Source organism: Carassius auratus, chromosome 24, assembly GCF_003368295.1.
Source record: "Carassius auratus strain Wakin chromosome 24, ASM336829v1, whole genome shotgun sequence".
Lineage (NCBI taxonomy): Eukaryota > Metazoa > Chordata > Actinopteri > Cypriniformes > Cyprinidae > Carassius > Carassius auratus.
Genome location: NC_039266.1, coordinates 689,421 through 975,952, shown reverse-complemented (window position 1 = coordinate 975,952; position 286,532 = coordinate 689,421). Strand labels below are relative to the sequence as shown.

The 286,532-nt window shown below is 37.5% G+C and overlaps 21 protein-coding genes, 1 long non-coding RNA gene and 1 pseudogene across 40 annotated transcripts in view; 14 read left to right on the top strand and 9 right to left on the bottom strand.

Annotated features, from left to right (window-relative positions):
* The window catches only part of LOC113041939 (spermatogenesis-associated protein 13-like), a 12,060-nt gene extending 7,917 nt beyond the window's left edge, over nt 1–4,143 (top strand). Inside the window, exons 8-13 of the mRNA XM_026200527.1 lie at nt 10–189; nt 272–504; nt 906–1,035; nt 2,053–2,425; nt 2,525–2,599; nt 3,513–4,143. Of these exons, the coding sequence (XP_026056312.1) occupies nt 10–189; nt 272–504; nt 906–1,035; nt 2,053–2,425; nt 2,525–2,599; nt 3,513–3,694 (1,173 nt within the window). The 3' untranslated portion in view covers nt 3,695–4,143. The remainder of the gene's footprint in view (nt 1–9; nt 190–271; nt 505–905; nt 1,036–2,052; nt 2,426–2,524; nt 2,600–3,512) is intronic.
* A 144-nt stretch (nt 4,144–4,287) lies between these two features.
* Nucleotides 4,288–14,639, top strand: LOC113041940 (transmembrane protease serine 7-like). Its single transcript, XM_026200528.1, has 18 exons — nt 4,288–4,500; nt 6,399–6,600; nt 7,591–7,721; nt 7,808–7,875; nt 8,082–8,275; nt 8,393–8,428; nt 9,157–9,385; nt 9,596–9,720; nt 9,801–9,913; nt 9,999–10,105; nt 10,553–10,689; nt 10,866–10,973; nt 11,081–11,188; nt 11,269–11,385; nt 12,688–12,886; nt 13,011–13,279; nt 13,985–14,121; nt 14,278–14,639. Exons 1-18 carry the CDS (start codon nt 4,432–4,434, stop codon nt 14,443–14,445), a joined length of 2,517 nt encoding a protein of 838 aa, XP_026056313.1. The 5' UTR covers nt 4,288–4,431; the 3' UTR covers nt 14,446–14,639.
* A 3,545-nt stretch (nt 14,640–18,184) lies between these two features.
* LOC113041937 (suppressor of tumorigenicity 14 protein-like) lies at nt 18,185–28,964 on the top strand. Of its 3 annotated transcripts, none has more exons than XR_003275487.1 (17): nt 18,185–18,289; nt 19,399–19,573; nt 20,468–20,595; nt 21,769–21,836; nt 23,295–23,485; nt 23,566–23,688; nt 24,053–24,272; nt 25,085–25,227; nt 25,317–25,414; nt 25,581–25,690; nt 25,820–25,953; nt 26,314–26,418; nt 26,503–26,601; nt 26,703–26,722; nt 27,017–27,130; nt 27,361–27,480; nt 27,605–27,743. XR_003275487.1 is itself a non-coding variant. In XM_026200525.1 (17 exons), exons 1-17 carry the CDS (start codon nt 18,203–18,205, stop codon nt 28,322–28,324), a joined length of 2,427 nt encoding a protein of 808 aa, XP_026056310.1. In that variant the 5' UTR covers nt 18,185–18,202; the 3' UTR covers nt 28,325–28,964. The 3 variants fall into 3 exon arrangements, 2 of the variants coding, with proteins under 2 accessions (XP_026056310.1, XP_026056311.1); XM_026200525.1 differs by lacking the exon at nt 26,703–26,722 and adding an exon at nt 27,997–28,964 and having other exon boundaries at nt 27,605–27,788; XM_026200526.1 differs by lacking the exon at nt 26,703–26,722 and adding an exon at nt 27,997–28,126 and having other exon boundaries at nt 27,605–27,825.
* Nucleotides 28,965–29,219: 255 nt separating this feature from the next.
* LOC113041936 (vascular endothelial growth factor receptor 1-like) lies at nt 29,220–68,735 on the top strand. 4 transcript variants are annotated; one of them, XM_026200521.1, is made up of 31 exons: nt 29,220–29,530; nt 30,873–31,359; nt 34,489–34,585; nt 35,243–35,454; nt 37,439–37,578; nt 42,751–42,913; nt 43,013–43,149; nt 44,406–44,577; nt 44,717–44,834; nt 44,961–45,130; nt 46,160–46,307; nt 57,856–57,976; nt 58,742–58,850; nt 59,493–59,798; nt 61,979–62,125; nt 62,213–62,344; nt 63,314–63,420; nt 63,501–63,636; nt 63,718–63,822; nt 63,940–64,053; nt 64,721–64,809; nt 65,333–65,462; nt 66,178–66,275; nt 66,367–66,489; nt 66,564–66,675; nt 66,877–66,976; nt 67,077–67,182; nt 67,280–67,389; nt 67,588–67,654; nt 67,737–67,828; nt 68,126–68,735. In XM_026200521.1, exons 2-31 carry the CDS (start codon nt 31,302–31,304, stop codon nt 68,280–68,282), a joined length of 3,876 nt encoding a protein of 1,291 aa, XP_026056306.1. In that variant the 5' UTR covers nt 29,220–29,530; nt 30,873–31,301; the 3' UTR covers nt 68,283–68,735. The 4 variants fall into 4 exon arrangements, with proteins under 4 accessions (XP_026056306.1, XP_026056308.1, XP_026056309.1 ...); XM_026200522.1 differs by lacking the exons at nt 29,220–29,530; nt 30,873–31,359; nt 34,489–34,585 and having other exon boundaries at nt 35,448–35,468; XM_026200523.1 differs by lacking the exons at nt 57,856–57,976; nt 58,742–58,850; nt 59,493–59,798; ... (15 more) ...; nt 67,737–67,828; nt 68,126–68,735 and adding an exon at nt 55,591–57,032 and having other exon boundaries at nt 29,225–29,530.
* LOC113041935 (uncharacterized) lies at nt 47,877–54,946 on the top strand. 3 transcript variants are annotated; one of them, XM_026200518.1, is made up of 4 exons: nt 47,877–48,109; nt 48,232–48,367; nt 48,425–54,758; nt 54,881–54,946. In XM_026200518.1, the coding sequence occupies exons 2-3, from the start codon at nt 48,255–48,257 to the stop codon at nt 54,435–54,437; spliced, it is 6,126 nt and encodes a 2,041-aa protein (XP_026056303.1). In that variant the 5' UTR covers nt 47,877–48,109; nt 48,232–48,254; the 3' UTR covers nt 54,438–54,758; nt 54,881–54,946. The 3 variants fall into 3 exon arrangements, with proteins under 3 accessions (XP_026056303.1, XP_026056305.1, XP_026056304.1); XM_026200520.1 differs by having other exon boundaries at nt 48,232–54,758; XM_026200519.1 differs by having other exon boundaries at nt 47,877–48,367.
* A 1,165-nt stretch (nt 68,736–69,900) lies between the features above and the next one.
* LOC113041934 (PAN2-PAN3 deadenylation complex subunit pan3-like) lies at nt 69,901–90,644 on the bottom strand. The gene is made up of 18 exons (XM_026200517.1): nt 90,293–90,644; nt 81,178–81,299; nt 80,961–81,033; nt 80,797–80,867; nt 79,977–80,121; nt 79,561–79,790; nt 79,365–79,469; nt 79,214–79,271; nt 78,707–78,868; nt 77,149–77,265; nt 76,547–76,648; nt 75,816–75,981; nt 75,326–75,413; nt 74,510–74,649; nt 74,182–74,311; nt 72,826–72,890; nt 72,590–72,728; nt 69,901–71,719 (listed from the first exon to the last, which is right to left on the bottom strand). Exons 1-18 carry the CDS (start codon nt 90,642–90,644, stop codon nt 71,579–71,581), a joined length of 2,406 nt encoding a protein of 801 aa, XP_026056302.1. The 3' UTR covers nt 69,901–71,578.
* A 2,385-nt stretch (nt 90,645–93,029) lies between these two features.
* On the top strand, nt 93,030–102,882 carry LOC113041933 (receptor-type tyrosine-protein kinase FLT3-like). The gene is given in 24 exon segments (XM_026200515.1): nt 93,030–93,357; nt 93,588–93,676; nt 94,426–94,565; nt 94,719–94,825; nt 94,927–95,044; nt 95,179–95,321; nt 96,405–96,535; nt 96,641–96,779; nt 96,971–97,148; nt 97,229–97,326; nt 97,407–97,518; nt 97,604–97,788; nt 98,673–98,764; nt 98,860–98,992; nt 99,076–99,183; nt 99,297–99,407; nt 100,020–100,176; nt 100,373–100,485; nt 100,730–100,848; nt 101,076–101,198; nt 101,287–101,398; nt 101,487–101,586; nt 101,663–101,768; nt 101,849–102,882. Coding segments are annotated over 24 exon segments (2,943 nt in total). The 5' UTR covers nt 93,030–93,284; the 3' UTR covers nt 102,005–102,882.
* A 1,628-nt stretch (nt 102,883–104,510) lies between these two features.
* Nucleotides 104,511–105,897, top strand: urad (ureidoimidazoline (2-oxo-4-hydroxy-4-carboxy-5-) decarboxylase). The gene is made up of 2 exons (XM_026200514.1): nt 104,511–104,768; nt 104,866–105,897. Exons 1-2 carry the CDS (start codon nt 104,594–104,596, stop codon nt 105,219–105,221), a joined length of 531 nt encoding a protein of 176 aa, XP_026056299.1. The 5' UTR covers nt 104,511–104,593; the 3' UTR covers nt 105,222–105,897.
* On the bottom strand, nt 105,724–108,383 carry pdx1 (pancreatic and duodenal homeobox 1). Its single transcript, XM_026200513.1, has 2 exons — nt 107,810–108,383; nt 105,724–106,475 (listed from the first exon to the last, which is right to left on the bottom strand). Exons 1-2 carry the CDS (start codon nt 108,195–108,197, stop codon nt 106,111–106,113), a joined length of 753 nt encoding a protein of 250 aa, XP_026056298.1. The 5' UTR covers nt 108,198–108,383; the 3' UTR covers nt 105,724–106,110.
* A 2,447-nt stretch (nt 108,384–110,830) lies between these two features.
* si:ch211-140b10.6 (protein POLR1D) lies at nt 110,831–112,454 on the bottom strand. Its single transcript, XM_026200512.1, has 3 exons — nt 112,321–112,454; nt 111,819–111,893; nt 110,831–111,680 (listed from the first exon to the last, which is right to left on the bottom strand). Exons 1-3 carry the CDS (start codon nt 112,341–112,343, stop codon nt 111,302–111,304), a joined length of 477 nt encoding a protein of 158 aa, XP_026056297.1. The 5' UTR covers nt 112,344–112,454; the 3' UTR covers nt 110,831–111,301.
* A 1,010-nt stretch (nt 112,455–113,464) lies between these two features.
* Nucleotides 113,465–130,438, top strand: LOC113041928 (ligand of Numb protein X 2-like). 3 transcript variants are annotated; one of them, XM_026200509.1, is made up of 11 exons: nt 113,475–113,721; nt 117,462–117,978; nt 121,430–121,653; nt 122,800–122,937; nt 123,354–123,553; nt 125,345–125,713; nt 127,086–127,265; nt 127,594–127,771; nt 127,961–128,186; nt 128,917–129,075; nt 129,627–130,438. In XM_026200509.1, exons 2-11 carry the CDS (start codon nt 117,575–117,577, stop codon nt 129,760–129,762), a joined length of 2,214 nt encoding a protein of 737 aa, XP_026056294.1. In that variant the 5' UTR covers nt 113,475–113,721; nt 117,462–117,574; the 3' UTR covers nt 129,763–130,438. The 3 variants fall into 3 exon arrangements, with proteins under 3 accessions (XP_026056295.1, XP_026056294.1, XP_026056296.1); XM_026200510.1 differs by lacking the exons at nt 128,917–129,075; nt 129,627–130,438 and adding an exon at nt 128,528–128,896 and having other exon boundaries at nt 113,465–113,721; XM_026200511.1 differs by lacking the exons at nt 113,475–113,721; nt 117,462–117,978 and adding an exon at nt 120,182–120,335.
* Nucleotides 130,439–130,649: 211 nt separating this feature from the next.
* On the bottom strand, nt 130,650–133,454 carry gtf3ab (general transcription factor IIIA, b). Of its 2 annotated transcripts, none has more exons than XM_026201744.1 (9): nt 133,236–133,454; nt 133,037–133,128; nt 132,433–132,529; nt 132,260–132,348; nt 132,105–132,178; nt 131,917–132,000; nt 131,610–131,842; nt 131,474–131,527; nt 130,650–131,391 (listed from the first exon to the last, which is right to left on the bottom strand). In XM_026201744.1, exons 1-9 carry the CDS (start codon nt 133,350–133,352, stop codon nt 131,260–131,262), a joined length of 972 nt encoding a protein of 323 aa, XP_026057529.1. In that variant the 5' UTR covers nt 133,353–133,454; the 3' UTR covers nt 130,650–131,259. The 2 variants fall into 2 exon arrangements, with proteins under 2 accessions (XP_026057529.1, XP_026057528.1); XM_026201743.1 differs by having other exon boundaries at nt 130,663–131,391; nt 133,037–133,131; nt 133,236–133,451.
* A 5,675-nt stretch (nt 133,455–139,129) lies between these two features.
* On the bottom strand, nt 139,130–141,318 carry LOC113041927 (60S ribosomal protein L21). Its single transcript, XM_026200508.1, has 6 exons — nt 141,187–141,318; nt 140,449–140,527; nt 140,295–140,356; nt 140,101–140,213; nt 139,482–139,632; nt 139,130–139,254 (listed from the first exon to the last, which is right to left on the bottom strand). Exons 2-6 carry the CDS (start codon nt 140,513–140,515, stop codon nt 139,165–139,167), a joined length of 483 nt encoding a protein of 160 aa, XP_026056293.1. The 5' UTR covers nt 140,516–140,527; nt 141,187–141,318; the 3' UTR covers nt 139,130–139,164.
* Nucleotides 141,319–141,829: 511 nt separating this feature from the next.
* Nucleotides 141,830–148,515, top strand: usp12a (ubiquitin specific peptidase 12a). Its single transcript, XM_026200507.1, has 9 exons — nt 141,830–141,989; nt 143,018–143,098; nt 143,206–143,419; nt 145,109–145,341; nt 145,458–145,534; nt 145,754–145,837; nt 145,926–146,123; nt 146,858–146,936; nt 147,703–148,515. Exons 1-9 carry the CDS (start codon nt 141,942–141,944, stop codon nt 147,802–147,804), a joined length of 1,116 nt encoding a protein of 371 aa, XP_026056292.1. The 5' UTR covers nt 141,830–141,941; the 3' UTR covers nt 147,805–148,515.
* Nucleotides 148,516–152,034: 3,519 nt separating this feature from the next.
* Nucleotides 152,035–156,484, top strand: gpr12 (G protein-coupled receptor 12). The gene is made up of 2 exons (XM_026200506.1): nt 152,035–152,315; nt 153,417–156,484. Exon 2 carries the CDS (start codon nt 153,429–153,431, stop codon nt 154,452–154,454), a length of 1,026 nt encoding a protein of 341 aa, XP_026056291.1. The 5' UTR covers nt 152,035–152,315; nt 153,417–153,428; the 3' UTR covers nt 154,455–156,484.
* A 3,213-nt stretch (nt 156,485–159,697) lies between these two features.
* Nucleotides 159,698–175,284, bottom strand: wasf3b (WASP family member 3b). Of its 2 annotated transcripts, none has more exons than XM_026200504.1 (9): nt 175,179–175,284; nt 168,399–168,567; nt 165,207–165,341; nt 164,752–164,905; nt 163,670–163,787; nt 162,605–162,786; nt 162,273–162,527; nt 160,789–161,099; nt 159,698–160,251 (listed from the first exon to the last, which is right to left on the bottom strand). In XM_026200504.1, exons 2-9 carry the CDS (start codon nt 168,529–168,531, stop codon nt 160,094–160,096), a joined length of 1,446 nt encoding a protein of 481 aa, XP_026056289.1. In that variant the 5' UTR covers nt 168,532–168,567; nt 175,179–175,284; the 3' UTR covers nt 159,698–160,093. The 2 variants fall into 2 exon arrangements, with proteins under 2 accessions (XP_026056289.1, XP_026056290.1); XM_026200505.1 differs by having other exon boundaries at nt 168,399–168,563; nt 175,179–175,271.
* A 988-nt stretch (nt 175,285–176,272) lies between these two features.
* cdk8 (cyclin dependent kinase 8) lies at nt 176,273–188,372 on the bottom strand. Of its 2 annotated transcripts, none has more exons than XM_026200503.1 (13): nt 187,915–188,372; nt 185,441–185,516; nt 183,826–183,936; nt 183,589–183,729; nt 182,437–182,494; nt 182,190–182,321; nt 181,961–182,104; nt 181,640–181,709; nt 181,465–181,537; nt 181,288–181,385; nt 181,043–181,121; nt 180,662–180,823; nt 176,273–177,359 (listed from the first exon to the last, which is right to left on the bottom strand). In XM_026200503.1, the coding sequence occupies exons 1-13, from the start codon at nt 188,040–188,042 to the stop codon at nt 177,234–177,236; spliced, it is 1,398 nt and encodes a 465-aa protein (XP_026056288.1). In that variant the 5' UTR covers nt 188,043–188,372; the 3' UTR covers nt 176,273–177,233. The 2 variants fall into 2 exon arrangements, with proteins under 2 accessions (XP_026056288.1, XP_026056287.1); XM_026200502.1 differs by having other exon boundaries at nt 181,034–181,121; nt 187,915–188,371.
* Nucleotides 188,373–189,194: 822 nt separating this feature from the next.
* Nucleotides 189,195–195,407, top strand: rnf6 (ring finger protein (C3H2C3 type) 6). The gene is made up of 4 exons (XM_026200501.1): nt 189,195–189,310; nt 190,618–190,773; nt 190,954–191,067; nt 191,518–195,407. The coding sequence occupies exons 2-4, from the start codon at nt 190,632–190,634 to the stop codon at nt 193,359–193,361; spliced, it is 2,100 nt and encodes a 699-aa protein (XP_026056286.1). The 5' UTR covers nt 189,195–189,310; nt 190,618–190,631; the 3' UTR covers nt 193,362–195,407.
* Nucleotides 195,408–196,080: 673 nt separating this feature from the next.
* On the top strand, nt 196,081–252,151 carry atp8a2 (ATPase phospholipid transporting 8A2). 7 transcript variants are annotated; one of them, XM_026200494.1, is made up of 38 exons: nt 196,081–196,376; nt 199,507–199,607; nt 210,237–210,381; nt 213,416–213,515; nt 214,352–214,450; nt 214,601–214,646; nt 215,473–215,513; nt 215,797–215,870; nt 216,062–216,131; nt 216,221–216,348; nt 216,469–216,580; nt 217,129–217,297; nt 217,490–217,617; nt 217,749–217,826; nt 217,915–218,003; nt 218,154–218,198; nt 218,324–218,399; nt 218,509–218,614; nt 219,372–219,454; nt 219,539–219,588; nt 219,667–219,736; nt 219,963–220,047; nt 220,144–220,283; nt 225,010–225,148; nt 226,417–226,481; nt 234,096–234,268; nt 238,007–238,190; nt 238,392–238,502; nt 240,045–240,119; nt 241,145–241,267; nt 241,769–241,847; nt 241,955–242,016; nt 243,818–243,874; nt 244,946–245,053; nt 247,591–247,679; nt 247,818–247,922; nt 250,587–250,678; nt 250,971–252,151. In XM_026200494.1, the coding sequence occupies exons 2-38, from the start codon at nt 199,562–199,564 to the stop codon at nt 251,063–251,065; spliced, it is 3,537 nt and encodes a 1,178-aa protein (XP_026056279.1). In that variant the 5' UTR covers nt 196,081–196,376; nt 199,507–199,561; the 3' UTR covers nt 251,066–252,151. The 7 variants fall into 7 exon arrangements, with proteins under 7 accessions (XP_026056279.1, XP_026056280.1, XP_026056282.1 ...); XM_026200495.1 differs by lacking the exon at nt 199,507–199,607; XM_026200497.1 differs by lacking the exons at nt 196,081–196,376; nt 199,507–199,607 and adding an exon at nt 208,876–208,989.
* Nucleotides 252,152–256,957: 4,806 nt separating this feature from the next.
* Nucleotides 256,958–264,266, bottom strand: LOC113041919 (protein shisa-2-like). The gene is made up of 2 exons (XM_026200493.1): nt 263,198–264,266; nt 256,958–258,791 (listed from the first exon to the last, which is right to left on the bottom strand). The coding sequence occupies exons 1-2, from the start codon at nt 263,499–263,501 to the stop codon at nt 258,220–258,222; spliced, it is 876 nt and encodes a 291-aa protein (XP_026056278.1). The 5' UTR covers nt 263,502–264,266; the 3' UTR covers nt 256,958–258,219.
* A 1,500-nt stretch (nt 264,267–265,766) lies between these two features.
* On the top strand, nt 265,767–271,366 carry LOC113041916 (spindle and centriole-associated protein 1-like; annotated as a pseudogene).
* Nucleotides 271,367–271,745: 379 nt separating this feature from the next.
* On the bottom strand, nt 271,746–277,511 carry LOC113041915 (uncharacterized). Its single transcript, XM_026200492.1, has 7 exons — nt 276,450–277,511; nt 275,956–276,249; nt 275,828–275,866; nt 275,498–275,749; nt 274,876–274,977; nt 274,492–274,728; nt 271,746–273,687 (listed from the first exon to the last, which is right to left on the bottom strand). Exons 1-7 carry the CDS (start codon nt 276,535–276,537, stop codon nt 272,339–272,341), a joined length of 2,361 nt encoding a protein of 786 aa, XP_026056277.1. The 5' UTR covers nt 276,538–277,511; the 3' UTR covers nt 271,746–272,338.
* Nucleotides 275,690–282,917, top strand: LOC113041917 (uncharacterized). The gene is made up of 3 exons (XR_003275484.1): nt 275,690–275,770; nt 281,398–281,473; nt 281,895–282,917. It is a non-coding gene; the product is annotated as an uncharacterized LOC113041917 (long non-coding RNA).
* The last annotated feature ends 3,615 nt before the right edge of the window (nt 282,918–286,532 follow it).

Below are 286,532 nucleotides of genomic sequence, written 5' to 3'. Positions count from 1 at the left end.
TTGTTGTAGGGATATATCCGTCAGTGTAGGAAGCACCCTGGCATGTTTACTGATGCACAGCTAAAGACAATCTTCAGCAACATCGAGGACATCTACAGGTTCCAGAGAAAGTTTCTGAAGGACCTAGAAAAGAAATACAATCCCCAGAACCCTCATCTCAGTGAGATTGGCTCCTGCTTCCTACAGCAGGTACTTTAGAAAAGAACCAGTGAAATGAATGTTTTCCTCACAGTTTGCTCATATTCCCCATTATATCTATTCTCCCTGTCAGGAGGACGGTTTCTCCATATACTCTGAATACTGTAACACACATCCAGTGGCATGTGCTGAATTACAACGGTTGATGAAACAAGGCAGATATAAACACTTCTTCGAAGCCTGCCGTCTCTTACAGCAGATGATCGACATCTCCATTGCTGGCTTTCTACTCACACCTGTACAGAAGATTTGTAAATACCCTCTTCAGCTGGGAGAGCTTTTGAAGTACACACCCAAAGACCACAGGTAGCTTATTTTCTTACATACATTATTCAAAAGTTTCGAGTTGGTACAATTCCGGGTTTTTCCTGCATAGAGAATTGAGGCGGCTGACACCGTCGAACTTTGTGCTTCCTTTGGCGTGGCTGTCGACAAACTCGCTACAACATGCAAGCTTCACTAAATAACATAAATCAGTGCTTATAGTCAAATGTGTGCATATTTGGAAAAACACTGATATCTTTACATATTCTTGCTTTGTTTCTTTAGACAGAATCATCATTTCTATTCTTTATCCACTGAATCCTGTTCAGTTATGTACACAACAATCCCAGAGAAACATTTCTACAAACAAAATATGAAGCTAATAAATGAACGATTACAATTGTATACGATTTACAATTGATTACAATTGTTTTTCTTCTCAGTGACCACGCAGGGGTGTGTGCCGCACATCAAGCAATGAAGAATGTGGCAAGTCTGATAAATGAAAGGAAAAGACGACTTGAGAGCATCGACACCATCGCTCACTGGCAGGTGGCCATCCTCCACTGGGCGGTCAGTGATATCTCCACTGCTTTCAGCATTAAACATGTGTTCAGAAAAATTCAGGAAACAGCCACAGCCTCTCTGAAGTTTTCGTATCAAGAAATGTGATTAATTCGCAGTTGTGTAAAGAAATTAATTGGATACTAGGGCAATATTTTATTTTTCTGCGATATATATTGCGATATGAAATCTAATCTAATTTTTTCTTACAAACAAAAATGGGGTGAGCACACTTACATTCTCATTTTAAATGATTTAAACATCGACACCATCGTGTCAATTGATTAATATGCGCGAGGGAGAGAGAGCAAGACAGCGCTTCTTGTTGTTTGAAGACTGAGCGTGCGGCCGGGGCTCGCTCGCTCTGTCTCTCACTCTCTCTCTCTCTCTCTCCCTCTGTCTCTCTCCCTCTGTCTCTCTCTCTCTATCTCACGCGCTCTCTCACGCTCTCTTCTCTCTCTCTCTCTCTCTCTCTCTCTCTCTCCCTCTGTCTCTCTCTCTATCTCACGCGCTCTCTCATGCTCTCTTCTCTCTCTCTCTCTCTCTCTCTCTCTGCCCTGTTAAACTGACAGGACTTAAAAACACATGCAAATAAACTTTCACTCTATGATGTGCAATTAATCTGCGAATCACATTGGTCAAGGGCCGGGGAGCAGCTGGCCCTTACAGTTAATGAATAACGGATCAACTACGACAGCCTACATCGCACATCCTGCGATGTGACTATCGTGCATTCGTACATGGCAATATCGATGCTTAAACACATCATGCAGCCCTATTGGATACCATGTTGATCAGTTTATTAGACTATTTATTTGTTAATGTGCTGGGTCATTCACAGGGCTAGATGAGGCTTTGTGCACTTCATAACAATTTCACGTTTCTAATTCTTCAGAAATTATGAATATATATATATTTATATATATATATATATATTTATATATATATATATATATATATATATATATATATATATATATATATATATATATATATATAAAATGTATGTGTGTGTATTTCCTGTAGGGTGAGGATGTGTTAACACGAAGCTCCGAGCTCATTCACTCCGGCGAGTTAACGCGGATAGTGCGGCCCGGTAAGACGCAACAACGCAGCTACTTCCTGTTTGACCACCAGCTGGTGTTCTGTAAGAAAGACGTCCTGCGGAGAGACCTGCTACACTACCGTGGTCGCATGGACACTGACCTACTTGAGCCAGTCGACCTGCCTGATGGACGGCACGCTGAGCTGGGCGTCCTGAAGAACGCGTTTCTCCTGCGTCACGCAGAGAACCTGAATGTGCTGTGTGTGCTGTGCTGCAGAAAGAGCCAGGACAAGCAGCGATGGCTGCAAGCGTTTGCTCGAGAGCGCAGACGCGTACAGGAAGACCAAGAGATGGGTCAGTCACACAGCTGAAGGAATACGTATTCACTTCTTGAATGAAATGTTCATGCCATGAATTCAAAGAATGATGTTCATTATTTTCATCACTTTTCAGGGATGGAGATTACCGAGGCCCAGAGAAAGCAAGCAGTTCACAACGCCAGGAAAACTAAACAAGGAAATATGAAGAGTATGTTTTTTGTTGTCTTGTTGGAACTGGAGGTCAAAGCAGAGTTATAATACATTTTAATTACAATTTTAATGTAGTATTTATTTTTATTATTATTTTTCATGTTATTTTCATTTTATTTCAGTTCTACAGCATCAATTTATTTGAGTTCTTATTCTGTCATTGTTAGTCTTGTTTCATTTAGGTTTTTATTTGAGATTTATAAGATTTACTTAAAAATGTTTATCTAGAGATATTGTCTGGTTCAATACAGATAAGATAATTTAATTTTTGGACAATTTTTATTTAGTCGGTTTTGGATTCATGAAAATTTAGTTAAATTTCAGTTTTTCATAAGTATTTTTATTTTATTTTTATATTTTTTAATAATGACAGAGTCAGGGTATCTTTGGTGGTACTTTCTTTTCTTATCTTTGGTGGTACTTTCTTTTCTTTTTTTATTGTATTTTTATTTTCATTTGTCTTATCAATTTAGTTTAGTTATTGTTAGTATTTCATTTTATTTATTCATTTATTTATTTATTTTGGTTAGATTTCTTTTATATTTTAGTTTAGTTTTAATATTTAGGGTTTCCAAAAAAAAAAAATGATATAACTTAAAAATGTTCAGTGTTAATGTTAAATATTATTTTCTGTGTTAAATTAAAATTAGAAAGCTGTTAAGTATAATTGATTTCTAAAATCTTTATTACAGGCTGGTCATACCTAATACAGGTTTCAGATTTATAATGCACTATATATTAAAATTTGTGAACATTTTTTATTTCATTTCAGTTGGTTGTCACAAAAAATATTTTCATTTACTTTTTGTTCATTCAGTGACCATCGTGTCCATGGCCCCAGGCAGCTATTCTTAATTCAGACAATACGTATACATTGGAAATTTAAGGATTTTGTGTCTGTTTGCTTCCAGAAATGAATTATTCTGATCATCCTGTGCCTCCTCACCATCAGCCGCTACATCCTCTCCATCAGCGGCATGTGACTGTGCCAACCAGCATCCCCCAGCAGCAAGTCTTCTCTTTAGCAGAGCCAAAGAAGAAGCCCTCTCACCTGTTGTACTCACTTGCACGCAGTGCCCTCTTCAGGAAATGACAAAAAGAGACACCTTTAGACAACATTTAGTGTTTTTACATTATGCTGATGAGATCCATAAATGATGAAATATAACAGGACTACACCTATGTTTTTGTCATATTCAAATGCACACACATGGAATTGTATATTTATATTCATATGTGTGTAAAATGACGTGTGCCTCATTATTTAGCCTTAAGTCAGTGTGTTAGTTTGGAAAGTGTTCTTTTTTTTTTTTCTTCTTCATGTCATTTTACTGATATGGTCAAAAACGCTGCTTCCCATTGGGTTTCTCCCATCTCTCACTTCACCTAAATGTGTGTCTTTTATGACAAAGAGTTGTATTCTGCGTTTTAGCTACATGTCTATATAATTTTATTGCTTTACCCGAGGCTGGAGCCTTCTGAAATGTAAAGACAGCAAACACTAACACCTTTCATTCTGTAAATAAACTTGAACCAAATGTACAGTGTCTGCAAGTGCTCAAATATAGTTTAAGTTACGGTCGTCCCTGAGGTACAAGGGAGCTGAATGCATCTATAGGATAAGAGAACACAATGCTCACTGTGTGCACACCCGCCTGGATACAGTTACACTGTCAGGTGGAACCGAAGAGCCTCGTGTTGTTCGCCTTCATTCCGCTGCTCGCGTTCACCTTGAGAGTGCAGACGGGTATTTTGGGGAAAACTGTTTTAACAATGCCGGACTGGATCCGAACTTTTAAGATTGCTGGTCCAAATGAATGACTGTACGCCATGGAGACCGCGCGAGAAGAAAGCGCGCGGGGGAGCGATGATGATGCGGCCCAAGAAGACACCACAAGTGTGAGTAATTCATGCTGCTGGACCCCTTCAAAATCACTATGATAACCATAGCTTCCGACAAAATAACACGAGTCTCTTTAGTTTATGTTATTAATGCCAAATCACAATTTAGAATAGTGTGGGATATTCTACAAATAGCCTAAAGAAGAAAAGTATAAATATTGTATCATGCTTTTGGATTTCACATTGATTTTTTTTTTTATTATTATATTTTCAGTATAATAAAAGTAACCGTATCTACGTTATTTTATCGTAAACTGCAGATACCGTGGTACTTTCTGTGAGGGGTAAAGCATTTGATCTCTGCTGAAATTATGAATTTAGAGACGTCGGCTATAAAGTTTGATATTTATTAGACTTAAAAAAATTATTTGCTTATTAGAATAAATAATTGCATACAAGTTAGTTTATCTAACGTTATCCTCTCATATCATTATAATATATTTTATAACATATTCCTCACTATACCTCCTAGGCGAAAGATAGGGACCGTATGTAAAGTGACTTAGATAAATGTTCAATGACTCTGTCATTTAAAGTGTACACAAAGGTACACAAAGAAAAGCACCAAAATGCATGAAACATAAATATTTGTTTGTATTTGTGCACATCTTAACTTTTCTCTTCATAATTAAGGGAGACAGATCCATTACACGTTTTTCTGCCCTTATCGTTTGGCCTATATTTCGTAGACGGTCCCTATGTAACTTAACATTTTTGAGTCATTTAACATTTAAAATTTAGGGAGGCAAACGTGAAATTTACTTGATGTCAAATAAAACACATTTTGCGGTTGTCTGAAAAATATCAAGTATTGGAAAGACTTTTAACCCACGTTATCTCATTGTAAATTAAATACAGCGAACGAGATGGGATGACATCGCGTAAATAATGTATGACTGGACAACCACAACGAATGCAACACTCATGGTGATGGTCTCAAAACACAACTGACCAGTGCAGACTGTAGACTCTTGTCCTTTTGTTACACTCTAACTGACCCTTCAGAAATGTTTGTTCATCTCTAATTAAATTTAGCCTAAAAATACCCTGGTGTTACCATGCAAAAAAACCTTTACATTTGAACTTTAAATTTGAATATGGGATAATTTGATTGTATAAAAAAGGATGACCCCATAAAATAATGAAAATATGGTAGTAAACATTTGAAGTTTATCAAAAAAGTTAATCATAGTTGTCCTAAGGCAAAAACGCATTTTGGATTTAGATTTTAGGACAAGTTTTATGAAAGGTCAGGTCAGGAAAGGTCATAAAGTTAATCATGATCCACTTAAAATATAGACTAGTGTAGTTTAGACATGAAATGTTCATATTGTATTCCAGAAAACCCTGGCCTAAATGCATCTATCAGGCTGCATAGAGATTGCAGAAATTGGTTTTATTTTATTTTTTGTTTGGGAAATGACTGAAGCAGTTGCCTTTAGGTCATTGTGAGCTCAGAGTGAGGTGGATTTTGTAACCCAGTTGGATCTCTCTCAGAATTACTGAGTGACTTTACCATGTAACTCTAACCACTCATTGCAATAATATCTGTTTGTGATAAGGCCACAGCACACACCCTATATCCAAAAACTGAAGCCACTAATTTCCCCCTTATTTTTCTTTTGAACCCTTAAAAATACATCAACATAGATGTCTTACTCAAGAAAAGTGAAAGACGTTGAGTCCTGAAATGACAACAGTGCTTTGGCGGCGTAATGTTTGATATCTTCATGACTTTTTCGTTGTGTAATAAAACTATCAGAGAGTTATAACAATACTCATGCAAATCACCATAATCCAGATCATCACACTGTTGGTTCTCCATTAACAGCAGATGGCTTTTTTTGTGCCAGTGTTACCTCAGATCAGAATGTGATACATACCTGTGGTTTCAGGTAGCTGATGTGTCCGTGGAAGTGGCTACGGTGGACGCAACTCTTAATAAACTATGCAGAAGATACAACGGACGCAGGAGAAGAGCAAAAAAGATAAAGAAGAAAAATCCGATACTGGATCTACAGAATCTGGCCATTCTCATCACAGTGGTGGTGTTTGTCATTGTGGTGATAATGTGGTCGCTTCTGTGGGTTTTTATATGTAAGCTAAACACAAACACGAATATACTGTTCATACCCTTGTGAAAAAGAAGTGTGCTTAATTGTGCTGAATGTGCACTTGTAGTGTGCTTCAACGTTTGTAAGTTTATATTTTAAACTAAACTACTTGATAATATCATATTTAAGAAGTAGAAGGCCACTTAAGTGTTCTTAAAGAAACTTTCATGACTGTTACTTAAAACCGTTTTTAAAAAGTGTGCTTTGTAAGGATGTCAAAATAAGGGTTTTAATTTATAAAGCATGTTTCCAGTCATTATGTATTAATAATTATATGTCATGTATTAAATAAGTACACTTATTTTAATGTTGACGTAATTATAATTTTAACTGTTGATTATTTTAATAATTATAATATGTATCATTACTGATAAGCATTTAAATTAATATATATTTTAAATGTATTCATTTCAAATTCATCATTACCATCCATCATATACATGACATGGAAGTTTCAGTAGAAATAACATTAAAGCATACCGTATTTTTCGGACTATAAGTCGCACCTGAGTATAAGTCGCGTCAGTCCAAAAAAAAAGTCATGACGAGGAAAAAAACATATCGTCATAAACATAAGTTGCACTGGACTATGAGACGCATTTATTTAGAACCAGGAACCAAGAGAAAACATTACCGTCTATAGCCGCGAGTGGTAATGTTTTCTCTTGGTTAATTTCTTTCGGATCATGTCAAATTAATTTTGATAAATAAGTCGCACATTACTATAAGTCGCAGGACCAGCCAAACTATGAAAAAAAGTGCGACTTATAGTCCGGAAAATACGGTATTTTAATTTAGCATTGCTTGTTGTCCGTACATTTTTCTGATCATTTTTCAAACAAATAAAATTTGGTTTAAAGTATTGTTTTCCTGCAATAAGCACTCTGTTTAAAAGTGTATTTTCACTAGGGTATTCAAAATAATATCCACAGTTTAACCGTCATTTAACCGAAATGCACACTATGTTTTGTAGTCCGGAGAGAGAGCAACAGTGGTGTGTATTTTGCTGGTATGTTCCGTGTTGCCAACGTGGAGTTTATACCAGAGTACCGGCACGCTGACTCCAGTGAGTTTGTGTCCATGGCAAACCGCATTCAACATGTGGTGAGTGAAACCGCATTAATATATCATAAGAATAAATGACCTTAAAAATCATTAAAACCCTCACCTTAATATTTGAATCCAAAAAGATAACCAGCGTATACCGAACATCTTCAGTGTCCAGACTCTACAAACAAACCGTCATCTCTGATCTGAGGTACAGTCACTCCAGTATTACTCTGCTAGGTTATATTTCCAGTAAAGTATCCATTGAAAGAATGCACTACTTGATTTGCTATTTTGACATTTTTCCTTTGGAAGTTCACTTTTAATGTAAACATGAAGTCACTAATTATTTTTAGTAATAATGTTTAAATATTATTTCAGTAAATGATGCTATAATCTCTGACCTCGCGTCTACAGTAATAACAATCAAGGTGGTGTACTGGTGCATTTCTGGATGATCTTCGTGGTGCCGCATCTGAAGACTCCATCAGTGTGTGAGGACTGTGTGAGTGCCATCCTCAAAGACTCTGTGCACATGAGTCTGCAGAACCGCTCTTCAGTGGGCTTCCTGCAGGGCCTTCCTGTGGACATCGACTCCATTCTTGTTAATGGTAACCCTTATTTACATGGTTATATTTTGTGCATATATTCCTTGTTAATTTTTTTGTGAATAATTTTAGCTTCAAAAAATATTGAAATTTTCAGTTTCTTTTTCCTTGTTTTCCCAGTTGCTTTGCGCTCAGATTACTCATCAACAGCTGTGGGTGAGTCAGTCACAACTGATAAATACATAAACATGACAAACCTAGGTTGTGCACAATTCAGAACTGCTTTTTAAATTCTAGTTTATTCCAGAACTTGACTTGGATTTGCATTTAAGGTAGCAGAAAGAATGCAAAATGGCAGTTTGAATAAAAAAAAAATGGAACGTACACTATCGTTGAAGTTAGGAGTCGGTCAGTATATTTGTATATATCAATCAGTATAGTTTTTGATAGAAGCCTATTGTGTTAAAAGCAGTTATATTTGATGAACAGAATTTATTTGAAATATTTTGTAACAGTGTAAATGTTCTAAACTGTAACTCAATTTTATGAGTCCTTTTTTACTGAAGAAACGTATTGAAACAAAAACAAAAAAAATCGTACATGGTTCATGTACATATTTTTTTTTTTTTATTAAATGTCATTTAATTTTTAGAATGCTAATTTATCCAAGTCTTTAAAATGGCATCTTGGATGTCGAAATTTATTTTTTAATTAAAAAAATAATAATTTATATATAAAGTTAAATAGATGTAATAATTTAATTTAATTTAATTTAATTTTATTTAATTATTTGAATGTTTAGAAATTGAAATTTTTATTCTTAACTTCTAAATCAATATCAAGCAAAGCCTTTGTGAATGTCTATTTTTATTAACAGAACCTGGTACTGTGTTATTGCAGTGCTGTGTATGATGGGTGCTTTTATCATCTCTCTGTGTGTCCAGGCTCTCAGTGTGTGGATAAGCTGTACGCAGGGGTCCCTGACGTGAGTATTCCCCTCAATGTGTTCTCTTCATGGGGAGGCTTGAGCTGCTACATCAAACTGACAAGTGCTCCAGGCTCTGTCATCCGTCTCACTGTGAAGAGCTTTCGTATTGACCCTAGTGACTGCGTCTATGATGCCCTCACCGTGTATGACTCTCTGCTTCCCATGAGAGGCATGATTCTTTACAGGTAGAGTAGAATGCTTTATTATTATATGCCTATGGATATATACCTTTTAAGATTTTTTTTTTTGTGGATTTTGGGGGAAGTCATTCCGGAACATCTTCATGTAGATGTTTTGCAACACATTCAAATGCTCCAGAACAGAAAAACAGGAAGACAAATTATTTGACAAAAAACACTGAGATGATCAGTTTCATTTGATGCATCTTTTTAAAGGGTTTGTGAATCAGTGTCAGCCCCGATCTCATTGGTCTCCACCTCCAATGTCATGCTGCTCTCCTTCAGACTCACCCAAGGCAATAAGATCTTCCGAGGACACTTCCAGGCTCTCATGGAAGAGCGTGAGTCCCTTGACTAAAGTATCTGTATGATTGTATGGCTGATTGTGATCCTGAGGCCCTCTCATCTTTCCCATACACAGAGTGTATGAATACGATAGCATTACCCGCTGGCCCAGGTGATGCTGGAGTAATAACCAGTCCGTTCTTCCCCAGCCTGTTGCCCCGTCAGTGCTCCTGCACCTGGATGTTTCAGGTACTGCACCCAATCAAAAGCTTTTTTTAATGTGCAGCAATATTATCCACAGCATCCATGTGACAAATGGGTGTTTATGTGTCAGATGCCCAGCGGTGCTCTTGGTGTGGCTCTCAGGTTCCAGAACTACATGCTAAAACTAAAAGACTTGCAAAACTGTGAACACGGCTGGTGGAAAATCAATGAGATTATGTAAGTGATATTTCCGAGGAAATAATCTTTAGATTTTTTTTTTGTTAAAGTACATTTCATTTATGTAGTTATACCATATATTTTTTAGAATAGTTCACACACACATTCACACTGCCTATTGCTTATTATCATTATTTACTCACCCATTTTACTTTTTACTGTGAAAGCAAAAAAAAATATCTTTTAAACATCTCTTTTCCATACAACAATAGTTTACACTGGGCAAACACCAAAAAAGACCCATAAAAATGTTCCATACAACCCAAATGTTTTGCCACAGAAGATGGTCAAACAGATTTGGAAACAACATTATGGTGGGTAAATAGTGACAGATGTTGCATTTGGCGATATGTTCCTTTAATGTTGATAGTAAATCCTATTTATCAGGTTATAGACTGATTCTAAACATTTTATGCTGGTATAGAAATAAATGCAACTGATTTACAGATACTGTGGAAATTACATTGACTATTCAACCGTCTTCCGTATTCCTGCGCAAAACCCTGAAGTGGTTTTCCGCTGCAGCTCACGAAGTGCTGACCAGTCCTTCAATGCCACTTACAGCAGCTACAACACCAGCCAACGTAAGAACAATGCTGCCAAAACAGAGGAAATGCAGAACAATTTCAATTGTCATTTTTCATCAGTAGTACATTCTCACTTACGAGCAGAGGAATAATATGTTATGAGTCACTAAAATGACTCATGGCACCGAATGTTCTAACTCTGGACTTGTTTTTTTGTTGTTGTTTTTTTCAAGCATGTCCAGAGGGTCACTTCCTGTGCTCCACAGGTCTGTGTGTGGAGAAGTTCAGGCGCTGTGATGGACTGGATGACTGTCAGGATGAAAGCGATGAGATGTTTTGTTGTAGGTTTAACCACCAGATCACGTAAACCCAGTAGTTCTACAATGGTAAAACTATCCAAATTTTGTCAAAATTCACCATTTTATTAGCAGTTATCTTTATTCAACAGCGAAACCTCCTAAAATCTGTGGAGGTTTATCCCCTTTGCACCCATTATACATCTGTAATGGAGAGACGGACTGTTCCAGTGGTAAAGATGAGATCAACTGTACTCAGGGTAATGTGAGAACTATTTAAAAAGTCTCACTTTGAGATGTGTTAATTGTATGTACAGTGATTAATGTGTTGGCTGTGCAGAGACTAGCTGTTCTGGAGTCAGTTACCAATGTGGCAATGGAGCCTGCATTCTTAAGAAAAACGCTAAATGTGACGGCTTACATGACTGCTATGACCGCAGTGATGAGAAGGACTGTGGTGAGTTTTACTATGGTAACATCCGTAAACATTGTGTTACTCATCAAATTGGTTTGTAGATCTATAAAGAGACAGAACTGATTTTTCATAGTTTAAACACCATTCATGTCTGTTTTAGGGAATTGCAGTCATATTCTTGAATTCCACTATCATTATTAAAATCTCGTATGAGCTAAACAATTAACAGTATGGTAACTTCAAATTTCAAGATTTAAAATAATCAAAATTAATTATAAAACTAAACACAAGAAAATGTACAGAAAAAAATCAGAAAATAAAAAAACATGCAAAATCATCTGAATTGCAATCAAAATTAAAGCGTTAAGGGGCCCTCGCAATTTGAATTTTAAGTGGTAAATATAGGAGGAATATGTCATTTATTTGTGCCAAACTTCCTGCTGCCAGCTGGTGCCACTATGACTATAAAGGGGCGGTCACACTGCACTTTTTGTTCCATTGACTTCCATTCATACTCATGCGAATGCGTCAGACCTGAAACGCAGGCTCATGCGCATTTCGCTGCGTTCGAAAGTTCAAGTTTGGTGAACTCTGACCTGCGAATTCGCATCACGTGAAGTCGTGTGACCAGTAGATGATCGATACTGCGTGACCTCTCTGTACAGAAATAAAAAAATGAAGGAAGTGCCAATTTTAGCCGTAGCGCAGCATCGTATTTTATATAACGTTAATACATATTTAAAAGATAATAAAAAGAAGCCGCATGGTTCGCAGTGTCAATGGAAACAGGAACAGATGGTACATTTGAATGAGGACATGTTCTATAATTTTTTATTGTTAAGTGTGTATATATTTATAGAGAGAGAGAGAGAGACAGAGAGTACAATATAATAAGACGCTTTCGACACCGTCGCAAAAGACAGTACAAGCACAGATTAATCCATGTTGTGATAACTGAGGGGAAACCGTTATATCTTGCTCCCGCCCATATTCGCAGCGGCATCCGAAATAATTTTGCACGTTCAAAGGTTAGTGTGACCGCACCTTAACTGAATATTGGCATGTAGATGTCTTCAAGCCAGGACTTTGGTCAAAAAATATGAAGTTCGGTGCAGATTGAACATGGTATGTTTGAGTTATGCTGGGTAAACACTGAAAGATTTTTTAAATCTTATAAGACCACAAACATGAGGACAAAAAAATCCTAGATTTAACCATTTTGCTCCTAAACTGTGTGTTGTGCCACAATGTTCCCCCCACACATCGTAAATATTCAACATTCATTGTCCACACAATGCAAATTACATAATCTTCTTGTGTCTGATGTTTCAATATAATTTGCAGCCTGTGGCAATCCCACCGCTTCAAAGCGTGTTTCTGACAGTGCCGCCACACAGCAGCGTATTGTGGGCGGGATCAATGCGATGGAGGGGGAGTGGCCATGGCAGGTCAGCATGCATTTTTCTGGTCAGATGTACTGCGGAGCATCTGTCCTATCTGATGAGTGGCTTCTTTCAGCAGCGCACTGTTTCAGCAAAGAAAGGTGAGAGATGTCAGGTAGACCTACAGTATAAATTACTGAATATCAATGTTTAATACCTTTTTTGTTAGCAGCAATGAGCTGGACTTAATGCAGTTTGAGCATGTGTGATTTTTGACGCTTTCAGGTTGGCAGATCCACGTATGTGGATGGCTCATCTAGGCATGCTAAACCAGGGCAGTGCCAAGCATGTGGCCGAGATCCGTCGATTCGTTGTGCATGAATACTACAATGCGAGAAATTTTGACTATGACATCGCCCTTGTGCAGTTGAAGAAGGCCTGGCCCAGCAGTTTGGAAAAATATATCCAGCCTATCTGTCTGCCGGCCCCTTCACAGACATTCACTGAGGGACACCGCTGTTGGGTCACCGGCTGGGGCTACCGTTCTGAGCAGGGTAAAGAGCTAAAAAACACTGACAAATGATGGAACAGTAACATTTTATGTTTTGGGGTCAGTAAGATTATTTTATGTTTTTGAAAGTAGTTTCTTATGCTTACCAAGGCTGAATTTATCTGATCAAAAGTACAGTAATATTGTGAAGAATTATTACCATTTAAAAAAAAAAAATATATATATATATATATATATATATATATATATTTTTTTTTTTTTTTTTTTTGTTATATATATATATTTTAATTTGTAATTTATTCCTGAGATGATAAAGACAAATTTTCAGCAATTACTCCAGTCTTCAGTGTCACATGATCCTTCAGAAATCATTCTAATATGCTGATTTGTTGCTCACGAGACTTATTGTCAATGTTTTCATAACAGCTGTCCAACTTAATATTTTTGTGAAAACTATTATATATATTTTTGATGAGTATAAAGTTCAAACGCACTTGTTTGGATTTAGAATTTTTGTAAATTTCTAAAAGGCTTTACTCTGTTTTGATTTGTCCTTGCTGAATAAATGTATTAATTTTTTAAAAATATATAAAAATAAATAAAAACCACTTACAGAACCCCAACTTTTAAACAGTACTCAAACTAGAAAGAGAGTCGGTTTCTTGTTTATATGTCTCTTAGTGTCTTTTTTTTTTTTTTTTTTTACAATATATGGCATAGAAATATATTTTTCCCTCTGTTTATACAGATAAGATTCTACCCACTGTATTGCAGAAGGCAGAAGTTAGCATTATAAGCCAGAGTGAATGCAAGAGAAGCTATGGCGCTGTATCACCCCGCATGCTGTGTGCTGGTGTGCCCTCAGGAGAGCAGGATGCCTGCCGGGTGAGGGAAGATAACAACCGTTGGACTGGTTCCTGCTTTATGAACCGAACATAAGCTTAGTGTCTCATTTCAGAGCATTATTAAAGGACTAGCCTTTCTCTGTGATGAAAGTGAGCTGTCTCTTTGGATTTTTACATAACCAATTTTTGATTTCAGGGAGACTCAGGTGGTCCTCTGTCCTGTCAAGCCCACTCAGGCGGCCGCTGGTTTCTGACAGGTGTTGTGAGCTGGGGTTCCGGCTGTGGCAGACCCAACTTTCCCGGAGTTTACACAAGAGTGGCCAAGTTCGTCGACTGGATCCAAAGACATATTCAAAACTTGTGAAATGCACAGCCAATAAATCCACCTTACAATGAATTATGTATTTCATACACTCGAAACAAGCCATTGTCATCTCAACTGTTCCACAGCAAATAGGCTATGTGTTACTTAATGGTCTGTCAATCATGTAACACCATTATAATACATTTGTCTTGAATAATACATTACTTGTAGTCTTTTTTTCAGCAATTACAAATAATTCCTGCCAAATAAAAAACAAGTTATCATTTATACTAGCCTATATAGTATGTACATATTAAACATTTTTAAATTATATAAATGATTAAAAATGGCATATATTAGCTGGTCTTACAGCCTGGTCATAGTTGGTTTGCAGGCTGGTTTTAGAGGGATTTTGACCACTTTTTATTATTATTTTATTTTTTTAGCTGGCCATCTTGACCATAGCCAGGTTGGGAGGCCAACTATAACCATCTACTTTCAGCTTAAACCAACTAAGACCAGCCAACCTTCTTATGTTAGTTTTAGCGATCTCAGCATGGTTAATATAATAATAAATAATAACTATTATTAATAACAGTTTCATTGCATGAATTTATGGAACACTTATCTCAGATAGGTCAGTTGCAGCAGCTTATGTGGGTTAAAATATTTTGTATAATACCAAAGTCCCTATAAGGCAAGTCATGTCACTCGGCGGCCATCTTTGAGTGCAGCTCCTTTCACTTTGTATGGGGAAACATTAAATTCTCCCAAACTGTTCACTAAGATTACCATAAAATTTCATATTTGAAATAACCATTGAAATCTAACAACAACTGTGTCATAAATGTAGTTTCTTTTCTCAAATAACTCAAATAAGCTTATTTTTTCAGGCAAATTTGACTAGACATGTTACTTTGTAGCTAAATATGCTAATTGTTTATCCAATATTAATAAATATTATACAAGTTTGAGCTTAAACCCTATTTATTAATCATTATTAACAATAGTGTAAGTAAGTTAATGCTTTAAAGGGGGGGTGAAATGCTTGTTTTCACTCAATATCCTGTTAATCTTGAGTACATATAGAGTAGTACTGCATCCTTCATAAATCCAAAAAGTCTTTAGTTTTAGTATATTCATAAGAGAAAGATAGTCTCTACCGATTTTTCCCGGAAAAACACGACCGGCTGGAGGCGTGACGTGTGGGTGGAGCTAAAGAATCACGAGCGCGAATAGGCTTTTGCGTTGAGAGGATGCGGAAGCTGTGACATTACTGTGAGGGAAAACCCATCATCCAAAACAAACCATGGCTTACAGTCAGATTCAGCCGTTTATTTATGATCCAGAATCAGATCCAGAGGCTGAAATTGAACGAAAGCAGCAGCAGGAACGACTCGAGTCTCTGGCATAGGAGGCGAACGCACTAACAAGGAGGCAGAGATATTTGAAGCAGTTTTACTCACCGCCTGCGGTTCCAACACACGATCGTGACCCTTTTTCGTTGGGATTGCATCATCCTTAAGAAATAAACGATACGCAAATCCGTCGTCAAACTGGGCCTTGTGAACAAGCATCTTCGAAATGCAGGGAACAAACAAAAACACTTGCACAACTCCGTTGATGCTCTGTTAAAATAAACTCCATCCACTGGTCCCTTAATGCTGTTTTTTTTTTTGGTAATCTGTGCATGGTTGTCTTGCCCTGGCAACCAAAAACACACTTCTTTTGTGACTTTTCGCGATGCTCTCGCTCTGATCAGTGAAATGTCTGTGCTGCTCAGCCTCGCTATACGGGAGCGCGCGCTCTTCTGGGAGAAGTGCCCTTAAGACCCATATAAGGAAATTCCCCTCCATCTAACGTCACACAGAGCCATACTCGAAAAAAACTTTCCGAAACTTGTGACAAACCGGAAGGAGTATTTTGGGAACAAAAATACTCCTTCAAACATACAACTTAATTTTTTTAACTTTGTCCATGTTTAGCATGGGAATCCAACTCTTTAACAGTGTAAAAAACTCAGTATGCATGAAATAGCATTTCACCCCCCCTTTAATATTGTTTTTTCAGTTTTCGTTTTGTTTGTAAAAGTAACTTGTTAGCCTATTTCAGTCCAATTGTCCTGTTCATTAAATGGTTAGTTCACCCAAAAATCAAAATTATGTCATTAATGACTCACCTCTATGTCGTTCCAAACCTCCGTTCATCTTTGGAACACAGTTGAAGATATTTAAGATTTAGTCCGAGAGCTCTCAGTCCCTCCATTGAAACTGTGTGTACGGGTATACTGTTCATTTCCAGAAAGGTAAGAAAAACATCAAAGTAGTCCATGTGACATAAGTTAGAATTCAAGGACCGTTTCTGTCAGAAGTGTCCGATTTGCGAACCGAGGAGCTGATGATACTGCACATGTGTGATTCAGCGTGAAGCACAGTATCATCAGCTCCTCGGTTCGCGAATTGGACACGTCTGACAGAAACGGTTCTTGACTCGAGAACGAGTCAATCTTTTATTTGTTATGTGGTTCGGCTCGGCGTTCATCTTTAGTTCTCTCTTCACAGCAGTTCAGTTAGTGTACCGTTTGAGTAAATTAATTACTCCGGGAAATTGGTTCGTTTTAACTCAGAGCCACATTAAAAAAGTTAGCAGCTTAAGTCATTTGTGGATTAATGCTAATTGGAGACGTGAGCCCTTTCAAATGATTCAGTTCGATTAGTTGAACTGGTTCAAGAAGATCCGGTTACATCAAATGATTCGTTCGCGAACCGGATATCACTAAACTGCAGTGTTTTGAATGGTCTCACAAGAGACCCGAAAGAGAAGACAATGCTAAATAAAGTCGTAGTTTTTGCTATTTTTTGAACCAAAATGTATTTTCGATGCTTCAAAAAATTCTAATTTACCCTCTGATGTCACTACTTTGATGATGTTTTTCTTACCTTTCTGGACATGGACAGTAAACCGTACAAACAGTTTCAATGGAGGGACTGAAAGCTCTCGGACTAAATCTAAAATATCTTAAACTGTTTTCCGAAGATGAACGGAGGTCTCACGGGTTTGGAACAATATAAGGGTCATTACTGACATCATTTAGATTTTTGGGTGAACTAACCCTTTAATTATGTTAGTTCACTCATTTTTTTTCAAATAGCACACACGGTTCGTTTATATGCACAAGAACATGGCCATAATAATATTGAGATTTTAAAATAAAAGCACCCCCATCCACATTCAGAATGACAACACACTCTCATAAGAAAGAAAATGTCCCAGTTTGGCTCAGGACTCGAATCGTTAGTAATCAATACAGTGTGCAGCACACTCTCAGGCTGCACGCCTCGCTGGCTCGTAACGAGAGACACGGGGGGAACAACAGGGACATATTTCATCCACACCGACTCCTCTTAAACTAATATTTTAGCTATGCGCTGATGTTTTTCATCCCCAGAAGAGACTTATCCGCTGAATTCTTCTCCGCGATTAATTGAATGCCGCTCTAATCATGTAACATCAGACTACCCACCGTGGCCCATCATGGCACACGCACACCACGGGAGAAGTTTGCCCACAATATCTGTCCTGTCGCACTGATGGCTATGTGGATTGTACCTGCCCTGCCCATAGTGCTCCCTTTGTACCGCGGTGCATGCTGGGTGCCGTGCAGCCCCTGTTCACGGAGGGACACGGAGAGTGAATGCTCGCAGCGCCAGACCCGCTCAGGTCGGGTTTCTCCGGGATCGCACTACGTCTGCGGGGTGATTTCTCTGCCCGAGGTATTGCTCTGTATCGCTGCATCGGAACCATACAAGAGCGGGCCATGAGGACTTCTCCCAAAAACAGAAGCTGCGAAGTTTACAGCGTCTCTGGTTTGGGAGCCTGCGCCCCCGCCGGTGCACCTGCACAGGTAAGAGACCCTCCATCAGAGAATTCAACACACACTGTCATGATGCTTCTGGGCACTTTTGGCATCTTGTTTTCATTAAAATGGAACAAAATGGATTTATTCTTACATATAAAATACGATTCGTTCTGTTGTGTGAAAATAGACGATAGAAATACATTTAGAAATGCACAAATCATATCTTATTGTAAGTTAGTCATAGCTGTTGCAAATGCAGGTCTATAAATTCTGTGCAAATCTTTGTGAGTGCAATACAAGTACAAGTTTATTCGTTTTTGTTTTTTAAGACAAGCTTGCATGGATGTTACAAAATCAAACTATACTTAGATTATATATGAAATTATACTTTTTCAAAATTGACTTGTTCTTTCAAAGGTCTTTCAAACTGCTGTCACATGGTGATCATATGCATCTGTGGTTCCATGCAGAACATTTAACCATTTCTACTGACGCTTTCCATTCTTTCAAAAGGTTCTTTAAAGTGGAAGTTTCTTTAGATGTTCTTTAAACTAAGAAAAAATGTTTCCCACTAAAAAAAAAAAAAAAAAAAGCTATTCACTGAAATGTTATATGGTTAGCCTAAAATGGTTCTTCAATGGAATCACTGTAAAAAAAAAATAATAATAATAATAACCTTTTGGAATCTTTATTTTTGAGTTTCCCATTTCCAATTGGTTAAACTGACGTGTTACAACACTCTCTTCTGTACAAATTTACAATAGGTATTTTAAGCTAATTTCAGCTGTGTTAATGAACTGAACCCTTTTATTTTGACCACCGGGTCACCTGTGTCTAAACATTGGTCTTGATAGTCTCATGAATGTGCTTGTCAAAGATGGAGTGCTGACACCGCTGAGAGGGGCCGTGGGAAAGCAGACCCTTAAATGACACTTTGTGCGACTCCACAGGGGAATCCCACCAGGATATCCTAGTTCCACGACCCCTTCCTACTAATGAAAAGATGTTTAGAATGATGCGGCAGGAAGCCAATTAAATACGACACATAGGGTGTTCTAGGGTGACAGAAAGGTTGCGATAGTGATCATGTAAGAGTAGTAGGTCAATGCTGTCTCAAAAAGTGATGTAAGGCAAATTTCTCCACTTGTGTTTAGGAGGACTTTGTGACGAAACCCACCCAGATGTCAAGTCCATCTAGCAGCGAGTCTGACATCAAGAGCCCGATGGGCAAGAGAGTGAATTGCAGGGTATGGAGTAAGTGGGCATTGAGAGCCTCCCCCCTCCTCCCTCTCTCGGCTGCCATTGCAATGACTCTCCATTTCCTTGCATGTAAGTTAAGACCCTGTGCTGTAGAGGAATGCTGAGATTATGATCTGGTATGTTCCAGTATAGCTAGTCAAGCCTCTCATCCTTGGCTGTCCAAGGAGATTCTTCAAGAGGAGCTTGAATACTTTTTTTTTTTTTTTGATAGACTACACATAAACACTGAGCTGCTGGATATGTTTTTAAATACATATGATATATGTGATCCCCCAAAATCCAGTGAAAACAGTAATATTGTGAAATATTAGTACAAATTAAATGAACTGTTTTCTACTGAAATATATTTTAAACTGTAATTTATTCTTGTGATGGCAATACTGAATTTTTAGCCATTCTCCAGACTTGACTTTATTGTTACATGATCCTTCAGAAATCATTATAGTATTCTGATTATTTTTTTAGTTTTTATTACCGTTATCAGTGTTGAAATAATTTGTGCTGCTTAATAGTTTATATAAAAGTTTGTGTTTACATAATATATTTGGGTGTACTGTGTGTATTTATTTATATATAAATACACACACATGCATGTTATGCATGTACACATTTAAGAAAATGTGTTTTGCTTTTTTCTATGTTTTATATATATATATATATACGCATTATTATTTTAAAAATATATGTACATGTATGTGTGTGTATTTATATATAGTATACATAATAAATATATACAGTATACACACATATATATTATGTAAAAACAAACTTTTATTTTGGACGTGATGAATCATGATTAATCACTTGGCAGCCTATTTTAGTTTTTCACAACTTTTTTGTGAAATATTTAGCTTGAAAAGTATCTGTATGCTTATGACTTTAAGTGTAATATTTAGTAAAGTAAATTTTTTTTTTTTGCTTTAAGTAAATATCTTCTTCTTATAAGTGTTCTTGTTCCCACAGCCTCTCCATCGCTCTCAGTGTTCTATCTTGGAGGAAGCATCGAGTTCTCCAACCTCAGCTTCTCTCCAGACCTGGCAGACCCGTCGTCTACACAGTTCCGCCTCCAGTCTCAGGCGCTAAGCCATTATGTAAGCATAAACATACATAAGAGTCTCTCTGTGCCGCCCTCGGCAACAAAGCCGGTTTCTCCGTGATCTCTCCGGAATGCGGCCGCTCTCCAGAGACCACTCAAGGAACGATGCTCGGCCCTGGCACTTTCAAACGCAAAGTCCGCCAGAGCTGCAGGTCCAGTGGTGCGCTCGTCCCTCATTGTCATCCTTTTAAATGTAAAGCAGGCTCTGCTGAGCCTTCGGCCACTCTGTGGCCCTCTTAAATGTAAAGCCAGCTGTAACCAGAGCCAGGCTCGGTGTGAGGTGGTGCGGTGAGACCGACTCCCAGAGGACTGCAGCTTTTCAGGGCCGAGGACAAGAACGGTGTTTGTGAGAGGGACAGGGCCCAGGCAGACTGAGTGAGAGGAAGATCAGTCCTTCAATAAAACATTGTCTGTGGGCTTCCTCTCACACAATCAGATGCACTGTACCTCTTTGCTGAGAGGCTGCAGCCAGCGGAGAAAAGAAAGGTAGACCAGGGGACAGAGTAGACCAGGAGAGAGAGAGAAAGTAAGGATTTAGGGCACCGAAAGAGAGCACAGGAAAGTCAGTATCATGGGAAGGGTTGGCATTTGTGTCTGCATTAGGCATGAGATTAATGGAGGCCAATGAGGAACCCGGCCAAGTGTGGCTTTCTCGTCTGGGCGCGATGCTCTAATTAGCCTAAATGTAGCCAATGTAATCCCATTTAATAGTGAGCGAATCCGATTGTGAGAACTGATGGCCTGCAAGTGTGCACTCTTGCTCTTAAAACTAGTTCTAAACCCGCCGCCCGCCCCTTCCATCCAGCACTTCGGGATGACATTGAGCTCCAGACAATGGCGCTGTTGTTGCCCAAAGCTCTTGTTGCTCAAAGCCAATCGCACAAGAACAGTGCTTTTGTGCCAAGGCTGCAGGTCTAGCCTGGGCCACTGATGTCTCACCTTCTTCAATGATGTCACGCCTTCCGTAGTTCTGATGTCACTGAGACGTCTCAAAATACTGTTGATACCCGGCGGGAACTTCATGACCTTGGTAGATGTTATCAGGGGTTTGTTTACAGCTTTCAGAAATAGTTTGAGAATGGAAAGAGAATGGCGGCTGTTTTTTCTCATGGTAATTTTTCTTTATCATCTCTTTCCTTCCTTTCCGTTGATGTGCCGTGGATCTAAGTTCTCAGACTTGTATGATTCTTCACCATGGAGCACATATTACCAGCACTCAGGAATTATTGCATTTAGGTGAGTCTGTACATGAACACAAATATCACAGTATGTTTATAATCTACATTAAATTTAGCCTTTTTTTTAATCCATTTCATTTGTGCAAGCACACAAAATAATTTCTGATTGGCTAAAAAGTGCCCACATCTCTATTTTCTTTTTAATTTATTGCTGTTTAATTTTGCACTGACAGTTGGGATTTCTCAGGACATCTGCTCTGTTGCAGTAATATCAGTCCGATAGCAAGAAAATTGTATGCCCTTTTTTTAATAAATGTCACTTACAGAACTTCTAATCAATGATCAAAAAGGAATAATAGAAAAACATAACAATTAAAAAACTATGACACCATTTTGAACATTCACCACAATAGTCAAGTGTTATTTTAGTGGTATTTCTGTTTATTTTTAAGGTGTCCTTGTTACATTGTAATTATACATTGAAGTAGTCAGTAATATTGATTAATTAAATGTACTTACTATATGGTTAGAGTTAGGTTTAGGGTTTGGCTCAGGGTAACTTGCATGTAATTAATGCATTAATGTTTGAAATTAGCATTTAGTAGTTTAGTAGGCAACCCGGTATCAATTAGCATTTAGCCAAAGCAACATTTAAATTTTTCTTCTAATGTGTACCAACTAACAGAAACTAGTTTTAGTTACCAACAATACTAAAATTGTCTTGCAGTATGTTCAGCACTTTATCTTATAGTCACAGCTGTTGCTCAAGTAGTAAATGTAATGTGTTTTACATTTCTTAACTGCCAGTCCTGCTCTAATGTGGTCACTCGAGGTCGTCTGCTGTACTCAGTGCACTGGTTTCTCTGTAGTCTTTCAGTGATGGCACAGCATACAAATAGCCTTTATTCTCTGCTCCGGTGCCATTCAATGCTATATGAAATGTGAAGAATACTACTAAGTGTGTGTTTTTTCTTGTAGCTTTGAATGCAGGTGTTGTTCGGATGACCTGATCAGGCATTATTCCACCTGATCCGGCATTATTCCACCTGATCCTGTTCAAAAGTGCACTTAATAAGCTTCCATGTACAAAATTTGGGATCAGTAATAAAAAAAAAATAAAAAAAAGAAGAATACATTTATTCATGTTACAAAAATTTTGCTTTTGTTAAATTAGGCTATATTTTAAAATACATCATATAAACAGTTATTATATTTCAGAATATTACTGTTTTACTGTATTTTAGCATCTAAATGTAAATAAATGCTTCTTTGGTGAGCATGAGAGACTTCTTTGAAAAACATTTAAAAACATTACCAACCCCAAACTTTTGAACAGTAGTGTAAGTGTAATGCCTCATTGCAACTGCACAAACTTAGTAATCATTTACACAGCATTTATTATTTGTGGGTTTCTATCTCATGCATTTGGAACCTGTTAATATATGCATTCCCTCAATTGATCTCAATTCAAAGCCTATAAACCCATCTTGTTAAAAGTCATGTGTCCTGATGACAGTGAAGGAGTGGAAGGTCTTTGTGTCTACTACTGGAGTAAATTCTCTGCTCCTCCCGCTATTGCTGAGGAACTCCGGAGAGTGAACCCATCCCGGTTGCAACGGCGTCTACCTGGAACCAACAAGGTCCTTTTTAGCAGAAACGAGGAGCGCTACTACATGGAGAGGGACGAGGACACACTGCGTCTGCTGGGTTAAGAGCGTTTTGATCCCTCTGTTTATGTCTTTTCCAAAGTAAGGAAAAGATCTTAACGTATATTCCTGTGTGTGCAGGTTTGAATGCAGATAACGGTGGTGATTCTGAGGATGACGACGATGAAGATTCTGATGACAAAGCGGACAAAATAAAGAACCCAAACTCTTTACAGAGTGGCAAGTGGCAGTTGGGGCTGCAGGGTACAACCATAATACACTGTAAAGCCTGTTGAGTTTACTCACATGATTTATGAACACTGACTCACTTGAGTTGCCAAACGTTGGTTAAACTAAGCTCTTCTGTATCCTCCATGATACATCGTACCACAAGTGAAGAAACACACAAGTAAGCCATGTGTAGGTAAGGCAATTCAAATGCAACCATGTCCCATTAATCCTCTGAGTAAACTCTGCATGCAAGTCCTTCCACCAGGCAGGTTTTACAGTGTACTATCACTATTATATTATCATTCTGTCATGACAATTCCTATACAGTCAGTATATTGGTTGTATTCTTGATTTATTCACTTATTTTGACCATGTCTTACTCTCATATGCCTAACAGCCATGTCTTTTGACCTGTACGCTAAGTATGGAAACAATCGCACACTCAGTCTTGTCAGTCCGAAGAAGCCGTATTACCAGTGGAGGCTTCGGGTGCCGTCCGGTCACGTCGTGCGACTTGTCATTCTCACACTTCAAGGGGCGACACCAGGAAGCTGCTCTGCCAACAAGCTGTCTGCTTATGATTTCCTACTGCCGCTTCAGAACAAGATCATCGCCAGGTAGATGGGACAGCAGAGAAAATCCGTTTTTGTCCATTTGCATCTTTCTACGTTTCGGGGTTATTGATTGAATTACAATACTTGGAGGGTTAGTTCACCCAAAAATGAAACATTCTGTCATTTACTGTCAAAGCAAAGCTATTTGTGATCTTGGATCACAAAGAAAGATATTTTGTAGAATCTCCAATACTTTTTTAATGATGGACACAATTAAAGTTCTAAACGTGGCAAAAAAAAGCTCCCTAAAAGTGGTCCTTTTGTTTTATTTTTATTTATTTATATATATTTTATTTAAATTGTTTTCTATTTGAATATATTTTAAAATGACATTTATTTCTGTGTCAAATTACACTTCAGAAATCACTTTAATATGTTTGAATCATTTCTTACGATTATCGAATTTAAGTTGATCTGCTTAATACTTTTGTGGAAACCTTGATAAATTTTTTTACAGGTATCTTTGTTAAATAGAAAGATTTCTTGAAATAAAATCCTACTGACCTCAAACTTTTGTACATTATTGTATATTTCAAGTCTTCTGAATTCATATGTTTGTAGCTCTCAAATACGGTATCGTTTAAATTCAAATATGCCGCATCATGACGTTGCACAACAGGTTTGATGTCAGTGGCCAGACATGTGAGCGTGATACATGGTGTGATTTAAAATCAAATACCATCAGAAATCCAATTTAAGCATACACATAAAATAATCTTTACTCAATGCATAAATGCCGTTTTATTTTTGTTTTTGGACTCTCATTGTCAGAGTAAATTTGGCTAAACATCAAACAACATCTCTCTTCTTCCCAGATGGTGTGGTCTGCCAATATCAGGAACCTCTCCTGTGATGAAACTGACATCTTCTGGAAACGTCATGCTTGTCACATTTTCTTTCAATCGTCAGAGGCAAGGAGCCATCTTCAAAGCTTATTTCCAAGCTATACCCAAAACCGGTGAGTGAATTAGCAGTCAGCATGAGATGCTATAATGTTAGCCATTATTCTGTTCAGGAATCTTCGGTTCTATGTCACTGTTTCTGCAGAGTGTGGTGGTTTCCTCACTGCGTGGAACGGCACGGTGACGTCCCCTTACTACCCTGCCTACTACCCTCCAAATGTGGACTGTAACTGGAAAATCAGGGTGAGCTAAGGCTAAAGGCTTTCCTAGGTATCCCATGAGCCTCCTCCCAAGTGCCCTGTGAACCCCATTCAGAGGCCTGGGATGCTCCCTCTTTGAGATGAGGAGCACAGGGTGGCTGCTGCTTTGTGTAAGAGTGTGTCCGTTGAGAGTCTGCTTTCTCTTTTAGGCTCCTTTGCCGGGATACCTTCTCTCCGTGACCATTGTGATGCTAGACATTCAGGATTCACCGGCCTCAAGCACCTGCGAAAAAGATTGGTTGGAAATAGGCGGCGTAAAGTGAGTGTCGTGTTATTCATATATTCATGACTAGAAAACAGACTTAAACTTTCCTATACGGGCATGTCAGATGTTTTTACTGAACTGCTGGCATATTTGTGTGCATGAGTTTTTCTTACGCTTTCACAGACTTTGTAACCCAGTTGGGGACAGCAGCAGGAAGAGGATCTACTCTTCACCCGTCCTGCTGCATTTTCACTCGGATGAGTCTTTGACCCATAAAGGTTTTTACCTGATCTACAGGGCCTTCTCTCCTGAAAGCGGTGAGACCTTTATGATGTTTCTTGAAAAGGCATATTCAAGTTTTTTTCCCCCGTTAATTTGTAAAGTAACTTGATTAAAATTTTTGTTTTGTTTCGACTGTTTCAAAAGGATTCTAGTTTCAATATGAAATGTGTGTAACCACTTTAAAATTGCGGTCAAACAAAAAGTAAAAAAGAAATGAATCATACAAAGATATCATAATTTTGACAATCTAATAAACTGACTAACTGCAGTGAAATATTTTCTAAAAAATAAAATTCTTAATCTTTCATGGTATTATTTTATAAAGATTATAAAGAGTTAATTGAATCAAAACACAAATGTACACTTCACTAATTCTGCTTTTTCTCCCATATTAGCATGTCCGAGGCAGTTCCGCTGTGGAGATGGCAAGTGTATTCCTCTGAGAAAAGTGTGTGATGGAGAGAAAGACTGTTCTGATGGACGAGATGAGGCCAAATGCAGTAAGTGCATGAGTTCGGTTTTCCATACATTCTTTTCAGCCAAGCATTGTTGTCTTATTTATCCCTGTTCTACTTTGCCATTAGACACGTGTAAACCAGGAGAAGTGTATTGTATGGGTCAGTGCAGACCAAACAGCCAGTGTAACACTGCATGTGATGACAGCAGTGAAGAGAACAACTGTGGTAAGAGTGTCTTTTAATTAATCCTTAAGAAGACTTAATACTTCAGCATGCACAATTCTGCATTCACTGATACTCAGAGATGTCTATTTTAATTGCTACAGACGTGTGGAGAGAGTTTGTGGTAAGACCTGCCTACGTTTCAGTGTGTTTGTGTGTGTGTGTGTGTGTGTGCGTGCATGTGCATGTGCACACATAAGTCACTTTTAAATTAAGCAGCTTTCTGTTGTTCAGTGATGCAAAGTTGCTTGACTAACTTGAACATGAGCGAAATCTGCGTGGGGAACTTTTAACTCAGAACTCCCATTTGCAGATTCCTTTTGAAATTTCACCAAGCAATGGTAATTATGACCAACAACTTATTTGTTCGTCCAACTCATTTCTTTTTCATTTCGTGTTCAATTTGCCCACTTTTTAGGAGGTAAATGCTTCCATATGTGCCCAAACAAAATCTGCCTCCCCAAAGCCTCAGTGTGTGACGGGATTGTGGACTGCAAAGACCGCAGTGATGAACTCAACTGCACAAGAGCATGTGAGTAAAACCCACTTTACCTACAATTCTGCTATATTTTGTCATTATTCCTTGCTTAATGGACCAAAAATGCATTTGGACAATCAAATCATATGGATTTCAGTATGAACACATTCATAAAAAAAGCAAATGGCACAATCAGACAGAAAACTGTGTGAAATCTTTTTATGGTCCTATGTCCTCTAGTTCTTTCATTTGATCAGCGATGCTGAATATTCTGTCTCTTGCAGTTTCTAAAGGATGCTCTCCTTCCTCTTTTAAATGTGCCAGTGGAAAGTGCTTGAGTAAGATCAATCCGGAGTGTGACGGCATTAAAGACTGCAAAGATGGTTCAGATGAGTTGCGCTGTAGTGAGCATTCTCATAGAATTACATATTCACATCAAATTTATTATTAGAGGCAGTTACATTTTTCTTGCAAGTAAGATTCTTGGCTTGCATAACAAATCCTACAAATGTCATGCTGTGCATGTAGGTTGTGGCACGAGGCCAAGGAAGAGGGCAAAGATTGTGGGTGGAACGGATGCCCAGGCAGGCTCATGGCCATGGCAGGTCAGCCTTCAGATGGAGCGTTATGGTCATGTGTGCGGGGCATCTCTGGTGGCCAGCCGCTGGCTTGTCTCTGCAGCTCATTGCTTTCAGGACTCGGATGCAATCAAGTGAGGTTTTATTCAGGCACATGCACTACTGTTTGGGGTCAGTATTCATTTTTGGAAGATTTGACTTTTACTCAGCAAGGATACATTGAATGTATCAAAAGTCATAGTAAAGGCATTTATAATGTTACAAAAGATAAATACTGTTCTTTTTAACTTTTTATTCATTAAAGAATACTGAAAAAAAATAATTGAAAAAATGTTTTGGCAGGTATTCTGATGCGCGATCATGGAGGGCCTACATGGGCATGCGGGTTATGAACTCAGTCAGCAACGCAGCGGCCACCAGACAAATCCGTCGCATCGTATTGCATTCACAATACGACCAATTCACCTCCGACTATGACATCGCTCTTCTAGAACTAAGCGCCCCTGTCTTTTTCAATGAGTTGGTACAGCCCATCTGCATTCCTGCCTCCTCTCACGCCTTCACCTCGGGAACCAGCTGCTTTGTCACTGGATGGGGGGTTCTGTCAGAAGAAGGTATGACACGTTGTAGAAACTCATTCAGAACAAACAATTACTTCTTGTTGAGCTGAAGCAAGACAACGTTAGCAACACTGTCTTGAAACACATGATTCATACGATGACTAAAGGTGAGAAAAACGCATTCTAAAGAAATCATCTTTGATCACACCCACTGAAAAATCCCCCAGGATCCCCATTGAAACGGCAAAGATTTCCTTCACATTTCCATGGTTCACAGAAGCGGAGGTCATCATAGTTGGGTTTAATGCCATGGTTATATAACACAAAGATAGTGTTATAGATGTACTTTAAATAAAAGAAAATGTAATTTTTTTTTTTTATATATCCATACAAATTTCATTGGTACTTATATATTTGCTATAGAGATCTTATTTCAAATGATTTTAAAACTCATGCCTGACTAGTAAGAAATACGTTTATTTTTATATTTGAAATATTTTTTATGTCTGTAAACTTTAACGAGCAGAAGGGTTTCAGAAGTAAATCAGATTAAAGAAGCCTAAACACCATTTAATGTCATAACATGCAATGTTTCCATCTAAAAACTTTTGATTTCAGGTGAATTGGCCACATTGCTGCAAGAGGCCACCGTTAACATCATCAATCACAACACTTGTAATAAAATGTATGACGATGCGGTCACTCCCAGAATGCTTTGCGCCGGAAACATTCAGGGAGGAGTGGATGCTTGTCAGGTTAGTGTGTGCTTTTGTGCTCGCTGCTTGTCGATGTTCACCGTTCATATATTCACATCTATGTTCGCACAGGGAGACTCTGGGGGACCTTTAGTGTGTCTGGAACGTGGCCGGAGGTGGTTTCTAGCAGGCATCGTGAGCTGGGGTGAGGGCTGTGCCCGACAGAACCGGCCTGGAGTTTACACACGTGTCATTAAGTTCACAGACTGGATTCACCAGCAGACGAAAGGCCAGGTGTGACTTACACACACACACATATATTTACACCAGAGAATGGGTGATTGGCCCAAACTCAGTTGCTTGTGATCGAGGTGCCCAGCTCTCATGGTGCCCAGACACACAGCAAACATCAACACCTCTGCATCGGAAGCAATTTCCCACCAATTCCTGTTGCTCAGCGTTTGAAACCTCTACCCACGGTCTTCCAGAAGCTTCACTCCCTTCTTCATGCCCCAAACTCATAAGAACCACCTACAAACCAACTGTATTCTGTAAAGCCTCGACAGTGGACTAATAGTGTAGAGACTGAGGGGATTATTTGCAGTGGAAAGAGTTCTCTTGGTAAGATTTGTGTTATTTGCATACAGTGGCTTAATATTAGTTTTCATTCATTTATTCATGTTAAAGGATTTTTTTTTTTCATTGTTTAAGAAGGATATAAACCCTCCACTTCATGTTCCTTATCAAATATGTTCAACTGTGAAACTGATTGCATGTCAGAAATAATGACCAACATGAATTTTAGTCATTATTGTTACTGTTTTGTATGTTTTTGTAGGGTTTTTTTGTTATCACAAAAATGATTGGCTTCTCCCTTATTGGGCGAGAGCAGCAGCAGCCCTTCAGACTCTCTGCTGGTCATGATTTGACATTACATCTTACTCAGTACTTCCTTAGTTACACACACAATATTATCTGTATCCCTGAAAAAACAGATGCAAATGTCAAAACTGAGCTAATGTTGATACTTTTTATTAGATATATGAAAAAAATAGAATTATATTAAAAAGAGGTGCTACATTACTTCCACTCTGTGATCTGTTCCTATATTGAAGTGTGAAGTGTGTGAAGTGACATTCAGCCAAGTATGGTGACCCATACTCAGAATTTGTGCTCTGCATTTAACCCATCCGAAATGCACACACACAGAGCAGTGAACACAAACACACACACTGTGAGCACACACCCGGAGCAGTGGGCAGCCATTAATGCTGCGGCGCCCGGGGAGCAGTGGGGGGTTCAGTGCCTTGCTCAAGGGCACCTAAGTCGTGGTATTGAAGGTGGAGAGAGAACTGTACATGCACTCCCCCCACCCACAATTCCGTCCGGCCCGAGACTAGAACCCACAACCCTTCGATTGGGAGTCCAACCCTCTAACCATTAGGCCACGACTTCCCCTTGCATGTTTCAATGAAGTGTAAATCATCCCTAAAGTGTTTCTTTCTTATTTAATGTGAATATAATCATGGTTAATGTATATAATATATTTTAGATGTATGAAAACACAAACGAGTCAGTTGTTTATCCTAGACAGCAATAAGATTAAATGTTCAAATTGAGTTTTCTCTCCCAAGACCAATTATGTGAACAATTGTCTCATTTGTATCCGTTTTATTTCACCTGAGGAATTTTAGGAGAAAAATATGAGACAAAGGTGATACTTTAAAGCAATATAATGGAGGATACAACATAAAGAGCAGTATTTTAAAGCAAATGTCCTTGGTTTTATATTAATTACTCTTCTGTTCGTTAGTATTAACTTCCTGTTTTACTATATTAATGTGCAAGCAGCATAAACAAAATTTTCGTTGATGTTCACGAGTATCTATTTTTCCTCACTCCTAGTCTCTCTGAAAAAAACCCTCAGTTGTTTCCCCTCATGGATTTATTCTCCTCTTTTAAGGATTGCAAGGGTGGGATAACTTCACACAGCGTTGGATTTACCGCAATAAATTAGTTTATTTGTGATTTGATTGATGAAGTGGAGGAAAGACACAGGAGCTGTGCTGTACATCGGGCTGTAGGTCACGTCGGTCGCGCGGGATGGGTGTGTCGATGAGCGTCACGGAAGCCCCGGTGGCAGTGGGAAATGAATAAATCCCAGCCCGCGGTCATAATGGGCAAGAGTTTAACTGGAATTCATGCGTGGTCCTCCGGCTTCAAGAGTTCATATACTCCGGACGATACCGAAGTTGATTGTAGTCCATGTGAAAGCAGGGGTTGAGGAGTTTGGTGTTTGTAAAGGTGCAGTGATTCTCTGGAGTACTGGATCTGCAGTGTTTCTTCATAGGTGTTCATATCCAAGCAAAGGACCTCAAGGAAGACCAAGAGAATGTTCGATATATTATTTGTGATGATATTTGGATTGTCAGGGCGTGTTCTGACAAAAGGTATGTGGAATGAAATGTACTTTTATCGTAGACTATCAGTTTTCATTCTTATTCATATTAAACATCATACAATTATTTTTCAAATACGCATGGTACTCCATTAATGCTAAAGGATGAAATAACATTTTGGGAATGCTTGAGGATGTGAGTGTGGCATTCCTTACAACAGCGCATCATTTGAGGAGACTTCCCTTCAATTTGGATAAACATACAAACTTGTTAGCATTTTCTTTTTTATTATTATTCATGCCCAGTTGTTAATAATGCGTGCTGCAAATACAAAATTATGCGCTGAACGAACGTAAATTGGCGCTGAATCAGATGTGTCACAATTAGTTTTTCCAATGCTATGGCAAGCTTGTTTAACATTTACATTTATAATTTAATCGAACTAGTATTTTTGTTACTAGGAGTATTTTCATTTTTATTAATATAACTGAATTCAATCTATACAATTAGTCACAATTGTCCAAACAACTTGTCTGAAAAGAATAGTTGATAGCTGAAACTGATATCCTTATACAATTTGATTTCTAAAATCACACATTGTTAGAGAAAAATGTAGTTAATTGTAACTATTTTTATTGGAATGCTATAATCCAACCATCTGGTTATATTATTGAATGAACAAGTGAAATGGAAATCAGAATAATTAATGAAAAATGCATATATAAAAAATAACAACAAACAAGATATGTGCAGAAATAGACAAAACTCATGTGAAAGAAACAATTATACAGATAGGATAATTAAAAAATATAATTGCTTATTAATAGTTAAAAATAAGTAGGCTACTAATATAAAAACATACGTTAGTTATAAGAAATAAATGCTAAATCGGCCTGCCATAGTAGGACAAGTTGTTTTGATAGTAAAGACCTCTCTGCTCTTACTTGGCTTCCTTTAATGTTTGGCCACGGTTGAATCAGAGAGGGCGTTATTTTTCCTGAGTGAAATGGAAGTTCTAATATAAATGACTTCGGGGTCATGACCACCGTGAGGCAGGAACCAGCGCTAATCAGGGTGTTATAGCTAAAACAGACCCAAGGGGAGGAAGCCAGGGGTGAAGCGATGTACTGTCTGCACTGCGTGATTATTAGTGCTTTATTGGTCAACAATTCACCACTTGCATCACAGGATGGAAAAATGAAATTGATTAATGGCCAAACATGTGTTTTAAGCATATGTACCATGCATGCTTGCTCAAAAGCATACAGTTATGCAGGGGAAATAATTTTGTAAAGTTAATCAGGACAATGCATTTTAGAAAGATTGCTAAAAAAGTGCTACAAACAAAATGCACTAATAAATCAATTTCAACTGAACAAAAATAATACACTATTTAAAAAAAAATGTAGTAAAGCAAATGAAATAATTATAATAATAATTGCATTTCCGTTTAGCGTATTCTTGTTAAAATTAAAGTTCTAGTTTGCAACAAAGAACCTTCTTATCAAGAAACGTTTTCCTTTTACAGTTCTTGAACTGGCTTTTTTTTGTGGTCAATAAAGTTAAGCAAAGAATAAAATTCCTTTATAGAACTTAAAAATGTTTCCTTGCCTTTAACCATTTTTTAAAAAATCATAATCTATTTAAATAACGAAAAATTTCAGTAGCCTATTTAATAGCTACTAATAATTTTTTGAATCAGTCTTCATAGATATGATGCATTTTTCTTCTTGTGATATTTAAGTTGTCACACAAGTAAAGACTGAAGAATTTAAGTTAATAAACACAAAAATGACGTAAATGCGTAGCGTTTCCGACACATTTATAACTCAAATTAAAATAATGCTTAAGTGCATGCAACATCCATATAATGTTTTTAAGTTCTGTATTTTTGTTCGTGTAACTGACCTTTCCTACGTGCTTCAGCCTTATTTGCTCTGGTTCATTAGCTTTTATTCAGATATGACGTGTAAGGTTTGTTGAATTTGGCAGGTTTTCGTGCCCTCATTAGTGGCAGGCGCTCCTGTTGGGGTTTCTGTAAGGGAACCTCAGCGTGTGGACCGGCTGATAACGAGCCTGTTTGAATCCCATGCGTGACTCAGGGTGGGAAAAAGTGCTTGACTCCTGCTTCCTTTTTTTTTTTTTGGACATTGTTCTAACTACAATACAATTTTAATATATAGACGGCACATGGCCTGCGCATAGCGTGTGAATAATGGCAAGGAAATTATGCTGGTTCGTGTTGTAGTGAGACGAGATGTTTAAAATCATATTGAATTATGTGACACCTTACTCACAGTTAAGTGTTTTTTTTTCTTAATTACAAAAAGAGATGAAAGCTGGAGTATGCGATGCGACCACTATTTTTGATTAATGTATTTGTGCTCACCATACATGTGATTCTGCATATGAAATAGGCCATTAATGTCACAGCATAACGAGGATATGGTAAATCATTTTTATAAGCCTGTTATTCAGTTCAAAATACTACGTCGTTACGTTCGATTTATGTTCCATTAGGGATCAGATGAATACAATTAAATGTATGCATGAATTTGTGTAGGCTACATATATTACAAGAAGATAACAAGAAAATATCTATATGCAAAGTTGAAAAATACGTTAGTATAATTATTCTAGACTAATAGATACAGAATTGTGTCACAAACTAAAGAAGAACAATTATTTTGATGATATTTCGAACTTAGTCTACAGCTGAGATTTTACGTTTATTTTATTTATGTACTTATTCACGGTAAAAAAATGAAAATATAAAATAATTGGTTGTGTTTCTTTTTATCATTATTTTTTATTAACATTATTATAAAAAAAAATTTAAAAACCACATTAATGTGATGTTTTCTGATGATTTATTAAATCTCTTTCACTTAATAAACATTGCCTTGTAAAGGATCTCAAGTATCTCTGAACAATACTCAACTGACCTTTAATAACAACCATGAAAAAGTTGTGCTGTGCTCAGAAGCAACTAAAATATAACTGTCAGTATTAGCAGGAGCTGGTATGTTTCTATAGCTTTAAATGGCTTAGTCCTATTTTATGTAAGTTCTACATGGACTCTTATCATCTAAATGTAAAATGTGGTAAATGTCACTCTGTAAAGCTTCACTGTATTTTATTCAGCAAACTCTAACATGCCTTTCTGTTTTCTATCTGAAGATACAGACACAAAAGGGAGGTTCAATTCTCCAGTGTTGGATGTTACTGAAAAGCAGCTTATTATAGAGAGAAATCAGACACTTCAGCTAAACTGCAGGTGAGTGATTTGTCATGGTTAAAGGAGGAAGAAATGGTTAAAATTGGATCCTGATTTTTTTGGATGAATGGGTTTATGATTAACAGAGGTGATACTGATTTTAGTAAGGAGGAATGTAGAACGATTGACGTTTAGATTGTAAAATGCAACTATTAAAGATAAAAAAAATTGAGTGGGGTCAAAATCTTAAGAGCACACTGGAGATCTGGCATATGTCATTTGATTTAAATCTTGAAATAAACAGAACACTTTGGGGCTTTAAATGTCTAAAGTATTTCAAAAGGTAATGGTCAATCAAATTTTTTAACATTACCTCCTTTGTACAAAAGGTCAAAAAGGTCAAAAGTGAATATACACAACAGTCTCTCAAATCATCCTGGAGAACTTGATCATCAGATTTTATCATCATCATCAATGCATTTGATGCTGTCATTAAAGCAAAACTAAATACAAAACAAACAAAAAAACCAACAAATCATAAGTCAATCATAAATCACGTTGACTGAGCTGGTAGTTTAGTAAAATGCAAAATAGAATCATTTTCATAAGTGGTCCCAAACTTTTTGGCTCCATTATATATTGATTACTGATAGTGACATGATGTACTTGGACCATTAGGTATAAAGTGCATTGTATAATCCAAACTTGATGTTTCAGGGGTCGGTGGGAGCTCCAATGGGTTTTGCCATCAGGCGTCCCGAAAGTCTACCACGGCACCCAGATAGAAAAGACTGTATGCGGGAAGAAAAATAACCAGTACTGCAGCCGCCTGACGCTCAGTCCTGCTTTAGCTCAACACACTGGCTCTTACCGCTGCAGGTACCGCCAAAAGCAGCACAAACAGGCCTCTGTGTACGTCTACATCAGAGGTAAGACGCTTCAGGTGAACGCTGGAACCCTTAAACCCTTTCTTTTCAGTGTATTTCCTTGAAATCATGTCTGCATTAAGTCTTAAACTATCATTTAATAGGTATACCAATTAAAACAAAGGATATTAATTTAAAATATGTATATAACTGCTTATCCAAAGCAAAAAAGATCATCCTAGGAGTCAGCACTATTTTGAATATAAAATGTCAGGTTTATTTGACAACTAAATTAGGAAGCAAACTAGAGAAGACAAAAAAATAATAAATAGTAATAGTGAATATTGAACTGAAATATCTCATTTAGCATGTTTTTACGTTTAAAGGCTGGAGATGAACACATGTAAAATGCATGGTGCACAAGCTAAGATATTGGGCGAATCTGTATGCTATGCTAATATCTCAGCTAACTATGACGGTAACTATAATGATAAAATTAATTATAAAGTTTTAATTATCACATTATTTTATAATGGTAATGACATAGAAACAATGTTGTTGGAATCACTTTCAAAATGTTTGATGTTCTAGCTGTTAAACGATAAAAACATTGGCAGCCAATCAAAATTCACTTGACTTTAAAATGCTTGAGCATTTAAAGTGGAACGTTAAATAATGTAACGTTATCGTCTACTGATTTTGACACTATAGTTGCGTTGTAGTTAGCATTAGGGGTGCTCTGATCACGAACGGCCGATCGTTAATGCGCATCTCATCAGTAAAGCCGGTTCTCTAATCAGCGGTTAATTCCATGAGGTGCGGATTTCACATAGAGCAGCTGTTACTACACAGAGCCGTTGTTAACTGAGAAGATGCACCAAAAAACGCTGAAAATGAAGTGGATTTGCACATAATCGGCCGATCGTGATCGGAGCACCCCTAATTAGCATTATAGTCATCGTTATTGGTGTAATCCGACCTTAAATAATTTTAAACAACATGTGATAAACAGGAATTGTAATGAGGTGCTAACGAGAGTACCCAATAAACGCTGGGATTACTTGTGGTCCTAGCAGAGACCCGATTTCCAAAGAGGACCAAATTTGTCACGACACTGGCCTCCGTTTAATAGCTTGGCCATCTCACTGACCATTTCTGTTGCTTAAGGCTAAACAGGAAACCTCAAGAAGCAAATAATACCTAAACACCATTTTTCTCTCGAGGCAACACATCCGACTAAGTGAGCGTCTGGCACGGATTCACACTGGCATTTAATGTGTTTTTCTCACACCGTAGACTGTCCTCTCTCACTTTTGACTAAATTGAAACGATAACTTTCATTTACGTGCTACCTCGAGGGGACAGAAATAGCCCCAGCTGTTGAAAGGCTCAGCTCTTGGGCAGCCTTTCCCAGGGTACCCAGCCTTATCTATCTCCCTCAGCCCGGCTGTCCGTATCCTGTGCTGCTCCGGGGGAGGGACAACTTGGAGACGAGGATAGAGGATGCGATGTCTCCTTGTGTATGTTTGTTGGGATGCGTGTCTGTACATGGGAGTGGGCACCTTAAGGGCATGCTGGGGCAGAAGAAACTCAGATCCTGCCTGGTCAGGCATTAAGGAAGGCTAAGAGGTGCCCCAGGTCACTAGGTGTGGCCCCCGCTTAGCCAACAAGGCCCCTGAGGACCATCAATCGCTCTTGCGACCATGTCTATTTAGCCTCACCCTGCATCCTTTATATTGAATCAAAGCACGACAAGGAAACATCCAACAGTCCTTTGGGTACTTTTGTTAAAATGTTCAGAGATTTTTTTCTGTTCCTTTAATAACACCAGAGCTTCGAACAATGGGGCGAGCAACACCCAAAGCCTTTCATTGCCACAAGAATATTGCAACTGGGGCGAAAGTGCAACAGAGAAAACAACAGAGAGAGAGCGTTTGATAACAAGCATGCATTCTCTCTGGATTTGTTGCTGACTCTAGATTGTTGTCAGCATCTACTGTTTGTATGCAGTGTCTGTTTTTTCCTGACCTCAGCATTGGTGTTTCAGATAGCCAGCAGCCGTTTGTAAAGATGCACTCGGAGATCCCAGATGTGGTGTACATGAAGGAGGGAGAGCCGTTGGTGTTCCCCTGCAGAGTCACAAACCCGGATGCCAAAGTCTTGTTGGTCAAGGAGAGTGTCTCAGCTGTGAGTCAAACAAATCATTTCATAAGACACATCAGCTTTCCCTCTTTCCAGGAACAAGAAATCTGTTTCTCAGCACTGAACAAAACATGTATGATGTGAGAGATCTAGATCTATTATTATGAAAGGGGTATTCATGACTTGTTGCTTTATGATGCTCTGTCTGATTGTTTTGGGACAAACTCATGTCTAAAGATTTTTTAATTATAACTGTTCGAGTGTTCAACAGACAATTTTTAACATCTCTCTGTCGTAAAAATAGAAAAAACAGCTCTATACTAACATTTCAAACCCAAAGAAAATCTTTTCTTCATTTAATTCTGAGCGTATGTGCATCCCAATTTCTGTATTTATGCACTATTTTGTGCCATTCTAGTGCAAGTAGTGTGGTCACAAAATTGCACTTTAAATACCCAAAAGATGCATTTAATAACAAAAAAAATAATGTATTGTGGAATGTTGGACACTTAATGCACTCAACCATCGAAGCTTTAATTATGTAGAGGGGGGGGGTGTTATCTAACTACGATTATGAATGAAAAAATATCCTTATGTAGTTCATACACTACACAGTTGAGTACACAGTGCATAAATACGTAGTGCGTAGGGTATCATTTGTGACACAGCTCGTGTGCGCTGCTTTTTTCATGTTCTTTACTTACATCACATTTGTAATGCCGTTAAAATCGCTATTTAACAAGAGCTTCTCTAAAGACCTTGTGTTCTATTATATTCAGCTCCGTTTGGCTCTATGAAAGGAAGAATGCACATCTACAGTGTATGTGTGTGTGTGTGTGCGCGCATTCTCTGTGTGAATGTGCGCAGCCACTACAGTAAACACATTGCAGTGTGCGCGCTTTCTAAGGACTTTGCTGCACTGGACTGAAAAAAAAGTGAAAGTGACGTGACATTCAGCCAAGTATGGTGACCCATACTCAGAATTTGTGCTCTGCATTTAACCCATCCGAAGTGCACACACACAGAGCAGTGAACACACACACACACTGTGAACACACACCCGGAGCTGTGGGCAGCCATTTATGCTGTGGCGCCCGGGGAGCAGTTGGGGGTTCAATGCCTTGCTCAAGGGCACCTAAGTCATGAAGGTGGAAGGTGGAGAGAGAACTTTACATGCACTCCCCTAACCACAATTCCTGCCGGCCCGAGACTCGAACTCACAACCCTTCGATTGTGAGTCCGATTCTCTAACCACTAGGCCAGAGCAAATTGGAGCAAATTGACGTGTGATGAATTGTTATTGCAAATAATCAGAAAAAGACAGATCATTAGTGCCAAGTACTTCTGTAGTAGGCTTTTCGTGCCAAATCCCTACTCTTCCACTGTCATACGTGGAGTACATCCTCTCACTCTCATTTACAAACTCTCCCTGTTCTTATCAAACAATCACCCCAGGTTATAAGGGCAAGTGTGCATCTCTTCGTGCCAGTTCGGATGTGTGTGTGTTCATGACGGCATGTGGAGGGGATGTACAGAAGTCTTTTTGGCACGGCATGACATGGATACTTTAAGCCGATGCTCAGAGTGAACGGCGCCCACAGCTTCCTTTTCTTGTTGGCACTGCACAAAGCCAAGGAGATGACGCCGAGACCACCTCACGCAGACTGATGTCTTCCACAGCTGGTGGCACGGACAGAGAGGAATGAAGGAATGAAGCTTAAAAAGATGGCTTGCTGTGTATTTATGTTATGATTAGATACACTACTACATCTCTGGAGACATAGAGTCCAAATATGGCAACAGAAGTCTCAAGAGGGTTTAAAAAAGGACTTAAGCATTTCAGGATGAATTTCAGATGAGAAGAGGAAACGGAAAAGAACAAGTTGACCAGTTCCAATGGCGCTGCCTTTGGCTCCACGCATGCAGGATGGAAACTGTTTTAGGATATGCTAGTGATATGACATCCCTATCCTCCCTCCTTGCTCAAAAAGGCACTACATTTCATTTCTGTTTGCTTTGTTTATGTCCTGCCGACCCTGCGCACAGATATTCAAAAAGTAAACGTGCTATAAATACAAGTTCTCCCCACCCTTCTCAAACTTGGACTGTCACACACTGGTAGAGTGTTTTTTTCCTGAGAGGATTTTGCACTTGGCAGTATATCTTTAATCTTGCACCTTTCGCGTAGGGAACAATACATAGGCTCTCGCCGAAGCTGTGAAAGTAGCCGCAGAGCCCTTCCAGAAGCTGACCTGAGGGCCTAGCCATAATGTCTATATCCTGTAGTAACAGGATGTGAGGAGATGGACTGGAGTCACGTTTCCACATCCTCGCCCTCCCTTCTTACGCATTGACCATAGAGAGGGATGTTGGTTACCTAAGACTTAGGTGGGACTAGTTAGTAAAGGTGAAGGGGGCACAATCTTTTACTTTACAAGTGTTCATAATTAAATCATATGATGTTTGCCCAGTAATCCTATTTTTGCTGAAATTGGTGCTGGATTTTTTTTAGCAGTATAGTTCCAGTGTTATTTGAGTATTTTTATGTACTATTAAGAGTATTTGTTAAGATTTTGAATTTGCATTTGATTACATATTTGTAATTTTTATTTTCGTTTTAGTTTGTTATAGTATGTGCTTTTTTCATACTTAAAATAACTATTTAAAGGGGTCCTATGATGTGATTTCAAATTTTCCTTTCTCTTTGGAATGTTACAAGCTCTTGGTGCATAAGGAAGATCTATAAGGTTCCAAAGACTAAAGTCTCAAATCCAAAGAGATATTCTTTATCAAAGTTAAGACTCTGTCACCCCTCCCCCCAAAACGGCTCATTCAAACACGCCCCCACATGTCTACATCACTATGTGGAAATATTTGCGTAATGACGCCCAAATGTTCACGCAAAGAAAGAAGACGTGGTTTCAGTTACTGCAGTTACTGTTGAAGCAGCCATGTCAGGGGGATACTGTGTGTATCTAGGCGAAAGCAAAAGCAATGTATTTGGCCTTTATTTGAATCTTTAAGATTACTTACAACAGAACAGCAACACATTTTATGGATGCCCGTTTTAGTGCCTAGGAGAGGAGGTAATTCAGAATTTGTTACGACAATCTGAGAGAGGCGGGGCATGTACAGTATTTGAAAAATAATATAATGTTTTTTGAACATTACAGCATGTCAACATATTCTGTTACACCAAATACACAAAATAATAATCTTTTAAAAAGCATCATATGACCCCTTTACATTACATTTTAAAATTGCATTTAGTCATTTAGCTGACGCTTTTATCCAAAGCGACTTGCAGATGAAGACAATCGAAGCAATAAAAATTATCAAAAAGAGCAATGATACTATATGTACTATGACCAGTCTAAGTTAGCTTAACACAGTACACATAGCAAGGGGTTTTAAATAATATAATAAATAAAAAGAAAACAGATAGAATCATAAAAGGATAGAGAAAGCTAGTGTTAGAGGTCTTTTTTTGCTTTTGTTAATTGTATAAGCTTTAGAAAGCTAGTTCATAGAATTAGAATAGAGAGTGCTAGAGTTAGAGCATTGGTCTCGGAGGACCACAGCTCTGCACGGTTTTGCTCCAACCCTAATCAAACACACCTGATCCAGCTAATCAAGGTCTTCAGGATTACAAACAAACTTCCAAGCAGGTGTGATTTGGAGCTGGTTGGAGCTAAACTGTGGCACCCCCTGGAATTGAGTTTGAGACCACTGAGTTAGAGGGTCTAATAAAGATGGAAGAGATGTGTTTATAGCCAAATCTTGAAGATGGCTAAGGACTCAGCTTCTCGGATTGAGTCCCACCAGGAGGGAACATTTAATTTAAAAATCCGTAAAAAGTGACTTTGGGATGGCATAATCAAGCGATGTTCACTTGCAGAACGCAAGCTTCTAGAGGGCATATAAGTCTAAAGTAATTAATTTATGTAAAGGGGTGCACAGCCAGCGGTGGTTTTGTAGGCAAACATCAATGCCTTGAAATTTATGCGAGCAGCTATTGGTGTGACGTGCATCCTTAAAAATGCTCATTAAAAATGTACCTTGCTGCCGCATTATGGATTAATTGAAAAGGTTTGACAGAACTGGCTGGAATCCTAGCATTGCAATAGTCCAGCCTGGAAAGAACAAGAGCTTAAACAAGGAGTTGTCCGGCATGTTCCGAAAGAAAGGGCTTGATCTTGTTGATGTTTAATAAAGCAAATCTTCAGCCTGGACAGTTTTAGCAATGTGGTCTGAGAAAGTCAGCTGATCATCAATCATAAGTCAATTAAAATCACAACTCAAAGAAAACATAATATTTCAGTTAATGAATACAGTTTTTTATATTTTTAAAAATAACACTGGTTTGTTCAGTCCAGTGTCGAATGGTGGTCTTAAAGTCATCTTTTTTTTTTGGCTCAAATTTTGTCAAATTTTGTAAAAAGAAAGTGTGAGAATATTATGTAATTGTGTGTATTTAGGATACAGAGACTGCTAGCTGTGCAGTTAGCCAAAATATTTCAGTGATTTGTTCCAAAATCATTTCCACCACCATCATTTCCGCCACAGAATGCTGTTACACAATCATCATTTGATATGTGGCGGAAATGACAGTGTGGTGGAAATGTTCATAATGCCTTAGAAAAATTACAGAATTGTCATTTGGTCAACTGTTGGTCATTGTTTTTTGGAAAATATGTGTTTAAAGAGAGTTTATTTTAAGTCAACAAGGCCAAAAGTGTCCATACTTAAAGCAATAATCTATAGTTGTTATACTCCTGGGTAAAGGGCTTATCTAAATCCTTAGCTAATGCAGTAGTACTTTCTAGAAACCAGGAGATTTTGAGCAGCTCACACTGGGAGGAAAGCATCCACCTGATCCCCTGAGAAAGGGCAGGACGCTTCCACAGTGTCACATCTAAACCTGTAAACATTTCCTCCACTGAATATGAAAGTAAACAAAATCATAACACCGCTCTCCAAGAATTTCTCAAGGACGGTGCACTGTTGAACCCATTAGAGCCCTTGTGTGCGCTGGCCAAAAGAGATCAAAACTGAAAATGCAAGTTTATGTTTACAATACACACAAATGGAAGTCTTTTAGAGCTTGCAAAGTGTAAGCACAAATCTCTGTTTTACCTAAAAGAAATGCAAAAGCTTGTGGTGTAGCTGTTAATGTTTTTTTTATTTTTATTATTATCCTTTTTGTTACATTTTCAGTTTAATATCCACCGGTTAGCTCCTGATCATAGAAACATCATCTGGAACAGCAGGCAAGGTTTCACTATCCGTACTCCCACATTCTTCTACATCGGGCTATTTTCCTGTGAGACTGTCGTCAATGGAGTCAAATATAGCAACAAGTTCTTGACTCACAGACCAGGTAAGCACTTAAGGTTTCTATGAGAAACTTCTTTTTGTGAACCAAAAATTGGGACCTAAATTTAAGTTTAAAAATTGCATCTGTTTTCTTCTCTTGCAGTGAATGAGATTCTGGATGTGTATTTGAACAGCACGGGTTTGGTCCACACATTACAGGGCCAGATGTTAGCACTGAACTGCACCGTTACAGCTGCATGGAACACCAGGGTTTCCATCAGCTGGACGTACCCACAAAAGGTGAGGTTTACACTGTATACAGTTGTGATTTATGAACTGCTCTTTATAATATCTTTATTCTGCAATTGGTATAATCAGAATCTATGTACATGGATTTTTAAAGGAATAATTCACCCAAAAAAGAAAATTATGTCATTATTTACTCAACCTCATGTTGTTTCAAACCTGTTTAAGTTTTTTTCCCTATGTTGTTCACAAAAAAATAGATATTTTGAAGAATTTTGAAGAACCAATCAGTTGTTGGTCCCCATTGACTTCCAGAGAAGGGAAAGAAATAGCACTATGAAAGTCAGTGGGGACCATCAACTGTTTGATTACCAGAGTATCTTCTTTTATGTTCAACATTAAAAAAAAAACTTATACAGGTTTAGAACAACTTGAGGGTGAGTAAACAATGACAAAATGTTCCCTTTTGAGTGAACTATCCCTTTAAGAAAAATTTAACTCATCTTGATGTATTACTACTAAATTAATTAGTTCCACAACAAACATTTGCTTGTTTAATGTCTTATTGAAAGAACATAGAGACTTTTAAGTCTCCTGCATCACGTTTTTTTCTTCTGAGAAAAAGAATAATGAAATGTGTCCACTCTAGAGTTTCAAACTGTGCATAGATTTGCTAATATATATCAAACTCTACCATCAAAACTCATTAAATCATTCAAAATGATCAGGAAATTAATTTGTGTGTGTGTTTGTGTGTGTGTGTGTGCTCTTGTTTTTGTGACATATCAGGACACAACTCTGTATAATGACATGGGTATGCCACAAGTATTACAAGGAGAGGATGACTTATGAGGACATAACCCATGTCCCCATTTTTCAAAACACTTATAAACCATACAGAATGAGATTTTTGAGAAAGTAAAAATGCAAGTTTCTGTGAGGATTAGGGTTAGGGGTAGGGTTGGTGAAGGGCAATAGAAAATACAATTTGTTCAGTATAAAAATTTTACACCTATGGGATGTCCCCACTTTTCACAAAAACAAACGTGCGTGTGTGTGTGTGTGTGTGTGTGTGTAAATTCATTTCTCAAAATTGCAATTTCATAACTCACTCCATGTAAACTCCTGAGCTATTAAAGAGTAAACTCAAATTTTTATGTTTGGCAACTTAAGAAATTTTAAATGACAGTTTGTGCACTAAGGATTGTTTTAAATGGACAGTTGTCTGGAGACCTGATTTCATCTGAAAGCCGTGTGGTTTATATTCTTTATGTTTGTGACACAATGTGCTTTGCTTGTTTTTACTCCAGGCTAATGGATCTGCCAATATCATCAGACGCATATCAAGGAGCCAAACCAACATGCTCTTCTACAGTCTTCTCACCATCCCTAGACTGAGCAAAGCAGACAGAGGACTTTACAAATGCCATGTAACAAGTGGTCCATCTAAGCGAGAAACAAATACCACAGTTATTGTCTATGGTGAGTTTTAGAATCAGTCACCTTGTCGCTGCTGTTCCACCTCTAATGGATTCTAATTCACTATTTACAGCTTTTCTATCTCTCAGTTGTCCACACATGTGTTTCTGATGGTTTTACTCTCTTGTCTGTTTGTTCCCAGACCAGCCGTTCATTCGACTCAAGCACAGAGATGGCCCTGTGGTTCAGGCTTCTGCAGGACAGAAATCTTTCCGTCTTACTCCAAAACTGAGGGCTTTCCCTGCACCTGAAGTCATCTGGTAGAATTTCCTGTGATTACATAGTTCTGCTGCTAAGTAGTTGATTAAATGATCATTAAATTGAATAGAAACAACATACTTGGCCTAAAGAGGAAATCAATCTCAATGACTGAATCTATTGTTTAGGTTGAAGGATGGGATGATCGCCGCCGAGCGGTGCTCCCGGTACCATGTAGATGGGTTTTCTCTGGTCATTCGGGATGTTGCAGAAGAAGATGCTGGAATCTACACCATCCTTACTGGCATCCAGCAGTATGGACTTTATCAGAACCTCACACTCACGTTGGTGGTAAATGGTGAGAAAGAGTTTTTTTCATTTAATAAGTGTTGAGCAATGATTATTTATATATATATATGTATATGTGTGTACGTGTGTGTGGTTGTACATACACATCCGTAGTTGTTTTTTGGTGTTTGATTAAGTGTTATGTTATGAATCATTATTATACTCTTATTCCTTTTGTTCTTTAATATTTAAAAAAAATTATAAGCTTTATTTTTCATTTAAATGTTAAGTTTTGTTGTGTGCATTTGCCATTTTTATCTAATTTTTTTTATTTTAAAAATGTGTATAGGTAGTATTTATAAAGTTTTAACTTTTAGTTTTGGATCTTTTTTTTTTTGTTTTAATACTACAATAGATTGCTTCTGTTGTCCTCATTTGTTAGTTGCTTTGGATATAAGCGTCTGATAAATGACTAAATAAATAAAAATTTTATAATAAAAATGAATATACCCAGAACACACTTATATTATATTTAACCGTGGACCACGAAACCAGTCTTAGGTTGCGCAGGTATATTTGTAGCAATAGACAAAAAAACATTTTACGGGTCAAAATTAGCGATTTTTTTTTTTTATGGCAAAAATCATTAGGATATTAAGTAAAGATCATGTTCCATTAAGATATTTTGTACATTTCCTACCGCAAATTTATCAAAATGTACCTTTTGATTAGTAATATGCATTTCAAAGGACAACATTTGGACAACTTTAAAGGTTATATATATATAAACAAAAACTTTGATTTTGAATGTGATTAATCATGATTAATTGTTGCCCAGCACTACTTTTAATGTTATATAACTGTTTTATTAAATTCAATCAAACTGTTGGGTAAATTTGATAGTTTAACAATTTATAATTAAAATGTAAAAAAAAGATCCATTTTTGTTTTTCCTCAAACAAAATCACACACACACACACACACACACACACACAATAATGAATTTATTCAATTCAATTCAATTTCATTATTATTTATGATGGAGACTATGACAATATACCCTCATTGCCTTTTCCCTTTCATCGAAATCTGTTGACAGTGAAGCCACAGATTGGAGAAAAGACAGTTTCCTCTCAGCAAGCCGGGACTGTCCAGCGAGGCAGCAGACAAGCCCTTCACTGCACCTCTCACGGTGTCCCACCACCTCAAATACAATGGCTCTGGCATCCATGTCCTCCGAAAGGCCTGTAAGTTCACAATCCACTCAGAAACACACAAATGTGTATCAAATACAAAATAAGACAGTGATGAACGCATATTGAAATGCAGATAAAATACATTATTATCAACCTTATTATTATGAGCCAAAGTAGCCTACTTGCATAACATTTTTAGGAAGGTTATGGTCCCTTTGTTTTATTGAGGCCTCTGCGAGCTCTCTAAAATCTCCGTTTATTTCCCACTCTCATGTTTTAAGAAGTGAAAGCATTACAATGAACTTTCTAAATTTGAAAACATTTCCCAAATGACTGACTAATCGTGTCCTCGTTGCCGTTTAGTCACAGAGGAAAGGGATACGGTGAAGAATACTGGGTCAGGGCCAAAAGTTCAGTCACTTTTAATTTAGTATTTGATCCAGGTGAAAAAACACACGAGAGACAATGCAGTTTTGCTAGGTTTGGATTTCCCACACTAGACTAAGTTAGATATCCTCTCCATCATTGCGTAATGTCCTGAAAATATTTAAGCAGTTCAGTTATTTCACACTGTACCTGGTCACAGTGTTTTTTATGTGTTTTATTTTTAGAATGAATGCACATATGAGTGGAGACGTGTCTATATGCACAAACATACACACATACTTGTGTGTGTGTATGTTTGTGAATAGAGACCTGTTTTGTCTAGTTCAGCATGTGTTCAGACAGGGTTTCCTCTTAGCCTGTAGAACAGATGCTTGAGAAGGCCTTTCATGTGTGTGTCTCTATTCATTTTTGTGTGGATGTAGACGCTCGAGTGTATGTGTTCGTATTTGTGTGAATGTGTGCCTGGTACAGTCACAGAACTGAATTTAACTCCCGAGTTGAAAGTGCAGAAAAAAGCACTTCAAAAGATGTTCCGTGCTTACAAGCACGATTTGTTCGTTTCTAAATTAAACACTATGATTTAATGAACTTCCTGTGCAGAATGCTGGCTGTTTATTATTGTGATTGCTCAGACGCATCCTGCCATGCCTTCTTCAATGTCTGATATACTACATATCCACCGTTCTCATGAGAAAAATTTAGTAAGCATTGCTCATCCCACACAAACACCCTTTCACATACATTCCCAGCCTACTCCCATATAGACTCTCACACACACATCAATATTTTTTTATAATCAAACCCTGAAAGTGTTACACTAAAGTATGACACTGCCATTTCTGCTCAAAATGTGTCCATTTTTAGATCATGCTTCCCCTTATTGTATTGCCTTCATGACACGTTATATTGGTGATTTTTCTTGGCCTATTCTTTGAGTGCTTCCTAAAAGAACTAGAAATGAAAAATCACAAAGAGGAAAAGTCTTTTTGGCTGGAATAATGCAACAAACTCCCTGTATTTGCCAACTGTTCTTCATGCAATCTTAAAGTGAAAGTTCATGCAAAAATGCAATGATTCAATTATTATTAATACTGTTTGGTCCAATATATCAAAGAAGGTCCAACTCCTGCTATTAACACCAGTAACAATGACTTTTGCCTCAATAAATGACTAATTTGCTGCTTATTACTAGTTAGTAAGGTATTTCTAAAGTTTATGTATTGGGTAGTGTAAATAACCATTAGTATATTTTGTTATAGAAAAGTCTTTTATTTTGAAATTTATATAGTGAAATGGTTGACTTCCGGTTTTAAGTTACACGCATTCCCTCTTCCTTTGGAAGCGCGCGCACCCTGGTTAGCGCAGTTTCAGTATACAGCTTGTTAGCCCAAATACGGTAGTAACTTCAACACGGAGCAGTGATGAACATTAAATTCATATTTGCAGCCCCTCCAAAGAGGCAAAAGGTATTTAAATAATATGAGATATGATCATTTTGCTTGATAATGTGTTCGTTTTTGCATCAATGTAAGACAGCAGTATGTGAACAATGTTAGCTAATCGGTCACATGTTTTGTATGCATTTCAGCTCTTACGTTGGTGATATGGTGTATGGTTTATAGTTCAAAAAGAAGGATTAAACATCATAAAACCATCAGTAAAAGTCTCATTCTTCTACGGGGGGCCTGCCACAGTAAGAGCTTCTCCTCAGCGAGCTACATCGAACGGCACGTGCTACGTAAAGAACAACGGTAATTGCACAGTCAGTAAGCTACAACGACACGGAAAATGGACGGTATCGAAGAGCAAACACGTAAGCTACAAACTGAAATCAATGAAATGAGAGTTTTATTACATCAAGGAGATGTAGAGAGCATGTCAAGACAGGAATTGAAGGAAGATATTGAACGTAAAGAAAAACATTTAGCCGAACTTCTTAAAATGGAGGCTGCGACCGAGTTATCGTTACCCAGGCGTTCAGAGCGGCCTAGTGTGCTAACGGAGAAAATGCTAGCCTACCAAAAAGACGAAATGATGAAAAAGGACAGAAAGTTGATGAGTCTCTACGAACAATGGAAAGGGCTAATCAGAACATCCAGAGAAAGCTTAAAAACTGACTTATCAGAGCACGAGTTGTGTGTAATGGCCGATGATATTGAAAAGGGTTTGAATGACATGATGAAGGTGTACAGTGAAATAAGGGAGCGTACTATGCCATCCTCTGAAACAAGACGCAAAATGGACTCTTGTGAAGCAGTAACTAAGGACATTATGAAAATACTTAATGAACGTATAACAGCAATAGACGGTGATTTCGATGTAAGTAGAGAAAGGCAGCGCCTTCATCAGCTACTGTCACATCAGTATGCCCACTCCATCTACGGCACCGCTTCTCAGTCTAGCGTCAGTAAGCAGTCTGACACTTCAAGCATCGCAGTCAAAAGGATTGATGCAGCGGCGGAGTTAGCTGTAAAGGAAGCAGAATATAAGATTGTGCAGGAGGAAATTAAACAAAGAAAAAAAATGAAAGATATAGAATCCGAACTTGAGCGTTTAAAGGCAGAAAAGGAAATGCAAGCTGCTCGCGCAAAACTTGAGATCTACGACAGAGAAATGAACATGGACGTGGACAGTCAGCAAATACAACCAAACAATATTCCTTTCTCTGTTGACCACCAATCTGTTCATGAAGCGCCAGCTCCCTCTAGTGGCTTACCTCCGTTAATGCCACAAAACAATGTGTCTATCCATATGTCAAGTCACACGGTGAACAACCCAAACCCTCAAATTGTAACTCAAACGCCTCTCACAGACATTTCTCAGTTGGCCCAAGCAATTCAAAACAGTATAGCTATAAACAGAATCCCAGTGCCAATGCTTACAGTGTTCAGCGGAGATCCAATTAACTACATTGAATGGAAGGCTTCATTCTCTTCACTTGTCGACTGCAAAGACATCTCACCTGCTGATAAGCTGCACTTGCTTAAAAGGTATGTCACAGGCCCAGCTAAAAATTGTCTTGAGGGCACATTCTTTCGCAGCGATGAAGAGGCATACAAGGACGCATGGCAAAAACTTGACCAACGTTATGGACCGCCCTTTATCGTCCAGAGAGCTTTCAGAGACAAACTGTCAAAATGGCCTAAAATAAGCTCGAAAGACGCTGAAGGATTAAGAACATTTTCAGACTTTTTAAATGCATGTCTCCAAGCCACACCATACGTAAAAGGCCTAGAAATACTAAGTGACTGTGAGGAAAATCAAAAGTTACTACAGAAAGTTCCTGACTGGCTGGCAGCCCGCTGGAATCGACATGTCACAGTTACACTTATGGACGGCAAGGATTTTCCCTCTTTTAAAGACTTTGCACAATTTGTGGCAGTCGAAGCGGAGATCGCATGCAACCCGATCACTTCGTCATATGCTCTACACTCATGCAACGCATCTAACGAGAAAAGGTCCACAAAAGACTCAAAACCAAACAGATCCACACAAGTCTTCACAACGCAAGCCACGGTACAAAACAACAAGGCAAGGACAAGTTATACAAAGGTAAAGGTACCCTGCATGTTTTGCAAAGATGAAACCCATCAGCTGTCAAAATGCTCTAACTTTTTAGATCATCCCTTAGAAGAGAAACGCACATATGTTAAGGACAATAAACTGTGCTATGGATGCTTAAAGGTGGGTCATAATGTCAAAGATTGTCGCCATCGTCACACTTGTGACATTTGCGAAGGAAGGCATCCCACTTGTCTGCACAATGACAATTACAAGGCATATGAAAGGTCTCAAAGCTATGGAAACACCACTCCAAGCACTCCAAATGAGACTGCGGCAGTCACAGCTCTCAACATATCTAAGGTGGGTCAGTCAAGTAGCACATCCATGATTGTTCCTGTGTGGGTGTCTACGGTTCAGAGCCCATCCAAAGAGCAATTAGTTTACGCACTACTAGACACACAGAGTGACAGCACATTTGTCTGTGAAGAATTAAGCAAACAGCTACGAGCGGACACGCACCCCGTAAAGTTAAAGCTAACTACCATGCTGGGTGTTCACTCTATTGTTAAGAGTCACAGAGTAACTGGAATGCGTGTGAGGGGTTATGACTCAGACATTTGCATCGACCTACCCCCCTCATATACCAAAGATTTTATCCCAGTTAACTATGACAACATACCCACTAGTGACACAGCAAAGCAATGGCCCCACCTGACAGAAATTGCTGATAAGATACCACCTCTTCTGAGTTGTGATGTTGGACTCCTTATAGGATTTAACTGTCCCAGAACTTTAGCTCCAAGACAAGTTCTACTAGGAGAAGGTGAGGAGCCATATGCTATCCGCACGGACCTAGGGTGGAGTATCGTTGGAGGCTCCGCACCAGAGCTCAATGAAACTCAGTTAAGTTTGTGTCATCGAATCACAATAAAGGAATTACCCATTGTAACTCCCATGGACGTGATTAATGTGCTAGAGTCAGATTTTAAGGACACAACGGCAAGTGACAACACAGTCTCACAAGAGGATCTCATCTTTTTGGACAAACTCAAGGGAGGAATAAGGAAAAACGAACAAGGACACTATGAGATGCCTCTTCCTTTCAGACAAAGGCCACACTTGCCCAACAACCGAAAGCTTGCTGAAATCCGACTCGAACACTTAAAGCGAAAGTTCAACAAAGATGAAAGTTATAAAAGAGACTATATAGCTTACATGAAAGACATGACCGAAAGGAATGATGTCGAAGAAGTACACAATGAAGGAAAACAAGGTGAGCGATGGTACATTCCCCATCACGGGATTTATCACCCCAAAAAGCCCAATAAACTACGTGTTGTGTTCGATTGTTCAGCCAAACACAATGGTACAAGTCTAAATGATTATCTTCTCCAAGGGCCAGACCTGATTAACAATCTAACCGGCATCCTCCTTCGGTTCAGACAACATCCTGTTGCTTTAATGTGCGATATAGAGAAGATGTTTCACCAGTTTCACGTTCAGAGTTGCGACAGAGATTACCTGAGTTTTCTGTGGTGGAAAAACGGCAACACAGAGACTCAGCCACAGGTATACAGGATGAAGGTACATCTTTTCGGTGCGACATCATCTCCAGGGTGCGCAAATTATGGTTTAAGGTATTTGGCTAAAGAACACTGTCACACACACCCTGCAGGATCTGAGTTCATGGAAAGGGACTTTTATGTGGACGATGGAGTCACAAGCACAGATACAGTTGAAAAGGCAATACAGCTCGCACAAGAGGCCACAGAGATATGCAAGCAAGGAGGGCTCCGTCTACACAAATTTATCTCAAACAGCCCTGCTGTTCTACAAAGCATCCCACCATCTGAACGTGCAATAGAGATAAAAATAAAGGACTTGACATTCAAAGACATGCCACAAGAAAGGGCCTTAGGCATCAAATGGAACGTTGAAAGAGACTGTTTCAGATTTGATAACACTTTAAAGGACCAACCAGCAACACGTCGAGGTATTTTATCTACTGTTGCATCCATCTACGACCCCCTTGGCTTCCTGGCGCCATTCGTGCTTCATGGAAAAAGGATCTTGCAGGAAATGTGTCATCAAGGTATCAACTGGGACGACTCTCTGCCAGAAGCACTGAGGCCAAGGTGGGAGAGCTGGCAACGTGACTTTGCCAACTTAGACAAGGTAAACATAACTCGCTGTTACTTTCCTGCTAGTTTCGGAGAACTTAAAGAAATAGAGTTGCACCACTTTTCTGATGCGAGTACGAGTGGTTATGGACAATGCACCTATTTAAGAGCCAAAAACGTTAAAGAGGAGATCCACTGTTCATTAGTAATAGCCAAAGCCCGTGTTTCTCCTACCAAGCTAACTACAATCCCCAGACTCGAGCTAACTGCAGCTGTAGTTTCAGTCTCAGTTAGTAACATGTTGAGAGATGAACTCTGCTATGCTCAAATCAAAGAGTATTTCTGGACTGATTCAAGAGTAGTTTTGGGATATGTAAACAATGAGGTACGGCGTTTCCACACTTTTGTAGCGAATAGGGTCCAAAAGATTCGCCAAAGTACAAACCCTCAGCAATGGTTTTACGTGCCATCTGAAGAGAATCCAGCCGATAGTGCATCTAGGGGTAAATCCGTCACTGAGCTTCTCTCGTCTAACTGGTTCACAGGCCCCTCCTTTCTCTGGGAGAGAGACCTGCCCACACCACAAAGTTTAGAGCTAGAATTGTCTCTTGGTGATCCAGAAGTCAGAAAAACACAGGCAATGTTAACCAATGTTACAGAGACATACAGCCTTGCAGAACGTTTGTCCAAGTTCTCGTCATGGTCCAAAGCAGTCAAAGCTGTAGCACGTCTCATAAGAAGGGCCAAGAAAGTTAAATCAGATGCGCCGGCTACAGTGAGTGAACAAGAAAGTGCAGTACATGTCATCATTCAGGATGTACAAAAATACACGTATGGAAAGGAGATAAAGCTATTAAACAAAGGCAATCAGCTCCCACACCACAACAAACTGTTCCACTTAGACATTTTCAGGGACACGGATGGTCTCATCAAGGTCGGAGGGAGACTTTCATCTAGCAAAGACTCTTTCAAACACCCTATCGTGATTCCAAAAGAACATCACGTGACTAAACTCATAATAGCTCACTGTCACGACAAAGTAAAACACCAAGGAAAAGGCTTCACCACAAACGAAATCAGATCCAGCGGCTACTGGATCCCCGGGATGAGCAGAACCGTTTCTTCTTTCATCCGCCAGTGTATCATTTGTCGTAGACTTCGCAAGGCTCCGGAGGGTCAGAGAATGAGCGACCTGCCAGCAGAACGCTTGGAGCCCTCTCCACCCTTCACATATTGCGGTATGGACTGTTTCGGCCCTTTTGTAACTACAGAAGGCCGAAAACAACATAAAAGGTATGGACTTTTGTTCACTTGTTTTTGCTCTCGCGCCATTCACATCGAGCTGTTAGAAGACCTATCCACTGACACATTCATTAATGCACTAAGGTGTTTCATTTCTATCAGAGGTGAAATTCGACAAATCCAGTGTGATCAGGGAACAAACTTTGTTGGCGCAAAGAATGAGTTTAAAACTGCCCTAAGTGAACTGGACACTCAAAGACTGAGTACTTATCTGTCCCAAAAGCAGTGCGACTTTGTGATGAACGCACCTCACTCCAGTCACGCAGGTGGAGTGTGGGAACGCCAGATAAGGACTGTCAGAAGTGTTTTGAATACTACTCTGTCACTTGCACATGGTAGATTAAATGATGCTTCACTAAGGACTTTATTTTATGAAGCTATGGCCATAGTAAACAGTCGCCCACTGACTGTAGACAATCTTAACAGCCCTGACAGCTTGGAGCCGCTTACCCCTAACCATCTGCTCCACATGAAATCCAGCACAACACTGCCCCCACCTGGTGTCTTCTCAAAAGAGGACCTCTATGGAGCAAAGAGATGGCGTCGTGTGCAGTTTTTGACTGAGCAGTTCTGGTGCAGATGGAGGCGTGAGTATCTGCAAAACATTATTGCCAGACAGCGCTGGCACTCACCAAAAAGAAATCTAAGAGAAGGTGACATTGTGTTGGACATTGACGAACTGTCACCCAGAGGTGAATGGAGACTCGCCAGAGTCCTGGAGACCATTAGCAGCAAGGACGGACTCGTGCGAAGAGTGAAAATCTCCTTTGGAGACAGGAGACTGAACAACAAAGGTCAACGCAGTAATAAGCTCACTAGTGTAGAGCGTCCTGTGCAAAAGCTAATTCTGATATTAGAATGTTCATGAGATACGAGAAATGGTTATTCCTGTTGAAAATTCTTCGTTGTTGTTATCTTGATATAACAAATCATTCATAATTTTGGTGGGAGTGTAAATAACCATTAGTATATTTTGTTATAGAAAAGTCTTTTATTTTGAAATTTATATAGTGAAATGGTTGACTTCCGGTTTTAAGTTACACGCATTCCCTCTTCCTTTGGAAGCGCGCGCACCCTGGTTAGCGCAGTTTCAGTATACAGCTTGTTAGCCCAAATACGGTAGTAACTTCAACACGGAGCAGTGATGAACATTAAATTCATATTTGCAGCCCCTCCAAAGAGGCAAAAGGTATTTAAATAATATGAGATATGATCATTTTGCTTGATAATGTGTTCGTTTTTGCATCAATGTAAGACAGCAGTATGTGAACAATGTTAGCTAATCGGTCACATGTTTTGTATGCATTTCAGCTCTTACGTTGGTGATATGGTGTATGGTTTATAGTTCAAAAAGAAGGATTAAACATCATAAAACCATCAGTAAAAGTCTCATTCTTCTACGGGGGGCCTGCCACAGGTAGGATTGGGAATATAGAATATGGTCATGCAGAATATGTGCATTATAAGTACTAATAAACAGCCATTATGTTAATAATAGGCATGCTGATAAGAAACTAGTTAAATAGTGATAATTGGTCCCTATACAAAAGTGTTACCTAGATTTTTAATATTTCTAGTTTTATTAAGTTTTAGTAATTTTAGTGCTTCAGTATAAATAAGAAAAAAACATAGAAACGTTGAAAAATAGTACAAGTAAAATAAGTTATTTTTTTATTTTTTTTACTTTGTCACATGATGAATTATTATTATTACTATTATTTTTATTATTTTACTATTATTTAGTTTAACACATATTATCTTGTTTAAATTCTTTCTCTGGGAGCTTATGCTAAAATGGGTGCAGAAAATGCCTGTAGATTCTCTCTATCTGTATATATATATATATATATATATTGATTTTGATAAGATATACGCGTCTTAAATTTCAAAAGGTATATATGATTTAAAAAATAAAAAATGAAAGCACTTTGTAAAGCTTGATCATTGAAAGGTATTGTATGTACATTCTGTTGAGAGGTCTTGACTGGCTGGACCCTGACTCAGGCCCTTATTCTTTATAGCAGCCCGGCGCGGCTGGCCTGACGCTGCAGTGGAGGAGGCCCAGGGAGAGAGCAGTTGTGGGCCGGGCCGGCCTGATAGCGGCTGGATGGGCTTGAGCTCGACCATGGGAACAGCAGCACTCTTATCTCAGCCAGGCAGGAGGCGCAGACGGGCTTCCTGTGCGAAAAATCAGAGCGCTTTTCCTCTCGTTGTTTGGCTTCCTCCCCGACGCGAGACAGCTTCCCAGCAGCGTGATTGTCCCTCCGTCTTCAAACGTGGCACAGTCCGCTTCCTCAGGAGCTTGATCTATTCTTGAGAGTCCCTGATCCCACACAGAAACACACACACCCTCTGCCCCACTTTACCGATCCCCCACAATCCCCCTCACCTGTCCTGCCACACTCACAAATAACCCTACAACAGCCAGTGCCCTTCCTTATCCAGCCACCCCAGAGACATCACTAAAAGCATGCCATCTCACGAGGATCCAGAACAGCTTGGCTCACACAGGACGGAGAGGCTGATATCTCTGCATCCCGGGAACTACATCCTAATTTATTCCTCTTTGTTGTTGTTGTATAGAGACAGTTTTTTCTGCTCTCCCTCTTTCTGAGCATGATCCACATCAATACACTGCCTGGTGCTGCTTTTGCTTTTTGTGTTCTTAAGTGGTACTATAAAGGATGTATGAACCAAGCCTCCAGCTCCAAAACCCAAACCATCAGTTGTAGTTCTAACATCCACAAAAGCTGTGAGTTCAGATTGTACATGATGAAAATATCCTCTATCTACTATCTCTACGTGAGCCAAGGAGGGCAGAGAAAATGAGGGTTTCCTATTTGAATTTCAGGTTTTTTTTTCATACTGGACCTGGCCCAGAATGCCTGCTGTGTAGGAGTTCTGATCGGCCGTAAATAAATGACAAAAGCTCTGTGTCATCCTGTTTGTCATCTTATGTTAAACTCTTCCACTTCACAGTGATGCTGTGTATTACAGTTGCTTTATTCTGTGCTGAAAGAGAATATCCTGCCTGTTTGTATGCCAGTGTTTGTGCGTGTTGCATGAGTATTTGTGTGTTTGTTTCTACTCTACGGGTCTCTCCCAGTGTGATTTGTCCCTTTTTATACAGATTGTCTATGAGTAATATATGATTCTAATATTTAATAATTTTATACAACTAACTTACTTATGGTAAAGCTCAGTAATTACCAAATGTGTAAGAATGCTGATAAAAAAAAATGTATTTTAATATCTAATGTATGTGTTTATATCAAATGTATTTGTTTTTACATTAAATTCGCTTGGTATTATTTGTACAATATGGTCTGTTTGGTTCCAGAAAATGCATATGTGAAGTCCTAGCTGCTGGCAAAGATGTAGCTGAAATATTGGCTGACTTTAATAAACTGTTTCTTGACTGATGCTTTTCTAGACAATAAAACAGACTAGATTTCATAATGACCCACTGAAGTCAGTTCGTAATACTGTACACAGGCACACTGGTTATGGATGAATGTGTGTGAATGCAGAATGAGTGGGGATGTTTGTGGTTAAACAAATGGACGTTTGAAGGCTCTCTTTGTGTAAGTGTGTGTGTGTGTGTGTATGAGAGAACGAGCGAGCGAGCGACTCTTCCCGGAGAGCCGTGGGAGAGTTGACTGTGTGTTTAAGAAGTGCTGTTGTCATTATCAGGGTGGGACATACGAGGACAGAACACTCACTGTCTCAGCCAAATAGGAAGAGCAATCAGAGAGAGTCGTCAAAGCCAGGGAGGGGTAACAGGGCGGTGGGCACACAGTCACGGACAAATACCCATCACCATGGCCCATCAGAACCTTGCTCCAAAGATTAGCGACCTTAAAGAATTGGCATGGATAAGATAATGGGATAAATGCCTCGAAGTTGGTGTGCAAATTGGATTAGAGGTTGGAACTTCGGAAGCTTGGCATTCACATTATTTACAGGCAGGAAAAGGAACACATCCAAGCCCCACACACTGCTAATTACGGAACACTCCAATGAGTGTCGCCATATCCTGACACAAATGACACACACACACTCAGAATGAATTCCTCCAAAAATTCCTAAGAAACAATTCCATAATTTGACTACAGTGAAAAAGGAATTCCCAAGAGACCAGGGAATGGAAGATTCTGGTCTTCCCCTTTCATAACGCAGCTGCGCTACACATCTGTGTCTTGTGACATCATGCTTCGACACTTCTGAACTGAGAGTGCTGTCGTTCTCTCTTCCTCTTTCTCGTCCTCTGTCTTCCTCTCTCTAAGATGCGAGAAGCCTCCTCCTTCGTCCTGGACTGCAGTCAGCGAGAAGACAGAAGTCACGTCCACCCACAATCCCATCCTGACCGTCAGCTACAGACAGGAAGTGTTAGAAGGGAAGAATAAGGTGAGTCTTCAAGTGGGTGGACTGATCATAGGGAACAGATGAAATGAATACACAAAAGGACACACAAGAACGCAAAAGTACTCCCCCGGGATTCACACGAGTGCATCTGCACTCAGTTCTGTGGAATTATGTGTTCCAGACAACAACAACAATCAAGTTCCAATTCTAGTTAGTTCTGTAGGTGGTTAAACAGGTGTACTTCCTCTCTGATTACTGGAACAACATTAAATCATTTATTTCAAGAATACTCCATCTCCATCCCCCATGCATGTACTTGAATCTCTTCTCTTGTTGGTGCTAGAACAACAATAGCAAATAGCAACAAAGAGTCTTAAAATAAGTATGTTTTGGTATCAGTTTGATAAATATTAGAATCTCCTATTATAAGAAACATGGAGAGAATAGAATCTGATGGCGAGCAATCCAGATGTCAAAATCTGTTTCCCCACACCTGTGGAGAGGCATGTTGATTTAGTGGCTTAAAAGTTGTGGATTCTATCCCGAATGAGGATGGGTCTTAACCAGTGTCCGTTTGATCAATTTTAAAACCTACTTATATCAGAAAAGTGGGTAAAAGAATCTAATGGCGAGCAACCCAGGAGTCAGAATCTGTTGATTACAGTATATGCCTTTTGACTATGAACCCTAACCAACCCTAGATCTTAACCAATATCATTTTGATAAATATTAAAACCTCTTTTTATTATAAAACATGGAGTGAGATGCTGATATAGTGTATTGAAATGTGTGTGTGTGTTTCCACAGACTGTAGGAGTTCTGACAGTTGGCGAAGCATTGATATCTGGCATCTATCGCTGTGTTGCATCAAACTTAATGGGCAGAGATGAACTAGACATCAGTTTCTATGTCACAGGTACTTTGTGTATATACATAACTAAATTTTAAAAGATACTTAAACCTCAACATCCAAATATTTTACCTCGTTCTTCATATATTTTTCTCTCATACTCCCTCCCTTTCACTCCTTCCCTTTCTTCCTCTAATCCCGCACTCCTCCGTCCCCTTGTTTTCGAGGGTTTGGTTTCAAGCTGTGCTAATTTCGGCCACAGTGGATGAAGCCCATCCTGGCTGTTGTCATAGCGACAGGGTGGAGGAGTGAACAGGAACCTGTGGCTCTTATCATACTGCATCCTCGTGCGGTGCATTATTTGGAGAACACTGGTGGTGTTTGGGAAAGATAAACATTATCTTCCATCAGGAAACCCTCAAGTGGTTTCCACGGGAAATTTCAAAAAGCTAAAGTAAATAACGCGCCTTTACACTAGCGTCTTATTGCTACTTGTACTGACAATGGCTATTCAACATTGTCATCAAAGGTTACGAAAAATGCTGCTTGGTCAACACTTCCAAAATGGTTTCTCTAGGCTGTTTTTTGTTTGAAAGCCTCAAATAAAACTTGGTTGTTGCCAGGAGGTCTGCATGTATTCTGTCTCACTGTATCGAGGTTTTATGCAGAGGAAGTGGAAACTGAATCTGCTTTTGTCCACCATCACAGATGTCAAAGGAGGCCTAATCGTGTCTTTGGAGGAAGAGCCCAGAGAGGGAGGGGACCTCCATCTGGTCTGTATAGCCAATAGGCACCTCTATTCAGACCTGTCATGGTATAGATTTACGAATCAATCCACCACATCAGAGGGAGCTTCAGATCTCCGCGGGGAGCTCAAAGAGGGGCAGTTCTCTCACACTCTGGAGCTTCTGCTGAAGAATGTGACTGCACAGGATTCGGGAACATACCGCTGTTCAGCCACACACCTGCTTACAGGAGAACATACCCACCTAGATACAACCGTGGAGGTCACAGGTGTGTCTTTAAGAGTCATTGTGATCAACACACACACATTCATGCTCTGTAAAGGGATAGTTTATCAGGACATGAACATTCTGTCATCTTTGACTCACCCTCATGTTGTTCCAGACTTTCTTTGTTGCATAGAGCACAGTATGGATATATATAACGAAAAGTCTTCGCTGCTCTTTTCTATATAATTAAATATTGATGAACCCTAAAAAACTAAATTACCATAATAGGAGTTGATATATAATGTGTAGAATCTATTACTTATCAGCATTTTTTTAATCTATTACTTATCAGCATTAACAAGAAAAGTGTTTTAAAACAAAAAATAAGCAATTTTTTTTTTTATTGAAAGCAGAACTTTTAGCACTTTAAGGGGTACAAAATAGGGTCTGAAATTTAATTTTAAGTAATATTTCTTCCTACACATCTTGAAATATTGTTATTGTTATTATTATTTATTTATTCATTTATTTTAAAATTGCATTTATTATTATTATTATTTTTTTTTAATTGTCCAGAATTTTCCCTGTAATTGCAAACAAAAATCTATATTCTTTTTTATAAATATTACTAAACAATTATACAACAGTTTAAAAATGTCCAATATTAGTAATTAACATTTTCCATTAGGTAATACAAATATTGTAATATTTTTTCTTATGGTATCTTACCGTAACAGGGTTGATTAACCTTTTCAAATTAAGCCAATACTAATAGCCAATACTTACAATACTTATCTTTGACAACAGTATTCTCTAAAAAATGATGTGCATTCCGATCTTGACATCAAAATATATATATTTTTCTTATTCCATGGATTTTACCCATTTACCTCCACTTGTTCCCAGTGTTTTTTTGCAACCGCTATGCGCACGCAGCTGCAAGTGACCTAACTGTGACGTCTACTCTGAATTGGTCTGTATAGTTTACATTTTTTGTAACTGGGAGAAAACACATAGTAAGAGGTTTGTATGCAAAATGTGGGATACATTCCTGGTCATTAAAAATAGTTCAACATGTTTTTTTTATAATAAATAATAGTTTTAAACATATCTGATAAGGCTTTTACGAATGCGGTCAAATCTCTATTACATCAAAAACTAGGTATTTGTGTCTCATACTTAAAAAAGGACACCTCAGTATTCATGGTCATATGCCATATTACTGTATCATCTGTGCATTTACATATGCTAACAAATGCAAACAAATCAGAAATAGCAGGTTATTGCAGGTCACAACACAGTCAGAAGCCATCAGAGCCATCTCTTAGACACTGATTTTAAGTCACGTAAGGATGTGTTTTTGGACACCCACACATTCAGAGACAGAGGCGGAAAGAGAAACGAAAAGAGAAGGAGAAAGACAAAGCAAAAGGGGTCCTTAGGAAGTGGGTCCCAGAGCTTCCTGTAGCCCTTCTCTCCAAGGCTGTGTGAAGCAGAACCTCTTTGGTGTGGGAATGAGTTCTAGTAAGGAGGAAGAGCACACAATGGCACTTCCCACTATGCCACATTTACAGACTGCTTCACATGGCCAAAGAACAATCAGCCAATCAGCCACTGTCACAGAACGAGGAAAGGGACAATAATCAATTGTGTCCAGGGGGAAAATATGAAGCAGACATTTAAACGCATTATTCTCCTCTTTTTCTAGAGTGGTATATGTGACGAACACCTCAGGGAGTTTTGTTGTATGTAAATTAAGTTCCAGACACATTAACCTGCGATGCTCTGTCTTATATTAATCTACATACATTTTAGACTACACTGTAAAACTTTCAACAGCCAAAGCAATAGCAACAGCCAAACCTTGGCCAGCTAACCCGGAAATATCAGTCGAGTCTGTGATATGCTGAATGTGTCATTAAGACAAACAGAGGGATTTCACTGAATGGCACAAATCCCATGGCTGCAATTCAAACATTCCAGGCCTCGATCTGTAATGAAAGAAATACGACTCGCAGTCTATTCACACTTCTGTAACAATAGCAACCCGCGTCACCCTTAAATCACTCAACTGCTTTATAAGGCGGACGTGTAATGCTAAGTGCTTCATGTGATTGCTGTGATATCCGTCAGTCTCCCTAGGGGAGTTTTTGATCATTTTTGATTAAACTGATTCAGTCGACGTGGAACATCATGCGTAATGACCCCTGACCCCGAGCCCTTTTGTCTCACACTATCCAGTTCTGCAGGCACCGGTGCTGCTGCGAAATCTGAGTGATCACAGTGTTAACGTAAGCAAATCAGTCACTCTCCGCTGCCCCTCTCGGGGAATTCCACACCCCCAGATCACATGGTATAAGGACCAGAGAAAGCTGCAACAGGTGTCTGGTGAGACTAGAAAACCTGCTTTTTGAATATTTATGTTAAGTATCCATGTACGTGATTAGATTGCATACGTGTATCTTTTACTGGCAGGTATTATGCTGTTCCCAGAGGAAGGGACTCTTCATATCGACCGAATTACAGTTGAAGACCAGGGACTTTACACCTGTAAGGCCACCAATGAGAGAGGGTCTGTGGAGAGCTCCGCCCACATTTGGGTTCAAAGTAAGCTTCTGCGTTGTCCTTTGTCTCAAAACCTGAGAGTAAATTTACTCATTTTAATTTGTATCATTATAACTTAAAATTTGACATTTTATGGCAAGTGTAAATTTAATAATAATAATAATAATAAATAATAATGCATTTTTAAATAATTGTCTATACACTACTGTTGAAATGGGGGGGGGGGTTCTGCCGCAACACACTTTATTAGATCAAAAGTGTCATTCTGTTTCAAATAAATTCTGCAAAAAAAAAATAAGTATCATAAAAAAATATTAAGCAGCACAACTGTGTTCAACATTGATAATAATAAGAAATGTTTCTTGAGCACCAAATCAGAATATTAGAATGATATCTGGAGAATAATGTGACACTGAAGACTGGAATAATGATGCTGAAAATTCAGTTTTACTGAATAAATTATATTGAAAAGTTTTAAAATAGGAACAGTTATTTTATAATTCACAATAATGCTATTTTTACTGTATTTAAATTTAATTAAATTAATGCAGCCTCAGTGTGCATTAGATGCTCCTTTCAAAAATATAAATATAAATTCTACAGACCCCAGATTTTAAACTTCCTTTAACAGTTTTATGTTGGTATTAGTTAACTTTTTTTGCAGTTTTTTCCCTCACAGCCTTTTTTTTTTTTTCTCACACTCCCTTATTTACTCTTGTCGGATGCTTCTAAACACGGTGCTGAAAGGAGACGTTCACGCTGTTCTCTTCCGATAGACCAGGAAGGAAACTGTCTCCCATTTTCATTTCCCACAGATGGCCTCGGCTTTTCAACCCTTAAACTGTTTACCTATTTTTATGTAGGTTATTTGTTTAGCTGTTTCTATAGGGGCTAATGCATTACTCATGACCTATAGGGAGCTGTCATGCTCATGGGGATGAATGTGATCCCGGTCATGTCCCAGTCTCTTATTTCTTCTCTTTAAACTACACTTGTTTATGTATCCGAAAGGTTCATCTGAATCACTTTCCCTGGAGATCCCGACTCTAGCATGTACATGCGTGGTGGCCACTCTCTTCTGGCTTCTTCTCACACTGCTGATTCGCAAACTCAAACAGGTGAGAGGCAATCAAGGCCAGTTAAAACTTCTTATATTATTCTAACGTAATATATATTATATTCTCATTCTCTTTCTCAGCCGAACTCCACTAATGGCAAAGCAGAGTACCTGCCAATCATCCTGCATCCGGGGGATGAACATCTGGTGGAGAACTGCGACAGATTACAGTATGATCCCGCCCAATGGGAGTTTCCACGTGACCGCCTTCAACTTGGTAAATTGTGTGTGTGCTTTATAAGTCTTATTGATGCTGTTATGCAGTATACTGATATGTGATTATTGTTCTGCTCTCCAGAAAAGCCCCTGGGGCGAGGGGCATTTGGCCGAGTAATGCAGGCCTCAGCTTTTGGCATTTGCAGTTCAGCCAGCTGCACCACAGTGGCCGTCAAAATGCTTAAAGGTATATTCATAAGCATTAAAACTGCTCAGGAATCTTAAAAACACCTGTTGTGTAATAAAAAGCAAATTTAGCAAATATCAATTAGTGTCAGGAGTCATGTCTGTCCTGTTCCTGCAGATGGCGCTACGCCCAGTGAACACAAGGCTCTGATGACAGAACTGAAGATCCTCAATCATATTGGTCATCACCTCAATGTGGTCAATCTTCTTGGTGCATGTACCAAACCAGGAGGTCTGCATGTCCCCGTTTCTCTGTAAACCCTCAAAGATTGTATTTATGCTATAGGGAATCTATAAAAGTGATTTAAGATGTGTTTGGCTTGTGCATGTATATGTAACAGGATACCATTTTAGAGTCAGCATGTTTCTTTTAAAAGAGAGTAATAGTTTTAATTCAGCGAGTGTGCATTCAATTGATCAGAAGTGACAGTAAAGGCATTTATTATGTTAGAAAAGATTTCTATATCAAATAAATACTTCTTTTTTTTTACTTTCTATTCATCAAAAAAAAAAAATCCTCAAAAAAATTGTGAATGTTTATTTTAACTAATTGATAATAATAAGCGATGTTTCTGAACGTTAGCATAAATGTTTCCGCATATTAGAATGATTTCTGAAGGAACATGTGTAATGATGCAGAAAATGGAGCTTTGCATCACAGAATAAATGAAGTTTCATAATATATTAAAGTAGAAAACATAATTTAAATTGTAATAATAATTCACAGTATTACTGTTTTTACTGTATTTTTGATCAAATAGCATGATAGACTTCTTTCAAAACACAAAAAAATTGAATTGACTCCAAACTTTTGAACAACAAATATAACATTTATAGTATATGTTGAGGGAATGGTGTTTTTCGATATGCATTAAATCGATATGTTTTGCTATTTTCAGGGCCTCTGATGATCATAGTTGAATACTGCAAGTTTGGCAACCTGTCTGCGTACCTTAAGAGCAAACGAGAAGTGTTCCTGTTGAACAGGGTTAGTCTGTGTCTGTCTGTCTGAGTAAATTTCACTTCAGCAGTTTTATTTCACTTAATATTTATTAGGCAACTTGATCTCTGAACTACAATCTTTTATTCGTTTTGCAGAACATAACTCAGAAAGTGTTCTGAATGTCACAGTATGTTGAGTGAGGAACTGTCAGTTTGTGGTATTGTGAGGTTTAGTGAGCTCTATATATGTCTGGTGTCATGTTTATAGACTTCTCTTATTTCCTTCTGAAATAAACAGAGCAGTGTTCATCAAGACAACAGAGTCATACTTCCCTCTGTGTGACCATCTCTAAAGCTGCTTACCTCCTTAAATGACCGCTAGAAAAGTTTCACACAAAGAACAGTGTGTTTCAGTGATAGACCTGATCCCAGATCAGTGGGGTCTAGTAAAATATGAGAGAGGTGTGGAGTCCTTGTATTTACCTGACACTGATGTGTTCTGAGCGTTATTCACCAGATGTGTTCCAGCTGAGAAGTTGCTCACTTCATGTGTTGTGTGTCTGATTCAGGTGAGCAGAGAAGAGGAGGGAGGCATGAAGGAGGGATTTAAAGCACGATTAACTAGTGTGTCCAGCAGCCAGAGCAATGCCAGCTCAGGGTTTAGTGAGGAGAAAGGAGAAATCTCAGAGGAGGACAGCGGTGAGCTTTCATCACATGCATGATGTCATTTAGATGATCAATGTGCAATAAACCATAAAACTTGTTGAACAGTACGACAATCTTTCCCCAGTGCAATAACAATTTATTTTGAAGCTAAAAGACCTTCAGTTACCAAAAAAGTTTACATAGTTTACCAAAAAATATATGCTATATTATACTACCATTCAAAAGTTTAGGGTCAGTAAGATTTATGAAAAAAGTAATTATTTTATTCAGCAAGGATTCAGATTTGAGTCCTTAAGTATTGTTACAAAATATTTCTAAATAAATGAATTAAATATTTTTTGCTAAATGTTTAAATAAATGCTATTTTCTTGAACTTTCTATTTATCAAATAATATATAATATATAATAATAAGAAATGTTTCTTGAGCAGCAAATTCACATATTAGAATGATTTCTGGAGGATCATGTGACAGTGAAGACTGGAGTCATGATGCTGAAAATTGACAGAAAACAGTTATTTTAAATGGCAATTGTACTGTTTTTGATGAGATGCAGAAATTTCTTTTTTCTAAAGCATTAAAAGACAAATTTTACAAAAGGTTGAAAACTTCAAATTTCACCTTTTGTGTTACTTGGAAGAACTAAAGTTACATTTGGCATGACGTGATATAAAAACAAATATAATGTTGATCTCAATATTAAAACTAGATCAGTTCATTAAAGGTTTTTTTCTGTTTGTCTTCTGCAGGTTCACTTCCTGAATCCAACAGCCCTCTGCTGCTTGAAGACCTGATCTCTTACAGCTTTCAGGTGGCCAGAGGAATGGAGTTTCTCGCCTCTCGTAAGGTAAAGTGCCTTCCTGTCTGCATCAGGGTATATGAACATGAATATGGACTTGATCTGAATCATGTTTTTTTCTTCTTCTTCATGTTTTCAGTGCATCCATCGTGACCTTGCTGCCAGAAACATCCTGCTGTCCAACAACAACGTGGTGAAGATCTGTGATTTTGGCTTGGCCCGAGACGTATACAAAGACCCAGACTATGTGCGCAAGGGAGATGTGAGTGTAATGCATCAATATAGCAAAGATAAAAAAGGGTCAGATTTGTGTAATGAATGTGTGTTGCCTTGAAGGCACGGTTACCACTGAAATGGATGGCACCTGAATCGATCTTCGACAAAGTCTTCACCGCTCAGAGTGACGTGTGGTCATATGGAGTTCTGCTCTGGGAGATCTTCTCACTTGGTAATGTCAATACTCTTTATGTACATCAGATAATACAAGCATTTGGCAAATGCCACAGTTGATTTTTTTTCATAACATCATTGCTTTGAAATATGGCATGATCGAACAGACATTTGTTGTTCTGCCAGGTCATAGCAAGAGAATGAAAGTGAGGGAAACTGATTAGGAAACTAGACATGTAAGAGTGTTTGTGGTCCACAGGAGCGTCTCCATACCCAGGGCTGAACATTGATGAGGCGTTTTGTCACAGACTGAAGCAGGGGACTCGGATGTGTCCTCCTGAGTACAGCACCCCGGAGATGTCAGTTCTCACTGCTGAATACATCATATTAAACTTGTCCAGTCATTGCCCCATGAACCAATACAGTGCTAATACTCCGCTTGTGGGATTTGTCTGACAGTTACAGCATTATGATGGCATGCTGGGAAAATAACCCTGAGGACAGACCTTCTTTCTCTGCTCTTGTGGAGATACTGGGAGACCTCCTTCAGACCTGTGTCCAACAGGTGCGACATTATTTATGTGTTTGTTTGTATTTGACAGCTCGGAACCTTTCTTTTTCTGTTTTTTTTACACACACACTTTTTTCTTTTTTTTAAACAGGATGGAAAGGATTATATTCCACTGAATGCTTTTATTTCTGGAGAAGGAAATACCGTCACGCCGCACATCGTCCAGAAAGACATAAGCCAGAAATCACTGGGAACTTCAAGGTACAAATGTGATCATATGTGAACATGTTAACTGAATATGTATAATAATTACACGTGAAATACAATTATTTACAATTCAAAAGTGTGTTCAAAAAATACCCTTATAAATATTAAATGAAAATAAGTGGAACTTCTCGAATTAATTATTAAAGGAAATATCATAAATATAAATAATAAAATGTTTTAAATGTATTTTAGCTACAGCAGCTCTGGGAAAATCAAAGCCATCAGCACTTTTGAGGATCTACACAAAGAAATCCCTGATGTAAGTGTTTTAAAATTATACTTCACTTGGGTGAAGTTGTCGAGATTGACAGTTTTTTTTGTTTTTTTTTTACTTACTTTAGGACAACCAGTCTGACAGTGGAATGGTTCTCCCGTCTGAAGAGCTGATTCGGGTGAAGTGGACGGACAGATTTAAAACCCAAAACATCACTAAGTAGGTGTCATGACATTGGCTTCCATGATCTGTTACATAACCATTAAAAAGTTAGTCCTGGGAGTTAGTAAGATCATTTATTTTAGGACTTTTTATATAGCACTTTTATTCAGCAGTGATGCTTTAAATCGATAGTAGAAACATTTATAAGATTAATGCTGTTGTTCTGAACTATTTCAGCTTCGAGATGAAACTTATGTTCCCAAAAATTGTTAAAATAAACGTGTGAAAAAAATGAGCATTATGTTAAATCTTATTAGTTACATAAAATAAGGTCACTGCCTTTTGTTGTTGCAGGTTCTTCTCTAAAGGTGAAAACCAGCACATGAAGCTGCCTTGTATGAATAGCGCCCCCTGTTGTCATCAGAGGGAGGTTCCTCCGGTGTGTTCCTCAGAGAGGTGCTGCTCTCCCCCGCCAGACTATGAAGCTGCTCTCCTCTACCCCTGTTTCTAACACTTGCGTCAGCCAAGCGACCTGTAAACACAAGTCAACATCCGTTACCACCACCACAAAAACACTGCTTATCTCAACTCTTTTGCTTTCAGTACCTTATTATGCAATGTTTGTCCTGTTAAACCAGTGTTTCTGACTGAATCTCTGCACATTCCACCCTCTTTACCCAAGGAACTTCTGTGATTTTCTTAATCAATCATAATTACTGATTAAGGATTTTAAAAAAGAACAATTAGACATTTTTTAGAGATTACACTTAAAGCAATTTTTAGCCAGTTATAACATTAAGAAAAATATGGACATTTCTTTTTAAGGAGTTAATTGGGATTAATCAGGCCTGGGAATTTTCATGTGTTTCTTGACTTTTGTCTGCAGCGTTACTATCTTGTTGGCAACTAGCATTTCAGCGCTTTTGTTTTTAAACTTATCTCATATCTGTATACCTTCTTTGAAGCCACTGGTAATCTGTACCACTTTAGTTGTGTTTTAGTAGTCACAGAGTAGCTATTTTTTATGAAAAGCATTTATTACAATCACTGCTTGTAGGTAGGTACCAAATGTTTAACTGCAGAGCACATTTCATGTGCTGCAAGCCATATGCTGGAAACGTTCACCTTACGCTGGATCTTTTTACATTCAGTACCTTAATAGTAACCTCTGAAAATATTATAGTATATATATATATATATATATATATATATATATATATATATATGTATTTAATGCTGTAAAAGAATGAAATTACAGATTTCAGATCTAGAGCCAAAGCAAAATATTTTTACATGACACTGCCAATGCACAAAGCCTGTAAAACAGGACTTTTTAGTTTTGCTAGAATAAAATACATTTTAATTAGAAATATATATATATATATATATATCTTAGCATTAAATGAAAAAAAAAACACTTTATAATTTTGGGGTCTGTAAAAAAAAAAAAGTACAATTGTGAGATATGACTACTTAAAGTATTTTCTATTTTAATATATTTTAAAATGTAATTTGTTCCAGTGTTAGCAAAACTGAATTTTCAGCAGCCATTACTCCAGTTACAGTGTCACTCGATCCTTCAGAAATAATTCTAATATGCTGATTTGCTGCTCAATAAACATTATTGTCAATGTTGAAAACAGTTGTGCTGCTAAATATGTTTGTGTAAACCATGAGAATATTTTCAGCTTTATTTGAAATTCAAATTCAAAAAATCATTTATATGAAATAGAATCTTTTGCAGCATTAGAAATGTCTTAACAGTCACTTTTGATCCATATAACCGATTAAAAGTAATAAAAAAGAAGAAAAAAACCTTTACTAACACCAAACTTTCTAACAGTAGTTTTAGAAGAAAAAAAAAAAAACACACTTTGCCATCTCAACTCTGATGATAGACAAACATTTCTGCTGTAAAACATTTGCACCATTCATAACCATATCTGAACTGGGTCTTATTTCTGCTTTTTCAGTGCTAGTCATGTAGCATCTATTTTGGAAAGCATCTGATTCTTCTCCTCTGAGCTGATTTTCAGCCAAAAGTTGCAAACAAGTTCCTTTTTGCTGCTGTAGGTCATCATTCTCTACTCAAGCAACAATCATGCCATTTAAGAACAAACAGACGAGTGTTCTCTTTTATTACTCTTTTTTAAAATACTGCTGTACACACAAATATTGCAAAAATGTGACAAACACAAGAAGGGCATAAAACGTACTGGGATGGTGAAGGAGGATTTCATGTATGAGTTCATGTGTATGTGTGTGTCTGGAGTGTTTCTCTAGAAACTGGATTCATGATATGAGATCGGCCTGTAAAAGGTGTATTAATGTGTATGTGTGAGATTCGGTGAGGGATACAGGCTTGGCACCATGTCCACCAAGTATCAGTTGAGTAAAACAAAACAAGACGACGGAAAAAAAAAAGTACATTATTGAACTCCCAGCATCCTCAGCTCTGCCTGCTGTATCCTGCACCCTCTCGGTCCAGTGTGGCACACCCAAATCTGTGCTGCAAACCCGCCTGTTCCTCGACTCACGGATTGGGCAGTCACCAATGACAGGTCAGACACATTCAGTCATTGGCATATTCCTGTCAGGGATATCAACCTGAGCGAATTCCAAACTGTTTTCCGGATGTTGTCACATAATTCATAGATCAAATCATAGTTAAACAAAAACGAAGCCAAGAGAAACCAATACAATCCCAACCGTCCTGCTGGGACTGGTCCACAGTGAGAAACATCCCATCATGCATCTCTGTACAACAACTTGGTGAGGAAAGGGAACGACAGTAACAACACAAGAGAGCTCTATAACCAAAACTAGCATTGAGAGTGGAAAATGAGAACGAATTGGGAAAAAGAATGACGAAATGGACAGAAACTTGGGATGCTCCACAACAGAGGCATAAGAGGACATTCCACAATGAGACTAAACTGGTTTCACTTGCTAGCGTGGTCCAGTTCTTTGGTTCCTATCACAAGAGCCTGACTAAAAAAAACAAACAACAACAAAAATCCATCCTCTCAAAATCCGATTTCAAAAATCATCCGTAAAATGAAAAAGGATGTTGAGAAATTCTGAAATAAATGACAAGTTTATACAGCAAGAGGAGAGAGCACCCCTTTGTCGGCACGCAACCAGTAACTTCCCCTCCCGCCTCCAAGTTGGCCAACTTTTAAATGAGTCGATACAGCAGACGAGGAGTGGCGACACATTACTACTAACGCCACACATTCATAAGTGGTCAGACTCATCAGTTTGCCCAACCCAGGGCTTTGTCCCATTAGAGTCGAGGACACATGACCAGTGGTCTGTCCCAATTGGTAGTACCTCATTAAAAACGCGCACGGATGATGTGGAAAAACCGGCACTCTGTTTTTCTTCAATTTAATGTGTGAGGCCCTCATCGCACCCTGTGGGACACGCACAATCACTTAAAAAGGAACTTAAAATGTTTAGTGCATCCTCCAAAGAAAAAATACAAAATTAAAAATAAAAGCAGAAGTAAAGTCTCTTATTTTTTGGACATTGTTCCCAAGTCTAAAAAAGAAAGAATAAAGAATTCATCATCACAGCTCTCAGTTCAGTTCATAATTCTGCAGCTGCGTTGTTGTTGTGAAAACTAAAAAAATAAGCTTTAGAAAACAACTTTCTCTGGACAGAACAGTGTATCTGACTGGAGGTGAGCAACCAGCTGGCTCCGCCCTGGTCATGAGATCATCATTCTGCACCTATGATTCCAGGCTGTAGTGCAATGTGCTCTGTTTCAGGCAGTTCCAGCCCACTCTCGTGGATGGCTGGGGGTTACAGGGGGCCGTTCGTGGCAGCAAGCAGTTCCTGGAAGGTGCTCTCAAAGCAGCGCTTCAGGTCTGAGTAAGTCACCACGAGCACGCTCTTCTCATCCCGTGACACCAGACTGATCTTCTCCGGTGCTCCAGCATCCAACTGTGATGAGAAATTAAAGGAAGTGATTGACAAAAATACCAAACTGGTTCAACTATAACAGCTGAAGTAATGAATGACAAATAATAGAGTTCCATGACAATGAAAAAGAGGGGAAAAAAAAAAAGGTTACCAATTATATACGTAATTCTACAATTAAGTAATCAGTAATATTATTTAAGAACATGTACTTACTATATGGGTATAGTATGGATTGGGGTTTGGATTAGGGTTAGTTGCTTGTAATTATACATAATTTACTGTTCTTAATATAGTAAATCCATGGAATCAATGTAGTAAACTAAAACAAAATGCTACTGAAAAACTCTGGTTTAAAATATGTTCCATGTTGTATGTTCATATTGGTTTTGAAAAACACACAAAGATAAAACAATTATTTTAATGGTACAAAAAATGTTGTGGCGTAACGGCCAAGAAACATTTACACCATATATATTTCATATATAAAATGAATGAGTTTATAAATTTCACATTATTACAAACTAAACTAATCTTCCCTTGTCATATGTATTGCATTACATATTGTCATATGCAAGTATTCTATTATTTTAGTGAGACTTTTTCTTGACAGTTTTTACTTTACCACCCCTCCAAAAATATTAAGAGTTTAAATTAAAAAATTAAACATTTTAAACTAATTAAACGTTGCATTAATGAAAATAGGTATTACAGTAACTGTATGTATTAGGGTTGTGACGGTGATGATATCACTTTATATAGTACCTATCATTGTAAAGACAAGGTCTGTAAAGCCTGTCCCTCACAGCCTCGTTTTCAATTGCACTGAGTTCATTACGGTCTCTAACCTGACTAAAGTCTATACACAAATGTGCACAAGCTAAACAAGCTCACCTTATTGAGACAGGACACGATGTGGCTGAGGTCGATCCAGGGTGTGCCTGCCTCAGTCACCTGGTGGAACAGGTGATCTCTGAAGAGCTTCAGCAGGTAACGGTCACCAGTCTCAGACCACGTTGGGTCCTTCTGGAACCTACAAGAAATAAATATTATATATTAATGTGAAGTATTCTATTAAAGGTTGCCATTTCAGAAAAGCTTCAGCACTATAGTTGTAATAAAAGACTTACTCTGGTCTCTCGTTAATCGTTCCCAGTTTTGCCAGCAGGCGGAACAATCGCCCATTTTGAACCTCCTGCGAAATGCAGATGCATAAGGAAAACATTGTAATAAAATTGAATAGGATCATTTTTGAATAACAAAAAAATATATATTTTGGGTTTGTGTAAGTGAGACTTTGTAGATTATGAGAAGGGAAGTTAGAGAGGAAACCGGGTCATATTTAAACCTCTTTCTGAGTCACATTTGCTCTCGTATCAGATGCAGCAGTGTCAAACAAACACAGGAGACACACCGTTTAATACAGCAAGTCCACATTCTTAATGGAAAAGGGGTTAAATGCAAAAATGCATGTTTTTGTAGATGTTTATAAAAGGTTGGTACAAAAAACATTCACACATCTGATACCAGTGTTCAAAAAGAGGAAAGAAGAGAGAACAGCTGAAACTATCTGAAATATCTAGTGATCACACCTCCACTCCCTCCAGAGCAAGAGCAGCACACACTAGATAATTGTGTACTGGGTAAATTGGGTAGCTCGGTCTGCTAGGGCGTTTCTTTTTGTTTCCTGAAGAGATATCAAATTTACAGCCTAGTTGTGACTCGGAATGGAAAGTAACAAGATGAAAACACTTGACTTTTTCAACCAAACTTTGCAACAACAACTTTAGGTTCTCTGGCTGTCCGGCTTCAAAAGCAAACACCACAGGCATAACTAGTGTAGTTCGATTCAATATAATAATAATAATAAAGAAAAAAGGAATGATTCATTTGAGCTGGTTCTTTTAATGAATTGCAAATAAAGTCAGTTATTTGTTCCAATTAATCTGAAAAAATTCAGAATCACTGAATCCATCAGGAAAGCTCTGCACATTTATATTTTCAGTGACATCCAGCTCTAAATGAACCAATAAATGTTTGTATGTAGGTTTGTGAAATGTAAGTCAATATCACATTACTGAAATGTTTTTTTTAATACTTTCATAATAAACTAGACTTGAATATTTACAATAAACAGCATCATTCTGTTTGAAACGTTAGTGTATCCACCTTATTTTTTACAATCTGAAGAAAGCTGTTTTCTCTAAATGTGCGAGACTTAAGGTTTGTTAACCTCTACAGGGAAATTAGGAGAAGAATACCAAAAAGCAGGAAACCGTAAAATGGTTTGCACTACAAACCAGTGCGTTTATATTCAAGACAACACATTAAAATAATAAGCTAAAATGAGCTGTTTTGTACATTTAAAAGTAACTGGAAGCGAATGAGACCTGAAGCCGGATATCTGCAAACACTTGCAGCCTTTTACGCTTGCGCAAAAAATAAGGTGAATAGAAAATGTGTATTTTGAAACAAAATTTAAATACCTTGGCTAGGTCCTCCTCAATGACATCATTTCTCATCTGCGAGGCATCAAGTTGAGTGTAAAATCGTGCTCCAATCATGGGCATAATGTCATTGACGCTGCGCAGACGGCTTTGTTCTGAAAGCAGGTACCTGAAGATCGAAACATGACCATAAGATGTGGCACCACATTCAAACTAATGCACAAGCAAGGATGTATGAGGGCATAAACATGTTAACTAGTCTTAACAGGACACAGGCAGAACCACAAACTGTCATATGTCATACTAGAAACACTTTGAGAGTATTTAGGCTATTTAAAAAAAATGTAAGAAAGAGATAGAGGCCCACAGAATGAGGTTCTTGAGGTCAGAAGAGTAGTTGATTGACACCAGCTCCATGGCCTTCTGCAGATTCTCTCTCTTAATGCCAGCTAGAGAGTTACACGCCAGAGCCAACACCACCTTCCCCAGGGAGATGAGATCTGCTTGCTGATGGACACAAAGAGGAACAGCAACTGATGAAACTAAGAGTTCAGACCCAAAGTGTAAAATGACCAACGCTCAAAGTTGAACCACAACAAAGCAGCCTTCAGAACCCATGGCTAGTACAAAGAACTTCATATCCACATTACAGTGGTGTACAGTCACGGTCTTGATATTCTGTCAATTAACTGCTACAAAAATCATTGTGATTAATTATTTTAATTATTAATAAAACACTGTTTACACTAAAGTTTAGGGTCAAATTTAAGACTTATTTTATTATATTTAGGATGGATGCATTCATTTGATCAAAAGTAACTTTTTAGGATGTTTTGAAAGAAAAGCATAGAATTGAAATCTAATATATTAAGCAGCACAATTGTTGAACAGCAAATCAGCATAGTACAATGATTTCTGAAGGATCATGTGACACTGAAGACTGGATTAATAGCTGCTGAAAATTGAATCAGAAATAAATGACATTTTAAAATATAAAAGTTATTTTTAAATGATGAGCATAAGAAACTTCCTTCAACAAAATTAAAATAACCTTCCCAACCCCAAACTTTTGAAAGGTAGTGTAATCAAATTATTTTTGTGATTAAATGATGATGCACAGTCAAATGATGTATGTGATGGGTGTTACACTACTGTGTTTGGGTGGAAATTAGATGTTCAATACCTGGTACTGGGGCATCAGCGCCAGGTGGTTGGTCTGACTACTGTCAAATGTTAAGACATCAAACATTCCTACACAGTTGACTCGTAACCTATGGAGAGAAACAACAAAAATTTAGCAGTGTTTGTATGTTTAGTTATTTGCACAAACGCTGGCGTGAGATGCTGATAAACAGGCCGTACATAATAAAGGAAGAGCAAAAATAATCTAACAGTGAACTTCTCCATTCACTATTTATGGCTAGAAAATAAAGGCCCCACAGAACACTGACCGATCTGTGGTTTGAATGTCCCTCATGTCATAAGTTGGTTAACTACAGCAAACTTTGAAGAAGATTCTGCAGAACTGTGCTTTGTCTTTAGCAGTCACTGTATTGTTTTGCACGGTTAGGGCAATAGTTCAGAAAGAAAGCAAAGCATTACCACCCAGTCTATTAACGTCCTGCAGTAACATGAATGTACTTCTGGGTTTAAATGAGCAAGTGTGGCCATACCGTGTCTTTCCAGTGATGAGGATCTTACTAGGGTCCATGACCCTGCAGGCCAGCCCAGCCGTGTGAATGGTGCGCAGTGCTGAGCTCAGCTGGACAATGTAGGCCCAAATGAGCGACTCTGGTAACAGGCCCGCATGCTGCCGTGGAGGAGGGAGCTCATGCTGCCCTGATAGAAGAAAACTGAAAGTTATTTCTCGAAACCAAAAATTAAACCGGTAAATCAAATTTGTATAAATCTAAATAAATAATATAAAGTTAACTTTGCAACATTGAAGACATTAACCGAATGTCTAAAGCATCTTGTATTACGGTAGCTGATAAATAAACACAGACAACTGAACTTTAACATCAAGGTATTCATTAAAATTGTATATCAATGTAGTATACGAATAAGTGCACTTTCTCAGATTGGTTATTATAATATATTGCTATATTTTAACATATTTAACGAACACACTGGCTGCACTGTGGTTGATTTAGCCGTATGCACAGCAGCTGTTTATAGCTTAACATCATCCCTGGGTTTTGCTTCCTCTGTCTTGAGCTCGCAGGTATTGAACCCACCTGAGGCGGGATCGGTTTCAACCACTCCTTCCTCTTTCCTCGCTGCACATTCACGAAGAGGCAACTGCCACCTAGCACTTGACGTACTCTGTATCTAACGGCTGTATCCTCACACACACACACACACACACACACAAACAGAAACAACAGGGCAAGAAACAACTAACCCCACTTTCTCTTTGTGAAGTAAGAATCTGCTGCCGGATCGTTGAAGTGCCTGCTGAACAAGGTCTCCGCCCCCGCATGGAAGTCATAGGAGAATACCAGTGCTGCAAAGGATAAATGTGATCATGTGGAAAAAAAAGGGTTCAAATGTTCAAAAGGGTCAATTCATGAAAAAAAAAAAAATTCAACACACATTCCAAGTCCTCCTTAGAAAAACATTTGTACTATTTTTAATAGCATTAGTAAAAAAAAAATATATAAATATTAGCATTAACAACAGTTTTTCAAATATTACTAAGAAATGGTAAATTAATAAATTAATGACCATTTTTGCGAAAAAGATTTTTAAAGAAATAGAACTTTTTTTTTTTTACAAAAAGCTCTTTCAATAATTTTTTCTTTAGAAATGAATCCTTTAAAAATAGCATTTGTAAAAATAAATATTTATGGTGCTTGAATAAATTAATAGGAAAAAAAATAAATAAATGAGCTTCACATTTCAAAATCAAAATGTATAATTTCTAAACCTAAAGCTGTGTTGCCCCATAATATGCAAATGGACATGTTTACACGCTTAAAAAAACAGAAACAAACGTATTCATACAGTGGTCTCCGAATGCTTTGGTGGTGAAGACCTCTCTGAGGGTCACAGTATTGGAGTGCTGAATCTTCTTCCACATGTCTACCAGCATCATACACTTGGTGTTGACCAGCCTGAAGCCTTTGAGTGCACACAAGGACACAAGTTACATACACACTTATAGTTTACATTAAAGCCAATATAATTCCCATTATAATCCTTAAATCCATTACATTTTCTATGGTGTTTTGGGAGGGGTTTTTTTGCAGCAGGGAATATTATAATGGTATTACTACTTTAACAGAATTTACTTATTGAATTTCAAAAGGAAAGATAAGTTTGTTTTGTGTAAATAAAGAATTAGTATTAAGAAAAATTAAGAAAAGTATTACTTTATTCAATAAGTAAAGTGAATAGGTTACATAGGCTGATTTATTAACTTTTAAGTATTCGGGATTTTAAGAACAAGTGGAAAATGTGCGTAATGTTTAATTTCACCCAAATGAAATAAGAAAGCAGTTAGACTGAATTTCTAACTTGTTTTAAACGCCGAGCCATGCATGAGTGGACACAGGTTGAGTGCGTGCATCCAGTCTTGTCCATATTGTCAGATGCACTCGTGGACACTTGCGGTGCAGAGCTGCGAAAGTGTAGCCGAACATTACGAGACAGACTGCATGTGTGCAGCAAGTGTTAACGGCTCCTCCGTGAGCCGCGGCAGAGAGGAGCGAGTATGAGAAGCATTCAGAGACACAGACTGTGTGTGCGCTCTTCTGAATTGGAATAGCAAACATGCATTATAAACTTAGAATCTGTTGGGGAGATAAAATGTGCAAGATAGTGTTCATGTTCTAATAAAAACATCTGAAGAATGTATCTTTTATTCTCCAGTGCTGAAAGCAGAACTGATAAGAGAGCTCTTGATACGTGTTGTGACAGATATGTTTTGTTTGGTGTCTCATATTACATAAGTTTTAATTTGTATTCATTTGCCTAACTATCGATTTGACCCTGTAGTTGCCATAAGCACACATTCTCTCTCTCTCCCGCTTTCTCTTGTTTCTTTGTAGCTTGTTTTTTCTTTTCTTTTTTTATGGTGTGCGTTTATGCAGCTGGCTAGAGCAGGGCTGATTGGGGAGAACGGAGGTGGTCAGTAACTACTTTATTAGTTAGCAAGACTGCCACTGAAAGACTGGCAGTCATGCATATGCGCTGGAACAGAGTAATATCGCTTCCACATCGCAGGCTTTGCCATTAGCAAACCACAACATCTCAAAATCGTTGATTCGATTCACAGCCAAAGTATTTAACCAAAAAAAAAACTAAGACACAATGTGTCGACGTGTTGGCAAGATGCAGGACTGTTTATCGTTTAGTTCTTAATATTAGATCATGGTACTTTCATTACCATAAGAACCTTAAAACCATACTGAACTTTAAATTATTTCATTTTTAATTATGTGGTTCGATTGGTTAGCCATAAATACTGCCATTGTAAAGAACAGTGATGTAAAAATGAAATTCAAAACCAATGTCACCACTCTATACAGGATCAGCTGTACATACGGATACTTTGCCTCACCATGTATCCTCCTGAGGCAGTAAGGCAGGTCATCTTTGCTGTTGACTGCCTTGTAACAGGAAGTGATGTAACTGAAGTTGCTGGTTTTCTGAAGACGGTTTGGTGGAGGAAGGGGTTCCAGGGGAAAGAGGCTGTGGTAACTGTCGACCTCAGACGGCACTCCTGTAGGAGAGATGGAACAGAGATTTCAATCATCCAACACACCTTTTCTTACACACATATGCACCAAAATAAACACTTCAATATATAGAAAGTGAGAGAAAGAGAGAGAGATGATAGAGATGACATAGATGACACAATGGTGGATAACTATAAGAAATGCTTTTCATACCAATTAAAATTGCCAAACAGACAAAGGATGTGGTTTTCTACTCAAACAGAAGGTGAAACCATATGCTCTGATCACAAAACAGACTTTATAACTGAACAGTAGCAGTGTTGTCCATTGAAACCAAACACTGTTGACATGTCATGCCAACACAAGACAAACCACATCCTTATCCTTACCAGGGTTCTCAGACTGATCTATCTGTGCCATCGTTATCAAATGCCTGTTAATCAGCTCCTACAAACAAGGACAAATATGTGAACAATGACAATCAACAACCAACTTCTAAACAAAACTGGCTAACAGATGAGGGCAGAAATGGCAGATTACCTGTCGGAGTTCGTCAGCCATAAAGAAGGACGGTGCATTGGCTTTTGGCTGCATGTATGCCACATGAGGTGCTGTTTGCGGATACATGTGATATGTTGGGAACACCTGAAAATGCAAACAGCACATTTTATATTTTAAGTAAACCAGGTAAAAGCAATAATAGTACACAGCAAAGTCTGAATAACATGGATCATACCATTCCGGTCAAGGGAGCAGGGGTGTTGTCAGTATAGAAGTAGGTAGTCCCGCCCACGGTCTCCTTTTGAATCACATGGCCTCCGCCTCCCTGGTCAGACGCAGTGGTGGGCACCATGTAATTGGCTGGATTGGGGTTGGGCGTGTGACTGCGCCGCCGCGGGGCTGGGGACGTGTGAGGGGTGATTTTGGGCGAGTGAAGAGGAGAAGACCCAGCAGAGAGCGACATACCTGTCCCAGAAACCAGATATTCAAGCCTAATTGTACTGTGACCAGATTCACAGTTTAAAAGATCACACACATTAAAAGACTGAATAGAAATGCTAAACATAAGAAAAGAGATCTAGCAAAAAAATAAAAAGGGATGGACAGAATGGCAGAACACCAGGTGGTACTTTCTGGGAGTGAGTCACTGACCAGGTGCAAGAGCAGCTACTGTGGAGCTGCTCAAGCCAGGATGAGGGAAGATGGGGGAGTTGAATGCTGGCACGGTCGTCTGAGACATGGAGGCCATCCGTGGAGCCCCTTTAGGGACAAACTCACTAGCTGTGGGGTTAGGAGCCTGAAAAAGAACCGCAAAAACAAATATTGAACCATAATGATTTCACCCTGACACCTTTAAGAAAGTATCTTTTGGCACTGTCATCTTGGTATTGGTACAACTTTTTCCAAGTTAAGGATGTGCAAAGTAACATTCGGACTACTCCGCTAATGTTTCAGGGAACACTTGCATCATTAGGCAGGTTTCTGATTCACCTGATCCCAATCAAGACTCGATTCTAAGGGCTGGGGTTTTCAAATTGGGGATGGTTTGTTTGTTTGCTTGCTTAAAAAAAATAAAAAAAAATAGAAAAAAGATTACAATAACTAAAATGCATTGAAATAAATGATAATAAAATAAGTTATATTAAAATACATATAACTAGATCAAAATGAATGCGGAGGAAACTAAATATACAGCTTTTTTTTCCTGTGCAAACTCTCTAAAAGTTAAAACACAGCATGATGTCAACACAGTAATTAAAATTCCACTGCTGAAAATATGTATTTTTTTTACTTTCTAATCGACTGGTCATTTGTTGGATGGTTAGTCTTTTCAAAATCTGTCAAGTTGGAAACGTTTTTATTCCATTATGCCTTCTTGAAAGATGTCAGAAATACAAGTGATTCTTTAATCAACAAAAAACCCTGTCAGAGAACAATACAAATAGCATAAACTCACACATTAAACTCTTACCTTTCTCCTTTGTGATATGCTCAAAGCACCAAAATCACTGAAGAGGGATGATGTTGGGGAATTTAATGGATCTAAAAAAGGAGCGGACACATAAAAAAGGATTTCAAATCTTGCCCTTGACCGCTTTAATCCCGAAACAAAATTTTCAAACAATTTTAACTCACCATGTCCACTGTGGCTGAAGCTCTTGGCACCATCATTCAGCAGACTTGGAGAACTGCTACTGCTGGTCATCCTCTAATAACACAAGCAACCATCAACATGAAGTGAAGTGTCCCACTATGAATCACCACTGTGCGCTCCATTTGACAGACCCAGTTGCTAGTATTTTCTATTGGTTTCCTGTTTTTCACCACATGCAGTCACTAATGGTTATTTTACCTGCATCATTGAATATTTGGACTCTGCTGGTCCTCCAAACCCATTGACCCCAATAAAGGTACTGCTGAAGTACGAGTTGGTCAGACTTGCTTCATTCAGGGCACCTCCCTCCATCCCAGTGACTGCAATAAAACAAAAACACATGTAAATCCTTTGTTTACACACAGTATCTTACACCAGGTTTTATGCAAGCCTTTTTTAAAGGGGGGGTGAAACGCTCGTTTTCACTCAATATCCTGTTAATCTTGAGTACCTATAGAGTAGTACAGCATCCTTCACAACTCCAGAAGTCTTTAGTTTTATTATATTCATAATAAAAAGATAGTCTGTACCGATTTTTCCCGGAAAAACACGACCGGCTGGAGGTGTGACGTGTGGGCGGAGCTAAAGAATCACGAGCGCCAGTAGGCTTTTGCTTTGAGAGCGTTTGGAAGCTGACATTACCGTGAGGAAAAAAACATCCAAAACAAACCATGGCTAACAGTCAGATTCAGCCGTTTATTTATGATCCAGAATCAGATCCCGAGGCTGAAACTGAAAGAGAGCAGAAGCAGTCAAGACTCGCTCCGAGCGGGTCTCGAACCCGGGTCTCGAACCCGGGTCTCGGCATGGGAGGCGGACGCACAAACAAGGAGGCAGAGATATTTGAAGCAGTTTTACTCACCGCCTGCAGTTCCAACACACGATCGTGACCCTTTTTCGTTGGGATTGCATCATCCTTAAGAAATAAACGATACGCAAATCCGTCGTCAAACTGGGCCTTGTTTGTAAAACAAGCATCTTCGAAATGCAGGGAACAAACAAAAACACTTGCACAACTCCATCCACCGGTCCCTTAATGCTATTTTTTTTTTTGGTAATCTGTGCAGGGTTGTCTTGCCCTGGCAACCAAAAATACACTTCTTTTGTGACATTTCGCGACGCTCTCGCTCTGATCACTAAATGCCTCTGCTCTCAGTGCTCTGCTATACGGGAGCGCGCGCTCTTCCGGCAGAAGTGCCCTTAGGACCCATATAAGGAAATTCCGCTCCATCTAACGTCACACAGAGCCATACTCGAAAAAAACTTTCCGAAACTTGTGACAAACCGCAAGGAGTATTTTTGGAACAGAAATACTCCTTCAAACGTACAACTTAATTTTTGAAACTTTGTCCATGTTTAGCATGGGAATCCAACTCTTTAACAGTGTAAAAAACTCAGTATGCATGAAATAGCATTTCACCCCCCCCTTTAAACTAAATAAAATAATTCAAATAACGCAGTGAACGGTTCCTTCAGAATATTGTTTTAAAAGATTAATTTGCTCAAAAGCAAGTTCCACAGAATTTGTCCTGAACCCTAAAGAAAATTTTTAAGAGCCACTGGACATAATTTCCAACTTCACTGTGAAAATGCACTCAGACTCTTCTAAACTGTCATAAAAACACTGGCAAACATGATGTCTGCTATTGGGTTAGTTTGATGCTTCAAATCTTGCCTGTGAACTATGGCAGGGCTCTTTCTACGTTAAGTAATTTAAGATTTATCCATTAAAACTAGTATCTATTCCACTGTCACTGTTAAAACATTTTTGACATTTATTTCTCTGGAGATGTGTGTAACTAACACACTTTGGATTAGTATGTATTCCAGTATGGATGAGTATCTTTTTTTTTTATCCTCAACAATTATTATAACTATTAGACTTAAAACTATTAATTCAATACTATAGTATTTATTACTAAGGACATTTAAATTTTTAGTACCCATTTATGAGACAATTATCTCTCCAAGTTGTCACTAATATTTATTATTGCACTTATTTCACCCAACCTCTTTTTTCTACCTGCCAGTAACATTTAAAGGGTTGCATTAGCACCAACAGAAAAAACTAGGTAGTGACATAAGCCGGTCGACAGCGACATAATTTGTGCAAGGCGTTCAACAACGAAAACAAAGAGCAACAACGTTAACAACTTTGGAGGATGGAGGACGCTGTGATCAGAGCTGTGTTTTTGTCGTCACATAGATTTCACAATAATGGACATGGAATGTCGACGACACGTAAAGCGACTGAAAACTGAAAGGAGGACTAAGAATCTCCAACGACAACTGGCAGTGCTACATTTGTTACAAGTACTATTGGCTTTCTCCATAATTGTTAAATAAATTGACAAAATGTTTACAGTATGTTTACACAGCATTTTAAATCATGGTGGGTGAGGGCTTTTTCCTACATATTTGGCCAATCAATATCTACTTATGTAACGGATAGTGCCAGTTGTGCTGGTTAGACCTTGATCCGGAGTAGGAGCTAATTAGGTCCTTGAAAAAGGAAGTCCTGTACTAAAAAAAACAATCGCACCCAGTTCCGGCGGTGTGAAAAATGGCGAAAAATGGGTAGTTCCATAATTAGTTCTGGTACTATGAAAAGGTTCTAGTGGTGCGAAAGACCCTTATATGAGGATCACTAGGGTCACTTGTTCCATTCCACTCTATTGGTAATAACAAAACTTGTGACCAAAGTTGCTTTCGGGCAACGAACCCCAGAACAGCAACTGTAAAATTACCGTATTTTCCGGACTATAAGTCTTTTTTTCATAGTTTGGCTGGTCCTGCGACTTATAGTCAGGTGCGACTTATCAAAATAAATTTGACATGAACTGAGAGAAATTAACCAAGAGAAAACATTACCGTCTATAGCCGCGAGAGGGCGCTCTAATGCTGCTCAGTGCTCCTGTAGTCTATCACTGAGCAGCATAGAGCGCCCTCTCGTGGCTATAAACTGTAATGGTTTCTCTTGATTCTTGGTTCTAAATGAATGCGACTTATAGTCCACTGCAACTTATATATGTTTTTTTCCTCATCATGACGTATTTTTGGACTGATGCGACTTATGCTCAGGTGCGACTTATAGTCCAAAAAATACGGTATATAAAACTATTACTAGAAGGATTAAGAAAAAAATTACTTGAATACAACTGGAATACAATAGTATTTGAATGGCAGGCCTACTACAGTGTAGGAGTGTGCCGTACGAGTATCGGTACCGAATGGTTCACAGGGAAAATTTCAAATGGAAGTGAGCATCCCTATCCGCTATCATACCAGTGAACACATTGGCCCTGTCCCAAATGGCACACTTCATGTGCACTTGCAGACTGTCCGTTAAGCCAATGATACCATAGGGTGTCCCATTTATCATTTTAGCTTTCAAAAGGGTGCTTGTGAGCATCCCCTTTGTGGCCGCTATGTGCCCTTGATGCGCACTTTTGCCAAGCTCCACATAGGGTTGTAACGGTATGAGATTTTCACGGTATGATAAACGTTTCAGAAAATACCGCAGTTATATGGTTTTTTTTTTTTTTGGGGGGGGGGGGTATTGGGATAAAAGTAGGGATGCAAAATATTGATTAATTCCATAATTGATTGTTGTTTAAATTAACAATCAATTTATCTATTAATTGTTAACCATAATGCTGCAAAATGTTATGAATTCATGTCAAATCTGAATGTTAAACTATTATTTAAAATGTAAACTACTTGCACATTTGCACATACACAGAAAAGATGATCCTCTTCATATGAGCAAAAACATCATTGGAACAGCAGAGAGGACCGGTGTACGGTCTATTTAAACTGACCAGTGTAACATTTTAAAAGTTTAGTTGACTGTATTTTATTTTGATAATGAACAGACTGCGATGTAAGTTTGAATCGCCTGAATATACGTGTGCTCCAGGCTCTGACGCGATTGAAACAGCTGAGACAGAGAGAGAGAAAAAAAAACATAGGGTTAGGAAAATGTTAGATGACCATGCCTCTGCCGTTCGAGATATAGCCTTCATTAATGTGGCTTAATTTGTTCTGGTTTACTGGTTTCTTTTATTAAATCTTCTAATTTCGAAGTTTTATTTTAATTATCTTTCACTTTTAATCGCATCTCTTAGGCTACTGTGTGTGGTAAACATGGGAAGGGAAATTAAAGATTTCATGAACTAATAATTCGTTCGATTTATTAATTTGTTCCCTTATTTCAGTTAAATCATGGGTTATTTAGGGAACAAAATTAACCTACAACGAATTAACAAGTTGTAGGAATGAATAGTCTATCTGTCCTATGTCTGGCAGCCCTGCAGAGTGCAGTTATCTGATGAAATGACTACATTTCTATTGCTTTTCATGTTGAATGACTTCTGTGTTCTTTCTATTATAATGTACTTTTAAAGTTTAAAATCACATTAAAACCTAATTAGTACACTGTAAATGAATGATGATACGGTCAATGTAACTCACAGCCGCTCGCACGTGTTCTGTGCATGAGCCGCACCCAGCCCAACATTACATCAGTTAACCTTTTTCAGCCTTAATCGATCAATCTCTTATCGACAATTATTTGAAAGCATGTTTTTATTCAAATTTCATTAATCAAAAACAAGAAAATTTTACCATTGATTATTTGTTAGTTTAATAACTTATATTTATCATTAATAAATAAAATAATAATTAGCTAGCTGTAAATTCATTGTCATGACTGGATTCTGTGCTTCACTCCGCATCACAGAAATCATAATGCATTAACCTTAAATTATAAATGGGACATAGCTGTATCTGCACGGGATTATGATTTTCTGAATAGGTAAACATGTTCGATGCGTTTGCTCATTTTGCAGCCGCTTTCCGACCACAGTTTTTGCAAACTGTGTCTACCTTCAAGGACAAATAAGCATTCGTCTTTTCTATACAAAAAGTATTCCCATAGGCCTACTAGTGCCAATTTTAACTCATATTTTGACGTGGGATCGAGATTAGAGATAAAGGACTCTGTCTATGATGTTGTCTCCGCTGTACGTGTGGGTGAAGCAAGAGAACAGTTAAAAGGCCTTTCACGTATTGCGTCCTTTGCGCACTCGAGTTCGTTATTTCAAATGTAGCAAACCTGCTCTTTTTTTCCAGGTGCCTCTGCACCGCATCAAGTTAAAAACATCTCAACTTTTCATAATGCCGCGAGCGCACCACAGGTCATGTTCTTCACCTTTCCCGTAACAACGTTGAAAGCTCAGCCAAGATGAAGGAACAGCTGATCATAGCTGTATGTGGATTGCCATTTTTAAATAAATCAAGTAGCAGAGCTACTGCAAGCAATTTTTAGTGTTGCAAATTCATTTATCCATGGCTGAAATTTCCATGTCTTCATGGAGAGAGCGGGTCATTGTTGCTTAGCAACGGCCTCAAGAGCGCTAGTGCCAGAAGGCTTTGGGGAAAAATCAGAAAGCAGCTTGTCTAACGTTTTCCACGTGTTTTGGCGCGATATATGAACTGCCCCTTAAGGTGGAACGTTGTTGCCTAGGCGCAGGTGAGATTCTGTGTTTGTTATTTTCTCTCAATATCGTAGATAAGCAAATATGACACACGGTATGATAATCGTACATGTTTATATCGCGGTATATCGTCATACCGGTATATCGTTACAACCCTAGCTCTACAGCAGACTTCTACCAGTCAAAGTGGCTTTACGTCGTAAAAGTGTGGAAGGCCGTGAGGGTTTAGCACGCCATTTGGGACAGGGCCCTTGTTCAATAATCATGCTGTATCGTATACCATCTTTGGTCACAAGATCATGATTATGTCCATCTTTGAATCTCTCTCTGTACTACTGTACATCACGATGTCAATCTTGCATCTGGGAGATCCGAAAATCATGCAGTGTGTTTAGGGCTTTATAAGATAACTGTTCTTTTTACAGTTTTATGTCATGTTACAAACCAACATTAGAGGTGCATTCCACCACCTTCTATACTGGAGTGTGTAAAATCATGGCTTTATTGATCTTATTTTGCATTCTTCTAATAGGAACAGTTTCCTTTCTAAGGGGGGATTTAAACCGGTCTAGTTTTTCGGTTGAATCGACTCAAGTTAATTTTCCCTCTTGATGCGGACCTTTTAGGCAGGTGTGAATATAGCAATTGCACTCAGGTACGGACCAAACAAGCGTACTGAGACTTAGCTGAAGAAGCAGTCTCGGTCCGCTTCCAAATAAACTCTGGTATGGTTTGTTTAAGGTTTGAATATAACCGAACCTCAATCTGACCCAACTGCAGAAAACAAATGTTTTGGATTTGAATTATTTCTTTTTATTTTATTTCATTTAAAGCTTTCTATAGATATATTCATAATTTCTATAAGGAAAATATTTGTTGGTGCATTTTTGAAGTTCTCCTGTTCAAAGATCAAGACGGCAAGCGCATCCTATTTGTTTTCTTTATTTTATAAAAGTGCAATGTTTTCTTGATATTGTGAGAGTACATAAATAAATATAGACCCTTTAAAATTCCAAACAATGCATTATTCTTACCTTCATAAGAATAAATGATGGAGTATTTAATTTCCACTGATGTCCTGAAGTGCATTTCTGCTTCCACTCTCCACATAAATTATTGCATATGTGCTTAATAGCACACATTTATCTAGGTTAAATGTTTAAACTAACATTGTGATTTGATTTAAGTATTTCATATCTATAGATTTTATTTTCGACAAGTCGTAGTTACATCTTATGACATTGTCTCATATGATGATCATACATTTCTTCAAACTGTATTTGAAAACACCAAATCAGTAAAAGAATAAAAACTGCCCTTAGAAAGATCTCCATAATTAGCCTGTTTTTGCACTTCCTGTTTTTCCCTGCTTGAGAATTTTTGTCCAATAAATGGATAATCTTGCACACCTGTAGTTTTGTTTCTGGTTCACTTGCAAAAAAAAGGCAGTGGGAAAGCGAACTACATCCAAAAAATATATAAAAATACAAAAATAAAAATCAACAGTAGGGCCTTTCGCATTCCAGGAACCTTTTTATAGTACCAGAACTAATTGTGGAACTACCCACTTTTGGGCATTTTCGATTTTAGTATCAGACTGCCTTTTTCAAGAAGCAAATCAGCTCCTACTATGGAGCAGGGTCTAACCAGCACAACTGGTACTAAACGTGACGTAAGTTGACATTGCTTGGTCAGACGTGTTTGAAAACGCCCTCACCCGCCATGATTTAAAACACGGTGTAACATATTGTAAATGTAAACATTGTGTCAATTTATTTCACATATATGATAAACAGTGATAAATATAAGGACGCTGAAGTGTATGCACTTCTAGAAAATGTAGCACTACCAGTAGGGATGGGTACCGAAACCCGGTATTAAACTGGCCCCGGGGCTAAATTATGAAAGACCGTAGTATCAGTAAGATCTGACGGTACCGGTTCTGCTTTCGGTACTGGAGGGGAAAAAATTAATGTACTATGTATTTTTGCTTCATAATGTTATCGTGCACATTTTATCTCACCAAACATTTCTAATGTGCGATCATATTAAGACGTTTGTCTGTGAGATCTGCGAGATCTCTCATGCATGCTGCGGAGACTGTCTGTCTGTCAGTCACACACACACACCACAACGAGCGCGGCGCGCACACAGACATAACAGTAGCCTATGAAAACTCCCGCTTAACAATAAAGAGTTATGATGGCGAAGAGATTTGCTTAATAATGTTATCGTGCACATTTAATCTCACCAAACATTTCTGTTGTGCGATCATATTAAGACGTTTGTCTGTGAGATCTAAGAGATATCTCATGCGCGCCGCGGAGGCTGTCTGTCAGTCACACACACACACCAAGAACGAGCGTGGCGCACACACACGCATAAGGGGTCGTTCACATATAGCGTCTTTTGCGCGCTCAAATTATTTCATATGTAGGCACGAGGTATGCGCGCTCATAATGAAAGCGACGCGCATGCGAAAACAGTCACCGCATCGAGTTAAAAACATCTCAACTTTACATAATGCCGCCAGCGCACCGCAGGTCATGTAATTTCCTCACCTTTTCGGTAACAACGTTGAAAGCTCAGGCAGCCAAGATGAAGGACAAGCTGATAGCTGAATGTGGATTTTTTTAAAAATTTAGTAGCAGAGCTACTGGAAGCAGTTTTTAGTGTTGCAAATCCATTCATCCATTGCTGAAATTTCCACATCTTCATGGAGAGAGCAGGTCATGGTTGCTACGCAACGGCAGACTCCTCAGGAGCGCAAGTGCCCGAAGGGGAAAAATCAGAACGCGGATCGCCTAGCGTTTTCCAAGTGTTTTTAGACGCGATATGTGAACGGCCCCTTACAGTATGAAAACTCCTGCTTAATACAAAGAGTGACGATGGCGGAGACAGCAAAACGTTCCAAAGTGTGGTTATACTTCACTAGAGTTGATGGAGACGCTGGTTGTTATAAATGCAACAACACTTTTGCATGTAAGGGCGGAAACACAAGCAATCTGTCAAAGCATCTTTCAAAAGTGCATTATGTGCAGACAGAGAAATGCAAACTTTTCGACTGCCTAACACAACACAAAGTAATACAAAACAAAGTACCGATAAGAATACTGTTAAAGTACCGGACCGTTAAGCAGTATCGGTAAGAGTAGTAATACTGTTAAAACCTTTACGATACCCATCCCTAACTTCCAGTTGTCGTTGGAGATTCGTAATCGTCCTTTCCGTTCTTTCAATCACTTTACGTATACGCCGACATTCCATGCTCGTTATTGTGAAACCCGCGAGACACAACAAAAACACAGCTCCGATCACAGCGTCCTCATTCCTTCTGCTGTTTAAGTTCTGGAACTCAAGTGGTGCGAAAGGCCCTACTGTATTTTGTCTGGACCAAAGCAAGTGAACTAGTTAACTTTCCTGGTGTGAATACACCCGCAGTAGCAAAATTCCTCAGTGCCATAACAACTTCCCTTTGAGAAAGATCTAACATGATAAATGTTAAAATGGCTTGCCATACCTAACAGTTATCAAATACTAATCAACTTATGCATTTGGAAGAACACTTTGAAACCAGCAGAAACCAGTCTGAGTATTAACTAAACGCCTTTGCTTCGGTTGTTCTAGTATTTTCGTCTTTCGTTTAGAAGTGCTTGCGCGCTGTGGAGTAACGTTGATTTCCCGTGTTGTTTTGGTAGCGAGAGGTAGGCCGCTGAATCCACGGCCTCGATTTATACAAAAGTTGCCCTGTAGCCCCATTACCGAACAACAACAACAACCGAGGACAGGATACGTTAGGCCTAGTGCAAACTTACTGGACAACAGATGTCCCTCTGGAGCTGTTCCCGCGGAACCGAGAGAATCGTTCTTTTTGGGAACGTTTACCGGAGCGCCGCTTGCCGCGCTATTTCCGAGCACGTATCCCGCTGTTGTCACTGCTCCTCCGGTGAGAGATAAAGAGACGGGGCTTCCTCCTCTTCCGCCAGCACATGTACCACCACTGTGCAGAGAAAGGCTCGCCATGGACGGGTCCTCGTGCAGAAACTGGCATTCATCTCCGTAAAAGCAAGTCTTGTCTTTCGCATAATAACGGCAGAATTTCACCTTCACACCGGGTATTCCGACACCCCCGAGCGGAGCAGCTGAAGCTGGGAGTCCACTGTTCATGGCACCGCTGCTGCTGCTGCTCCCGCCGGAAGACACTCGCACATAGACTCGAGATATTTAGCAGCAGTATATTTTAAAACACTTGAGAAACAATGAGCACCTTATTGGAAGTTTAGCAATAAATCAACCTTCCTCATCGAGCCAGATGACTAGTCAGCAGGAGCCACACTTTTGTTGCCATGTACTGATACTCGTTATCGGGGTCCATAGTTGGCCTGGTCCATCAGCCTGGCGTTTGGCTGGGATCATGCTGTTGTTGTTGTCTTCTGTCTACACTTCTTCAGCTAAGCGCTAGTAGCTCTGCTGTGCATGCTGGGTACGACCAGGACTGCAGTTCGCATAAGGAGTCCGTAGGGGATTCATATCCAAAACACATATTAAAAATAGTTGATAATAATCTATTGACAATTTTTTTTTTTTTTTTTAATTATAACGTTTTTGTATCTTGAGCTTAAGTTTTAAAAACAGGGAATTTAAGTGTTACAAATTTGTAATTTTACTTTGGACCTTTCATATCGTAACTTTAAAATATTTATTTTTAAATTAATTTGGTATTTATGTGTCAGTATATGGTTTTACTATCCTAAATTACAAATAAATAATTTACATTATAACATGTATTTTATTATTATTATTATTATTATTATCATGTTAACATTTTCCTATTTATAAGTGTCTACAGATGGATAGATAGATAGATGTACACGTGTGTGTGTGTGTGTTTGTGTGTGTGTGTGTGTATATATACATATATATATATATGTATATGTACAGTCGTGGCCAAAAATATCAGCCCCCTTGATAAATATGATAAAAGAAGGCTGTTAAAAAAAATCACCTGCATTGTTAATCCCTTTGTTCTTTAATTACAAAATTCACAAAATGTATCCTTTCATTGGATATTAATAATTTAAAATCGGGGGATATATCATAATGAAATAAATGTTTTTCTCTAATTCACATTGGCCACAATTATTGCCCCCCTTTTATTCAATACTTTTTTAAACCTCCATTTGCCAGTTTAACAGGTTTTAATTTTCTTCTACAATGCCTGACGAGGTTAGAGAACACCTGACAAGAGATCAGAGACCATTCCTTCATCCAGAATCACTCCAGACCCTTCAGATTGCCAGCTCCATGTTGGTGCTTCTCCTTTTCCAGTTAACTCCTCTCATTTTCTATAGGCTTCAGGTCAGAGAACTGGAATGGCTATAGCAAAAGCTTGGTTTTGAGCTCAGAGACCCATTTCTGTGCTGTTTGAGTTTGGGTTATTGTACAGTTGGAAGATCCAAACACGGCCCATTATAAAAATTTTAACAGTGTCAGTCACTGATTTTTTTTCTGTTGGTATTTGATAGAATCCATGATGCATTGTGTCAAAACAAGAAGTCCAGGACCTCCAGCAGAAATATAGGCCTACGACATAAAAATATACAGCAGTATATTTCATTGTACACATGGGGTACTTTTTATCACTGTGTTCACCAAACCCATCTTGAGTGTTTGCTGCTAAAAAGCTCATTTTAGTTTTATCTCACCATATAAGCCAGTCTCATTTGAAGTTCCAGTCAAGTATGATTACTGAATATGCTGGAGTTTGTTTTTGGATGAGCTAGGAGAATTTTTCATGACACTCTCCCGAACAACATGTGTTGATGTAGGTTCTGTTTGACAATTTTTTTTAAGGTTTCCTGAGCCCGAGACTCCATTTTCTGCAGTTCCCCAGCTGTGATCCTTGGAGAGTCTTTACCCACTCAAACTCTCCTTCTCAACATTCATTACCATCTTAATTATTGCCCTGATGGTGGAAATGGGAATTTTCACTGATCTCTCTTTTCTTGAAGCCACTTCACTAGTTTGTGAAGCTCAGTTATCTTTTGCTACACTTCAGAAATATATTATTTCGTTTTTCTAATTGTGATGGATGATTAAGGGAATTTGGGTTTTGTTTTCCCTCCTATTTATATTTCTGTGAAACAGTTAGCCATAGCTGGATAATTTCATGTTTATAATCATGCTGGAGTGCTCAAAATTGTGAATATGAATTGGAATAAACTTAAGAGATATTTTACTCATGGGGGGGGGGGGGGGGCAATAATTGTGTCCAACAAGTATTTGAGAAAATCCTCAAATGCACCCCCCATTAAATTCTTATTATCAAATGAAAGGATCTATTTTTGTGATTTTTTTTTTTATATTACAGATCAAAAGGATTAATAATAGATGCATTTTCACAGCCTTCATTGATCATACTTACCAAGAGGGGCTTATATTTTTGGCAACGACTGTATATGCATTTTAAATGTATGCATTTAGCAGACGCTAATAATAATAATAATAATTATTATTATTATCATTATCATTATCGTTATTATTATTATTATTGAAACATTGTTTGATGTGCCAGAAATAACCCCCAGAAACATAATTAATTCAGGGCAATCTACTTGTCAAAACACAAAGTCTTCTTTTTATTGCTCTCAGACCAATGCCCAACCTGAGGTGCCTAAACGTTAGTAGAAGTGATGTTTTGTGTCATGTGCTGAAGCCACCGTCTTCGTGCCATATTAAGAAGTGATGCTTTGTGTCATGCGCTGAAGTGAAAGTCTTTGCGCCTTTGTTCACTGTCCATCCTATTTCATGATCAGTCAAGGGTCGAGGAAGAAGCTGTTATGCATTCACGCGATGCGTCCAGAAAAAAGGCTTTTAGTGGGTAGGTCGGACAAAACATTTGTTACTTGTAGGCCAGTTGACTGGTGACAAACTGCAGTTCATCTAGCTCATTTAAGCTATTTATGTTATTACGAGCGCATTTTAATGGATTGTATGTGCTTAATTGTGCGGATTTGTAAGTTATATTGTTTAATTTACTGAAATATAGTTGTTTTTCGTTTCATGCTCTTTCTCTAATATTTGTGTTGTTTTTTTATCTTGCACCGAAAGTGTTGCTCGTGCTGCATTGGAGCGCTCGCGCCAGCGGGGAGACGGACGCTTCAACTGAGACTCATCCCCAGTGTGACACTGATGGATCGGTAAAGTCCTGCTTATCAGCCCCTCGCTGGCTTACTACAGCTTTCTGCCTGTAGTTCTCAGGCTAATTTCAAGCAGATATTTACGCTTCACCCACATATGCCACAGGACTGAGGTCAGAGATTCCTGAGGATGAACTATTCAGCAAGATTTGCCTCACCAGCGTTTTAATATTCATTTGAATGTAGCCACTTGAATGCCTTTTTAATTTATAAACGGCCATTTTTAGGCACATTTTTAGTAAGATTTCCAACATTATAAACATTCGTTTCTTACTGTAGAAATAATAGTAATAAGGTTGTTAATTTTATAAAATTATTTAAAAAAGGGATTCGTCCTTAAAGTGTTGATGCTGCTGCTAAAGTAGGCCTATCATCACTGTAACAGGGTTCTCTTGAAGAACAATGAAAAAACACAATCATTGTTATGTAAATGTCGAAAGTGTTCATTCATTCTTAAGGCATTTAAATAATATAATATGTGAATATTAGCCTATATTAAATGCTAAACATATTTAAACACCCTTTTTGTGTTTCTGATTATTAAACAAGATTGTATAAGAAGGGACATGGTCTTTTTCTTACTTTGCATTCAAGGCTTAGCCCTTTGTTTTTAACATTTAAAAATAAGCTAAATTAAAAGCAGAACTGATGATTTTTACAGCAATATGTGTAATAACCACAGAGATTTGTATTTTAGTGTTACTGTCTATTTTGATAATTAACGTCAGTGCACTTGTTCTTTTTTTTAGACTGTAAGATGCACATTGGAACAGACTCATTTGAAGGGTCCTGTCACAATTCAACTGGATTTCACTGAAGGACAAACTGTGGAAATTTACAGTGCATGCCAACAGAAAGGCTCAGATGGGCTTAAATGTCTCTGCCAAAGGTTCATATCTGTTGGAGAGCTGATGATTGTTTAATGAAGGACTCAAATACATCGCTTGATAAGTCATTGATAAATTCTAAGTTTAGATGCTGGTATTTTCAAATGATATCTCTTAATGAATAATTGATTATACTTTTTATATGCTTCCTACAGGATAAATACCTCTGTGCATTCATTACAGCACACTGAGAGATTTGGAAATGAAACGTACACTGTACTCTGTGGCAATCATAGTGTCACGGTTGTTCAGTCACCACAAAGTAAGTCAGACACAAACATAAATCAGAGGAAATATATTTATATTGATACCGATGTCCGAGTTGTTATATTTAACTTAAGTTTTACTTTGTTTTCTCTGTAGCGAGGCCATCAGTTCCAGTTCTCAAAGCTATTGCAAAAGCAGGGTCTACAAATTTAGCTCAGTTAGTGTGTACTTCTGAGGGGAACCCTAAACCAACCATCAAGTGGTATGGTAACAGGTAATATGACATTATATGGCCTGCTACCATTGTAGATACTGCTTCTGAAGAGCTGGTTTCTTGTTGGGATTATTTATTACATAAAATGCTGCTGTAACTGTATGTCTGTGATTCAACTGTTTGTTTTCTTTTAGAAAAAATCCAGTGGAGGGCATGAAAAATAAGTATAAGACAGAGAGCATTTTGACAAGTAACGATGAGCATTATGAAACTCAAAATATTATGTGCTGTGCCAGTAATTCAGTGGGGGAAGAATGTACTCAGCTTCATCATTTCGGTATGTAATGCGTTGATACCATTTTTAATACACTAGTAAACAATATACCGTTCCAAAGTTTGGGGTCTGTACAGTTTTTGCATGTTTGAAAGTTTCTTATGCTCACCAAAGCTGCATTTTTTGATCAAAAATTACATTTGCAGCATCCATTACCAAAATCCTTCAGAAATCAGTCTAATGTGCTAATTTGCTGCTCAATAAACATTTCTTCTTATATTTATGTTAAAAAACATTTGTGTTGCTTAATAGTATTGCAGAAACAATATTAGATTCATCCTGATTCTTTAATGAATGAAATGAGAACATTTATTTGAAATAAAAATCCATTGTAACATAAAAAAAAAATATTTACTGCAACTCTGAAACCATTTGAAGCATCCTTGCTGTGTAAAGATTTAATGTTTTAAAAAATAATTCTGATCCCTAACATTTTTGTATTATGTTAGTTTACATATCTTTGGGTCATGAGACAAGAAGACATAGTTTAATTTTTGTCAGCGACGATCTTTACTTACTATGATACTTAAAGTTAAACGTTTTTCAAATAATTGCTTTTTTATTCAAGGAACAATGCTGTTTTATGTTGCCAGATGTTCACAACAAAATTGCTCACACCCAATTGCTACTCAAAACTAGCCTTTTTAGCATTTTTATGGAGGTCCCCTGCTGGTAAAAATGGCATTTTTGGTGAGCTATTATTTCTATATATTAAATGTCTATTATTGGGGTTGACTTAACCCATGGACATGAAAAACAACCTGCGGCAACAGTGTTAAAGTAGCCCAACTCCATAACCCAAATACATCAACTGTGCCATCCTTATATATAACATTATGTCAATATACGATATATATAGACATGTTAAAATTATACATCAACAAATGACTCCTACCTTAAACCCAGAAACTTTAGATACTGAGTATTTATATATTATGATATTATAATATATATCATAATAGTGACAAGTTTAGCAAGTTTAATAACTTGTAACTGTTTGACAGCAAATATTATTTTGATGATAGGATGTGGGTTATATAGGGGTTTTGGTCTAACCTTCTGTGAATTGTGTTGGTTATCCTTCAGATCTCGATAGAGAAGTGGATGGGCAAAAGGCTCAGACGATTTTCCTGAAATCTGGTCAGTCTCTGTTACTCCGATGCAACATAGACTCTATGGATTCCCCTGAACTGAGATGGCACTTCAATAACACAGAAGTAAGATATGAATGCTAACCATAAAGAAATAGTACATCAACGTTTCACTGCTCTGTCCATTTGCTCATTTGTTTACCTATTTTTTTTTCCCTGCCCTTAATTCAGGTCAAAGGTATAACATCGTTATATTTCGAACACTGGACGCAATACTTCTTTACTGAATCAGTGAACGTGACACATAGTGGGGAGTATACCTGCGTATCTAATAACAAAAAAACTAGGAACACCCATGTCAGGGTCCTTGGTAAGTAAAACTACTGCCCTTTCTATTCAGATGTTTCTTGAAAATGTTTAAATAAAAAGCACAATGATCAGTGCAGATTTAATGCTGCTTCTGCTGTGTACAGTCTCAAATTTAAGACAATCATTTATTATGCAAACAATAATTAAAGTGGTATTTCTGCCCCTCTTTTATGTCCGATTCTTCCTTGACAGAAAATGACACAATCGACATATTTCAGATGAAGGAGAACAACAGTATAGTAGCACAAGAAAAGACAAGCTTCTGCTTCCAGGCTCTGGTGTTCTCCTTCCCAAAAGCCCAGTGTCACTGGATTACACCAAATCAAACCGAAATACAGTGCACAGAGACTCATTACCATAATTTTAATAGGTATTTACCTCATTCTATTCATTTCAATTCAAACGATAATGTAGTGTGGTGTTTGCTCATTTTGTCGATTCTCTCATTAGTACATTTAAGCTGTGTAACCCAGACCCAGGCCAATATCAAATAAAACTAAAGAATCAGCACTATAGTGTCATAAGGAGTATGTCGCTCTGCATTTCAGGTGAGTGGTCATAAACATTTTGACTGAAAAAACATGAAATGTTAAATGTGAAATAAGTTTATATGCAATGCATTTTGCAGACAATCCTAAAATTGCAATAAAATTCCACAATGATTCAAATCTCGTCTCTTGTGAGACTGAAAGCACCCTCCCTATGGATTTATCCTGGAAGATCTGCCTATCACATACCAAGTAAGAAGCAGCGACAACCAATGGTATAAACATGAAATGCGTGTGTTGCTCATTTATTAAACTATTTATCTGTATATTTTTGCAGTTGTAATGAGGAAGGCTGGAAAGAGATACCTGTTGTCCAGCCCAAGGTCATGGATTCAGATAAATTCTGTCAGAAGAAAATTTATTTTGCCAGACCCAGATGGAACAGCGAGGACCATTTTATGAAATGCTGCATCTCTAACAAAGCAGGGGCTGAATGTAGTGACCAAATACGGCTTCCTGCAAGTGAGTTTGACCCTAAATTGAACACTGGATTCAGCAGTTATATACACAGACTAGCATAATCCTTCTAGATTTTAAATATGATTTCATAACTCTTCACACTACTTTACACTAAAGTTTGGGGTCAGTAGGTGTTTTAAACTTACATTTTTAAAAGTCTTTACATTATTTAAAAAGATTTCTAATTTTAAGAAAATTATTTTGAACTTCCTATTCATCAGAAAATCTGAAATAAAACATCCTTTGAGATATTTGACAACAGAACAGTTTTCAACATTGTTAATAAGAAGAAATATTTGATGAGAAGTAAGCTAGCATATTAGAATGATTTCTAAAAGATCATGTGTCACTGAAAACTGGAGTAATGATGCTGAAAATTTAACTTTTTGCCATAACAGTAATAAATTACAGTAAAATACTTTTAATTTGTAATAAAATGTCACAATATTACTGTATTTTTATTTTTATGGTTCCTTGGTGAGTATAAGAGACTTTCAAAAACAAAACTCTTCTCTAATCTTATCAACCCCAAACTTTTGAACTCTTGCGCACTATGTGAACTCTTCCCCATATATTTACATATTTCTATATGTAAATATGTGGGGAATATTTTTATACCACATAGAGAGAAACAGAATTAAATATAGCATGTTCCAAAAAGCCCCTGCCCTTATCAGTTCTTTGCAGCTTTGAAAATGTGTTTTTAATGGCCACTTTTATTTTTTCAAGGAATGATATTTATAAATCATTTCATTTTTTTCTTTCTGATATGAATGAGATATCTCATATATATTCCACACTCATTTTCATTTCAAATCTATGATTAGCACTGAGGTTGAGTCACGATTTTAGTTAAATTTGTATTTTCACCTGCTGTTTTCCCTCAGGTTTCTTTAGTATTGATTACGTGATTTGTTTCCTGGTCATCGTTATTCTCCTCATGATCATCTTTGCCTTAATCATCTTCATCAGAGTTAAGGTAAACCCATACCTGTCTCTGTCCCAATAACAAACAAACCCCTAGAATCATAGATCTGACCTTTTCGAAACACCTGCTCTCGTCCTTTGTTACAGAAGCCTGGCTACCAGTGTCAGATCCAGATGATTCAGATGATCGGACCCAATGACAATGACTACATATATATTGATTTCAGGGAGTTTAAATATGACCTGAAATGGGAATTTCCACGAGAAAATCTTGAGCTTGGTAAAGATCACCAGGAACTTTCTTTAGACTTGCTATATATAACTTATTAGGTGTTACAAATGTATTTTGTGTGCTTTCTAAAGGGAATGAGCTGGGATCTGGAGCTTTTGGGATGGTTGTGCAGGCTACAGCTTATGGCATCAACAAGCCTGGAGTGTCCATTCAGGTAGCAGTAAAATGTTAAAGGGTACGTAATGATATAATTAGCATTAAGTCTCTACATAGCTAAATAAATCAATTGCATTCATCCATACTGGAATATGATGGTAAACGTGTTTTGGTTGTTAATTTATGGACTAAACAGACAAGCACCAGGCAGTGGAAAAGGAAGCTCTGATGTCTGAACTGAAAATGCTGACTCATATTGGACACCATGAAAACATTGTCAACTTGCTCGGCGCTTGTACAAGCTCAGGTAAGATTTGGAGAAGTTGTGGCCTTCTGAATTATATCCTTTACTGGAGCCATCTATAGAGCAGCAATGGTTTCAGAAATATTTTACCATTCATCTTTCCCATTGTGATTTTTAAAATGTCTTTGTTAACATGAACCAAGCCAAGCAGCTATAAGGTGAATAACAACTTTGCAAACTTTAATCTGAAAGCCAATATTTGACAATCTTAAAGAAAGAAGAATTCATATGAAGCATTATGAATTACGTAAATTAAAAACAGTACATAGTGAAATATAAAACTGTTCATTTAAAGGTGTTTAGTATATCTAAACAATACATTAAAATAGTACAGCATCATGGGTAATGTAGTTTTTCACAACAGATTGTTAAACTCTATTATTATTTCTTTTTAAAGGTTGAAATAATGTGAACGGATAGCGCGAACAAAAGCATATACCACCGAATTTGCAACCTCAGAGCTCACAAAATTTTCCCTACAGAGAAAATGAATGGGTTTTTGTACATGTGGGACCTGCTTAATTAGGATTGTTCGGTTGAATGTTTGACCATCAAATAAACAGTCCTTAAGGCCTAATTTACTAGCTGTGTTTGTTTGTTTTTTAAAATCCACAGGTCCTATATACCTGATATTCCAGTACTGCTGTAACGGAGATCTCTTGAACTATCTCAAGAGCAACAGGGAAAGTTTTCACAAATATCTGACAGACGCTTTCAACAGGGACAGGTTCAGGGGCCTCTACCACAACTTCCAGCAGAAGAGAAACTCAAGGTCTGCATAAATGTCTACCAGGCAGTGAATTACAGCAGTGGCCTTTTAGAAAAAAAAAAGAGTGCGGAAGAGAGGGAAATGAATATATTGTGCTAAAGGGGAACCGGTAAATCTAAAGGTGTACATAAATGAATAAACTGTCGTACAGTTACTGTAAATGACTGTGTGCATTTCTCTCCTTGTTGCACCTCTACAGTGAGTATAATGAGGCCGATACCAATCAATACGTGCACATGACTCCCTCAACCAAAGGACAGGAGAAAGAGGCGCTCCTCAGGCCCAGCATCAGCTCAGTGTCTACTATTGAGGGTAGGTGGAGAAATAGAGAATCTGAATTTTTTTAAACTAGAGATGAACTATACAGTGACTTTTAAGAGCGGCAGATCTATTTCTATTTTGATTATTCATAATCACTTGATTTCATATATTATTTCATAAAACATGAATTCAGTGTAAGCGAACATGGTTACTCAGTTTATTTGTTATTATTTGTTACCAACTAACTAATGATAATTAGTTAGATAAAAAAACTGTTTTTTTTAATTCCGTAAAGAAATACTTGAATGCGAAGAAAAACATCAAGAAGAGGAACTTCAGAGTCTCACCTATGATGACCTTCTGAGTTTCTCTTTTCAAGTTGCAAAGGGCATGGAGTTCCTGTCATCTAAAAATGTGAGCTTAACTTTCTGATCATGATTCTTCTACTTCCTTCCATTTAACATTTTTTATTTTGTATGTTATCTCTGAATACCACATGAGCATGTTTCAATAGCTTCTGTATCTGTATTATTAGAATAAGAAAAAACGTCTCTTTGAGTGCTTTATTTCTTGATTTGTTTTCTCTTATTGTTCTATAGTCATTTTAAAAAAGTCTTTAGTGACTAATTTTCTGCCTACAGTGTATCCATAGGGACTTGGCAGCCAGAAATGTTTTGGTGACACAAGGCAGACAGGTGAAGATCGGTGACTTTGGCCTCGCAAGAGACATTGAACATGATTCCAACTACGTTGTAAGAGGAAATGTAGGTATTGTGTGTGCATATATGATAGTCTTGATGTGACTGGTCTTTATTTAGCTGACTGATGGTTGTTTGCATGACATTTTTGCAGGTGCGTTTGCCCGTGAAGTGGATGGCTCCTGAGAGTATTTTCAAAGGGGTTTACACAATGCAGAGTGACGTCTGGGCCTACGGCATTTTGCTATGGGAAATCTTCTCTCTAGGTCTCTCTCTCTCTGCTGTATACAAGTTTTAACTTATAATAAATGATTTCTGTTTAAATATATTAACATATTTTGTACTCATTATTAGGAGTCACCCCATATCCTGGAATAACTGTGAATGACACATTCTACAGAATGATTGAAAGTGGATATCACATGGAGCAACCCTATTATGCTGAAGAATCTGTGTAAGTACCAGTGTATGTATAACATTTTGATAAAACACTGGAGAATGAGATTTATAATGTGTTTGGGTCTGTTTAGTTACAAGGTAATGCGTCGCTGCTGGATGATTGATCCTGTCGACCGGCCTTGTTTCTCCAAGCTCGTGGCTTTCATGGAAAAAGAGCTGGCTGCTTTGGAAGAGAGGGTGACTTTTATGTGAAAAATGATTAAAAAAATGGGTTAAATTGTCGGTGGATGCACACTCACTGTGATATCTGTTTACAGCTGTATTACAATGTTGAAGGATACTGCCACAATGACACAACATATCAGAATGCACCTGTGACCCCGGATGCTACACTGATGGAGAAAATGGATGTTTGCCGATCCGACATTGAGACTTCAGATGAAACAAAGCTGTGGACAAACCTGGATCTGTAAGAACAAAACCTCTCGTTTAACCATAGGGGTTAAAGCCTTGCATTAGGAAAACATAATGCATAACACTTAATAACCACTTACACATAGCATTTTTAATTTCTAAGAGAAAACGTGGAAGGAATAAGAAGAAATAATTCATGTGTTTAATGTTTTTGATTAAGACCTATTAACACATTTTCACATTCTTCCACGAGTGCTTTCCCTGTAATTAATAACAAACATACAGTATTTGAGTGTTGTTTTGTGCAGGATGCTTCTTTAGGCACTTAAATATATAAATAATAACAAACTTTCCCAATTTTAATTAGAATTCTAGATATTGTACCTGAATAACCTGCTTCTGTACTCCGTAATGAAGGCTTACAAGAGATGTTGTGTTTGAGAAGTACAACAGATTATGAATTATTATTTTTTTTTGCTGCACTTTGCAGGAGAAATTGCTCTATTTTTATAACAAAAAATAATAATTTTTCATTATATTTATTCAGAAATCTTAGACGTTTATGGTTTAATCATTATTCTTGAAACATTATTTATCGTGTAATAGTCTGAGTATTAGAATAGTCTGCAGTGTGCTTAGTTATGCTTGTGCTTAACAGAACTTTAATGTGCACATTTATGAAGATTGTCTATTAACGATATAGTCCATAGCTTACATTTCAGTGTGTGTTTTAAAGTCAACAACAAGCAAAGTACAAACAACATTACTGTTTAGGTTAAGCATTCCTAACTTTTTCAGTCCACTGAGACAATAAATAAGTGTGCATGATAATTGAAGAGGAGTTAACAAACTGTCAAATGTTTATGAAAATATTGACCAATATTTGTATTTAAGGTTTAAGATGCAAAAAAGCTAATAAAACACAATACAAATTGTGCATTTTGTGTCTTATGATTTTGTTATTTGACTGAAGGTGTTTATCTCTTATCTACACCGTGAATGGAGCCAGGGAGCATGATGACATGATTGATAAACATAATTGATTCATGATTGATTGATTCATGTTCAAAAGTCAGTATTGGCATGACTAAACCTTTAACTAGGCATTCTTTCCATAAAAACTGATCCAGTCTCCATACCTCTTATCCTCTGTTGGATCACGAGCTATAGAATATATACACTTATCTGTTGATACAATTGTTCAACATTCAAAACAATGCAGGCTATGACAAAATATCATGTCACAATATATTGTACTAAAATGCAAATGTATTACGGATAGCGACAATATTTTGTACTAAAAATGAAAGCTTATAGCCTACATTTAGTATAAATATTATTAAATATTAATAAATAAATAAATAATCACATTATTTAGTACAATATCTAAATCTTTTAAAATATAACAATGTGTAATCATATTAGTGTCTAAGATAGTTAGTATTTTTTTTAATAACAACAAAACAATGCTTTTGTAAACAGGGTGCGCTCTCGGCCGTCTCGGTCTCCAGGAACTTTCTTCACAGGCACATGAAGAAAACATCTTGAATCTCAGTGAATATGTGCCACACATACTTGATATAGATTATATATATATATATATATATATATATATATATATATATATATATATATATATATATATATATATATATATATATATATAGTAAAACCATGGTTAATTTTCATTTTAGGTTTACAATATATTTTTATACCCCTGCATTGTTTTTGAATGTTGAACAATTGTATCAACATATGTAGCCTATATAGCCTATTATATATAAGAGGTATGGAGACTGGATCAGTTTTAATAGGGAAAGACTGCCTAGTTAAATGTTTAGTCATGTCACTACTGATTTTTGAATGAATCAGTCATGTTAACAACTTTACAGCACTTATTGTGAATGTCACTGACATTGTAGGGTTGCTTTGTTAAAACATCTCTATGGTTAATTATAGATATAGTAAGACAAACTCACTTCTCCACTCATGTTGGTCTGAAAAGGGTGTTTCGGGTCTCGGCAGACTAGCGTGAAGTGACCGACAGCGACATCTGCTGCTTGTGCTCAATTGCATTTGTGAAAAAATCTGGCTACACACATTTGTTAGAAAGTCCAGATAAGTTTCCTTATAAAAAGGCAAATGAGTCTCACAGTTATAACACACAACGCATATCCTATATTTGTCCATACCTCTGCATTTTCTCTCAAAATAGAGTTTTGTATTTGCAAATCACTTTGCGTTTGTTTGAAAGTTGAGTTTTTCCTTTGGAAAGCAAATTATGTTTATTTGCAAAACGCTGGAATTTTTGTATTAATATTGTCACAAAATTCGCTACATATGTGTGCATCAATTAAAGCAGCGATCAATTAAACCTGTGCATCAAATGGATTTACTGCATACCTACCAGACAATCAGAATCCAGTATTCAGACAGACCATGGAATACTTTTAAATAGGATATATAAACCCCAATCACACCTGTGTTGTGTGATGAGGATATTCATCCTCCTTACTGCGTCACAGTGAGACAACTACTGATATTTAAATGGAAACCGTCGTATAGGCTAGTTGCCCCTACGGACGTTGACCTCGTCCAATATTGGCTTTTTCCATTTCCCTAGTTTGTAGAGGACACGCGACTGAGCCATGGAGATAAACGTTGTAAATGCTTTAACATACGAGGATTTTGTGAAACTATTCGGTAATGTGGTTGAGAAATGCCCCCTCATTTCGGCTGCGATATGGTCCCACCGGCCATTCAAAGATCTAGCAGACCTCGAGGCTCACGTGACGGAATTCATTGACAGTCTACCAGACTCAGGTGATTTCTTCTGCTTTGGCTATTTACCAAAATCAGGTTTCCTAATGTTTTAAACACACTAGTTTATTTACTGGTTAAGTACTTTGAATGCGTTCAGGTAAAGAGGGCATCTTGCGGTGTCACCCTGATTTGGCGGGCCGGGACCTCCAGAGCGGGACTCTAACACGCGAGTCTCAAGAGGAGCAGAGTCAAGCCGGAATGAACACACTGGACTCCGCGGAGGGTCTGCAAATGTACCGTCTAAATTCGGAGTACAAGGAGCGCTTTGGCTTCCCTTTTGTCATCTGTGCCCGTCTCAACAACAAAGCAGATATTGTTCGCCAGCTGTCTGAACGCTTGAAGAATGACCGTGGACCGGAACGAGAGCGCGCGATCGAAGAGGTTAAAAAAATCTGTAGCCTCAGGTTACGCAATATTGTCTTATCTGACATTCAAACCCAAACCAACAAGTAAACAAGTTACCGTTTCAAAAATTGATACTGCATCTCTCTACTTGATTGTATAGGCATATTTCTTTAAAAAAAAAAAAGAAATAGGCTTAACCCAAAAAAGAAGAAGGCCTAGCATAATTGATTTATATGCAGCCTAACATTTGTTCAAAAAATGTTAACCCGTTAAGATATGAAACGTTATTTTCGAATGTCTTCTGAACATTCTAAACTTCCAGGTTTTTAAATGTTTGAAAAAGTTTTACTTGGTTATGTGAACGTTTCAGAAAACATTAAAGGCACGTTCTATTTTTATCATTTTGCAAACGTGATGGGAAAATGACTTGCTCTCTGAATCCTCTGAAACTGAAACTATAATAATAATAATTATAATTATAATAATAATTATAATAAATAAATAAATAAACAAATATATTATTATTATTAATATTATTATTAATATGCATTATTTTATTGGTTGATTTGTTTTAGGCTACTTTTTTGCACCAAATTAAAACAAATGACATGACTGCACACATGCTTTTAATTTGTTTAGCAGTAGCTAGCCTACATAAATAGTATGAATGTTATTGAAAGAAATTCATGATAAGAGAGAATATCCACTTGTATTTGACTTTTCATTGTCTATCTATAAATACGAATACAATTATAATAATGTCCAATAAAATTTTGCTCATTAAGATTTGATGACGTCATGGATTTCTATTACAGAAAAGCACCTCCCAAGAAACTGACTCCAGAGGAGCTTCGTTTCTCACAAAGCTGAGATCGCCCCCTACTGTCAATCTTTTAGTGTAGGCTACGGTACAGATTTACAGGATTGGACGAACTCTTGTCCGGCGAATTTCCACTCGTCGATGGCAGGCTGTGTTGATGACACATGTCTCTTTTGGTCAGTGTTTGTTTGATGAGTCTTGTGGGACTGGTGGTAGGTGAGAGTGCAGGGGTGACGGGGGTCCCGTTCCCGGAGCGACACACGACTCCTCCTTCAGGTCTCCGGACGTGATGGAGGAATCCTGCTCGGGGTCCACTCCTCTGGCTCTCCTCTTGTCCTCCTCCTTTTTCCACTTCATGCGTCGGTTCTGGAACCAGATCTTGATGTGTCTCTCGGTGAGGCTGAGGGTGAGCGCGAGCTCCACGCGGCGCGGGCGTGAGATGTACTTGTTGAAGAGAAACTCTTTCTCGAGCTCGAGCAGCTGCGCCCTGGTGTACGCCGTCCGCGTGCGCTTGTTCTCCTCAGCCTCCACCATGTAAGGACCTAAAACAAATTTAACGAGAGAAATTTTAGTAAGGTCGTGTTTTTGACACAAACACACCATCTGCTTCTGAGAATATTACAGTTTGAAAGTTATCTGAACGTTTGATCAGGGCGTTATATAGCCTAAAATAAAACTCACGAGTCTCGGGCGTCAACTCAAAGGTCAAAACCTTCTTACTGAATTCACTAGTTCATGTAAAAATTAGGAATACCTTAAACCAGATGTTTCAGGCTGAAAATAATCCGCATTTAATTCGAATTAGGCTGCTTTCTTTTTATTTCAATATGTTTGCGAGTAAGCTAGCGTCGCCTTCATAAGCAGTTTAGCTCCGTCAATAGGCTTTAATCACTTTCAAAAATAATCCCTTCTTTTTCGTTTTCGAATAAAAAAATAGACTTATTAAAGGATTAAAATTAGTCTTTAAAACTGCATTTCTAAAAAAGTAAAAGAAATCTATATCAAATTCACTTTCACTGTAAAACTGTTTCATAAAAAGGATAACTTGCAGTGGTCAAGTAATATTTATGTTATTAGGGGATTAGTTTAATCCCAAAATAACAATTATAGGCTCTTTTAATAATTATATACATACGGCAAATTGTATGTGTATATTATATAGGGAATTCTTTCTATAATGTTATGTTTTTTTTATTTTATTTAACGATTTGTTTATATTACAAAAATGAATAGACTAATTGTAACATTTTACAGTAAATATAACTATTAACATTTTTCTCGAAATTATTTAAAAATATTATTTAAAAATAATCAGGCAATTAAAATTAATCAGTATGCTGTATAGAATTTCTAGACTATTAAACAAAAGTAAAGAAACAAAACAAAACAAAAAAACTAACCTTCGTATTGTTTTCTTCTTATGGGCGATTTTAAAAGACAAAAAAAGTAGTAATTTGCGTGTGGGCCACTCACTGAATAACCACTCAATAAAATGGAATGTGTAAATTACTTAATTGTGACTGCTGGAACGATTTTTTCACGACACTAACACATTTTTCAGGGCCGCGTTTCAGCATTTAAATGTAAAAACCTACGATGCCTTTGGTAAACTCGGCCCATTGGCAGAACCCTGGTCATATCATTTTATTCTTCTGAAACAACGATGGATGTATTTGGAATCTACGAAAACAGTTATTTTTAACTAATTGGGTTAGGCTAATTAAAAACACAATAATCTACTTTCAAATGAAATTTTGTAACACAATGACTCTTTTAAGCACTTTGGTGCTCACAAGCAAGAATTTGACATTAGGGCCTGCTTTTATTTTGTCAAAACTTAATTGGTGAACCTAAAAATTAATGGCCGAAGAGTTACCTGTCCAGTGTCCTTTCCAGGCGTGTGAGTGAGATTTCGTTGACTTCATCCACGGGAAAGGCAGATGGTATCTGCTCCGATCCCCGCACAGGTCAAGAGAGTCTCCGTAACCGCCGAGCGTCTGTAGAGATGTCTGCGGAGTCTGGGGAAGGTGAAGATGAGGCCCTGCCGGATCATCCCGGGTCGACATGTTATAAGAAGTAATGTCGGCGAGATTTGGCTGGTCCTGGCTGCCCAGGGACGGTGAGGCGTAGACGGACTGAGTCTGTCTACTCATATACAGACACGGTGGAGGGTTTTGGCTGTAGTCTTCGTTGGGATGTCTCTGGAAGGCGCAAGAATCCTTGTACAATTGGTTAGGAGAGTAATAGTGCTCTTCCCGATTCATGATTGCCACAGACCGGGGAAACCGTGCTGTACACGAGCACACGAGCCAGCGCCCTGCCCCTGATCAGGACCTCTGCTCTACCTGCAGTCTGAGCGTCTGGCGCCGATCGAGGGCCTCATAGGTGTGCCACCGTGAACATGTGACCCTGCTGCACCATTGGTTTCACTGTTTACACAAAGCTGTCAACTGGCAGTAAATTCTGTACGTGTTTCCTTTCGACTGCCCCGCGGTTTGACAATAATTGAACAAAACTGACCATGCTTAAATCAATGCCCTTGGCAAACACTTTCTGTTTGACTGTGACAATATGTGCTACACCTGCAGTTGTTCGATTTACTGCAAAGACAGGTGAATTGGGGAATCTGTATATCTGATCTCCACACAAAAGACTGCCGCTGAAGACTGAACACTGATCGGGTATAAAAGAGGGACTTCAAAATGCAGCATAACATTTTTTTTGATAAAACATTCTAAATTGCTCAAATTATTTTTATCAACTTCCGATAGAAAAGAGACCGGATCGATTCTCACTTATCAAAGGCAAAATAATAGAGACCTACTTGAGCTTTAATTGTTTAAGCAAAAACAAAATATGAGTAGTTAAGTAATTGCACAAATAGCCTATAATTTAAAGTACATGGAAACTTTCTATTGCATAAAAAGTCATTTAGGGGGATAATGTCTTAAGATTATTAAGATGTTATTTGGGAAAATAGTAAATAAATAAATATAAATGTATATTGTTTGGGTGCGAAGTGGTTGGGCGGGGGGGGGGGGGTGGTCTAAAAGTCCATCTGAAGCCAAATACTAAGTGTAAAATGGAGTTTACCTATTAAACTTTCCTTTTTTTCTCGTAAAAAGAGCACGTGCTCTAAAGGTAGGCTCCACATTAAGAGGCACCATTAAGTCCTTGTTACATAAAATCTATGGACACTGGTGACAAGGGCAATCATTACGCACACCTCTCAACATGTTGTCCGTCTTTTGCTTTAACCAAGCTTACCTGCCATTAAGCACACCTGTCCACGGTCCATTAAACTAACGTCCTCGTGGATAAATAAAAACGAGCTGTTCGGTGTAAACGAATTAACATTGAGAGTGAAACAGAACTCAATTAGTTTGAGATGTGTGCTGCAACGTGAGCGCGCCAGTCAGTCCGATGTTTGGAGAGGGGACAGAACAAGGGAGAAATGGGCAGCAAAAGGTGTTATTCGATTAGGGCAACTTCCCAAGTCTCGTATGTTGAAGCAACAACAACAACAACAAAACAAATCATTATCTAAAAAAACGAATCTTCTATATAAGATCTAAGTTTTTTTATATCGTATCTCCAATTTTTCTTCATTTTAAAAAGACTGAAATAAAATGAGCCAAAATCTCTCTGTTTTGGATTTATCCCCCAACTAGACTTTTTTACTTAACACGTTTATAAAAAGTGTTGGCATCGGAAATTTTATTCTTTGGCCAATTATTTTTCCAGAACTTCATCCGAGCACCCTTTCCATTCGTTTGCACGCATGCATACATGAATGAATAGATAAACAAATGGTTATTTAAGACAAATTACATTTAAATCATTATTCTTTACTACAACCTCGCATTTGTCAAGACTTCAAAAAGTGACAAGTAAATACATAATGCATGACTTTTTATATATATTTCAAAATAAAAACAGAATGTTTGATTATATTCAAGCAAATTTCAAGAATATGGCATAGTGCCGTGTTTGCATAGACCTCTTCAAATAACTATAATGGCACTTTCTCTCCTATCTTAATGGGGCTCTCATACATGTCATAAAGTTCAGCCAAATCCATTCCTCGCCAATCAAGCCTTGTAACGGCGCTTAATGGTGTTTATATATGACCTCGTTTGAAAAGGGAAGGAAACCGTTATCCGTGACTATTTTCACAATGTTGAAAGAGTACAAAAGGTTTTATGAAGCGTGAGTGAGACGACGCTATTTGGAATCATATCCATGGAAGGTTATGAGAGGGATAATGGTGTAAAGTGATATGTAATGTAGCTTTGCCATGCCAGAGAGGAAATACACAACTTAAGGCACTGGTACATAAAATCGACTAGCAATTAAAATGCGTTTTGAGACTTCAGATAAAACGCAATAAACCAGTTAGGAGACACGCAAACGCGTTCTGAAACCACTTATATGTTTGAGTAGGAGTAATGTGTAGCTATAAATGTCCAAGTGCGACTCGATAATGGGAGTTCAGGTAAATCATAATGCTACAATTGCGTTATGTCATCAAGCATACACCCACAAGATGCTTCGTCTATGAAACTGAAGGAAAATGCAGTTTTGGTTAGCCTAACGTTTAAATATCACGTGATGAGGTGCAAGCAACCAGGCGGATCAACGAAACTGAGCCTTTAGCTTACTGCAGACTCTTTGATAAGAAATAAGAGGATGAATGGCGATGAAATATGCTGGCTTAGTGGCGACAGCAAAGCTTGGGCAAACATGTCTAACCGCCGCAAAGGAATGATAATGATATTTAAAATGAAGTTTAAGTCGCCCGTTTAGGAAACTCTCAGGCGCAATAATTCATTCTGGCACCACGCACTGAATGAATGAATGAATGAAAGAAAGAAAGAATGGATGGATGACAGAAACGTCGACGTCAAACACTCGCGTTTATTGCACAAACGTTCATTTCTAAACGTTTTTTTAAACCAAAGACAGTTATTGAGAATATGCTAATTATTGCTGACAAGTAATTACGACTGTAGCTATGAACATCATGTTTATTGCTGGTTAAGTTTTAATTTACATTAAGTTACAATATAACATATTACTTAGTGTGTACACACGCACAAAGTATACATGTTTATACAAACAATACAAAAATCAAGGAAACAAGGGTACACACTGACCTATTAAAATAGTTCTGAAATTATATTAACAGCCTTTCTCAATCAATTTCAATCTTTAGGCTGTTTTAAAAATGCTATTTTAATATTATTGTTCAGCAAAATAATGCAAATTGACATTTGCAGAATGCCTTCATATTGTTGTAGGCATTCATAGGACATGTAGCGATCTCCTGTGTGTTCAAAACAAAAAAAAGCTACTAGAGAGTGTTACATCATTTCCCCCCTCTGTCAGTGTATTTTTTGACATCTGGGGAACTGTCCCGCTCTGGTGAGCGAGATCGAGTCCTTTTTGACTTCCGGGAGAGGTGAGGGGAGTGTCTTCTTCGGGATGGTGAATGATTGCGTGAGGAAGAGCGGTATTTGGATGTGTGTGAATGAGAGTCAGAGTGGTATCTTCTGTGTGAATAGTCTTTTTTGTGATTGCACTTTTCACAGTCCGTGTTGCGATGTTTTTCACAAGTTCTTTTGTACCTATGTTCATCTCTTCCCCTCTCCGGAGCGTCCTGATTTGTAGGCTGATGCGTCACAGCAGTGGAACGAAGAGTGTTTAGCAGAAAGCGCTTGTTTGTGCTTCCCAGGGGACATTTCATCCTAGAAAACAATGTAATGCCATTTAATCAGTTTTAGATTCAAGATACATAAGTGAATTCTGAAAAGTATTCATTTATAAGATATAAAGCCTTCTAAATTGTAAACTGTAAGGACAGCACATAAATTAACTACACTTACCATCCAGTAGCACCCATTGTCTCAGCACGGATTTTTGCTCTGCTAGTTTCTTTAAGGAGCTCCTCCACTGCTTTCCTGTTGGAGGAAATAATATTTTCATGAGAAACTGGCAACTATTGCTATAACCTACGGGCCCGAAACACTTATTGTTTAATTTTCTTTCGTGACTGCAGGGACAGTATTTATTATTTCTATAACGTTAATGCTTAATTGTATTGACAGTATGATCTGTAAGGCAGTTGCACCATGGAACAGAACAGGTAATGTCACAAACACATAGTTGCTTTTTATATACACGAATAATTCCTTCCTTGTAAGATATCGGAGATGATTGCTACATGATATCATACTACATGATATCTGACCACATATTACTAATACATTACACATGGCCGTTAAACAGTTGCACTCAGCCGGGTCACACATTAAACATAACCGCATAAACTAGCCCACTAAATCTGTTGTACACAAAAACAAAACAGTATTATAAGAAATGTCATACCTCTCTAGTTCACTTTCATCCATGATTTATTTAAACTCAAACGCCTTCAGTGTTCAATTTTAATTCGTTTCAGCTCTGCTTGCTAACTGTGTTATTTACTAAACTTGAGAACCCAAATTAGGACCCCGTTTGACTTAGCCCTTGATTGAAGTCCTAACCTAAAATACGGATGTAAAATATAACCTATGTCAGCTGCAGACATAAACACGACAGCAAAATGAACACTTAATGTAAAAACAGTGTTTTAAAAAAACTAAATGTTTAAAACAGTGTCTAAAAACCATAAAAAGTCTATGCTTAAAACATGCATTTCAATCAGGCACCTAAATGGTCACACCTGCTATAAGATTGACAACGAGAGTTCCCGCCTCCCGAGTTCGTTGAATCGGTTCTTTTGAACGGTTCATTTAAGTGAAGCGGTTCAAAAATGATTCGGTGGTTCTTTACGTCATCACATATACCCTTAGCATATTACAAGCTCCAAAACGATCCAGTACATTCTCTAAAAAGCTATTTAGGCTATTATGTTATTTTCGCTTAACGTTTAATAAATAAGGGTCTTTATTTTAATATCATGTGTCTTAGTTTCAGTATGTTACAGCCAGGAAATCCACTATAGGCTAATTGGAATTTAAGTATAATTTGCATTTACAATAACAAAGAATAAAATTCATATATAAATCTTGATGGTTTGAAATTAGCTTATGCATTAAAACTAACTTTGGTTTGCTTTTGCGTTTGATTTTGTTAATAAATCATACAATCAAGTCAATACATATATTTCCAGAACATTTTATTTGTAACTGTATCATTCAAATCTTCAATTGATTTACATCAAACCAATAAATGACCAACAATATGTAGTCTACTGTAAATGCTGTGACATTCACCATGTTAGTCTCACGTGTAGCAAGTTTATTTTTTATTTTTATTTTTTATAATAGATAAATAAAAATAAAATAGTATAATATAAATAAATAGATGGCTAGTTTTAGAGTGTCAATGTTTTATAGATTTTTATATTCATGTTATTTTGTTCATATTCATTTTATATTTTTTATATAGTTAACTCCAAATGCATTTATCATTGTCTGGACGCTTTTGAAGGAGACGGTTCACGGTTCAGCGAGTCGGGCAGGTTTTTGACTCGAGAGTCACTGGGCCGATTCAGACCAATACATGCACTAGACCCGACCGGTATAATGAACAGGTTCAATTGATTCGCTCAAAGGATTCGACTCAAAAGAGCCATTCTTTCACGAATCGGATAGCGCTTCAAGACACAGATACGGGGGTGTTTGACGTGCGGATGCGGCTCGGGCAAGCTGCGGTGGATGTGATTGAGCTCCATGATTCTCCCCTCTCGGGGCCAGAGTTCACATCCGAAGGGAACGCGAATAGGTAATGTTCTTCAAATACTCAATATTATCACCCGCCGATCCTTTATCACTACACGCATTTTGCTAGATGTCATTGTCGCCTATTGCACGGGCGATAGCACAGACAGAGAGAGACAATAAACGAAAAAATTTACAGCGAGCCGCTCTGTACCAGAAATAATTAGATATCGATATTTGTATGTGTGATAGATCTGGATTGGATACGCCTTATTAACGAGACAATTCATGCAGGTGGCATCCACAGACATTTTAATTCAGCAGAGAAAGCGCCGTCCCCCTCCCTGCATTCATTTATTTTTGTTGCCTACCTGTTTGTGAATGTGCAGCCTTTCTGTAAAATAAGGTTCATGCATTGATTTTGGAAAAGCAATGCGAGATGGGTGTCAAAAATGGTGGTTTGTGAAGAGATCCTGGACTGCAGAATGGAAACATGTCATTGCCACTGAAAGCCATTTGCTCTGTAAATAAAGACTCTATAGAATGTGCATAGAATTCTACATGGAGCATGTCAGATATTGTTTGCTTCCTTTGTAGATGTTTAAAAGATCAGCCATTGATTTGCATTATTTTATGTCATGTCAGTTCAGCTGAACAAACATTTAATTCTTCATCCGCCAGGCAGCCAGATAAGTGCGAATGTGCCATTTTGCAAGTGAGAACACAGACAACTGTGACAAGCAGCTGAAGATACAAGGATACAACAAGTGACTGGCCTTGAACAGCCCTTGCGGTCAATATCTAAACACTCCCTTGTGATTAAAAGTCATCAGAGGATCCAGCATAGAATAGAAATACTAATGGCAGCTGCCCAAAGGCCATTAGTCCCACATCATGCTATCAAGGGATGAGGTTTAAGCACAAGCTGCTACATTTAGATCAGACTATCCACATTAAGACATTTACAGTGTGCGTGGGTATGTGTGTCTGATGAGACGTTGACAGGGCTTTGTAGCGGCAACAGAGAAGCCTTGTGTCCTCATGTTTTATTCATGTCCAGCTGCAAGATAAAAACAGAGGTAGGTAGTCACAGAGATGCCGTCGGCAGACCAAGCGTGGGGCTGCTCACGGATGCACAGCTGTCGGATACTGTGAATACACGCAAAGGTTGTAGTTATCCTCGGCCCAATAGAATGCCCCCTGCTGCTTGGTGGCCTCGAAAAGCCAATTATCAGACGCCTTGTTCAAAGATTTTCCATTTTTTAGATGCTACATCCCATCCTCATACGAATGACTCCCATTTAAAAATGGAATATTTTTAAGGCCCAGTTTATGGTTTAAAAAAAAAAAAAGTGTACAGTATTATTTGGGAAATATTTAGTTTTATTACATAGAGCATAAATCAGGTGAAATGGCATATTTAACACAGACGAAAACTAGGCTTTGAAGGATATATACACAGTCTTTATAAGGGCACTCCAACTATATGATCGTAACTTACGAATTTCCATTTCCAACAACAATCCTTTTTCCACGTTTTTGTTTAATACCGAAAACAATAAGCATAATTTTTGGCATGCTGGATATAAGCTTCTTCGCCTGAATAATGGCGATCCATTCTTGCCTTATTAGTTCTCGGAGTTGATCACAATTTGAGGTCTTCTGCTTTTAATGTCCACTCATCTTTGAGGACTGACCACAGGTTCTCTATGTGATTGAGATCCGGGGAGTTGCCTGGCCACGGATCCACAATTTCAAATGTAGTGATCTTCAAGCCACTTATTAAAATCACTGCTTTGTGACATGGTGCTCCATCATGCTGTAAAATGCACAGATCACCAAATTACTCATGGATCGTTGGAAGAAGTCACTCTAGCAGGACATTTTGATACCATTTTTTATTCCTGGTAGTGTTTTTTGGCAGAGTTATGAGAGAGCCCACCACTCCCTTGGTTGAAAAGCAACCCCACACATTGATGGTTTCAGGATGCCTCACTGTTGGCTCAACACAGGACACGTGGTAGCATTCACCTTTTCATCTCTGAATAATCGATTTTACAGATGTCCCAAACAATCGAAAGGGCGTTTCAGAGAAAATAACTTTGCACCAGTTTTCTGCTGTCCAATCCTTGTACTTGCTGCAGAATTCCAGTCGGTCCTTGACATTTTTCTTGGAGATAAGGGTCTTCTTTGCTGCCCTACTTGACACCAGGCAGTTGTCCAAAAGTCTTGGCCTCACTGTGTGTGCAGATGCTCTCACACCAACCTGCTGCCCTTCCTGAGCAAGCTCTGCACTGCTGGTGACATGACTCCTCACGAGGAGACGGTCCTGGGGCTTGCTGGACACTCTGGGACGTCCTGAAGACTTCTTCACTGCAGTCATCCGCTCTACTTGAAGTTCTTAATGATCCGGTAAATGGTTCATTCAGGTGCAATATTTTTCGTAGCAATTTCCTTACGTGTGAGGCCATTTGGATGCAAAGCGATGATGGCTGCACGTGTTTCTTTGGAGGTAACCTTTGCTAACAAGAACACAATGATTGGAAGTGCTTTTTCCTCTTTTTATAGCAATTACTCTGCTCTTGGGTTCTAATTAGTATGATAGTGATTTCACCTGATTTGTAATCATTCACACTTTCACTTGTGCTGCTGATCTGATTAGCCAGTTCATGTCTGGTCATTTTGTGTAAGGTTAAAAAACAGTGAAATTCATTTTGTGTGTGTGTGTGTGTGTGTGAAAATTTTGGTCATTTTTTGGCCATTGAAGCTTTTAGCAATTATTTAAAATGCATTTGAACACTCTACACAATAATCTAGAAACAATGTGAATGAAACCCACAACAGCTTAAACAGCAAAATTCCTATCACTGCCAGAACTTGTGGCCATGACAGTACTTCTATCCCTTACAGCCTCGTTTTCGTTCTTGTCAAAAATTAAATACAGTGCTAGCCTGACTACTGACTACGGTCTGTTTTGTTTGCCTGCTCACTACATCTTAGTAATGTACTGTTAAATGTATTGTTTATTTATTTATGTCATATTTTATTTATTGATTTATTTTCTCTAGATGTTTTTCACAGACCCCAGTTTGAAAACCCCTGGTCTAGCTCACAGGCAAATAAAAACTCTGTCATATTTACTGACCTTCATTCTTGTTCACTCCTGTATGACTATTTTATTCAGCTAACGCGGATGTCAAGATTTTCTGTGAAAAATAACTTCTAAACCAGTGTATGATTTGAAGTACAGCACACATATCAGTTTTATGTTTCCTTTATGGTGCTTTTTGGAAGCCCAGTCATTCACCTTAGTTATACTGAAAAAATACTCTTTCACTGAAGAAAGAAAGTCAGGTTTGAATTGACAATGTATCAAATCTGCAATGTATCAAAATTAGAAACAGGGCCTTCAGAGGAATGATTTTAATTATAATCTGTTAGGTTTTGATTAATATTTGTGTATTTAATGACTTGGATGAGTTTGCACCCACCCCCACCAATCTGGGTTTTGTTATCAATTAAAATCTTATACAGTATCTATTTTTGTCCTCTTCCCTTGCCCCCCATTCTCACTTTCACATCAAAACCTCTTGACTCTGCAATCCCTGCCCCAATCCAAAATAAATCTCTCTCTGCGGGATTAAAAGATTGCTCCAGGCGAGAGAGCAAGAGATTACACTGTCAGATTAATGTGCAGGAGTAAACCCACACTGCCCTGCAACATAATCTCATCCTCACAACACATGGCACACACACAAACACGTTCTCTCATTCTGAACAGTTACCTCACTTCTTCTCCTTCAGGGTGATGTAACACCGTCTACCAGGGGGTGGCCGTCCCCTGCCGGAGTCGCACAGCCTCTGACGCCCCCGTAACCGAGCCACTCAGTGTGTTTGTGTAGCCGAAGCCGAGCACAATGGGCAGTCTGGGAGAGGGAGTGGACCCGGGCATGGTGAGCGAAGCTCTTCTGGAGGCCCTTTGCTCTGAATGTGGACAGATTCACCGCACCTGGGAGAACCACCTTTATAACTATCGTCTGGAAGTGGATGATGATTTGGTGTGCCACATCTGCCTTCAGCCGTTAGTTCAGCCCCTGGATACACCGTGTGGCCACACCTTCTGTGCCCGCTGCCTGCGCAGCTTTCTGCAGGAACGGGACTTTTGTCCGCTGGACCGCGCGCATCTGCAGCTGCAGGTCTGTCGGCGCTCAAGCATTCTGGTACACAAGCTGCTGGATAAGCTGTCGGTCACCTGTCCGCTGACGCCTTCTTGCTCTCTCAGCATGCCACGCTGTGACCTGGAGGCACATCTCAAACACAGGTAAAATACTCATGAATATTCACACTCTTTAATATCAAATGCAAAATCTGTAAAAAATAAACATATTATGATTGTATTCTTATGCAGTAAAACATTTAGTGTAGAAGTGTAGGAAAAACTGGAAAAGTGTTTTATTGTAAAAATGTTCTTAAAGGGAAAGTTCACCCAAAAATGTAAATTCTGTCATTCATTACTCACCCTCATGTCATTCCAAACATGTAAAGCCTTCGTTCATCTTCAGAACCAAAATTAAGATATTGTTATGAAATCCAAGAGCTATCTGACTCTGTATAGACAGCAAGGGAACTACCATGTTCAAGGTCCAGAAACATACTAAGAGCATCAACAAAATAGTCCATGTTCAAATCAGTGGTTCAGCATTTATTTTGCGAAGCTACATGTACACATTTTGTGTGCAAAGAAAACAAAAAAAAAAGACTTTATTCTACAATTCTTTTCTTCTGTGTCACAGTCCACAGCCCTTCATGATGCCATGCATGTGCATTCCTCTGCTCATAAACAAGGCACAGCACATGCGTGTGCTACATGAGCAGCATCACACGCATGCGTCATACCCTCGAGAATGTTGGCGCAGAGAAGAATTGCTGAATAAAGTCATTATTTTTGTTTTCTTTATGCTCCAAATGGATTCTCGTAACTTCATAAAATTACTGATGTCACTGATGTCACATTGACTATTTTAACACATTTTTTACTTCTGTTTGTGTTATGCATGCATGCAACATTTCAGTTATACTGCTGTCTATGCAGGGTCAGAAACTTTTAGGATTTCATCAAAAATATCTCATTTGTGTCCCGAAGATGAACAAAGGCCTTACATCTTTGGAATGACCTGAAGACGAGTAATTCATTAATTACTATCGCTTTAAATAAATAGTTTTATTTACAACTGTGAAAACCCATTTTTTACAGTATAGTTCAAACAGTAGAACATAACACTAGCAAAGTCAAACTCATGGGTTTGATTCCTAGAAAATGCTTGATATAAGCATGCCAAATGTGTAAACATACAAGTAATCATTACATATTTAACATAAGACTGTGGACTGTAAGCAAAAAATCTTGTTGCCTTTGCAGTCAAGAACCACCCAGTTAAACAAGAAGTAATCTGACTGGCTTGTAAAGCAACCAACTATATTTGGCTCATAAAAATTTTTTTAAAAAAAGGAACAGAACGGACAGGAATGGTATTCTTTCTTGTGTTGAGATATGAACATTTTTGTCAATGTTTGAAGATACACAAACATAAAGGTGGCCTCAAATCCAACAGTTAAGCCAGAAAAAACATGTTGAGGTCTTAAAGTGAAATTTAGAGTCAGACTTAGAACTTCAGTATATGTTCATTGTACCAGCCTGCGATCTCAAATTTGTTTTCAGGCAGAATGATAAAATAATGTGCCAATCAGCCAATCAGATTGGAGATCTTTTTGTCTGTTCCTCAACTAAAGAAATGGTCTTGTTAGACTTCGAGCATGCAAAATTTGTTTGGACACTACAGGACAGGGTATGTGGCACCTTTTTTAAAAACGTAAAAAAAACAATAATAATACTTATATAATATAAAATTAAAACTTATACAGTGCACTCTGCTCCTGCAATGTTGCAAACCTGTACTAGTTTCCAAGTTTGTCTTTTAATTCAGCTAAAAGGTCACAATATGATGTATCATTCTTCTAATGGTCACATGAATACATGAGTAGTTTACCAAACTTGAACTTGTAATGCAGTGAACATCCAGTGAGCTTGAACATCCGTTCTCCTGCATTTGCAAGCCTATGAATGCCCCTTAGACCATCTCAAACTCAGATAAATGAAAATTCAATTATTAGTAGTAGAACTTCCAGAAAGTGTTACCTAGTTGTTGTTTTTAATTCTCAGTTGGGATGCACTGCTCATTTTTCAAACAGAATATTACCTACACACATTTTGGGTATACCATTATGAGTAAATCCAAAATAAACCTCATCAACATGCAGAATACAGCTATTTAACTTTAGCATTACCACATGTCTGAGGGGCTTCTGAGTCAGAACATGCTGTAGCAACAATTATCATACTCAGGTGTCTGTTAGAGTAAGACAATGAAGTTTAGCAGAAAAAGGCTCCAGTGACTTTTGGAGTCACTTTCTTGTGAGTGGAGCCTGCCAGGCTTGATCTGACTTCCTATCTGGGGATTATTTGCCCCTTTGTCATGTGATGGGAGATTAGTCGGTCCTGTGTAATGCACTGGAGAGCAGCAGTTTCATATTCTCTTCAGCCATGCTGGGAAACTTCAACTCTAGAAACCTTTTCAACCACTTCTTCTGTGAGACTGCCCAGGGCAACCCAGAGCTATGGTGAGTTATAGAGTCCAGTACGGTATTTTGGACTAAGAGGTGGCAAGGAGTGGTATAAATTTTAAGAATCTGGTGCACAAGATAGGATTGAATGGTGCCTTTGGGAAATCTGAAGGTCTTGGCCTTCTGAGGGTTTGGTGTAGAGTCTGAAGCCAAATGTGAGTTGAATAGTTCAAAGCCGAGTTAGCTCACAAATCACAGGACAAATAAGCTAGGAAAATGGAAGTTATTAAAGTTTTGTCATCATCTATACTCCATAATTTACTCTTATTTTCAAGAATGTTTTATTTATCTCTTAATGGAAGACGACCCAAGAAGATTAAGCTTAAAAAGACGCTAACACCTTCCTAAGAGAATGCTGAGAGTTACTTCCAGAATTAGCCGTCTTCTCTTAGCAGTGTTGACAATCTGGTGCTTTCTTGTTGTACTATGAGACCTCAGCATGTAATACTATCCTACAGGTCTTTGTTCCCACTGATGCGTAGAGTAATTAATTAGCGCTGTTAATTATCTGACAGTCATGTTAGTGAAATGCTGAAATCTTCCAAGCTCAAAGGCAAAGAAAGATCCCATAGATTCACTGGACCAGTGTTGTTATAGTTAACTAAAAGTAAAATTAAAACAAAAACAAAAATGGATTTCGGTAATTGAAATAAAATAATAAAAATTATCCAACAAAGACTAATGAAATGCCAAAAAAAAAAAAAAAAAAAAAAAAAAAATTATATATATATATATATATATATATATATATATATATATATATATATAGTAAATGTATAGTTAAGACTGATAAAAATATTCATCCAAAATGTTACTAAATACACTATATCATAATATATATATAATACTAAAAACAACACTGCACTAGACTGTGCACTGTTTGGGAATATAATATCAGGACCTTGACTTTACTGTAGGTTCCTGGAATAGCATCTGTCCTGAGGATGTGTAGTGCAAGGTTTCTCATGTACTTTGCTTCCTTTTTCTTGCCTTTGTCTTCCATTTCATTTCAACCGGACCTATGTGTACCTAGACTCCCGAATATTTCATTTATTGTGTTTGTATGTTTGCATCTATGTGTGTGGGTCTAGGTGTCCTGGAACACACAGTCAGCGAACAAAGCTGGAGCGGACACGGATGGAGGGAAGTGAGGACAAGGTCATGGCGACCAACCCTCCGAGATCCCCCCAGACTGAGATGAAGGAGAGTACCCCGTCACCACCTGCTGGATCCACCGCATGCAACAATGTTCCTACATGGACAGAAGAGCCTGGTGTAGACAACCCTGCCTTTGAAGAAAGCACTGAAGAAGATAGTGAGTACCCTATAAGCAGGGCCGCGACTACCAGTAATCAGATATAGCAAATTGTCACTTCCAGTAGTTGGTATATGCACTCCATGACACATTGTGCTCTGTATTGTTGGGATGAAATATTTAGGGTGGTCTGCCTCAGCAGATTAACAGTGCTTATCAACGTTAAAATGTTTGAATTGGCATATCAAATCAAAGACAATGGGTCTTTATTGGACACAGAACCTGAATTTGATTCGACACTTAACTTATAAAAATGTAAGAAGTAGCTAAATATTTAATATTTGACAACTCTTTAATAATAGAAATATTACACAACATAAGTTATATTCAATGATGAAAAGCATTGCATTTTTTGTGAAATTTAACTGTTTTTAACTTAAATCAGCTTAATTATGAGACCAAAAACATTAAGAGAGCCATTTTTAGCATAGTAGGCATATGATCAAGAGTGATTGTGTGCATATTTGAAAAATAATATAAATATTATTTAATATTAAATTATATATATATATATATATATATATATATATATATATATATATATATATATATATATATATATATATATATATATATAATTGGCATATAATTTACATGTGTATGCAAATAGTTAATATGCATTACAAAATATTTTTTACTATTTTCCTTTCTTTGCCTCTTTGTTTATTCCCTTAATCGTCTCAAATCCTTTAATATTTTAATTCCTTTAACTTAAAATTCCATTGAAAATAACAATAAAACTATGCCTTACAATTTATTTATTTATGTATTTTTTGGCCCCCCACCCATGTCTTGATAGTAACTACGGTACTAATTTCATGATATGAATTAGCATTTAGCAAATTGCTCAACTCACTTGAACTTGGTTACTCACAGTTAATTCCAATAGAGACTTGCATTAGCACATATTGCAAAGCTAAGACAATAAACAATTAATACAATATAGTACATAAAAAATACATAGCATATACAAGTTAAATAGTCAATTTTAATCAAATGGACCAGTTTTTATCAATACTTTTTTATAGTTTATTCCATTAGGGATTTGATTAGCACATGTTGCTAAGCTAACATAGTACTCTGTGGTGACTTACATGTTTTATAGATTGAAATGTATGTTTTCAGCTGTCTTTTTGTCCCAAAAAGGTGTCCATGGATTAGAGTGCGCTCCTCCTCGTGTAAAGCGTCCTCTCAGCAACCCGTGCATTCATCTTCTCCGCACTGGCAGTTCTGCCTCTTCAGGATGGGACTTTGTTGAAACTCTGCCTCTTTCTGCTGAAGAAGGTATGATTATTTCACACAGTCCTAGACTAAACCACTTTGTTTCTTAAAGGAATAGTTCACCCAAAAATGTTGTCATTTACTCACCCTCATGTCATTTCAAACCTTGAGTAAATTAGTTTCCTTCTTATGTTGAGGATATTTTGAAAAGCCAAACTGTCTTCCCCATTGACTTCCATAGTATTTCTTTCCCTACTATGGAAGTCAATGGGGACAATAAACTGTTCAATTACCCGCATTCTTCAAAATATCTTCTTTTATGTTCACCATGAGAAAGAAACTCATACAGGTTTGGAATGGCACGAGGGTGAATAAATGATGATAACATTTTGGTTGAACTATGACAACATTTTGGGGTGAACTATACCTTTAAATACCTTTGATTTCTTTGTTTGGGATCCATACGTCTTGTTCTTTAGGATGTGTAAAACTCCCATCTCTACCTGAGGGAGAAATCACAACTATTGAAGTCCATCGTGCGAACCCCTACACAGAGCTGGGCATAAGTATTGTCGGTGGAAACGAGACCCCCCTGATAAATGTGGTAATACAGGAGGTGTACCGTGATGGTGTTATAGCTCGAGACGGACGGCTGCTGGCTGGTGACCAAATACTTCAGGTACTGTTGTTGCTGTTCCAAAATAACCACCCGATTAAAAAAGGCATTTCACTGCTATTTACAGACCAGCCCTGATACTTTAATCATTCTCTAAAGAGCTCTAATGAAAAGTGGCTTCAGAATCACTATCTGCATGAATAGATGCAGAACAGCATTCTTCAAACTGACATTCACCAAAATAATGACCTACTCCATCATTTTGACCCAGAAATACATTTTAAGCTTCATGCATTAAAACAAGATTTTGAAAAATGAACGTCTCTCCTTTTTAATGGTATAATTGTTTTAGATTGAACAACTGAGATTATATAATTTAATTTAAATTGCATCTATATATATTAATTAGACAGAATTGTATATTTTACTATTAAGAGATTTATCAAACATTTTGTTGTTGTTTTTATAGAAATTAATACTTTTATTCAGCAAGGATGTATTAAATTGATGAAAGGGTTACTCCACTCAAAAATTAATATTTTGTCATTAATCACTTACCCCCATGTCATTCCAAACCCGTAAAAGCTTTGTTCGTCTTCGAACACGGTTTAAGATATTTTGGATCTAAACCTGGAGGCTTGAGACTGTCCCATAGACTGCCAAATAGATAACAGTGTCAAGGTCCAGGAAAGTATGAAAAGCATCGTCAGAAAAGTCCATCTGCCATCAGTGATGAAGCAACAAGAATACTTTTTGTACGCAGATGGCGAATGCTCCGCGCTGCACCAATGTGTTGTTTGCTTTCAAACCAAAGTGTAAATACACGTAAAAATCTTATCCATGTGGCGCAGCTGATACAGAAGAGCACTTTTGTCAAAATGGCGCAACGTTGATTTGGAGAGACACAGAGTAGAGAAATTGTTGAAAAAAGTTATTATAGTTTTCTTCGTGCACAAAAAGTATTCTCATCGCTTCATAACGTCATGATTGAATCACTGACGGCAGATGGACTATTCTGACGATTCTTTTCATACTTTCCTGGACCTTGACACTGTTATTTATTTGGCAGTCAATGGAACAGTCTCAAGCCTCCCGGTTTTTAATCCAAATTAACTTAAACTGTGTTTCGGAGACGAACAAAGCTTTTTAGGGTTTGGAACGACATGGGGGTAAGTGATTAATGACAACCTTTTTGGGAGGAATATCCCTTTAAGGGTGACAATAAAGACATTTACACACGCGCGCACACACACACACATATATATATACACGTGTGTGTGTGTGTGTGTGTGTATCCCTTTAAATTAAATATTATATATATATATATATATATATATATATATATATATATATATATATATATTTTTTTTTTTTTTTTATAAATTCTGTTCTTTTGAACTTTATATATTAATCTGAGCATCCTGAAAGAAAGGTGTCATGGTTTCACCTAATATATTAAGCAGCACAACCATTTTCAGCACTGATAAGAAATGTTTCTTAAGCAGCAAATCAGCATATTATCATGATTTCTGAAGGATCATCCAAGTGACACTGAAAATTCACAGAAATATGATACATTTTAAATTGTAATGTTTCACGATATTACTGTTTTTATTATATTACTTCCTTTTGGTAAAAAACATTAAAAAATATTTTGCATTGTGAGCAGTAGTGTACATTAAATAATTAATAACAAATGAAATAAAACTATAATACATCAAAACTAAATAGCTTTTTTTTTATCAAAAATATAAAACACGAAAAAAATCACTTTGTCACTAACAGCTAATTGCAGCTACTCACACAAGACCTTTGCACGTAAGTCAAAACCATTAATTTCCCATTTGTGTGCAGGTGAACAACGTGGACATCAGTAACGTGCCCCATCACTTTGCTCGCTCTACCCTGGCCCGTCCATGCACCATCCTGCAGTTGACCGTTCTGAGAGAGCGCCGCTGTTCTGCCAGGCCACCTGTGGCGACTGCTACGCCCAAGGGCAGCCCTGCCAGCATACGCATCACCCTGCACAAGCGGGAATCATCAGAGCAGCTGGGGATCAAGCTGGTGCGGCGCACAGATGAAGCGGGTGTGTTTATCCTGGACTTGCTGGAGGGAGGGTTAGCCGCTAAAGACGGACGACTTTGCAGCAACGACAGAGTGCTGGCCGTCAACGAGCATGACCTGAGACATGGCACGCCTGAGCAAGCAGCTCAGATTATACAGGTATAGAGAAAGCATGTGTGTGGGGCAGCTCAGGTCAAGATAAGGACGCTAGTAGACTTTTGCTAGCTGATAAATGGCTGATCTTAAAATATGTCTTATAATATATATATAGATATCTATACTAAATGAAAAATAAAACACTAAAAGTGAATTTAAGCATCACAGCATTATAAAGTATGAAATGTAGATATTCATTTTGAGATTTGATAAAATTTACATTTAACAGTTTTATTCAATTATCAGTGTTGTTAAACATTAACTATAGCAATAGATTAACAATAGATGACAACAAAGAAAAAAAATTTAATTACCTTTACGTCATTTTAGTGTTATTGTAGTATTGTTTAAGTTTTATAGTATTTACTAATCTGTTTAATTAATTCATTTTCATAAATGTAGTTTTATTATGTCTGTTAAGTGTAGTCATCTTGTTATTTTCTAATTTATTTATATTTATTTATATGTTTTATTTATTTCAGCATGTTGTTAAACACTAATTGAGGAATAGATGATGGCAAAAGTAATCTAATCGATGTTATTTTTATTAGCATTTATGTACTACTATATAATTTATTAATATTTTGAATTAGCTTAATATTTATATTCACAGCTTCACTTATTTGTTTTCTTATCATTTAAATTATTTATTTTCTATAAAAAAAATAATTTATTTCACTTTATTCATTTTAGTTTTACATTTCTAATTTTCAGTTTAGATTTTGTAAGTTCAAGTTTTTTCATGTGATATTTATATCTTATTTTATCTCTATTTAAATTAACACACGGATTTCACGTTTTAATAATTAGGTGATATGATCCGAAAATGTCTAATATTTAACCAATATGATTACACTCTGAAGTATGATTACCAATATATTCTGCATTCTTAAATTTGGATGAAAACATCCATAGACTTACACTGAAAGAGGGCTTCAGCCATATCTAGAGCTTAGAAAACCATTCAGTAACACCCTTGCAATCATATAGTTATTCTGACAACCACTCCAGTGTGATGGTGACTTTTGCTCCAGCAACACCACTCACAGTTTCTATCATCTAGTTTCCTCTAATAAACATTCTCATAACAATACAGCTATTGTCATCTGTGCTGAATCTCAGTGTCTGTTTGGGACATTAGGACACCGTCTGTGCTGCCCTGCTCAGAAGGTAATGTGATTGATAGTATCTTTATGTCTACGTGAGCTGCTTTCTCCCATCTGGCTGCCCCGATCACACCGAGAAAGGGCAGCTAAAACATTATTAGGAATAGCACTGGCAGGCAGCAGACTGTCTTTGCTGGATATAAAGCCACCTCGGCACTCAATATAAGAGTATTAGGTATTTATACAGACCGCCTACTGTCATCTTCTAGGCTAGTGGAGAAAGAGTCAATCTGCTGATTAGCCGGTCCAGCAAGCAGACTATGGCCGTGCACATAGGTTCCACCTTGACCAGGGACGTTTGGAGCCATGAACACATTCCGCCGCTTCCCTGCACTGCGACCCCAAGCCCCGTCCCAAGTCTGCACCTTGCCAGGTCTTCCACCCAAAGAGTGAGTACAAATGCCTACAGCCAAGAGCAAGAGCAAGTCTGTGTGTGTTGCAGAATCTATTTTAGCATCGTGGAAACGTAATTAGGGAGCCCTATTTCTGAAGCATCTGGGTAGCTTCCAATTTTTCCATGAGTTCAGACCACAACCTTAATTACTCCTTGTTGAATCTATTATGAGATCAATTACGGAGTTGGATTAGAGCGGCTCCCTTTGGGAAGATAAACAGCACTCTACTGAGAGCCGATCAGAGTGTCAATTTAGAAATGGGCTTCCCTTTTTCCTTCTCTACATCTGAGACTAATTTGGATTTGATGCTTGTGTTTTGTAGGATCTCTCCCAGTGTGTGACCTGTAAGGAGAAACACATCACTGTGAAGAAGGAACCGCATGAGTCTCTGGGTATGACGGTGGCAGGGGGACGGGGCAGCAAGAGCGGAGAGCTGCCGATCTTTGTCACAAGTGTCCAGCCCCATGGCTGCCTGTCACGTGATGGACGAATCAAACATGGTAACTTACATAAACCCTTTTTTTCCCTTAAATTAGTATCTAGATAATCTTGACCCAAGCTTAAGCATGTTTGTGGACCTACCATCAACATGACTTCAACATTGAGCCTGTTCACTTTCTTAATACACTCTTAATATACTCACACTGTCTTAATGTCTCTAAGTGTCTTTGTTGTCTCTCATTGCTCAGGGGATGTATTGTTGAGTATTAATGGTCAAGATTTGACCTATCTGAGCCACAGCGAGGCAGTGGGCACTCTGAAGTCCAGTGCCGCATCCTGCTCTGTCCAGCTGAGGGCACTAGAGGTGAACACAGTTGAAGAACCAGGCCCGGACGAAGAACTTCTCCCTCCGCACGAAAACGACTATGACGCAAGCTGGTCGCCTTCATGGGTCATGTGGCTTGGACTTCCCAGGTAAGGTTGCATGCAATCAGATTTTGTAGAATTTCTCTTGGGAGAGGGTTTGATGAATGAAAAAAGCGACACAGGGCTATTAAAGTGGGTGTACTTTTGGAAGAGTCCAAATGGCTCTCTATGAACTCCACTGGGAGGCTTAAAATAGCATTCTCACCTTGCTGAGCACTGATCCAAATAACCCTCAAATAGTCAAAGCATTCTGGCCAAGACTACCATCATGCCAGGTTCACCTACTTTTCTCCCCATCCGAATCTGAGTGGAAACAGCTTTGAAGGGAGAATGCAGCTATTTTGATGACTTGCACACAGTAAAAAATCTGTATTGTTGATGTGTTTCAGATCAGCAGCTTTATAGGTGCTAACCCACGAGGGGATTATGGCTGTGTCGTGATGTAAACATCAACAGCTGCAGATTATCAGATGAAGCGTACATATGGAGATAACTTGCTTCTAGCCCATTTTAGCCCAGTCTCAGGTCATTCAGTCCAGTCTCACTCCCTCCTTTTTTACTCTGCCCTCCCTTCTGTCCTTCATCATCCGTCCCCTTTGCTTTGGCACCCTTCTGTTTCCTTCTCCCTTCCTGTCATTGTGCCAAATCCTCCATTTACAGATATCTCTTACCAACATGCATCTGTTTTTCTGTGTTTCTCCTTTTGTGCTCCTGATTTTCTGAAGATGCTCACTTGTTTATCCATACCGTTCTCTGTCTTTCTGGTTCTCTGTCACAGCTACCTGCATAGCAGTCATGAGATCGTCCTCCGCAGAGGTCACCCTGGCAGCTGGGGCTTCAGCATTGTTGGAGGTTATGAGGAGAACCACAGCAACCAGGCGTTCTTTATCAAGACCATCGTCCTTGGAACACCCGCTTACTACGATGGCCGTCTAAAGTGAGCAAGCACAACAAAATAAACAATAAACAATGACCTAATGCTTCATGACTAGATGAGACAGCACTTTCAGCATTACCTTGATTAAAATGTTTCAAAACAAGCTTACATCTCTGGCCATCAGTGTTGCATAAAAGATTATTCTTTTGTATATACTAAACAAAATCACTACTATTTTTTCTAACATATTTAATTACAATTATTATTTAATGAATATATTAATTAACAATTAATAAATTCATATAATTTATTGTATTATTATAATATTCATCAAATATGTATAATAATAATAATGTTTATAATTTTTATAATATTTATTATAATATTTATTATAATATTTAGATTGATTTAAGTCTCACAAAACACATTAATGGTACTTGTGGTCAGATCTTAATTCAGTAACCATCCAATTCAGTGAGCTGGTGAGTCACTTAACAAACCGATAGCTCAGAGTGAATTGTTCTTTTAACTGATTGTTTTGGCTGATTCATTGAAACTGTGATTCTTTAGCATTGGATTCACATGATCGCGTGGTTTCGTTTCCCATTCAGGTGTGGTGATATGATAGTGGCTGTAAACGGTCTGTCCACGGCTGGCATGAGTCATTCCGCCCTGGTGCCCATGCTGAAGGAGCAGCGGAGCAGGGTAGCGCTCACCGTCGTGTCCTGGCCAGGAAGCCTGATCTAACCCTGCCAGGACACCATGCCTCACCTCAGACAGCGCTCATATCTGTGTGTTCTAATGGTCCTGTGTGTTCTACTCTCTGCCACGGAGGCACCATACTGTCAAAGCCAGAGTCTCGGAAAATCGAATGCTTTTACTTGATGCTGAATAAACCAGGCCTTAGAAAACCTGCCACGCCCATGAGGCCACCCCCCCCTCTGGAGAGCAGCCTTAAGGTCTCCCCTCACCATGCTGATCAGCAGTCCACTCTACCGGAGGTTTTATATACATGTTAACTCTAAATGTGATCTATGTTTGTGAATGTTTGTGTTAAAGAGAGACCAAACAAAGGTGTATGCGTGCAAGTATGAATGGATGAATGTGCACAGCTGTTTAATAAATCTTTCCCAGTGAGGATACAAGAGTTAAGCCTCAGTTGATGCGCAAAAATGATTTCTAGATCCACTTATAATCAGATTTGATCCAGTCTTTTTGCTACAATAATCTTGGAGAAGTCTAATGTTCATAAGTTCCAAGCTCTCTAGAGATAAAAGTACGGGATAAATATTTACCATCCTAAAAATGCTTTTAGAAAATCTTTGAAGAGATCAGCTGTAATATCTCATGGAGGATTTTAGCATTTGCTACCATCTTTGGGCAACAGTTCAAGGTTTGGCTGGTTAAGCATGTCCCCATTTGCTCACGCCGGTAAATGCAATTGCTGCACCATCTGGCAAGGTGAAAAAAAAACACTTTACAAATGTATCCATATGCACATACTAAAAATATGAAATACATACTGCACAAATTCTATTCTAAAAGTATCATTTCAATACATTTAAAAGGTGTTTAAAAGCATGAAATTGAGTGCTGCAGGGATTATGCATTATGAGTTAATATTTTCACACTTCTGGTTATATTGTCCTGAAATCAGAAGATTTGTCAAAAGCCTGAAATAAGGTCTGTGGTTCACACAAGCTCAGGGTTCTCATGTTTTATTCTACAGCATAAATTACACCGATTATACCACCTTGTGAATTTTTAAAGCCTTTTCCTTTTACATACAATGCCCGGTCACAACAGACTAGTGGGTAGAGAAGTCTTTCGGTTTCACATAATGACGATTAATGTCCTTGACAACCTCCGTAGTCCCATTTAGCCTCCTGTGAGCGAACAAACTCACTAGTCTACTTTCAGCATAGGTTTTTTGTTTTTAAAATCACTCCTGCAGTGAACCGTTTTAACTCAAACTTTCAGGGAACTTTCTGTAACTGAAGTATAAAGTGCTTCAGAGATTCGACAACTGCCCTTGACGTCGAAGTTCAAGGGTTGACTAGTTAACATGAACGGTCACTTCTTTTTCCACCATAATGAACTTTATTCACCACAAAACAAAAGTTGCAGAAGTGACCATTTATTTTGAAAAAAAGTGATCCAAACTGAATGTGTCAAGTTGATAAACTGAACAAAACTTAAGTATGGGACAAAGGGTACGGTTCCATCAAAAAAAAAAAAAAAAAATTAAGGCAATGGCGTCTTTGAAGCGGTCTTGTTCAAGGACACATTTTGCAGACGCTTCGATAGTTGAGCAGCATCCGACAACTTCGTTTTGGATGGAGTCGTCTTGCACTTACGCTGCTTGACTTTTGGCTTCTGTAAGAGAGGATTTAGATTAGCATCTCCAATAATACATGTATTGAGACAAATACTGAAAATAACGGTCACATAGGTTTACCTGTGGTTTTGTCTTCTGAGGGTCATGGACCACAAAGTGTCTTTCCAGACTTACCTGCGAGAAAGGGAACGCAACTTTAGCAATGGGGGGGGGGGGGCTTTATGAACTTCAAATGCGGACTCAAAATAAATCTGACCTCCATAGCAAAGGCTTTACCACAGCCTGCAAAAGTGCAGGTGAAGTCATGCTTCCTTTCATGGAAGACCAGAATATGGTTCTGGAGGTTGAAGTTTGTGGTGTAGCTCTTTTCACAGCCTTCTTGAACGCATTTAAACTCACGCCGCTCCCCAGAATGAACCGACTTTTTGTGCTTCTGCAAAAACCAGGCATCGTGGAAGATCTTCTTGCATTGATCACAAGGCAGGGTTACTGTAAACAATAGGATTACGCAAAGGAAATTTACAACTTGTATTCAAATTCAATCAAAGTGACGGAACACATACCTCGGTGTGCAGTCTTTTTGTGCTTCTGATACTCGGACCAAGTTTTTCCTTTGAAGTTACAGTACTGCTCGTCACATGGGTAACCTAACATTTAGGAGGGAAAGTTACGCATCTAAAATAAATTAGATCTCAAACTGGATTGTTTGGAGATGTGAAATTTAGGTTTCTGCCTGATGAACGCACATTACCTTCATGCCTCTTCCAGTGTCCTTTTAGAGCTTTAGAGGATGCAAATTTGTCATTGCATCCCTCAATGTCACATCTATTAGAATAAATGCACGAGTAACCGGTCATAAATAAGAGCCACCAAACAAAGCACATAAGATCTTAAAGCAACACTTACTCAAAGGGCAACTCCTCTGTATGCTCACAGGTGTGAAGTTTCCGTTGCTTCTTCTTACGGAACTCCTTTCCACAGTCTTGATAGTTGCACTACAAAATATTGCAAAGACATTTAAACAACGGAATGGATGGATAATACCACTTTGAGAAACTTCAATCATTCAAGTGACTCACCACATAACAGCTCTCGGTTTGGTGGTGAACGTGAGCAACATGGGTCCTCAAGGTGCCAGGCGTTGAAAATGCATCTGAACACCCGCTGACTGAGCAACTGTACCATTTAAAAAAAAAAAAAGTGCACAAATTTGGCATTGTTAGGGTAAAGTATGACTACATGTAAAAACCTAGGGAGCTACCTAGCTAGACAACCTTTTGGGTTTCAACAAATACTCTCAGGGCTGCTTACTAGCTCTACAAGGAGAGAGCGTGATAGTTTTACATTCGAGTCAGAAGTGAATTGGTTGCTTGAAATGATTCAAATGAAGATTCAGATCACTTACACTTAAAGTAAATTGTTCGCCACACACTGGCATAACAATGTTACACAGAACGAGTCTTTCGTTCTGTGTAACTACTACAGAACGAAAGTAGTAGAATCCACACTACTACAGAACTTAAACTTGGGAGGAAACGTTTTTATAAAAAAAAAATAATAATAAAAAAAAAAAAAAACACAATAAAACCGGAAAATAAATCATGTAGATAAGTGGAGTAAAAACAACTCGTGTGCCCTGCAAGTTCAAGTAAACCAGTAGTGATTGTGTGTGTGTTGACTCACAGGTAGGGTTTCTCTCCACTGTGGCTCAGTTGATGTCGGGTGAGCTGGTAACGGGTGGAAAAGCTCTTCTCGCAGTCTCCACAAGCAAAGGGCTTCTGATGAATTATATATAAATATAAACTCTTACTCGTACTAATATGACCATTACTTGGTTATCTAGAGCCCAGACAAGATTAAGTTATTGATTGCCGTCACTCACCAGTCCCGTGTGTGTGCAGTAATGTGCTTCCAACTTCCACACCTTGGAAAACGTCGCTTTACATTCAGCGAAAGAACAAATTAAATGTTTATTCGGACGTTTAAGTCTTTCACCCATGCTAGCCGATTATTAACAGCTACTATCAGTTGTTGGCAGGTCGGTGCTCGGCCCACAACAGCGGAATTCGATTAAGCTCCATTTTATTGTGAGTGGAACATACCAACTGCGCACATTGAGAACTACACAGCTGCAACTATAGCGACAAAAACAACGGCGTGAAAATATCATATTTCCTATTACCTTGAATATTATTTTTTCATGTATTATTATTATTAATAATGAAACATACACTACGAATAATTTAATGCTTTTGACTCACTAATTGTATTGTTGCGCTCTCACAAGTCGGCCTGGTCTGATTTGAATAGAGCTACCTTTATACGTCACAGACACATGACGTCGTGTCAGGCCCTCAACGATTATGTTTTTATTATAGCTATCATTAAAAGCCATCAATCTGATATTAAATTAAATTAAATGAACAAGAATACATAAAAAACGTCGGGGGTGTATAGAAAACACATTTAAATAATAAAAAATTATTAATTTTTTTTATAGGTCGTATTGCTTCCTTTTTTACTTTATATGGTTTCAATATATATGTTTTATTTTCATATATTTTCTATTTATCATTGATTCTAAAATGGATATATGCAAATTTGTCAGAATAAAGCCTATTTCTCCTATTTCCATCTGGTTAATTTTACTAAATGAACCAGCATCACTGTTTATTTTCCATGGTGATTCACACATGGTATAACACCTGATAAACACTAAGTAACTGCTCACCTTCACAGACTTGTGATCAGGACTGAAGGTCTTTGGAAATGTCTGACAGAGATTTATGTGGATATTAAACCGTCAAGTGTCTCCATTCAAGTCTGTGTATGAATGTGTCTGTCTAGGGTGTTCAAAAGACTGCCTGGCTCCATCCATCACACGCACACGTGGAAATTACTGCCCTAATTGTGGTTTATCAGCCTCCAAGAACAGCCCGCTGATATGTTTGATTTACTGCAGTCAAGATTGCTCCTATGTGTCCCAAGGTTATCATGCTTTACTTCAAAATAGCATACTGTAAACTATTTCACATTTCCTGTTTGCTGCACTTTATCTTGCGGCAAAGGGGTGTTTTTTTTTTTCTTTCTCCAACTTGGAATTATCTGATCCAGAACTTTTGTGTATTAATTATTCACAGGGACCTTACATTTAAATGATTAAACGGTAAATGACCATTAATAACCAAAGTCCACAATAAACAGCTTAGAAATTCAAGTGGGCCCTCTATTAAAGTCATCCAGACACTTTCCATATGAAATCAAATTCAGGGGACATTCCTGCCCTATGGCCACCGTTGTGCATCTTCATTCACATCATCCGGTCTTTTATTCTCCCAACCCTCCCATGTCTGGGACTGATCAATAAAGCCGCCTCAATATCTTACTGGCCATGATCTGTCCTGATAAGCCAGCAAGCCAAACGACAAACACCAGCTCACAGCCAAAATGTCATGCCTTCAGCCTAACAATTGAGCCATGTCTTGATGATTTCACAACCTTTAGGGGATTTCAAAAAGAGTAAGAGACTGTGGTGGGAGAAGACAACAAGATGTCTAGTTGTACTATCTCTGTATGCCATGTTTGCTTGTCTCCCTAACTGAGAGAGGAAAGTTAATGTGTAACATGGGCAGTCGATATGGCTGCTGCGCTGCTTAATAGTCTAAATCTCTGAGTGTCAAACAGGTATGATTAAGGACCTCAGGACTTGCCTCTGCCCACTCTACTCCATCCCTTTTTCCTCTTTACCTCTCTTCTGTTTACTTTGTTTAATTCAATCTATGAGTCAGGGCCTTGTAGCAATGTTGCGGAAGCTTCTTTAAAAATGTAGCATGTCAAGCTTTGCTAGTAGCTACAAAAACGTAGATAAGTACAATGAAGGTACTTGATATATATAACAATTATCAATTATAGGATTTAGAATTTGATTAGAGCAGTCTTTTCTGCGACAAAAACAGTGAGGAAGCAATTGATGAATGAACAGTCGGGTATGAAACAAAATGTGACATATATGAAATAATCCCCATAACATACATAAAAATCACCCTGTAGTAGTAGACAGGTGGAGCTGGGGAAGGTGGAGAGTTTCTGAATAGTGATGGGTCTTTCTTGAATAATTCTTCCATTTTGAACAAAATCACCACTGGAAAATAACCATCATGGCAGAAACACATTTATAAACTGTAAGAAGTAAAAAGCTACAATTAGAAACTAGAAACCCAGTAACTGTAAGAGTAAATAATAAATATAATAATGATGATTATGATGATGATGGTAATTATAACTATGCACCCGTTTGTAAGGAAGCGTGTAAATTAAATTCTCTATCTAATGCTGTCACGGCCCGTGATAAAAAAAAGAACAAATGATAGGTTAAAGCCTTTTATACAGTCTATGGTTAAAGATTATGGGGCTGACACGTGATGAAAGAACGACTCAAACCCAAAGACTTGTCAGATAAGAGGTGAGGGGAACTAATCATAGACTGAAGATCCACAATGAATTAATCTTTTCAGTTTCTTATAGCATTATAGTTTTGTATTGTGTGTAGTGTGATCAACGTTTGCATAAGTACTAGTAGACATGCAAGGAAAGTAACACATAACATTTTAATAACATTTTTTTTATAAAAATGAACGAAATGACTCAGAATGAAAAAGATTTTGCATATTTAACAAGACTCATAGGACCGAGTCGGTAAAATGATCTGAACTTCCCATTGCTACTTCTGAAGTGCACTGCAACTACTACATCAAGCACTAGCCGAGTATTTGAATCCTGAGCAGCAAGCTGATTGGCTGCTGATGCAAAAAGAAACCAATGATGTCATTGTATCATATTGATTTAGAACCTATCGACCTCATCTGAAGTTTCATGAAAGAACTTTAGATTCAATTCCATTATTTAAATAAAAGATTGTGGTAATGTTGTGATGTCTTTGATATATTATTCAGACTGAATTAGCAGTGTAAAGACCCTTAAAGACCAGTGTGAAGGGCTCTTAAAGTTCTCCAAATATTCAAGCTTTGATGTGAAGTTCCTGTCTTAGTAGCATATAGTCAGTGTTAATTCATTACTAATGAAAATTCTTATGCCATTCTTGCATTTTCTACATCTTTGTAGTGATCAATACCAGGGCAGCATGTCACTTGTTGATTGATACTATTGATTATGACCTCTGTGAGCCCTCATCACCTTCTTCCCAATCCTTACAAATATCTAACAGCAGCATGATAGCAGAGGGAACAGGGCCAGTGGATAGGCACAGCACACAATGAGGTTATCTATTCATCCTCACACATTCTCACAGTCATGCTATGACCTCTCAGCGTGCCTTCCTAATACTGTGGCTAATTCCCAGACCTGTGTGTCCTCTGAGGACAGAATGAATAGATCGTGCCTAAAAATGAATAAGGTCAGATTCTACCCCATACAGCTAAATCTAAATCAAGCTGTTCAACTATAATGCAGAAGTGCTGCATGCATATTGTGAAATATAAATGCAGTGAAGGATGTGCATGTGAGAACATCGTAGAATTAAGGCTGTTTCTCATACGCACCCACACAGCTGCTCCGTATCTCAGGAACTGACCCTAATTGAAGCAAATATTAGGTGAAGTACTGAGGTGGGATGAGATAACATTTGTCAGATATGCAGTCAGGCATTCAGCCACTCTGATTACACAGCACAAGTCAAGATAGAGAGAGGTGGTCCCTTCTTACACACCAAATCACACAAAGAACATCACGCACAAAAGGAGCTATTCATTTAGCAGCTATGTACATGCTCCACAAACCAGAACTGTATCAGCAAATTTGGGTATTTATGAGTGAGTGTTATGTAATTTAGTCATAATTTGACTCTTCACTTTCAATTTAAACATACATTGATTTATAGCTTATTTGGTGTTTTCACATTAGACAACCTGTTGTTTTATATTGTAATTTCGGAAACAACACAACATCATATTTGCTGAATGATATCCAATATTTGTTTGTTGTTGTTGTTTTTTTTTGCTTTAGACAACCTTAAGGGCCAATTCCAAAAGTGTCTGTTTTGCTATAAAACACTTTCTTACAAAATATGATTGTATAGAATGTTTTGCTCAACAACCATAAAGCGAAGAAGTCTTGTAATCACCAGAAAAACTGCCACAATTATATAATTCCTTTTTTTTTTGTTTTACCAGGTTACAGCTAGTTTATTTGTTCAGTTCTCACGAATTTTAAGTAATCGCTAATTTTAAAGGCTCTGACCAGGGGTGTAGTTACACTTTAAACAAAATTCCTTATTGATCTGTCTTATAATTTTGATGCCAACAGAACTAATTTATTTTTAATATACTGTCATGATCTGTGCTACAAATGGAATCAATAATTTTATAGAGTCTAATAGATATTAGATAAGATATGCAATTAAAATACCGGTATTACATCCAGTTATGTGGTTTAGCCATAGACTGTATACAGTCTAAAACAGTGTTTAGCACACGAACTCAAGGATCTCGGAATTGGGATCATTCTGTCAAGACAAGGGCTAATGCTGCCTTCTAGTGACAGCTCATGCTAACTACCATACAATTAAGTACAGTCTTTTCCGAGAATTTTGCCACCTATAATAAAGTAGAGTTCCTTCAGAAAGCGTTTTCTTATTCCACCGTTTTGAAAGTGAAATCTTTTAAATAGATGTTTTCTTTGTAGTAACGTCAGATGTGAATAACCTTGAGAGATCAGAATCACTACACTATGCAGGTAAATTTTTACATCCAAATGTTTAGGTGTAATGACATTACTTTCACCTTCTTTTTATAACTGCACCTACAACTAAAAGCAGTTGTAGACCTGTGAACAACAGAAAACTCTGGAGCTAGTCATGAAAAGAATGGGGAAAAAAATTTAACTTTCCTATAATCACAGTCGTTCTTTGTAACAGACTGGAGATGAAGATCAGACTGCTCTTGAGCAATTCAACATAAGGCCACCTACAACACTTTAGAAATGTAAAGAGCTATTTCGCTGTGAGACTGGTTCATTACAGCCACATTTTTTTGTTGTACTTATTTTAGGCTGTGTGAAAGAGCAACTTAGAGGAAGCCAGTCCAGAGAAAGGATGTAATACACAAAACAGCTTTATAATTTTATAGATTTCTTTGGTCTTTAAACGAAAGCTGGGAACTTTCAGTAAACTATTTGATCACTCAATGTTTGACATGAACCACATTCAGTACAAATCCTTGGTAAGCATCATATTCTCCTCTAAAGCAAGAGAAACTGGAAAGCTTGTTGCTACCCATAGAAAAGTTAAAAGACCGTTCTAATACTGGAATATAATTTAACAGAACAGGCTGCGGCTAGCCATATTTTTAAACCAAAATCTTTCTGGAGGGAAGAAAAAGTACCATCGACAGGATTGAAATTACTTCAACAAAACTAGGGTTTTCAATCAAATACGCAACATAATAGTGTGAGCAGCAATTAGAAGTCAAATGTTTGAACAACACTTACATCCTTTAATGAGCTGTGAACTGAAAATTATAACTAAAAATATGAAAAGCATATGCACCTAGTTCTATAATAGCTTTATCACAAGTAAATGGACTAAAGCAACAAGTGTTTATTGACATGTTTCCTATAGTACTCTTATGGCACATCACTGTCAATTTACAATTATATAAAATATATAATATATAGTATTAACAATACTCCACACACAGCTCATATTCATTCACAATATAAGCACAATTGAACAAAGGATGAAGAAAGAGTTCCAAACTAACAGTATGTTACAAAGATCTTTATTTTGGTCAGCAGAATTATGCCATGAACTCGTAGGGGATGGGCTCCAGGAGCTGAGGCTCGTTGTTCTTGGTACTGACAAAGTGTGCTGGCCGTGGAGCAGCAGGCTGAAAACAAGATAAGACAACAACAATGATAGAACATCAGCCAGAACTGTTATAGCAGTGTCATTTTAACCAATCACACTAATTCAATATCATAATGGTTTTAGTTTACTTCAAATAACAGTTTGACATCTCAACATTAATTTACATCAGGGAGTACACGCCTGTCACCGTGTACATTACATTTAACATCCAGGACAGTAACCAGTTAACCCTAAAAGAGGATATACCTGGCGTTTCAGATCAACCCAAGTGCCATTCTTCTTGGCCTCCAATTTCTGCTTCTCGTTCTCCTGAACGCGCTTCAGGAAGCTGTCTCTGCTCTTTGAGTGCTTAACGTGCTCGATACGCACATTAATTCTCTTAGCCAGGATCTTCCCCCTGAAAGTAAAACCATAATTTGTCACTTAAAATGACGAGAAGCGTAGTACATTTACAAGATTTGTTCACGAGTGGCATGTTTCCATATTGACAATCTGGCAAAGGCATTAATGTGCCTGTCCAGGGTGCATAAGGATAACTGCTCTCGCCCACATTAATGACCACTTAGGACACTGGATGGCCCTTATGGCAAAGTGAATCTGGGGCATTCTGCATTAAAAGCCTTCACTTATATTGACAACATACAGGTAGAACTGTTAGAACACTTATAACTGGTCGGTTAAATACTTCAGTTATAAATAAAATTGTTCTTTAAAAATAAAAACGCATCAATAAAAGTTTACATTAGACATTTTTCCTTTATTAATTCAGAACTTAATTTTGTTTCTGACTGGTGCAACAACCTCCAGCTATCACTTGCTAATCTGAGTTGCATTATGACATGTATTTTTATAGCGTGGTACTTACTTGACTTGCTTGTTGACAATGATGCCTACAGCATGCTGTGTAACGTTATAAATGCGTCCTGTTTTGCCATGGTAGCATTTATGAGGCATGCCCTTCTGAATGGTTCCTGTGCCCTGGATAATAAAGTATTTTTAATAAATTACTCAACAACAAAAGAGCACAATGTAGCAATTCTTTCATTGAATAAATCTTACCTTGATGTCTACAATATCACCCTTCTTGTAGATGCGCATGTAAGTGGACAGAGGGATTGGGCCTGTTATTGAATGAAAAAGTGTGAGATTAACAATTTCTAACACTATGTTTGTGCTAAAGTACAGAAAAAAAATTTGATATAAATGACCTCACCATGCTTGCGGAAGGGCCTGGCAAACATATACCTGGTCCCCCTCCTCTTGCCTCTGGTGTTCGTCATGATGCCTGATTACTGGGTGCAAAAGACGTACAATTCAGTTTCAATTCCAATTTCTAGAAAAAAAATTGTTCTCAAGCACTTCATTTAACTATTTGATATCCAGCCACGGTATATTAAAAAACACACTTAGCTTAGAGAGAGTTTAGCCATCAACTGTATAATATAATTCCACATAAAATGACAATTAAAATGTACATTGCTCATATAGATGCTAAAACGCAATTACTCCAATAACGAAGAACAAAATTACAGACACTTGCTACTTAAAGACATTAAGACGTCGCGATGACAAAAGATCGGTTTAGCTCCTCCAGCAAATATTCATGGCCAACAACTGCACATGGGACCGAACTGAAGTGACATCGTACAACTGTCGAAAGTATTTCTGCGCTCGTCATACATAGTACGAAGATACAGACAAATTGGTAATATTACTACACGTCCTCTTTATGTCTGACTCTGCGCAGTCTGTACAAGTTTGGACCGCATGGGACGCACACGCTCCAACTCGACTCTATATTTCACTCTTTACGGCATCCAGAAACGCTCTTGCGAGCTTAATTTCAATGCCTTGCCAGGAAAGATATTTTTGGCCACTTTGTGTGGCACTTCTGCTCAACGTGAGCGATGTAATTAACGATTTAATACATAATGTCTGGAGCACATCTTACCCCCGGTTGCTCGCAAGATGGCGGGTACGGCGGAAAGAGAATGATGGGGTCCTGCGGTGCTTCCTTCAAAGCACGAATAGGAGGACTACTCACTTGCCTGAGTAAAAGTATCGCAGCGGTTGGTCTACGGGCAGTGATGTCATCGTCTTACAAAAACAGGGAACTTTTATTTTATTTTTTTACTAATTTAAACTTTATAAAGTCATTTATAAACTGATTTACAGCGTGAGAGAGCATTGCATGGATTACATATGTTATAGGTTCAAAGAATCGCGTAAATGTATTATTATTATTTTATTTTTTTAAATAAGAAGCTTAACCTTTAACCTTCATTCCAATTTGTTTGGAATGAAAATAACCTTGATTAGATAATATAAATCTATTATAATTTAAATATATTTATTTTATAATTAATATAATATATATTTTAATACAATATGTATTCAAATAAATAGTTTCACTAGTTTACTAATTATTTGTACTGCAGTGTTATTTTATTAAAAGTACCGACATGCACTACGTGATTTGATATAAAAAATGTTTTATTGTTTTATTGAATACTGTTTATGTAATTTAATTTCTCCCTTGTGTGTGTACAAATCTGTTTTTATAATCCCTTGGCGGTCTCATCAGCAGACGGTTGCCAGAGGGCGATAGGACCCTGCGGATCTTGCTTTGGCTGAGACGCAGTCAGTCCACACTGGGACTCCTCTTCGCCTCCGCGCGGTGATTGGGTGGAAGATGGCGCTGGGCGAATGGAAATCCTAATGACAGTTTCCAAATTTGCCTCTTTTTGTACCATGGTGAGTAAATATCACTTCAATCGCAGATAATTGTTCGTCAGTCCTCTCGTGATATTGTAAAGGGTCGCTAGCTGCATTAGTTAAGTCAGTCGGACTCCTCGGGTTGCCAGTTTTCCTCTGCTGCAGTTGCGAGCTGTCTTTATCCGTCTGTGTGCTCGCTTTGAATTTTGCCTTGGGCCTAAATAATCACTGCTATTTGGTAGATATACGACACGACCGTATTGTCGTCACAACACAACGTTAGGCTTTTAAATTCGCCCTTCCTTATAGGATTTGCTGAAGGCAGCAAAACAGAGATCTGCTAACTGCTGAGCTCAAGTGTCATTCAGCTCGGGGTTTGATCGCGAGATGTCCTCAATAAGCGCGAAGACAGTGACATCTAAATGAATTTCTGATTGATATTTATGCGTGATAAATGAGTACAAGCCTTCAGACAAGCATTGTGTTAGGTATGGCAAACGTGAGCATCATGCTGATGTAAAACGCGTTGAGTGTACCTGAGCTTCAGTGCTAAGCTGTTGCCTGTGCGGTCACATCGTGATTTCACGGTCCCATCCCCTCTCTGCATCTCCGTACCCAGTGTTTTCCAACATAAACTATCTGCTTTATTCGCACCATGTATTTGGCGTTTTTTTAAATGTAAAAGTGACCGCAGTGAAATGCTAATGGCTGCTAATGTAACGTTAGTTGTTTTTAGGTTTACATTTACTTGTTTTTCATGATCTTGCATTTTTAAAACCCTCATTTTCAATCAGTTGATCAGTTTTTGTTTTAATCTTAGCAAATGTGTCTTGGATGTGTGTCAGACGTCTTTACCATATTTTTTTTTTCTTCTAAAAATGTAAGAAATACTTAAGTCATCTTATTTATTGAAAAATATGGTGGTTAAAACCAACTTACCATAGTTTTACTGTAGTAACAGTAACTGTATGTGGTAGAAACTGTGGTTAGCGTAGTAATTTAAGAGACTCTATCTAATTGTATGCAGCTGTAAATGCCTGAACAGCTGTTCATCTGTTCTATTGCAGGGCGCCAATGCCTCCGCTTTGGAGAAAGAGATCGGCTCGGAACAGTTCCCTGTCAATGAGCATTACTTCGGATTGGTAAACGTAAGCAAAGACATTCCCTGTTGTCTCACATTGTCTTCTCCAGCCAGCGTGTTTTTATTTTTATGATCTGGAATCAGTGTGTGTGTTCTGTCTGTTTCGTTCCACAGTTTGGAAACACCTGCTACTGTAACTCTGTGCTCCAGGCTCTGTACTTCTGCCGGCCGTTCCGGGAGAAGATCCTTGCATACAGGAGCCAGCCGCGCCGCAAGGAGAACCTGCTCACCTGCCTGGCTGACCTGTTCCACAGTATAGCCAACCAGAAGAGGAAAGTCGGCGTGATACCCCCGAAGAAATTCATTACGAGATTACGTAAAGAGAATGGTAAGGAACACAAGCAGGAAGGGATTGTATTCAAAGTTTTAATGTGAATTTAGATGCTACTTCTAGGTCATAAAATGCCCATGAAGTTGTTCTTACAGTGCATTGAAGGAAACATAATCGCAAACTGCATCTCATTTACTAAATCTATATAATTTGCGCATAGTATCTAACAAATAAATAATTAATTTGCATAAAGCATACCATGAATGATGAGACGTTAGCTACAAATAAGTTAACGCTAAGATTTTTCATATACAGAACTGTTAATACTTTACAGTACAGTCCCATTAGTTAATGAATTAAATAAAATTAATTAAAGGGGGGGTGAAATGCTTGTTTTCACTCAATATCCTGTTAATCTTGAGTACCTATAGAGTAGTACTGCATTCTTCATAACTCCAAATAGTCTTTAGTTTTATTATATTCATAATAGAAAGATAGTCTGTACCGATTTTTCCCGGAAAAACACGACCGGCTGGAGGCGTGACGTGTGGGCGGAGCTAAAGAATCATGAGCGCCAGTAGGCTTTTGCTTTGATAGCGTTTGGAAGCTGTGACATTACTGTGAGGAAAATAGAAATAAATAAACGATGTGCAAATCCGGCGTCAAACAGGGGCCTTGTTTGTAAAACAAGCATCTTCGAAATGTAGGGAACAAACACAAACACTTGCACAACTCCGTTGATGCTCTGTAAAAATAAACTCCATCCACTGGTCCCTTAAGGCTGTTTTTTTTTTTTGGTAATCTGTGCAGGGTTGTCTTGCCCTGGTCAACAAAAACACACTTCTTTTGTGACATTTCGCGACGCTCTCGCTCTTATCAGTGAATGCCTCTGCTCTCAGTGCTCTGCTATACGGGAGCGCGCGCTCTTCGGGCAGAAGTGCCCTTAGGACCCATATAAGGAAATTCCGCTCCATCTAACATCACACAGACCCATACTCTAAAAAAACTTTCTGAAACTTGTGACAAACCGAAAAATACTCCTTCAAACGTACAACTTAATTTTTGAAACTTTGTCCATGTTTAGCATGGGAATCCAACTCTTAACAGTGTAAAAAACTCAGTATGCATGAAATAGCATTTCACCCCCCCTTTAACAATGACGAATTCAATACATTGGAGCGATCGTTCAAGCACTTTTTAACTAACAATGAAAACTACTTCTAAAGCATGTATAATCATAATTACATTTTATTTAATTGAATTAAATGTATGCATTTAGCAGACGCTTTTATCCAAAGCGACTTACAGTGCATTCAGGCTATACATTTTTACATATCACGTGTTACCGGGTAATTGAACCCCCAACCTTGCGCTTAATAGTGCAGTGCTCTACCAATTGAGCTACAGGAACACTGAATTGAAGTTAATGTTAATTTCGATTAATTATCGATACAATAATAAAATAAAAAGTTGTATCTGTGTAAATATTGTTTTAATTGAGTTGAGCTAACATGAACTAAAAGTAGTTTTTTATTAACTGATGTTAACAAAGACTAATAAATATTGTAACAAATGTGTTGGTCATTGTTAGTGCATGTTAACTAATGTTACCGCAAAAACGTAATATTTTTCAAATGCAGCAATGCAATTGAAATAGCATCGCAAAACCATCTACTACTTAGTTGTCAACACATTCAACGTTCATGTGTTCCTTGTAAAACATTCTTTCTCCGTGTCCTCCCACAGAACTGTTTGATAACTACATGCAGCAAGATGCACACGAGTTCCTCAACTACCTGCTGAACACTATAGCAGACCTGCTACAAGAAGAGCGCAAGCAAGACAAGCAGAATGGCAAATTGGCCAATGGCACACTCGATTCACAGAACAATAACAGCACCCCACCCTCCTCCACATGGGTTCATGAGATCTTCCAGGGCACGTTGACCAATGAGACGCGATGCCTCACCTGCGAGACGGTAAGAAGCACCTCACATAAACCCGTTAGTCCAATAAGACATTACCCTGATAGTTCTGCTGGCTTTGATTGGCTGTGCTTTTATCTGAGGCTTCTTTGGACTTTGTTCTCTCATAGATAAGCAGTAAAGATGAGGATTTCTTGGATTTGTCAGTGGACGTGGAGCAGAACACTTCAATCACACACTGTCTCAGGTCTAAAAGCACACTCACACTTGAACCCATTTTAAACATGAATATATATATATATATATATATATATATATATATATATATATATATATATATATATATATATATATATATATATATATATATATATATATATATATATATATATATATATATATATATATATATATATATATATGCAAGTTTTAATAAATTAATGCTTTTCATACTGGCCCTTTATAGAGGTTTCAGTAATACAGAGACCTTGTGCAGTGAGTATAAATATTACTGTGAGGAATGCAGAAGTAAACAAGAGGCACACAAACGGTGAGCATTCATTTCTGCCAGCTGCTTCCTGGTTTTCTGAACGTGTATGTACAGAATATACTTAATATATGAATGTGTTTGAGTCTAGAATGCGGGTTAAGAAACTTCCCATGATCCTCGCCTTGCACTTGAAGAGATTTAAATACATGGAGCAGCTGCAGCGCTACACTAAGCTAAGCTACCGTGTCGTCTTCCCTCTGGAGCTCCGCCTCTTTAACACTTCTGGCGATGCCACCAATCCCGAGAGGCTTTACGACCTGGTCGCTGTGGTGGTGCATTGTGGCAGGTGAGTCGATACAAGAATGGCGTTCCAGTACACTTTAAGACCCCGCTGTCATTTTGAAGTGCATTTCACTTCGTCAAGTGGACGAGGGAAGATTACTCGGACATACCCTCGACTTTGACCGAGGGAGCGAGTCTGCTTCATATGCACACTTCAGGCCACTCTATAGACCAGAATGCAATTCGACTATGACGTTATCGCAGATCGCGTTTAATTTATCCCCACCCCAAACAACTCTATAATATATAAATAATATTTATTTTACATTTATAACAGCCCGAGCATGCATCTATACATATAGAGTGCTGTACCAAACAGATTCGTAAGGTGAAAAATGTAAACAATAACCAATTCCATAGTGGATTCTAAGTGATCAAGGGCTTAGGACGTTCTAGTTCAGCCCATTCCATGGGTTCCTCCAGAAGTGAGCACTCATTCAACGTAATCAACGACCGAGTAAACAAGACGAAGGGAAGCTAGCAAGTGAAGGGCATAAAAAAAGTTAACAGGAGGACAGCCAAAAGTTTGAATGAAATCCAGGAAGCCAGAATGGACTTTCAAACATTTATAAATGTGTTTTTCTTCCTCCTCCATTGTCTGATTTCACAATACTTGCTTGTGTGAACAGAATCTCCTCATGCAAGCTTTTGGAAATCTCTCCTTGCAAAAATAAAAAGGAGAACTGTACTGATTTGCTTCCTTAATTTCTGTATGTATGTGTTTGTGTGCTTTTATAGTGGTCCAAACCGAGGACACTACATCGCAATTGTAAAGAGTCATGATTTCTGGCTACTATTTGATGATGACATCGTAGAGGTAAGCTGCCATCCGTCATATATAACTATTAATTATTTACTTTGATAGAAATTTGCAAGATTCAGAGTTCCCACAGGCATGGGGGATAATAATAAAATATAATAAAAAAAACTGAGTTTTAGTATAATAAATAAGTTACTAAATAATGAATTAATAAATAAATAAAGGTTATATTATTTTTTTATATTTATATTTATAATAGATTTTTTTTATTTTTATATTATCCTAATCTTTGATTTTATTTACATATGTGTGTAAGATAAAATGACTGACTGATCTTAAATCATGTTTCAAGATCAAGTGTCTTTGTTTTGTCTTAAGATGCACACCAGTAATGTGTTTTTTTTTCTAAAGCATGTTTATAAAAAATACTTAAATGTCCTATTTAATTGGTCTCGAACTCAATTCCTGGAGGGCCACGGCTCTGCACAGTTTAGCTCCAAACTAAACCAAGCACACCTGATCCAGCTAATCAAAGGCTTCAGGATTACTAGAAACTTACGAGCAGGTGTTAGTTGAAGCTTGTGGGAGCTAAATTCTGCAGACCTGTGGCCCTCCAGGAACTGAGTTTGAGACCACTGTCCTAATTGAACTATGGCCTAATCCTGGCTTAGGCTAAGCGATGTCTCTGAAACCGGACCAGTGTCTTTATAGTGAATTTGTATTTTTCTAGTCATGCTTTTCTACAAATGTCACGGAAAAGTAATTGATTACAGAATGGTCTTTCTGCAGTTGTTTAAAAAAAGTGTTTTGTTTCCTCCTGTAGAAAATTGATGCGCAGGCGATTGAGGAGTTCTACGGATTAACCTCAGAAATTTCCAAGAACTCTGAGTCCGGGTACATCCTGTTTTACCAGTCCAGAGACTGAGAGAGGCCAGAGCAGCGTCCCCTTACAGACACCTGTGCAGCAGACGTGCCTGTACGCTGAACCCTGCGCAGGGTCTTACTGCAGCGGCGCCTCACACACACCCCACCCCACCCGTCCAAGCCCACCCTCGCCGGTCTCCACGCAGCAGTAACGTTGGACGCGATGCAGTCGCAAGGCCTTTTGAACGTTGTTTGTCAGTTGTTTTTACGTTGTGGGAGCGTTTCATCACTCGTGTTCAGTCCTTTACCGTGGAGAGAATGTGTTTAGTGTAACAGACTGTATGATACAACCCGGATTTGCATTCAGCTTTCATGCTGCAACCTTTTGATTCCTGTGGCTGTGAGAAGGCTGAAGACTTGTGCATGGGGAAAGTGGGTGTGTTTATTATAATGGCGGGGAGGGTCTAAACGCTCCAGGTGCGGGGCATAGCGGGTTATGTATTTCTACCTTGTACAGAGTGATATTTGTATAAATATTATGAGAATTATAATAATATTACTGATATAGCCAAAAAAAGAGGATAGAACCAGAAAAGATGTATAACACTATGGTGCACTTTTGATACAGTTTTGTAGATGTCGGAAGGTTAATGTAAGGGTTTGCTTGAGACGGCCTGTTGTGAAATTATCATTTTCTGTTTTAAAGAAAAATAAATAAAAGTGTATACACCAAGATAGGATGTATGCATGTAAGCATGTAAATACCAGCTATCACCAGCCTACTGCGATTTGATTGGACGCCTTTTTTTTTTTTCCTGTGCTGATGACTCATTCTTGTTCACTGTGGCCCCTCAGTGGCCGGTCAAGATTACTGCAAGATGGAGAATTCCATAGCATCATTTCTTTATCACCGTTTGCTTTCCTCTCACTCCAGCTTTAAAGGATTCTGTGTTGTTTTGCAATGACTTTGCTTGGTCATTATTGCATAAAATGAGGTTGACTCCTTTTTCAATTTGCATGAAAGGTTACACATATTTATTAGAACTCAAAAGCAATTCTCAAATCTGTCATTTGAGAGCCATATCGAGCGTAGTCTCAGACTGGAAAGGATTTTATCAGGCGTCATCACTGACTGTGCAGTTTAGTCTATGAGGAGGTGTGAGTCTGTCTGATTGCGAGGCATGGGGAAGAAGGCTGTGCGGGGTTAAAGGATGGAGGAGAGGGAAGATAGTGGGGGAAGTGGGTGACACAGATGAGCATACTGTTAATAGCTCTCACCGAGAATAGCTCTCACAGGGGAGCAACACAATGTGCATCTTTCCAGAAAGATGCAGTCTGAATGTCAGATGCTAGATATATGGGTCTCATCCTACACAGACACATTGCAATACCTTCTGGGTCATTTGAAATGGGTGCTTTTTCTATTGTGAAAAGGTGGTTTTTAAGGTGAATATTTAAAGCAAAAAAAAGTCTTATGGTGTTAATATTACATTTTGCCAAGTCAAGCTAAACTGAAACCTTAAGTTGCGATGCTTGTTTTGGCATGTTTTAGTGCTATCAAAGAGTAACCAAGTTCAGTTTTACAGTTAATTTAGCCATTACCAGCCTTTCAAGGTCATTGTTTATAAATTATTATAATAATAGGTATTAATTGGTAATTTTCAAAATCATTATCCTACTTTATGCCCTTTAGCATTTTTTATTTTTTATTTAAAGGTGACATATTATGCCCCTTTTTATATTATGTAATAAAAAACCTCTGGTGTCCCCAGAATGTGTCTGTAAAGCTTCAGCTCAAAATACCCCACAGATAATTTATTAAATCATTTTGAAAATGCCTATTTTGAGTGGAAGCAGAAACATGCTGTTTTTCAGGCTTTCTTTAAATGAAAATGAGCTGCTGATCCCCGCCCCTTTTCCAGAATAGAGCTGCATTATTACAGCTCGTACCTGCTAAAAATTATGTTCTGATTATCATGTTAATAGCACTGAAATCATCCGTATTAGTTGGTTTACTCTGAGTGCACACATCTGAAGCACATGGACAGAGACTGTCGCAGTATGTGAGTACTAAGTTCTTAGTCACACACAAGTTACAAAAAACAGTCAGATTTTCATGATATGTCCTTTAAAATAATAATAATATAGCATAAGCAAAGTATGAATACACACACAAATGGTCAGAATTGTTGGTACCCTTAGTAAATATGATCAAAGAAAGCTGTGAAAATAAATCTGCATTGTTAATCCTTTTGATCTTTTATTTATTTTTTTAATGACAAAAATCTAACCTTTCATTGTAAGAATAAGAATTTAAAATGGGGGGAAATACCATTATGAAATACATTTTTTTTTCTAACACATTGGCCACAATTAACGGTACCCTTTTATTCAATACTTTTTGAAACCTCCATTTGCCATTTTAATGGCTCTAAATTTTCTCCTTTGATGCCTGATGAGGTTAGAGAACACCTGACAAGAAATCAGAGACCATTCCTTCATCCAGAGTCACTGCAGACCCTTCAGATTCCCAGCTCCATGTTGGTGCTTCTCCTTTTCAGTTCACCCCACTCTTTATATAGGGTTCAGGTCAGAGAATGGCTATAGCAGAAGCTTGGTTTTGTGCTCAGTGACCCATTTTTGTGATGTTTTTGATGACCCATTATAAGATTTCTAAGAGTCAGTTACTTATTGATTTTTTTATCTGTTGGTATTTGATAGAATCCATGATGTCATGTATCTAAACAAGATGTGCAGAACCTACAAGCAAGCTTATATAAAAAATACAGCAGTATATTTCATTGTACACATGGGGTACTTTTTATCACTGTGTTCACCAAACCCATCTTGAGTGTTTGCTGCTAAAAAGCTCATGTTTTGTTTCATCTGACCATAGAAGCCAGTCTCATTTGAAGTTCCAGTCATGTCTGATAACTGAATATTCTGGAGTTTGTTTTTGGAGAGCAAGAATTTTTCTTGAAGCCCTCCCGAGCAACACGTGGTGGGATATGTAGGTTTTCTGAACCCGTGACTCAACTATTCTCTGCAGTTCTCCAGCTGTGATCCTTGGAGAGTCTTTGGCCACTCAACTCTCCTCCTCACCATGCATTAGGACGATGTAGACATGTCCTCTTCCAGGCAGACATTTTCTATTGATTGTTAATTCTTAATTATTGCTGTGATGGTGAATTTTCACTGCTCTTGCTATTTTCTTAAAGCCACTTCACTAATTTATGAAGCTCAATTATCTTTTGCTGCACAGCAGAAATATATTCTTTGGTTTTTCTTATTGTGACAGATGATTTGAAGTAATTTGGTCTTTTTTCTCCTCCTATATTCCTGTGAAACAAGAAGCCATGGCTGAACAATTTTATGTTCATAATCACACTGGAGTGCTGAAAATGGTAAATATTAATTGGAATATACTTCAGAGATGTCATAAGAATTTCTAAGAGGTACCAATAATTGTGTCCAACATGTATTTGAGAATGTATTTGAGCATTTATTTCATAATGAGTTTTTCCCCCATTTTCAATTGTTTTAGTAAACAAAAACAAACAAACAAAAGTTTAGATTTTTGTGATTTTCCTTTAAAATAAAAAATCCAAACAATTAATATTTGACGCATGCATGTTTATTTTCAGAACCTTCTTTGATCATATTTACCAAGGGTACCAACAATTCAGACAACGTGTGTATGTGTGCATGTGTGTGTGTATATATAAATATATATAAACAGTTTATTTGCAAAAACAGATAACTCCATTTATTTAATTTTCATAAATCGTTTTTTTCATTGTGTTATGTTGTTATTGTGTTTTATTTTGTTAGCTGTATTTTTTGTAGTTATTTAATCAAAACAACCTAACTGCACTTTGATTGATATTAATTGGAATGCAGGATTAGAAAACACACACACACACACACACACACATATATATATATATATATATATATATATATGCTACTATAATCCTAAGAGAAAACTTTATTTTAAAAATGGGGACATAAATAAAATTGATATTTATTTAAATTAAATAGCAGATCGTACAAAAACGTACGAATGAGATTTAACGAATTAGCCACCAATTCGCCAGAACCGAAAATGGTAACAAAAAGCCACAGGATTGCGTTGCAGCCTCGGCGTTGAGGACTGGCCAAAAAGTCATCGGTGACGATGATAACTAATTAAAATAATTTATTTTTTAATAAAAATGTAATTCGTTATTGTATTTTTGTTTATTTGTTCACGAAAATGCTCATGACAACAAACAGTCGCGTCGTTCAGCTTCCAAGCAGTTTACAGATAAATAGGTGACGGGACCTGGCTTCTGCTCTGGAGGAAAGCTCACCCCTCCCCGCTCCTCGCACAGCCGCAGTCGGTGGCAATGCTCGGGCAGACGGCGAAGAGCCGCTATCGCTGCTGGCTGTAACGCTCCTCCGGTCCGGCATCAGACCCCTCCATCCGTCCGCGCGGCGCTGCACCTGCGAGCAGAGCTGCCATTGAGTACCATGGCAAGACAAGAAGCACGCAAAAACATTTAAACAGGCGCCTCTCCTCCAAAAGACAAGGTAGGGAAGCCTCCAAATGGGGAGTGAATGGGAACCGGGTATATCTGAAATAAGTCTGCTTTGCATTTTACAACACATAAATGATTTTTACAGAGCAAGAGCTTAGGCATTATAATAATGCTAAAAGGACTGAGAGGCATTAATGCTTGCAGTGAAGATGTGCTTTAAGAGTCCATATCTGATAGATGAAAGGATGCTGATGCAGGGGCGCTGTTATAAGCAGTGGAACCCGCCTTTATTTAATATCAGCACTCAAAAGGGGCCCTCCCTTCCTTTCTGATTCTCCACCATCATACTCTAGGCTATGATTTAAAATGATCTCAATAATAGCAGATTCATATATCCACTAAATACAAGTATTTGTGTCTTTAATCTATCTTAATTTGATTCTTTGTTCTGCACAAAAGAACAATGAGTTTTAATAGACTAAGAGAAGGAATGCCTAATTGTAGGGAATGGCTAATTATCTACTCATTTCTTTAACAATGGATGATCTGAATGTTTAACTACCATCACATGCACTCTAAATTTTTTTTTTATAAAAAATAAAAAACAATGCAAAAAATCTAAATAAAGACCCATTTTTGGTTAGCTCCATTGGTTATTTACACTATATTTATAGGCAAAATACATATAATCTTGCAGTAAATCACTGAAAAAAATAAAAGTATCAATAATTTTATCTACTGAGAAATAGTGCATTATGCTTAAGGCATTATTTTTAAAATAATTTTGTTTTAAAACAAATACATTTATTTTGTAGTTATTGGTATGGCTCTTTCTTCTGTAAAAGATAGAAAGAAACCAAAAAGCTTCAGTTCCCATTGATTTCCATACGGACAAAACTTAGTGGGAATCAAAATTGGTTAACAACATTGGACACCAAAAGCATCCTCATAATAAACCACCTTCACTTTGTAATACCTATGTCATACTCCTCTCATGAAACAAATTTGTGTCCTCATAAACCACATATACACACACACAAAATGTATAGTTAACTTTTACTTTTTTGGGGGGAACAAAAGTAGTAGATTATTTTGATTTGGTCTTTTTTCTTTACCTATACACCTTATTGTTTTTCTGTGTGTGCCAATTTAGACGGGAGGCAGAATGAGTGAAGAGGTGCCAGTTTCTCCCAGCTGGCTGGCTCAAGAGCCCACCTGGGTCAGCAGCGGCGCAGGAAGCATAGAAAACATCACCGTCGGAACATACCCACCTGCGGTTGTCTTGCCGGCGAGGCCGCCCGCTGAGTTGCTGGTAAACCCATGGGACATCGTGCTGTGTTCATCCGGCACCCTTATAGCCTGCGAGAATGCCCTGGTGGTTTTGGTCATCTGGCAGAACCCAGCACTGCGTGCCCCAATGTTTCTGCTGATCGGCAGCCTAGCTCTAGCCGACTTATTGGCTGGTTTAGGGTTAGTCCTGCACTTTACCTTCGCTTACCTGCTAAGATCTGACTCGGCACAGCTGCTGACTGTAGGTCTGGTGGTGGCATCCTTCTCAGCATCTGTATTTAGCCTGTTAGCTATTACCATCGACCGCTACCTGTCGCTATACTACGCCCTCACCTACAACTCCGAGCGAACGGCCGCGTTCACATACACCATGCTGGTGCTTCTATGGGGAGTTTCATTGTGTTTGGGTTTGCTGCCGGTTACCGGTGTGAACTGCTTGGGCCATGAGGAGAACTGCAGTGTGGTTTGGCCCCTAACAAGAAACAACGTAGCCGTTCTGTCCATCTCCTTCCTTCTACTGTTCGGCCTCATGCTTCAGCTCTACGTGCAGATTTGTAAAATCGTCATGCGTCACGCGCACCAAATCGCCCTGCAGCACCACTTTTTAGCTGCAAGTCCTCACTACGTCACGACGCGGAAAGGCGTATCCACCCTGGCGATCATTCTGGGCACATTCGCAGCTTGCTGGATGCCATTTACGGTTTATTCGCTCATAGCCGATTATACGTACCCGCCCCTTTACACATATGCCACCCTGGTTCCCGCCACCTACAACTCGGTGATCAACCCAGTAATTTACGCCTTCCGCAATCAAGAGATTCAGAAAGCGTTGTGGCTGGTGTGCTGCGGATGTATCCCTGCCAGCGTGGCCCAGCGTGCACGGACCCCCAGTGATGTCTGATGTGCCTAGGGAATTACACAGGCCAGAGATTCCCCCAATACCCCCGGGACGAAAAGGGGTGTGTGTCACCCATTTATGTCTTCCCCTAATTGTTATGTGACAACCACTGCCACAAAATCGTTGCCTGATCCCAATCCGACCAGCTGCCACATCCTTTCCAAGAAAAAAAGGGGAAGAAATGGATGCTGTGTGGCAGTCAGCTGTAAATATCTTGTGTGTTTGTGTGTGTGTGTGTGTGTATGTGTGTATATATATATATATACACATATGCTTTTCCATTTTTGTGGTTGTTTTGGCTTGGCCACAAAGACAGCCCCTGTTGCACAGGCTGTGAGGGAGAAGGAATATGAGGGGCAGCACGAGGCAGTCCTCTTGACTGCATCCTGAAGTTCATTCATCTCGTCCTGCTGTTGCTGCATTCAAGAACGTGCGCTGAACGTTAAGTAACCGCGGTGTGCTAAAAATAGACCAGGGGCTCGGTGATCCGCGCCTTGCATCCTCTGAATATACCGACCCGGAGAACGCACGCACGCGAGAGAGAGGGAGACAGGCACGCTGTCTCTTCTGTTTGATTTAAACCCCAACCCAAGCGTGGCCGAATGTAAAATGTCCTCCAAAGCAGAAAACCATGAAGAGCTAACTACAATCTCAGAATGAGAACCACTCTATAAATAACCGAATCCATCGATGCCTTTATTTCGGTTTAGAATGGAAGTCGAACTGTCTCTGCATTATCTTCCATAAATGAAAGTGACTGGGAGAAAGTGTATGTGTGTTCATCTAAACAGCCCCCTATGAGTAGAGGCTCACTTCAAAGAACTGTTGAGTACAAAACGTGCATTAAGTGGCTGAGAATAAGAGGTTTGTTTATATGCAGCGACATGGAGGATGGAACCGAATGTATTTTCTATTGATTTGCTTTTAATTTGCATTCTCATTGTCGCTCTGAATAGAGCACTGCTCCATTTATTATGTTCAACTGGTAATTATTACTGGATATGGGATAGCTGTCACAATGGTAGTTTATAGCAGTTTGCTTGAATTTTAAGTGTATTGCATTTGCAAAGAATGATGATTTGGGCATGGCATTATAGATATATTAATTAGAGGTATTTTGTTTGAAACAATGCGTGTAAAGCTTTTCACCCCACAATCAAAAGAAAATAATTATTGTACTTTGACATTATTTTCACAAACACAATTCATATGATTTATATAACCCCCTCCCCAAACAAAACAAATCAAGCTTGAAAAATTTGTAACAACTCAGAACACTTTTTCAGCCATTTTATACATGGCTAATGGATGACGCATATATGTCAAAGATATCTGAAATATAATGTTATATAATACATTTATAATCAAATTATATAATTAGTTATAATTATGTAATTTTATAATGTTAGTTTTCTTGTAATTAATAGATGCTTAGGTTAGGGTGTAAAAATTGACTTATCTATTATGGAAGGCCAACATTAAATAATATTCCCAAAATAATTTGCTTCATTGTAAAAAATATTTTGATTTTGGGGTGAAATATGACCGGGCAAGATTTCATGAGATTAACCCCTGATAAATGATATTCTAAAATGATGAAACTGTTCAAAGATGTGCCAGCCAAGCAACACTTCCACTCTTAGATGAGCCTTCCGTAGATTTACATTCAATTTGATTGTTAGTAAACTGGTGAATCTCCTCAAACGGTCCTCACAACACGATTATAATGAGGTAAACAGCTGGCCTCTTAAACCTAGCAAATGTCAGATGAGGGAGAATGTTATTATGAAATCAATCTTCTCGTACTTCCATCGCATCTGAGGCTGGAGTCATGCTACTATTATGAGCTGAAGTTCACCCCTGCTTTTTACCTTATGCCCTCCAAATGCCAACCAGCCACTATCCATTTCAGTGCTGTGGCAGAATCCATCAGCGAGCAATAACTAAGGACCAAGCGTTTCATCAAATAATAGCAATATTCTGGCAGCAATAACAGCCGTTCCCAAGCAAAACCAACACCTCAGCTAGATGGAGAAAAAAAAAACATCCATGAAAAACCCACCAAGTATATACGAGTGGATTCCAAGAACGACTGACAACTGTACTTATTTCAACATCATCCAAATGATATTAGTGAATTTGGGATTAGAAAATAAAGCAGAAACTGGACAGATGTCCCAATCCCTGTAAACATGTCCATAATCTCACAGCCTCGTGTTCTCTCGACCAGAAAGTGACTGAGCCCTGCCTGTGGTCATTTACGATATCTAACTATGAATGAAATCTCTCTGTACACTCAATGTGACCTACTCTGCCGTATGCATTTGCTTTTACGAACTTTAAAGATGCTTATAATGTGTGAGGAACGTGATGTGTAAGGCGTGACTGTCGGTGCATGTGTGTGCGTGTACGTGTGAACGCATGCATATATGTCCGTCTCTCCAGGGACAGTGATGTAGTTGGGGGTAATGATATATATTCCCCATAGACCTGCATGGGCTAGAGTGGATACCAGTCTTCCCATTGCACCCTCTTTACATCGTGCCTGCGGGTCAGACACACCCTCGTGACCTTTTTTGCCTGAGTGACCTCTATTTGATTCCACTGAAACAGCACATGAGCGATAGGGAGCAAGTTTGCGAGTTTTAATAGGGCTTAGCATGGAGGCGATGGTTGGTCAGTTGCGGGCCTCGTCTGATCTTTGAGGAATAACTTATTTTGCTATATTTATCGAAAGTCTCTATTTTTTCCCCCTCAGTCTGGATTATTTCGGAATTCCTGAGATTTTTTCTTTGTATTCTGATGCGCTGTACGGTCTCTTCTGAATGTATCGGCAAAGGAATTATTATCATTACTATGGCCGATCGTCTTGATCCTGTAAATAAGGCATGATACTTTAAGGAGGCATGATGACAACTCTCACCTGATGTCACGGAGTGATTTGGTGATGACGTATTTTTGTAACCTGAAAGTTAGCATCACTCTGGATTCTACTGACAAATACCAATAGGCTTTTGGATTATTGCAGAAAATAAACTCTGTGACTGACAAAAAATCTGATAATCATCATAACAATGATTTTAAGCCTAAATACATTCACCAGAAGTAAAAGATGAACAGAATCAGGTTACCAGTTAACATTTTAACTAATGGCAACATTAGTTTCTGCTTCAAAGAACATATATTCTATGGTTCTCTGTTGGTTAGCCAGAAAAGTTTTCTTTATGTAAATAAAATGTTACCTTTAGGTTAAGAGAAGTTTCCTAGAACGTTTTTATTTGGTTCCCCCAAAAATAACCAAAAGGGAACCATATAGGAACAGTAGTGTAACGTGCTGTGTTTGCTGGGTAGACACCATGTTGAATTTAATGCGGAAAACCAGGCTGTGAGTTACAAAGGCACGCACTGTATAAAGGTCCTACACCACAGAATTTTTTTTCGGAAACATGTTTCTTCGGCTGTCATCAACAGTCAGTGTGTAGACAACAGTACAATCCACTGAACGCCCTACTTTAGTCCCTCACAGCCTTGTTTCCATTTCTGTCAAACTATTAAATGTAGGGCTACCCTGACTTGGGACTAAACTAAAATTGCTTGCAAGAGCGTGATTATGAACCATTTTAGGTGAACTATAAGTGAACTATGAGTAGATTAATTTACCTGTTTTGTATGTATTTTTGCGACTTTGGAGCCCCATACAGTTAAGTGAGTGGAACTCACAGTCATAAATATATCACTGTGGTGATAACAGTAGCTGGCGGTATACGTGCATTTGTTGCTGTCCAAAGCAATCCACCCTTTTCGCGAATTTTATACCCGCTCCTCTAAATATACTCCTAGAACATGTTTGGCGTTTTAAAAGGATTTTATAACTGAGTTTTCAAAGTCAAAAACGACAACAACAACGACAAACATACATAAATATGGTTTCTTTAATGTGCACTGAAAGTCCCATTTAGCTACTAGTTAGCATCTAGGTTTTTCAATACTTTAAAAGCTTTAAAATGTCACAAGATATTGATGTATTTTATTTTATATGAAATATCTTGAGCTTTTGTTAACCACAGATCTTATTTCAGATATTTAACTAAAACCCAAATAACATTGACTTCAGGATGATCAAACTAGAAATGCTAAACCCTTATTTCTGGTTAAAGCCTACAAAAATACGTCATTCCTGCAATGCTTTATTCTGAAACAGTTAACCCTGAGCCACATTTCAGTGTCTCCAATTGCCTGGGCATGCTTGTCTATGGCTGATTGAGAGGGTTAATACTCGATGCACAGCCGTTTGGTCAGAAATGACAGCGGGATTATCACGGTGGCTTTTGAGGGTTAGGCCTCTGCCTAAAACATCATATCTCCTTCTGTTTTTAAAAAGAGCTTTGTAAAATGATGTTACCATGCTTTGTGCCTGGTCTCTGGTGGATTTTTCAAATGCAGATTGACATTTGGTGACTGAATCTTTGATTTAAATAGACTTGTATCCAACTGTAGATGTGTTCTGTAATCTAATGTAAGAGCTTGAAAATGTCAAACTAGAGGGCGGAAAAGGGCTCGGATGGGAGTCTGCCTCCGATTCTGGTTTATTTGAAGAGCTGAAAAGAAAATCATGTCTGGATTGATGTCTTGTGAGGAAACTTTATACATTTTACACTAAGATTCAGACTCGTTCTGTACTTTATTTAGAAACTAGAATCGAAATCTTGAACAATCCGAGGGGCAGTCGGGTGCATCGGTTTCAGCATCTTGTGTACACGTATGCATAGTTTTAACTGTGAAATGCACTTTATTTTTTTGATGAGAAAAGGCACAACAAATGACTTGTCTGCAAAACAGTATTATAAGGATTATAATCAACATGCACTAATTAACATCGTAAGACATTGTGTTAACGTGTTGTCTATTTTTCCAAGGTGTTGGTTGTATACTTTTATTGCTTTGGTTAGTTTAATGAACTGAGAGATCTTGTTAATTTTGTATTAAAAAGAATGTGCTGTGCATTAAAAATATCCTCGCCTGGGTTTATTCACACTCGCACATCAATTGGCCGACTGCCTCAAATCCACTGTTGCCATGGCGATTCCCAGTCTCAGCTGTACTGTTTCCATAGAGACACGAGTCTCGGAATCAAAACTGTCCTGATTCCATGACGAAGACACTCTGAGAGCGGTTTAATGTAATTCGTCAGATTTTTATTGTCGCTACTGCCACACGCACACAGAAACCAGACATCACTGAGCGGACACATTTCAGGTAGTTTAATCAAATTCCTCGAGTCAGTTCACACAAATATAATTATACTGACCGCAGCGTTTCTCAACATACATAGAAACGTTCATGCAGAAACTTCTGACCTCAACATGCTTCATTTATCTTTAGTTCGAGTTGCTATTCACTAAATACAGTATGTCCATATAATTTATTAAATGTTGCATTAAAAAGCATTAGAAAAATTGAAAAAGCATCATACGTGGTAGTTCAGGGAAAAGATTGACTATTTTAGTGTTTCATAATACAGACAGCCTATCGTGCCTTTATGCATTCTGTACAAGATGATTGTGTGTATGGGAAATGCAATGTTAACGTTCGCAGGTGAGTTAGAGAGTAAGTGTCTGTGAATTTTGCACATTAGTATTGTTTCAGTCAGACCAGTCGTTGTCCTCAAGCTCAGATTCATCTTCAGAGTCACTGTATTCCACAGCGATGCGGCGAGACAAGATAGTTGCGACGTCATTGCCCACCGGCTCGTGTTTCGCCTGCTGCTCCTGCTGCTCTTGAACTTTTTTCAGCTGGATGCCTGCAGAACAAACAAACATAAACACAATTAACAACTCATTAACCACATTGATTTTCGATGAGAGATGAACAATAGTGGGGGTGTGCGATGCAATGTGGGCGTCTCTGGCAGTTCAACAAAGTTGATGGAAGTTTAACTTGATGCAAATGAGTCAAGTCAGTTTCCTGTGAGATACTGTAGATGAGTGTAGGAGGAGAAGTTTATGTTACAGGGAGCGATTCCACTGTCCTATATGATTTGTTTCTGCCCACATGCTGGGATATAATAAGAAGCGGATGCGTGGAAAACAAAATTGTCAGAAATTTGATTCATGCAGTGATTGTTTATCTTTTTCAGGAAATGATGCATTATGCACTGCTGCAATTTATAGAAACAAATTGATATAAACAATATATATCGATTTGACAGCATGAATTAAATGAAATTACACACACACACATATATATATAATAAAGATCATATACCAATGATCAAGGAAAAGATGTTTATGTTTAATAAGTGAAATGCTTATGTTCATGACCTAAACACATTACGTACCCATTCTTATAGCTGCGAGCAGGTCACTACGGGCGTCGTTCATGGGCTGGGCCTCATTAGGCACAGAGGGCCGTTTGGGAGTGATGGATTGGGCTGCACTGGGGGGAGGGGGTGGGGCTATTGGTGGAGGATGGGCAGCCATTGGTCCAGAGGTAGGTGGAACGGATGTGGCATAGCCAGCGACTGCTCCCATTGGTCCTAGATGTCCTGGATGCGGGACCGGTCCCATGGGCGGCATAGCAAAAGCAGTTTGTGCTGATGGGATGACAGCTGGTGGTGGAGGCAGTGGCCCAGAATTCATGTAATCAACACTGTCAAGAGAGGAAGGAAATTAAATGCTTTTTCATGTAATTCAACTTATGCTATATAAATTCAGAAGTAAAATGTCTGACTGCTTGTCACAAACATGTTGACCATTAGGTGGCAGAATTTGCATGTGTACAATATAGAGCAGGTGGTTTCAAACTGATACCAAGACAGGGTTATTCTACACTAGTCAGCATCTGAAGGGATCAAAACCTTTCATCGAAGTCTTAGGGCAACTTTGATTAACTTTTTTGATCCACTTCAAATGTTGACTATTATAGTTAACTAAAGCTAAAACTGAAACAACACCCATTTCATGAACACATTTTGTTAACGTTAAGCGAAATAAAATGAATGTAAAAACGTTTTAATCTAGTTTAATTTTTTTATTCAACATTCCTCATTTAGTTTAACTTCATGTATTAAAAAAGCTAAAAAGGAAATCAAAATTAATTTTATATATATATATATAAACATAAGCTAGCCATAAACAACAAAACAAGTACAACTTTAAAACTAGATTCATAATATTAATAAAAACTATAACTGCATCTTTTATCATATAATTATATAATATAATTTTATATAATATTGTTTTATTATAGAGACAAAATATTAACAAAAGAAAAGAATCGGCTTTTAAATTGAAATATTTATATTGAATATTTTATTTGGTAAAATATTACTAAAAATATTATTTTACATTTGACAACATTTCTTTATTAGATTATATATTATTATATTTATACAAATATATTATTATATTCATTTATATTTTTTTAAAATTTTATTTTTCTAAACTACATGCAATATTTGATAAAATATTGTATTAGAATAAAAATAATTCTGATTCATTCTGATTCATTTTGAAAAGTTTTTAAATATTATCTCTCATCATTTCTGAAAAGTCATTAGAAATTCATATAGTGTAACAGTAATATTATAAAATTTAATATATAAATTCACACATAAATTTTAACAAACTTAAAAATACACATTAGAAAATGCTCTCCTAAATTTTCCATGGACCCCCTACCACCCCTGTGGTTTAAACGCCTCCTGGTATGGAGAAACTTTCAAAGTTTTCAAGTTTGAAAAAAAAAAATCTGATAAACATTACAGACCAACAACCAAGTTTGTTCACAACTAATCAATTAATCTACATAAAAATGACAAACCTGTAGTCGACAGGTGGGAGGGTCATAGAGCCATTAACGGTGTTTGATGCTGGTGGAGGGGGCGGAGCCTGGTGCGGACGACCCAGTGTGCCAGAACGGTAAGCCATAGACCCTCCCCGGTAATCCTGGTCCATACTCATGTGGCTATGAGCTGACAGGGCTGCCATACTGGGTGGAGGCCCCGAGTAAGTGTGCGCATAGCCAGCATGATTGGCCATAGACAGATAACCATGGTCTGCATGATCTCCGTGAGACCTGCATGAGTTATGAAGTTAATTAAATCAACCTGAGTTTATATGTGTGTATTTAAGTGCATGTACAGGCTGTGTTACCTGTGTTCTGGGGACATGGGGCCCTCCGTGGAGCCTCCTCTGTGCACAGTGTGGGAATGTCGATGATCAGGTCTCAGTTCCTTATCGAAGGCCATCATGTTCCATTCCTGCCTGCGGTTTCTCGCTTTACGCACCTTCTTCACCTCTCTCTGCAGTGTGCCATCCACACATCGCCTCTGCTCCTGTCGCAAAGTATCAAGTGACAGAGAGATGTTTAATTATCACATATCACCTCATGAATGACTATTATACTATGTATAACTAGGCTCAGCGAAATGCTGCATAATGGGACACAATCACAGCTAGTCACAACATATTTGATATTTAATATACATTTATGTGGAATGCGAGGTTTGACAAAAGATACACCATACAGTATACGGTTTGATTTCACCATACAATACCAGTAAGTTTGGGTTGGTAAGATTGTGTAATGTTTTTAAATAAAGTCTGATCAAGGCTGCATTTTTTTAATATAAAAAAAAAAATACTGTAAAAACAGTAATGTTATGAAATATTATTACAATTTAAATTAGCTGTTTCCTATTTAAATACATTTAAAAAAATATTTTATTCCTGTGAAGGCAAAGCTGAATTTTCAGCAGCCTTAAGTGTGACGAGATGCTACAGAAAATCATTCTAGCGTGCTTATTTGCTGCTCAAGAAATAGTTCTTATTAATGTTAATGATGAAAACTTAGATTTTTCGATGAATAGAAGTTCATAAAGAACACCATTTGTTTTAGATATTTTTTGTAACATAATAAATGTCTTTAGTGTCACTTTTAATCATTTAAATGCATCCTTGATAAATAGATAAATAAATAAAATTTCTTTAAAGGGGTCTTCGGATGCAAAATGTAATTTTATATTTTGTTTCACAACTGAAATGTGTCTAATGATTGAATGATGAATTTTTTTTTTAATCCCAATAAATCATAAGCAGTGTCTCAGATCAAAATTATGTTATAGACATTTCATTAAAACCCTAAAGAGTCATATCAACTTGTGGAAAATGGTCATCCAGCCAAAGCAGAAAGAAAGAAAGAAAGAAAAAGTTTTCAACCTTCTGTCGTCTCTTCTCTTTCCTCTTGTCTTCTGTGTCCTGTAGCATCTTCTCCTTCCACAGGTCAAAGAAGTAGGAGGGGTCAGTGTAGAACTTGAGCCCCTCTTTATCATCATCTCTGGGAAAAACATTTTTAATTAAAAAAATAATTTTCGGGATTGATTTTTATTATTCAAAACTATTGTAAAAAACTTTTCTCAATTAATCTCTCAATAAAACAAAGAGGGTGATAAATTTGGTTCCAGATGCATTTATGTAACCGTTCCTATTCAGAAAGCTGGCTTTTATAGACCTCTTCAGATGAGAAAAGGATGTTAAAAGCATCTTGATGCATCTTTTCTGACTGGCTGGTTTTTCCAAAAGTGCTATTAATTGGCCATTAATCATTTATGCAAAATCGCCAACTACTTTGTAAAGCGCATACAGCCGAACAGACAGAAAAAAGATGAGTCAGAGCGCAGCCACTGTCCCTTGAAATATTTGCTCCACACATTCTGCATTAGATCTGTTAAAGTATTCATGAGTGGCCTATATTCCCTTACCTTGAGAACTAGCACTCACATGAACTACATCTGCCGCTTTAAGAATTCATCACTGCTCTATATTCCTTAAAGAGACTTCTGTACATTCATCTATGTACAGAACTTCTAATACTCCGTACTTCTAATACCTATTAATATTTTGGGAAAGCATTAATACCTCATTTATTTATGGTATATTCAATGGTATTTTCTGACCAGTCTAATCTGCCGAGGCAGTAAAAGAATAATGTCTGAGTTTAAGATTTGGAAAAATGTATGTTTTAGGGATTAAATGAAGTCCTCTACTACTCACTGGCAAACACAACTGGGTACATATGATTAAACAGATGTAAAGACCAATAACTATTTAATATGCAAATACTGAATGCAGACCTTTTATATCATTATAATTATATAATATAATAATAAACTGTATTATAGTATTGTCATTGTTATTATTATTTATTATAGTCATTTCAAATAGAAATGTAAAAAGTGATTAACAAAGTGATTTTCACCATTTGGTTTGCAAAATCGGACCCAAACGTGTTGTACACACACCTGTAGGGTGAGAGAATATTAAGAGGAGGTGGTTTATCACTCAGATTGTACATCTCCATCACCGGGTTCGGTACGCTGTTCTTGGACACCACCTTCTGGTCCTGTATGGTAGAGCTTTTAAAAGCCTTCCTCATGTTTATGTCCTGAAGAGAGACTGCACAGGGTGAAGGAGAAACAGAGAGATTGATTACACCAGCCCTCCAGAGAGTGTAAAGTAAACTCTAGTATTGATCTTTCATTGAAAACAGAGGTGAGTGCACGCTTTGGTGTGGGTAATAGAGGAACGTCATGAAATTTGTGCATTATTTATTTTTTGTTGATTTTGGGTTTGGAGGGATACAGTGGTATTGATCTGGCACTGGAGCTATATAACCGCAGAGAAGTGTTTCTGGGACGAATTGTTACCGTGTATTGAGGAATGACCCTGAGCCCTTGTTTCCCAGAAACAGACTCACCCTCCTCAACCGTTGAGTCCAGCTGCGTGACCTTGACGGCAAGTCGGTCAATCCGATCCTGCAGAGAGTTCGCCCGCAAATAGAACATGTTTGCCTCATTGAAGAGCTCTCCGAATATGTCTTCAGCATGTTTACCTTTCAAGTAAGAGAAGAACACGGTGAAGTGAGGAAAAGACATAATATGAATATATTTAATGTATATATATTTCAGCTCAAAATCTTTAATGATACTACTGTCACCTCGGCAAGCAAGTACTCACATTTTAAATAAAATCTTATTAGAAGCAAATAGTTTGTTGGAGTGGACATGACATGACAGCAGTGGCACAGCTGTAATTTTCTGTAAATGTACAGTACTTGAATTACTTCCACACAAATATCTACATTTATTTCCCTCTTTAATGTTTTTTGCTTTTAAAATGTAACAGTTCACATAATGTTTATGCCTATTTTTGAAGACTGAAAGACTAGGTGTAAAAAAAAAAAATAATAATTTTAGTGAACCAATAACTTATTATATAGCTCATTTTAATATAATAACAATATATATATATATATATATATATATATATATATATATATATATATATATATATATATATATATATATATATATATATACACACACACACACACACACACACACACATAAAATACTAATTAATCATAATAATTAACAAAATAATTTACTAATATTAATAATAATTAAACGTAACTATTATTTAATAAAATAAAGTTACATAAAAGTTCCTGTTATTAACTAAATTATATAAATTATACATTTCCTTTTATTAATATTTACATGAATTATTTGTTATATTATTATAAATTATTATATTATTATAAATTATTCAGTTATTCATAATACACATTACATTATTTAAAAAAAAATCTGTGTTTAAAATCTGAGGCTTCACATACATAAAATACAGAAAAGACAGGACATTAAGGAAAGGAAATATAAATAAGCTACTTTTAGATTCTGGGCCTGTTCGAAAAAACATGAAAGAAAAAAGAAATCGATGGAAAAAGGGATAATGTTCTGGCAGAAAATTACAAGGACCTTTTCCGTTAAGTTTACATTTCTTTCAAGCCTAAAAACACCACACAATACAACACCTGTGAAAAACTCCTTTATATTAATATAATACCTTAGGCTACACTTTTACAGACTTGTGTGTGTTGGAGAAACGTTTGAAAAGAAAAACAAATACACTTAATTTTACCACCTCAACTAGGGCTATTGATTACTGTGTGTTTAACAAAAGCACACAGGAAAATATTTACAGGAAGGAAAAGTGTCTGTTCCTTACAAATTCCTGGCCTACGACCCAGTGTGTGTGCACACACACACACACACACACATATACCACACATCACGCACAGTACTACACCCACCAACACATGAAAAGCATGTTTCCAGACATGCACAAGCTATTTTTGTCACACGCACACATCGTCTACAGCTCTGCCTTCAAGTCCAATGGGCTGTCATTTATATTTAATCCACACAGCTGCTACTGAAGGCCCTCTCCTTCTACAGGCATCCACTAAACACCGCTAGCAGAGGCACAGTAAAGACGCTTGAGGGGATTTCAGGGTCAGCTGGGGAGTTACAGAACAGGTGGATGGAAAAAACAACAGAGGACAGATGGATGCACAAATCAGTAGCTGGATAAAAAGCGAAAGACTTGTCCATTCAGAAGACATGTTTTGAAGATAATGGTCTTATGTAATGCAGATGTAGTGTCCCGAGGAATTATTATTAAGGAGATTCTCTCTAGCATCGTGAGCTGAAGATACTACTACAACTGGATCACTAAATTATAGTGTACACAGAGTTGGAAAACAAACCAAATGTCTAAAATCAATAAGAAATGGACGTTTTAGAGTAATGTAATGAAGTATAGTAAAAGCATCAAGATTTTTTACATTTTCTATAGATATTTTCTGTAGACATTAAGATATGTTTTGATTAAATCCAAAAGATTGATGACTCTGTATAGATGAAAATGAAACTAAAACATTGTCAGGCTCAGAAAGGTAGAAAGGACGTGGTTAAAATAGTCCATGTGACATCAGGGCTTCAACTGTCATTTTACAAATCACCGAGAATACTTTTTGTTTGCAAAGAAAACAAAAATTAATGACTTTATTCAACTTCTCTTCTGTGTCACCATTCTTTGTGCACAAAAAGTAGCTATTCTTGTAGCTTCATAACATTACTGTTGAACCACTGATTTCATCAAATATATCTTCATTTTTGTTTTAAAGATGCATGAAGGTGCACTTTTGGGTGGATTATTCCTTTAATGCATGCAACTAAAAGAGTTGACCACTAAGTGATCAAGCACAATGTTTGGGACAAAATAACTGAGAAATGTCCCCAAATGTTAGCTTTAATAACTCCCTTTTGGGAGAAAAATTGTTTACAAATATATTTATGCCCTTTCAAATGTATATTTCGGGCCATTATGTTTTTTATTATTATTATTTTTTATATATGTTTTTATTCAGCATGGATGCTAAAATTAATCAAAAGTGACAGTAAAGACTTACATTACAGACTAATAATCAAGGAATCTTGGGAAAAAAAAGTATAAAACTATTTTCAACATTGATAATAACAAAATTTGTTTCTTGAGCAGCAAATTAGCATATTAGAATGATTTCTGAAGACTGGAGTGATGATGCTAAAATAAATAACATTTTAAAATTGATTGAAATAGAAAACAGTAATTTCAAATTGCAATAATATTTCACATTGTTACTTTTATTACTATATTTTTGATCAAATAAATGCAGCCTAGGTGAGCGCTTCCTTCAAAAACTTTTACAAATCTTACAGACACCAAAATACAAGATGTATTAATGCTTAATTAATGCATGCTTAATTTAAAATGCTTATAAAGGCACTGCCTTCATATTACTACAGCAAATTGCCTACTACTGCACACAGCAAAAATTAAGTTTACGAACAACTACTTTGGCAGAAGAATTGTTTATTCCTATACTATTATCACAAAAAAAAGAGTCTCTAATGCACAAATTAAATTTGTAAAGCACCAATTTAATTTTGGATTAGGATTAGTCCTTACTAATGCTAATTAGCGTCGATCAACAACAACAGAAGCTAAAACTGAGTCCCAAATTAGCCAGGTGTTAAAGAAAGAAAATGATTTTGTAACTTACTGAGACTGCTGAGTTGGCGTATGATGGATGAGAGTGTGTTGTTCATCACACACTCCAGCTCGCTGCCGATGCCCTCCGGTAGCACCCCGCGGCACAGGTGCCTGGGCTCAATGTTTCTCTTCACCAGCGGCATGACTGCTGACCCTTATACAGCCGCAGCGCACTCTACCTGCCCAGACAAAACCCAAACACTGGATTTAAAAACACGCATATGTGCACAGACTTCTGCTGAGGTATGAAGGCAAGGTCTATCTATCATCAGTTTTCAGATGTATTTGGAAAAAGCTCATATTATATAACAGACACCCACACATTGAGAGAGAGTGAACATTGCAATGAAACTGGGACAGTTGGAGATCAAGAAAAGGGAACTGAGTAACTCGGATTTTGGTTAACCCTCTTACACTGGTCAAAACCCACACTGACCTCTGACTCTGAAATCACACGCCTAACGTTCAACACAAATGAAGCTCAATCCGTTCCAACACAAACAGAAATGCCGACTGTAACTCCCTTCACAAGCAGCCCCGGATGGAAGGATTACAAAGCATTAAGAAAAGAAGATACCGTCAAAGTAATCCTGTTCATCATCCGAGCTGCCCAGCTGTAGATCAAAGGACAACAAGAGATGCAAACTCATCATTTGTTTAAGGAAACAGATGACATTCTCACTTCTAATCATAGTCTACTGAATTCAAGGTACATTATTTGGTTTGCATGACGTGCGGCAATCAGGAAACAATATTATTTCTTTCTTTTTACACTTTTTTTTTATTAACAAAATCTATAATAAAAGATTTTAATTGATTATAGTAATATAATATCCTAAATAATTATTTTTCACTTTTTTGTTTTACATTATTTAAAATTTCATACTGAATACAGAGTTAAAACATGATAACTTGAGAATTATATATACTGCAGTTCAAAAGTCTGGCGTCTCTAAGATTTTATAAAAATGAATTGATTTGGGTCAGAAATATATATATATATTTAGCAAGGATGCATTCAATTTATAAAAAGTGACACAAATAAGATTTTATAGTATTACAAGAGATTTCGATTCCAAATAAATTCTGTTCATTTGAAATTTCTATTCATTATACAATCCTGTTCCAGAATCCTGAAATAAAATGTAGGTTTTCACAAACATATTAAGCAGCAAAAACGGTTTTCAACATTTTTTATTATATACTGTATATGATATATATATTATACATTTAATCTTTGGATAAAAGGCTCTGCTAAATGACTAGATGAAAATGTACATCAGAATATTAGAATGATTTCTGCAGGATCATGTGACACTGAAAACTGGAGTAATGATGCTAAATATATGAGCTTCTATGTTTCCCCATATATTTATTTTTATTCATTATTTATTCTTATTATTTATTCATATTTCCCCATATTGTCTCAGACATCTTTACATCATTTAAAATATATATAATAGATATGAAATCAAAAACTTCTACAGAATTGCAAAAACCGAACCATAACAATTTGTTTGCACTAAATTTGTGCGCGTTCTGTGTATATTTATGTATATATAAATACACACACACAGTATAAATATATTTTTATATTTACGTCTATATTTGTATTCAAAGAATTTATATTATAAATATATTTAATATATAAACAACAGATTTTTCTGAAATATATACATGCATGTATGTGTATTTATATATACAGTACATAATAAATATACACAGCACACATAATGTAAACAAAAACTTTTATTTTGGATGCGATTAATCACGATTAATCGTTTGACAGCACTTATTTAAACATGGTCTTCTGTGAAGTTATTTATGTTAAATACAGTCAAACCAATATGGTATAATATTATTGCATTTTATAATTCCATATTATATTTTACTCATATGTTTTAAGACAGCTTGCTGCTTTTTGTCTATGCATGACACAAAATAAATGTTGTGCATTTCCATGTGCAAAGTTTCTCATCCCTCACATAAGTAGCCTAACTAAGCCGTGTCATCTGGTTCAACTGGACGCCATGACAGAATGCTCCCATCTGTGAAACAATAACCCCCACAGTGATTGGCCAGCAGAGAGGCCATCTGCTGTGTGATTGGCTAAGGGGGGTTGAAAGTCAAAGATTAGGGACAAGAAAAAAGGGATGGTGGGACAGCTTCTCAGAGGTCATCTTATCTGCCTCTTTCCCTGCTTCCTGTTTTCCAGCTCCACACCCAACTCTCCACTTCCTGTTCCTCTCTGTGTCACATCTCTAACTTCCTGTCGTCCCAAACAGCTAAAACAATGATGCAGTAGGGGTGTAAAGCAAGTTCATTTGCACACAATCACAACATTGAAATACTGCTATGTAACCACTTATTTCCTCTCATATCCCGCTTGTACAATCTAAACATAGCTATGAATGCAACTTGTGACTACTCCCTGAAACCAGGCTCAGATGGAATCCACTGACTTTTCCACCTTTTCTATGATGTTTTTCTATCAAATGTGGTTTATTTGTGGTAAAATGTGTTAAATGGAGCTGAAAGGCAGCTAATAGTATTACTAAATTAGGTAAAACATTCGATAAAAGCACATGCAACATTATGAAAGACAGAATTACATAAAACTTAATTTTACGTTTATGAATATGTATGTTTATATTTATATATTTATTTATTTTTAAGATTTTTTTAATATATAAATTGCAACTAAAAGGCAGCTAAAAACATTATTAATTGGCCAATACATTTAATAAACGTAAATGCAACATTGAGAATTACAGAATTCTGTAAAATGTATTCATAAAAGATAAAGTGTGTTAAATGTGTTTTAACGTTTAACAAAAATGCATGCAACTTTGAGAATGACTGGATTCTAAAAAATTGGTTTATATTTGGTCAATATTGTTAATAAAGAAAAAAAAAAATTATGTATATAAATATATATATATATAAAAATGTTAAAATGGTGAAAGTCATATAACAGCATCATTAACTGGGCCAAAACATTAATTAAACAAATGCAACATTGGGAATGACACAATTCCATTAAAAAAAAAAATCTAATTTGGAAATATATATCTAAAACTATTTATGTAGAATTACATAAAATATACTTATAAAAAGCAAAATGTGTTAAGCTTTAATAAACACAAATGTAACAAACATAAATCCAACCCTGAGAATAACCAAATTCTGCAAAATAGATTTAAAATATATATTTTTTTAAAATATGTAACAATTTGCAGAATTACATAAAATAGATTCACACATGCCCACATGTATCTCAAAGGCCAATGGATGCAGGCACGTGCACAGGTAGGGCTCAACCTGTGCAGAGCACATGCCCTTTTTGCCCTTACACTCCGAAGTGCCCTTTTTTTGGTGGTGTTTTTTTTTTTATTTTATTTTTTATCAATGCTATTGGTCACCCTTTACATCTGTCTGTCTGTTTTACAAATATTTAGCAAATGAAAGTTCTTAAAACGAGCTTGTGTAAATCTTATTCGATCCTCAAGCTGTCAGTAAGCTGATGACTCCGCCCCCTCTATATTCATTGAATCAACTGAAGTTCCACAGCAGCCGCACGATAGACAACAGCTGAGCTGAACAAAGTTTTGCGAAGGGTAAATAAATATCTTGTTGTTTGAATAAGTACTACTAAACACTATGTCTATAAAGGCTCATATTTTATTTATTTGATGTCTGACTGACTCACTGAGACATGTGGGACGTCGCCTGAGAGAGAGGGCTAGCATTTGCCATCTAGTCATAGCCAGCACTTAAATAGCCTGTGCATACAGTTGCATTTCATCTTTAATAAAATGCTATTTTGGCCAAATGCATTTTACCACAGGAAAAACTGAGCGCTCCGTCTATATAGCTACAAAAACGAATTTGTAACCTAGAAGAAAATGTAATGTGATCCCGGCAGCGGCAGGCGCCGTCGCCGTTTTAATGACGGACAGAAAAACAACAACATTTGCACACATTCACTGGTCAAAAACGATAAATTGATAAGTAATACAACAACATATAATTTGTTTTTACCATCGGAAAATCATAACAGGTGCGCCCCCCGCGCTGTTTCGTACTGGAACCTACACAAAGCGACGAGTGATCCTCGTCACCTGATAATAAATTTCTTTTTTGATTTATGATTGCTGATACACTTAATTTATTAACATTTAGGCTAATCATGTTATGGTATACTCTCCGCTCGTCCTCACATGTATAAAATGTTGTAAAACATTGTTTTACTACAGTAATTTAGTAGTAACAAAAAAAAAAAAAAAAAAAATTACAGAAGATCACTGAAATCTTTATATTTTATCATGCAGAATGTAATTCATGATTCATTCCAAGGCTTCATTTATTTGATCCAAAATACAGCAAAATCAGTAATATTGTGTAATATTTTTACAATTTCAAATAACTGTTTTCTATTTGAATATTTTAAAATGTAATTTATTTTTGTGATCAAAGCTGAATTTTCAGCATCATTACTCCAGTTCAGTACTCTTCAGTGTCACGTGATCCTTCAGAAATGCTTTTCACTGCAACTGTACTTTTCACTATTTTTATTTATTTTTTCATTGCTGGCTTATTTTAGGGAAAGTGTAGTGAATAAGAGACCTTCAAGAGACCAACATCCCTGGTCCACCACAGTATCAAATTTTTGCCAGATACATGGCTCACAGAAGGTTGCTGTTGTATTAGGTTTAAAGAAGCCCTTAAAACCCTGTTTATCTATATTATCTAATTATCTAATATTATTATGGTCGTTATTAATCGTGAATAAATCTAAAGCTTTTGAGACTATTATTTTGTGTTATTGAATTTGTCATGAAGATGTGACCATTTCTTCCTTTTATGCAGGCTTACTAAATAATCTTGATATAAAAGGGGGGGGGGGTGCCCTTTTTCAGTTTCAGCACATGCCCCTCAAAAGGTCTGTGCACGGCCCTGAATGGATGCATTTTTAAATTAGCCACAACATTTCATAAACATTAATATACATAATGCGTACTTAAATTCAGTAGACATTTGTGGAGCTTTATTTATTTCATGTAGACCTGCACATAATAACACTCAGAAACTAAACCTGAACAATAATTGTTTAACATGCATAAGAACTGTAGTTTGATACATTTACTCTAGTAACATCATGCAAGTGGCCACAAAGTCCATTGTTCTTAGACACCGCCTTCCAAACCAGTGCGCTTCCCATTTAAAAGTGAAAACGACAAACAAACTGCCTTCTGCAAGGAGACCTGAGCTTTGCTGCAGAGATGCCACCAGGCCTCACACATGCACTCAGACACTGCTGTTGTTGTAGTCTAATGAGGTTCATGTCTGTGAGTGTTGTAATGTGTTCATTAAGCGTACCATTCTCCATGGCATTGTAATTCTGCAGCACAAGGCAGTATGGACACAACCCACACTAATTACAAAGGGCATTGAATTAGGACCATGTCCGGAGAGGGGCCAGAGAAACAGAGCAGACAAATAGACAGGAATGTGAGTGTGAGTGGCATGAAAAGCAGTTTGTGAGATAGTTAGACGAGAAAGTGAACAGTTTCGGGTGGGAAGAACATAAACCGTACTGAAGCAATCCAGAAAGAAGAGTGAATGAGAGGAAAAAGTGCAAGAGAGAGAGAGAGAGAGAAGAGAGGATGGGGGAGGGCGAGTGGCAGGGGACCTCAGGGAAGCCACTCTGAAAGGTTCTCAGGACAATAACCCTCCGTTCACAGGGCAACAGAGGAGTTCTCCCATGCATGTTCTGTTCCCTCCCCCAACCCTCTCTCTTCTTCAAATAAAAGAAGCAATCCTGCCTCTCTCTCCTTCTCAGCGGCCCTCTTTTTCCATGAATCTGTGCCTACTGCAAAAACCACACACATAAAGAGCACTTCAGACAGACAAAATGTAACCTACCATCTTATAATAACGCGAAAAAGAGTGTATAACCAGAAGCAGACAGTTTGAGATGCTGGAATATAATGTAAACATACAAATAATTCGTGTGCATCAGCTGTTTAGAGCCCCATTAGTGCTGCTGACAGGCTTTTAAGTCCCTCAGACCCATCCAGTGACCACAGGAGGCCACATCCTGTCCAAACTTACGAGGGAGACACGCATTCACTCTCAAAACGCTGTTTGAAACGTAGAAAAGCCTGGATGGCAATGCATTAGCTATTCATAACTTAAGTACAGCGCATCTCTGCGCGTTAGACTGCATTAATATTTCAGCACGGATCACGTCACACATGAATGTCACGAGCCAGTTGCTCCGAGACTTCCGAGTGTGAGCGAGGACTTATCTTAAAAACACTGTATGTGTATAATATTTGAACACTTTCGGGTGCAATTCTTTAAGTTTTTACTGTTTGTTGATTACTAAACACTTAAAATTTTAAAGTTGCGGAATTATGTTATGTGTGATATTATTTGATAACAGTTTACTGAAAGAGCACATTCAGTCGTGACTATGTTGATCTGAAACTTTATTATTCTTAGGACATATTATAAATGTATAAGGCACGTAACATACGCTCGTTATTATACACGATATCAACGTTATTGTTAATATAACAGAATAAACAGCAAAAATAAAACATCAACAATTATATCATCAACATAATCTCGGCATTAATTAAAAAATAAAATCAAAATAAACTCCCCACTAAAGAAACCCAAACCTCATGTACTATTTATTATATAAAGCGCAATAAACAGTAAATATAACAAGTGGAATATGACAAAATAACTACATTAGCGAAAATAAGTAACTGATGCTTACCAAAAATTAATTTTGTTGAGAATTATATTCGCTCACATATCCAGGCTTTCAGCGGTCCGGATTGCCATCCTGTGTCTCCATCGGTCCATCTGACCATTCCAAACAATCCGCTTGGGGCGGGGCTTATTGGGTTGTTCGCACCAATCAGCATTTTAGAAAAGGAATTTAACGCGCCACCATTTGTCGCACTCAGCCTATCAGATGAGAGGCTAAAGATGATTGACAGAGATTTCCAGGTCATTAAACGATAGGGCAGCTGTGTGAGGGCGGGCTCTATCTGGGGATATTAGGTGGGCTTTAAACACACCACAGCGAAAATACTTAAGAAAACTAAGGCTACTTCTTATATAAGCACAAATATAATTGAAAACACTCTAAACAGCACTTTAACAAACGTTTGGTAATCGTGAATATGGTTTAAAATAGGGCGAGGGACAGCAATGTCCACTAACTATGAGTGGTGGGGGAAATGTTGACTGAAAATGTTGATCGATTGTTACCAAAACTGGGACAATATGTCTGGACATATTTTAAAACCCTGATTAATGTGGCTTGGAGCGATAAACATTAAAATAAATGAAACTTTCTAAATGTATAAAATAATAATAATAAAATAATTTTAAACATTGGGTCACAGAACTGAAGATTTAGTTCAATTTAAGATGCCATTCAGCCAGGAGTTAAATAAATGTGACTTTTATGTAAAATGTAAAATTAGTTAATAAAATAGCTTAACAATTACCACTGTAATTAAATATAGATTTAATAAATTTCAATGAGCTAAAATTGGATTTAGTCAAGAAGGCCAAGACTGCCCAAAATAGCAAATTTAAGGAAGGCTAGTTTTACTATAGACAATCAAGAAATAAATTAAATATGAAGCCCGGCTAAAAATCATGGGAACTTGCAATGTGGCGATTACATTTAGAGCAGGCTGAGCAAAGATAACTTTAAAGAAAGATAACACAGCCATAATTCCTAATGAAAATGGACTCAACTAAACTGTTAAAATTTGATTTAAAATAAATAATGCAACCTAATATCTCCCTGGAAATGCATGTCAACACTCACACAAATAAAAGCTCTTCCAGCTCTTTTTTTTTTTTTTTAAACGCTTCCACTTTTATTGTCAGGATATTTGTTTCATGTAAAATATTTAATTACAGTACAGTACAGTACAATGCATGTTCAATCTGCTGTCCACACAGCGTTTGTTATGAAGTTCTAAGGCTGATCTTTCACACATAACAGCCGGTCTGACAGCAAAATGGAAGTTGCTGACCTCTCCTAACATAAAACCAAAACATTAAATTATTAACTACTGAAATCAAGTTTGTTGTTTCTTTCATACCGCCTTCTACCAGTATGATCCAGCAGGGGGCACTAGAGGTTCTCATTATGCTTCAGTCAGCAGCTCCAGCACAGAGAATTCGGTCCCCAGCAATGGGCTAAAAGAGTGAGTGCTTCAGTATTTATTTGTGTGTGTGTGTGTGTGTGTATAAGGGCAGACGGAGAGACAGACAGACTGACATACGTCATTCTGTCTTTGCTGGCAGTCACATAGCAGCTTTAAGTCTTGGAGAGGCCAACGGATTTCAAAAGTGAGGGCAAGAAGGACTGGGGCTAAAGAGATTGGATGGTACGGTGGATCTCCACCTCGCTCCAAACCAGTCTCACTACATAGTGCAGCTGTTCAGTACCACATATTGAGAATGTTTGTTGCTTTTTTTTGTGTTTTTCTTTTTCGTGAAATATCACAGACTTGCAGCAAAGACTTGAACTATCACCAATGGAACAAATATCCGCTTTTTTTCATTTGTTTTCACTTAAAGTCTATTATTTATTAATTTTTTTTACTGTTGTCAGCGGAGGATAATGTCGGCTGTATGACATGGTGATGTTTTGTTAGGTTACAGTTACAGTTACTGTTCCTGCGGTGGAAATGCTGCACAGCAAAGCCAGTGGGTGGGGCGGCTCGGCTCGGCTCAGGTCCACACCCGCCTCCCTAAGTACATTCTCCCTGTTGGGCACTGTGAGAGGGGGGCGTGGCCTGACTCAGTAGCGGTGGGTCTGGTGCGAGTACTGTGGAGGCTGCTGGGAGGTAGAGGAGTATCCCATGCTGCTTTGGGGCAATGATGTGCTTGGTCCTGGGTTCTGGTAGGCAGCATGTGGATTGGAGCGCTGGAACACAGAAAAACTTTCATTAAGGTTTGCTTTGGAAGCAACACGTGACTATCTCTACAGAAGAGAACAATGCATGGGGTCTCAAGCAAGTCGTAAGCAAGCACTCAAGACAAATGAATGCATGTAAATGGAATCTCGCTGAAAGAAAGCATGGAGGAAGCTGGACTGAGAGGCTTTTGCAACAAGAGAACCAATTGAGATGACAGTCCACTTTGAAGACCAAAGAAAGTGTGAATACAAATGTATTAAATGAATAAATCTAAAAGTAACATATGTGCTTAAATTTGCTCAATTTCAAATATAGTATGACACACACACACACATACATACATACCCACACATACACACAAACCCGATTCCAAAAAAGTTGGGACACTGTACAAATTGTGAATAAAAACAGAATGCAATGATGTGGAAGTTTCAGATTTCAATATTTTATTCAGAATACAACACAGATAACATATCAAATGTTTAAACTGAGAAAATGTATAATTTTAAGGGATAAATAAGTTGATTTTAAATTTCATGGCATCAACATCTTAAAAATAATGGGACAAGGCCATGTTTGCCACCGTGGGACATCACCTCTTCTTTTTATAACAGTCTGCAAACGTCTGGGGACTGAGGAGACAAGTTGCTAAAGTTTAGGAATAGGAATGTTGTCCCATTCTTGTCTAATACAGGCTTCTGGTTGCTCAACTGTTTTAAGTCTTCTTTGTCCTATCTTCCTCTTTATGATGCGCTAAATGTTTTCTGTGGGTGAAAGATCCTGGACTGCAGGCTGGTCATTTCAGTACCCGGATCCTTCTTTTACGCAGCCGTGATGTTGTAATTGATGCAGTACGTGGTCTGGCATTGTCATTTTGAAAAATTCAAGGTCTTCCCTGAAGAGACGACGTCTGGATGGGAGCATGTGTTGTTCTAGAACTTGGCTTGGTTTCAGCATTGATGGTGCCTTTCCAGATGTGTAAGCTGCCCATGCCACACACACTCATGCAACTCCATACCATCAGAGATGCAGGCTTCTGAACTGAGCACTGTTAACAACTTGGGTTATCCTTGTCTGCTTTAGTCCGGATGACATGGCGTCCCAGTTTTCCAAAATGAACTTTTGATTTGTCTGACCACAGAAGAGTTTTTCACTTTGCCACAGTCCATTTTAAATGAGCCTTGGCCCAGAGAAAACACCTGCGCTTCTGGATCATGTTTAGATATGGCTTCTTTTTTGACCTGTAGAGTTTTAGCCGGCACGGTGGATTGTGTTCACCGACAATCTTTTCTTGGAAGTATTCCTGAGCCCATGTTGTGATTTTCATTACAGCAGCATTCCTGTATGTGATGCAGTGCCATCTAAGGGCCCGAAGATCATGGGCATCTAGTATGGTTTTCCAGCTTTGACCCTTACACAGATATTGTTCCAGATTCTTTGAATCTTTGGATGATATTATGCACTGTAGATGATGATAAATTCAACTCTTTGCAATTTTTCTTTGAGAAACTCCTTCCTGATATTTCTCCACTATTTTGGGAGAGTAGTTGATCCTCTGCCCATCTGTACTTCTGAGAGACACTGCCACTCCGAGAGGCTCTTTTATACCCAATCATGTTGCCAATTGAATGATCCTCCACCTGTTCCATTTTCCGGCCTCTTATTGCTACCTGTCCCAACTTTTTTGGAATGTGTAGCTCTCATGAAATCCAAAATGTCGAAATCTCACTTTCAACATTTGATATGTTATATATATTCTTTTGTGAATAAAATATAAGTATCAAATATAAAATATATATATTTGTGTGTGTGTGTGTGTGTGTGTACAAACTTTGTACAGTACAAATTGTGAGTAAAAAATTAATGGAATAATTTACAAATCTCATGAACTTATATTTTATTCACAATAGAATATAGATAACACACACACACACACACACACACACACACACACACACATATATATATATATATATATATATACTACAATCTACGTGTGTGTGTGTGTGTGTGTGATGTGATTCTATGCAATGTGATGCAATGGAAAAAATGTCAGCTTTTGTTTCTTTTGTTCAGATAGCACATAAATTAACTTATGTGGCTTCTAATTCCTAAGGCCTGTTCCATAATACATGTTTACCAAATAGGCCAAGGTTATTTCAGTTAGTCTGACTCATTGTCAGATGATTTGGTTCCATAAAGCAAATTTAACATAGATAAACCTCAGCCACTGTGGCAACTTATGCTGGAAAATGAACCTGGTCCAGGACAGGCTAACTATCAGGGTAAGGTTAGTTCCTCTAACACTGACCATTGCAAGAGATCACCACTGACTCTCTCACATACTATTATAGCCAAGCAGCCTTCTCTCTGGTTATATGACAGCTGTCCCTTTTATAGTTAGCAGAACACTACAATCTAAAATTGCTCTTTAACGCTTTAAAATCACTAAATAAAAATTATTATAGCAGATTTAAACTGCTATAAGAAACACACTTTAACTCATTTAGGACTGTATTAGCTAACATTTTATTTACCCATTACAATAGTCCCGTTACAGTTACTGCTATCGAAAACACACACACACACACACACACACACACACACTTCAACTGGGCTTTAAGAAATTATTCTTTTATAGTGACTAAATCTTTAAATAAGTTACAATAAAACAAACATTGTTACAAAATATTCCTCTTTCAAATAAATGCTGCACAAAAATCACAAATATATTAAGCAAAACAATGGTTTTCAACACGGATAACAATAAGAAATGTTTTTCTTGAGCAGCAATATTAGAGCAACATATTAGAATCATTTCTGAAAGATCATGTGACACTAAAGAACATTTAGCTTTACCATCAGAAGAATGAAATACATTTTTAAATACAGCAAAATAGAAAAGGTATTTTAAATTGTAGTAATATTTTGATTGTATTTCGACTAATGCAAAATTGATCCTTTAGCATTTTATAAAAAAAATATTAGGACCTCAAACTTTTGAATGGTATTGTATATTAGAAAGAAATTAAATAGTTAGGTAACTGACAGGAAAAACTGAACAAGCATCATCTTTTGTGGCTGACAGGCAATAGAAAGATAATTTTCAAGCCTGTTTAAAAAAAAAAAAAGAACTATGTTATAAACGGTTGCACTTTATTTTACAGTACGTGTGCTTACATGTACTTATAGTGTACTTACAGTGTATGTATCTAAGAAAGTTCTGGTAATACAGGGTAACTACATGGGGTAGGGTTAGGTTTAGGGGTAGGTTCAGGGTTAGTACCAGGTTTATGTTTACATGTGTTACCTGGTAATCTGAGGTCATGATCAGGCCACTTGAGGTAGTAGTGGGCGGAACCACTCTCACCTTCTTCAGAGGCGGGCCTTGTGCGTGGCTGTTGTCAGGGTTACCTGTGTGCCCCGCCCCATTGGTGTGGTTGTTCCCCTGCTGCAGTTGCTGCTGGTTTTTCTGCAGTGCATGATAAACATCACAACTCTCAATTTAAAATGTAATCCGACTACGTAATATGCTGACCAAATGAACCACAACTAATTTCTTAACCGATTACGCTGAGAAAATCCTCTAAATTTTGTTTCTTAAATTATTGTAAAACATAAAATATTAAATGGTCAGAAATACATTCACATGCATGGAAAAAATCAAAAGGAGAAAACACACATTTCTTACTTTGTCTGCCTTGTCTTCCGGTTCTTCTTCCGTCAGGAATTCTCGTTTGGGATAAGGAATCTGGCAGCCAGCGAAGACACTAAACAAAACACAGCTTTTTAAAATATTTCTTAAACACATCATATGCAAGTACAGCTCTGCAGTCGACCTAATTTCAGTGTATATGCTGTATATAAAAAAAAAATACAGAAATCCTAATCATAATACTTCACGCAGAAAGCTGATTTTCGCTTAAAATCACTCACTCAGACGTGGGTAAAGGCTCCTCCAGGAAGTACGGGTCTTGCATGGCCTGCTCAGATGTGATTCGGCGGATCGGGTCCATAGTAAGCAGCTTTTGCAGCTGAAAGGGAGTGCATAAGTTAACAGCTGAATTTATGACAACGAATATATGAGCTTTGCAATTCTATTCGCACACTTACCAAGTGGAATGCTTTGCTGTCAGGTTTGACTTTATGTTTCTCCATATATTTTATAAGGCTGCAGTTAGTGTACCTACAGAAAGAGGGACAAACACCATCAGATCAAAAACCCTAGTCAATGAAATGCCTTATTAGTATTATACTTTTACAGTCAAAGACGAAATATCAAACTAACGTATTCCTCCTAAAGTCTTTCATCAACGTAGAGTGTTCCGGCATCTTCTTTATGTCCTCCCAGTCTTTATCTGAGAAGAAAATAAGATGACAAAGATTATCAGGAGGACGACTGACTGAACTGAAGCATTGTGAACTATTAACTTCAGCTAAACTGTAACTGCAAATATAGATATTTAAACAACAATTATTCATTCGACAACAGTGTTGACAACAAGTTTCATCCTTACACACATAAAACCTTACTAATACTTAAACAAACAAACAAAAAAGGCTTAGTTATCACTGAATTGTATAGATTTCAGAGTCAAGTGGAGGATACCTGCAGGAAAGCCCATGACATTAAAGATCCGGTCCAGCTGATCGTGATGGTAGGGGTTACTGGTCTTAATGTCCTCCTGTCGACAGTGGAAGATAGGCTCTGAGGTCAAAAGCTCAGCAAAGATACAGCCAATCGCCCAGATATCTGAAGAAAAGAAAAAGCCATTAAATCTAAAATGCACATTAAAAAAGTACATTTGCACACACACACACATAAACAAACATCTTACCGATGGCTTTGGTGTAGTGCCTGGCTCCCAGCAGCAGCTCTGGTGCTCTGTACCAGAACGTAACAACTACAGGATCCAGATCTGCTAAAGGCTTCAGTGGTGAGTTGAAGAGCCGTGCAAAACCCATATCAGCTGCACATAAGGGACAGAATTTGAAAAACAGTTATGATTGTGCATCGAAACACCCGATGCATGAACTATCTCTTCTGTTTGTCACAAGAGAAAGGAAACCGAGCTGATGTCATACCTATCTTCACACGTCCTCTTTCAGGACCTTCTCCCATTACCAATATGTTGGCAGGTTTCTGTGGTGAAAGTGTCAAAGTTCAGAGTAGTAACACTTCCTCGCTCATTTCATTGTGATAACTGATGCTTTTGTGAACAGGATGCATTTAAAATAAATAAATACCTATACTAAATGGCTCTTGGTTCCATTAGCATCTACCTTTTGTAAGAATTTCTTATAAGATATCTCTTAATTCTTCATTCAAATTACAAATATTTTTTAATTTTAATTTTAAATTTAACTTAATTCTTCATTCATGCATTATTTGGCAACAGTATTATGCATAAATATATATTTTTAATATTCTGAATAACCCCCATTCACACCAGGAACAATAACTATAAAGATGACGATAAAGATAAAGTTGTAAACATTGTTTTCCACAGTGCAGCTATAACGACAAAGGCTCACAGAAACAATATAGTTGGAATCACTTTCAGAACGATTCTTTCCAACTGATGAACGATAACAGCATTGACAGTCAATCAGAATCATTCCTGCTATATCAAGCTTGAGAATTTAAAGCGGCAGAGGAGCATGCGCTTAGAATAAACAGATGATATTGTCCGCTTGCGTGGAAGCTAATATTGTTACCTTTATAGTTATCGTTCTTGATTTAGTAATTTTAACGTTTAGCAATTTTGTTGTGCTTGTCATTTTAATTTTTATTTCGTTATTTAAAACATTACATTCCTGTAATTGTATTTAAAAATTGTAATACATTAACTTATTTTATATCAAATATTCTATTTTTAAAAATTAATAGTTTTGCTTTTAGTAAACCATAACAACACATTTTAGCAAATAAATTAGATTTAATTTCCTCCCAAATATTTCATCCTCAAAATAAAGAAACCAGAATTAATAACGAAATAAAAAAACCAGACCAGATTTGTTATATTCTATACATACATCTGTTATGGCAAAGATATATTTACAAATTCTTTTATAAATGCTGCCACCTACTGGAAATTGTCATGGGATTTCTAATAATCAGCCAAGGATTAAAACATTTTACTCATCAAGATGATCACAATAAAAAAAGATAAACAAGAAAAATGAGCTACATCTGGATAGACATCTGACTGTTCAATATAACAAATTGAACCTCACCAGGTCTCTGTGCAGGACCCAGTTGGCGTGCAAATAGTGGATACCGTCCAGGATCTGGTAGAGCAAAGACTTTACCATCCCACGCGGCAGCTGAAGAGGCTTCTTATTGGCCTTGGAGGCTCTGTGGAACTTAATGATGTGCTACAAAGAAACACAGATCCTCAGCAAGATATGTACTGTATACAAACATTTCTCTATGAGTGTGTGTGTGTGCATGAGTGTTTGATTGTAAGTTACCCAGAGGTCATGTTCAGCGTAGTCAAAGAGAAGCCACACTTTGCGGTCTGCATGTGACAGGAAAACCTTCTGCAGTGAGATCACATTGGGGTGCTTCAGTTCACGCAGCAGCTGCAGGGAGCAAACAAGAACGAACACACACAGAGAAGCACATGCTGAGACAGACCTCTACAGAGCACCCAAAGTACACAGAATCACTTCAGCCTGAAGAACGCTTATTACAAAGATAGTACGGCCAAAAATAAAAATTCTCTCATTGTTTATTCACCCTCATGAGGCTACAAACCTTTATGACTAAAGAAGACAAAAGCAGACATTTTGAAAAATGTGCTGGTTGCTCTTTTCCATTCAATTACAAAAAACGGAAAATGGAGTTTTAAAGCTTTCCAAAATTATATAAAAGCATAATAAAAGCTGTCCATATGATTCATGCACTATATCTAAGTCATATCAAACCAAATGAGAGCTAATAATGTTCACCTTCACTGGACTACCAGATTAGTTGAACACAAATCAATGGCTGAATCGGAAATTAATTATTTTGAATTATTGTCTCCATTACCCTGTTTTTATGCGCAGTATCACATCAGAAAAGAGTTATGGAAGCACCAAATAAATAACAAGAATTGCACACAAAAAAAAAAATTTAAAAAAAGGACGAAGAAAATAATGCATGCTTTAGGTGGTTTTTAACTTGTGCGAAAAAGGGTTAATGCAAATATTGGAGATGGAAATGCATTTTGATCCAAATGCACATCAAAAAAGTCATACGACTTTCTGGTAACCAGCGGATCGATCTTGTTGCACAACATCTGAAATTAGGGGTGCACGATAAATATCGGCCGATAATTAATATGCATCTCGTCAGTAAAGCTGGATCTCTAATCAGTGGTAAATTCCATCAGATGCGTGATTTCCCATAGAGAAGCTGTTACTACACAGAGCCGTTAATAACAGACATTAATTTAAGGCATTAATTATTGGCAGATATTTATCGTGCACCCCTATCTGAAATGTTATGATCATTCTTAAATATCCGAGGCGAGCAAAGTATGTCGTCAAGTATTTCGGTATAACTGCCACCTAGAACTCTTACAGGACTGTGTTCCCAAACAGCAGGCATCCACATCCAAGAGCAATGACCACATTTATATTTTAAGAGAAGAATTTAATTTTGGGTGCAATCATTCATCTATTTTGTGAACAGGATCCCCTGATTCATTGACCCAAAAGCAGGAGTTGTTTTTAAAACTGACAGAACCACTTTAAGCAAGTTAAGGAAAGCTTACATTTCAACCTGTTTCTCATACAAATGCTTGTGTGAGAAAGTAGAATGAACGTCATTATATGGAAGTCATACAGGTTTTAAATAAGATGGGGATGATAAAAAATAAAGACAATTTTTAATTTTTAAGTGAACTATCCCTTTACTGCACATTACTTGATAATATAGTCATACCAAATTTCTTAGAAGCCGATCAGAGATTTAACACTGTAAAGTATCCACATGCTGCAAATATATTTCCAGGAACTTGTTTAACCAAGAAGACATGTGCCAGAGCTACTTGAAGAAGATCCTCTTGACAGAGACACGTTTAAAGCATGATGTACTTACTGCTATCTCTCTGCAGGCGGACATAGAGATCCCTGTGCCTTCAATCTGCTTCAGAGCATAATCTTTATCATCCTTCCTGCAAACAGACATATCAGCAACCGCAATTACTCTTCAGTAAATTAGATTTCCCTAAATCTATACCTACATATCACATTAAACCCCTTGTGGAGAGAAAGAGTCCACTGGGAAAGGCCAAGCAGAATTTAAGCAGATGATTTGGACTCTTTTATTACCAGCACACCTTTGAAAACTCATAAGTCTCCTGACGACTAGTGCGAGGCAAAGGGGTAATGTTGAAATGAAGTCCCGCAAAAAACATCAGCCTATAAAATCCCACAATGCCCTGTCCAGTTTCTGGAGAACAAATTAGCTGTAAACCGCTCATAAACAATCAGCTTCTATGGTGAATAAAAACATCTTTAAACACTTCAAGTGCGACTTTGGCCGCCAGGCAGTCTGGATTTTAATAGCCCAGCTTTGGGTCTGTCTGATGGGTCTCCGCACTTTAGAACCAACTTCCAGAAACTCATCAGCAGATCCATTCTTACTCCGCATAGTTTGTAATTGGTGTGAAAAAACAAAAAATCATTAAAAGAACATAAGACAAATATCTTGTGATAGCACTAATGACGATAGAATTGCAAATGCAAATTGGGAGGAATGCTATTTTTAAGATGCCTCAATAGGATCACCACTAGTCCACATTGCAATTTGGTTATATATAGTTTTCTTCTAGTAAACGGTTCTTTAGATTTAATCATCAAACATCAAATTTTTGCTTAACCAAAAAAATAAAAAAATAAATAAAATCACATGACCTTACATATTCAATAAAGACCATCATGTGTTTGGCACAGTCTTTTAGAAATCCTGATAAAAGCATGCGTTTAAATTTCAGAAAATGTATAAAACAAAACTGTTACAACTGATCTAACCCTAGAAGGTTACACTGGTCATACTGTTATTCTCAGCCCTTGATCATCGTGTTTGAAGGGAATCATTTGTCCTTCTTTGGATAAAGAGCACAGACAAATCCCTGTGTTTTTCTTCTAGTGTGAGAAAGTTTCTGAGAATATCTTCCTATCGGCAAGTTACCAAAAATATTGAGAGCAAAGTATTTCAATTCCCTTTTCCCCCAGACGGACTTCTAATAAAACAGACCTTCTAATTCCCCTTTGCATCTGTTTTTCAATGGTATAATCTACACCCGTCCACTTCTGTAAACATCAAAATATGCTAATAATTGCTACATCCCAACATTTGCCTTTTTTTTATGACAACAACGATTTATTTTACAGAAATAGTGTTATATAAACTTCCCAAACCAATATGTAGCTTGGCATGTAAAAGCTGTATTGATGTTATAACAACCAGTTAGAATCCTCAACATCTGCTGACATAAATGGTTAAGTGAAACCAAATTTACTGATGCAACCAATGTAATTGCAGAGATGCTTCAACAGGGCAGCAGAAGAGAAAGAGAAACCAGAAAAAGGAAAAGAAACCTGAAAAAGGCTAAAAGATCCTCCTCTAAACCTGTGCAGCGAACCACAATCTCACGCAAATATGTCAAAAGTGACGCCAATCACACCAGCAATGGATTCAAGGAGTTGACACGAAATTGGGAGACTAATGGTATCTTTACACAGATGAGGTGACATGTATTTGCAAAGAAAAAACAACAGAAAATGGAGGCTGTAAAAATGTAAAGAAATAAATGTAACTGGTTTAAATATGAAATTAGATGTGAGGTTTCATTTGATCACATTATTTAACATGAACTGACATTTCTAAAGCATATATTAATCTTGCTAACATTTAATGGAAGTGGGCTAACACTGATAATTATACTCTGTAACAAATATATCGCTCATTGTTATTTAATACATTAATAAAGGGACCCTTTTGGAAAGCGTTACCAAATTATAAATACAGAAACATACCAGGCCAGTCTAAATAAAATATGAAACTATTAATTAGAATTTTCTGCAATGACAAAGGCAACATATATGATGCTGCATTTCATTCACACAGACTGTAAAACAGCATCAGAGCCTCCTTTTACACTAGTAGAGATGCTGATTTTATGCAACGTTATGGATTTTGGAGCAGCACTTTATTCAGCTGTTTAAAGATGCCATTACGAAAGTGTAGTTTCTGTTAGAGGTATATATGGTTTAGAAAAACAACACGTGATGTGGCAAACCTAAATCTGCATCAAATGCACCTGTGCCCATCGTAACTGCACGAGCTCGTCAATCACAACAACACTCGCGCCTGCTGACGCACATTCACAATCCCCTCGAAACAAGCCTCCGCTGAAACTGAGCTGCACATATCAAACTCTTTCTGAAGACAAGAGACGTGTCTCTTCAAAACACCAGACGACACATAGTGTGTTTTGTTTTCTGAGAGCTGAACGCGACGGCAGCGCAGGCCTCATGTCTCTGCACAAGTCCACCCTGCGAACTCACCCATCTTTCCTCTTAGCTTTGTACACATGGCCATAAGTCCCCCGTCCAACTTTACATCCCTCGTACTCAAAGAGATCCTCGACTCGTTCTCTCTCCCCGGTGAGCTTCACTTTGAAATCATAGTCCATTTTCACCGTTATGCTGGGGATCTGGGCTGTGGCTTCCCTTCAAAGCGCCGCTGGGGAGGCAACTTACTTCAAGCCCCGTTTAGACAATTAGTTGCCTTCCCTCGCGTCGCTTTTCCGGTCAGCGAAAGAGTCCACATTTACCGCGAGCAATTACGGGCAGCAGAGACGGCGTATGAACCACGTGTGCTTCTGATCTGACAAAAAGTGCAGAGTGTTATTGGACTATCAGTCGCTTTCTTTGATATTTCTGTGCAACTGCGCCGCTCAGCCGGTATCTCACCCGGGAGAGTTGAGCGTCCGCAAACGGTATGTCGCAAAACGTCGTGAACGCCGCTACCAACCACAGACGGCGAGGAATGGGCATTGTGGCGCATCACGTGGATTTTAACATTAAAAGGAATGCATACGTTTTTTTATTTTTATTTTTTTATATATATTTTTTACAATACATAGAGACATGTTTATCAACAATATATATTTAAGTTTCACAAAGCATAACGGGTTAAACAGTGCAAATAATATAAAAATAGTAGTATAATAAAAAAAATAATTAAAAATGTTATATTTACTATAAATATTACCTTTATTAGCAATACTCCTGAATGTCATTTTTACTTTTACATTTACACTACACTATTATAATTATACCATGTAACATGATGTTGTTCTGATATATCCTAAGCCTTTTTTAAATGAAGCATTTCGTTCACTCTCAAAAATCTCAAACATCTTCCTACTCTTATTCTGACTATTTCTTCACATAACAATAACGCATTGTTGCTTGTAAACACAAACACGCACGCATGCACACACACAAAATACTCTAAAATAATAAATACTAAAATATGTAAAGGCTAATTATAACATTATTATTCAATTTTAACATTTTGTAATTAAATCGAACTTAACAGCGGCTTAATCGACATATACTGCATTTAATAATAAAATTTATTTTAGAATGTATTTTTATCATATTATAATTTAATATAGCTAACTTGTGTATGAAAACACAAAATTAACAATGAGATAATCTTGTTGATAAACGATCAAGTAGCAACACAGCATTGCAGAAAAGAAAGAGAAGAAACTGGAAAGAAACGTTATCAATAAGTGCACTATATTGTTCCTGACGGATGACTGTGGAACTGGTTTAGCGCACGCGGTTGTTACCCGGACAGTTTCTGTGTGGCTCCGTCGGTCCCATCTTGGCTACAGTAATCAGAGCGGAGAGGAAACAGAGCTCGTCCATATTACAGCTGCTGTTTCAGGTACTTACATGTCTATTACTAGCTTCGTTTGCTTATTTTGTTCTCAATCTGGACAGTGTTATCACATTTCATATTTTCTGTTTCGTTTTTGTGTCGGTGACATGTATCCTCATCTTGTCAAAATAATGATCTAAACCTTTCATTGGCCCACAGTTAGCTTGTCAGCAATCTGTCGACTCCATCAAAGGTGTTGCGTATTTAAAATGACAGCTCGCCCCGCCGCTCGGTCTGCGTTTGCCCGGTGACAGACGATGGTGACAGTTTAATTACAAATTTCAGTTGTGAATTTCACCCTGTGTAGAGTGCTAGTCTAGGCTTTTTTTGTCTCTGGGATAGGGTGCTAGCTGACATGGAGCCCGAGTTTTTCTTTGTCATGTCCCTCCTTTGACCGATGCTGAGTGGATAGTCTGGCTGTCAGTCATGGCTTCTCGGACGCTGATTGGTTGTGAGGCTGACAGCCCAGTTTTGGTGTCTTGTTCTGCGGTGCTGTCTGTGGCCTACTATATTATTACAGAGAAGCAATACTGTTTGAAATGACTTAAGTGTTATGCATAAGAATTAATTTGAGGCTATTGTCAGCGTCACGTGGCTCTCGGTGTCTTTGGACCTGTGTCAAAGCGATTTTTGCTTTCATATTAGGATTTACGGATTGCCTTTCAGAGGCGTTCATTTTGTCGTGCTGTCTCTTAATGGTGGCTGTGTTTTAGAAAGAGAGAAGTTTATGATAAGACTATCCTTATAAACATCCATGCTGTTCTTAGTAAAAGTTTTTGCTGTCTCATTTTCAGTGATTTTATATAAGGAGCTGGCTTTTATATTGACGCAGACCATGATTTAATATTTCTGAACTGATCATTGGCAGATTATTGAGTGATGTATGTATATATATATATATATATATATATATATATATATATATATATATATATATATATATATATATATGCATGCTGTTTTTACTGGAGATGAATAGTTTACATGAGATGTTAGGGAAATTATTATGTCCTATGATGTGATATGTGATAAGTGTTTTAATGACCTACTTGGCATTGCATTCTTTAAAATGTATTTGTCACCACACAACTATAAAATCAAATTTATTAAAATGGAAAAACTTAAAATATATGGTGAGCAGTTACAAGACCACAAATTTTACACATTCCCTTATAAACTGAAATATTAATGCTTATAAGAAAATTCCAGAGAAAAAAGTTAACAGAACAGGGTGAAAGCCATCACCAGGCTGGTTAAGTATTTATTGAACAATTTTTTTGTGATTTTATTTTTAAATTAATATCTCTGAGCAGCGGTTTCTGTGGTGATGGACCCTCCCGGCGGCCGAGACGAGCGTCATCGTCAAGCGGAGCGGCTTCGGCGGGAGGAGGCATACTATCACTTCATTAATGAACTGAGCGAGGAGGAATACAGACTAATGAGAGACAGCAATCTACTGGGAACACCTGGTGAGAACACACCCAACCCGTCCATATGCAAAGATGCATGTAGTTTCATTAACACAGAGAAATATGTCAAGCATTTTACAAAATGTAAGGTGTGAAGAAGCACAAATTTCCAAACCTAGCCTTTTACTTGAATGAACAATAGATGGATATTAAATAGGGTGCGTCTTTGTTTGATTACAGGTGAAGTCACAGCAGAGGAGCTGAGGCAGCGTCTGGATGGGGCAAAGGAACGAGTGTCATCTCAGCCACGCCCTGAAACCCGCCCACACAGCAGTGAGGCAGAGGGCAGTAGTGGTAAGGATATAAAGGGATGGTTCTGAATTCAGTTGCTCAACTATACTAATATTTTTACTTTATATGATCAGCTGGATTTGTGTGCAGTATACACCTTGCAGGCAGAGTCACAATGCAATTACAAAACAAGTCAGGGTGCATCTGACTTTTTTTAGCAGCAGTGCAGGGGCATAAATCTTGGGGTTAAGGTTGTTATGATATAAAGTTTTATACAGCCATTGTAAAACATGTTAAACTTTGTTGTCAGTCTACATTTGTGATTCTTCTGAATGTAAACTACCATAAACGGGTAAGATTTAAAAAATATATATATTTTTGAAAATAATCTATTTAATGGATCCTTGTCGAATCAACTGCAAGTAGAAACAACCCGAATGAAAGTAAATTGTTTCATTACTTACCCTTTTATTCATCAATATTGATAAGAAATTGTAATTTTTTATTTTCCAGGTGCAGTTGAGCCAGGTGTGGAGACCTCTAATGGAGACTCTCTGTTGGAATGGCTGAACACTTTCCGGCGCACAGGAAATGCTACACGTAGTGGGCAGAGCGGAAACCAAACATGGCGTGCCGTCAGCCGCACCAATCCTAACAGCGGGGAGTTCCGCTTCAGTCTTGAGATCAACATCAACCACGAGCAACCCGAACCTGGAGAACACAGCGACACCCCTGAGCCGACTGAACTTCCAATGCCACCTCCTCCTCCTCCTCCTATTCCTCCTTCTCCTCCAACACCTCCTCCACCAGTGTCGTCTACCTCTGCACCCACGACCCCTTACAACCCCTCAAGGTCTGCACCTTACTCACTTCAACACCCCACGCCATACTCTACAGCCAGGCCCACCCTGGGAAGGAGGGCCGCGGTGCGCCGCACTCGCAGTAGCACGGCTCTGCCTGTAACGCCACCTCTGACCTCACAGGCTCCTCCCACAGCTCTTACGAGGAACTTGCCTTCTTTGCCAAGCTCTCCTCCTCCACAGGCTCCTCTTGCTTTTCAGTCACAAGAGCTGGATGGTGGTGCCATAAGGAGTCAAATACAGGTCACAACCTCCTCAGTTAACACAGGGGAGGGGCAGAATGGAAATGAAGGCCCAGACTGCCCTACCGCTCTGCCTCAGTCAGGCCCCCAGGTGGTGCCGGCTGCCCGTGAGCCACGAAACAGCAGGACTCGTTCACGTGGCCGCGTGCGCCGGGCAGCAGGAGCTGGTGGGGTTTTGTCTCGCTCTTCGAGACGTAGTCGCTCCCCACTGGACAGAAACCCCACCTCCAATGTTAGCCCCACTCATAGCAGCAACGCCGCCCCAGTGGAGTCCACCGGAAGTACCGCTGTAGCAGTGGAAATGGGCGAGACCGCTGTTGAGCCAGCTGCTCCTACGGATCCTCCGGAGGCAGGTGAGGAAGAGGGGGAGACACCTGTATCAGGTGCCGGAGGCGTGCGGCGCCACCCCACGATCATGCTGGACCTCCAGGTGCGGCGCATCAGGCCGGGCGAGAACCGGGACAGGGACAGCATTGCCAGTCGCACTCGCTCTCGCGCTCGGGCTGCCGAGAACACAGTCACCTTCGAGAGCGACAGTGGCGGCTTTCGTCGAACCATCTCGCGCTCAGAGCGTGCGGGAATCCGCACTTACGTCAGCACTATACGAATCCCTCTGCGACGCATTTCTGAGACTGGTCTTGGCGAGCCTAGCTCCATGGCGCTAAGATCTATCCTGCGCCAGATCATGACCGGCTTTGGTGAGCTCAGCTCCCTCATGGAGACGGAAGCAGACTCGGAGACCGCCACCCCCAACCAGGAGACAGCTTCTGCTGGTGGAGCCCAGGTGTACCGTGTTGGTAGTGGTGAGGGCGGTGTGGCTCATGGAGGAGTGGAAACGACACCGGAAGGTTTAGTGGCAGGTGAGGAGGAAGGACAAGTGCGGGTAAGCAGGACTGGGACTGAGGGACGACCTAGCAGCAGGGACACTAACAGCTTGGTGGAAAATGGGACGTTGCCCATCTTAAGGCTGGCGCACTTTTTCCTTCTCAACGAAGATGAAGACGAGGAGCATCCAAGGGGCCTCACCAAAGAACAGATCGACAATCTGGTCACACGCACTTACGGTCAGGTCAACCTGGAGGGCGAGCTGGGCCGCGCTTGCAGCGTTTGCATCAATGAGTACGCTCAGGGCAACAAGCTACGCCGCTTGCCCTGTGCTCACGAGTTCCACATCCACTGCATCGACCGCTGGCTATCTGAAAACAACACCTGCCCCATCTGCAGGCAGCCCATTCTGTCCAGCCATCAGGAATGATGTCAGGCTGTAGCTATCAATCAACGGACTGAACGACTGACTTTTGTTCCACCGTCGGTGGTGTGTGTACATAGTGCTTCAATGTTTTCATTCTCTGAGATCCATTGTATTCAAGCTAAAGGTAGAACCAAAAGCAGAAAAATACTATAATGCAGAGATTTAACAAAGCTTTATTTTTTTAGACCCCTTTCGTTTTCATCACTTCATCTTCTTCCATTCACCATTATGCTTTGTTGACATATTAACAGATGGCGTAAGTAACTCAGATGGAGTCAGAAATGTTAGCTTCAGCTAAAGGTGCGGTTACATTACTGCTATTTGTTGAATTTTCATGGGCAAAATCCAGTCATTTTAATGGGTATCCATGTGATCAGGAGTTTTTTGTGAGAGTGAACAATTTCCTTGAAACGGATTCACGATGGTAAGTCGTTCACCGCACTGACCAACAGAAAGCTGCTTGGTTTGGAAGTAACTTCTCTGTGAGCTGTGCTTTATGCATCACTACACTATTGAAAATAGACACTAGACACTTTTTTGCCTGTGAAATTTAACCGAAATTTCACTAATGCAAACGCACCTTAATTCTATCTCACTTGCAAATTTTAAGTTTGTTGGCTTCAAAAAAATGGATAGACCTCTTAAAACTCTTTAAGGACATGTAAATAAATAAATGTCTGTGTTTTCAGTTTTAACAGCAAGTAATATTCTAGAAAGAACCGTACACTGGTTCAATTGCATTGAACCTTTACTTTTAAGCGCTTGCAGAGAAATCCACCGGTTTTGAAGCTCTGTGAGTCCTCCATGTGAGTGCTCCTTAATGTTGGGCAGTGTTCTTTTTAAATGTGTTTTCAATCAAAGCAGGATATAGTGTGATTTTTATGGGGTCATTAAGAATAGTTATGGGATATGAATGATGCATCTGGTCGTAGATTAATTTGTCTCTGAAATTCCACCGCTGAAATGCATCTGCATCTTTATGCTATGGGAAAAGGCAATGAGCAACTCCACAAACACTACAGAACTCCGTTTTTAAGCGTGGTCATTATTTTCCCTGTGGACTAAATATGCTTTCCACTTTGAGTGTCATTACATTTCTAAAGAGAACAATCCATTTGCATTTGAACAACAGTTTTGGAGTGCTGATCAGATTATATGATCTTGTATGAGCTAGTAAGTGCATGCTTGATTTGTACCTGCGTATAAACCCCTGCACATAGTTCACAATGTTTTAATGAAAAGCTGAGATTGATTATCATTTGAAAGCACTTGTCAGCCGCTGCTCAATAAGGCAGTACATTCAAGCCTGTCATAGGCCAGACTTCTTCCAGGGTGATGCAATGAAACAAGAAGGCAATGATGATACTGAGTTGTGGTTAAATATTATGTTTTCCTACCTTTTCCCTTCATGTACCTATTTTTATAGTTTTTATTTTCACATGCTCTTTTACCACACACACACATGCCCTGCCCTGCTCACTTTCCCTCAGTATTTTAACATACAATGGTTTCACTTATGGCCTTGTCTGAAAGCCCTGTTTGCTGTAAATGACCATTTTCATGCAGTGTTGCTCCTTCCCCATGTGAGGCAGAGCGTGAAGTAGGACTTCTGAATGAATGATCATGAATGTAGTGGTACCTTGTGTCTTTCTAAGGTACTTTTTTCCTCAATGTACAATACATGTCTGCTTATGTTTCAGGATCTCGATTAAAACAAAGACAGTCTGTTAATTAACACCTGTCCTCGCTGTTATTGTTTTCTTGTATACTAAAATATCCCTTTATTTGGTCTGTATGATGTGAGGATGTGTGTGTGTGTTCTGGAAGAAGTGTGAATTGTAAGTTTGTGTGTGTATATTGCTGAATGGATCAGAATGGTTTCTGAGCTGTTGTGTATCTGCAAATGGGGGATCTTTGGCAATGAAGTTGAGATATTTAATTATGAAAAAAATTGACATCATTGAGCTATGACTATGTATTATGTTATAATGTGATGCTAAACAGAAGAATATGTATTCTGTTACCATGTAATAAAATAAAACACATTGATTTTTTCTTCTCTGCTCCATAACAATGGAATGATATACATTATTATTCCCAAGGAACAAATAGGGCAAACACTGAAATAATCTTCTTTGAGCAGTAAGATTATTATAAAAAAGTTTTATTTTACATTTTATTAAAATTGAAAACAGTAATTTTATTGTAAAATTATTTTAGTTTTTTTTGTATTTTTAACAAATAAATGTACCCTTTGTGAGCATGATACATTCCTTAAAAAAAAAAAAAACACAAAAAGTGCATATGAACTGATTTGAAGTCAAAACTTTAAGGGTTAATTCAGGTATAGCTATTTAATATAAGAAATGTAGCTGTTTACAGTTTATACTACGGGTTAATTTTTTTTTTTAAACCCTTGGTTAATGCATTGGCCATTGCAGACTTTTAGTTAGGCCCCAGGTGTGATGTAACGTCAGCATCTCCAGAATAATAAGACACTTTCTTTCAATATATAGGCTAGTTAAATATTCATTCATAAGGTCACCTTTAACCCCGAATCACTGCGGTTCAAAGGTAAAACGTTGTTAATTATTAAATCAGGGTGAACTCTTAAACCAACCAAATAATCTAAATTCTAATGTTAATATAAATGACAGTTTGCATGTATAAGTAATTAAATGAGACTGTGAAGTTCAGAGCACAAAAGGACGTATTGTTCGGCTTAAAGTGTCCATTTAGGACAGGAAGGGGGTTGATGACGGAGCGCGCGCGCACGCGACGGATCAGCAGGATGGCAGGAGCGCGTTCCCAAGCAAGGGCGCGCGGCAGAGGGTGACCCATCCCATCATCATCAGGAGCTATGCTGCCTCCATCAAACACTGCATCCCTGCGCCTGTGGCCCGCATACCACCGCTGAAGCCCGAGTATGCCATCATCCCGCTCCCGCTGCTGGAAGCTCCACACATGCGTGCAAAATGTACTTCAACAGACGCTCGAAGAAGATCCACAGCGAGGGAGGTGAGCGTGACATAATCTGCTGACATGGGCGACGCGCACTGGCACCGTTTACGCATGCATTTACTCCGGTGCTCTGGATATTCGCATGTTCTTCTATGTGTAAATTATTAATTGTTATATTGACAAACCTATTTCTAGCTATACATAAACACACTTTAGAAAAGCATCAGTTATGCTCTACCTGTCCCGTCTGGTGAGGCACTCTTGTAGGTGACCTGTCAATTTCGCTGTGTAAACAAATGGGTTTCTAGGGTGATTGGTGGGAAATTAGCGGCAACTGTTCTTTTGAGATAAAGCATGATGTGTTTACGATTACTCCTGTCCAGATCTGCATAGAGATTTTTTTGTTTGTTTGTTTTTTTAACAGAGAAACTCAGCTCATCACGTGACTGTTTAAAGCGCTCTAGCTTTCTAAACGCATACACTCACCTGTTAAAGTCATGTGCACCTGGTTAAAGTATCTAGATTTTTATTAATTGCTTCACATTTCAGGTAAAATATAAGAAAACATAGTTTTTAAATTAGATGCTGTCATGTAGCAGTTACAGGCTTTATTAGTTACATTTATTTGAGGTTTATCTTTGCTATTTTCTAATGTTGAAAATGTCCAGCGGTTTTGCTCACTGCCTTTTATTAAAATATTAATAAATAAATACCTTATTTTATAATTTAGAATGTAAACAAAATTTACCAAAAGAATACTTTAAAATCAACCTAATAAAATAATTTAATCACTTTGAGCCTATAAATTATAAATGATATTAATATTAATATCTCTTGAAAATATAGGAAATAGTAGAAATTCAAGATGTTATAACATAATGATGAAAACATTTTTAGTGTTACCTTCAAGCAATATCTTAAAATGATTTTACTTAATTATTAGTAATATCTCTCTCTCTCTCTCTCTCTCTCTCTCTCTCTCTCTCTCTCATATATACACTGAAAAAAAATCTTGGGTTCACTATGAAACAATTTTCACTTAGAAATTGGAAGTAAATGTCACAAAATAATTCAGTCACAAACTGAATTAACCGTGAAACAAAAACTGAAAGTGACAAAGACTGAAAGTGTAGCGTGTAAGCTTTCAACTGCATGCAATCTATAACCAAAATTAAAAATATCCAGTTGATTTTTTAAAGAATTAGTTTTTTATTTTAGCATTGAGATCTGTTTTACACAATAAATCATTGCTTTCCAAATACTAGCAATGTAGGTTTCAAATCGAAAGACTGCAAGTGCAAACCACTGAAAGAAAATCACTTACTGCATCGCTGCAGTCTTTTAAAGGCTCTGTTCTGAATGGAAATGAGCTACGAGACATTTCATATTATTACAAATCTTAGTAAAAGCTTATATATCATTCTCCAGACGTTAGTAGACTGCCTGTTGGGTTTCAAAGTACTTAATGCACCAAAACAGGGCCAAGAATACATCGCAAATGCACAGCTCTTCAGATTTGAACATTGGTGAGATTACAGAGTGTTTTGGCAGCAGGTCTGTTCCAGCATGTGTTTAATCTGCAGGCCTTTGTGGGGTGATGACACCGAGGGTGGAGTCTTTTTGACAGACTGACACATATGCATTGTGGATTACATTGAAGGTTTGTTCCTAGTGTTTGTTTGGCCTGCTCTGACCCAGCATGCTCCAGAATTAACATGCAGGAGCCATATTGTTGGTAGCCTTTGTAATTCCTTAAAATGTGTGACTTATCAGTTCTGCTCATGAGATGCCTGACAGATGGTTTCCTTTGAATTTGCTCTACGTATGTTCATGTACAAGTTGGAACAGAAGCGAAATAACATGCGCGTCAAATCAAGTGCTTCTAACATAGCGTGATTAGAGTGCGTTGTTGTTTTGACAGTCACGTGACAAAAGATAAGCTTCTGATGTCACGTTTGGGTTACATAATCACAGAACCAATGATGTAATTCATTAAAGGGCCCTTGTTTCAGTGATCATCCGTACTGTTCAGTGTTTCTGCGCATCACTTTTAAAGGCCACATGGGGGCAGCAACTGTAAACTCATCACTCATCACTGTTTCATTGTCTTCTTAAATTATATATATATATATATATATATATATATATATATATATATATATATATATATATATATATATATATATATATATATAGCCTATCACATTAAACGGATGGAATGCAGATAAGACAAGGTTTCTGTATTTACATTAAAATGTAAACCTGTATGTAAATTAAACACACATTATAATTTATTTTAGCATATTTTTCTCATCAGAATGCCAGTAGGAGGGAATACCTTAAAGACACTGATTAATGGTCCTACTTCTATAAATGCTTTGTCAACGATGCTTCTTCTTTTAAAATAATTAAATGAATAGAATAATTAAGGTAATTCATGCAAAAGGGATACATTCAGAGCATTCGAAATTTGACTGCTTACATCATTCATTGCTTGAAATACTATTAAAAATGAGCCACTAGGTTACTTAAAGCAGCTGAAAAGAACTATTCTTCACCCGATTAAATTAAAGTTTTGTAAATTATAGTCATCTGTATTATACAGATTCATCACTGTGGGAAGATGATAGGAGAAAAATCATTTAATCTTATATATTAATATTTAATTCAATTTTATTTTATTTATTATTCTCTGTTTACATTAGCAAGTCTGCTTACTCAGATAGTAATACATCCTTCTTGAATTATTCTCATATTAATATAAAAAAAAGAATGATAATACACACAATTATTTTGAATCAAGTCATTTCAAGGGGAAACATGGCACTCATTTAAAGAATGCTTTTTCATTTCTTGGATCAGAGTGGTTTATCATGTTAGACAATGGAAATTGACTTGCTTTGTGTTGTAATGTTAGGCATTATTGAACATAAAGGTGATGAATAAAAGCCAGTAAGGTAAAGATAAATCAGCAAGTGAGCAAAAAAATATTTTTGACATGTCAGAGGCCCCTTTACATTATACAAACAGGCTTTCTATTGAGAAAGAGTTATTTGAAATATTAAAGCTTGAGCACCATTTCTCAACCCTTAAAGCACATTTCTAAGAGTGTTTTGCTCTGTGGTCTTACTGACTTGATATCTTGTGTTGTTTTTTTCTTATGGCAACCCTTGTTGGGCTCCTCAAGAACAGTTAGTGTTGACCCCTCTTAGCCAGGACTCCCCCTCCGACAGGACCAGCCCATGGGCTCCAACATGTGCTCCCGCCTGACAGACAGGTTTGAGAAAAGTGAGTGCCCCTCTCAAGCGGGCCGCTGCCTCCCGCGCCTGCTTGGAGCCTCACAGGTGCATGAAGCCACCCCTTCCTTCAGCCCACACTGCATGGATAGACTTATAAAGCTAACGTTCTCTGCACTCTTTCATCACATGCACACAGACACGGCATGCATTAGGGCTGGGCGGTATGACGGTATATTGTGGCGACTATTTCAAGTGTGTATTGTTAGAGATACTGCGTGAGATGAGAGTGGTAAAGAAACATTTGTGAAAGAGAAAATATAGAGTGAGAACTGCTTGATGTAAGAGTTACTGATATCTTGAATAGTCAAATGCGCACACGTTTATGTTAAAACATCCATTGAGTGGAGTAGTTTTGTAAACACAGTCGGTTATGTCTAAGTGAATGTAATAAGTTGGGAGAAAATCGTATGTGTGCTAATATATATTTGATCCGTGAGTGAGGTCTTAAAGCAATAGTTTACCCTAAGATGAAAATTTGTTGAAAATTGACTTACCCTCAGGCAAGATGTAGATGAGTTTGTTTCTTCATCAGAACAGATTTGGAGAAATTTAGCATTACATCACTTGCTCACTAATGGATCCTCTGCAGTGAATGGTTGCCATCAGAATAAGAGTCCAAACAGCTGATAAAAACATCACAAAAGTGTACAAGTAATCCACACGACTCCAATCCATCAGTTAATGTCTTATAATGGGAAAAGCTGTGTGTTTGTAAGAAACAAATCCATCAAGATGTTTTAACTTTAATCTGTTCCTTTAAGCAAGCCCATTATCCATAATCCATAACACTTCCTCTGAAAAATTCCATCGCCTGTTGTCCAGTCACATCAAAAATATATTTGCATATTGGTTTTGATCAATTTTGGATTTTTTTTTCTCTTTAAAATGATCTTTGCATATTTCGCTCCTGGTTCAGACAAGACAACTTTTTCACTGGCATGTTATTAGTTAAATATGAGTTAAAAACGTATTAAAGATGAATTGGTTTCTTACAAAGACTACATACATGTTGATTAATTGGGATATTTTTATCAGCTGTTTGGACTCTCATTCTAATGGCACCCATTCACTGCAGAGGATCCATTGTTGAGTGATGTAATGCTGAATTTTTCCAAATCTGTTCCAATTAAGAAACAAACTAATTTTCATCTTGGATGACCTGAGGGTGAGCTCATTTTCAGCCAATTTCTATTTTGGGGTGAACTGTTACTTCAAGGTGTCAGCAGCCTAATAAACCTGCTGCCGTCTTTGTCAATAAAGCTAATCAAACAACAAAGGAAAAAGAGAAAATAACTCATAATAATTCTTGACAGAATAATTCTTGACAGAATAACTTGTATTTTGAATAAGAATCCATTTATATTTATTTTTACATATGATTGAAATTGAATAATGATTTCTCACTGTATGTTAAATAAACCTAGTTCACCTGAAAAGCTGATTTCATTTGTATATTTGTTCTATTGTATTTGTCCTATGTTTGTAATTGGCTTCTTTGTACTTATTTTTAATAGCAAAAATAAAATAACAAAAATAGCTATATATTGGTATATGTCATTATCATGACACATAAGTTTCTCATAAGGTGAAATAAGATTTTGGTCATATCGCCCACTTCTAACATCCATCAAGTGATGCACCAAAATGGATGCATGCAGGCAAAACAGAAATAACAGTCCTTCTGATGTGGGTGTTAGTCTGTTAGCCAGGGGTTAGAATGTGATGCTAGCATGGCTTGTGCATGAGGATGCGGGTGTCTGATGTGCCTGCGCTCTGGGGTAAAGCCCGGTCAGGATTAGATACAGGTGAAGTTGCAGAGCTGACAGAAAGAGGATTACCCTCCCTGGTCACTTGTGCCTGTAAGAGGCTTTCATTCCTCGTTCACCCTTTTCTATCACCATAGCAGCCCAAGCTGCAAGCGCACCGCCCCGTTCCCCTTGGGGGCCACCAGGACTGGTGGGTCACCTTGACAACGAGAACAACATGTCACACTGAGGCCACAGGAAGTCTAGCAGGGCTCTGTGTTTCCAAACGTCTGGTGGAGCGGCCACACGTGAGCATGTGAGAACTAGGGATGGGCGAATTAAATATTTATACTTATATTGATGCCACATTGAGATGATTGATCCATAGAATCCATCCTTATTTAATGCCAATGCTTTTATTATTTAATTAGTACTGAAAAGTCACAGCATTTTCTTTCTTTTTTTTCAACTTTTACTGTTTTTTCTTTTCATCTTTTTTTTTAATTTTGAGTTTTTTTGTTATGTTCATTTTCTTCCATATATATATTTATCAACATTTCATTTTGACATTATTACTAGTAATAAGGAAAACCTCACTATTATTCCTTAGTTTATTATTTTATTTCACACAAGAAAGGTTTGTTACTCTAATAAAAAAAAAAAAATAAATAAAGAAGCTTTTTTAAATAGGTGTCAGTGTCATCTCAAAATACCTCTAATCAGACTATGATGAATAAATAAATTATTACTTTTTTTTAGTAAAAATATTTCACACGAACATTAAGCAATGCAAAACCAATGGTATGTTTAAATGAACTAATTAAAATAGCAAATCAATAAATCACTTTGTCCACGTATGTATGAACATCTTTTTATTGTGAAGATTGACCTTGGAAATACTTTTACACAACTTTTGGTATTTTCAAAATACAGGTTTTAACCAATGATATATATATATATTACACTCACTGGTTACTTTATTAAGTACAGTTTGCTAGTACGGAGTTAGACCCCATTTTGCCTTCAGAACTGCCTTAATTCTTTGTGGTATAGATTGAAAAAGGTGTTGGTCCATATTGACGTGATAGCATCATGCAGTTGCAGATTTGTCGGCTGCACATCCATGATGCAAATCTCCCGTTCCACCACATCCCAAAGCTGCTCTATTGGATTGAGATCTGGTGACTGTGGAGGCCATTTGAGTACAAATGAACTCATTGTCATATTCAAGTAACCAGTCTGAGATGATTTGAGCTTTGTGACATGGTGCATTATCCTGCTGGAAGTAGCCATCAGAAGATGGATACACTGTAGTCATAAAGCGATGGACATGGTCAGCAACAATACTCAGGTAGGCTGTGCTATTTAAAAGATGCTCAATTGTTACCAAGGGGCCCAAAGTGTTCCAAGAAAATACCCCCCACACCATTACACCACCACTATCAGCCTAAACCGTTAAGACAAGGCAGGATGGATCCATGCTTTCATGTTCTTTACGCCAAATTCTGACCCTACCATCTGAATGTAGCAGCAGAAATCGAGACTCGTCAGACCAGGCAGCATTTTTCCAGTCTTCTACTGTCCAATTTTGGTGAGTCTGTGTGAATTGTAGCCTCTATTTCTTGTTCTTAGCTGAGAGGAGCGGCACCCGGTGTGGTCATCTGCTTCAGGGTTCTACGTGTTGTGTGTTCAGAGATGGTATTCTGCATATCTTGGTTGTAACGAGTGGTTATTTGAGTTACTGTTGCAATTTCTATCATTTCTAACCAGTCTGCCCATTCTCCTCTGACCTCTGACATCAACAAGGCATTTTCCTCCACACAACTGCTACACACTGGATATTTTCTCTTTTTTGGACCATTCTCTGTAAACCTTAGAGATGTTTGTGCTTGAAAATCCCAGTAGATCGGCAGTTTTTGAAATACTCAGACCAGCCCATCTGGCACCAACAACCTTTCCATGTTCAAAGTCACTTAAATCCCCTTTCTTCCCCATTTTGTTGCTCTGTTTGAACTTCAGCAAATCTATAATACAGTGGGGATCGAAAGTTTGGGCACCCTTTGTAGAATCTGTGAAAATGCGAGTAATTTAAAAAAAATAAGAGAGATCATACTAAATGCATAACAATCTTGATTGTTAATTTTCTATGATATAGGACTTAATTAATAAATAAAAAAATCCTCACAGACATGTATATTTATTAGAGGCTTTGGTACTAATAGGAACTGATATTTGCATTTGAATTGAACAAATAACTGGTATTGCCCATCCCTAGTGGGAGACTGTAGCTCTATGCAATTTGCAAATTAAGAGCCTACTTGAGCATATAATATTTTCTGTCTTTGGCTTTTGCAGGGTTGTCTATATTAGCCTGTTCACTGTCCTCTTGAACCGGTTCCATTGCCATTGTGTTGGGATAGCAGAAAATTCTAGACAACAGAGGAATTTGACACCCTTTTGAACAGCAAGACCATAGTCTGACTAATCAGAGTAGTATAATACAGACAGAGAGATGTGCAGTGATATTGCATGGAATAAGAGAGGCCCGCTGAATGAATGCATGCGGTGGGTAAAGTGAGCACCGTTACAAAGGCGTAGGGATGAATAATGCAACCAGGGCTATTCATAATTTAAAAGCATGCTGCTTTTTAGTGGTGAAAAGCTGGCAGATGGCCAAATGACCACACTCACCCCACACTGTGCTCAGGGTCAAACTCAGTGATAGGTTCAGAAATGACTAATCAGAAGCACATTATTGACTTTTTATTTTTTACATGCTTTTAATCATAAGATAAAATAATACTACATTTTACTTAAAAGATTATTTTTCTATTAAATATGTATTTATATTGTATATTTATAACACACTTTATAGTATAATACAGTCATGTGAAAAAGTTAGGACACCCTATTGAATTACATGGTTTTTCTTATCAGGACATAGTAAAATTATAACTTGTCATCAAATGGTATGTACCTTCAATTTAAAGGCACGATTCAGTATGTTTTTTTGGTATAGCAGGGGAAAAAAACTAAACATAAAACTGCTTCTTTTTCTTGTTCTTTAACCAGTAGATTACTGAACAAATTGTTTCTCCTTCTTTAAATATATAACATTATTCAAATTTCTTAAAGGGATAGTTCATCCAAAATGAAAATTCTGTCATTAATTACTCAAATAAAACAATCAATGTAAATCCATGTGACATCAGGGGTTCAACTGTAATTTAATGAAGCTACGAGAATACTTTTTGTACAAAAAGAAAACAAAAAACATTTATTCAACAATTCGTCTCCTCTGCGTCACCCTAGCGCCATTTTGGAGAGTATCCACTGAACGCAAACAGCGTATGCTGTTCTGTGTCAGCTACGCCATGAAGATACTTTTTCTACATTTATTTACACTTTGATTTGAACAAAAACAATGTATACGCATGGTGCGTGTTAATTTCTGGATCGTTGGTGGATTCGTGGATGGTGTTAATCACATTGCTGTCTATGGGAGGGTCAGAGAGCTCTCAGAATGCATCAAAAAACCTAAATTTGTGTTTTGAAGATGAACGAATGTCTTATGGGCTTAGACAGAATGACAGAATGTAAATTTTTTGGGTGAACTATCCCTTTATGAATAAATAATCTACATTATCTTATCTATAATGCAGTAAAGAGAGCCCTATTACTTAATGTTACAATAAACAGTACAGACAAAACCATTAAATTCAATGGTCATTTATTTTTAGATAATAAACACTCAAATATAATATTGTATGCAAATATGTTAATTGTACATAGGGTTCCAAAGGCACAAAAAATTTCTGGTAAATTACTGGAAACTTACCATGATTTTTCTAATGGATACTTTGAAGGAATTTTCCGCCTCTTTGAAATCCTGACTGCACGCAAGGCAATTTTTACATTAACTTTTAAATATAACCTTTATTTAATTTAGCAATATTTAGATTTATATTGTTAATTTATTGCTATGAAGATTTTAAAAAGGGTTTTAGGGTGTTAAGATATATATATATATATATATATATATATATATATATATATATATATATATATATATATATATATATATATATTTGGAAATCAAGTTTTCAACCATGTTTTGAGCTGAAATGTTGTGTCACATGAAAATCACCATTTGAAGTGGATCAGAAAAGTTAATCAAAGTTGTCCTAAGACAAGAACGGGTATTGTTTTGGTTTTAGGACCACGTTTTGATGAAAGGTTCTGATCTACTTCAAATGTTGGCTATGTGCACCATTACACCCTTTATCAATAAAATACATTTAGCAATACTTATACATATTTTTCATTTATTGCTTTAAAGATAAATAATAATAAAAAAATATAGCCGTAGACTTGACAGTGTTTTCATTTTTCATTTTGGAAATCAAGTTTACGACCATGTTTTGAGCTGAAATGTTGTGTCACATGAAAATCACCATTTGAAGTGGATCAGAAAAGTTAATCAAAGTTGTCCTAAGACAAGAACGGGTATTGTTTTGGTTTTAGGACCACGTTTTGATGAAAGGTTCTGATCTACTTCAAATGTTGGCTATGTGCACCATTACACCCTTTATCAATAAAATACATTTAGCAATACTTATACATATTTTTCATTTATTGCTTTAAAGATAAATAATAATAAAAAAATATAGCCGTAGACTTGACAGTGTTTTCATTTTTCATTTTGGAAATCAAGTTTACGACCATGTTTTGAGCTGAAATGTTGTGCAGTTGTTGACAGTGTTTAGGTGTGATTTATATGCTGCTCACACAAAAACAGAACAATTGGTGATTCTTTCTTGGTCTTTATCTGAGGGCAAAAGTCAGTGTAGCACTCAACTTCCCAGCTTTATCAGCATGTTGAGCAACTTGTGAATTGAGTGCTTGTTAATAGTATTAACTGCAGCCTGTGTGTCCATTATGAAAGGTTCGTCATGTATCTGCCCAGTCAATGTACTGCACATCATTTACCAGTATGTTGCTGATTTTACAGTTCTGTGATGTTAATCGGGCACAAAGTGTCTGCGGGTCTGACCATTAAGACTGAATGGCTGAGGTTGGAATTGGAAGAACAAGTCGTGGAAAGAGAAAACTGAACAGTTAGAAGAAGAAAGTAATCGTTTAGAGCAGGATGTGAAATGCACGATGAGAAGTGTGTCATATGTGATTCTTTGGCCCTAGTCCAGAGTATGTCCCACTGAGGAACTCTCTGGTCCACATTGCTTTGTATATTTATTTAGTGAGGCAGATCTGGAAACATGACAGGTGTTGACAGCAGTGCTTCTCAGAAGGTCACCAGTTTGTTTTTATAGAAGGGAAAATATGATGGTAAATGAAAATAATACGATAAGCGTACATAGTTAAGGATAACAAAATGAATTTTTTTCATTTTTTTTTTTTTATTAATTTTTTCAATGTCCTATGCTGTGTGTCGAACAATTTAGAGCAAGAACTTATTAATAATAACAACACAGTATTGTATTAAAGTCTGCATATTGCTGGATTTAGCAATTATTTGTATGCCTCTCAGTGTTTGATTTTAAGTTGTTTAATTTTGTATAATAAATGATACTTGATATCAAATCTGTGTCCTGATGCAGAACCATTTGAGTGCCACTAGTTTAAACTACACCTACTTGCTCATTGCTGTTTTAAAGGATACATTTAAGTCTGAAGGTGCCCAGAGTCACCTTGAACAATACATTAGCCATTATATATGACTCCATAAAAACACATTTAAGAGCCAGTGTCTTCAGCACTAAAATATATGACACCATATAATTACAAGTTAACAAAGTTCTCAGTTATTGGCAACTTATCAGTGGTCAAGCTGGCCTTTGACACCTAAGAGATGAGTGCTTTCTCCACTTACACCCTGCTCCTCATAACGTAAGATCATGTTGTTAGTTGTTAGGAATCATGTTGTTAGGAAGAGAACGTTTCAGAGTGCAGTGTCAGAAAGCAGATAGATGTCATGGAAATATAGCCCTTAGTATGATCACATCTGCATTTTTTAGCTGGTTCAACTGGTTTGTGGATTTGCAGTACTGACTACCAGATAAAGTGTTCCCTATGGTGCAAGAGACGGCATGGTTGTGTCTAGATAAAGTCTAGAAAAATTCTCAAGCAACATGCACACTTTTGGTGTGAGTTTTTGGGAAGAAAGTTTATTGTCATTGATCCAGTATGGTCTTTCTGTCTATTTCTGTCTGTCTGTCTGTCTGTCTATCTCTGTCTGTCTGTCTCTGTCTATCTGTCTATATGTCTGTCTCTCTGTCTCTGTCTGTCTGTCTGTCTGTCTATCTCTGTCTGTCTGTCTCTGTCTATCTGTCTATATGTCTGTCTCTCTGTCTCTGTCTGTCTGTCTGTCTGTCTATCTCTGTCTGTCTGTCTCTGTCTATCTGTCTATATGTCTGTCTCTCTGTCTCTGTCTCTGTCTGTCTGTCTGTCTGTCTGTCTGCCTCTGTCTGTTTGTCTGTCTCTGTCTTACTGTCTCTATCTGTCTGTCTGTCTCTGTCTGTCTGTCTGTCTCTGTCTGTCTGTCTGTCTGTCTCTGTTTCTGTCTCTCTCTGTCTCTGTTTCTGTCTCTCTCTGTCTCTGTCTGTCAGTCTCTGTCTGTCTGTCTGTCCATCTTTCTGTCTCTGTTTCTGTCTCTGTCTGTATTTCTATGTCTTACTGTCTCTGTCTGTCTCTGTCTGTCTGTCTCTGTCTCGGTCTCTGTCCGTCTGTCTGACTGTCTGTCTCTCTTTGTCTATCTATAAAAAATGTCAATTATGTGTTTAACCTACAATTAAAGTAGGAAGGAAGTACTTTATAGATAAAAGCCATATATTTTTATTGTACTTCTTTCTTACCTTTACTGTGAGTTAAACAATTGTTTGTTTTTTTTTTAAAAAGGACATATGATATTTCCGACTTTGCTTAAACAACTTTTTATATAATTGATCTGTCACAACGTTTAATATTGTTTGGCTGATGGCTTGCATTTTTTTTATCCATTAACCCCACAATATTCAGATCATGGTCAATAATTTGTTTTTCAGTGGCATCTTCTGTAACCTTTACATTTGTTGCCTGATCCACATTTACTTGAATATTTGGCTACAGCCTTAAGAAAATAATACAAGAACCATCTAATTCTGCGGATCACAAAATGATAATAAAAAAAATATATATATAAAAAAAAAATCCTAATTATTTTGTTGACCTCAAAAGCTGGGAGTCAAACCTTTGGAAACTTTACGGTATTTTAATGCAAAACCTGCTAATAATAATGCAATATATGGCATAGTGATTATTAATAATTCATCAATCCCACAATATTCACATTAGTGGTAAAAAAAATTTAATGGCGAATTCTTTGACCCCTTTGTCCCCCCATACACATTTGCCTTAACCATTTAAACTTTTCTAATGGCCAAAAATTGACCATTTGACCTTCAAACTCCAGCTCTTTGAGAAACATACGTGTGGCTTCAGGTAGTTTCCATCGTAGAAACAAGGAGGAGCATATGAACAGGAAGCGATTCCTTGCCGGTCAGTGAGCACGTTTAGTGCGTTTCGATCTGTGATAGTGGAGACGGACATCTGTGGCCTGCGCCTTTAAATGTAAGGCTTTTGTGTTGTCTGTCTGCGGGAACATTGTAGTGAGACGCGAACACAGAGCGCGCGTTGTCTGAAGGAAACCATCGTCTGTTGCAGAAAAGACACTGCGGAGCGGAGTCTTATTAAATCGTCCACATATTGCCCGAGACGGCCCAAATGACACGGTGGGAGAGGGTTTGGGTCTTGTCTATTAGAGAGGCTGACTGGAATGGGAGATGTGACGGGTGTAGTCCATCTCTTCACACCCGCTTTCGATCATGCAGCAGCTGGGTAAACTCTCCTGTCACATACAGACAGAGCTGTTATTTACCGAGCGTACATTATTTATTACGTGCGGGAAATAATCATTTGGCGATTGTCTGGAGAGGGACTCGTAGTAAGCGGCTGTCTCAAAACACGCATAGAAGCTATACGTCATCGCAGAACGCTGGCCTCACGGACCAATCAGCTGTAAGCTCGAGACTACTCATGAATAAATAACTTGATTTTTATATAGCTTTATTTAAGTTATTTTAGTTAATTTACATTTACATTTAAATATTATTTAAAACCATTTATGTGCGTTTTAATTATGTACTAGTATAACTGCATACATATGCAAAATAGAATAAGCATTTTATATAAATGATTTATTCAGACGGCGAAAATGAGTACATTATCTCTGTAGCGCGTCAGAGACAAAAACGGACGCTTTAATTTATTGATTATAATGGTGGAGATTTATTTTTAACGCGTCGTGACTCTCCGACTTGTATGGATGTTGGATTCAGGTGCGAGTGATGACTAAAATGCTCTCTAGGTAGGAAACTCACTATGTTTTGAGACACAGTCATTGTCTCATTGCGTTTCGTTTCAACGCATCGTGAATACACAGGTGTTTCCACGGAATAAAGCAGCTTTTATGAAGATAAACAAATGCACAAGGTTTCCTACAAAGGTGTTTGCTGCGCCATTGTGCTCCCATCAGCACATTCTATACAGGGGGTCCCGTGGGCGTCGCGCGGATGCTGTATTGGTGACGGAGCTTTTGCTCGTGGATGATGAGGATGAGGAGGATGAAAGGGACGGGGAGGGCGGTACACCAAGGGAAACGTCATCGGCATCAGGGGCGGCTTGCATCAGCACAGTAGTAGTGTTAGTGGCCAGCGCACTGAACTGTAAACCTCATTTCTATGTCTCTTCTTCCTCCTGTCTTCTTCAACGCGCACTCACGCTAGCCTCTCTTCTCTCCCATCACTCGAACGGTGCAGGACCCGCGTGCTCCGCCTCCGGCTACCGCAAGGCAGAGGATGAGATGTCCGGAACCACATCACAGGCGGACCCGATAGATGCCACAGCCAGGACAGTGCTGCTCAACCGAGCCCAGACCACCAAATTCTGTGACAACCATGTCAGGTGAGTTCATTCAGATCTTTACTGAAAATGTTACAGCGCCGTTTGATTTATTGCATTCTTTGCATTCTTTGCTTAAAGTGAGAACATGATAAGGTTTCATAGTTATTAATATGGTTGTGGTCTCATAAAAGCATGTTAAAGATGCTGCAAACTGTTGTATCTTTGTTGCAGTGGTCTATTCTGAAATGAGAATGAAAAACTATTTTTGTTGTGCTTTAGTCTAGAATAAATGCAAAGGAAATGTAAATTGACAAGCATTTAACTTGCACTATCAGCAAGAAAACAATATTGTAATATTTTGTTCACAGTTTTTTATTTACACTACCCTTCAAATGTTTGGGGTCAGTAGGATGTTTTAATGTGTTTGAAAGAAGCTTTATGTGTGTACAACATGGCTGTAAAATATTAAGTAAGGTCAGTAAGATTGTAAAATAATATTACAGTCTAAAATAACTCTTTTCTGTTTTAATACATTTTAAAATGTCAGTTGTGCCTGTGATGGTAAAGCGGAAGTTTCAGCAGCCTTCACTCCAGTCTTCAGTGTCACGATCCTTCAGGAATTATTCTAGTATGCTGATTTCTAAATGTATATTTTAAATTATGATTTTCATATTATTATTATTATTAGTATCAATGTTGAAATTGATTATGCTGTTTAATATTTTAGTGGAAACGTTCAAATATTTTGTTCAGTATTCAATTCTGATTTATATAAAGTTAGAAAATACAATTTAATATATACTTGCTGAATAAAATTATAATTTTTTTATTAAAAAGTTATTGACCCCAAATGTGTAAACAGTAGTTTCAAGTGTATGCAAACTTATTTTATTTATTTTTCCATTTAAGTTGCTTAAGAGTCTCATCAAGATGTATCACATTGCATCAAAAATATCAACTAAAATAAAACACTAACAAGAATAGTTCGTGTATCTTTAATTATTAACAGTTTTTTATATATAAAATTGAAAACATCAGTAGTTATTGCAAATGTATTTATGGTGGCTGGAGATGCATCTTCAGTTTTATTATTATTATTATTATTATTATTATTTTGCACTTCAGAGAGGGGCAGTATCTCATTCATAGTGTGTTCAGCCAGTCACAGAGATGTGAAGGCTCCTCCCTTTTTTCCTATATTTCCTTCACTCAGTTTTTTTGTTTTCACCCATTATTCTTGAATTAATTATTAAATAAAACACATTGTATTTGATGCCTCATCAACAGCACCATTGTTCCAGCATAAAAAATATTCTAATTAACTCCTAATGCTATGAGATTAATTTTAGAAATAGTTTAATCAAGATAAGATTTTCCCTCAGGGAATTTACAATTTACAACATTGAACACAAATCCATCAGCGATTTCCTGTGAGTACACCAATGTCAATATATTCCGGACCGTGCTTGGCTAGAGTTCATCTACAGTTCCAGAACAGAAAGTCTTCTGGTCTCCAAAGTGCCCAAGTCCTCCAAATGTTTATTTTTTTAGTTATATCAGTTTGATTCATTTCATATGCAGTGAAGTTCTGCTTGATGACAAAATTGCACTTTTTGAAATTCTATGAATATTATTGTATGTTTATGATAGTAGTTGTAACAAAAGCTTGATAGATGTAGATCCCAGATCGCTTTTATATTAGTGCCACAATATAAAATCTCATACAAAATCAGTCTCTCAGTACGGAAACACTCACCCACACACTCTTCATCGATCCGCCAGTATTTTCTAAAGATTCGATTCTGCTCTAAAAGGCTCTATTTTGGTTCCTGTAACAACATTAAGGTGGGCCTAGAAAACCGTTTTGTCACTTGCTAATTTCAGATCAGACGGAGCTCTGACCTTTTCAGCTCATCAGCTTCTCGTCATATAATGCCTGCATGGCTGCAGCAGTGGAAATTTCATAAGAATTGTTCAGATCATTCTCTTATTCCTCGATCTTCATGTTTTATTTACCAACCGGTTTCTGCTTCCCATTGCATTGGCCTCCATTGGTCAGCTGTCAGTCACAGAGTAACCAGACCAACAAATCCAGCAGTGCAATCATCCATATCAGTCTTTTAGGGTAACCCCAGGTACTACACATCATGGTGACAGCAGTGTGGGTTACTGTGTGTGTGATTGGACCGCTGAATGTTAATGAAGGGGATCGTATGAATGGTCTCTGCCACTCTTTGATGTCAGCGATAGCCTGCCGTACTTCCAGGTCAGCTACCGAGCTGCTGTTTGAGGCCACAGTTTGGGTTACACAGGGTGTGTTAGGCTGTGAACTCATTGATGATGAGCCCAAGAAGGGTGTCGTGTTTACAGAAGACTGCCCTCACATAAGTACACATGCTGTAGTATAGAAACATCCTTACATTCTTCAAAATAAAGCTTCTTTAGTAGCATCTATGGTTCCATGAAGAACATTTCATCAATAAAACCTTTCCATTGCACAAATGTTTTTTTATAGTGGGAAAAGTTGTTTAGATTATTAAAATGTATCGATTGTTTACTGAAAGGTTCTTTGTGGATCCCAAAATGGATCTTCTACATCATCTCCTATTTTTAAGAGCGTACGATTGGATATAAAATGTGCCTCCAGATGCGGATATAAACACTCACCCACACAAACAGATACTGACTCGTGTTTGGATTTAGATGGACAACCTTGCACATTTGTAGTCCTAGAGGTAATTTTAGGCATTCTTAACAGCTATTTTAATGACTGTAAAACATTTACTGCCGCAATCAGCTATTCAAGAGCTACTTAGGAGTCCAATCAATACCGACAATTGACAGACACGGTGAGAAACATCCATCCTAAACTCTATTTTGGGATTGTTTATCTAAATTTAATGCAGTGGGCAGTGAAGTGTCAGGCATTTGGTGAAAGCAGGTGGGATTTTGGCTTGTATCAAACCACTTACGAATGCTTTTTTTTCAGAAGCCTGAGTGGAGCTAATTCTAAATTAGTGTGTCCTGGCTGTATAGCTTAAAATAGTTTGATAGTTTTAAACACTGTCGATTTTGCCTTTTTCCCCCCATCTAGCACGGCTAAATACGGGATCCTTACCTTCCTGCCGCGGTTCCTGTATGAACAGATCAGGCGAGCGGCTAATGCTTTCTTTCTCTTCATCGCTCTTATGCAGGTATGACACTTGACACACTGACCGAACTGCTTCTGCTTTGTCTTGAGGGCCTCAAAGTATAAAATGTATTGGTTGTGGTGATTTCTTTCTAAGGGGATCTCCGAGGTGCTGTACCACTTATGCTGACCTTGTGACTTTTTTTCGGTTATTTGCCAACATATCCATTTGTGTATTATATCCCCTTTTGGAAATGGTCCATTATTTCACTCTTATCCACTATGAGTCACTATGAAATCTCAATAACAGCCGAGATGTGATCCAGCCTGTTAGGCTGATATTTCATGAAAATGAGTAAAAAGAAAAAAAGTTAAATAGCTAAAAGGTTTCTTCACTGTGATGTTGTTTACTCATTACAGTGCTTTGCAAGGCAGCACTGTATTGATATATTTCTTAAAAATTCTGACTAAGCAGTTTGTTCTTAAGTGGTGAAGTTCTATGATGGATTCAGCCTATGTTTTGAAGTCTTAGTGTGCTTATATTATAGAGTTTATATTTAATAACTTCATTATTTTTAATAATAAATGTTAAGTTCTGTCATTGTTTATTCACCCTCATGTCATTTAAAATCACTTTTTTTTTTGCAACAATTTGTTTTTCATATGCCAACAAATGAAGTTGTCTGGAGCTTTCTAGCTTCAAAAACAGTGATAAAATGACCATAAAAATAGTCCATTAGACTGGTATACTATATTCCAAATCTGGTGAAGTCAGATTAGGACTGTTTTTTTTTCCGCCTAACTTGTTTAAAATAGACAGGGCTTTTCCAAACCATGTTGTTTTACCACCAGTGTAAAGTACTTCATATTATGTTTATCTATGTGCATTTTCAAATGCAGCAAATCCCTGATGTCTCACCGACGGGTCGCTACACAACGCTGGTGCCCCTTATCTTTATTCTGACAGTGGCTGGGATCAAGGAGATCATTGAGGATTATGTGAGTATTCTGCTGAATGGAGAACTGAATTACCGTTAAACTGTCCAGACTGTGTTTAGACAACACTGGATAAGTGCATTGACTTTGAAATGCAGTTGATATTTTTCCGATGAATAATGCTGATGAGATGTCACGTGTTGTGTCTTGCAGAAAAGACATAAAGCGGACAACACGGTGAACAAAAAAAAGACAACAGGTTGAGTATTGCTATCATATCTGTGTAACAGCGTTAGAAATGAACTAGGACAACACCAAGGAACAAAATGACCTGAACATTTTTAGGCCAAGATGTGCTTTTATCTGTTATCTGAGATTTGATATATTTCAGAATACTCTTATTAGGTCATTAAAGTTATGGGTTCGGTGACCTATATCTGTGTTCACTCACTTGGAGATGAGTGCTGTTAAAAATGTATCTAATATTAAAGCTCTGAAAACTTCATGATGTACATCAGCGGTTCTCCTATATAAAAAAAATCTTTCGATAAATATTTAAAATATTTGTACTTTTAGCTTACCCTTGCTTCTTAAAAACAGTAATTAATTAACAATTTTTAATGTTATGTATAGGAATGTCAAAATGTAGGTTTATTTTTATTATATTTCTTTTTTCAAATAATGTACATTCTAATGATTGGTTTAAAATGTATTTATTTTAATTTCACAATGCAGAAGAGTATAGAATTTTTATATATTCTGTTTATCAGTTTTGTGCCACAACGAAAATAATTATTGGATTTTTGTTATTCGTCAGCATTGTAATATCAGTGCATCTCTATGATTCATAAGATTTATTAGCATCCATTATTATAAAAAATTGTTAACAAATATTTGACAACACACCGTGGGTTGCCCGTGTTTTTAGATGGTTAGAAAAATTTGCACTTATGAAGGTAAAAATGTCCTTAAAAATATTTTTTAGCTGCAAATATTGCCCCTAATAAAAACGTAAATTTAGTTGTTATCTATTCACATTATATGTTCATGAGCAGAGTTTTTCTGATAATGTCATTGTTTTCCAGTTCTGCGTAACGGAGCATGGCAAACCATCATATGGAAGCAGGTAACCCCATCTTTCTCTTACTTTCCGCATCTTTTTTTCTTACTCTATTCCTCTGTTTTCCCTCCTTTCTGTCAATGACGCTTTTGTTTCTGTCCTGTAGTTTATATAGTATCACTTGCTTTTTTCAGTTCACCTCTCACTGCATTTTTTTTTCTTCTCTTTTTGATTTTTTACATCCTGCTGTGTGTTGCTTCTCCTTTTGTTGTTTTCAAGCACTGTGGTCTCTTTCTTAATCTCATTTTCTCCCTCCTCATGCTGTTGCAATGCTGCACCTGCCCACTAGGTGGCAGTGGGAGACATAGTCAAGGTGACCAATGGGCAGCATCTTCCGGCTGACATGGTCATAGTGTCCTCCAGGTCAGCACCGCAGTGTGTTTGTGTGTGTATCCGTGGGGTTTGTCATCCTGTGTTTGTACTAGTGTGATTTATAGCAGTGAAAAATATAATACATGTCATTTTGGGAATGTGTTTCAAGAAAATCTATATGTGTGTTATTTATGTTATTGTGCAGCTGTTTTGTGTTCAACATCTGCTGCTGTTTTTCACAGTGAGCCTCAGGCGATGTGCTATACTGAAACATCCAACTTGGATGGTGAGACCAACCTAAAGATCCGACAGGTACATATTACATAAAAATCGAATACGTGTACTGTATAATGTGTTTTAAGAGTATAACATGCTTGTTGTTTGTTAAATGTGTGTTTCAGGGTCTCTCTCTCACAGCGAGCTTTCAGTCTCTGGAGGAACTGATGGCTTTGTCAGGTCGTCTTGAATGTGAGGGGCCAAACAGACACTTGTATGACTTCACTGGAACACTGCGTTTAGACAACCATAAGTACGTCAACTTGCTATTAATGAGAAATTAAAATCTAACTTACATACGCACACACACACACACACACACACACACACACACACACACACTACATTAAGTCATCATGTGCTTGTATTACAGCCCAGCTCCACTTGGGCCGGACCAAGTGTTGTTAAGAGGAGCCCAGCTCAGGAACACGCAATGGGTTGTGGGACTTGTAGTTTACACTGGTCATGATTCAAAGCTCATGCAGGTAAGTGTGGTCTCATAAAAGCTGGATCTGGAGCAGTGCTGTTACAGTTTAGAAATCATTTCATTTATATAATTAAATATATTGAATAATATAAAAAATTAAAGGAATATTACCTTGGCTACTTACTGTATCAAATGTAATATTGTTATTATTATTATTATAAAAAAATAATAGTTAAAGCTAAACAGAAAAATAAACTAATACAAATGACAGAAACAATAAAATTAATAAAACATTAAAATAAACATTAAATATAAAATTAAAATTAAAAGCTTACTTAAAATATTAATACATACTGTAATAACTAATTAAAAATATATTATATATAACAGTAAAATAATACTGATGTGGACAGTTTTTAGTATTATTTGAAGGAAATGCTATGAAAATACCACAGAGATAAACATTGTAAAAATTCAGGTGGTTTTATATATTTTTATTTTATTTTATTTATTTTATTTTATTTTAAATCCTACTGACCACAAATTTGAACAGTAGTGTGCGTGCAATTTGTTTTTGAGCATTAATATAATGTTTCCATCCTTCAGAATTCCACTAAAGCTCCACTGAAGCGCTCTAATGTGGAGCGTGTGACAAACATGCAGATTCTGGTTCTGTTCGGGATTCTCCTGGTCATGGCGCTGGTCAGCTCCATCGGTGCCGCTATATGGAACAAACAGCACACAGATGAGGCTTGCTGGTACCTTTCCCGTGCAGGTGAAACCCACTGGGAAAACTACAGTACACTTTCATATATGGATTTAGAATATTTACTGTACCTGTTCACTTAACAGCGCTTACCAAGACAAAAAGCAATACTTTAATTAATTTTGCATATGTTAGCCTTTATTAAATAAGCTATGTGGTTATAATATATAATATATAACAAATATGTGGTTGTGTATCCAGGTGACATATCTCTGAACTTCTGGTACAATCTGCTAACCTTCATCATCCTCTATAACAACCTGATTCCCATCAGCCTCCTGGTCACACTAGAAGTGGTCAAATTCACACAGGCTCTCTTCATCAACTGGGTAAAATAATAATGAACATTAATCACCAATTTCATTGGTATCAATTGATCACAGTGTTAAAAAACAGTATTTCTTTGCCGAAACCATGATTCTCTGTGAATAAGTGCTTTGTTCTTCATGCATGTTCACAGGATGTTGAGATGTATTACGCCGAGACGGACACTCCTGCTATGGCCCGAACGTCCAATCTGAATGAAGAACTCGGCCAAGTGAGGAGAAGCTCCTCCCATTATCTTTCACAAATTTAGATGTACCTCAACTCCCGTACATCTTATTCACTGTCTCTTTCTTTTTCAGGTAAAATATCTGTTTTCAGATAAGACCGGCACTCTTACCTGCAACATCATGCATTTTAAGAAGTGCACGATAGCTGGAATTACATACGGGTAATTGTAGTGTTCCTTTGCTTTCGTTCCATCAATACACTCGCATTATCTTTGTGCTTTGCATCGTTCTGGCTCTATTAGTGTGCATTGATCGGTTACTTTTTGTTTATATTTGTGTGAGTGGCCACTGATCTATAATGCTGTCTCCAGGCATTTCCCAGACCTGGACTGCGATCGATCCATGGAGGACTTCAGGTCAGATGCTGCTGATTCTATCTCTGTCATGTACCAAAGCGGATATTACGCAGGACTAAGAAGATAATGTGCATTATTACGTTATGTTGTCCATTACATCTAATTAAATCTGTTGTATTTTGCAGTCACCTTCCCTCTACAAGTCATAATTCCACTGAGTTTGATGATCCTGCTCTTATCCAGAACATTGAGAAGAATCACGTAAGAGCTTTATAGCTGTTATTATTCTGTCGTAGCTTGGATATCAAAACAGTTTCTTGTGAATTATGTATGGTAATCGTTAAAATCTGCTTCTTTCTTTTCTCTATAGCCTACATCTCCACAGATTTGTGAGTTTTTGACCATGATGGCTGTTTGTCATACTGTTGTTCCTGAGCGAGAAGGAAACCAAATTATCTTCCAGGCTTCCTCACCAGGTACCACAACCTTCTCGTTGGTTTCTAAATATATGTCTGATCTGATTTGAGTTAACCAGTTAACTGTCACACTTAAAACCGTTTTCATATAATAAAAAAATTATGTGATTTCAAGACAGGCAAGAACTCCTTTTCATATTTAGCAGTGTAAAGTTTTGCATTTGTGCAAAACAAATTATGATTTTATTTAATGATTTATTTTACGTTTAGAATTTATTTTTTTGAAAGAAATGTACTAATATCAATTAATTAATGTAATATTTAATATAAATAATTTATATTAATTTGTTTATTTTTATATATACATACTATCTTTCAAAAGTTTGGAGTCAGTATGGATGCATTAAATTGACAAAGTATTTATTTCTAAAATATTTATAATGTAAAAAAGATTCAAATAAATGCTTTTCTTTTGAACTTTCTATTCGTCAAAGTATCCTAGAAATAATGTATCACATTTCCAAAAAAAAAGAAAAAATATTATGCAACAACACCAGTAATAATATGAAATGTTTCTTGAGCAGCAATTCCACGTATTAAAATGATTTCTGAAGAATCGTGTGACAATGAAGACTGGAGTAATGATGCTGAAAATTCAGCTTTGACATAACAGGAATAAATTACGTTTTTAAAATGTATTGACATAGAAATCTGTTATTTTAATCCGTAATAATATTTAATGATGTAACTGTTTTTACTGGATTTCTTTTAGCCTTGGGGGCTTTTAAATGATATTTGCATAATCTTGTGTTTTCAGATGAAGGAGCACTGGTTAAAGGCGCCAAAAGTCTGGGCTTTGTATTTACGGCACGAACCCCACATTCAGTCATCATAGAAGCGGTTAGTATGTGTATTCTTGCCATTAATGATGAACCAAAACTTGTGTATGGTTAATGTGTACATTTCTTGTGTTTGTTTCTCAAGAGAGGAAAAGAGCAGACATATGAGCTTCTGAATGTACTGGAATTTTCCAGGTAGGAATCAGCTGTGAGCTCTCACTACATCCGAAATACCCAGTACGTTGTGTTTCAATGCCTGTGCCTTTTTTGCAGCAATCGCAAACGGATGTCAGTGATTGTCAGAACACCTACGGGAAAGCTTAGACTTTATTGCAAGGGAGCGGTGCGTGTCACACAAGCCACATAATTAGCATAGAGACAGAATGGAAACTACTATTTAAAAGTGTCTGTTAGATCAAAAATACAGTAAAACATTGATGTTGTAAAATATTATTACAATTTAAAATTGTAATTTATTTTTGTGATGACAGCTGATTTTATTAAAAAAATTCTCAGTATGGGTATGGCACAAGCCATTGTAGTCTAGTGATGTTATGCTTGTATTACAGGACAATGTGATTTTTGAGCGTCTGAATGAGGCATCCCAGTATAAGGACCTGACTGTGGTCCATCTGGAGCAGTTTGCCACCGAAGGTGAAGAGTTTATTAATATGTTATCGTTTGAAGGTTAATTAACATTTTATCTTCTCTTTAGATTAACTTTTAGTTTGTGTTTGTTTTCATGTTCAGGGCTGAGGACACTTTGTTTCGCATATGTGGACCTCGAGGAGGGTGCGTATCGGGAATGGCTGAAGGAGTACAATCGTGTCAGCACTGTGCTAAAGGACCGAGCACAGAAACTGGAGGAATGCTACGAACTCATAGAGAAGGTATGGAATCTATGCCATGCATGTCACTATTACATGTAATCAAGGGTTAGGAAAGGTATTATTCAAGGGTCAGTGTGTCTTTACTTTGACCAAACCAGACTTTTACTACAGTTCTGGTTCACATAAATAACCACTTTTTTTTTTTACACAAAGTTTAGATTTGAAAATGGATATAACAGGTGTGCTAAAGGATGTATTGTTCATTTGCACACATCTACAGGTGCATTATTTTTTTTATAGTAATTACTTCAAAAAGTGAAACTTTCATATATGCTATATTTATTACATGTTAAGTAAAATATTTCAAAAAACATTTTTTGTTTGTTTTAATTTTGATGATTAGAGCTTACAGTATCTCAAAATATGATAATATTTACATTTGAGATTCATTAAATGACCATCCATACAGTACAAAGTCTGGGTATCTCTTGTTTTTTGAAACCACAATAATGGGGAAGACTGCTGACTTGGCAGTGGTTATAGAAGTCATTGACACCCTCCACAAAGAGGGAAAGTCACAGAAGGTCATTACTGAAAGGGGTGGCTGTTCACAGAGTGCTGTATCGAAGCATAATAAATGCAAAGTTGACTGGACGGAAGAAATTGGGTAGGAAAAGGTGCACAGGCAACCGGGATGACTGCAAGCTTGAGAATACTGTCAAGCAAAGGCAATACAAACACTTGGGAGAGCTTCACAAGGAATGGACTCAAGCTGGAGTCAGTGCATCAAGAGTCACCATGCTCAGACGTCTTCAGGAAAGTTGCTACCAAGCCACTTCTGAAACAATGTTAGGAGCATCTTACCTGGGTAAAGAGAAAAATAACTGAAATGTTGCTCAGTGGTTCAAAGTCCTCTTTTCAGATAAAAGTACAGTTTGCATTTCATTTGTTCCTGTGGCTCAAGTGGTAGAGCATTGCGATGGCAGCACAAGGTTGTGGGTTCGATTCCCAGGGAACACAAGGTGAAAAAATGTTAGCCTGAATGCACTGTAAGTCGCTTTGGATAAAAGCATCTGCTAAATGCATAAATTTAATTTAATTTTGAGATCAGGAGGTAGAGTCTGGAGGAAGAATGGAGAGGCACATAATCCAAGCTGCTTGAAGTCCAATGTGAAGTTTCCGTAGTCATCGATGATTTGGGGTGTCGTGACGTCTGCTGGTGTTGGTCCATTGTGTTTTATCAAGTCCATAGTCAATGCAGCCGTCTACTAGGAGATTTTGGAGCACTTTATCTGGTGACAAGCTTTTTGGAGGAGATGCTAAATTTCCTTTTCCATTAGGACTTTAGCACCTGCCCACAGTGCCAAAACCACTTCCAAGTGGTTTGCTGACCATGATATTACTGTGCTCTATTGGCCAGCCAACGTGCCTGACCTGAACCCCATATGGAATCTATGGGATATTTTCAAGAGAAAGATGAGAAACAGTTGATCCAACAATACAGACGAGCTTAAGACTCAATAGTGCTACGGCAGAGACACAGGCTGCTCGCTTCATGCCTCACCTCACTGAAGCTGTCATTTCTGCTAAAGGAGCCGCGACCAAGTATTGAGTGCATAAATGAACATACTTTAAAGAACTTGAACTTTTCTGTTTTGCAAATATTTTTTTTTATTATTGATCTTAGGAAATATTTTAATATTTTGAGATACTGGAATTTTGACTTTGATTAGTTGTAAGCGCTTATCATCTAAATGAAAACAAAAAACATTTGAAATGTTTTACTTTACATGTAATGAATCTAAAATATATATATAAAAAACTTTTTCATGATATTCTATTTTTTGGAGATGCACCTGTGAATATCTGCATTCGTTGCTATACTAATGGCATAGTAATAAGAATGGTTGTCAGTGTGGATGGAAAACTGATTGAAATTATGCCAATACGTTCACATATTGATGTCTTGCAAAAATCACTAGGTGCATGAGTGAAGTGACAGGCATTCTATGATTCTTACATTAAACAAAAAACAAAAGATTTTATATTTTTGATATAAATATGAAATCTTGTAAATTATAAATATATATATAAATATAAAAATGTGTTATGTTCATTATACATGAGAGAGTCTGGTGCTGAGACTAGCATCTTTTGCACATGGCTGTGCTCCAGATGCAGTGCCTTTACTGGTCAAAAGGTGGCACTGTAACATTAAATTTTCATACTTGTGAACTCAGATTTGTGCATAAGGTGGTGCTCTGTTGAGCTCTCATTAACCGTTACAAGCTATAGACTAACTGCCTCTTAGTCAGGACGGATTACACAGTACTGCAAAACTTTGAAAGTACTGATCAGAGATCTGAGCCCCAGGACACAGTGAAAATCCAGTTTGTTGGGTTTTTTGTGCTTTTCAGAGCTCTGGCCCAGATTAGTAGTCTGAGGAGGGGTTGGTATACCACAGCGAGGATAATTACCTGCACCAGTCTGCCAAGAGCCCCATAAAACCAGTCAACAACACTACTGTGTTACCTCTGCACACACACATAAATACACCAAAAACTCCTCATATATCTCCCCACAAACGCATACTCTCACAGAGGGAGAGAGGAATTATTAAAAAGAAATGGATAAGGCATGGTGAAAGATGGAGAGGAGAAGGTGTGAAAAATGTTGAGGTCTTAGATTGCCTGTATTAGCTGAGTTTCTGTTTGCTTCTGTGTGAGGCTGTGTTTAGTGGTGCTTTCAGCTTTGGTTTGAAGTTTTCAAAACATGAATGATACTTCAAATTGTGCTATTTTTGAAGAAGGGTGTGCTATTACTGTCAAGAAATCAGGTTTATAATTTTTGCCAGTGGAGAATAAAATAAGAAAAATCACATAGAATGGCATTAAAGAAGGGGTACAAATCATATCTAGAAAACCAGAATATAATAAAGACATAAGGTCATTAAAGTAACTTCCTAGTAAACCACACATAACACACTAGCATCATAATCCAGTTGTTTTTTAAGTTAAAGAACAGGATGTAGAATTATAAATTTAAAGTGATATATATATAATTTTTTTTAACGATCACTTTAAATCACTTTTTTATAAATTTATGTGTATATATACATATATTATAATTTGTTTTAAGGATTAAGTAAAATGCTGTAATTTTATTTTATTGCATTTTTCAAAATAAATATAACTTTACACTATAAATTAGCCATCAACATGCAATTATATGTATGGTATGGTATGGTATATTTCCCAACAACAAGATGATATTGATCATTTCACTATATTATTTTTATACATTTGGTTAAATTAATATTGTTCAATTCAATTTTGTGGTGATGTTAGCATTTTGATTTGTAAAGTTTATATATATATATATATATATATATATATATATATATATATATATATATATATATATATATATATATATATATATATTAGGGGTGTAACGGTTCACAAAATTCACGGTTCGGTTCGATACGATACACTGATGTCACGGTTCGGTTCGGTTCGGTTCGATACGTTTTAGATACAGCAAAATGTAAAAACATCTCAACTTTTCAGAATGCCGCAAGCGCACCGCGGGTCATGTGACAAGAACCAACCAATCAGCTTCATCCTTTCCCGTAACAACGTTGAGAGCTCAGCCAAGATGAAGGAACAGCTGATCATAGTTGTATATGGATTGCAATTTTGAAATAAATTCAGTAGCAGAGCTACTGCAAGCGATTTTTAGAGCTGCAAATCCATTTATCCTTCGCTGAAATTTCCGCGTCTCATGGAGAGAGCACGTCATTGTTGCTTAGCAAAGACAGACGCCTCATGAGCGCTTCTGCCCAAGCGCTTTGGAAAGGAGGAGAAAGACGCGCTTAGCGTTTTCCATGCGTTTTTAGGCACGATATGTGAAGGCGCTCGCTCACTCAGCACGCGCTGAAGGCTCGTTGCAAAATGTCTAATGCATTTAACAGACCAGAAATATAAGATCCTAAAATAACCAACAGGTCTGGTGTTTGGGTTGGATTCCCTGTAAGCTATAGTTTCTAAATGCTGCAGGGATAGTTTGCTGCGTGCATGTTTCTCCTTTTTTTCGTCTTTTCCCAGATAGTACTGACGCATATATCCCAGATATTCCCGCTGTTTTTTTTTTTGTTTGTTTTTTTTTGTAATCCCGCTGGTGTACCCTGTCATGTTGCAGATGCGACATACCGTTGTTTTTTTATCCACCACTCTCTTGCCATCACCATTATAGCTTAAAGGGAATCCAAAGTGCACCCAAACACCAGACCTGTTGGTTATTGGAGGATCTTCTCATTTCTAGTCTGTTAAACGCATTGGCTATTTTGCAACGAGCCTTCAGCGGGTACTGAGTGAGCGAGCGCCTGCTGAGTAGCCTAACATAAACATATAAGATGATGTTTTTTTCTTCTTCGGGAGTGTCAGGGGCGTTGCCTGTTACGTTGTTTGGGTTATTGGGCTACCTTGTTGAACGCATATCATTATATTTCTTTCTCTCTCTTTTTTTTTTTTTCAAATATAATTAATTACTCCAACGAACCGTTCGGTATACATAATGCGTACCGCGTACCGAACCGAAAGCGTCGTACCGAACGGTTCAATACGAATACGCGTATCGTTACACCCCTAATATATATATATATATGTATATATATACATATATATATATATATATATATGTATGTATATGTATATGTATTTATTTATTTTTCTTCTCCCAGCTTCCTCTCTTTATTTATGTATTTTCATCTCTTTGTCACACACAGAACTTGCTGTTGCTGGGTGCAACTGCGATAGAAGACCGACTGCAAGCGGGAGTCCCGGAAACCATAGCAACACTCATGAGAGCCGACATCAAGATCTGGGTTCTGACCGGAGACAAGCAGGAGACGGCCATCAATATTGGTGTGTGACATACATGGTTATATATTTATTCCACAAAGTCGTGCCATTGTTTGAGTCTGTATTAGCATGTAGTCAATAGAACAGCACTTGTAGTCAGACTTCTAACTAATGTAGAAATCCATAACTGATTACAACATGGTTTTGCTATTGTTGATTTGACATCAGATGATTATGTCTGCACCCAGGGTGAAGTATTTGGTTAATATTCAACATTTATTCCTGTGCACATATAATGCATCATTGGGTCATCGTGCTGAAAAACTGAAGCTGAAGGGCTTTTGTGCATTTGTCAGCTGGACAGGGAGGCCACATAAAACAATTAAACCAGACAAGCAAATGTTTTTTTTTTTTAAACATGGATTACATAAATGAACACCTGTTCAGAAACAGGTGTGTAAAACTGGTATATGAACCTTTGTTTTTAATTTTACACATGCAAAAATAGGCAAGCACTACCAGTATGTATATTCTGCAACTTGTTATTTGTATGCTAAGAGATTTTATTTTATGCATTTTTTTGTTGTTGTTGTTTTTGTTTTTGTTATATTACTAGTCAAAAGTTTGGAAATCTACAGTAAAAATTATGACAATTTAAAATATTTAAAAACTGTTAAATTATTTAACACACACACAGACACACACACACACACACACACACATTTATTTTTTGTCATGGAAAGTGTGATACATTTTAAACATTTTCAGATTTGATATTAGCTGTTGAAATTTCACCTTTGCTCTAAGAGAAATAAAAAAATGTTTTATTATAACAGAAAATGATTATTTTAGATTGTAATATTTGTAACAAAATTACTGTTTTCACTGTAGTTTTGTTCAAATAAATGCAGCCTAGGTAAGCATAAACTTAATTATTTCAAAGATCATGTATCTTTTTTTATTCTATAGGACATAATATTTTTAAGCTAAAATACTTATTTGCATTGTAATTTCATAATACATCACAGAGAGCAGCTTTAAAGTAGGCTGACAAGGAAGTAAAACGGCACAACACCATACAATATCAAGCAGACACTGATTGGAAACACACAAGACTCCTAGACTAAGGAAATCAGAGAAGGACAGACGGATAGGCAGTCAGGCAGGCGCTGCGGACAGACAGCTCAGAATAAATTGGGTGAGACTGGAGATAAACCAGTGGACAGCAGATACTGGGTAATGACAGATATACAATAAGGTTAAGTTGTTGTTGGGGTGTGTATGTGTGGCTTTGTGTAACGCCTTTACTGTAACTCTCCACTGCGTCTCAGGTTACTCCTGTAGGCTGGTGTCACATGGCATGTCCCTCATCATCGTCAATGAAGATTCCCTGGATGTGAGTACATATTGTGTTTTTATATATATGTGTGTGTGTGTGTGTGTGTTGGTGAGTGTTTCATAGGCTGTCTCTGGAGGACACTGGGTGTGGACAGGTGAGGGAAGTGTTTTTCTTTGTTCTCGTACAGGTGAAGGTAATTAAGGTGTCTGGTGTCATCATTGAGAACATGATGAAAGCGTGATGGATCGTATGGACACACATATGAGCAGAACACACACTCATATATGTTATGACATAAAAGCACATTAGAAAGAGCCGAAAAGCGCACACAGGTGATTTTTCAATTAGAGGAATGTTTTTGTTCTCTAGAATGATTTTAAAGTAGAAATGCTTCATCATTCCAGTTTTAAAAGGTGAATTATAATAGCTATCAATTTTATTGCGTCTCTTTAATAATGTTTTCCTTATATATTTTTTTCAAGTACTCTGTACTTCGTCGACTTCTCTATTTTTCTCACACACACAAGGTTAATTACTTCCAGGCAAAGATAGTCATAAAGGGAGCTTGTAAAGTCTTAGATCTCTGAGAACAGTTGGCCAGACAGCAGAGCATCTATCTCACACACACACACACACACAGACCGAACTGTGTACTGAAATCAAAGGCTCCTGGGAATCAGCAGGATTCATTCTTTTTTTTCAGACATTTGCCTGTTTGGAATGAAACATTGATAATGGTTTGTAAAAATACTGTTGCTAAATTTTTGGACCATTATGTTTACAGTTATTGTGTCTGAAACTACAACAGTATGTTCAGATGAATCGGATAGTTATTGTTGTTGGATACAGACTTTAAGAGGCCATGCTATGCTGTAAATATAATTATAGCTAAAGGGTATTGATGCCCCTTTGTTAGCATCGAATTGCTTATATCAAACCCACAGAATAATTTTCAGATGAGAAGCATTTTTGCATGTGCAAAAAAAAAATTGTGGCGAAAATTCGTACTTGGTGTGAACAGGCCTAATTGGCTCAAACTGAAGCCTACGGCCTGGCAACAGGTTTTTGTGGTTGCAGTGGATGGCAATTAATAAATTATATTGTTGTTTTTGTTCTGCCTCTAATGGGCCGCCATTGGCAGTTATCAATATTGTGCTTTTGAAAATTGTCCAACCACGTGTGATTTATTGACTGAGTGTTTAATGGCCTTTTATTTATACATATTATGCAGCTAGTAAAAAAAAAGCATCGTAAAAGACTGGCATTTTGTGGAGATGGACAGCTTCAGCCTCGGTTAAAATCTCCAAAAGAATTCTTTCTTATCTTACCAAGCTCTTAAAATAACCCACAATACCTCAGACATGGCTGGGGTGAGCCTAATGTCACAGCTGTGTGTTTGTGTGGAAGATATGGAGTGTGTGTGTGTGTGTGTGTGTGTGTGTCAGCTGCCGTTTCGTGTAAAGCACAGTTGGGCCAACACATCACACTCCTTCATGTCTTCTTCCTTTCTAATCTGTCTGTCATCTATATAATGCACAAATAAGTTGATCATTGTTGATGGTGTGATTGGTCGATTTTCTCTGTCTCTCCTGTCACACAACTCCTCCTCCGTCTGTCAGCGGCTCCCAAATTTACAGGAAAAGTGTGTGCATTAGAGTGTGTTCGAGCGTAAGTGTGTGTGTGGGGTTAGGAGTAACGCGATCTCCTTTTGGCGCTCAATCTCGTCAAAACAAATTCTGCCAGCAAAGCCTCCTGGGTAAACATGATGGCTTTTGACTCAGACTCTGTGACAAGTTCCATCTGTCACTCTACTTTGACACACACACACACACACACGGTCCAATTCAGACAGCTGGTGTCCTTGTAACACACACAGAGGCATTCTTACCCAAACATTTTTTCTGCTTTGCACATATTCTTATCATGTCCCACACATATTTGCTCTTACTTTCCCAGACACACATACACACACAACAGTCTGTATGATCTTTCTGATAGGCTGCGTTCCAAGTTAGCCGTCACACTGCCTGTATTACATGACTTACACAAACACGCTCACTGTAGTCGTCATTAATCATATACACACAGTTTGTGCTCCTCTTTGCCGTTCTCTTTGTGTAATACAAATACTATACACAGTACTGAGGTCAGCACATGCACAAGACGACTGACATGTGATCGAGATTTCTCTGTTTGGGGGCCAGGTATCACACAGGTGAACTGTATTCCAAGTCAAAAGCCTTGTGATGGGATTTTTTTTTTAAACATAAGTCATGAACCTTTCTGCTTGTGTGTGTGAGAGAAAGAGAGAGGGAGAAAGAGAGAGACCTCAGTTTATGAACTGTCTTGCTGGTAGACTGCCATTGAACAGATAAGGTGACCTGTCATGTTAGCCTTAAAGTCTCATTCATTCACTCACTCACTTGTGTGTGTGTGCGTGTGTGTGAAAGAGAGATTTCTCTATGAATGGAGAATGTGATCTGTGATATGTAACACCAAAGGGGCCTTTCTCTCTATTTTAAATATAAATCTGATAAGATCCTTTTCGCAGGAACCTGAGAACACAACAAAGCTGCAGTGTGTGTGTCCGTTTGTGAGTTAGTGTGCGCTTGTACAGTGGTGTTTTCTATAAATGTACGTGTGTTTGTGAGAACATGTACTCTATTCAGTTCCCAGCACAAAGACGTACAGAAAATAACATTTAGCTTGGATCCTGAAATACATTCACTTCTGATATATGTCAGGGAATGACATAGAAAAATGTAATGCACATCCCAAATAAGGGAAGTCTGGAGTCCAAATGAGTCCTTAATGGGTAACACACTAGTTTTCTCTAGAGTGTCTCATCAGGGTCTCAGTAGAAATTACAGAGTGAGAATGATCGTCTGTGCATCACCAGCAGCTGTCCAATATTCTCTGTCCAGTCATCCCACTCTGTCAATCAAATAGCTCTTTAAAACTCATCATCATCTGAACACACCCAACACACTTGCATCTCTCATCTTTTGGGAGATACTAGTACCATCTTGCATACTATAAGGAATCCCACTTCTTCTTTTTTTCAGTTAAACCCATTGTGTTAAACCCATAGATATTTTTAGTAATGGTTTAATCTTTTGTTAATTTTAATAAATAACAATTAGACTAATGTTTGTATGTAAAACTAAGTTTTATATTTTTATGGTTTTAATTTTAGATATTTGATTGCCATTTCACACCTTTAAACGCATCAAAAAATACCCACCGATAAAACATCTAAAATACAATTAAATATTTGCAATTAATTTGTTGCTTTTAAAATATATTTTAGTGGTAACAGTTTTAAATATGATTCATTTCAGTAAAAATTTTGGACCCACTTTATATTAAGTGGCCTTAACTTCTATGTACTTACATTTTAATTAATAATTTAGTACAATGTACTTATTGTGTACATACATGTTTTTACATTGTACTTATATTTAAAAAAAACTACATGTAATTACATCTGTATTTAATTTCTGTAATTACATTTATAATTACACTGTCGACCCATACTTTACACCTTAACCCACCCTTAAACTTACCCATACCTCCAACCCTCTCCCTAACCTTACCCCATCCCACCTCAATAGCAGCAAAAGTGTTTTACAATACAATATGAACACAATAAGTACATTGTACTTATTTTTTATGTAAGTACATAGTAGTTAAGGCCACCTAATATAAAGTGGGACCAACATTTTTTAAATGATTTGGTATCGGTAACAACCAATGAACAATACACACATACTATTTTTTATTATAGTATCAATTTTAATATATATTTTATGAATTACATTTTTTTGCAAACAAACACTTATTGTAAAATTTTACCATTTTATAAAAACAAAAACCACTACTGTCAATTCTTTTTGCCTCCAGAATGGTGTAGTTACAATGTAAGTAGTAGGTGTTAACTGTTTTAGTGTTAATGTATGTTTTCTTAGTACAGTATTTTCTAGTCCTATGAATTTATAAGTTTGTTTTTGCTTTTCTTAAGTAATTGCATGGTTATCGTTAGTGAAACTATGTCTGGAGTAATGCAGGATGAATTCTGATTTCAGTGTGTTGTTTGTCCTGGGATTAAGGTTTGGTGACTGTTAGCGGTCCCCATGGACACTGTGCTGGCAGGCGTGAAAGCGAGAGGTTTGACTGGCACGTTCTTCCGGCTTATTAGCACCTCTGTGTAGGAGTATTACGATGTTAACTGCAACGCAAAGCTAATTACTCACACTTACTCAAACCTGCGCACCCGCTCGTACACAAACATTTCAGAGATCATTAATGTGGTCATTTAATTGTTAAATAAATAAGATATGCAAACAGTCCTGTTAGTGCCAGATTTATAAACTCACATCCTGGAGAGAGACACATTGATGCATCCTGTCTGAAGTTCAGGAGTTAATACTAAATCGAATCAGCCGTGAGAGTCTAATGGAGAGAGAGCGGAAAAGAAAGAGCTGTCTTTAATAATAAACTGGGAAAATTAGTTGGTAGTGAATTAACAGTAGCAGGTTTCTCAGGCCAATGTTTATACACTAAGACACACACACAAACACTAATGCTTTAACTTTCAGCACTCCCTTGATCTAAAATCAGTCTTAATTCTTCCATTACGTTTCTGTTTTTCTTTCCTTCATGTTTTCCCGGGAAAGGTGAACGCAAACAGGAATTCCTGAAAGAAAAGATAAACACACACACACACACACAAATTAACAGGCTAAACATGTTTGGGTTGAGCTGAGGAGAGGAGATGAGCTCTAGTTACTCAGGAATCTTGATGGCTGATCTCAGTTCTGCTATAAACCGTTTTCCAGAAACAAAGGAGTCTCAACTTGTGACTAGTTTCAATAGAGTTTGATATTAGTCCTTATTATGTTCCTAAGCTAACAATTCAATAATCACAAGAATACAAATACAGGCAGATAATAAATAAAATTAGTATGGGCTGTTTTTTAGCAATATTTCGGTGTTGAAAGAAAAAGTACACATACTTTTATAAGGAGTACTTTGTTATTAATATGCTTAGTTTACTGTAAAATACTTAAACTGAGTGTAAACTGAATGTAATATTTTGAGACGTGAATGTTATTAAGAAATAAAATAAAATGTAAGATTGTTTAAATTTATTTAAACTTTCTGTTTCTATTGTTTATATTAAATACCTATTGATTGAAAGCATTTATGGTAAACTAAAATAAACCCTAATGTAATTCTGGTGAAACTTACCTGTCATGTATTTAAATATATTTGTAATTACACATTTGTGATGATGGCACTGCAATTCAGTACATTAATTAATATTTACTTTCTGATTATTGATTATTGAATTATAAGTGAATCAAATTAAGTGTACTTCAAAGCATGATAAAACAATATTAAAACATTAATTAAGTGTTCTTAAGTGTGTTAAGTTAGGGAAGTACACTTAAGTGGCCTTTTATGTATTTCCAATATATATATATATATATATATATATATATATATATATATATATATATATATATATATATATATATATATATATATATATATATATAATATAATCATCTGCATGTGGTTCTTAAAGGGATAGTTCACTTTTTGGTCCTCACTGACTTGCATACAGTACAGACCAAAAGTTTGGAAACATTACTATTTTAATGTTTTTGAAAGAAGTTTCTTCTGCTCATCAAGCCTGCATTTATTTGATCAAAAATACAGAATTCTTTTTTAATATTGTGATATATTATTACTATTTTAAATAATTGTTTTTAAATTTATTATACTTTAAATTATCATTTATTTCTGTGATGCAAAGCTGAATTTTTAGGATCATTATAACATGATCCTTTAGAAATCATTCTAATATGATGATTCATTATCAAAGTTGGAAACAGTTCTGCTGCTTAATATTTTTTCAGAACAAGGGATACTTTTTTAGGATACTTTGATGAATAAAAAGTAAAAAAAAAAGTAAAAAAAGCGATGTTTTTAAAATATATATTTATATATTTTGTAATAACAATATACACTACTGGTCAGTAATTTGGGGTCAGTTATATTTTTTCTTTCTTCTTTTAAATAAAATCAATACTTTTATTCAGCAAGGATGTGTTAAATTGATAAAAAGTGATAGTAAAGAAAAATATTAGAATATATATTATTAGAATTTGTTTTTTTATTTTGAATAAATGCAGTTCTTTTTAATCTTTTATCCATCAAATATATTAGACAGCATAACTGTTTCCAACACTCATAATAAATCAGAATTTTAGAATGATTTCTAAATGATCATGTGATCGACTGGATGTTACATGTGACACTGAAGGCTGGAGTAATGATGCTGAAAATTCAGCTTTTCATCACAGGAATATATATTTTTTTTAAGTATATTCAAATAGAAAACTATTATTTTAAGTTGTAATAATATTTCACAATATTACTGTTTTTTCTGTATTTTTGGTCAAATAAATGCAGGCTTAATTAGCAGAAGAAACTTCTTTCAAAAACATTAAAAATGGTAATGTTTCCAAACTTTTGGTCTGTACTGTATGTTTTTTTTCATGCATGGAAGTCAGTGGGGACCAGTAAGGTGAACTATCCCTTTAAAAAACATACTTTTTAAGATTTGAAATACACTACATGGTGCATATCCGGTACAACTGAGCTCCATTTACAAGTACAGCACAGTGCATTCTGGGTAAAAGCACACATTTTATGCCCTAAAATGCTACTTGAATAGGCAGCTCGCCAAGTTTTGGAGCAGAGCGATAGTTTCAGCAAGATATTGATTCGAGTCGGCAGTATGGAGTGAATTCATCCACTGTGTTACACGTAGGCTGTCATAGCGCTGACAGAGACTTCAACAGCTGTGTCCATGTATGTTTGTGTGTGTGTGTGTGTGGCCACCAACGCCGTGCCTCGTTGCATGCTGTGTCGTCCACATGGTTCTCATTACAGATTGAAGGATGTTTGTTTTCTCTATTAGTGACTCTGTCCCATTATCAAGATCTCAATCAGAAACTGCCTGCAACCACAATTCAATAAACACGCACGCACATATTTCACCTTCTCTTTTTATCTCTCCATGTCTTTTTGGCTCATATATGCATTCATTGCAAACACACGTTTGACTTCTTATCTTAATATGGACATGGTTGTCTTTTTTTATTTTTATAAAATGCTAACTAGCTGGCATTTCATTCTTTTCCTTCCTCCTTACTTTATCATATTTTTCTTTCTCTCTGCCCATATAAAGTTCTTTTTGGCCAACAGTTCATGCTTTTTGTGTCCTTTAAGGGCTTAGAGTGTCTCGGGTGACAGGATGATGTGTAACAGGTGTGTGTGTGTGTGTGTGTGTGTGAGATTGTGGCACTAACAGCCCCAATGACACCACTTAAAACATCCCCTTCAACTTCCTTTGGCATTACGCTCTTGCTCTGATATGTGTGTGTGATCCATGTGTGTGCGTGAGAAGTGTGTGAAATGTACTGTTAGGGAAATAAATGTGTGCTGGAATGTTTCTCAGGAAAGTATTGAAGTGGTTTTATGTAGCAATAGACATGGTATAGAAATTAAACTGTAAAACTGACAAATGTGTTGTTATATGTGTATTTATGGGTTTATAGTGTGTGGGGTCATACATTTTCTCCCTTTCTTGCCCCCCAGGCAACCAGGGCCACACTAACAGCTCATTGCTCCTCGCTGGGTGACAGTCTGAGGAAGGAGAATGAGTTAGCGCTCATCATAGATGGGCAGACGCTCAAATACGCCCTCTCTTTCGAAGTGCGTCAGTCCTTCCTCGACCTCGCGCTGTCCTGCAAGGCCGTCATCTGCTGCAGGTACTGTATATAGACCGAAACACACACAAATTTACATTTATATACACACTAATGTTATTTATGTCAGTTCACTTGGAGAAATACAAATACAGTCAGCAGAGACATGGCTGTATAATTTTATATCGGCATCTCACTCACGATATGATAGTGTGTGTGAGAGTGTGAGTGTGTGTGTGTGTAGAAATTTGTATATAAAAAATATATGTTTTTTTTTTTTAGGTGTGTGTACATATACTTTTTATATTTAATTATTGTTTTATTTATATCTATCAGTTGATCTATCTATTGATCTACTGATTTTGGTAGTAGTTGATAATATTGTTATTTATTTATGAAAGCCCATTTACGCCACTGAATAAAAACTAAAAAGGTTATTGCGACTTTTTATATCACAATTCTGACTTTTTTCTCTGTGTGTGTTTATTGTGTGTTTATATTATGTAGTTCTGAGAATTTTTTTTTATCAGAATTGTAAGATAAAAAGTCACAAGAAACTTTTTTAGTTTCTATTCAGTGACGTAAATGGGCTTGCATACTTTTTTTCTCAGAATTCTGGGATATAAACTGAGTTATAAAGTCCAACTCTAAGGGGAAACTCAGAATTACGAGTTTATATCTCACAATTCTGAGGAAAAAGTCCAAGAAATAAATAGCAAATTTATATCTTGTATTTCTGACTTTATAACTCAGAGTTGCATTTTAGAAAGTCAGAATTGCAAGATATAAACTCGCAATTCTGAAAAAAAAAAAGTTGGAATTGTGAGTTTGTATCTCGCAATTCTGAATTTATATCTCAGAACTGAAAGTTTATTCTCAGAACTGTGAGGTTATTTTTGTTTTAAAATTGGGTGTTTGTTTCACAATTCTTACTTTATATCTCGCAATTACGAGTTTATATATATATATATATATATATATTGCAAAATGTAAACTCACAGTTGCGAGGGAAAAAATAATTGTGAGAGAAAGAGTAGTAATTACCTTTTTTATTTTTATTCAGTGGAGAAACTGACTTTCATCATTTATTTTATTTATTTATTTACAAAGAAATAAATAAATCTCTTGTGTATGTAGATAGAAATATCTATCTATACAGTAATTATTCTTATAATTAATACACAACATACTGTTTTTTAAATAGTTGGTAATATAAAAATATTCTTTATATATTTACAATAAACTGTGTATTTTATAATTATATTTGTTATAAATTTTTCCTTACATCTTTAGCTACATAAAGGGAAAATGTAGTTATAGTAAAAGTTAATATAGTTAATAAGAATGTAGAGGTATAACATTAATCTAGATTAATCTAATTTGATTAGAAATACTGAGTTGAGATGGATTTAAAAAGAAAATAAGTAATAAATTCATAATCATAAGTCTCAGTCTGCTCATCATATAATTGCATTGTTGTCTGGGAGAAACTTTTAAGATATAAAAGAGAACTTCTCTGGGGTTTTTGGGGTATACATTCAGGCATTACCACTGAACAGTGTGTGTGTGTGTGTATAAACTCCACCCCCAAAAAAACCTCTCAAAATGAGGGAGTTTACGCTGCGTGGATGTGCATGTGTGTGTGTCCTTATGAAAGGTTATGTCTTGCCCTGGGTGACTAAATAACTGGTGAAAATAAGCGCTTGGCTCCCAGAACAGAGAGGCTGTGCAGAGGTAATGTAATATACTGAGCTCTGTGCAAATGTCAAACTAATGACTCACTTACTGTCATTATCCACTCACACACAGACAATGCAGTCATTCACATCACATTGTTCAATACTGTAAATGTAAATCTGAATATAAATAAGCATGCTGCAAGTTGCAGACCATTCTGATTCGATAATAAAATGTGTTTCCATGTGTGAGAGGGAGTAATTGACTTGCTGTTGCATGAAGCCCATATCCTGACTGTGGTCTCCAAGGCACTACAAACCGACTGAACCAACCCTTGCAGAACCCCCCCACACTATCCCGAACCACACAAATCCACAGACAACCAACAGAGAGGAGCACAAGTGTGTGTGTTGAAGAGAAAGTTTGCATGTGTGCGCTCCATCCTTGGTTTCCTGAGTTCACATTCTGTTTATTTAAAGAGCTGCTTTAGCTTCTTATTTTCTGCTCAGTTCCACCATGAAGAACATTAGCCAGCCTTTCATCTGCCTACTGCCTCTGATCTCCCCTCCGGCTCACTGTGATTTTGGGAGGTATAGAGTTATTGTGGGAAAAGGGTGGAATCGATCAACAAAATGACAAGAGAAAGCGCTTTGGGGGGGGGATTTGTCTTTTCAATTTTGAATTTTTGTGAGTATACCATGCCCATGCTATTAGAGTCATCATAGGTCTTTACTAGCTTGCACATTTCTGGCCAATTTTTTCGAAACTTTATATTTGCAGCACTAATGTTACATCTCCTATTGGTACATCTCCTAAGTATTTGTTGCAGCATTTCTCATTTGTCGGGTATCTTCAGCTTCTAAATGAATTAATGTTAATGTCTGTCTGTGATCATTAATTTTTCTTGGAAATCACATCCAACACCTTCCAAAGGGAGATTTTATTGTGCTTTCTGTTTCAGTGAAGTATCATGATTAGATGTCTTCTGGACTTGGTGTGTTGTTGATATCATGATATTATTTTGGCACTGACTGAGTAATGTAATGTCCAAAACACATTTACTTCAAAACTTAGCTTGGTATAATTAAAAAAAATAATAAACAAATAGTGTTATTTCAGTTTTCCAAAACACATTTACTGTACTTCAAAAAATACCTTAAAAAAACAAATGTAAAAAAAAAAATATATATATATATTTATATATATATATATATATTTATTATTTTTTTTTATTTAAGAAAAACCTTGGAATACAATATTATTATTTTTTTGGCACTATCACTTTTGCATAAATATTTGTCAAAATATTTTTTCCCCAGATTGGGTAATGGGCAATTAGGAAAATTTCCCCTAATATCTTTTCAAATTTTGTTTTGAACGTGTGTAAATGGACTGAGCTAGCAGGTTAATTAGCATGGTAAAGTGGTACAGTATTCTAAGCTAGGAGAACAAATATACTAAGACATGAAGACAAAAAAATCGAAGATGCATTTAATTTCACAATTTATATCTTAAATAATTGGTATATATGACAGAATTGAAGGGAATAGTTAATCTAAAATGTGATTTCAGTTACTCACATGATGTTGTTCCAAACTCAAGAATTTCATTCAGCGAAGACATTTTTAATATTCACTCTTTTGTCCTTTGATTGATCCAAATCCATGTCATCAAAATTTGATTTAAGCTTTATTTCATTTATATATATATATATATATATATATATATATATATATATATATATATATATATATATATATATATATATATATATATATATATACACAGACTTGATCGCAAGAGAACAAACCTCACTGGTTCACTGGTTCTCATGCATCAAGCACAAGGTGATTCAGACAACATGCATTCTAAAACATTTTTGAAACATTTCTAATCAGGCACTGCATAGAGTACCCATTAAAAGTTATTTCAGCCAATGAAATCAAATTGTGGTCTAAATTGTGCCTGACACCAAACCTCTTGGTCATCTTTCACACTTCTCTGTTGCTGTCTGAGGATGTTGTCCCTTTAATGAACAGATTCAGTCATCATAGACACATTATAAAGCATAATTGAGAAGTTATATAGTACTTCGATGTAACATTTGTCTTGTTTTTCTTTCAGGGTGTCCCCACTGCAGAAGTCAGAGATTGTGGACATGGTGAAGAAGCACGTGAAGGCCATCACGCTGGCTATCGGAGACGGAGCCAACGATGTGGGGATGATCCAGACGGCACATGTGGGAGTGGGCATCAGCGGGAACGAGGGCATGCAAGCCACCAACTCATCTGACTACTCTATAGCCCAGGTCTGAGACAAGCACACTCATGTAATTCATTAATCACACACACACATACACACACATCTCATCTTTAAAAACATAATTACACTACCACAACACACAGCACACAGCAGTCTTCTGCCCACAGCGCTGTTGTATCCGGGTAGCTGCTCCTGCAGTAATGGTTCACATGTGTTCCTGCGGCAAACTTAATTCTTCTCTCTTTAGTTCTCATACCTGGAGAAGCTGTTACTGGTTCACGGGGCTTGGAGTTACAACCGGGTCACCAAATGTATCCTGTACTGCTTCTACAAGAATGTGGTTCTGTACATCATAGAGGTGTGTATGATAATCGCAATCAAGTGGTCGTGAGACTTTAAAAGAGGTAGATCATATAAAGATGACAATTCTGCCATCATCTGTCTTCATGTTGCCAACCTGTATGGTTTTCTTTATTCTTTAAAACACAAAAGGAGATGTTAGACAGTGGGTTTCATGTCTGAAAAGCAACAAACTGACTAAATAGTGCCAAGTCTGACAGTATGATTCAGAAATCTCCTGGTATGTGTTTTGTTGTGAGAGTTGATAGCAGCAGTGGAGGGCAGCGTTTTCAGAAAATGTACATTTATCGCACAAAGCTTTAGAATGACTATATATAATTTTATTTTATTATTATTTTGTATTTGAATGTATTTTACCAATATTTATTTTCAAATATATTTTAGAAAATGTATATATTTTCTTCTGCACACCTTTATTTATTTATTTATTTTTATTATTTCATTTTTTTTATTTAGAATACAGTGTTATAAATACAAACAATACAATTCAAGAAAGTCATACGAGTTTGGGATGATGTGAGGTCAAGTTTATTTTTCATTTATTTCTGGGCAAACTTTTTCTTTAAACAACATGGTTCTGCCTTTGGAATGTGCTTTACTTACAGATAGATCACTTTTTAAAAGGAGTCATCAAAATTAGCCCTTATCCACACACACACACACAAACAAACATGCCCACAATGTTTTTTTCTCTCTCCTTTTTCTTGGCTTTTTTTCACACAGACACCCTTGTGTACATTAAGTAGACTGCTTGCAGCTGTTTATGGAAGTGTTTGACAGTGATAAATGAGATGCCCCCTCTAGTCTCTGCTTTCCATCTCACACACACACACACACAGAGGCACAGACAAAGAGCCGCTGACCCCTATCTATAGTGCCTGGGACCTTCCAGTTCAAAAAACTGCATACCAGATACACACTGTCATTCGAGAGCTGTGTAAGTGTGAGTGTGTGTGTGTGTGTGTGTGTGTGCGCTAGGTAGAGTGCGAGCTTTACTGGCAGGGTCACCGTTCTGCACGCTGGAGCATTTGTCAGCTGTGCCACAACCTTAAAATGGCAGCAGGTGCAGAAACATGCCCCCCTCATTCGCCCAAGGCCTGTGTGTTGGAGTGTGTGTTATGTGTGTGTGTTTGTTACGGTTAGAGCTGGGTAAAGGTTAAATGTTTAGATGTCTCTATATTTGTAGAATGCGATTGTCCATGCACATCTGTCCGTGTTTGGGGGAGAGGGGCATTTTGGGGGTCTTAACGGGGATTAGCTTCCAGCAAAGAAGAGCTTTAAAGGTCAAAGTTCACAGACTTGTCTTTGTCTTCATAGCGGAGACATTGTGGGGGATGGACAGCAAGTGGACATGTGTATGAGCGTGTGTGTGTAGGCTTTTGTTTGTATGAATTGACCTTTGCCTTGAGTTTGATGTTGTCTGAAAGTATTTTGCTCGAGGGTTTCCATGTTACTCATCTTTTTTTTGTGCCCTCTCTTTGCAGAATTGTTTATCTTCACTTCTGTTTTGTAACACACTTTCATCTTTTTTTTTCCTCAGCTTTGGTTTGCGTTTGTAAACGGTTTCTCTGGACAGATCCTGTTTGAACGTTGGTGCATTGGCCTGTACAATGTGGTATGTGTGTGTCTGTCTCTCTCTTTATAGTTTAACATTCTGTGGTCAAACATTATGTGGTCCTCCTGATAAGGCTTTGGTGGCATCAAATGTATCATTTAAAGAGAAGATCATGCCAGAATGCATTGTTGCAAATTTGGTGAAAACGTTCATCCAAGATGTTAGATAATTAACAGTGATAGATCAAAAAGATATCAGCCAATCTTTGGCCTTTTTTAATTTATCCGCAGATAAATGTGGCCACTTGGCAATTAGTTTTCTTGTTAATGTTACATTTAGTCGTTTAGCATACACTTTTATCCAAAGCGACTTTCAAGTGAGGACAATGGAAGCAATCAAAAACAACAAAAGAGCAATGATGTACTTTTGGGCTTTTAAGCATATAATGTTGTGTGAATAAATTGAATGCACCAAAAATAAGTCTCTTTTGCACGGCAGGGCTTCATTTACATAATTCAAATACAGTAATATTGTAAAATATTATTACAGTTTAAAATGACTGTTTTCTGTTTAATTATATTTTAAATCATAATTTATTCCTGTGACGCAAAGCTGAATTTTCAGCATCATTACTCCAGTCTTCAGTGTCACATGATCCTTCAGAAATCATTCTGATTTCCTGTTTAAGAAACATTTATTATTTAGTGATTTTTTTTATTATTATTATTCTTAAACAGAATATAATAAAAAATTAATACAATATGTATTTAAAATGGAGATCTTTTATACGTCTTTATAAGTCGTCACTCTCACTTTTAAACAATTCAATGTGTCCTTGCTAAATAAAAAGTATATATATATTTTTTAAATCTAAATTTTGAACAGTAGTGTACAGTTTTCCTGACTTTACCTTTTCTATTTACATCAGAAATTGAAAAACACATATTTGTCTACCACTAGTGTATGACATGCTATTCTATTCCAATCAGAATACTTCAGTTCAGCTTTTATTTTGTTTGTGCTTTGGTTTAGATACATACTGTATAACACACTGTAACGCTCGAGAATGTTCATCTGTTTTTCAGATCTTTACTGCTCTTCCTCCTTTCACACTGGGGATAGTTGACCGGCCGTGCAGTCAGCAGAACATGCTACGCTTCCCTCAGCTGTACCGCATCACACAGAACGCAGAAGGGTTTAACACTAAGGTACCAAGATTTCGGTAGCCTATACAAATGCGCCATTTCAATCACAAATTACTCATACTGACAAAACAAATACCTGGAGACTTATAAATCTGTCTGCAGTGAGTGTCGGACTGTTATTATGATCATCACGCTAGCTTACATCCTGTGTTATAATTGATTATCCCAGTCTGATGTGGTTAGAAACGTCAGCGTGTTGTTTGAATGGGACTTCACTGTAGATAAACAGGAGTGCAAGAAACAGCTCTGCTTCCACCCAGATAATAATGAGATTCATAAGCTGAAATAAGACAGTCATTCATTTATAGCCGAGGATCAGTGTTTGTGTGTGTGTTTGGGGTGATCTGGGGGACATTGCGCTGGCTGTGCAATTGCAGAGAAACTGTTTGTGTGGGCTGTGTGTATCTTGGCATCAGTATGTCTTGACTGACTCTCCCCTTCTCCCGTTCCTGCTTTCTGTCCCCCCCTTCCTCTCTCTTTCATTGCCTCTTTCTCTTTTTCCAGGTCTTTTGGGGTCACTGTATAAATGCTCTCATTCACTCCATTATTCTCTTCTGGTTTCCACTCAAAGTTCTGGAGCACGGTAACTATCACAAGCACTCACACACACACACACACACACGTGTAGACCTCTCCAGCTTGAGTGTGTGAGCCGCTGAGTATCTTTCATCACCCGTTTTGTTTCTTCAGACACTCCCTTTGACAACGGCAACAGCGTCGACTACCTGTTCGTGGGGAACATCGTCTACACGGTGAGTTGTCAGCGGTGGCATTTACTGCTCCGTAGTTCCCTGCCAGTGAGAGGTCACACATTATTTCCTTGCTAGTGCTGTTATTCCATTCGTTGGCCGCCAGTGTTTACACTGTAAACTTGTTAATGTCTCTTTTCGAAAAAGAAAACATTTTTGTGAATGATGAGAATCGACAAGACCGCTCACCTTTGGCATTTGTGGGCAGTTTACGACTGAAATTCTGCATTTCAAGTCTACCATTCTAACAGTCATTTAACTTATTTATTGCTTTAAATGCTTGGAATGGTTTTTTTTTTTCTGAAATTTTTCTTGGAATTCTGGCCTCTTAAATTCATATTCTGTATCAGTTTTTGTGGCCTTAACTAAAAAAATTATTAATTTAATGTTCTTTTCTTTTTTTCTTTTTTTTTTAACTAAAACTAAAAGTATTACCTATTCATTTAGGGATGTGAAAAATACATATTTTCATAATGGACTGGTTTGAAGGCTGTCTAATGTTGAAGATATATTTATATATATATAAAAATTAAGTAAAACTCTTACTATAAGGAGATTTTTTTTGTTTACCCGCATGTGTCATTTGAACATTAACCAACATCACAGAACTGTGGACATGCAAATATGTTGTTAAATGTCTTAAAATCTCACAAAAAAAAGTTTGGGAATACCTGAGCTACATGAATAATCGGCCTACATGAAAACCCTGTATAGTAGGGCTGGATTATAAAATAAGACCTCACACCAATCACACAGATTTTTTATGGGTTGTTCACATAGGCCATGTTCTTGTGGTTAAAACCTGGATGGAGTGCAACACAATGGAACAGTGCGCAGACACATTTTTGACACCCTGCCTTAAAAGCACAATTCTTATTGCACACAAGCCTTTAAAAATTGCACAAAATGCCAACCAACTGTAAGATATCCGTCTGCATATGTACATAAACCAGCATTTAAAAAATAACTTTTTACTGCACAAAAATCTCATGATCCTGATCCGTACCAAGCAATTTGAAGTCCAAACATTGCCTTAAAGTCGTTGGTTTAGTTACACAAGCTGTGTTTTAGAGATACAGCGGTGCAAGATAAAACTGCAATTTTGTATAAAGTCAGATTTTTTTGGGGGGTGGGGGGGTAATTTGTTACACCGATCATGTCTTTGAGTCTTAAATCTTTTGACTGAATTGTAATAAGTTCAAAAGGGTCTTCATTCATTTCCTGAATCAGACTATGCTGATCGTGCTGCATGTTTGACGCTAAGATGTGTCTCATAATTTCACAGTATATTTTCCTATTCACATTTAATACAGAGTGCAACATCTTTCATTCCACGATTTCAGCATCTAAATCACTACAGTTCCCTCGCCACTAGCCAATCAGTGAACTGTATTTCACATATTGTTGTTGTGCTTTTGGCCATCCATTATAAAAATGAGGTTGTGTGTATGTGTGCAGCCCAGACTATTAAATACAGTACGTTGGGGTTTTTGGAGGCGATACTAGACTCTAGCCATAAAACAGTAACGAATGAGTCCCATGGGGAGTGAAGTCTTTGTGTGCTGTTTTTTTTCTGTTTCCCTGCAGGCCTCTTATACTTTAAGGGCTAAATGTGTAATTGTGTTTAAAGCAGTGTGCGTCGCTAGAGGCAATAGTAAGTCAATGCCTGTGTGAAAGCCCTCATCTGTTTTTTTTTTTTTTTTTTATGTGTTGAAGCTGTACAGAACGTTTTACCAGGATGATGTGCTCATATCATTACTGTTCTTTATGCCTCTCTCTCTCTCTCTCTCTCTCTCTGGTGCAGTATGTAGTGGTAACTGTATGTCTGAAAGCCGGTATGGAGACCACAGCATGGACAAGGGTACGTCAGTCCCCATCCTCCAACACAAACAAACGCACACACTCTTCACTAAATGATTTTAAAAAATGATTTTAAAAAAGTACAAGCGAACTGATGCTTATAACAGTAAAAAATATGTGATGGGCTAAGAAAAATTTGCTTGTTTTTCTTAATGTACTTAATTTTGATGCATTTTTCCCGAAAACAAGATTCAGTTTCTTAACTTATTTAGCATGATGTGAGAATTTTTACATACTTGTACTGAAAAACAGGAAAAAATGCTGAGTAAGAATTTTTTTTGCTGTCAATGAAGTGCCCTCTAATGTATTGAATATTACAAAGAATGTGTTATGTCTGAATTGAAACACATTATAGAACAGTTTGAATTTGATATTGTGTCTAATTTGCACTGCAAAATGATTTTCTTTTTTTTTCTTGTTTTCCATTACAAATACATAGACTTTCTCAAATCAATAAACATTTGCTTGCTAAGCAAAATTACTTAAGATATTAAGTCTTGTTTTCTGAAAAAAATTATCAAAATTATGATGTGTTTGTTTAAAATTAGAAAAATAAGAATACAATTACTTTTATTAAAAAAAAATTAATTATTAATTCTATTAATAAAATAAAATGGTATTAATTCATTTAACAAGTATATCGATTTATTTTACTTGATTTAGATTTTTTAAAATATTTTTTAATATATATTTTTTAATTTTAGCAGTGTATCAAAGCGACGTTTAATGTATTGAATTTATTCCAAAGCATTTTTTATGTTTGAATTGAAAGGAGATCCCTCTATACAACACTTTGCACTTGACATTGTGTCTTATTCTATTGGAAGGTCATATATATATTCTGGGAAGGGCTTTAGATAGATGGGGAACATGCTGCTGTGTCAGGACATTTCTCTGTCCCACTGCTGTGTGTTGAGGAGACGTGGACACTCCTCGTCCGTTCAGCTGTCCTCACACCAGATCTTGTGATGATGAAGTAAAGGGGCCTTGGAATTCACATGGTTTCCATTACAGCTGAAGAAGTCTATATTCAGTGTGAAACTGACCATGACCTGGTTTTCTCTTGTTCTAGTTTTCTCATCTGGCTGTATGGGGCAGCATGGTGCTCTGGATGTTGTTTTTTGCCGTCTATTCTGCAATCTGGCCAACCATTCCTATAGCACCTGATATGTTGGGCCAGGTGAGTGCAAATACACACACACCTGTTCATCTTTGTGCTTTCCCACTCACCTCCTGTATCTGACTGGCGCCTGGATGACTTGCTCTCTGGGTGTTCTGTGTCAAACTTATAGACAGCCGTCCCATTTCGCAGTCTCCCTGCACCTGCCACACAGTCACCCGAGCCCCAGGCTTTTACGGCCTACCCTGGAAGTGTTGACTTAAGTGGGTGGGCTGGTTTGTGCATCGTTACAGACATCTGTGTGTGTGTGTGTGTGTGTGTTTGATTGAGGAATACTTCAGAAAGATGTTTTGCCTTGTCCTAACAGTGGCTCTGTTTCATAACCTAGTGAGTCGCCTCGCTCTCTGTTGTCTACATAGACGCCATCCTAACTGAAATGGAACAAGTACTAATTTGAAACACTCTGTAAAGGCAAGAACTCTGTATTTTATACATTTAACACACTTAATGTTAATTGCATAGGATACCTGGAGTTAGCATTTTACTACACTAAAGAAAAAACAAGCAATAAAAGCACATCACTCACAAAAATGGAATAAAATCGCTATTTCTATTTCTATTTCTATTTGATGTTTCAATTATTATAAAATTGTATTATTGCATTACTATATATTTATAACCAACAATTTTCCTCTTCAGCTCCTTCAAAAATAAAAACAACATATATATACATTTAAAAAATAAATTATATATATATATATATATATATATATATATATATATATATATATATATATATATATATATATATATATATATATATATATAAACATGTATTTTTGTACATGTAGTTCTGTAATTTATATATAAAACAAACAAAAAAATAATTTTGTATTAGTAACATTTCTTATTAATGTTATATATATTAATGTATTCCAAAAATATGTCAGAAATAATATGTTCTTATAAAATTGTATTACATTTTGCATAATACATTTCAATATTATCACATTTTAGTATATATAGTATTTCTGTAATTGTTTTTTTTTTTTTCTTTGTCCACTATCTTGGATATTTTACCATGTGATATTTCAGTTCTTTAAGGGATTGTAATGCATACGTCTCAGGAGGCAGCATAATTGGAAGTGTGCCTATGGTGCCCCAAAATGCTACGTACGGGGGGCGACTCACTAGAGTTTTGAACAAAGCTAGTGTGTGTGTGGAGCGTTCGGGGGTGGGATAGAGCTCTCTTGAAGCCCTCCGGCCCATTAATTTGATTTGTGTCAGAAATCAGGAATGTGCTCAAGTATCACCACAGCTGCTCTCAGAGAGGGGGAGAAAGATGGGACATCCCTCGCTCTTTACCCTGCAGCATTGGCTTTTCTTTCTCTTCTCTGTCCACCGGTCGTTTTTTAATCTCTCCATCTCTCCATGCAGGCCAAGCTGGGAGAGCACACACTATGCATGTTTTTCCAGAGCTGTATATCAGTGTGTGTATTTTTGTGCGTCTGCTCGTCTGAGAATTCGAGAGGGTTGGTCTGGGGGTGTATGTGCAGCTGTCGCGAGGGGACGCCGTCTAATGGTTTCCGGAGTCTAGTAGATTCCGATGGGGATATCACCTTTGGAGTATCCTAAAAAGTGGGATCACTTGATTGCACACCATGAATAATATGTTCCTGTAAAAGATATTTAAATCAGAATGATTAGTAATAATGAAGTGGAACAAATGACATGCTAAAATATAATGAAATATGGATAGATTGATATATCAGCTGACATTGGCAGTTTTAATATTGATATTAACAATAGCTTTAGTGTTCCCTCCAAAAAAAGATGTTTTATTTGTTTGCGTATATATATATATATATATATATATATATATATATATATATATATATATATATATATATATATATATATATATATATATATATATATATATATATATGAAATTGTATTTTAGTTTTAAATTGTATTTATTTTATATTTAATAAATAATATAAAAAACATACATTAAATATATACATTAATCAATTAATCACATTCAAAATAAAAGGTTTGTTTACATAATGTGTTTATATTATGTATAGTTATTATGTATAGTATATATAAATACAAACGCATGTATATATTTAAGATACATGTTGTTTATATATTAAATATTGTATATAATATAAAAATCAAGAATATAAATGTATATACATGTAAATATTTTCAAAATACATTCTGTATGTGTGTGTATTTATATATACATAATAACTATACACAGTACACACATATATTATATAAACAAAAACTTTTATTTTGGATGTGATTAATCATTTGAAAGCACTAATTCTTTTCTTTTTATGTAGTGACTCATTAGGGTGGAAAAACACTTCTAATTGGACCATTAAACAGAGACAGGAGGATGAACTAGAGCAAACAGTAGACAGTCGAGTTGGGTAAACAGGGTAATTGAACTCTCCCACAGGTCAAAGGTGACGCAGTCAGTCAACAGCTGTTGCAAGGAGAAAGAGAAATCCAGCATTGATTGGGTTTTGTGATGTTTGCAGAGCATTGATTTCAAACTGATGATCTGTTTCTCTTTGTTTTAGGCTGGCAGGGTGATGCAGTGCTGGAGCTTCTGGCTGGGTCTGATACTGGTGCCAACAGCATGTTTACTCAAAGATGTGGTGTGGAATGCGTGAGTAATGTACCACACACATACACATATCAGTGTATTTATGGAGAAAATACAGTGTGATTTGGCAATACGTATTAGTCAATCACGTAAACAGACTGACAGTTTTACACTTTGTCTTGTGTGTATGTCTGCATGCAGAGGACGGCGCACCGTGAGGAAGACTCTGCTGGAGGAGGTGCAGGAACTGGAAGCTCGGGCTGTGGACCCTGGGGCACCCGTCCTCAGAGATGCCAGCGGCCGCAGGTATATGCCTTGATGTAAACCAGCCTATCTATAAACTCCCCTGTAATAGTTAAGGTTGATTTCCAAGTTGTTTTAATATAGATTCAGGCAAATGCATAATTTATTTTTGTGTTATTATTATTGTTGTGTTATTTTTATCATTAGCTCTGTTTCAAAACATAGTGAGCTGACTTGCTGCCTACATAGCAACCTCATACAAACAGCAAAGTGCATGAGCAATGACAGAGAAAGTGAAATATTACTTGAAGCATAAATATATATATATATGGTCTATTTTACCTATTTTTTGTGTGCCATCTTTTTTCACTAGAATATTAATAATTGTAATAATAATAATTCTAATAATTAGAATAATGATTATTGTTATTATTATTAAGAATGTATTAATATATATGTAAAATTATTAATATTAAATTTATTGACAGATAAGTAAAATAAGTAAATAATACAATAGCATTTTTACTTATATATTTTTAATTACTTTATATATATGATTTTAATTCATTTAGATTATATATAGATCATTAAATTAATTGACAATTAAATGTAAATTAATTGTTAATAACTGTCATATTACTAATATATTTTGTATTTTTTTATTAATTTAATATATGATTTTATATTATTAATATACAGTTAGAATTATTGAAGATAAAATACCCACATTTAGTTTTTTTGTCCCTTTTTATATTACTTGTTTTCTTTGTTGCAGAAGAACGCTCACTAGGTTTTGCAGATGATTGATTGTGTTTATGATTTGTTTATGCCTTTTGTCTGTTTGCGTATTATTTGTGAATTAGTTTGTGGAAGTTTGATTGGGAAAGAATCTGTGTTTGTGTTCATTGTGTTCCTCTAACCCCTGCCTGAACACCCACAGGCCCAGTGCTAAGGATTCATAGATTCACAGAGTCAAAGGCAGGCATGTGCAGGTAGAACCAGCTGCCTGAGTCTCTTTATAGGATGTGCAGTGACCTGTTTCCTCCTTTCCTTAACCTTCCTTTCATCATCATCATCATCATCTCACGACTTTTTCTTTCACTTTTCTCTTTCACATTCTGCGATGTCAGGCGGCCGTGAGCTGGTCAGGTTTGCCTAGCTATAAGCACTGGGTGTGTGTAGCTCCTTAAGTTCGTAGCTCTGTGCATGTGTTTGCTTTCAAACTGTGTGTTTGTGGTTTGAGGTTGACTGCGTGGAGCGATTGCATGGATTTAACCAGAGATATTACTCTACATATTGTGTTTGATGTACAGCCCTATATGAGACAGGAACTTGGCAGAGAGACGTGTAGTCTCATGCAGTTTTTTTGTAATACCTTGGAGTGTTTCGTGGTCTTTAGGTCACTAAGTTATGGCCAGGGAGTTGACAGAATGGACTTCTAATCAGAGGGATGTTGGCCGTTAGCCCTGTTTGCGTTTACCTCCTTATTCCCTCAGAGCAGAACACTTAACCTCATTTGTTTCAGTAAATATCCAGCTGTAAAAAACATAATGGTTGTAAGTCATCCTGAACGAGTGTAGAAATCCGCTGAATCATTGAACGTCAGCTTGAATTCGACATCACTGGGCGGAGGCTGACACAATTGAAGAGCATATCCTAGGCGTTTACATTTGAAACCATTTACCCAAGAAGACCCCAACTAGTCCTGCTGGACAAAAGCAAAGTATTTTCCCAAGTATAAGCCAAGCCTGGACTCGTACCTGAGGGACGGCTGGAGGAAAATAAGTTATTGAAAATTTGATTCATCAAAACAGCTGTCTGATATTCCAAGGACTGTCCATGTTCCAGAGAAAGAGAGAGCTCCGGTTACCAGCGAGCCTATGCGTCATTCCATCCTTTTATTTCTTTATTTATCCATTCATCATCCCCGTCTTTCAGCCGGTCATATGTTTTGCAGACATAGTTTTTGTTGGCCGATGTTCTGCCAAATCTCATAGACTGTTGCCGAATTTTTTGCAGCGAAAGCCAAATGAATGCCACGTCCTTCCCAATGATAATAGTGCGAACGGTCCCCTTCGTAGCACGATATGAGTTTGAGCTGTAACCTTGAGAAGTTTGGTCTTCCTCCATAACAACTGGTTTTCGGATCACTTTCTTTTATGGATGAGTGGAAAGATCGCTTTCATCTGATTTACAGGGAAACATCGTAGACGGATTGTTCTACGTGGAACGTGTTTATCAAAGACGTGATTTCTCATCATTTCAAAACCGGACGCGACATGCCATGGGATTCAGTTTCCAGAATTGAAATTTAAACATTTAGTTCAGCAACCAGTGACTTCTTTATTGGCCGCATTAATTTAAGAATAAAGAGCTGTTGAATTCTTCTCATATTGATCGGTTTTGTTTGAAGGATTGGAAAGCTTGAGGATTTAGTGCTTTGGAAATATTCGAGGAGATGTTTTTGGAGCACAGGCCTAAGTTTAATGTTGTTTAGGAGTGCTTTGGGAAGCCGTTTCCTAGAATTGTGCGAGTATGTGTGTAAATGTGTGTTCTGCTCGATCATTAAGACTAACTTCTGTTCGCCAGGATTGCCACGCGGCAAAGTAGAGGACTGTGTGTTGTAGAAATGCATGTGATTTGACCTCTAGCTGTCATGTGTGTAGCATATCAGCCAGTAATTGTGCTGTGATTGGTGGCTTAACCCATCTGTCTCTGTCTGTCCAGTCTAAACGAGCGTGCCCACCTGCTGACACGGGTCTTCAGGAAAATGCCTTCCAGCGTGGGACGCTCGAACTCCGTGCAGCAGACCGTGTCACGTAAGTGCATGTTCCGCACCCATTTTTTTTTACGCTTCACACCCACTGAGATCTGCAGAACCTGTACAGCTGCAACTAATTATTATCATTATTATATCATTATTAATCTGTCAGTTGTCAGAGCTCCACGAGTTTCTCGTCTGAGCGAATGAAAAAAAATCTTAAATGAATCTGTAAAAGTATAAAGTTTTCTTTTCTGTATTGTAGTAGGAAAACCAAACCAAAAACAAGTTCCCCCATGCAAATATCCCTATAATAAAGGCTAACGATTGTTTTCTCTCTCTCCCAAAAGATGGATATGCGTTCTCACAGGAGGAGCATGGCGTGGTGTCGCAGTCCCAGGTTGTTCGCTCCTATGACACCACCCGTCAGCGGCCCAGTCTGTAGCTGTAGACACAGCGACAGCTGCTAGAGACTTTAAGGACACACCTGTGCTGGCTGACCCTGCTGTGGCCTTTAAGCTGAACTAAACTGAACTGGTCACAGCTAGCGCAACACTCGGCCAAGCTACATAACACACCGCCTCCTGACGAGAGAGTGGATTTACAGGAAACGGAGGATTGGGGTGGGCGGGCATATTCTCACATCAAAACGGCCAGTCGAAATGCACTACGCGCGAACGGACAGGCGAAAGGAGCCAAGTAGCACCCAGAAACGAAAGCCAGAAACAATTGTGACTGTATCACTATCACAAGTAACAAGACTGCTTCATCTGGTTCTACATTGTGTGGGTGCATTTGCATCGTCATATTTGTATATGTGAGCGTAGCTATCGAGAACGATGTGCATATGTGCTCTTATCTGTCGTGTGTGTAGGTTGTGGGGCGGCTGTTGCACTTCTCTGTGTGTCTGCATGTGTGTGTTTTTGTTGAGTCCTAGCGTTTGCGTCTCCAGAGATCGGGAGTTTGGCGTATCCGTCATCACCACAGCAAAGCAGGAGGGGAGGCCACTCTAAACAAACACAAAACAGCCACCCACATGCATACAGTCTTTTTGGAGGAATGCCCATTGCAGACCTGAGATGGGGGAGGTGTGGCTTACAGATGCCGCAGACACATGCATGCACCGTTCCCATCCAGCGAGGCTGCCAAAACACACAGCGATTCTTCTGAGGCGGAACCCCCACCCTGCAGCATGGAGCTTCCCAGCTTACCACACACACACAAATGCACCTTCTCTAGCTCTCTTTCTCACCTAATCTTCTACTTAATAGCGGCCTCTGTATCTTAGAGCTCATGTTCTCTCCGTCTGCCTCTGTCTTTGATTCTCTCTCTTTTTCCAGATCGCCAATCTCCATGTCTCCTTGTTTTCTTGGTCTAGTTGTCTTTTCGTTCCCTTCTCTGTTCCAGTCGGTGGCTGCTGTGGATCACAGCTGTAGCGTTTGCTTTTGTCCTCTTTCATCTGACCTGTCGGGTTTCTGGACTGTTTTGTCAAATAAACTGGACTTGTGACTCTGTGTCATTCTCTTTTTGAGCTTTGCTTTTGTCCTGTTATTGTTGTTCTCTAATATAAGTGAGTCATTTCAGGCAAATTTTTATTATTGTTCAGTTTAAATTTGTGGGTTCACACTCATGTCATTCCAAACTTTCTTCTGTAGAACAAATATATATATATATATATATATATATATATATATATATATATATATATATAGGGCAATGGTAACATATTAAAGCTTTAAATGACTGTAAAAACATGATTTACATGTTCAGATACAGATTTTCACATAGTTTTATAAAATGATTATTTCAGCTTATATTTGAACAATTATTATCAACCAATTTCATTCATTAAGTAACATAAATATATCTTAGTGTCTTCATTTACAACTGTGTGTTTCTGCATAAAAATATGGGTCGATTTTTACATTGGTCTGAACAAAAAAAGCAGGACTTACTGAAAGTCATTTTTCCCACTGTCTGATAAAATCAGTGCGGTTTCTGAGATATAAAATGAAATTCTTCCTCCAGAGTTTCTCCTGGGTCTCCTCCCATTTCTACAACTGATGATTCAACTTCTTGCGTCTAACAGTGCAGCTGTTGATAACCGTTGAAGGTCACAAAGGGGTTGAAATTTGGATGATTTGTCGACTGCATTTTGTACAATATTTTGTTATTGGAAAACCTTGGAATAAAAATCTCATATGATTATTCATATAGGCCTAAGGAGGTTTGGGCCAAACAAATTCTGTGAGTTTACTGGAAGAAAGAACAATTCTGGAGGTGGGAGATGGGTGTGAAATACGGGAGACTCCCAGGAAAAACGGGAGTGTTGCTGTTAACTCACTGCTAATTCACTAGGGAGTTTGAAACTGGTTTGTGAATCATTGGAAGATTTTGACCTATTCAAAGAACCATGTCAATTGTTTGTAATTCCACAACCTCTCTTAATAGGCTATCTGACAAAAAGAAAGTTCCCCGGAGTAGATTAGCTCATATACACTCAACCAGAATGCTATTAATTATTAAGTTCTGAACCAAAAGGCCTATTAATTTTTTATTAATATTAATAATAATTAATAAGTTCATTTTAGTCATTTTGTTTTGTGCTTTTGACATTTTTTTTTCTCTTAATCTTTATTCTAGTTTTAGTTATTTTGTAGTTAAACTTGTTGCCAAAATTTCAGATTTTCATTTAATATTTAATTTTAAAGTTTTATCATGTGATATTTATATTTTGTTTAAGCTTTAGTTATTTCAGTTAACAAAACTGTATAGTTTAACAAAACTATATCTAAATATATGTGCCTATTTAACTAGATAAAATGACTCACAGTTCAGAGACGAGTCATTTGTAACTGCACGATTCACTGACCTGTTGACTGAGGCTTTTTAACTCGGCCCTAACAAGGGGCAAGGAACTCGACCGGAAGTTGAAGTCGGGTGGGGGCTGCCATCTTTTAGCAGAACTTCACTTGCGTTAGCATTCCCATTGACTCCCATTCATTTTGGCGTCACTTTGACAGCGAATAACTTTACATCTGAGGCGTTTAAAGACTCTGTTTGTCCATTATTTATTTCTAAAGATTGTAAAATACTTTTAAAATACTATACAAAATAATTAATCAGAATACTTACTCCTGCTCACTCACGACAAAGAACTCCCCGCTCAAGCTCGCCGTCTCTGCAAGATTAACGATGGCAGTTTGCACGCACAGCCACTTAGAAGATTTACATCTGTCAGACAGGTTGCTGACGTCGTCAAGCTTCGTTTGAGTCTGCGCGTCAGAAACGGAAGTGCTAAAAAACGCTAAAACTGGGCTTCATTTGTCTCAATTGAGTTCCAATGGGGTCGCTTTGTCCATTTCTTTTACTGTCTATGGGCCCTAACCATAGACAGTAAAAGATATTAAAAGCGAATTCGAGAGACTTAAGGATTCGAAGATTCTTTTGTGAATCTTTAGATTTTGACCTATTGAAAAGAACCGGTTCGTATGAATCAATAATTCGTGATTCGACTCACGCTACCACAGAAAGTTCTCCTGACTATTAAAGTTTAACGCATTGCTTCAGTTTGGGTGGTGATTAAATGATAGAAGAATTTAATTAATTCTATTCGAATTAACATCAAACATTCACCGTGTTTTTAAGGGCTTGCCAAACTTTGAATAAGAGCCTGAAAAGGAGATTGTAAAATTGCTGAGCTAAAAAAATTAGCTTAGCGTGATTTGGTTCACTTACAAAAGTGAAAGCCAACATTCAACATTAGCAGGCTTATAAGTGGAGTTTGATTTGTGCTTTCTCTGGCCGGGTTTGTTTGAAGTGCACTTCAGAGCTGAGTCAGAGTTACAGGTTAGGAAATGAGCTGAGGTGGAGTGTTATTTTAAGATTAAAAACAGGAAAGAAAGGAGAGTACTAACACATTTACAGCATATGTAGATCTTACCTTATTTAAACCCCGAATAATTCAATTTGCCAAATAATAAATATAGTTCAGTGCACGTGGTGTGTATTTGAGAATGTACTCAACTATGTGTTCTGAATTAACAATAGGTGCGTCGAATGGATATTTAGAATAATACTTGGTCATTGAAGTCTTAATGTAACTGTAAGGGTGTGTGTGACCCAGTAAACCCCATCAGTCCCATGATCACCTCCATTGCTAAGAAGTCCACACCCACGTCTCTGAATATGAGCCAGCTCTGTCCAGCTCCACTGCCTCCAATATGGGGAATCCATTCCTGTTCCACCTCAGCAGGAACCACATGGATCCATTTCAACTCTGTCCAATGACTCCCCAAACGTTAGCCTGACCCTAAAGTTTCCATATATACATGCCAAGAACACAGGCAGACTTAACTAACTGCAATTATTGTGGGTTTTGTTTGTATATTATAGCAGTTGCAGCCATTGTCTGGGTGGAAAGTGTGACGTGGGCTGTTAAGTGCGTTTAAAAACTTCTGTTTAAAGAGTTTTTCTCTAAAGCAAGTTTCAAGTAATATTTATATAGATTTAGCTTTAAATTTTCATCCTGTGTCATACTGTATGTGCATGCATGTGCAATACAATTATTACTAACTAAACACAACTCTCAGTTCTGAGGCCATTTGGTTCAATATGATTTTTTAAATGTTGCAGATTTTTGTAGCTAATGTGTAGGCTATATCACATATATTGTGTGATTTTTTTTAATTTTTTTTGTTAAAGGTGATTAAATCAGGTGTTTTAATAATTGTAAATAAGTGGACGTATATTTATAAAATGTCACATCATACTTTCAGTATGTGTAATTTAAAAAAGAACAGTTTCCACTAAATTCATTGTCGAACAGCCTGTTAACATTTCTCTATTACACATGTTAACAGCTTGTAAATGTTGTTTGAACTGGCAGCACTTCATCTTTCAACAACATGAAGAATATAACCATTTGTAATAATCTCAATGTCGACTGGTGCCATAGTTTACTGTCATTCATCATTTACTAGTTTATCAGAATCTCCCTCAGAGAGACCAGCAAAATGTTGCAAAAGACTTATTTTGGTTGTTATTTTGATCTTTCAATCATTTACAAATCTTTACAAAAAAAAAAATGTTTAAAAAAGTTGCACAACATAGATAAATATGCTTCTTGATCAGCAAGTCAGCATGTCAGAAAGATTTCTGAAGGATCATGTGACACTGAAGACTAGAGTAATGATACTGAAAATTCAGATTTGCCATGACAGGAATAGATTACATGATCAATTATACAAAAAAAATAATTTGAAAGATGAGTTTTTATTGTATTTTTAATCACATAGGACTGCATAACTTTCAAAATCTTACCAACCTCAAACGTTTGAACAGTAGTGTATATAAATTAAGTTTATAGCTGTTCAAAAATGACGTCAACTCAGGCTAATTCAGCTTCGTTTCCAGTATATAGTACGTATATTTAAAGTAATGTGAACATGTGCATAAGAGTTTTATGATTAAATGTCTGTCTGTATGCAAACACTTAGCATGGAAACTATGTAGAGATTTATGCACGCAGCTCTTGGTCTCAGTTTCGTCATGAGTGTTGAGAGTGATGAAAGTCTGAGCACTTAAAGTGCATGTGTAACAGGAGCACTCGGGTTTAATTTAGCCAGGGCAGTGGTGCAAACGGCCCCTGCATGTCTTCATTTGAGAGCGCCACACATACCGCTGACAGCGCCACTCAGCATCTCTTACAAACAACCTAGTGACACTTCACAGTCTCTAAAAATATTTATTATAATTATTAGATTTCATATGTAAAAGAGACGGAGCACCCTGCTCTCAAAGAGAGAGAGGCACGTTCATGCTCAAATACTCATTCAGTTTTACAAACACACACGTATCGTACACAAAAGTAGATCTGATGTGCATGTAAAGTTGCCCACAGATGCAGTCGAAACAGACATGATCCCTGTCAGGACAGACTTTGCTACTTTTCCTGTAGGGGGAGAAACCATCCCATCTCAAACTTTAGTCATAGTTGATCAAAAAAGGAAAATTCTGTAAATATTTAATCTCTCATTCAAATCAGTGGAACACAAAAGATGATATTCTAAAAAACTGTTTTTGTCTAAAACAATCCCCCTGACCATCAGTTACTTTATATTTTTTCAGTATTGTATATTATTATAAAATGTATTAAATTATTATCATTATTTTTCAGTTTTTATATAAATTTTAGTTTAGGTCTTTACTAATTGTGATGTGATTTTTGTGTTTTTGTAATATTTTTGTTTTGCTTTTTTAGATTTTAATTCAGTTTTAGTTTAACTTTTTTTAAATATCTTTTATTCATATTTTAAGTTATTTTACTTTATATTGTCTAAGTTTTAATTTTAGTGTTTATTTTTTATTTTCTGTTTTGCAAAGCAACTTTTTTTATTAAGTTTTTTTATCTAAACCTTATTTTAGTTTAACAGCAATTTCTGCTATAAAAAAAGTATTTTGCCATTTTCATTAGTTTAAGTTAAAGATATCTATTTAGCTTTTATTTCGGTTTTAATTAGTTTTACTATAGCAACATTGACACGAATTAGATGAAAAAAACAGAAATATCGTTTTTTGTGTTCCACAAAAGAAAGAAAGTTGTAACGGTTTGAAACATAATTCTGGAGTGGATTACCTTAAAACGCAAATAACTCAGACTACTGTTTAGGTTTTTTTTTAGTGATTTCAGACTGCCAGTCTTTAATTTCATTGTGATTTTTGCCCTTCTCCTGGAGGAGCCTATGACTTTTTTCAGTTTGGCTAAACTGCTGCTTTTGAGTGTGCTGAAAGAAACCCACTCCAAATGAAATGCCCTGGAACCCTTTTGGTACTCCTCGAGTGTACCTAATGCTAACAGAGGGGAAGAAAAGTGGCACACATACACAGTCCTTTCACAAGGCAGAGACTTAGTGAAGGGGAACAGTTGGCAGACATTTTTTACTGTGTAACTGACTTCAGAACAGAAGACCCCTGATCTCAGCTACACACACCTTCGCACATCGCTCTCCCAAACACAGGCCTATATTTTTGTATATATTTTTAATCCAGGTCCTTGGCAAAGCGAAAATGACTTTGGTTCTGCAGAATGTGAGTGTGTATATGCAAAAGTTTAAGAGTGTGTGTCTACTGTATGTGTGTGTGTTGCAGTGGGCAAGAGGGTGGAGCGTCACAGTCTGTGTCCTTTCTGTGTGTTCACTTCATTAGATTTTAAGCATCCAACAGGGAGCCAGGACTGTTTTTCACATTACAGCACCTGTGATTCCCATTACACACAACATATAGTGCACTACACACACACACATTCACATACTGCGTCTCATAAACCAACACACCTATACAGTCACACACAGAGCGCTCATGCACGGTTATACAACACAAATATACATTGCATATATACACACGCGCTTCATTTATAAAGGCACCATTAGCACTTTTCAAGGCAGGTTACACACACATCCAGTCATTTCTTAAGCACTGTGTCCTATATATCACAGAAAACGATGTTGTGTTTGATAAAGCACTGGTTTGAGAGTCTCATTTGTGCCCTGAACTGATTTTTTTGTGTGATTTTTATTCCTATGATGGTCCCATTGGGATTCACATGGTAACCGGAGGGTATTTTTGATCTCCGGTCACACTAGCCACACTTGTTGGCGGAGGGTACGGGGACTGCAAAGGGCGGTAGCCTGCTTGAGCGGGATCTAGGAAGGCAGGACCCGGAGAAACAGCGTGGGCGAATCCGATGTACTGAGGATGTAGAAACTGGCCTTGGTGAGGAAGGATTTGAGTGGCTTGCTGGCAGTTTAGCACTGAGAAGTTGGTAGGCATGTTCACATAGACACTGGCGTCCGGCGGGAGGCAGCACGAGGCCTGGGCGCGGAGCATAGGGGCAGGTGCGGGACGGGGGGCGGCCGGCGGAGCTGAAGAGCTGGAGGAGGTGGCCGTGCTCGACTGGCGGGAGGACGAGCCTCGTGATGTACCTGTGCTGGCCATCATGGGAATCGTCTCGAGGACGCGGGCGCTGCTGGACCCTCCTCCTGAGCCGCCGCCTGATGAAGGCTCCTGTTTGGGACGGAGACATCGGCAACAGCACACGGCAACAACAGAGCCCACCAGCACGAAGGCAACGAAGACCGAGCCGACGATCAGGAAGGGCACATAGATGGGTACTGCAGAGCAAAAGCAGGAAAATCATCAGGTTTTTCAAAATATGTATGAATTTAAATTATAATTGAACTTCTGCTTAACTTGCTTAATTGATAAATTTAGTTTTTGTATTTTTTGGGAAAATATGGAGTATGTGCCATATAAATATCAGTCAGTTTTCTAAGAGTATTTCTACCTGATTTTTGACCGGACTAAAATGTGTTGATTATAGCTCCAACATGTTTCAACACAAAGGGTGAATTGCAAAAGGAAGTGAACATCCCTATGTCCTCCTACCTTCACAGGGCAGAGCCCTTCAAGTGTGTTCTTTAAAGGGTGTAGGGCATTACTGTCTAGTATAGGCTAACCATTTGGAACTGCTTTGGCGAAGGGAATGACTGACCAGATGTTACCTTGAAATTTCTGCATGTGTGTGGAGCATTCAGCACTCTCATCAGTTGTAAACTTTTTAAAACTAAACTTGCTTAAACTTGCTTGCATACCATCTTAAACCATAGGCTATTTCTGTCACTGATGAATTTTTTTTATTGCATTAATATAAAGACTCATTTAATTAGCCTATTATACAATCTAGTTTTGTATGTGAAATTGAAATCGACACTAGCTTTGCTTTAAAATGAATTGCAAGATCTCCTATCCCAAGATCACATGATTACAAATTTGGAATTACAAGTTTGGAATTTGCTCAAAGTTTCCCAGTTAATTGGACAACTGGACATAAGTTTTAAAAAATAATAAGAAGAATAATTAAGAAAAAGTCTGAATTGTGGAACTTGCAACAATAGTTTGCTACTGATGCTTTTGGGAAATGCATCCATGAATGATTCACTGATGCAAACCACTTAATCATGAGTGGATTAAACACTGTTTTGTAAAACTTTCTGACTGATTCATTAAAAAAAAAAACTCTTCATAAGAGTAATTTCTTCATGAATCAGACATCATGACTTGTGCTGTGTTCATTGTTGTGTACAGAAAATACTGGCATGTATTCTAACGAGATGATATCTGATAAAACAAAGCTTGTATAGATTTTTTATTATTGTTGCCATTTTTGTTTTTATGGCATTTGCATGCATTAGTCGCAGTCTAATTATTTACTGGCCCAGATCAAAATTACAAACTCAAATGTGCATCGGCTTCCTGCTACAGTGTAAATCTTTTGGATTTTTTGCCTTTTTTATCATCCACTAATCTCATCAACATGCAAGCCGCTAGATTTGAGGTATCATTAATATAGTACATGACTTTAAAATATGATGCTTGTAATAAAACCTTCATTATGTATTTAGGTCATCCAGCTGTATTCAATGCATTGATACTAGAACATGTAATGTTATAGTATGTATCAGGACTCCTTAATGTCGAAGAAAGTGCTGGATGGCAGCATACTGGAGGACTTTGGGGAGTTTTGTTTGTACAGTACAGAGCCCTTGAGCAATGTTTTTTACCTTCTCTTTAGAAAGCACACATCCGTTTCAAAATCTGAAGCAATTGTACCTCCACTGCCATAAGGAGAACTAGGATATCAGTGTGACTGAGCTCAATGTAACTTGCACCCCTCTAAAACTGACAATAAGCAAGTTTGAAGCCTAAAGCGTTGCTGAACCTTGTTGATGTGTCACAATATGCCATCATTGCCATGCGTGTGTATCTTTAAATCAGAGAACAGAGTGCTCACATTTTTCCACCCCGCTCACAGATGGGGAACCTGGTGGCTCATGTGAAATGAAGGGATTTGAGAGAGAAGCAAAAAATGAAAGACAAGATGTTCCCCAGGGGTCCGGGGCCCCTCATTAACACTTATTAAGACAGGTTTGATCTGCTCTAATCTCTTGCAACCAGCACTGACCTTTCTGCCATTGCTTCCTCACCATGTGCATGCTTTTTTATGACAGGTAACTCTGCATTAAAAGTGACCTTTATAGCTTAATTAGACATCTGATCACCAGAGGAAAGCTTTCAGCATTTACTTTGTTGTAGCTGGTCAGAATCTCTCACCCACATAATTGAGCTGAATCAAATCATCTATAATAGCCAATGCAAAGTGGCTTTTGATTTTAATGTAGTAGCAAAACAGATTCTACTTACAAAGCCATAAGCTAACAAACGCAGCCATTGTTTAACAATTTATTATAATAACGTTACTGAATCAAAGACATGATTGCTGTGGAAAAATGACAGGGGGGTCATTTTTACAGGAGCTCTTTTGGTAGTTATTACTATAACAGTGGAATTTTTCAGTAAATGACCTCATTTTTGGCACGCTTTGAGTTTGTGTATGTTTTGAAAACGGAAGTTGAAGTTTTTTTTTAAACACCCTATACACAATTACACACAAATGTCTGTTGAAAAACAGTAGACAATCTGTAGTACATGTTATTTCCATAGATTTATTGTTCTTCAGAGATGCTTTTAGTTATAATTGCGAGTGTGCTAGAGGTAACAAAAGGTTTCTAATGAGATGGATGGTGACAAAGTCATGCCAGGAGTTTTCAATAGTTTTGTTAAAATATTACAAATACATATTTACTCTTTGTGTTATTTGGATAAATATGGAAGTTTGGATATAAAGTTAGAATTGTGATATAAACAACTGTGAGATGTTTATTTGTAATTGTGATGTAAACTTTCAAAAATATAAAATGATAAAAGGAAAAACCTTGTAGGCTACAGGTAAACCTGATTTATTTCAACTGTTGTAGTTGAATCAAGAATGTTAGTGGATCTGAAGTTCTCTGCCGATACAGGATGACAGCAAATCCCTTCTCGTGTCCTTAAAAGGATTTGGGGCCCCTTAACATGAATTCACACCTGTTGCATTAATGTCCAAATTGAGCCCAGTCTTCATCTGCCAGACAGGCTCTGTCAGATTTCATGCCCAGCATTTCCTCTTGCCTTTCAGATGGGCATCTATTTCTTTAAAAAAATCACTGTTGTTTTTTTTTAGAAATCAAAATCTACTTTTGTATCAACTTGAAGGAGAACCTTTGATTTCTTATATGTACATATGTACATTTAACCGTTTACTATTTAAGTTAAATTATGCTGAAATGTCTATTGTGCATTAATTGCAAGGTTGTAACAACTTAATCTATACTGTGATTTTATTCAACTGTTAGCATTTTAGTGTCAATGGCTGTGGAAATAACTGAGACGATAAAGTATGTGTTTATATAGAAATTGAAAAAATAAACCTAATCTTGAGAAACATTCACTGGAGTGAAAAGTGTGACAACTAGCCCAGTGTTCCCAGTCTGATTCAGCTGAGGGGAAATTCGTGGACTCCGGTTGAATTAATGTGTTTTGAGCCTGCTCAAAGGAAGGAAACGATGCACCGGCGATGGTTATTTTATGAACGAGGCTGTCAGCACATCGCACCGGAGATCCGGTCAAGTCTGAATTTGATCCTCGTGGGTTGCCGAACGACTGGGGTTCACGCGCGCTCGTTACTATGCTATTTATAACCGAGCGCGGTACAATTTACCATTTGTGAGCGAGTGGACGGTTAGGTGCCAAATTGGATACCAATTTAACTGCAGCTGTCAAAACCTGGATAAGCATCGACATTAAACCAGTTTATTTAGGGATGTGAATCGTTAGTAATTGAACGAATCTGTTTCTGATTCTTTAGAACGATTCCAGTTAACGTTAATGATTCTTTTAGTGCTTTTGAGGAAGAATCCTACTGCATTTACACCTCTTCATCAGTGTATTGACAAATTATAATATATTTTCAGATTTCAATAAAACATCTTAACTAATCAGACGTAAATATTCATAAACACAATCCAATTTTATTGGTATGCTATATATAGAAAAGACATTGAAAAATATTAAACTTTATTAATTATTCTTGCATTAATTAATTTATTTCACAAAATACGTATTATTGCAACAAAACTCATGATGTATATCTTTAACTAAAAGTTAAACCCACAAAGTAGGCCTACCTGATTCATTTCGATTGAGACCTATACTTGTGCCGTTCAGTAAGTGAGTCCGATTCATAGATTCAACCACTCCAATTGATTCAGAAGTGATTCACTAAAAGAGCCTGTTCGTAGGAATCATTCGTTCAAGAATAATGGAGCTCGTTCTAAATAAGAAGCTCTTCTCGCTTAGATGGCTTCTTGGAGATAAACATACAAGCATCATTAAACGTAAACGTTTTTAACCTCAACTCAACTCAACTTTCTCATTTAGTAGGGCTTTTACGCACAATACGCTTGAGGCACACATTTATTTAAGTGGGTCGATATACTAGACACACTGCTGCCTCTTTAAAAGTTATTGAATTAAACAATTTAACTTTAGCTGGTGTACAATCTGATTACGCGGTAATTGCCTAATTTATTTCAGACAGAGGAAGTTACTCTGCCAGAAAACAATGCAGACTTCAGATTACCTGCCCCAGAATTTTTCTCGTCCTTGTTCCCAGGGTTGGTGTCTTGTGTCTGCTTGTCGTTATCACACGTGCCCTGGTCCAGGCGAGCCTCTGAACTGGAGCAGCAGTATCTGAGCTCGCATTTCCCGCAGCAGATGATGGCCTCGGCGCTGTCGAAGCGCTCCGGACACTGAAAGCCGTCTCTCCAAGCGTCCTGACCGTCATGAAAACCGTGACAGTATTCTCCACTCGCCTTCACGTTAATGATGGTCAAAAGTGTCAGCACCACCGAGACGGCTATCGGGAATCTCGTGCATCCCCGCATCCTTACACAAACCTGTGCTACTAAAATACCTCAGGGTCTGGTCTAGACCTGTTAAATTAATGACTCGGTAAATGAAACAAGTAAAATGAGGAGACGCTGCACAAACCAACCCAACTGACAACTTTGGAAATGTCATTGGGCAGAGAAATCCCGAGGTTAATTCAATAGGTCCAGCAGAACTGCTCCAGACAAATATCCAGTGTTTCCCCAGCCGTCACAAGACTTCCAGTAGCTTTGTTTCGGATTGAAAGGAAAGAGGACACATATAAAAACGCATAGAAGCCATAAGGGATGAGGTTTTATACTCATAAACCATAAATTCAGAATATCCCATAATCCTGCGAGAAACTTCCTGCGAACTTTGCATCAATCCAACTCTGAGCGGATCTTCATGTCTCTTCTCAAATGTCTTCCCTTGAGATACAGAGCAACCAACACTGACTTCTCTTGTAATCCGTGCGCGCGATTCCTCAATGTGTTCTCACGATTTTTTTTTTTTTTTTTTACTAACCAGTCAAGGAAGTTTTTCCGCATTAATCCACATCATGCGACTTCAGTAAACGTTTTGGGACGTCTGGCTCATTAATATTTAAAAGAGCACTCAACTGCAACAACTGATTTCCAAAAGGTGCAAGCAGTAAGCTGTCAATATCTCAAGCAGAACTAGTGTATAGTGAGGATTTGGCATTGATAGACTGAGCGTGACCCACTGACAACTTCTTCGTTCAGGGGGTAGCTGCCCACCCGTCAAGTGGCGCATGCGCAGTGCTGTGTCTTACAACTCCAGACTTTTAGCTTCTCGGCCAATTGCACAGTGCAAACAAGTGTCATTGTATGTTGACGGGGCCCCTGAGCGTTTCAGGAGCGGCTTCTGTGCGATGGGTGTTCAGCAGTGCCCGTGGGGATCTCCCTGAGCACAAAAGGGACGGAAACGCTGTATTGTAATGCATTTAGCTCGCCGGTGGCTCACATCCATTAGAGCCCATTAGGAGGACTAAGAGATCGCTTGTGTGAACACGTACAGAAAACAGTGAATGCGAATAGTTTTTTTTAATCAAGGTATTAAGATACATAATTATTGGATAGATAATATACAATGAAAACGTTACATTCAAACAATAAAATAATAATTTAAAAGGCATAACAGGAATACTGTCAACAGCAAAGTGGACAAATTTATTTTAACATATTAACACATATAACACTAAGTTCATTATATATTCTTACATATATGTATCTGTGTATTAATGTATGCAATGAACAACGTGTTGCATGTAAAATAAATAAATAAAAATGATGCTACTTATACTTTTTTACACAGACTGTAGATACTTATCAGTATCGTATTTAATAATAGATAATATGACATGCTCTTCACTACAGTAATGTTTTAAGTCACTAAAAAGAAACGCTTTTTTGCGAGTATCAGTGTTGCGTAATATATATTTTATTTTCTGTTTGTACACAAGAAGACCGTTTCTCTTCGAGACAAATCTATTCAAAGACAATCATGCAGAACTATAACAAAGCACTCTGTTGTTCCACAACGTAACTGTAAGTAGACAGCGCACTCTGGTGGATATAAACAAAATATTTGGGGTTTCTTTGTGAAACAAATAATAAAACTAAAAGCACACCTAACAAAGAAAATGTTTATTTTATTAATATTTAGTATATATAGCATTTTAAGTCATTCCCATCTTGAGGGTTATTACACTGGAAAACGATTAGGATTTTTTTTTTGTCACAGAACAGTTGGACTTTTATTTTGGAACGCATTGTAGCGGTGCTTTTAAATTTGTCCGGATCAACGCTTCCTGTTACTACAACGGCAACAAAAACAAACGGTAAAATCTTAGTCCGTTGTTCTTATATCAGTTTTAGGAAAATACGTAATATCTTTGTGTCAGTACTAAGCAAATCTGTCGGTCATTGTGTATAACTTGATTAGTTGGCAAGCATGGTGTTTGAATTTTAGCACATAACGTTAACGTTATATAAATTAAAAGATACGCTTTGGGGTTTCTTTGTGAAACAAGTAATAAAACTAAAAGCACACCTAACAAAGAAAATGTTTATTTTATTAATATTTAGTATCTATAGCATTTTAAGTCATTCCCATCTTGAGGGTTATTACACTGGAAAACGATTAGGATTTTTTTTTTGTCACAGAACAGTTGGACTTTTATTTTGGAACGCATTGTAGCGGTGCTTTTAAATTTGTCCGGATCAACGCTTCCTGTTACTACAACGGCAACAAAAACAAACGGTAAAATCTTAGTCCGTTGTTCTTATATCAGTTTTAGGGAAAATACGTATATCTTTGTGTCAGTACTAAGCCAATCTGTCGGTCATTGTGTATAACTTGATTAGTTGGTAAGCATGTGTTTGAATTTTAGCACATAACGTTAACGTTATATAAATTAAAAGATACGCTTCACAAGTCGAAACGATATGTTAATTTACAATGACTGTCAAAATGCTTTCTGTTCTGCACATACAGAAAACTCGTCCTGTTCAAGTGCAAACTTTATCGTTAGCGGTGTATTTTTTTGTCCAGCAGTGTATTGTTTGTTTCTAGGTGTCACCTGTGTCTGTTAACAGATGTCTTTAATGCGGACGAACCGTCCTTACTATGGAGCGGTAAAAGACCGGTGCGAAGCAGGAAGGTGTCTGCACCAAAGAAAGAATGATCTCTCAGGCTCGACGTCATGAGATGCACAGATCTCAGAACAGGGTCGTGGCGCAGTGGGAATTAAAAGAAAAGGCTCTAACACGCAGACGGAGGAAAACCAGCCCCCCAGTCCTCCAGGACTTGATAGAGCCCGACTCAACATCATCAGAGAGGTGCAAATGAATTCCAGACAGCTCACTAAATTAAGCTTGTAAAAACTACATCTGGGAAGAATGTAATATGTTTTAACCATAAAGCCTACTGTATCATATTTGATACACAGATTCTTCATTTCTCTGTATTAGTAAAGCTAAAAGCTTCAAAAACGAGAAAAAAAAACTGTGATATGGTTTAGACTTTTTAGCAAGTAAAACACTCTTTTAGTATTAAAGACCTTTTAATACTTAAGTTTGAAAGATCTCATTGATAAATTTCAGAAACCGCACCAAATAACATATTTGAAAACTCTGTTTTGACCACTGAATAAAATTAAGGTGTTTTCTCATCGTAACGTGTGAGTTCCATTTTATCATACTATAGAGACAAAAGCCTTGTGTATCAAATATGATACTCAAAAAGTTTAGATACATTAGATATCAAATCAGACCAGATAACAAAAAGGCTAGTGAGAATCTTTTTTTTTTTTTAGTTGTTTTCAGATCAGTGTCAGTTGCAGGATGTCATTGCACGTTCTGACAGAGCTTTGGCTGAGGTGAAAGACCTGTTTGGTGATGCACCCCGTCGACGCACAGGTATTTAATTCTTGTGCAGTATAAACTAATGTGGCTATTATCTGGTCAAACAAGTCTTATGTAAATGTACTTGTGAAAGCTCATAAACGAGTGTTTTTTAGGATTCCCCACCATTACTGTGGCACCTGACTGTGATTCTGACTCGGAGCTTCCTGTCCTTCAAAAACCTGATCCTCCAACCCAGCTGTCATTGCTCAGCCAGACTATGATGGATCAGCAGGTACTCACACGCAAGCACCACCTACAGCTCTTACTCTGTAATAAAACCTAGAATAATAAAGTCTTTTGCAGGCCCTGAATGAGTTGGAGGAGTATGAAGAGGAACATGATGAAGTCCAGGGTGCCCCGGTGCACCTGAGCTCTGTGATGCACAGGTGTTCATTTATCTTCAACTTCTAATGCATTTCAGTTGCCTTAAGAAAGTCATTTTTTAAATGCTTGTTTTCAGAAAAAGAAATAAATGTAGGTCAAAGTCCTTTCCATGGACCTCGGATCATCCGGAGCAAGAGCTACCCAAGACACCTTGTAATACTAGAATCAGAGAAGATCGGGCAGGTAGTGAAGGCATGAGCTTCTTTATGTCATTGCAGGTTAATTTCAAGATTAATCTGTTAAACCTTTTTTGTCTGTCTTTCTTTCTTTCTCCTCTCAATATCTATGCTGCTTTTGCCCAGCCCTCAACGCCACGGTGGCTGTACAGCGTTTAAATTCCAGACAGAATTATCCTGATGTAAACCAGTCGTCCTCACTAGTCAACCAGGTTCTGAACCCAGAGCCTGCTTCCTCTCAGCCAGGTTGAACACTATTACCAGACACTGCTTTTAGTATTTTATACCATAACGTATTAATACTTATTTTAATTTTTTAGTTTTATTTTATTTGTAATTATAGTTCACAGCATTATCTTTTTAATTTTTTTTGATCAAATATTAACAATATAATAAATAATATATAGATTTTATATAAATTTATAAATAAACATAAAAAATAATACTAATGCAGCTGAATTCACATATTCAGGTGTGTGTGTGTATTCAGGTATAAATTAGTAGAATAAATGGTAATACCTGTTTGTTTGTTTTTCTCAGGTTTTAGAAGTTCGGTTCAAGCCAGTAGGGGGCGCTCCGGACATACCTCTGGCCTTAACGGCTCAGGGTTAAACTCTATGACAGGAAACCAGTCCAGTCTGGAGCTTCTGCAGGGCATGCTTGAGCAAGTGGACGCTGAGCTGGACTCTCTAGACCACCAGAATCCTTCACCAGATGCTAGACCACAACAACAGAGACCAGGCCTCACCGGCTTCTCTGTGGCTCTAGTGGCAACACTTGGACGTCTAGCCAGTCATATTAGAAAAGTGAGGGCAAATAAGTGAAATCCAAATGATTCTTTAACAAAAATTGGTCAAATGAGTCACTTCCTCACTTACATCACTTGCACAGAAAGAAGAGGAGGCTCTGAGGGAGGCACAGGAGAGAAGACGACTAGAGGAGGAGGTGAAGGAGCAGAGAGCTTTGATCGACGCCCTGACTGTAGAGTCACTGACACTGAGGGAAGACAGCGCCAACCTGCAGGTGAACTATTTAGCCTTCAGAAACATTATCCAGATGTTATTTAGAAGTGTGTCCATTCATATGTCCTTTTTTGATGGTGTTTGTTTTTGTTTTGATGCAGGAAAGGCTGCAGCAGCAGATATCGGACCTAGAGCGGCGTCTAGATGCTGTAGCCCTGGTGGTGGGAAGACCAGAATCTGCAGAACCACACAAAACAGAGGAAATCACAGATAATGCAGCTCAAAGTAACTTCCACAGACTGTAGATCCACAGATTACGCAACTGTAAATGAGTTGTATGTAATGTGATCAGGATTGGTTGTCTTGGGTATGTATTTAAACCTGTAGCAGCACAGTGATTAAGAAGATTGTGTTGTGTTCTGTAGGAAGCAGAAATCTGGAGTCTGGCTGGACTGAAAAGGATCAACAGAAACAGGACTTTGTGACTGCAGCCGTGCTGCTCTCTCCTCCTCGTCAGAGAGATGGTCTGCCTCCCGCAGGTCAGTCTGAAGTGTAGAAAGATCCCTCATTCTGTCAGCTTACACCTAGTAGTGTTGAGAGCTTAACACTAAGACAAGCATCACTGCTGTTCTTTTTATAATCCAGATGCAACATTTTGGAGGATGATAAACTTCTTAGGAAGTCACTTCTTTTCTCTCTTTTGAAAGCTTGTTAAATCTAATTGAATCATCAATGCAAGTATGACTCAACAGTATTTTGTTACTTCTCCCAGCATGTCGTCCACAATCACACGCACCCCCGCTGCACTACAGTGGCTCCTGTGCAGAAAGGGGAAGTCAGGGTTCACTGGAGGACTTTGACATCTCCATCTCTCCTTCCTCCTTCGCTAGCCTACCACGGCCCACTCCTCTGCTGGACGATCTCTCTCAAGATGCCATGTTAGGGGAGATCGCCGAACTGACACGTCAGAACGCAGCCATCCGGGCTCAGTTGGGGCAGCACCGTCCGTCTCCAGCTGGAGCTTCAGTGTCGAGGGTGCCGAGCGCAGACCGGCCTTCCACAGCCAGTTCTGTAGTTAGACAAGTGTCGCCCGCTACAGAGCCACCGCACACACAGCAGGTTAGTTCATACTGTGGATTGGGGTAAAGTAGTCTGCAGTTCCTCACAACTGCTTTTCAATGTTCAATATTTTATTTTCTATAGTCATGCCTTTATGTTTTTTAAAAGACTCATCCGTAATGCTCAAGGCTGCATTTATTTGATCAAAAATGGTAAAAACCACATTATTTTCTATTTTAATATATTTGAAAGTGTTGTTTATTCCTGTGAAGAAAGAAGTCATTCTAATATGCTGATTTGGTTGTCTTCTGGTTAATATCACGTGTTGATTATTATTTTTAATCATATTCACCACAAACGTTTAACCGTAGCTTGTCTCATTTGTGAGACTTGTGAGTTTCTCATAATCGTGTATCTCTCAGTTACAACTATATTTCTCAATTAAGACTTTTTATGTTTTCCACCACAATTACATATTTTTTACTCTGAGGTAGAAACAGGCTTCCATAGTACACATTGAGTTTGGATTCAGCAGTTTCTTACATCTACATATTTTTTTCTTCAGCCTATTTCTGTAGAGAGATCCTCAGCGATAGAGATTGAACAAAAACTGCAGGAGCTGAACCGCCAGAGCGCTGAGGCAAGAGCTAGACTACTAGAGCTCATTGAACAACAGAAACAGAGCGCCTCTCTCAGAGTTTCTCCTGCCATTTCCCCTGTACCTCCTCACTCCAGCAGCACTCACACAGGTGTGTGTCCCTTTTAATTATGCTTACATCCTCTCTGATCCTTCAGAATTAAGAGTAACTCATATATGGTGACTGTTCATGTTTTCAAGCAGTTAGAGGGTTAACTCCAGAGCAATTTTTGACACTTCCTGAGAGAAACCATTCACCTCAATCCAGTGCAAGTAGTCGGAGGTGAGTTATAAAAAGCCAAGAACAGATTTGTTTATAAGATATGAACCGAAACTCATTAGACTCGACTCTTCAATCCAACTTTGATAGTATAATTACAAGGCATTTTTCAAAATCTGTGTAAAATTTCATTTTAGTTTTAGCTAAGTAATATTTTTTATGTTTATTTAATTACATTTTTCTCAGGTCAACTGGAAGAGTCTCACCACAAAGTTTGGATAGTGTGGAAATCCCGAGGCTTGACAATCAAGTATGAAATATCATTTTTATTGCACATATAAACATCATACGTAGTTTCTAAAACTTAATATTGATACTTAGATTATCTAAAACTTCAGATACTTTGTATTTTATTTCTGACAGGTGGACAAGCTGAAAAGAGAAGGCTGGTTTGCATTGTCAGCTCATGTCAAATGACTTGAGCTCAAGGAATATGGTCTATAAATAACATCATATTTCCATGCACAATATTATTCCAATACATTTGACGTCCCTAGTGTGGTCTGATCAAACATCCTTACTGCAGCTTACCTGTGTAATGTCTGCGTAACAAACCATGAGAATTATGTGGGAGGTGTTGGTATGGCCAGATTACACTGATAAACAATAGATAACTTCACAGTTTTACTTTCTATGACATTTACTTGAATCTTCATATGAAGTATTTTAAATGTCAGCGTGCATGTAGGCATACTGATTAACTGATTAACGTATCAGTTCTTAGATTTTTTTAAGAAATGTATAATTCCACAATAAAGTTTAATTAAATGCTTAATTGCGGGTTTTTTTTAGATAACTTTTATTATATGCATTGTTTTCCGATTTTCAGAAGTGAAAAAGCAAAACAGCCGAAAATGTAAAACAGTTGGAATTAACATTTCATAACTACAATAAATGTTCAAACAATGTTCAGTTTGTAACACTGACATGCTAATAAAGTGTTCTGTAAATAATTCCTAACTTTTTCAATAGCACAGTACTATGTAAATCACCAAACAAGAGTTGATATGATATGCAAATAATAAAACCTCAGTATGCTTTAGTATACTGAGCACAATACTGCACAAATATAATTTTTCACACTTTAATTTCAAATTTGTGGTATTTAATGTACTTGCTCTTTTTCTATTTTATGGAGCCCTGCACTTAAAATGCAAACAAAAATGTATTTATTGTAGCAAAGAGTTAAGAATTTGTTCTTAATTCTCATTTATTTGCTGTGATTTATCTAAACCAAGAGAGCAAATTTTTAATCTGTGGCCATGATGTGTGTGTATTTAAATAGAGAGAGAAAGAGGGGAGAGAGGGATTTTTCTCAATACTTTTGTACTGTAAGATGATAAAAATTTGAGGGACAAAACTTTAAAATACTTTTAAATGAAATCCAGCATGTGACACTAGCTGGTTTAGGTAGGTACTGTACACTACCTTACACTAGGCTTAGGTTTAATCAAAGGAGAAGTAGGCGTGTATCTTTTGCGAAGCATTGTGGGTAGCTTGCTGTGACGCACCTGGTATAAACACAAGCACCGACTCACATGATTAGAGTGGCCATGATCAGCTCTGGTGACCGTTTCTTGGCCATAATAAGGGTATATTATGCATTAATGGCAAGGAAAGCCCTTTTTACTTGAGAGCGGCCACTTTTGAGGTGTTTCTTGGAGATTATAGTACATTAAAGAATGATCATGTGACTTTTTTTTTTTTTTTTTACACCAGGTGACCTGTAAATACAGAAAAACTGTTTCCATTACAGTTTTGCAAAATATATTTTTTTTGTATTGCCTCATGCAAGCATAAAAACTTAAAACATAAAAACGATATTTGGCAATTTTTGTGAAATTGGCGTGTTTCCATTTCAATACCCAATTTCAATTTGTACAGCTACCGTTTGTCACTGCAGCATCGTTTCAACTACCTGTACTTTAATCTACTTCACAATCCCTATGTGGTGTAGCCCATAGCCTTCCACTCCTGTATATAAATTTGACCTCACACTCCAACCCTGAGGTCTTGACCTTGAAGCAGCATCCTTCATCCTTGAGCTGAGCAGAGTGTCTCTGAGCCAACGTCTGTAGCTCATCCCAGCCATTACTTTCTCCCTCTCTAACCCACACTTTCCCATCTATCGCAGCCAAAACATTGCCACCGCACCACTGCATGTCACGTAGCCCTTCTGCTTTGAGCAGATACATACATGCACAACGTGGTGCACACACCTTGAAGCGCCCCCTTCCCTCTTCATAACAAAGACAGTGCAATCGTACAAGGAATGAAGTGGGTTCTGATGTGATAAAACGAATGACCTCCTCCACACCATTGTCAATGGCGACAGGCCCATGAACCCTGCTGACAGAAAACAGCTTTGCCGTTCCGAGTATCCGTACCGATTCGAGAATAAACTGGAAGTTGTGGTGCTCGCCGAGTTGTAAGTATGTTTGGAATTCGGATAGGGTCTCCTGGTGGAGCTGCATGAGAGAGCCCAATCCCAGCTGTGCAGGATTGAACTCCAACACTGAAAGCAAGCGATGGCGAACTCCCGCGTCAAAGGCTTCAGAGTTAAAAGCAGGATTTGATAAGACAGATCGCACATGCTGGATGACCGTAGCAGTGGGCGCATTTGAAAAGTCAACGGTGGTTCGTTTGGGCTGCACGACATCTAGGAGACGTGCGATCCGAACGCATGCCTCCATGTGCTGTCTAGCAAGAGGAGTTGTGTCCTGGTCCGAGGAGGATGGAACCATGCTGCTTAGAGCTCTACGGATGACCCGCGCAGAGACGCCCTGGAAGGAAGTGACCCGGTGTAGCCTGCTGGGCCTGCAGGAAAACAAGCCTTCAACTGAAGAGGACAGCTGGAGGCCTTCCTGGAGGGGATGAAGGTCTCTTAGCACCTGAGCAAGAACTCTGACACTCTGCAGCAGACTCTCTGCATCCCCTTCGGTCCAGCACTGCTCCACTTCCTGCAACAAAGCGGCCTCCACTCTGCCGCTGGCGCTCAGCTGCTCGATCATGCCTAGTATGCCTCCGCTAGGCTTCGCCTCCGGCTCTTCCAGAACCTCTGCCATGCAGTCCCACACCAGAAAGCTGAAGATGGCCCACACGGTGCGCTGATCTGTGCAGTCTTCAGGACACAGGTGGTCCCAGCTGCGTAATTGGTCCTGATCGTGAAGGTGGTCCCAGCCGTGCCGGTGACTGTGGATACCGCTGCGGAGAAGAGTCTCGGCTTTTTGCAGCAGCCTCAACAGCAGGCACCCCCTCTCTGAAAGCTGGACCCCTACAGATGACAACCAGATACATCATATTGGCTTTACTTATCGTTTTCTTGAATAGATGTGAATGTAAAATCTTAATTATCACAATTTATTTGTACTGTTCAAAAGTTTGAGTTGGTATATATATATATTTTTATTTATTTTTTTATTTATTTTTTTATATTTTTGAAAGATGCTTCTACTCTCCAATCTGCATTTGATCTAAAATACAGTAAAACAAAAACTGTAATACTGTGAAGTATTTAATTTAAATACTTTATAATAATACTTCTTAATACTTTAACATATATGTTAAAGTATTAAGAAGTATTATTATAAAGTATTTATTTATTTAAGAAACAATTGTGTGGACCGTTTCTATGATACATCTTTCAGGATTATTTGATGAAAAAACTATTCTAAAGATCAGCATTTATTTGAAATAGAAACCTATTGACATTATAAATGTATTAATGTATTCATTTAAGGCTTTTTTGCTGAATAAAAGTATGAATTAAATGTTTTTTTCAAATAATACTAGCCCCCATAAGGTAACAAGTCTATTTTGTTTTATATAAAGTATATATTTCTACTTACTGGTAACATCACAAGACTTGATTCATCCAAGCTTAATCATCTATTAATAAGCAGTTAAAAATGTTACATTTAAATGAAATACTTTTAATTAATGCAGAAATGTAACCGTTCTGTTAAAGCAGCACTATTGGAAATCGATTTACAGTTGAAAAAGTTAATAGTTATTTGCTTTATTTAACTTGTAAAACGGAATCGTAGGTGAAGACTGAGATGGACTGGCCTTCACTTACATCGAGGGCTGAGTTCTGCCACTCTGCTCAGTAGTCTCTCAGCATCCTTTGTCTTCTCTATATACAGGGACACTAGAGCCTCCAGCTGGGCCGAGTCTTCAATGCCAACCCCTTCCAGAAAATACTCTCTGACAGTCCGACGCGGCAAACCTACTGCCACACCAACCTCACAGACATTAAACCTAATCTCATCCCCCACAGTCAAGCCCAGTCGAGTCATGACCTGCTGCAGGCCTCCTGATGGAAACAAGATCAACAAGGACATCAGTTCTAGGAATTCAGGAAATAAAAAGTAATTAACAAAAAGCTAATTTACCAGCCATAAATATTTCTACAGTCCTTCTCATATTTTTCAACAAAATGAGTATAATAAATGGGAATCACCTGACAGAGGGAAAGCCATCAAGTGACCTCTGGTTTCCTCCACTGCTATCGGCACAATGCTGCTTTCAGGCTTTTTATCAAGGTCTTCCACCAAACATTTCACTGAAAATTGAGAAGACTGTAAAGAAGCTGAATTCCTGGCTGGAACAATTTTAGAGTTCTAACTGATGATTATTTTTCTGTGGTAATATTTTTGCTGAAACTGATTACCATAAAAAAGTTAGAGGAAAAAAAGAAAGAAAAATTAATACTTTTACTCAGGAAAGAGGCATTAAAATTAATCAAACTGACAGATATTTTAATTACTGTTCACTAAACATCAAAGAATCATAAAAAAAATTTATACTAATAATAATAATTGGCAGATTAGAGTGTGAAGATTTATGAAAAAAGCTGAAAATTCAGCTTTGCCTTTACAGAAAGGACATTTGAAATAATATAATGGAATCAGTTACTTGAAATTGTAATAATATATCATAATATTATTTTTATAATACTGCTATTTTTTTAATCAAATAAATGCTGTCTTGAGCAAAAGAGACAAAAACATTTTAAAATCTTAATTATTCCAAATATTTGACCAGTAGTATACAAGGTTTTCAGTTAGAAAAGTTCAGCTGACCATTAAGTTCCTCAGCTAGCTGCTCGTCTTCATTCTTTAGCGCTGTGTAAAAGCTCTTGCATGCTTTTTCTCCTTTCTTCAGGCAGATGGACAGCAGGGTTTGTGCTTGCTGTGTTGGGATGAGTATTGCTTGGATTTTCTCCAGCTCCAGCTGAGTCAGAATGGCTCCGGAGAAGAGATCGAAGGAGACCGGCAGAACAGAACAGCCCAAGCGTGAGCACAAAACATTAAACTGCGCCTGTAGTTGACGTTCTGCATGGAGACAAGACAGTGGTGAGGGCTGGCAGACAATTACATTAAGTAAACATGAAAACGCTGAGACGGTATTACCTGTTGGACCTTGCGTAATGCCTGTTGGTTGGAAGTGATCTAATATGAGAGCACAAAATGTTTTAGTATTAACGCCACTCTACTGCATTTATGTTTTAAGACACAATGCAACTTTAGTCATATCATACCTTCCTCTGAGGTTAACCAGGTTCGTAGACGCGGGTAATGTTTCTTGCATTTTCTCAGACACTCCATGAAACTAGAGGCTCCACTTTCATCCATCTGAGCGTCAATAATCTCTAGAAGCTTTCGGACTTTGTTGGGTGGCGTTCGTTCAGCTTCAATTTCATAACAGTTTTCTCTAGAGAGCAGACCTGCAGATATAACACAGTCTAGCAGAGGGCTCAAGTGATAAAGAGCATCCACCAGGAGCATCTGTGAAGACAGGAGCCGGGCCTTCACAGTCTGCTTCTCCTCTGCTCCTAAAGAGAGAGTAACACTCAGATTTAAAAACTGTTTCCTGTCAATTCGAATTATACGTTCTCCAGTGAATCAGGTTAGGGTTAAGTTTATGGACCAAAATATGAGCCAAATTAAAAAATACAATTACATGTCTAAATATGATTCGACAGCAAATGTTGAGTAACAGTTTTGCACTTTTTCTGACAGATAGATAGCTTACCTGAAATGCGGGGTTTCTCGGTTGAGGAAGCCATCACAATAGTACATGGAAATAATTCATACTTATCGTCAAACTGTGGCGCGTTCATTCAAACGTTTCAGTTTTGATCTCACGCGATTCATTCATGTCAGTTCACTTTATCCAAATCCTGACGCGCGGAGACTCGCGCGAATCGACGATGACAAAGTACCTTAATGTAAAAAAAAAAACGATATACTTACTTATACTTGAGTTTTGTGCATAGGCTAAATGCCAATGTTTGTAATAAAGCGTCTCAAACAGTTCCTCAGTGTACCACTTCCTGGAAGTGGTGAGCTACCCGTGAAAGCTTCAAGACTGAGTCAACAAAGTTTCATATTGATAAAAGCTAAAACCTCAATTCCCATGGTTATACAAGATTAAGTTTGAGAGGAAAGTCTGAATATGTGATTAAATATAAAGTCTCAGGATTAAAACTGTGATTTAAAAATATGGGCGTGACCTCTTGTGCCCGCCACCTATGTGAGTTATAAAATGAAACCAGTAAACTCTTCATATAGTGGTAAAATCTTAAGCGAAATGTCTTTTGCAAAGGCTGGAAGATAGCTTTTGAGGTCCTTTGAGTCTTTGTTTGTGAGGTGAGCACAGAGCCCTGCAGAACACCTGAATTCATTTTTTTTGTGTGTATGTTGTGTGAGGTTTTCAAGTCACATGAGATGTATATATTACGGCCTCTTCATCTTATTACATACCTTAAGTCGAGAGTCTTATTGCAAGAAGAGTCTTAAGTCAAAAGTCTTATTAAGACTCTTATTATTAAGCCTTAATTCAAGAGTCTTAAGACTTATTACATACCCTGATAAAGACTATAATGGCATCCAGTCTCTTATCATACTTCATTATGTTGGAGAGACCAGGGCTAATTTTACAGTAATAAAAAAAAAGTTAAATATAAACCAACGAACAAAATATTGTTTAGGCTAAAATCTAATGTGAGATTAATAAACTATGATAAATGTATAGCATGTAAAACACAGGTGGCAGTTTACCAATATAAAATATCACTGCTAGAGAAAATAATTTGTGTATATTGTATATTTGAAATACTATTTTTTAGTGAGCAGCTATTCACTTGCATCAGTGTTTTTATTATCTAAACTGAAAGTATCAAAAATTATTTAAATTAATTGAAATAAATGTAAATATTAGATGAAAATCTTAGAAATGTTACTGAAACAGAAAAAATGACTAAAATGACTAAAACTAATAAATTAAAAATGCTCTGTGTGTGTATGTATGTGTGTATATATATATATATATATATATATATATATATATATATATATATATATATATATATATATATATATATATATATATATATATATATATGTGTGTGTGTGTGTGTGTGTGTGTGTATGTGTGTGTGTGTATATATGTGTATATGTATATGTATGTATATGTATATATATGTATGTATAACTTAAATAGAGCTGCCTTTACAGTGACACCTACAGATTACTTATGTTGATGGTAGTGGTTATTGATACAAAACCCACCTTACTTCAAATGAGACATTAAAACAAACTCCTGGTGGTGAATGAGAGGAGTTCTCTACTCTCTGTAAATCACTTTAAATGAAACTGCCAGTAAATGTGCTATAGAAATGTAAGGAATTTTGATTGTATGCACCTATTTCCTCTTCCAGTTTAAAATTCCACAGCTTACACTGAGGGCCACTTATGTAATATCTCCAAGTGGTTTTTATAAGGGAGGGGGAATCTGAAGGATATGAGGAGGAGTAAATATTGAACAAAGTAACTGTGTGCTCTCATAAAGTGGTCGGGAATAGAGGTGCAAAATGCCAGGTTAGGGGTCGTCACAGAAACCCTTCATACACAGGGTGGGGCCCTTTGTGCCAAGAACGGTGGAGTGTGAGGAGAGGCTGAATGGAGGATTAATCCCACACCAGTGCATCTCAATGCTCCGTCCCCGCCAAGAGCCAAGAGCTCATTCCCATGTGCTGGTCTTTATTTCATCCATTCAGGAGTCAATAGGTCTGCTACACCCCCACCCTTCCACTCACTCACACACACACACTCACACACACACACACACACACACATTCGTGAACACTGAAAAACATGGCAGTCCATATAAGTGAACATATGGAAACATAAGTGTGTTTACAATTCATTATAATAACTGATCATTTAGTTTTATCATGCTTTGTCAGTCCTATCGTGAGCTCCTAGTAAAATGGTAACACAATGTAAATTCAATCATGTTCAATCTTTATAATTTCTCACTCTTAAAAACACATTAATTCCTAAACTTGCACCCTTAGTAACACCCCTCACCTCCTACATACAAACACACACATCCATGCAGGCTTAAATACACATTTATTCATGTTCACATACCCAATTATTCACCGGCACACTTGTTTAAAACAATGAGGAGCACTCATATAGTGTGTGTTGTGTGTGAGAGAGAGAGAGAGATGCTGGCTGGTTCTTCTTTAACACATTTAAATCTAACCCCACTTCACTTCACTTCCCCCACTTCAGAGAGCCACAACACCCTCTCACTTCCCAGTGAAGTATTCACTCACATTTTCTCTTTCATCATCACTTGATGCAATTCATATCCTCTTTGGCAAGAGATACACAGGAAACTCTGAGGGAAGGTCTGGTCAATCGTGTGAACTTGGAGCAGCAGATGTCTCCTGACTTGTCTACATAAGCATATTTTATGGTAGCCTAATGTTATTGAGCAAATGGACTAAACTTTAAAAATGTAAACATTTTCAGACTTTGCTATAGTGGAATATTTTATTTTATTTCCCCCTCTCACTTTTTTCTTTCTTACAATGCTCTACCCAGTGGATAATTGATCTTCGACTGGAAGAAGTTGCCGTCCAAAATCGATTAAGTCTTGACTAATATTTGACGTCAGTGGGTTGGATGAGCGTGTGAAGACGATGTGTTAATGTAAGTCCCCAGCAGAGGGCAGTAACTCTTTTGGGCTTTGTTGACAGTCAACGCTGTGTATGTGAGTTATAAATGGTTATACATTTTTCATTCATTCACTCAAACCTTGGAGAATTTCTTTTGTTAGTTGTTTTATTAAGTGTATCCCTTATATCAGCTGGCAAGATATAAACGTTTCTTATCTCAACCGATGGAGTATGGGTTTGCGTGAATGGCTTGAATTAAAATGTCTATCAAATGTAACAAAATAAATAAATAAAACTTCCATAAAGCTGTACTTCATCTACATCTATTTTAAACAGAATTTTGCAATTTTTGTTTGGAATTATTCCGATTTGAAAATGTGTTTGCGAGTCATTTTTGCTCACCAACACTATACATTTATTAGATTAAAAAAAAGAAGAAATACTGTGAAAAAGGATTTAAAATGTAGTTAATTCCTGTGACGCAAAGCTAAATTTTCAGCATCAGTACTCCAGTCTTCAGTGTCACATGATCCTTCAGAAATGCTCAAGAAACATTTAACATCAGAGTTAAAAACAGCTGCTTAATATTTTTGTGGAAACTGTGATACTTTTTAAAATTATTATTCTTTAATGAGTTGAACATTCAAAATAACAGCATTTTTTTTTTTACCTTAAATATGTCTTAACTTGCTTTTGTTCAATTTATGCCATACTTGCTGCATGAAAGTATTAATTTCTTTTTAAATTATTAGTTTCTTTTTAAAAAAAAAAAGTACTAAAACACTGTACTGAGCGTTGACCATTCACAAGCGACATGGTGAACTGGGGTCCTATAAAATCTGTTGGTAATGATATCCTAATATGAATGAGTCTAGTAAACCATTTTAATGCATGAACAAACAAATTGTTTTCAGTAGTGTAGATTGTAGATATCATGAACCAAACAGAGACGTTTGAACTGTATAATGTTTATACCCAGAAGCATATGTGGTACGGTTTCCGTGCACATATCTGATGTGTGTGTGAGAGTGCATGAATTTGCGTGTGTGTCCAGGCAAGTGTCCGCCGCAGCTGTGCGGAGCTGTGATCTGAGGCCGGCTTTTGCTTGCTGTGAAAATATTATTGCAAGTGTTTATTATTACAGCACTGAGAGACAGTGGGAGTGTTGTGTGCCGTGTGGGCCAGCGAAAAGGGGGTGTAGACCAGGAGTGTGTGTGAGGAAGGAGGATTTTTTTTTACGCTCATTCCTTGTGTTCCCACCGACCGGCCACCAGCGAGGCACGGTGCATTGTGGGTAGTGGGGACGCCTATTGGAGTTGATTAGTTCCGGCTGAGTCCCAGATAGAGTTCTGACAGGCCGGAGAAACAGGCTCTCAGCGTGAACGGCCCCCTCCTCACGCACCCCCTTGCCCTCTCCAGCAGACAATAGAAGCAGCATGACAAGAGCTTTTTAAAACACTCCATACACTCCACTCTTCTGTCCGTCACACAAATGTGGGCACACACACACACACACACACATACACACTCTCCCTATAACTATCTCATATTATGTACAATAGAGCTAGCTTGACAAGAGCTTTGTAAAGTGTTCTGATGGTGAGCATCATTATTAAAATTGCACATACTTAGGGTGAGTGGTTTCAACAAACCCATAACTCAAAGTATTCAGGCTGGGAACTTGTTCTGTGCTAAAAGCAATGCGCTAAAACTCTTCATAACATCCTAGCAACTATTGTGATTTGTCTTTTTTTTCAGAAAATGTTCAAATCTAGCTTTGTAGCAATGTACATGAATTTGGATCTTTTGAAAAGTTTTTTTTTTTTTTATGATTGTTTTCCATCTTTTGCTCTCTGGCATCATCTGAGAAAATACTATTTCAGTTCTTATTATTTTAGTTAGTTGCATGTTTAATTCTTTGTGTTGCTTACCATTCCTTTGTAAAATTTACTAGCAATTTCTGAGTGATAATTACTTTAAAGAAAATCCTACAATTTGTTTTCCTTTCAGCTCTTTTTATACCAGCAACTTTGCAGACCACCCTAGCAACCACCCATTAACACCCTGGCAACAGCCTGCCAACAAGGTAAAACATAACACATTTTTTTAGAACACATTAAAAAACTGGTTTATTGTTAATGTACATAAATTATTAAATATTTAACATTAATTAGATAATTAAAACATTTGATTTGTATATAATTCAATCATTAAGGATTGAAATGCATTAATATGTTTGTGTTTTTTTTTGTAATTTATGTATTAATTTAAGGACATGTAATAATCTGGTTTCTTATTAATGTATTTTTGTATTAATAAATTAATGTATTAATTTATTATTATTATTATTATTTATTTATTTTAGGGTATAAATACAAATCTGGTATATATCTGTTTATTTCAGAACATGTAAATTAAATGTATATAATATTAAATTGTATACCATAACATTATTGATAAATGAAATAAATAATTACATCTTTTTGTTTTGCCATTTTTCTCTGCAGTGTCCATCGATGTGCCCTTCCAGTTCATTTCACTCATACCAGTGACCTCAAAGGCCACCTTAGCAGCGGCCTAGCAACCACAGAGAACACAGCAAGCAACTTTGAGGTGAGTCACTGACATTTCCTTCAGAAAACCCTAGTTTAGATTGTGAAATTGTCGAATTGTAAACCAAGCGTCATCAAATCCACCACTCAAACCTGCAGCTTCAAGTGCTTCCTGTGACACACCGAGTCTGACTTCCTTGAGCACTTGATGCACAAACACACAGTTCAGGAGGGATACGTGTAATCCTCAGCGCTGTTTATACAGCCAGTTACTGCAAACCACTATATAGAGCAAACTCCAAACCTCCTCTGAAAAATAACATCCCCTCACAAACAGCAACACGTCGCAACCGCACAATGTAGCTAACCAGCTCTAAACCACACCGCTTAGTTCAACATCCCACCATGGTGCACTCCAGGGGCAAACTACATCAACACCTCCCTGCCCCATTTTTCCTCACCTCTCTTATTTTATCTTACCTCTCTGTGCTCTCTTATTGCCCTCTCCCTGCATTCTTCTCTCTTTTCTCTCTCTCCACACATAATTGATTAAGGGCCGCTTCCATAAATCAATTTGGTATGGGCATCAGTCGGTAATGAATGGGGGAAGCCCCCCTCCGAGTGTCCAGTATTAATCTAGCACAGCAGGCTCTTCCACTCAGAACTCTCTGTCTTTCTCTCTTTTTCTCCCTGTCTTTTTTCCTTTCACAAACACGCACACACTCACATACACAAACTGGACACAACTGGCAAAAACACACTCTATAAGCTCAGAGGGGAGCTGCTTCTCATCCTGGATGAAAGAGAAAGAGAGGGACGACTGGAAAGGATGGAAAAATGAACGGACAGGCATCTGAAAGAGAGAACTTGTGGTAAAACCCGGTGATGGGAGAGCAGAAAAGGAGTGATGGCAGGAGTATATACTCTTGATCCCTCACAGCCACATTGTCTCTGAACAATGTTCCAAAGAAAACTGAAACTTGTTTTCTTAAATATGTAACTTATGTTTAATAATGTTAGTGCTGGAGACTGTGGCTGATTTTACTTTATACTGAATAAGTGTATATGAAGTATGTATACACACACACACACACATACACACCACCATTCAAAAAATGCAATACATTTATCAAAATTCTAAGTAACGATTTCTGTTTCTCTCTCAAATGTTGTTCATTTGAACTTTCTATTCACCAAAATAATCCTTAAAAGAAAGCATCAGGGTTTCTACAAAAATTGAGCAGCACAACTGTTTTCAACATTGTAAAATAATAAGAAATGTTTCTCAAGCAGCAAATCAGCGTATCAAAATGATTTCTGAAGGATCACGTGACACTGAAGACTACAGTAATGATTCAGTGTCACATTCCTTGCCATTTTAAAACTATTGAAAAAGCCAAACTCCTACTCTTCTTTTGCGCAAGGGACTGCGGGCGATTTTTGGCAGAAAAAAGCCTGTATAGATGCATACTTGAAAATGCACCAGAAACAAGTCTACAGTCCAGGCATCTACAGCATACCAGTAACATACTGTGGTATTTGTAATTACCCATAATGCACTGCAGCACGAACAGTTTTGATATTGCTGTCCTGTTGAGTTAACAATCACTATATTGCTTACAGTAAACAAATTACTTCAGTTAATATGATTAGACATTTCAGTAACATTTGAAATGCACCAAAAATAATAATGCATTGTGTTTAAAATAGGTACACATAATTTCCTCCATCTTCTTTAAACATTAGCTTAGTTCTCCAAATTTTAGTTTTTCTTCTTTTTTCTGCTGTTTCTTGCCTTTCACTACTTCACCCCCTCCCCCACCCCCACCTCCCGACCCTCTCAGCTGCAGTGTTAGTGCTGATGATAGCGCAAGCCATATAGCCTTTAAAAACAGTTTGTCTTAATGAGCTCTGAGGAGGTAGGTCACAGCTGAAGCCAATTACGAGCCCTTCCTGTCGGCATGGCTGCAGGCTCTGAGGTCACGAGGGGTCACGTTGGCCCCATCGCACCAGTGGACTCCGGCCTAACGGCCTAATCTACAGACGCATACTTACACTCATGGGGACACATCTGGTTCTGATGCAACTCTGCAGTCGGCTCTCAGGGTTTAGGGGAGAGAGGGAAAGGGTCGCATACCTCTAAGTGTCAAAGTCAGGGCCGAAGGTGGCATGTGCTTGCTGGGAATTCCTTGATCTTTCTCCTCTTCCTCGCTGAGAGCAGGTGAGATCTAGATAAATCGACGTGGCAGCGCTTTGAAGGCATTGCCAGTAAAACGCGCAACTATTAACGATCGTAACTAACAAGCTGCAGGCCTTGCTGATGCACATTCTCATGCTCGTTTAACGCTCATCTATTGCCATGTGTGCCCGCTCTTTCATGGGTGCCTGAAGCTAATACTTCACAGACCGAAGCACTATTTCTTACCCCCTCACAGATCTGAAGATCAAACAGTAATGTACCTGCACACATGCGGGAAACATATGCGGGTTTGTCAAAGATAAGACATGCATATACATGCACGACGTGACCGATTTATGCGATTATGCATGCATGGACATCAGGGTTGTGTGCTGTTCAGAAACTGAATTAAGAAAGGGTTTTAATCAAAGGTTATATTGAAATTAAATGCACATAACTGCAATAACGTGTAAACTTTCAGTGGTGGCATGTTTGAATGTTAAAAGAAGTTTGAAGTTTGGCTTTGTAGGCCTTACAGACAGACCAACAGATAAATGTCACCTATAGAAATATTTATTAAATACTGATTTCAGGGAAAACTAAAGTCGTTTAAATGTTTAAACTAGATCGAAGCTGAAGTATCTAATTTCTGTGTCACTAGCACAGTAAAATTGACTGTTAAACAATTGACTGTTTCCGAACAGGTTTCCTCAAACATTTCCCAATCTGACATTGGTCAGCAAAATAGATAGTCCCGCCCTATACACCCTATAGAGTTGCTGTTGTCACAGACTATGATGCTTAAATAAACAGAGTAATATTTTGATAATCCCACAGAGTCACAGCTCTTAGATTTGTTAGGGAAATCAGCCTACAAACTGCTTACTTAATTAGAGAAAGTTTTTTAACAGAAAAAAACTCACTTTAGTTTTAAATGCAGCTGAGAATACTACACTTTTATCGGTCACTGAAAGCATATTCAGGCAAAATATTGAATAAAATAACATGCAAGGGAATGGCAGGAACTTTGGGAATGGCAGGCATTCAGATTGTGTGAAAATCTGTGGACGCACTATGCCTAGTCATAGCTAAACTGAACTACATTTAACTGTGTAGAGATTCACTGAGAGTGGTTCAATCAAGGTTAAAAAGACATTGTTCAAATTAACCATCAAAACACTCAGATTTACACATCTGAGTTGCTGCTATTGCAGGCAGATGCACACCTCTGCAGGAACTTGCATGTCTTATTCTTTATTGTTTGTGCTTCCAGATGCTCCATACACCTGAGCCTATAAAACAGAGTGCGTTATGCCAGTAATTTCTGTTCCACTTCTCCACACACACATAAACAAGTACACACATGGCGACATAATTGGCTCCCACTCCCTTACCGGCTCCAACTCTGTTCCCCTAACCCCCACCCCACCCGTAACAGGCCCATAAAAGCACATCTGGAAAGGCACTCTACCCCTTTCCCCCTCTCTCCATCTCTCTCTTTTGCTCCCTCATGCAGCCAACAAGACAAACACCACAGAAAGAGCCTCTCACAAGCAGCTACAAACACAGAAATAACACGGTCAGCCTAAGTGAGACATCCTAATGAGCCATCACCACAGAGAACCAGGCGAAGGGCGGGCTATGGGAAAAAACATACGCATGCAGATAGTGTTAGCCACGATGACCGCACTGGATCTTCTGAGGTGTGATTTCATGAAGTGCCATGGAGATCCACCCACTGTATTTTGGCTTATTCATAATGTGTAGCTGAAATAAAGTGTTTTGATGGTATAGCTAAAGGACTAGTAAGTCTTTTATTGGACATGGCTATATTTCCTAATACAGTCCTTTACCATTTTTATATAAATATGGGACGCTAGACCAAAAACAACAACAAAACTACAACAACAACAACAACAAAAAAACAGTATATTTGTATAGCCAAAAAATACATTGTGCATGGGATTTTTTCTATTATGCCAAAATCATAAAGATCATGTTTCATGAAGATATTTTGTAAATTTCATACAATAAATATATTAAAACGTATTTTTGATCAGTAATATGAATTTCTAAGGATTTCACTTGGACAGCTTTAACAGCAATATTCTCAATATTTAGATTTTTGGCATCCTCAGATTCCCTGGGTCACATATATACAGTATGTTCGATCTAAATACATTTCCTTTCAAAATTTTGGGGTTGATAAAAATTTGTAATCTCTTTTGCTCATAAATGATGTATTTATTTGATATTTAATACTATGAAATATTATTACAATGTAAAATGGCTGTTTACTATTTTCGTATATATATTAAAATGTAATTAATTCCTGTGATGCAAAGCTGAATTTTCAGCATCATTACTCCAGTCTTCAGTGTCACATGATCCTTCAGAAATCATTCTAATATTCT

Excerpts from the sequence above, each read along its gene's own strand:
- LOC113041940 (XM_026200528.1), top strand. The coding sequence starts at position 4,432 with ATGGAGACCGCGCGAGAAGAAAGCGCGCGGGGGAGCGATGATGATGCG. Across the intron at positions 10,106-10,552 it reads TGGAAAATCAATGAGATTAT|ATACTGTGGAAATTACATTG; the intron begins GTAAGTGATATT and ends ACTGATTTACAG. Across the intron at positions 11,386-12,687 it reads CAGTGATGAGAAGGACTGTG|CCTGTGGCAATCCCACCGCT; the intron begins GTGAGTTTTACT and ends TATAATTTGCAG.
- LOC113041937 (XM_026200525.1), top strand. The coding sequence starts at position 18,203 with ATGAGGACTTCTCCCAAAAACAGAAGCTGCGAAGTTTACAGCGTCTCT. Across the intron at positions 21,837-23,294 it reads TCAGGAATTATTGCATTTAG|TGAAGGAGTGGAAGGTCTTT; the intron begins GTGAGTCTGTAC and ends TCCTGATGACAG. Across the intron at positions 26,419-26,502 it reads ACGAGATGAGGCCAAATGCA|ACACGTGTAAACCAGGAGAA; the intron begins GTAAGTGCATGA and ends CTTTGCCATTAG.
- LOC113041936 (XM_026200521.1), top strand. The coding sequence starts at position 31,302 with ATGTTCGATATATTATTTGTGATGATATTTGGATTGTCAGGGCGTGTT. Across the intron at positions 42,914-43,012 it reads GTTCTTGACTCACAGACCAG|TGAATGAGATTCTGGATGTG; the intron begins GTAAGCACTTAA and ends CTTCTCTTGCAG. Across the intron at positions 66,490-66,563 it reads ACTATGTGCGCAAGGGAGAT|GCACGGTTACCACTGAAATG; the intron begins GTGAGTGTAATG and ends GTTGCCTTGAAG.
- LOC113041935 (XM_026200518.1), top strand. The coding sequence starts at position 48,255 with ATGGTTTATAGTTCAAAAAGAAGGATTAAACATCATAAAACCATCAGT. Across the intron at positions 48,368-48,424 it reads TCCTCAGCGAGCTACATCGA|ACGGAAAATGGACGGTATCG; the intron begins ACGGCACGTGCT and ends AGCTACAACGAC.
- LOC113041934 (XM_026200517.1), bottom strand. The coding sequence starts at position 90,644 with ATGAACAGTGGACTCCCAGCTTCAGCTGCTCCGCTCGGGGGTGTCGGA. Across the intron at positions 81,034-81,177 it reads CCAAATATTCAATGATGCAG|AGGATGACCAGCAGTAGCAG; the intron begins GTAAAATAACCA and ends TTGTGTTATTAG. Across the intron at positions 77,266-78,706 it reads CTGCCTCAGGAGGATACATG|GCTTCAGGCTGGTCAACACC; the intron begins GTGAGGCAAAGT and ends GTGCACTCAAAG.
- urad (XM_026200514.1), top strand. The coding sequence starts at position 104,594 with ATGGAGATAAACGTTGTAAATGCTTTAACATACGAGGATTTTGTGAAA. Across the intron at positions 104,769-104,865 it reads TGACAGTCTACCAGACTCAG|GTAAAGAGGGCATCTTGCGG; the intron begins GTGATTTCTTCT and ends GAATGCGTTCAG.
- pdx1 (XM_026200513.1), bottom strand. The coding sequence starts at position 108,197 with ATGAATCGGGAAGAGCACTATTACTCTCCTAACCAATTGTACAAGGAT. Across the intron at positions 106,476-107,809 it reads CTGGAAAGGACACTGGACAG|GTCCTTACATGGTGGAGGCT; the intron begins GTAACTCTTCGG and ends AATTTGTTTTAG.
- si:ch211-140b10.6 (XM_026200512.1), bottom strand. The coding sequence starts at position 112,343 with ATGGATGAAAGTGAACTAGAGAG. Across the intron at positions 111,894-112,320 it reads GATGAAAGTGAACTAGAGAG|GAAAGCAGTGGAGGAGCTCC; the intron begins GTATGACATTTC and ends TTCCTCCAACAG. Across the intron at positions 111,681-111,818 it reads ACAATGGGTGCTACTGGATG|GATGAAATGTCCCCTGGGAA; the intron begins GTAAGTGTAGTT and ends ATTGTTTTCTAG.
- LOC113041928 (XM_026200509.1), top strand. The coding sequence starts at position 117,575 with ATGGGCAGTCTGGGAGAGGGAGTGGACCCGGGCATGGTGAGCGAAGCT. Across the intron at positions 127,266-127,593 it reads CCAGGTCTTCCACCCAAAGA|GATCTCTCCCAGTGTGTGAC; the intron begins GTGAGTACAAAT and ends TGTGTTTTGTAG. Across the intron at positions 128,187-128,916 it reads ATGTGGCTTGGACTTCCCAG|CTACCTGCATAGCAGTCATG; the intron begins GTAAGGTTGCAT and ends TCTCTGTCACAG.
- gtf3ab (XM_026201743.1), bottom strand. The coding sequence starts at position 133,352 with ATGGGTGAAAGACTTAAACGTCCGAATAAACATTTAATTTGTTCTTTC. Across the intron at positions 132,179-132,259 it reads ACAGAGGAGTTGCCCTTTGA|ATGTGACATTGAGGGATGCA; the intron begins GTAAGTGTTGCT and ends TTATTCTAATAG. Across the intron at positions 131,843-131,916 it reads CAAAAAGACTGCACACCGAG|TAACCCTGCCTTGTGATCAA; the intron begins GTATGTGTTCCG and ends TATTGTTTACAG.
- LOC113041927 (XM_026200508.1), bottom strand. The coding sequence starts at position 140,515 with ATGACGAACACCAGAGGCAAGAGGAGGGGGACCAGGTATATGTTTGCC. Across the intron at positions 140,357-140,448 it reads CAGGCCCTTCCGCAAGCATG|GCCCAATCCCTCTGTCCACT; the intron begins GTGAGGTCATTT and ends ATTCAATAACAG. Across the intron at positions 139,633-140,100 it reads ATTGTCAACAAGCAAGTCAA|GGGGAAGATCCTGGCTAAGA; the intron begins GTAAGTACCACG and ends TTTTACTTTCAG.
- usp12a (XM_026200507.1), top strand. The coding sequence starts at position 141,942 with ATGGAAATCCTAATGACAGTTTCCAAATTTGCCTCTTTTTGTACCATG. Across the intron at positions 143,420-145,108 it reads GAGATTACGTAAAGAGAATG|AACTGTTTGATAACTACATG; the intron begins GTAAGGAACACA and ends GTCCTCCCACAG. Across the intron at positions 146,124-146,857 it reads GTGGTGGTGCATTGTGGCAG|TGGTCCAAACCGAGGACACT; the intron begins GTGAGTCGATAC and ends GTGCTTTTATAG.
- gpr12 (XM_026200506.1), top strand. The coding sequence starts at position 153,429 with ATGAGTGAAGAGGTGCCAGTTTCTCCCAGCTGGCTGGCTCAAGAGCCC.
- wasf3b (XM_026200504.1), bottom strand. The coding sequence starts at position 168,531 with ATGCCGCTGGTGAAGAGAAACATTGAGCCCAGGCACCTGTGCCGCGGG. Across the intron at positions 163,788-164,751 it reads AATATTCTCTCACCCTACAG|AGATGATGATAAAGAGGGGC; the intron begins GTGTGTGTACAA and ends TGTTTTTCCCAG. Across the intron at positions 162,528-162,604 it reads CCCATGTCCCCAGAACACAG|GTCTCACGGAGATCATGCAG; the intron begins GTAACACAGCCT and ends TAACTCATGCAG.
- cdk8 (XM_026200502.1), bottom strand. The coding sequence starts at position 188,042 with ATGGACTATGATTTCAAAGTGAAGCTCACCGGGGAGAGAGAACGAGTC. Across the intron at positions 181,122-181,287 it reads GAGCCTTTACCCACGTCTGA|TGTCTTCGCTGGCTGCCAGA; the intron begins GTGAGTGATTTT and ends TGTTTTGTTTAG. Across the intron at positions 177,360-180,661 it reads TCATGACCTCAGATTACCAG|CGCTCCAATCCACATGCTGC; the intron begins GTAACACATGTA and ends TCTGTGTTCCAG.
- rnf6 (XM_026200501.1), top strand. The coding sequence starts at position 190,632 with ATGGACCCTCCCGGCGGCCGAGACGAGCGTCATCGTCAAGCGGAGCGG. Across the intron at positions 190,774-190,953 it reads CAATCTACTGGGAACACCTG|GTGAAGTCACAGCAGAGGAG; the intron begins GTGAGAACACAC and ends GTTTGATTACAG. Across the intron at positions 191,068-191,517 it reads TGAGGCAGAGGGCAGTAGTG|GTGCAGTTGAGCCAGGTGTG; the intron begins GTAAGGATATAA and ends TTTATTTTCCAG.
- atp8a2 (XM_026200494.1), top strand. The coding sequence starts at position 199,562 with ATGGGCTCCAACATGTGCTCCCGCCTGACAGACAGGTTTGAGAAAA. Across the intron at positions 217,827-217,914 it reads TGAATGAAGAACTCGGCCAA|GTAAAATATCTGTTTTCAGA; the intron begins GTGAGGAGAAGC and ends TTTCTTTTTCAG. Across the intron at positions 234,269-238,006 it reads AAGGCCGTCATCTGCTGCAG|GGTGTCCCCACTGCAGAAGT; the intron begins GTACTGTATATA and ends TTTTTCTTTCAG.
- LOC113041919 (XM_026200493.1), bottom strand. The coding sequence starts at position 263,501 with ATGCGGGGATGCACGAGATTCCCGATAGCCGTCTCGGTGGTGCTGACA. Across the intron at positions 258,792-263,197 it reads CGAGAAAAATTCTGGGGCAG|TACCCATCTATGTGCCCTTC; the intron begins GTAATCTGAAGT and ends TTTGCTCTGCAG.
- LOC113041915 (XM_026200492.1), bottom strand. The coding sequence starts at position 276,537 with ATGAACGCGCCACAGTTTGACGATAAGTATGAATTATTTCCATGTACT. Across the intron at positions 275,750-275,827 it reads CATTACGCAAGGTCCAACAG|AACGTCAACTACAGGCGCAG; the intron begins GTAATACCGTCT and ends GTCTCCATGCAG. Across the intron at positions 274,729-274,875 it reads GATGGCTTTCCCTCTGTCAG|GAGGCCTGCAGCAGGTCATG; the intron begins GTGATTCCCATT and ends TGTTTCCATCAG.